At 46.0% G+C, this 218173-nt stretch overlaps 3 protein-coding genes across 5 annotated transcripts in view; all 3 read right to left on the bottom strand.

Annotated features, from left to right (window-relative positions):
• Positions 61292-177171, bottom strand: ADD2 (adducin 2). Of its 2 annotated transcripts, XM_021087396.1 has the most exons (17): positions 176771-177171; positions 116567-116684; positions 110581-110800; positions 108860-108998; positions 101269-101420; positions 100786-100866; positions 96766-96915; positions 94466-94609; positions 91775-91873; positions 86203-86379; positions 79938-80195; positions 78411-78530; positions 77110-77199; positions 75091-75238; positions 73547-73672; positions 67434-67742; positions 61292-66984 (listed from the first exon to the last, which is right to left on the bottom strand). In XM_021087396.1, exons 3-16 carry the CDS (start codon positions 110761-110763, stop codon positions 67435-67437), a joined length of 2175 nt encoding a protein of 724 aa, XP_020943055.1. In that variant the 5' UTR covers positions 110764-110800; positions 116567-116684; positions 176771-177171; the 3' UTR covers positions 61292-66984; position 67434. The 2 variants fall into 2 exon arrangements, with proteins under 2 accessions (XP_020943055.1, XP_020943056.1); XM_021087397.1 differs by lacking the exon at positions 176771-177171 and adding an exon at positions 120656-120928 and having other exon boundaries at positions 61292-67742.
• Positions 183293-197473, bottom strand: FIGLA (folliculogenesis specific bHLH transcription factor). 2 transcript variants are annotated; one of them, XM_021088420.1, is made up of 6 exons: positions 197151-197473; positions 193115-193267; positions 191154-191378; positions 190616-190733; positions 183849-183880; positions 183310-183369 (listed from the first exon to the last, which is right to left on the bottom strand). In XM_021088420.1, the coding sequence occupies exons 1-5, from the start codon at positions 197349-197351 to the stop codon at positions 183876-183878; spliced, it is 702 nt and encodes a 233-aa protein (XP_020944079.1). In that variant the 5' UTR covers positions 197352-197473; the 3' UTR covers positions 183310-183369; positions 183849-183875. The 2 variants fall into 2 exon arrangements, with proteins under 2 accessions (XP_005662543.3, XP_020944079.1); XM_005662486.3 differs by lacking the exon at positions 190616-190733 and having other exon boundaries at positions 183293-183369; positions 197151-197471.
• The window catches only part of CLEC4F (C-type lectin domain family 4 member F), a 12460-nt gene continuing 4982 nt past the window's right edge, over positions 210696-218173 (bottom strand). Inside the window, exons 3-6 of the mRNA XM_021087395.1 lie at positions 217372-218173; positions 213489-213640; positions 212016-212134; positions 210696-211107 (exon numbers count right to left, since the gene is read on the bottom strand). The exon at positions 217372-218173 is cut by the window's right edge and continues 314 nt beyond it. Of these exons, the coding sequence (XP_020943054.1) occupies positions 210963-211107; positions 212016-212134; positions 213489-213640; positions 217372-218173 (1218 nt within the window). The 3' untranslated portion in view covers positions 210696-210962. The remainder of the gene's footprint in view (positions 211108-212015; positions 212135-213488; positions 213641-217371) is intronic.

The raw sequence follows: 218173 nt of genomic DNA, 5'->3' as shown, positions 1-218173 counted from the left end.
GGACAACTGCTGATGGCCCAGCAGAACCCAGAGCCACATCAGAACATCTAGGGAAATTCCTTCTCTGAACAAGGCCAGTGCGTGGAAATTACAAAGAGGCAGATTCTGCCTTGATATCAAGAGTGGGCCTTCTGACGGTTACAAAGGCCCTCCCAAAGCAAAAAGAATGCTTTATACAAGGGCTCTCCTTGGCCTTGGGTCAAGCACAGGGCTCCACCAGGACTTGGCAGTGGCCTGGGTGACAGATGCCTCCTAAGATTATTTCCAGCTCAGAGGTTCAGGGACTCTGCTGTTGTGATGGGGAAGTCTCCGTTTGTCCGTCCAGAAGCTGGAGGGTCTTTGCCACATTTCTGATTCACCCGGAAGGAGGTGTTTGTGTGCAGCACCGAGATTTACTGATGAAAGAGGCCAGAGGAGCACAAAGATTCCCTGAAGACTTAGACTCAGGTAATAACAGGAACTTGGCAACCCACAGACTGCAATTGTGCCTCCATAATAATAGTAATTAATGCAAGAAAAATAATTCCATTTTTGATTTCCTATTGCCACTTTTGTCCTGGGCATCTCAGAAGCCCAACAGAAAGAACTTTAGCCACTTTGGGGGTGTGACCTTATAGCAGTGTTTTTATGTTTGTTTGTTTTAGCATTTATTGTGGGTTTTTTAAATTATAAAAGTTCTATGTTGCCTGTCAGAAATTTAGAAAAGGCAGAAAACAATAAAAAATAATATAAATTAAGTGGGAGAACCACTGACAAGCCAGGGAGAACCACTATTGACATATATCTTGTTAAATATTATTTTACAAAAATAAAAATGTGGCATGTGTTTAGTAAACTAATTTCTAATAGAACAGTGTATTTCAGTCTTTCCAAGGCGCTAAGGCTTCTAAAACATTATTTTTAATGGTTGCATAGAATTATACTATACAAAATATGTTAATACATTAATATATAATAATATGCTTAATCCATTCCCTATTTAGATTTAGATTGCTTCTAATTATTTTTACTATTGGCAAGGAATTTTTTTAGGTCGAAGCCCTTTTTTGAGGATTTTTTTTTTTTTTTTGGCCACTCCTGTGGCATGTGGAAGTTCCCGGAACAGGGATCCAACACATGTCACAGCAACAACGCAAGACACTGCGGTGACAGTGCCGAGTCTTTGACCCACTGCACCACGGGAGAACTCCAAGACTTATTTTTTGTTTTTGTTTTGTTTTGTTTTTATGGCCGAACCCACAGCGTAGAGAAGTTCCCAGACCAGGGATTGAATCCAAGTTGCAGCTTCAATTTACACCCCAGCTATGGCACTGCCAGATCCTTTTCCCACTGCACCAGGCCAGGGATTGAATCCACACCTCCGCAACAACTCGAGCTACTGCAGTCAGATACTTAACCCACTTTTCCAGAGCAGAAACTCCTCCAAGGTTTATTTTTAATAAATACTCTGGGCATGGACCCTACATGTAGAATTTCTGGCTCAAAAATATGTAAACATGATTCAGACTTTTTATATTTGTTTCCAAATTATCCTTCAAAGAATTTATGCCTGTTATACTCAAATCAGCAGGATATGAGTGAACTCATTTCCCCATATCTTCTTTAATTCTGGGTATTATTATCATTAGTAAATATTTGTCAAATGGGTAGGTATACAATCATATCTCATTTTTTTCAATTTGCATTTTCCTGGTCATTGTTGACCTTGACCATTTTTTCAGCACCAGCCTTTGCTTGTATTTCTTCTTTTGGGAATGGCCTGTTCATTTCCTTTGTTCGTTTTTCTGTTGCATCATTCATCTTTTTTCTATTGATCTATAACTGCTATAAATACCAAGTCTGCTTCCCTTACAAGTTGCAAATATTTTCCTCCCAAATTCTTATTTAGCTATTAATCTTATTTAAGATTTGTTTTAATATGCAGACTTTTAAATATTGTCAAAATGTAATAACCTAGTTCTTTAATGATTTTTGTCTTTGGTATAATTCTTAGAAAGGACTTCCCCATCAAAATATCATGTATGTATAAATATAATTATTTCTTTATTTTCCTTGAGAGCTTTTATAATTTTTCTTTTTACATTCATATCTCTTATTTATCTGGTGGTAATTTCGATTTCCTGTGTGATGTAGAAACTTCATTATTTCCCAAATTGTTAGCCATTTGACCAGTTATTGGAAATTTTATCCCTTATTTAACTGTTTTGAAGCGTCATTGATATCATGTATTAAAATTTTATGTGTATTTAGGAGTTCCAGTTGTGGCTCAGTGAAAATGAATCCAACTAGGAACCATGAGGTTGCAGGTTCCATCCCTGGCCTCACTCAGTGGGTTAAGGATCTGGCATTGCCGTGAGCTGTGGTGTAGGTCACAGATATGCGGCTCAGATATGGCATTGCTGTGGCTCTGGTGTAGGCCGGCAGCAACAGCCCCAATTAGACTCCTAGCCTGGGAACCTCCATATGCCTCGGGTGTGGCCCTAAGAAGACAAAAGACAATAAATAAATAAATAAATAAATAAATAATAAATTAATTAATTAATTAATAAAATTTTATGTGTATTAATATATGCTTCTGAATGTTCTAATTTTTTTCATCAGCCTATCAGGCTTAGCTTTTGTTGCTCCCAGACTATCTCAACTAATGCTATTTATTGTAATATATATTGCCTTTTTGTATATTATATTATGTAGTTGGGGAAATTGTGGCTTATTTCATGTGAAGTTTATGTTTGGATATTTTACAATTTATGTAACTATGGTCATTGGGAATCTTTCTCCATGAGATATTTTGAACCAGTTATTGCTGGTATGTGGTTAAACCTTTGACTTTTTAATGTACGTTTTAGAATATCACAACTAATTACTCTCTTATTAGTTTAAGTATTCTTTCATAGAAAGAAGCTAAGTAGGAGTTCCCATTGTGGCTCAGTGGGTTAAGAACCTGACATGGTGTCTATGAGGATGCAGGTTCAATCCCTGGCCTCGCTCAGTGGATTAAGGATCTGGCGTTGCTGCAAGCAGGTTGTAGGTTACAGATGCGGCTTAGATCTGGCGTTGCTGTGCCTTTGGCATAGGCTAGCACCTCCAGCTCCAATTCAACCCCTAGCCTGGGAAGTTCCATATGCTGCAGGTGTGCCTCTCCCCTAAAAAAAAAAAAAAAAAAAAAAAAAGCTGAAAAATAATTTATTCCAAAAGATCAATCCTGAAGACAGCGTTTGGTGTAATTCCATCACATTGAGACTGATTTTCCCTCCAGACATATTCTCTTTCTGGTTGTCCCACTAAAGCCTGGAATAAACTCTTCCCCTACCCTTTTTTGGCTGCGCCTGCAGTATATGAAAGTTCCTGGGCTAGAGATCAAATCTGAGCCATAGCCGTGACCTACACCACAGTGGAGGCAATGCCAGATCCTCAAACCACTGTGCTGGGGCAGGGATTGAACCAAGGCCACCACAGAGACAACTCTGGATCCTCAACTCGCTTTTCCAGAGGGAACTCCTGGAATAAATTCTTATCTGGACACTGTGTGGTATTTATTAAAATATATATATGGTTAAAAATTTGCCAATATTTTATTTAGAAAATTTCCCCTTGTGTTGATAAAATAAAGTCTAATTTTTTTGGTCATTTTTCCTAACAGGGCTATTTTAGCTTTATTTTATAAATTTAGTTTTATTTTTATAAATCAGAGCCTTTTATGGTTTTGTATTCTCTGGAGCATTTTTTTTTTTTGGTCTTTTTTTTTGCTATTTCTTGGGCCGCTCCCGCGGCACATGGAGGTTCCCAGGCTAGGGGTCGAATTGGAGCTGTAGACACCAGCCTATGCCAGAGCCACAGCAACATAGGATCCGAGCTGCATCTGCAACCTACACCACAGCTCATGGCAACGCCGGATCCTTAACCCACTGAGCAAGGGCAGGGATCGAACCCGCCACCTCATGGTTCCTAGTCGGATTCGTTAACCACTGGGCCACGACGGGAACTCCTCTCTGGAGCAATTTTTAAAAAATTAACAAAAATTCTTAAAGACTTGAAATAATGTTCTAGGAAATTGTTGGAATCTGTCCTTTCAGAATGTCACATCCCAAGCCACTTGTAACTGTCCCTCACCAATGTATTCTCTTTGCATCCTTATATGTTGCATCCTCAGATCTAGTATCTTCAGGGTCCAAGCCCAGAGGTGCTCTCTGGTGGCTGCCAGTACCTAGGAGTAAGGTCCCGCAATTCCTCCTGAGCAAGAAGAATATTGCTATTCTCGGGATGGTCTGACACAGTGATAAGGGCTGATTTTACGAGGTATCTACCTCAAATGGAGTCTTTGCAGGGTTTTTAGGCAAGAGAAGCCTGGTCTCCCTGATAAAGGGAAGATAACCCTTATCCTTATACAGACAATTCAGTGGAAACTAGAGGCTCAAGATTATTAGTTTCATGTATGCAAATGTTCTCATTCCAGGTCTCACAGATTCACTTTTTTTTTTTTTTTTTTTTTGTCTTTTTGCCTTTTCTAGGGCCTCTCCTGCAGCATATGGAGGTTCCCAGGCTAGGGGTCAAATTGGAGCTGTTGCAGCTGGCCTACATCAGAGCCGCAGCAACTCGGGATCCGAGTCGTGTCTGTGAGCTACACCACAGCTCACGGCAACGCCAGATCCTTAACCCACTGAGAAAGACCAGGGATCGAACCTACCACCTCATGGTTCCTAGTTGGATTTGTTAACCACCGTGCCACCATGGGAACTCCAATTCACTCTTGTATCAGGGCCTTGACTCTAAAACATGATATCTATTATTGTGGATACAAGTTGTCTCCTTTTTCTATTTTATTACCTTTACTTCTAGATGGTGGGCCTGATTTTTAACATGGTCTGCCCTATAGCTGCTGGAAATGAGGGGTCTCAATAACCACTTTTATGAAAGTGATCTGTCTTATACAGTATGCTTTGTGTGTTGAGAGTTGGTTCTTCTGATTCTATTGTTTTCTTTTTTTTTTAAACTTTCAATGTTATTAACAAAAGCTAGACGAAGAATTGAAGAAATAACAACAAACCTCTCGTGGACCTAATATGTGTTACAAGGTTGCTGAACACAAAGTTAATACACAAAAGTCAATCACTTTACTATAGAGCAGCAATAAATATGTGAAATTTGAACAAAGAGCACAATACCATTTGCATTAGCACCCCCTAAAATGAAATATTTGGGTATAAATCTATGAAAATATATACATGGTCTATATGAGGAAAACTATGAAACTCTGATGAATAACATCAAAGAATTTAATAAGTGGAGAGATATTCCATATTCATGGATAAGAATACTTGGTGTTATCAAGATGTCAGTTATTCCCAACTTCATCTGCAGATTCAATGCAATCCCAATCACAATTCCAGAAAATTATTTTACACAAACTGATTCTAAAGTTTACATGGAGAGACAAAAGACCCAGAATAGCCAGCACAATATTGAAGGAGAAGAATGAAGTTGGACAAATAATACCACCTGACATCAAGAGTTAATATAAGGGAGTTCCCGTCATGGCGCAGTGGTTAACAAATCCTACTAGGAACCATGAGGTTGCGGGTTCGGTCCCTGCCCTTGCTCAGTGGGTTAACGATCCGGCGTTGCCGTGAGCTGTGGTGTAGGTTGCAGACGTGGCTCGGATCCCGTGTTGCTGTGGCTCTGGTGTAGGCCAGTGGCTACAGCACCGATTCGACCCCTAATCTGGGAACCTCCCATATGCCGTGGGAGCGGCCCAAGAAATAGCAAAAAGACAAAAATTAAAAAAAAAAGGAAAAGAGTTAATATAAGGCTATAGTAATCTAGACAGGTGGTATTGGCAAAAGAAAAGGCAGACAGGTCAATAGAACAGAATAGAGACTCCAGAAGTAGGCCCATATAAATATAGTAAACTGATCTTTGACAAAGGAACAACAGAGCAAAGACAGTCTTTCAACAAATGGTGCTGGAACAGCACCCATATGTGAAAAAATAAATCTGGACATAGACCTTACACTTTTACAAATATGAACTCAAAATGGATCACAAATCTAAAATAAAATGTGAATCTGTGAAACTCCTAGAAGATAACATGGGAGAAAACCTGGATGCCCTTGGGAATAGTGATAACTTTTTAGATACAATGCCAAAGGTACAATCCATGAAATAAATTCTTGATAAACTGGATTTCATTAAAACGAAAAACTTCTGCTCTGCAAAAGACAATGTCAAGAGACTGAGAAGATGAGCCACAGACTGAGAGAAAATATTTGCAAGGACACATCTGATAAGGGACTGCTATCCAAAATATACAAAGAATTCAAACAACAATAAGAAAACAAACAACCCAATTGAAAAATGAGCCAAAGATCTTAACAGACACCTCACCAAAGAAAATATATAGATGGAAAATAAGCATATTAAAAGATGCCCCACATCATATTTCCTCATGGAAATACAAATTAAAACAACGTGATACCACTACACATCTTTAGAATGGTTAAAATATGGAACGCTGACACCACCGAATGCTTGTGGGCATGTGGAGCGATAGGAACTCGCATTCATTGCTGGTGGGAATGCAAAGATGTACAGCCCCTTAGGAGACAGTTTGGCAGTTTCTTACAAAATAAACATAGTCTTAACATATGATCCAGTAATTGTCCTCTTTGGTATGTACCCAAAGAAGTTGAAAACTTAGGTAGGTTCACATAATAACCTGCAGACAGATGTGTATGTCAGCCTCATTCATAATTGCCAGAACTTGGAAGCAAACAAGATGGCTTTCAGTAGGTGAATGGATAAACTGTGGTACATCTAGACAATGGAATTGTACAGCTCTAAAAAGAAATGAGCTATCAAGCCGTGAAACAACATGGAGGAAACTTAAATGCATATTACTAAGTGAAAGAAGCCAATTGGAAAAAGCTACATATTCTATGATTCCAACTATATGAAGTTCTGTAAAAGGCAAAATTAAAGGAGTTCCTATTGTGGCTCAGTGGGTTAAGGACCTGATATCATCTCTGTGAGAATGTGGGTCTGATCCCTGTAGCTTCGATACAAATTTTAGCCTGGGAACTTCCATGAAGTGTAAAAAACTAACCAACCAACCAAACAAACAAAAACCCCAAAACTATGGAGAGGCAAGAAGATCAGTGGCTGTTGGGGGTGGGGGTTGGGAGAAAGGAAGAATAAGCAGAGCACAGAAAATTTACAGGGTAGTGAAAATACTGTGATATACAATGATGAACCCATGTCATTATACATTTCTTCAAATTCATAAAATGTACGCTATCAAGAATGAACCCTAAGGTTCAAAGCCTAACCATGGGCTTTGGGTGATTATGATGTGTCAATATAGGTTAATCAATTGTCACAAATGTACCACTCTGGTGATTGATGCTGATAATAGGGGAGGCTATGCATGTATAGAGGAAGGGATATATGGGAAATACCTGTAACTTCCTTTCCATTTTGCTGTGAACCTAGAATGGTTCTATAAGAAAATAAAATCTTTAAGTAAATCCTCACAAAAACAGGTGGGACAAATATTAAGTTGATATAAACCCAAATATATTAGGAATTCCATTAAACATAAATGAATTAAATACTCCAAAGTTAAAACTGTGATTTTTCAGACTGAAAATAAAATTCAAAGCCAACATTGGTGAGGTGGTGGTGGAGCAGAGCTGAGACTAAGGTTTAGGTAGGATTGTTAGGGACTGAAGCTCTAGGGGTTGCCATAGGAATGAGGGAAGGAGAGGGAAAAGAAACAGGAAAGAGGAAGAGTCAAAACACGGATGTGTTATCAAGTAGACTAACTTCTACAGGGTGCTCCACCCCAGTGGGCCATCTAAGGAGCTTTAAGACATGCAGCTCAGGTCCTTGCTCCTGGGAAGAGAAACAGGAAAGCCTTTATCCATGGGCTCCCCCACCCTTGGTTGAGGGTTGCTCCAAATGACCTTGACTACGTCTTTATGCAGGTTGAGCAGGCCGAGGGTCACTGCGGGAAGAGCTGAGGCCCAGAATTTTCCAAGTAATGCCCAAGACATGTCCAATAGACCATTCAAACCCTGTGACTGAAAGTTTTCTTTACCACTTAAAAATTTTCTTTGTGGATTAATAATCAGATTTTTACCTCTCATTGAGTTCATTTGGATAATTTACAGTTTCTTGGAGAATCATCCCATTTCATCAGGATCCTCATCTAGACTAGCGTAGTTTTCTCTCTCTTATTTTTCTTTAACTATACTTTTAGGAGGGTGTCTAATTTGTTGTTTTTGTTTTTATTGAAGTGTTACAAGCTTGGATAGAATTATTAATGATACATTTCTGTTTTTCAATGAGTTAATTTCTGCTTTCATTATATTAATGCCTTTTAACAGTTTTACTTTACATTTATTTTACATTAAAGAAACTTTCCCAGGTATTCCTGTTGTGGCATAGCGGAAGCAAATCCGACTAGTATCCATGAGGATGCAAGCAGGTTTGATACCTGGCCTCACTCAGTGGGTCGGGCATTCGGCATTGCCATGAGCTGTGGTGTAGGTCGAAGATGCTGCTCGGATCCCACGTTGCTGTGGCTGTGGTGTAGGCCAGTGGCTATAGCCCTGATTAGACCCCTAGCCTGGGAACTTCCATACGCCACAGGTGTGGCCTTAAAAAGCAAAAAACAAAACAAAACAAAACTTTCCTTCTTGGTCTAAAATAATCCCACATACTGAATTCCTGTCATGGCCCAGCAGAAATGAATCCGATTAGGAACTGTGAGGTTTCAGATTAGATCCCTGGCCTCGCTCAGCGGGTTAAGGATCCAGCGTTGCTGTGAACTGTAGTGTAGGTCGCAGATGTGGCTCGGATCTGACGTGGCTGTGGCTGTGGTGTAGACCAGCAGCTGTGGCTCAGATTAGACCCCTAACCTGGGAACCTCCATATGCTGTGAATGCAGCCCTAAAAAAACAAAAGGACAAAAAAAAAAAAAATCCCGCATAGAAAGAGAATAGAACAGGGGCTGGAGGGAGAAGGAAAAGGGTACAAAATTTTAGTTATGCAAGATGCATAAGTTCTGGAGATCTAATGTGCAGCACAGTGACCATAGTTAATAATGCTGTATTGTATACTTGAAATTTGCTGAGATGGTAGATCTTAAGTGTTCTCACCACACACACAACCAAAAGGAAAAGAAAAAGAAAATGGGAACTATGTGAGGTGAGGGATATGTTAGCTAGCTTGATTGTGGCCATCATTTGAAAATGTATACATATATTAAACTATCAAGTTTACACCTTGTTTAAGGTGTACAATTCTTATTTGTTAATTATACTTCAGTGAAGCTTGAAAACAAGAATATAGACAGTGAAGGCTGTTGGATAGAGGAAGGTGAGTACAGAGATTAAATCCCCTACATACCCAGTAAACAAACAACAAGAAATTTCCCCTCCTTGGAATAAATGCTTAATTCATCTATTTTCATTATTCCTTTAAAATAGACTACTACAGTAATAGCATTTTGGAGGATGTTCTTCTTTTCTGAGTATAGTTCTGTCACATGCCAGATGTTTTGAAACATGGTATTATTATTATTACCGTTATTTTCAAAACACTATTTAATTACATGGTTTAGTTCCTTTGTTACCCAAGAGTTATTTACAAGAATATTGCTTAATTTCCTGGTATTAATATTTTTCTTACTAATTCTTTGTTTTGCTAGATTATGGTCAAAGAGAGCTGAAATCTAAGAAATTATTATAATTTCTTTTATGACCTAATATAGGACCTCACATCCTATGGCTATTTTAAGGGACTATGAACTAAGTGTTTGCAGACTATAAATGTTGAAAAGCTTATTGATTATATTATTTAATTCCTTTATTTGGGTGTCCACTTGATTCATCACAGTGTATAAAGAAATGATAAAGGTTACCATTAAGATTACAGTCCTAATGATTTCTTCTTGACTTTTTTATTTTTAATATTTTATATAGAATATAAACATTCATGACTCTTTTATCTTCTTTGTGATATATGTCTTGTATTGATGTACTATTCTACGTAATATTTTTTGAATTCTTCTTTGATATTAATATTGCCTCCCTATTTTGAGTTTTTGCTCTGTTTTCATTAATATACCTTACCTTTGTCAGCTTTTTATTATTATTTTTGTCTTCTTCAGGGCCGCACCCACGGCATATGGAGGTTCCCAACCTAGGGGTCAAATCGGAGCTACAGCTTTGGGCCTACGCCACAGCCGCAGCCACAGCCACACCAGATCCGAGCCACATCTGCGACCTACAGCACAGCTCACAGCAATGCTGGAACCTTAACCCACTGAGTGAGGCCAGGGATCGAATCCGCAACCTCATGGTTCCTAGTCGGATTCATTTCCCCTGCACCATGACGGGAACTCCTGAAAAAGGATTTAATACAGGGAATTCTATGTTTATTGAGACTTTAGGGGAGTCAGGAAGAGTGGAGGCTTGGGGTCTCTATTGTATTATTGATCCCAAGTTACTGCAGGAGGACCAGGAAGCCAGCACAGCCACCTCTCACCCCTCTAAGTTGGTGACCAGATGCTAGAACGCGGTTGGATTTAGCTGCTGCCAACACTCCCAACTCCTCGAACCTTGTTTCCTGTTAACTGGCACCAAGAAAAAGGCCTCCACCTCATCTCAACCTATCGAAATAGCACATCTCTGTTGAGGGCATCTTCTTGGCCCCCAAAGACTTTTACCTAGTGCCCTCATTTAAAAATTTTTTGTTGTTGTTGTTGGAGGGTAGTTGATTTCCAAAGTTGTGTTATTTCAGTTATGCAACAAAGTAAAGCCGATATACTTATACATACTCCCTTCCTTTTCAGATTATTTTCCCATATAGATTATTACACAGTATTGAATAGATTACCCTGTGCTATACAGTAAGTCTTTGTTGTTATCTCTCTATTTATAGTAGTGGTATATGTTTACTCCAACCCCCTAATTTATACCCTCCCCATGTTTCCCCCAGTAACCATAAATTTCGTTTCAAAATCTTTGAGTCTTTTTCGAAGTTCTTTTGTATAATTTTTAAATTACATTCCACATGTTAGTGATCTTCTTTGATGTTTATCTTTCTCTGACTTACCTCACTTAGTGTGATAATCTCTATGTATGATAACCATCCATGTTTCTGCAGATAACATTATTTCATTCTTTTTTATAGCAGAGTAATATTCCATTGTTTACATGTACCATATGTTCTTTATCAATTCCTCTGTTGATGGACATTTAGGTTGCTTACATGTCTTGGCTATTGTCAATAGTGCTGCAATGAACATTGTGGTGCCTGTATCTTTTTAAATTATGGTTTTCTCCAGATACATGCCCAGGAGTGGGATTGCTGGGTCATATGGTAGTTGTATACTTATTTTTTAAAGGAACGTCCATACTGTTCTCTATAATGATTGCACCAGCTTACATTCTCACCAGCAGTGTAGGAGGGTTCCTTTTTCTCCACACCCTCTACATTTGTTGTCTGTAGACTTTTAGGTGATGGCCATTCTGGCTGGTACAAGGTGATACCTCATTATAGTTTTTATTTGTATTTCTCTCATAATTTGTGATGCTGATCATCTTTTCATATGCTTTTTGGACATGTCTGTCTTTTTTTTTTTTTTTAAGGTCCCCATCTTTGGCATATGAAAGTTCCCAGGCTAGAGGTCGAATTGGAGCTGCAGTTTCCGGCCACAGGTACAGCCATAGCAATGCCAGAACCAAGCCGTGTCTGTGACCTATACCACAGCTCACAACAACTCCAGATTTTTAACCCACTGAGCAGAGCCAGGGATTGAACCCGAATCCTCATGGATCCTAGTAGGGTTCATTACTACTGAGCCACAATGGGAATTCCCATCTGTCTGTCTTCTTTGGAGAAGTGTCTTTTTAGAACTTCTGACTTTTTTTTTTTTTTTTTTTTTTTGCTTTTTTTAGGGCCACACCTGAGGCAGATGGAAGTTCCCAGGCTAGAGGTCAAATCCAAGCTACAGCTTCCAGCCTACACCACAGCCACAGCAACGCAGGGTCTGAGCCTCTTCTGCTACCTATACCACAGCTCACGGCAAAGCCAGATCCCCCAACCCACTGAGTGAGGCCAGGGATCGAACTTGCATCCTCATGGATACTAGTTGGATTCGTTTCTGCTGTGCCATGAAGGGAATGTCCATAGAACTTCTGACCATTTTTTAATTGGGTTGTTTGGTATAAAGCTATATGAGATGTTTGTATATTTTGGAGATTAACCCCTTGTCAGTCACTTTGTCGCAAACATTTTCTCCCATTCTGTGGGTTGTCTTTTTGTTTTGGTTAAGGTTTCCTTTGCTGTGCGAAAGCTTTTAAGCTTAATTGGGTCCCATTGGTTTATTTTTGTTTTTATTTTCATTATTCTAGCAGGTGGGTCAAAAAAGATATTGCTGTGATTTATATCAAAAAATGTTCTGCCCATGTTTTCCACTAAGAATTTTATAGTATCTGGCCTTATGTTTGGGTCTTTAATCCATTTTGAGTTTATTTTTGTGTATGGTTTTAAAGAATGTTCTGATTTCATTCTTTTGCCTGTAGTTGTCCAGTTTTCCTAGCACCACTTATTGAGGAGGTTGTCTTTCCTCCATTGTATATTCTTGCCTCCTTTGTCATAGATTAATTGACCATAGTTGTGTGGGTTTATTTCTGGGCTTTCTATCCTGTTCCATTGATTTATACTTCTGTTTTGTGTCAGTATCATACTGTTTTGATGAGCATAGCATGAAGTCAGGGATCCTGATTCCTCTAGCTCAGTTTTTCTTTCTCAAGATTGAAATAGTTTGGCTATTCAGAGTCTTTTATGTTTCCACACAAATTAAAAAAATTTTTTTTGTTTTAGTTCTGTGAAAAATGTTGATAGGGATTGTGCTGAATCTATACATTGGCTTGGGCAGTATAGTCATTTTGACAATGTTGGTTCTTCCAAGCCAAGAGCATGATATACCTTTCCATTTGTTTTTATCATCTTTGATTTCCTTCATCAGTTCCTCAACAGAATATTAGCAAGCTGAATCCAACAATACACTAAAAGGATCATACACCACGACCAAGTGGGATTTATCTCAGGGATACAAGGATTCTTCAACATATACAATCAATCAGTGTGATACCCACATACAAATTGAAGAATAAAAACCATATGAGCATCTCAATAGATGCAGAAAAATCTTCTGACAAATTCTACACACATTTATGATAAAAACTCTCCAGACTGGTAGGCATAGAGGGAACCTACCTCAACATAATAAAGACCATATATGACAAACCCACACAGCTAACATCACTCTCAAAGGTGAAAAGCCCAAAGCTTTCCCACTAAGATCAGGAACAAGACAAGGATATCTGCTCTTGCCACTTTTATTCTACATAGTTTTGGAAATTCTATCCACAGCAATCAGAGAAGAAAAAGAAATAAAAGGAATCAAAATTGGAAAAGAAGAAGTAAAATTGTCACTGTTTGAAGATAACATGATACTATACATAGAAAATCCTCAAGAAACTACCTGAAAATTGTTAGAGCTCATCAATGGATTTGGTAAATTTGCAGGATACAAAATTAACACACAGAAATCTCTTGCATTCCTATACACCAGCAATGCAAGATCTGAAAGAGAAATTAAGGAAAGAGTCCCATTTACCATCACATCAAAGAGAATAAAATACCTAAGAATAAACCTACCTAAAGACGCAACAAACCTGTATGCTAATGCCCTCATTTTGAAGGCCTTCAAACAAAGGTAATTTTTAGTTTTACAACCTCTCCAAATGGAAAGAGGTTAGAATGGCAATTAGGAGAGCCAATCCAAGAATCTGCCACACAAGAACAGTGCTGGATTTATCCTTTGGAATTATGAGAGCCCTTCTGTCTCAAATGAGTGTGTAGTAGCCCAGTCACATTGATTATAACTGATAACATAGATATAACTTCTTTATTCTTATGTTAAATTGCATTTCTACTCTTCTTCTTTTCCTACCTTTTGGTATCTGGAGCCACTTTTATTTACTTTTTTTTTTTTACTAAATAGTAAGTTTTATATCCTACTTTGTTCTACTACTGATTATCTTCAGACTAAATATACATAAAAGGTGGGAGTTCCCACTGTGGCTCAGTGGTAACAAATCCAGCTAGTATCCATGAGGACATGGGTTCAATCCCTGGCCTCGCTCAATGGGTTAAGGATCTGGCATTGCTGTGGCTGTGATGTCGGCCAGCAGCTGCAGCTCTGATTCAACTCCTAACCTGGGAACTTCTATATACTGTGGGTGTGGCCCTAAAAAGTCTCTCTTTCTGTGTGTATATATATATATATATATATATATATATATATATATATATAAACATACACATGCACATACATAAAGTAATATATATTTTTAGATTATATATATTAAGTTTAAATATATGTTTATATATTCATACATGTATATGCATATGTATCTTTTTCAAGATAAAGCATATATCCATTTTCTTGGAATAGAACATGATGGACGACAGTATGAGAAAAAGAGAGTGTGTGTGTGTGTATATGACTGGGTCACTATGCTGTACAGCAGAAATTGGCTCAACATTGTAAATCATCTGTGCTTTAATTTTAAAAAAAGGGAAAAAAGATCAAGCATAAATTAGTATCTGTTGACAAGTGTACTAGTCAGGGCCATTTGCTGGCAAATAAGAGAAACCCTCTGCTAATTTTTAGGATTTTAACGAAGGCGATTTGTAAGATTAGAGAATTGCTAGAAGGCCTGGAGAGCAATGCTGGGGAAGTGGGCAGGAGGAACTTAGAGCTGGGTCATACCCAGGACCAGTCTCTTTGCTGTCACCACAGCCCCAGGGCATGGGCTTCCTCCTGACTTCTCTTCTAGGTTAAATCCTGGGTGGGGCTTCCTGTTAGCTGAATTAAGTCCACCCATCTGGACTCTAGTCACCAGGGGTCTGGGAGGACAGTATTGGGCTTTTCAACTTCAATGGAGAAAGGCTGGCCTTTAGACCTAGGAAGTGTCAGATGCCAGCATCCCCCAAACTGAAGTGTTGACTGCACACCCCTCACTGTGAAAGTTGAGAGCTGTAGTCTATTTCCCTTCTTTCTTCTCTCTTATCTGATCAATAAGCACTTATTGAATGTCTTCTATGAAGCAGAACCTGTTGTAGTCACATCACATGGAAATTGAGAAGCCAGCTTCTGTCATCAAGAAATATATGGTCCAGCATGGGAGAGTTAAGTACTTAAGGATGTTGTTTTAATACCATGAGACACATGCTAGAAACAGGTATGTCCACAGGGTGGGAGTGGAGCCAAGGAAAGGGATGCTCAGTCCAGTCTGAGTGGGAGAGGACTAACTGATTTCAAAAGAGGAGCATTTCCAGAGTTCCCTGGTGGCCTAGTGGTTAAGGACTCAGTGTTGTCACAGCTGTGGCCCAGGTTTGTTCCTTGGTCTAGGAACTTCTGCATGCCATGAATACTGTCAAAACAAACAAACAAACAAACAAACAAACAAACAAATAAAATACTACTTAAGTTATCAAAGAAAAAAAGAGTTCCTGTTGTGGCTCAGTGGGTTAAGAACCTGATATACTGTCTGTGAGGATGCAGGTTTGAACCCGGCCTTGCTCAGTGGGTTATGGGTCCAACATTGCTGCAAGCTGAGGTGTAGTTCTCAGAGGCAGCTCAGATCTGGTGTTGCTGTGGCTGTGATGTAGGCAGGCAGCTGCAGCTCCAGTTCGAACCCTAGCCCGGGAACTTCCATATACTGCATGTGTAGCCATAAAAATAAAAAAAAATAATTAAGAATAAGTAATTTAAAAAGAGGAACATTTCCAGGTGCCCAGGGGGCAGAAAGATGGGATCTGGAAACATGGGACCCCATGGTGCACAGAAAACAGGACATGCTTTGCTGTGACCAGGCATGAACTGAAAGGTGGGGCTGGGCAACTGGGGCAGGAAAGGTTGGTGGAGCACCTCAGGCCAGAGTGGGGAGACCCCAGGGAGCCTGGATCCTCCCCACCTCTACCAAGTGGGGGCCTGGTGACTCTCTGTCTCCGAGATTTGCTGAATCTGGGTCCATGGAGCTTTTAACCCTGCTGGAGCCTGGAGAAAGTGTTGCCTAAGAGGTGGCAGAGCTGCTAGAAGAGCACCTGCAGGATGTTGCACCTCTGCCACCTGGGTCAGCAAAAATGGGAGGGTTTCTCACAGCTCAGCCGACCCCCAGAGGGTGGCTAGGCTTGAGTATCTTTCAGGTAAAGGGACTTCGGTGCCATTTGCTGAGGGGTGGGGAACCACCTGAGACTGGGAACTTGCATGGGCAAGGCTTTATTGGTCCAAGGCAGGACAGCATTGGGGGGTCTGCCCCACAGAGGTCACCAGGGACCCATAAGTGACACCTACTTTTCTAGTAGCAACACCTGCAAAGGGACCATAAGAGGGACATCTCCCCTCAGAGCTTGGGCTCAGAATGAGAGGGGGTGGGGGGTACTTATGGGCCTCATCCCTCACCCCAGGCTACCCTTGTCTCCAAGCTGCCAGGACCAAAACTTTAGCCTGCCCTGGAGTTTTCAGTACAGGAGTGAGATTCTTTTAATCATGAAAAGTAGTTAAAAAAAAAAAGAAAAGAAAAAGAAAAAGAGAGAGATCTGGAGTCTTGACAAACTGCCAATAGGAAAGCTGCTACACAGTGGGTAAAGGATGTATGAAAGGGTACACAGCTGGAGAGCTGTTATGGAGAAAAATAAAAATACTTCATGTCTTTACCCCAATGAGCTGAACTTTCTCAATAAATGGAGTGTTTGGTCGACATTTGCTGGTGGCTAATTGATGCTGATGAGAGAGATGGTTACACAGCACGGCCACTGCAGTACTTCTTAAAAGTCGTCTCCCCTCCCCGACAGCTGCTCAAACTCCCCATCTTCTTCCACCACCCCCTAAGCCTTTTTCCTCCCTGTGTTTTCTCCTGTAAAGCAATCTACCTCTCCCATCGGCTCATCCCCACCCACCAAACCTGTCTTGCGGAGACCTGACCTCAGCAGGCTGAGTCACGCCTGCATCATAGCTGGTGTCAAGGTCTGCATCCCACTTCCGGTCCCAACCCCATGGTTCCCTGAGGGGAGCTGCTTTCTCTTCCGCTTTCTGAATTGGATTCCCCAACAGCAAGAAATCAGGCTTCCTGGGCAAATCTTAAGTTTGCTCACGCCCTTGACCATTAATTGTTCCTGGGTTTTACCTGAGCCAGCTGTTCCTGCCTTTGCAAACAGCGCCCTGGTGTGCCCTGGCATGAACTGCTGCAGGAGCCCTGAGGTCCTGACCGCAGGCCCTGTCCCCATTCCCCTTCCCCTTGACACACAGTGGTGAGCTCTGAATTCCTGCACGTCTCGGCTTTGCTGTAGAGCCTTTCTAGGGTTGGCAGGCATCCTGCCAGAGCTGGCTCTGTGGCTTTGTGCCCACAGGTAATTATTAGGGGCGGGCTCTGTGCACCCTCTTAACCTCCTCTACTTCCAGCCCTGGGGGTCCGCCACCCCGGCAGCCTTTGGAGGAGTATCTGACCGCAGGATGGACGTGTGTGGTACAGCAGGGGGTCTGCTTGGTGGCTGGTCCCGCCATGACCTTCTGCTCTCCCGTGGCCAAACTGGGGTTCTGAATATGTCCAGTCATGTCAGCCACAGACCTCCTCATCCATGAAAGGATCCAATATCTGTGGGAACTGTGCTTTTATATACAATACTGAGCAAGTACTAATTCTCAGCCTGTACTTTCTGACAGACTTAAACTCAGCCTTGCGTATATAAAGCCACACAGGTGTGGTTCTCCATTTCACAGATCTGGACTCTTTGGACCCTAAAATTTCCTGTGGCACCCTCCCCCAATTCTAATTCGGAACCAGAATTTCAGGTTGCAGAATATCCCCTGAAACCAGGCAGGGCCGTGTGGGTTCCTGGGCACACAAGCCTTTCTGTGTCCCCCATTTCTTGTTTTTAGGGAATAAACCTGAGCCTCCATGACCCTCCCAGAGTTCCAACTCAGATCCTGAGTTGCTGTGGCTGTGGTGTAGGCCAGCAGCTACAGCTCTGATTTGACCCCTACCCTGGCAATTTCCATATGCCGTGGGTATGGCCCTAAAAAGCCAAAAAAAAAAAAAAAAAGGAATATGGATAACAATATCTTTGAGTTCTTCTGCTGAGCTAAACCCCTCAACAAATGGAAGATGTTAATAAAGTGGTCTTTATTCCAGGAAAGAAGACCACCAGACCACTGAACACTAGCTTGGAAAGCAAAGCAAGCTTGCCTCTACCCTGATCCTTATCTGTGGCCCTATTTTTTACTCCCCAAACTATAAACTATTTTTCTCCTTCACCCCAAATCTTGTGTCTGCATTTCTGTTTGGCACTGGGAGCAGAGGGCCTAGGTCCGGCAACACCCTGTTTCTTCTTTTTTTTTTTTTTTTTTTTTTTTTGTTTTTTTTTTTTTTCCTACGCATTGGTTCCAGCTGGGTGATCGAGCTGTAGCACCGCTCGCCAGGCCGCCCTCCGCCGCCCCCCCCACCCCCGCATCCCCGCGGCAGGACGCCCCCTCAGCCTAGCGGATCGTAACCACGCCACGACCCTGTTTCCTTCTTTTTGATGGAGAGTTTCCAAGGATGTCACAACTTCTCGTGGGCCAGCCTCTGATCCCTTGTGGTTGCAACTGGACTGCCATCATGAAAGTTCATTCTTGTCACAGTTCTAGGAGGTAATTTACCTAAAGATCCAAAACCCAGGTGTATGACCCAAATGTTCCAGGCTTCCTTGCAGACCATTGCCCTGATATCATGTCCATAATAATACACACAGATCTCACCTTAAAAAAAAAAAAAGATTGACAAGTAATGCAGGTCTTTACTGAAGTATTTTTCTAGACCCAGGGTTACCTAGCACAAAAACATCTCCTAAAATCCCTAACAATTCTTCTTATGCCCAAACTTTGATTTCTCATTTTTTCTTAGGACAAGTCTCTACATCTAAATGTCTCCAGCGTTTTCTCTTTTCTCTGCCTCTCCATTGCTTTCTCTCTCTTTCTCTGCATTTCTCTTTCTCTTCCTCTATTCTGTATGATTACATTTCCTTCGCATTTCATCACATCAGCTTGTCTGGTCAATGAAATCAAGCCTTCTTCCCCAAGGCTCCTTACAAGGAGCACAAGGGACAATTCTTTTTTTCTGCAGTTATTTTTTTAATTAAACTTTTTATTTCGAGAGAAATGAAGATGCCCCTGCCATTGTAAGATATAGAGCAGAATGATCCCCTGTTCCTTTATCCAGTTTCTTCAGTGGTATCTTCTTGCCAGATTCCATAGCACAGTTGCCCAACCATGACATTGCCATTGATAGAGTCAGGATTCATAACGTTGCCATCACCGCAAGGAGCTTCATGTGCCCCTTTCAGAACCACACCCATTTCCTCCCAGTCCTCTCATTAGATCCCAGCAGCCACTAATCTGTTCTCTATTTCTGCAGTGGTGTCATTTCAAGGCAGTTGTATAAATGGAATCCTATAGTTTGTAACTTCGAGGGATTGTTTTTTTCTCATCTAGTAAAATTCTCTGGGGCTTCATCCATATTGGTGTGTATCTGTATTAATAATTCCTTTTCATTGTCGAGTTTCATTGTCTTTGTGCATTTAGACTAGTGTAAGAAAATACCACAGACTGTAGCTTTTGGGGGGGGCATGTCGAGACTCATATCTTTTTAAAAATTTAATAATAATTGAAGTAGAGTTGATTTACAATGTTGTGTTAATTTCTGTTGTACAGCAAAGTGATTCAGTCACACACACACACACACACACACCACACACACACACACACCCACTCCCATATAGGTCATCACAGACCACTGAGTCGATTTCTCTGTGATATACAAAAAGTCCCCATTGATCATCCATTCCATAAGCAACAAAGTTTATTTCTCACAGCTCTGGAAGTCCAAGGTCAAGGTGCCAGTATGGTCATGGTCTCATGAGGGCCCACTTCCTGGTTACGTCAGTGCCTTCCCGCTGTGTCCTCACATGATGGAAGAGGCTAGGGGTTCCTCTGGAGCCTCTTTTATAAGGCATTAATCTCTACTCTCTTGATTTAAGCACCTCGCAAAGGCCCCACCTACAAATACCATCATTTTTAGGGGTTAAAATTTCAACATATCAAGAGGGGTGAGGGGCCACAAACATTTAGACATAGCCCTCGTGTTCAATGGAAAGTTTTTTCAACCACTCACCCTTTGAAAAACATCTGGATTATTTCTAGTTTTTGCTTATTAGAGTAAAACTGCTATAAATATTTGGGTACATGCTTTTGTGTGAACCCAAGTCATCATTTCTCTGAGATAAACACCCAGGAGTGCAATTCCCTGGAGCATATGGGATTTGAAGGTTTAATTTTTAAAGAAACAGCCCCACATTTTTTCCACAGCAGCTGTACCATTTTCCATTCCCATCAGCAGTGTGTCCAGTTTCTCAGCATCCTCACCGCATTTTACGGTGTCAGTACTTTCTGTTTTAGCCATTCCGATAGGCGTAGTGTGATATCTCATTGTGGTTTAACTGCGTTTTCCTGATGGCTAATGATGTTGAATGACTTTTCACAGGCTTATTTACCATCTGTACATCCCCTTGAATGAAATGCTTCTCCATCTTTGGTCCATTTCTAATTGGAGTATTAGCTTTTTTTTTTTTTTTTTGCCACGCCCAAGACACGCAGAAGTTCCTGGGCCAGGGATCGAACCCAAGCCACAGAACACAATGCTGATCCTTAACTGCTTGGCCACCAGGGAACTCTTGGATTGTTTTGCTTTTTTACTCTTGAGTTTTAAAAGTTCTTTATCTAGTCTAGATACTATTCCTATGTCATATGTATGGTTTGAAAATATTTTCTCCCACCCTGTAGTTTGTCTTTTCATCCATTTAACTTTGCTCTATGAAAATAAATTTGATGTTTCTCAATTATTCCTTTTCGGGATTGCACTTTTGGGGTCAAGTCTAAGCACTCTTTGCTCAGTCCAGATCTCAAATTTTTTCTCCCGTGCTTTTATTTCCTAAAAGTTTCATAGTTTTGCATTTTACATAGAAGTCCATAATCCAGTTTTGAGTTAATTTTTGTGTAAGATATGAGACTTAGGTGTAGGATCATTTTTTTTCTTTGATTTGTTTTCATGTCCACTTTCTCCAGCATTTATTTAAAGGGCTATCTTTCCTCTGTTAAATTGCTTTTGCATCTTTATCAAAAATGAGCTGGGCAAATTTGTAAGGGTCTATTTCCGTGCTTTCTGTTCCATTGATTTCTGCTTCTATCCCTTCATCAATCCCAGTGCTGTCTTGATTACTATAGCTATGGAAGTCTTGAAATTGGATAGACTGATTCTTCCTACTTTATTTTCTCTTTCAAAATTGAGCTTTTTTAGTTCCTTTGCCTGTTCGTATGCATTTTAGAATAATCTTGTGTATATCTTTAAAAATCCTGCTGAAATTTTAATAGAAATCATGTCAAACTTGCATATCAGTTTGGGGAGAATTGACATTTTTACTATGTTGAGTCTTCCAATCCATAAACACTAATATTATATCTCTCCTATTAATTGGGTGTTCTTTGATTTCTTTCATTAATGTTATATAGTATTCAGCATAGAGGTTCTGCACATGCTTTGTTCAGTTTATATCTAAGTAGTCTTTTATCTTTAGTTTGTAAATGGTATTGTGTTTTTTTCACTCCAATGTCCATGTGTTCATTGCTGATTTTTATGTTTATAGAGAGACCATGCTGAGTTCACTTACTAGTTCTAGGAGGGTTTTAAAATATATTCCTTAGGGTTTTCTATGTAGACATTCATGTCAACTGCAAACAGAGAGAGTTTTGTTTTCTTTCCAATTTGTATGATTATATTATGTTCTATTATTTTCAAATTTTTGTTTTTGACCAATTTTACCTGCTAGAACTTCGAGAACTTTTAAACAAGAGTGGAGTGGACATTCTTGCCCTGTTCCAATATTAGGGAGAAAGCATTTGGTCTTTCCCCATTAAGTATAATGTTAGCTTGGGTTTTCTGTAGATGCTCTTTGTCAAGTTGAGGATGCTCTCCTCTATTCCTATTTTTTTCTGAGAATTTTTTATCAAAAACGGGTATTGAATTTTGTCAAAAATGTCTCCTGCACCAATTGATATGATCATGTGATTTTTCCTCTTTAGGTTATTAATTTGATGGATTATATTTACTGATTTCAAATATTAAATCAGGCAGAGTTCCCTGGTGGCCTAGCAGTTAAGGACTCAGCAGCATCATTGCTTATGACCCAGGTAACTGTTGTGACTTGGGTTTGATCCCTGGCCTGAGAACTTCTGCATGCTATGGGCTTAGCCAAAAAAAGAAAAAAGAAAAGAACAAAAAAGAAAATTGAAACAGTCTTGCTTGCATCCCTGGAATAAATTCCACTTGGTCATGGTGTATAATTATTTTCATGAATTACTGAATTCTATTTGTTACTTTAATTTTGTTAAGAATTTTTGCATTAGGGAGTTCCCGTTGTGGCACAGCAGAAACGAATCCAACTAGTAACTGTGAGGATGTGGGTTCAGTCCCTGGCCTTGCTCAATGGGTTAAGGATCTAGTATTGCTATGAGCTGTGGTGTGGGTCACAGATGAGGCTCAGATCCCATGTTGCTTGGCTGTGGTGTAGGTTGGTAGCTGTAGCTCTAATTTAACCCTAGCCTGGGAACTTCCACATGCCTCGGATACAGCCCTAAAAAAAAAAAAAAAAAAAAAAGCAAAAAAATAAAACCCAGAATTTTTGCATCTATATTCACAAGAGATATTGGTCTGCAGTTTTTTTTTTTTTTTTTTTTTTTTTGGCTTTTTGTCTTTTCTAGGGCTGCGCCAGCGGCACACGGAGGTTCCCAGGCTAGGGGTCTAATCAGAGCCGTTGCCGCTGGCCTACACCAGAGCCACAGCAACATGGGATCCGAGCCCTGTCTGCAGCCTACACCACAGCTCATGGCAACGCGGATCCTTAACCACTGAGCAAGGCCAGGGATCGAACCTACAACCTCACGGTTCCCAGTCGGATTTGTTAACCACTGCGCCACGATGGGAACTGTGGTTTCTTTATGCTGTCTTTGGTTGCGGTGTCAGAGTAATACTAGCTTCATAAGATAAATTGGGAAATATTTCCTTTTCTTGTTTTTTGAAAGACATTGTGTAGAATGGTGTTAAATCTTAAATGTTTCATAGAATTCTCTAGAGAAATCATCTGTTCTGAAGATCTTTTTTGGGAGTTTAAAAATTACAGATTCAATTTCCTTAATAGCCAGACTAGTCACATCTATTTCTTTAACTGGTAAGTCGTGGTAGTTTGTGTTTTTCGAGGAATGTTCCATTTTATCTAACCTGTCTGATTTGTGTATGTAGAGTTATTTGAAGTATTTCCTTATTTTTTATGTCTGCAGAGTCCGTAGAGATATCTCTGTTTCACTCTTGGTATTGGTTATTTGTGTCTTTTTTAATAGTTCATCCGTCTTCTAAAAGTTTGTCAATATCACTGATCTTTCCAAAGATCTGTTTCATTAATTTCACCCATTGTTTTCCTATTTTAAATTTCTTTCCTTCTTTCCTCTTTCTTTCTTTTTGCTTTTGAGGGCCCCACCTGCAGCATATGAAGGTCCCCAGGCTAGGGGTTGAATCGGAGCTCCAGCTGCTGGCCTACACCACAGCCACAGCAATGAGGATCTGAGCCGCATCTGGGGCATACCCCACAGCTCATGGCAACACCAGATCCTTAACCCACTGAGTGAGGCCAGGGATCAAACGCACAACCTCATGGTTCCTAGTCAGATTTGTTTCCCCTGCACCACAACAGGAACTCCTTAAATTTCTTTCTTTCTTTCCCTTTGCTTGCCATGAGGGAAGGGTGGGCTCTGAGTCCAAGCCTGCACACCTGGTCCTCTGAGTCTAGAGAGATAGAGAGAGAAATGGGGTGGAAAGTGAAAAAGTTTTCAGATGGGGAACAGGAAAGGGAGTACATAGTTTATAGATGTCCACCCCGATTATCTTGATAAGGTGGGTGGTAGGCCCTCTGCTGGCATAGTAGCTGGGGAGTTGGTTAAGTAGGGAGCTCAGAGACAGTGCTGAGGACTTGGAAAGAGAGGAGATGCTTGACTACGAGGAAGTAAAGGGTGATCAGTTGGGTGTGAGGGCTCAGCTCAGGTTGGATACATGGGCCTGGCAATGGCAGCTCCACTGTTGAGAACCAAGGTCATTTTCCAGCTGAACTAACAGGTCTTAGCCTTCTCATAATTTGTGACCCGTAGGCCAGGGCAGATATAAGCTCTTAGCAAAAAGGAAGGAAGGAAGGAAGGAAGGAAGGAAGGAAGGAAGGAAATTTTAGGGATGATCTTTCATCACCAAAGAGAAAAAAATGTCCATGTGGAGTTTGGTCTGTAAGACATTCATTTGCAAATACCACTGGCAGCAGCCTTGCATAGCTTGTGTTGTGTAGTTCTTGTCAAAGAAAGAAAGGCATTCCATGAATTGCCTATATTTCACTGTTTGGGCACAAAATCAGCTGAGGTCAGGTAATAATAAGCAGTCCTGCTCCCAGCTTTACTCACTGAATCATCTCTTATGCTGCCAAGACAATGCTCCTCTTTATGCCACATGGAAGCCCGGACGCTGTGATTGTAGGAACTCCCGCCAACTCAGCACTTGGCTTGGTGACCCGAGGGTTCTCGGGCTACATCATCAGAGACAGCCAGGGCCAAGGACACATCCGCTGCCTTCCCTCCCCACGTGATGGCCATTGAAAACCCCAGGGTGGGGACTCACAGCAGAACCCCTCTTCAGTTCATGCATAGCCCCAAGGAGGGCAGGACTGACGTCAGCCTGGGAGGTGAAAGGCCCAGACCCGAGAAGGTGGGCTGTGTGCCAGGACGTGACGCTTTCTGTGGAGGGAAGGTGGACGGCCTCCTTCTGCTGCAGCGTGGGGAACTGGAGCAGCCGTGAAGACAAGCCTTCCAAGTTCATGCATTATTCAGGAGGGTGCCGAGAAAGGCCATGAGGGCAGAGGGAGGGGCGAACAAATGATATTATTTTCAAAGTGAAGGCTCTGTTGTGCAACTAAATTCTATTTAGATGGATTCCTGAGCCTGGGCACCCAAATACATCCAAGAGTAAGGGAAGTCCGGGGTAACCTGTCTGTTCCAAAGTAGTGCAGAGTGGAGTTCCCGTTGTGGCACAGGGGAAATGAATCCGACTAGGAACCATGAGGTTGTGCGTTTGATCCCTGGCCTCACTCAGTGGGTTAAGGACCCGGCGTTGCTGTGAGCTGTGGTGTAGTTTGCAGAGGCAGCTTGGATCTGGCGTTGCTGTGGCTGTGATGTAGGCTGGCAGCTACAGCTCTGATTAGACCCCTAGCCTGGGAACCTCCATATGCCATGGGTGCGGCCCTAAAAAAAAGGACAAAAGACAAAAACAACAACAATGACAACAACAACAAAAAAAAACAAAGTAGTGCAGAGTCCTCTGTTGATCCCAGAGTAGCTTGGATCTGCTCTTCCTTCCCTTGGAGGAAGGAATAAGAACAGGCATTTAAACTATATCTAGTCAGTTATGATGGAGCATGATAATGGGAGAAAAAGAATGTATTATGTATGTGTGAATGGGTCACCTTGCTGTGCAGCAGGAAATTGACAGAACACTGTAAACCAGCTATAACGGAAAAAAAAAAAAAAAACCATTAAAAAAAAAAAAGAACAGGCATTTATGTGACACCTGCTGTGGACACATTCTTGAATAGGTCTTCTGTCATCTTCACAACCACCTGGGAAGCAGATTGGAGCATCCCTTTCACAGAAGGGAAAGTGGGGGAGTCAAGCAGATTAAAGAGTTTACCTATGGCCACACCGATCTTGGTGGCAAGTGTCCGATTAGAACGTAGGCTTTGTGACATGGAAGCCTATTGATACTCTTCCCATTATATCCAAAAAAACCATAAAGTAATGTGCTTTGTGTTTCTTTCTTCTCAGAGTGCCCTGTATAGACATCAGAAAAACTTGAATGACATCAGAGGGCAAGTGGATATATGCCCAGTGCCCTAGTGGGAGGGAGGAATGTTTTCACTTTTTTTTTTTTTTCCTTTTTTTGGGCCACACCCATGGCACATGGAAGTTCCCAGGCTAGGGGTCAAATCGGAGCTGTAGCTGCCAGCCTACACATAGCCACAGCAATGCCAGATCCAAGCCGAGTCTGTGACCTACGCCACAGCTCATGGCAACGCCGGATCCTTAACCCACTGAGCGAGGCCAGGGATTAAACCTGCATCCTCATGGACACTGGTTGGATCCATTACCGCTGAGCCACAATGGGAACTCCCAAATATTTTCTCTTTTATAGGTTTTGGACCAGGCCCAGCTCATTGTCTTTGAACTTGTGGTGCTCACTGCCTGTAGACTCATTTTTACGCTTGTTCCCGCCCTGCCATAGTCATAGCACTTACATAGCAAGGAATTGAAGTATTGGTCTTTTCTGAGTGAAAAATCAGGGCTGGAGTTCCACTGTGACGCAGCAAGTTAAGGACAAGTGTTGTCTCTGCAGCAACTCAGGTTGCTGTAGAGGTGCGGGTTTGGTCCCAAGCCTGGGGCAGTGGGTTAAGGATCTGTTGTCACAGCTGCAGCTTGGATTTGATGCCTGGTCTAGGAACTTCCATATGCTGCAGGTGTGGTTGAAAAAGAAAAAAAAAAAAAATCAGGCACATACTCTGACCAAGGCCCTTTTCTGTTTTTAAAAATCCATGAACAAAAGGAGTAACGAGCTAACCCACTTATCTGCACTTTTAATCCATGGTTTTTATGGAAAGTTTCTCAATTATGAGAAATCCTGGCTGAAACTACAGTGATGGCTTTGTGCTGAGAATAAAAGGGCAGTCGAGACATCTGTGCCAAGTAGAAAGGACAGAAATTGAGCTGCACAGCTGCCCAGCCCATGGGAATGCCCTTGCCAGCTTTTCTGGTGGTCTTTCTGCTCCTGCGGCAGGTGACAGGTGGAGGTGTAAAACCAGTCTCTCTGAGTAACCATGAGTGAGTGACACGTTGGAAGTTTTTCTTCAGAAATGCCGCTCTTGCTCTCACAAGGTGAACATCTTTGAAGCCACTGAACCTCCTTCCCTGACCCCCAAGGCCTGGGGCTGATCCTGTTGGCACGGCCTCCTGGTATCCCTCTTTGGGCCCCAATCTGCCTGGACCCTGACCAGAGACCTGGTGTCACTGACCAGGCCCACGGCCCGCATGCCTCTTTGGGCCTCTGCTACTTGGGCACATCACGGCTAGGATGCTCTGAACCAGCCTCCTCCCTGCCATGGTCCAGTCCCCTCTGCCAGTGAAAACCTTCTCATCCATCCCTCCCACACCAAGCAGTGTTTTCTCCTCTGATTCTTTCCTCAAAGGGATGATGGCCTTCCCAAATTTCCTGATAATGGGAATTATCCCTTCGAATATTGATCCATTACAAATCAGGGTTCCACATCTCCATGTCTTCAGGCTCTTTGGATCCTGCTCAAATCACTTTCTTTCTTTGCAGGAAAGCTGGGGCCTAGCACCCCCAACGGGTAACCTAGGAGGTTAAAAGAGCAGCCTCCAACACAGCACCTGGGAAGTGCTGTAGTTGTGGCTGAGTGGGGCATCTTGGTGGATGGACCTGAGGACAGCTTCACTGAGACAGGTGCCCACCCCCCCACCCCCCACAGCTGCCAGTGTGATGCAAGCATGGGCAAGAGCATCAGCCCCCCCAAAGAGGACCTGTCCTCGGGACATAAAGGAGAAAGGTAGTGTGAACCTGTCAACAGGCAGCCTCATCTCAGCAGCAGATGCTGCCAGGGACCAAGAGGATGTCAAGACCTCACAGACCAGCATCTCCTATGCAGAAGCCAGTGAGGCTAGAAGACGACTAGGGACCATTCCAGCACCTGCCTTTCAAGGTCACGGTCATGTCACCTGCAAATAGAGAATGTTTCTGTTCCTCTTGTACTATATGAATGCCTTCTATTTATTTATTTTTTCTCATTGAATTGCTCTTGCTAGAGCCTCCAGGATGAGGCTGCATAGAAATGGCAAGAGCAGACATCCTTGTCTTGTTCCTGATCTTAGCAGGAAAGCATTCAGTCTTTCCCCAAGAAGTATGTTGTAAGCTGTGGAATTTTCACAGATGCCTTTTAACAGGTTGGGGAAGTTCCCTTCTCTTCCTAGATTACTGAATGTTTTTATCATGAAGAGTATTAGGCTTTTGTTAAATGCTTTGTCTGCATCTATTGAGATGCTCATATGGGTTTTTCCTCCTTTAGTCTGTTCATCTGGTGTATTACACGGATTCATTTCTCTACATTGAATCGAATTTTCATTCCTGGAATAAATCCTTTTTACATGCTGCTAGATTTGGTTGACTAGCATTTGCTTCTATATTTATAAGAGATATTGGTCAGTAGTTTTCTTGGGATATTTTATCTGATTTTGGTATCAGGGTAATACTGACCCTCTATGATGAGTCAGGAGGTATTCTTTCCTCCTGTATTTTTTGGGAAGAGATTGTGATAAATTGGTGTTAATTCATCTTTACAATTTTGAAAGAATTCACTAGTGAAGTCATCTAGTCCCAGGATTTCCTTTGCAGGAAGTTTTTTGATTTCTGGTTCGATCTTTTTCTTTTCTTTTTTCTTTTTTTTTTTTTTTTTTTTTTTTTTTTGTTTGTTTTTTTGTTATAGGTTTTCTATTTCATTTTGAGTCATTTTTGATAGTTTGTATCTTTGTAGGAATTTGTCCAGTTGGTCTAGGTTTTCTGTTTGTGGAAAGGTTAAAAAATTTTTTTAAATCAAGAGGACAAAATGCATCCCCAAGAAATGAAACAGAATAGTGGATTATCAGGTCCCATGACTCCACGGCAAATGTGCACTTACTGTGTTCACACATAAGGATGCTTTACAACATCCAATCTGGTTTGAAGACGCCAGCATTCCCAGGGATTTCTGTTGGGCTATTGTGGAAGGAGGGAAGGTCCTCCTGCCAGTGGGCGTGATGTGGTGCTTAGGAATGGAAACCAGGAAAGAGCAGAAGGCGCAGTCATTATTATTTTCAAGAACACAACACAGGATAATGGCACACAAATGGGGAAAGAGATATAACCTATCACAGAGAACAAAGGAATGCCAGTTATTTTCCGTTAGGAAACATGGACAGAAAAAGGGAGAAGGGAACCGACTTCTAGAATTCTAAAATTCTTCCTTCTAGACCTGCTAGGCAATTTTGGTTTGTTTTGGTTGCTGTGAGCAGTTAAAATAGATCTGTGCATTCTATGTCATAATCCGTCGAAAGGAACCACTTGTATTCCTTTTCATTTCCCTTCATGGTGAATTTCAATTAGTGACTTGTCTGTGCAATAATCTGCTAACTAGACAGCTTCCAGATATGAACAGCATTATCTGATTTTCCTAGGTAACAGAAATTAATACATTTAAAATGTACCTTTGTAAAATCAAGGCTAATTAAGATCTATATCTAAACCCCCTGCAAAAAAAGAATTGTTGTCTTTATTAGGATGTCCTGTCCCTGACAAATATACCAAAGACAACAGAAATAGAACTATTTTCTCTCCAATCATGTCATCTACATAGCAAGCAAGTGGCATGTGAATTACAAAATGCCTACTCTTGTCCTAAGACATTCCCCTGCAAAGCTCTGAGGGTAGAAGAAAAAAACCCCTAAGGTTACACTAGAGTAATTTCCTTTAATAGATTTGGAGAAATAAAACTTTAACTCGAAATACTGTTTAAAAATACTGACAAAAATGCTTTAAACTGTAGAAAGAATACTTTAATAGAGTAAAAATAATAGAAATATAAAACCAGCAGCCACTGTACTAATCAACAGAAAAACTGTTGAGCCATCGCCGCTAAATTCAGGGTAAAGCCAAAGTGTTTCTCCGTTAAGATTGTTAAGATTTTTAAAAGCTTTAGCTGCTTTCCAAAGCAGATCAAATTTACCAAAAATTAACTTACAGAGTGATCAATTACCTAATTTCTGGAAGTTTTAAGTATTGCCTTGGCTTCTTCCAAGTTGTTTGTTGTTGAGTGGGCGGGAGATGGACAGACCATGGTAAGGTGCTTCTCTGCACCCGCTAGGGCCATCACGATACCCCAACACCTTTTTCTAGGAAAGACAAATTTATAATGACTCATGCTTCATGACACCATCTAAATAGCCTGTGACGATTTCTCCGTAAATTTTATTTTTTCCTCTAGATTTGCAACCCCCGCATCTCCTTTCAGTGCGGGGGTGGTGGTGGTGGTGGTGGTGGTGGTGGTGTGCTGCAAAGCTAGAGCAGAATAAAGGCGGGGTTTCCGGTGGAAATTGATAGTATTTGGCCAGAAGATCCAAAGGAAGCCCGAATCCCATTTCACCAATGCCTTCTCCCGCTGTGAGACACCTGAGGGAGTGCATCTGAACCCAGAAGAACAGAAGGGCACTCAAGTGTCATTTGCAAGCTGGACTAGAGCCTAGTGACGTCCTGTGCAAACCTAATCAAAAGGCCCGATTGGAGCAGGCAGCTTAGATGCTGCCTCAGCCTGAGCCTCAGTCTTGGGGTCTTGTCCCATTCTGGTGAGTTCCTTGGTATAAGAAGCAATGAACAGCTTGCTCAGGCCAGTCCTCAGTGGGGCAGGGCAGAGTGCAGCCTAAGGTTCTGATGCATTCAGTGAAGGGGACAAGGCAGGCTGCCTGTACCTTTAATAGACAGTGACCCCACCCACTACCAGTTTCCTGGGTTTTGGCCAATCAAATTAGCACCTTCTCCTTTCTAGCGGAGTTGGGCAGAGGGTGGGTAGACAGGTGGGCAGAGAAGTGGGCGGGGTTGCAGGTAACAATCACTTAACCTGGAGCTGGTAGTTCTGAATGTTGTCAACTAAGCTAGACATGGTACATGGACATTTGAAAGGAGGAGAGACAACAATTCTTCCTCTTGGTGGCTAGAATATCCAAGAGAATGAACTGAAAAGCTATGTCCACATTTCTGTTGTTTTCTTAAGGTAAATTTCAGAGACCTTGGAATGTGTTTATCATGGAAACAATTGCTGACTCAAGGTGTGGGTGCCTTTCCAGAGGGTTTGGGCTCATGATTAGGTGTGGCTGCCCCTTTCACAGTCATTTTTTGTTTGTTTTAATTTGCTAAATATAGTAGGTAAAAAAATAATTGTTTTGCATTTATTTATTTATTTTTGAACAAATGAAGTGAACAGAACATGGATTAAGAGCACGGCCTTGTCAGATGATTAGATAAAGAAGATGTGGTAATATATACACAATGGAATATTACTTAGCCATAAAAAGGAATGAAATAATGCCATTTGCGGCAACATGGATGGACCTAGAGACTGTCATACTAAATGAAATAAGCTAGAGAAAGACAAGTATCATATGATTTCCCTTATATATGGAATCTAGAAAAAATTATACAAAGGAAATTATTTACAATAAAACAGAAATACAGGAATAGAAAAAAATGCGTGGTTACTAAAGGGGGCAGCAGCAGAGAGGGATAAATTAGGAGTTTGGGATTAACAGATAGACACTACTATGTGTAAAAAAAGATAAACAACAAGGACCTACTTCAGCACAGGGAACTATATTCAGTATGTTATAATAACCTATAATGGAAAAACATCTGAAAAAGAATACACACACATATGTATATATAACTGAATCACTTAGCTATATACTTGAAACATTTTAAATCAACTCTACCTCAATAAAAAATTAAAAAACCCAATAACTGCAAGAATAAGTAAGGGACAGATCTAAAATACACCTAAATAAATAAATAAGCAAATAAATAAATAAAGCAAGGGCATCTGAGCTATAGCTGGCCCAAGGCCTGGCTGCCACCCTTCTGCCCTAGTCACCTTTACCCTGGGAGTAGCCCAGTGACCTTCTTCCAGGGCTGTGCATAGTAAAGGGATGACACCTAGAAAGCACTGAGCAGGGCTCTGGAGCGATCAGCCACTGCTGGGCACTGGGACACTTGTGATGAACACTCCTTTCCCAGCCTCTGGAAAATGCAGCATCGCATGAGCTGTCCTAGGCTTTCAGCTGTGACATCACCTCTGAAATATGCCTTTGGGCGTCTTGTCCCTTTACTCTTGCCCCACCTGTGTAGGCACCTTGGCCATGGACAGTGCCCCCCTGACCAGAGGAGTTTGGATGCTCTCTCAGGGGACTGGTTCTCTGGTCTTTCACTTCCAGCCGTGGTTGAGTAGTGGCCGTGTGCTCTCTGGCTGCCAGAGCTGCAGTGAACACTGCTTTATGTCTGGTGAGATTAGTCCATCAGCCTTAACGCTCAGTGTCCTCTCCTCACAGACAGTCCAAGCACAGCTGACATAGCTACAGTTCTTGGCTCCTGGACTCCCTCCACTGGAACAAGCCTCCCCCTGGGGTCTTACTCTCTTTCTTTTTAGATGGACTTGTGCCCAGAGCTATTCCTCCTGGAGGCAAGACAAAGGAGGCTGCACAAACTGCCCAGGAATGGATTTGGGGTTGAGTCGGCTTTCAGTGTCTCCCACAATACCCATCCTATCCAAGCAGGATTATTTAAAACAAAATAACCTAGGAGTTCCCACTGTAGCTCAGCAGGTTAAGAACGTAACAAGAATTCATGAAGATTCCTGCCTTGCTCAGTGGGTTAAGGATCTGGTGTTGCTGTGGAGTAGGTTGCAAATGTGGCTTGGCTTGAATCTGGCGTTACTGTGGCTATGGCTATGGCTCCAATTAGGCTTCTTTTTTGTGGGGTCAGAATTTTCTCTGGTTCCTTCTGTCACTGGCAGTGTGGTGCTTGAGAGCTTTATTTGTGTCTCCTCCAGCCTGGGAGCCTTTGGTCCTTTGTGTGGACCCACAAATGAAGTTCCAGGTGGTGGGGGGTGGTCATAAGCCCCTAGGGTCACCGCTGACTATTTCACACCTCTCTGGATCCCTGCTCTGGTTTGCATTGGGTCTTAGAGATTTCCTGACTTTCTTGACAACAGGTATTTGAAAATACGGTTTAATACAGCATTTAGTGATGATTTATATTGTGCTGTTCAGGAGGTTTGACTGTGAACCAGTACACACTATGTGTATGTATAGCAGCGTGTACCCAAGGGATGCCCTAGATCTGTCATTGTCTCCTCTCTTCCCTGTGTGAGTCTGGCCACCTCGGGATCTCAGGATTCTTATTTGACCAAATTCCGGGAGCCTTTCTTCTTCTCTTTCTCTTCCCTCTCTCCTCCTTTGGGCCCAGTACATATGAGCAGAATGAATGGGCTCCATTCCAGCCCTCTGTATGACACTCACAGAACTCTTGGCTCTGGAAGTATTTATAGGGGCTGATTAAGAGGTGCAACGTCACCGCAACTTGCTCCTAATTTGTGCAGAAGAAAGGTGTCTGGCCACTGAGCTGGGGTCCCATGACTGCCAGAAATGCATCCACCTCAATCATTCATACTGTCACCTTCAGCCGCCGTCCATAGTGATGCTCGCAGTGGGCGCCAACTACCTCACGACGCTGGCAAGGTCCCGGGCACCCAGAGGCTGGAGCGACGTGCCCACTCCCTACCCAGGGATCTTTAACCTACCTCATGTCCTGCAAGTGATTCCAGAAATCCATAGGGAGTACTGCCAGAGGCGCCAGAAACCCATAATATATTTGCAGATGTTAAGCTGCTTCAGCCAAACGCTCTAATTCCGTATTAGCAGGAGTCCAATGACTCAGCTTGTGAAGGGTTAATTACTTATGGGGCTCTGCTCTGTCTTGGTAAAGTAAGGAAAGCAGCGAAACAGGTGACAGAAAGCAAACTGCACGCACAGGTGACAGCTCTTATCCCAGTCAAGCATCCCCGGCTGAGTGTCCGGCCAGAGGTCAGGGTTCCCCGGACTCCGTTCTTAGTTAACTAAGGCGGAGGGATCCTCCGGCCGCGCCTGCCTCAGGAAGGAGCCAGGTGCGAGCTTTGCGTTCCGAGTTCCTGCTACTCATCTCGTAGGAAACCCCTTTGAGACTATTTACTAACGCAGCAGAGTGGAGTCATTAGCTTGATCTCAGATGCCGGTCCCCGCTGGACTGATCAGCCCGACATCACGCCTGGAAGCAGGCAGTAAAGCGCAGCGTGTGTTACCGCCGCCAGTTTGCACGTATAGCACGTGTTGGGGTGGACAGAGCCGAAGTGCTGAGCCCAGCACTCTGCAGGGCTCACTCCCAGCAGCCAGGCTGGCCCCTGGGCCACCCCCTCCATTTGAAACTGGCCCAACCTGTCTGTGAACCACAGCCCCCGGTCGGACCGTCCGCCTTGCCTTGGGCACACAGTGGTGAAATGCCTGAGGCGCTTCCTTGCTACAGCTCCCTGTGCTGTTTGTTTCCTGAGAATAGGAGACTCGGGGAAAGAGCCCTTTCCTCCTCACAGAGCCTGAGCATTTCCCACGCTCGAACCCAGCAAGCCCTGTGGTCCACGACCTGGGTCCCACCAGGATAGAAACACGAAGCCTCCCTTTTCAGAGAGGACATTAAATGATGACCAGGAATGTGCTTACAGTGTGGCAGGTACTGCGACATGTCCAGGTGAAGTCTGTGCATCACTGACGATCTTGAAGATCCCATTTTTTTTTTCTGAAACAAAAGTTCGCAGACCGGAAGCTGACAGGTTAAAAGCTATCAACAGGGACAAACAGGCATGAGACAGCAGCACTATTCTGGAATGTTCTGATGCTGTAAATGCTGGTGAAGGAAGAGGTGTCCATGTCTGCCGAAAAGTGATGACGTGCTGGAGAGGTCTCGGGAAACAGGTACAGTCTTGGAACTGTTTGCAGAATTCTAAATCCAGCCCCAGCTTGGTGCTAACCTCAGCTAAGTCATAAACTGGCTTAGGGCATCTGTTTTCCACATCTTGGAGGAGGGCTTGATGATACCTACCACTTGGATGTGCATTGAAGTATTTAATTAATGTTTGCAAATCACTTTGAGATGCAGTTGTAGGGCCCACAGCCAAAAACAAAGCCAGTTTGTTTAGATTGGCAGTAAAAAAAGCTCAGTGCTCTTTACTAATTAACACCCATTAGTATAACAGCAAAACCCATGTAGAGTTTCTCAAGATCATGTTTATTTTCATCACTCTGCTTAAGTTGGTTTCCAAGCTAAGGAAATCTGAACTTACCTGATGGTATGAAGCAATGATTTACTGAAATCTCTCTTCAAGCCAAACTCAACCAACCAAGAAATATGCTCAGATGGGTATGTGCCAGGAAATGCCAGTCAAACAGGTGCCTGTTGAGGAAACATGATAATCAGAAACCCTGGGCACATATTTCCCACACCAAAAGCTCCTCCGGACTCCTGCACGCACTTGCTGAAAAGTGTGTGAACCATGAGGGTGCCCTCTGCTGGCAGCAAGGAGTATTTTTTCAGTGATTTGTATGTCAGCATGTAGGCATCTATAGGAATAGAATTTGAGAGAATTTTAAAAGTTTAAAGGAAGTTTATTAGGCCCACCTCCGGTTTTAAAAATGACAATAAAGTCCAACATAACTATTACAAGAAAGTTAAGACAGAGTTCCCATTGTGGCTCAGCAGGTTAAGAATCTGACATTGTGCCCATGAGGATGCAGGGTTTTTTTGGTTTTTTTTTGTTTTTGTCTTTTTTTGCTATTTCTTGGGCCACTCCCACGGCATATGGAGGGTCCAGGCTAGGGGTCGAGTCAGAGCTGTAGCCGCCGGTCTACACCAGAGCCACAGCAATGGGGGATCCGAACCGGGTCTGTGACCTACACCACAGCTCACGGCAACGCCGGATCCTTAACGCACTGAGCAAGGGCAGGGACCGAACCCACAACCTCATGGTTCCTAGTCGTATTCGTTAACCACTGTGCCACGACGGGAACTACGAGGATGCAGGTTTAATCCCTGGCCTCACTCAGTGGGTTAAGGATCTGGCATTGCCACAAGCTGTGGTGTAGGTTGTACAGGTGACTTGGATCTATTGGTTCTGTGGCTGTGGTATAGGCTTGCAGCTGCAGCTCCAATTGGACCCCTAGCCTGCAAACTTCCATATGCCACAAGTGTGGCTGTTACAAAAACAAAAACAAACAAACAAAAAACCCCCAACACCAACCAAACAAACCCAATGAAATACATCAAACCATAGATCCAAAAAATTCAGAGAACCAAGAAGGACAAACACCAAACAAATAAAATCGAAATCACCAGGACGCCTCATAGTCTAACTGCTGAAAACCAGTTTTAAAGTGAGAATCTTGAAGGCAACAGGTGGGGGGCAGGGGGGAAGGGAGAAGACTTATATTCACATTATGTTATATTGGCATTCTATTCAAAGAACAAAGGGAAAACTTAGAATCTCATCAGAAACTATGCTAGCAGAAGACAGTGGAGTTAAAAATACTGAAGAAAAAAAAAGCTGTTGATCCAGAATTCTACGCCTCATGAAATGTCTTTCAAAATTGAAGGCAAAATAAACACTTTCCCAGAGAAAACAATAGCCTAGATTGAGAGAAGTCAATGCCAGCAGACCTGCTGAAATGTTAGAGGAAGTTCTTCAGGCAGAAGGAGTATGTTACCACCCAGAAACTCAGATCCACAAAAAGAAATAAAGAGCTGCAGAGATGCTCCAAATGAAGCGTAAGTGAATTCTTTTTTTCTTTTCTTTCCTTCTTTTTTTTTTTTTTTTTTTTTTTTTTTGGCCATGGCCATGGTGTGTGAAAGTTCCCAGGCCAGTGCACCAAAGCAGCAACCCAAGCCACAGTGGTGACAACGCCAGATCCTTAACCTGTGGAGCCACCAGGGAACTCCTAAATTAATTCTTTTTCATTGTTCTAACAGATATTTTCCTTTTCTTTCTCCCTTTCTTTCTTTCCTTTTTTTTTTTTTTTTTTTTTTTCTTTTTAGGGCTACACCTGCAGCATATGGAAGTTCCTATGCTAGGGGTGGAATTGGAGCTAGAGCCACCAGCCCACATCACAGCCACAGCAATGCCAGATCCGAGACTTGTCTGTGACCTACACCACAGCTCATGGCAACGCTGGATCCTGTAACCCACTGAATGAGGCCAGGGATCGAATCTGCATCCTCATGGATACTCGTCAGTTTTGTTACCACTGAGCTACGATGGGAACTCCAAAACAGATAATTTTCTGAAGCAAGGGCCAGCTAATATTTTGTTAAAGGGCCAAATAGTAAATATTTTAGGCTCACAGACCATATATGATGTCTGTTGCAATTACTCAGCTCTGCAGCTGTAGCATGAAAATAGCCCTAGATAATATGTAATCTATGGGCATGACTATATTCCAATAAAACTTTATTTACAAAAATGTGTGGCTGACTTGAGAGTCGTAGTTTATCCTCTGGTCAAAAGCAAAAATGATTTAAAAAAATATACTGGAGTTCCCGTAGTGGCGCAGTGGTTAATGAATCCGACTAGGAACCGTAAGGTTGCGAGTTCGATCCCTGGCCTTGCTCAGTGGGTTAAGGATCCGGCGTTGCCGTGAGCTGTGGTGTAGGTCGCAGATGTGGCTCGGATCCCGAGTTGCTGTGGCTGTGGTGTAGGCTGGCGGCTACAGCTCCGATTAGACCCCTAGCCTGGGAACCTCCATATGCTGCAGGAAGTGGCCCTAGAAAAGGCAAAAAGACAAAAAAAAAAAAAAAAAAAAAATAAAAAAATGTATTGTGGGGTTTACAAAATATGTAAGAGCAAAATGTAAGACAAAATAGCACAAAGCATCAAAGGAAAGTATTGGAAGTATACTGTTTTAAGGTCATATACCATTCATGAAGTGCTATAATACTCCTTAGAGAATGACTGTAATTAATTAAAGACATACATTAGAAGCTCCAGGGCAACCATTAAATAATTTTTAAAGGGCCATAACTAATAAGCCAATAGTGGAGATGACATTGAATCATAGAAATACTCAAATCCCAAAGGAGATAGAAAAAGAGGGGGGAAAAAGCACAAAGAACAGAAAACAACTGTCAGGATAGCAGAATTAAGCCCAACCAGGAGTTCCTGTTGTGGCTCAGTGGCTAACGAATCTGACTAGGAACCATGAGGTTGCGGGTTCGGTCCCCGCCCTTGCTCAGTGGGTTAAGGATCTGGCATTGCCGTGAGCTGTGGTGTAGGTCGCAGATGTGGCTCGGATCCTGTGTTGCTGTGGCTGCGGTGTAGGCCAGTGTAGCTCCGATTAGACCCTTAGCCTGGGAACCTCCAAATGCCGCAGGTATGGCCCTAGAAAAGGCAAAAAGACAAAACAAAACAAAGCAAAAAAACCCAACCATTCCAATAATTAGCTTTGATGTAAAGAATCTAAACACCCCAATTAAAAGCAGACATTGTCAGGATGTGTAAAAAAAGACTCAACCATATGCTGTCTATGAGAAACCCATTTTTAATATAAACATATGGATGGGATAAAAGAAAAAGGATGAAAAAGACATACTACGCAAATACTAGTCAAAAGGAAGCTGAAATGGTTATATTAACATGAAAGACTTCAGAGCAAAGGCTATTACTAGGAATAATAAAGAGAGACACTGCATAATGATAAAGGGTCAATTCACCACGAAGACATAACAGCCCTCAATGCATATGCACCTAACAACAGAATTTCAAAGTAAATGACGAGACAAGTGAGAGAAGATTAAAGACTGATTAAAGGAGAAATGGACAAATCCACAATTATAGTTGAACGCTTCAACCCTCTGCTCTCAGTAATCAGTAGAAAAAGGACACAGACTATCAGGACCAGTCTAGAAACCTGACCGACACAATCAACTTGACCTAAGTGACCCTGATGGGACACTCCACCCACAACCACAGAATACACATTCTTTGTGAGGGGCAGGCGTCACTGAACAAGATACATCATGCTCTGGGCTAGAGAACAAACTCCAACAAAAGTATCAAAATTATAAAGTGCAACCCGTCAACATGGCTGTATGTTTACAAGCAGCCTAATCATCGCGTGGGTTTAGGTAAAGTAGGCAGAAAATAACTAGGTTTGGGATTTTTCCAGGTGAGTAGAGTAGCCCACCTTACCCATGGGAAATGTTTCGAGACCTCCAGTGGATGCTTCAAAACATGCATCGTACCCAACCCTGTTTGTGACTCTGTTATTTTCCCTACGTAAATACCCATGATAGCTGAATTTCGAAGTTAGCCACAGTAAGAGATTAACAATAACTAATCATAAAAATGAATAATTATAATAATATAAAAGTTAGGCAAATGTAGTCTCTCTCAAAAAAAACTTATTATACTCTACTCATGCTTCTTCTGTGATGAGGTGAGATGATGAAGTGCCTACTTGATGAGATGAAGCGAGGTGAGTGATGTGGGCATTGGGACATAGTGTTAGGCTGCTATTGCCCTTCTGACCATACATCAGAAGGAGGCTCATTGGCTTCAGGTGGTCCTTGGTCACTGAGACGTGAGGATGACGATGGGTAGATGTCAGGAGCAGACGATGTCAGTGGCTGGGGAGAGCGGGCAGGATAGAGAGGGGTCCAGGGCAAGGTTTCATCACGCTCCTCAGAAGAGCCCGCAGTTGAGAAATTATGAATTGTTTATTTCTGGGATTTTTCCATTTAACATCCTCAGATTGCAGTGGACTGTGATTGACTGAAACCATGGAAAGTGAGCCTGCAGGTAAGGGGATGCAGCGTGAAGAGAAGGGGGTAAGGGAGTTTATTAAGAGTGGGCTTCTAGGATTTATATTTACATTAGGTAAGATGCAAAATAAGAACATTGAGGCGTAGTGAAAAGATAATAGAATCAATGGGCTAAAAGGTCTGATAAGAATTGCTGGAGTTTGAGTGCTAGAAGAAGTAAACTGGTTATTTAGGTGATGGTCAAAGAGTGGATGCTTGAAACGGACATTGGTGATGATGAGGTCAAGGGAGTGACATCGGAGAACATGATTGCTGAAACAGACGAGGTCAAGGAACTGAGTTGCTGGATATTGGAAATCCCATCTATGTGGCTATCGCAACATCATGAATTTATGAAAGATGTAGTGTGATGGAGAGTGATGGTGAGTCAGTAGCTGGTGGTAGATGGGTGCCGCAGGAGGGTAGCGGGTCATGTTCTGATGACATGGTATTGGCAGGGAGGGAAAGTCAGTCTTGTACCAGCAATGAGTAGCAAGGAGGCCACCTATTGCCCTGCCAGGCTCAGTGGGGTAAGGAAGTGAGAGAAAACACACCTTCACTTAATAAAGTGGCAGAGGAAGCCCTGTGCTTTGGAGAGCGAGAGCATTCAAAAAGTGAATTAGAGTTCCTATCGTGGCTCAGAGGAAACAAATCTGACTAGCCTCCATGAAGATGCAGGTTTGATCCCTGGGCTCGCTCAGGGGGTTAAGGATCCAGTGTTATCATGAGCTGTGGTGTAGGATGCAGAGGGGACTAAGATCCAACACTGCTGTGGCTGTGGTGTAGGTCGACAGCTACAGCTCCGATTCAACCCCTAGCCTGGGACCTCCATGTGCTGTGGGTGTGGCCTTAAAAAAAGACAAAAAGACAGAAACAAAAACAAAAAACTGTCCCATTGGAGCTCCTGTCGTGGCACAGTGGAAACGAATCCGACTAGGACCATGAGATTGCAGGTTTGATCCCTGGCCTCACTTAGTGGGTTATGGATCCGGTGTTGCCATGAGCTGTGGTGTAGGTTGCAGACGCAGCTTGGATCTGGCATTACTGTGGCTGTGGTGTAGGCCAGCGGCTAGAGCTCTGATTAGACTCCTAGCCTGGGAACCTCCATATGCTGCGGGTGAGACCCTAAAAGGACAAAAAAAGACACACACACACAAAAAGTGACTTAGGAGGCATTGAAATTCTTTCCTTGCTGTGGGGCAGGTGAGGCGGCAGGGGATTTTAAGGTTCCAATTGGCAGGCTGCGCACACCCGCTGTTTCCTCTCTACCTGAGCCCTCAGTGAAGCGATAGTGAAGGAGGAAACTCATATTATTGAGGAAAGTGGGAAAGGGACCGTGGGTAGGTGAGAGGTTTAACACGTTCCTTGTAGATGAGAGCAGACAATCACATACTTTATGAATAAACAGGGTGAAACCAAGTATCCCAAAATATGCAGGAGGAAACCCCAGCAAAGGACAAAGCCAAAGGCCCTAAGACATGCCGGAGGGGTGGGGGCGCTTTTAGAAACAGGCTGCAGTTGGCAGGTGTGATAGAGGCCAGGGCAAGAAGAGGGTGCCAGAATGAAAGGGTTAATTCAAAGTGGCCCCTCCCACTTTCCCTTTTCAGCCTACCTGCTAAGGGAGTGATCATAGGAAGCTCAGCGTTTTCCTTCAGGCTCTTCTCTAAAGATATTAAACCTACTTCCAGGGGCCAAACAGGACTCCTGGGGTGTGGAGGTGGGGTGCCAGGACCAATTAGTACAGCCCTTCACGTGTGCATTTGGGAGCCGCAGCTTGGGTCTAGACATCTACAAGCGAATCCAAAAGAGTAGCATGCCTGCAGCTGAGCTCTAGCAATACTGCTGAGCTGCCACCAGCTGCCCATTCCTAGGAGACACCTGGGGGGCAAAGAGACCCACGTCTACGCCAGCAAGGAAACCCATAACAGCTCTGGAGAAAAATCAACACCATTCCCCATTAATATGTAGGGACTGACAATCATCTTATAGAAGGACCTGTGCATGAAATGACAAAGACATGCAAACAGAACAAATCACTCCAAAAGCAACAGGTAATTCAGTGAAGAGAAGAAAATATAAGTAATATTTTAGTAATAGCCCTTTAAGTAATAGCCCCAGAGTTTTTGAGATGTGGTATGGATATGGATAAAAACACGAGCAGGATGCTGTTAAAAAAGAACAATCAGGAGTTCCCTTGTGGCTCAGTGGTTAACAAACCCGACTAGGGTCCGTGAGGATGCGGGTTCTATCCCTGGCCTCACTCAGTAGGTTAAGGATCCAGCACGGTGGTGAGCTGTGGTGTAGGTCGCAGACATGGCTCTGATCCTGTGTTGCTGTGCCTCTGGCATAGACCGGTAGCTGTACCTCCGATTGGACTCCTAGCCTGGGAACCTCCATCTGTGGAGGGTGAGGCCCTAAAAGAAAAGAAAAGAACAATCATAGATTTTCTATTAATAAAAAAAATTAATAGACTAATTGGAAAATAAAGTCAAAGAGATTTCCCAGAAGATACCTCAAAGAACTGGAAACCTGAGAGAAAAAAGAAGTTAAAGTGGCTATCTGGAAAGTTAATTGTCTAACAGAAGTTCCAGAGAAAAAACAGAGGCAGTGTAGCAAATAAATAATATAAGAAACTTTCTCAGGGCTCCAAAGAAACATAGTTTTCATATTTTAAAACTGAACACTAACAGCCTGGCACATCTTTAACATTTCTGCATACTGAGAATAGGGTATATCTCAAAGCAGAGAGAGGGAGAGAAGAAACGAGGAAGGGAAGGGAGAGAGGGAGACAAGGAGACATTCTTTGAAAATCAGAAGTCAGGGAGTTCCCGTCTTGGCTGAGTGGTAACAAACCTGACCTGTATCCATGAGGACACGGTTCAATCCCTGGCCTTGCTCAGTGGGTTAAGGATCCGGTGTTGCCGTGAGCTGTGGTGTAGGTTGCAGATGTGGCTTGGATCCTGCATTGCTGTGGCTGTGGGTATAGGCCAGAAGCTATAGCTCCAATCTGACGCCTAGCCTGGGGACCTACATATACCATGGGTGTGGCCCTAAAAAGACACACAAAAATAACAACAAAAAAGAAAATCAGAAGTCAGATTGGCATCTGATTTCTCATCAACAAACGGATTCTAGGAGACAATGGATCTAATTCCTTCAAAGTTCTAAGGGAGGAGTTCCTGTTGTGGCGCAGTGGACTAGGAATCTGAGTATAGCAGCTTGCCGCTGGGGAGTGAGGTTCGATCCTGACTAGCCCAGGGTAAAGATTGGCATTGCTGCAGTTGCAGTGTAGGTTGTGGCTCAAATTCAATCCCTTGCCTGGGAATTTCCACATGCTGCATACAGCCATTAAAAAAAAAAGTTTTGGAGCTCCCATTGTGGCTCAGGGAAAACGAATCTGACTAGTATCCATTAGGACACAGGTTCGATCCCTGGCCTCACTCAGTGGGTTAAGGATCCAGTGTTGTCATGAGCTTTGGTGTAGGTCACAGACACAACTTGGATCTGGTGTTGCTGTGGCTCTGGCATAGGCCAGCAGCTACAGTTCTGATTCGACCCCTAGCCTGGGAACCTCCAGATGCTGAGGGAGTGGCCCTTAAAAAAAAAAAAAAAAGTTCTAAGGGAAAATTATTTCAATCTAGAATTCTGTGTACTGCTAAAATCTTCATTAAATGTCAGGAGAAAAAAAAAGTGGCAACCAATGATGTGTGGCTGCCACGAGCATGCAGCTTGTAGATCTCTGATTATGGGGAGGGGAGTACAGTTAACGCCGGCTCCACTTTGGTGCCTCAAATCCATTGACACATTTGTCAGTCAATGACTGAATGTAGCAGAGATAATGAGGCTGTTTCTGGGAGACAGGGGACCCTCCAGTGTCTCTATCAAACATTTCCTTGGACTAAACGCAGTCTAGAACACCCCTACCCTACCTCCTCCTCCTCCTCCCTCTCTCTCTTTCTCTCCATCACTCAGATCCAACCTGCATCATGGTCTCCAGAACTTACGCAACTCCTCTAATTTTTCTTGTAGGTTCATTTAACCCCATCTTGGACTCTACTTCTCAGCAGACCCAGAAAGTTGACCTCCTATGCACACTTCTTGAGGAAAAGCCAGCAACCACAAAGGTAGAAAGGAAGAGAGAAAAAATGAGAATGAGCAAGACATGAGATATAAATGGCAGTCCTAACCACAGCTCAGTCAATATGAAGTTGTGCAACAGGTCTGAGAAAGCAAGCAGAGGGAGTTTGGTTTGAAGATAGTTATTCAGTTACCTTTCCCCTCTCTCCCTGGAATGGATCCAAAAGCAACAAGGAGGATGAGAAACAAAAATGCAAATGCCATTTTGAGAGCAACTTAGAGGCAGCTAACACCCAGGTCCATACAATTGGGAAAAGGACTGTCATGAACAGAGTGTGATAGGGTCCTTGTACAGAGAAAGGATGCTTCAGGGAGAAAATGCCATGGCCACAGCTCTCAGGAAAGCAGCAAAAGCACCCTTCTTAAAGATGAGAGGCAACTTTGATGGGCAACCCCCCAAACTCTTGTGTCTAAACATGTTTTAGGAGTATTCCAGCTGTTAGAGAAGCTTCCCTAAATCTAGTTTTCTTCCCAAATGCAGAGAAGATGGAATAAGAAATCATTCTGGTGGAGTTCCCTGGTGTCTCAGGGAGTTAAAGATGCAGCATTGTCACTGCTGTGGTGTGGGTTTGATCCCTGGCCGGGGAACATCCACATGCCACAGGTGTGCCAAAAAAGAGAAGAAATCATATTGGTAAACCATAATTACAGAAAGTGGTCAATCACTCTGGGAAGAAATAAATCTAAACAAGTATACACACACAAATTCCAGTTAGCCTGGGACATGGCCCTGACCCCACTAACACATGAATTTCCTCCAATAGCTGGTCCAGGAAAAACTCACCTCCTCCACCGATGAGTAATTTACAACAAAGCAGCATAGACGCTACACAAAAATGCTAGAAGACAAGAGGAAGAAGGAAACACAGTTTGAAGAACACACACAGTTTGACAGTTGAAGAACCTGAAAATGTTGTTAGAGATCAGAACATTTTTTTTATAATTTTTTTTTTATTTTCCCACTGTATAGCAAGGGGGTCAGGTTATCCTTACATGTATACATTACAATTACATTTTTCCCCCACCCTTTCTTCTGTTGCAACATGAGTATCTAGACAAAGTTCTCAATGCTATTCAGCAGGATCTCCTTGTAAATCTATTCTAAGTTGTGTCTGATAAGCCCAAGCTCCCGATCCCTCCCACTCCCTCCCCCCCCATCAGGCAGCCACAAGTCTTTTCTCCAAGTCCATGATTTTCTTTTCTGAGGAGATGTTCATTTTGACATAAATATTTCACCATGAATTTCAAAAACATGCAGTAAGACAATAATCTCCAGAAAGTAAGAGGACAAAGAAGAGTTGCAAGATCTTGGGGAAAAGATGCCAAAACAATAGAAGGAGATGAAAAGTGAACTGTCAGAACTCAAGAAAGAAGTAAAGGAAATAGACGAACAATGACTGGAGTGAAAGAAAATAAACACAATGAAAAAAAAAAGAGAGAGATACAAAAGACTGAATTTGGAACAGCCAATAAACATTAAATAAAGTATTAAAAAGTTAAAAAGATTTAAAGAGAAGATTGGAGATAAGCGATGCAGACAACAGAGATCCAACAAGCACATAACTGGAGTCCCTGAAAATTTTGAGCCTACCCCAGCATCGTCCTTCATCTTGAAGCCATATGGACTTGAATTTGAATCTTGGCTCTTCCAGTTACTATGAGTAAGTCCAGCAAATGACTTTACATCTCTGTCCCAGTGTGAACGAGAATTATGAACAGTGCCTGATACATAACAGGCAGAGAGAACCAAGATGTCATTTAACCAGAAAAGAGCTGTTGAAAGGAATCCCAACCAGATCCCTGTTGCCCTCTTCGTCTTTGGGTAACTAAGTCTTAGAGTAAGAGAGAAAAGTAGTAATATTCCTTAGGCAAGACAGTCTTCAGATATTATAGCAGAAATTGACAGAACACTATAAATCCACTATAATAAAAATGTGTTTTAAAAAATTTTTTTTTAAATTAAAAGAAACAGGTTTCAAACATGGAGCCAAATTTCCGCACTTGAATTCCTGTTCTACCATTTACTGATTGGGAGGTTTTAATCACCTCTCTCTGCCTCAGTTTCCCTGTTTGATAATAATTGTACTTATCCCTTAGGGTTGGTATGAGGCTTAAATGAATTAATTTATGTTAAGTAATTAAATGACTGCTTGGATCACGATAGATAATAAATGTTTCTATCATTGGGTTTGGAAAATTAGCTTTAGGAGTTTCTAAATATGATTATAATTCAGTTGATATATAACATATGTCTAAGTTTCTTCCCCATTAAGGAAATTCAGAGATGAAACAGGGAGTTCCCTAGTGGCTCAGCATGTTAAGGATTCTGGCAATGTCACTGTGTGGTGTGGGTTCAATCTCTGGCCTGGGAACTTTTATATGTTTCAGGCACAGCCCCCCTAAAAACAAAAAATCAAAAACGAGAACAAAACATAAAATTACAAGGACAGGGAGAATAAGAGGAAACAACAGCTACAAAGCTTTTGAAGGTGGAAATCAGAAGGGTGAGTAGTACCTGAATTAGCAGAGCTCATAAAGCTGAATCTTAAGTCATCTGAGGAGCAAGAGAAAAACCAACTCAATTTATTCCACAAAATCCTCAAAGGTATCAGAAACCAGCACCACGGAAATCCCCTTCATGGCTCGGTGGTTAACAATCCTGACTAGGATCCATGAGGATGTGGGTTCGATCCCTGGCCTTGCTCAGTGGGTTAAGGATCTGGCATTGGTGTGAGCAGTGGTGTAGTTCCCATACGTGGCTTGTGTCCTGTGTTGCTGCGGCGTAAGCTGGCAGCTACACCTCCAATCAGACCCCTACTGACCCCTAGCATGGGAACCTCCACATGCTGTTGGTGAGGCCCTAAAATGCAAAAAAAAAAAAAAAAAAGAAAAAAAAAAAAAAGATGGCAGTGCAACAAAACCCTCAAATTATGAAAAAATTATTTTAAAAATGTTTCCAACTACAAAAAATGAGATTTATTTCTAACCTAGAATTCCATAGTCAGCCAACAGTCAAGGAAGTGTGAGGACAGACATAGTAAAAACATTTTTGGACAGGCAAAGTCTCACAAACTCTGCTTCCTTAGGAAGCTATTAGAAATAAAGTTAGTAAGAGAAGATCATGGGATTGAAAACATGAATTTCAACCTAGAAAAGACATGAAAGGAATCACCAGGAATACGATGGAGGGAGCTCCCAGAGTAAGGTCTTTAGAACAGAGGGATAGGGCAGCTGTCCAGACTGGAGAAGTGTTACTCCAGGGGAGACATATGAGGATGGCCATCCATGTACCTTCCACTGCTGGATGGACCATCTTTTTAACCTGAATAGACTGGGCATCTATTCCATTCAAACAAGATATTGAACTGGAAAGAGGAAGACATCAAAGAAACAGAGGATTCAACCCAGAAAGAGAGGAAAAATAACTCTAAGGATGACAGCAAAGAGGATTCAGTCCCAGGAGTTCCCGTCGTCACTCAGTGGTTAACGAATCCGACTAGGAACCATGAGGTTGCAGGTTCTATCCCTGGCCTCACTCAGTGGGTAAAAGATCCAGCATTGCCGTGAGCTGTGGTGTAGGTTGCAGATGTGGCTGGGATCCTGCATTGCTGTGGCTCTGGCGTAGGCTGGCGGCTACAGCTCTGATTCGACCCCTAGCCGGAAACCTCCATATGCCATGGGAGCAGCCCAAGAAATGGCAAAAAGACACACACACACACACACACACACACACACACACACACACACACACAGAGGATTCAGTCCCAGGAAGATGGCTATCAGGCCAAGGCCAGCCTGGAGAGCAAACAGCCCAGATAGGAGAAAGCAGGTCTTCACGAGGGATGATTTCAATAGATAAAAAGAAAAAAGGAACAATTATATTGCCTGATGTGGTTGGCCCTGTAGAAAAATGTTCTGAGACATTTGGAAGTAGTGGAGTGAATGAGCAATTAAGTACCCAAAAACCTAAGTAAATAAAAAACCAAGGTAATTATTAACTACAGATAAAACAAAAATCAAGAAAGGAACATAATCTAATCATAATGCACTGCAGTGCTCAGCTGTGAATAACATTTGTCTAGGCAATATTCATATGTAAACAGTGAATATTGATCAAAGAACTGTAATCTAACCTCATGGGAGGAGGGGGGCAGGAAACAGAGGGATGAGGATAGTGATGGCAGAGAACTAGAGCCTCATCTACCACAATAGGAAGTCGGTGGAAGCATCTAAAATTGAGGAAATAAAAGACAACAGCAGATACTTGCTTTTTAGAAACATGGAGATGAGCAAACCCAGGAAAAAAGCAAGTGACTGCAGTGGCCTCTGGGGAGGGATACATGGGAAAAGATGGAATAAGAAATCATATTTTGTTATGAATTGTTTAGTTCAAGTTGATGTTTGAAACTATGTGCACTGTTAAAACAAAAATTAATTTTAAACTGATCAATTTTTCCTAGTACCTTTGCTTGCAAGTCTTGTGGCTATCTCTGTATGCTGTAGCACTTTTTCCTTTTTTTTACTTCCTTGACCCAAGCCTAAAAAAACCCCAGCAATCCCAACTTCCCCCACACCCCCAAAACCACCTCTTATTTTTCTATAGGTGAGTTTCCTTTCTTTCTTTCCTTTTCTTTTTCTTTCTTTCTTTCTTTCTTTCTTTCTTTCTTTCTTTCTTTCTTTCTTTCTTTCTTTCTTTCTCTCTCTCTCTCTCTCTCTCTTTCTTTCTCTCTCTCTCTCTCTTTCTTTCTTTCTCTTTCTTTCTTTTTTTCCTTTCCTTTCCTTTCCTTTCCTTTTCTTTTTTGCTTTTTAGGGCCACAGGTATAGCATAAAGAAGTTCCCAAGCTAGGGGTGGAATCAGAGCTGTAGCTGCCAACCATAGCCGCAGCCACAGCAATGTGGGATCCGAGCCATGTCTGTGACCTACACCACAGCTCATGGCAATGCTGAATCCTTAACCCACTAAGCGAGGCCAGGAATTGAACCTGCATCCTCTTGGACACTGGTCTGGTTTGTTTCCCAACCAGACATATGATGGCCATCCTCATATGTCTCCCAACCACATTGGGAACTCCCTCTACAGGTGAATGTTTCTTAAAGTGAGGTGTTATTTCAAAGTACAAAATATCTTGGAGAATAAAGAAAGTGATCACAAGAAAGAAAAGCATACCTATAATTTTAAGTATTTGCAGACAACATGTAATGCAAGTTAACACCTTCCTAAACATCAACCATGTTAATTTATCATGTAGCTAATTTCCTTTTGACCCCTTGGGAAATCTTGAGTTTCCCTCCCTCTTTGCATTTCCTGTTCAGAAGTCCAGCTATGGCCTCCTAGCTCCTCAGGACCTGCTCTGGGGACTTCAAGGGACCCAGGCTCCTCCTGGCTTTAACCAATGTCCAATCCTTTCTAATAGTTTCATTGTCCCTTTGAGACACAAAGACCCTCTTCCCTGAGAGCAGAGTCCTGCTCACCACCCAAGCCTGGCACAGAATATACTCAAAGATAATTGGCCAAATGAATGACCGCCTTCCTAACCTCAGAACAACCCTTACCTGCTATTGAGCTGGGGGCTTCCTAGTTGATCTAGTCCAACCACCTCATTTTATAGAATCTCTGAGAGAAGCCAACTTGGTCACCTGTTGAGTTAGATACTAAGGTTAGGTGTGTGTATTCTTTTCTCTTGCAACAAAGTTCCACGAACCAGGTGGCATTAAACAGATGTTTATTCTCTAGGGGTTCTGGAAGCTAGAAGTACAAAAGTCAAGGTGTGGGCATGGCCACACTCCCTGCAAAGGCTCTAAAGGGGGAGCCTTCCTTCCTTCTTCCAGCTTCAGGAGCGCCAGGTGCTCCTTGGCTGTGACAGCTGGACTCCAATCTCTGCCTCCACCTTCACGTGGCCGACTTCTCCCCGTGTGGGTGTCTTCATGTCTTCACATGGCATGTGGCATCTCCCCTCTTATCATCACATCTTCTTTTAAGAGGACATTGATCCCACTGGGTTAAAAGCCCACCATACTCTAGTACGGAGTATAACTTCATCTGCAGCAACCCTATTTCCAAATAATGGGAGGTAATCAGAGTGAAGACTTGAACATACCTTTGCAGGGGGACACAGTTCAATAAATAACAGCATGAAAACAGATTTCCTTTTCTTTTTCTTTTTTCTTTTGGCCCTGCCCACAGTACGTAGAATTTCCTGGAGCCTGGGATCAAATCTGCACCACAGCAGTGACAATGTTGATCCTTAAATGCTAGGCCACCAGGGAACTCCTGAAAACATAGTTTCTATCCCTGGCCTAGTAGGTTTATCACTAGGTTGTAAGGTTGCCCCCCTGGATAGCCTGGCTCCACCCAGCCCCAGTCCATCAAGTCCACCCGTCCAGCTTGCTGCTAGGAATATTTTAATATCACTGCTTAAAGGTGAGTTTGTATTGCCAAAGTGGCCCATAGAAATCACAGAGTTGGAGTTCCTGATGTGGCTCAGTGGTTAATGAGCCTGACTAGCATCCATGAAGACGTGGGTTCTATCCCTGGCCTTGCTCAGTGGGTTCAGGATCTGGCATTGCCGTTACCTGTGGTGTAGGTTGCAGATGTGGCTCAGATCTGGTGTTGCTGTGGCTGTGTCATAGGCTGGTGGCTACAGCTCCGATTGGACCCCTAGCCTGGGAACCTCCTTATGCAGCGGGTGCAGCCCTAGAAAGACAAAAAAAAAAAAAAAAGAAAGAAAAGAAAAGAAAAAATCAAAACTCCTTTGACAGCTCAATAGATGTAATAAGAGAAAATCAAGATAAGTTCAAATCGAGTGACAGGCAGTGGAAGAGACAGTTGAGAACCCCTCCTCGAGCCCCCCACCTCACTTCTGAGTTTCCACCCCCTCCTCAAAGTGCAGACGTGAAGCTGGGCCTTCTGGAACAGAAACACTCGCCTGCCTCCATCTAAGAAAAAGGATCTTCCCTCTGCTCCCCATCCCTCAGCTCCCCCACACCTGGGGCTTCAGCTATGGACCAGGAAGTTAGAGAGAGCAGGTGTCCACAGAACGCTCGCCTTTGTCCTGTCCCATGGGGCTTGCCTGCATCCAAAGGCCTGGTCCTCTCCATTGCCACCATGACCCAACCAGGCCCACGGTGACAAAGAAACTGGGTCACAGGTTTCTCTCCTGCCATGGAAGAGCCAGAACGATGGGCTCAAGCTTTCAGGATGACACAAGCTTTGGGGCTGGGACGTGCTGTCTTTGCTTTTTTAAATTGAGACCACAGGCCTCTGCGGACAAGAACGGGCTGTTGGGTCATGCTGGCCCTGTGGTGTTTATTTTGAAAGCCACGAGAATAAATCTGATTCATGTCTCTTATGATTCAGCCTTCCCCGTAATTGTGAGGGAGGCGGAGGCTGGTCTTGAGGCCTCCGCTTCCCCCTCCTGGCTCCGCTTCTCCCCTCAGCTGTCCTGAGTGGTGCCGTCCTCCTGACAGCAGCAGCCCACGCCTTTGTGTGCAGTGACAGGAGTCTCCCCTCCCCCAGGAGGCTTTGTGTGATTAGAGAGGAGCCCAGGAGGACACAGCCTTTTGTATGAAGAAGGCAATTTGTCCTGCTGTACAGCACGGGGAACTATGTCTAGTCACTTGGGATGGAATACGATGGAGGCTAATCTGAGAAAAAGTGTGTGTGTGTGTATATATATATATATATATATATATATATATATGTATATATATATATATGTAGGACTGGGTCCCTTTGCTGTACAGCAGAAATTGGCAGAACACTGTAAATCAACTATAATAAAGAAAATTAGGAGTTCCCATCGTGGCACAGCAGAAATGAATCCGACTAGGAACCATGAGGTTGTGGGTTCAATCCCTGGCCTCGCTCAGTGAGTTAAGGATCTGGTGTTGCTGTGAGTTGTGGTGTAGGTCACAGATGCAGCTCAGATCTGGCGTGGCTGTGGCTGTGGCGTAGGCTGGTAGCTACAGCTCAGATGTGACCCCTAGCCTGGGAACCTCCATATGCCGTGGGTGTGGCTCTAAAAAGACAAAGAAAAAAAAAAAAATGAAGGCAATTTGGCAGTGGGGGTGGGAGGGCTTCCAGGCAGCCCACCATTAGTTCTGCTCAGAGCTGATCTGGACAGCGGGATCTCAGGTCAGGAGCCACATCTGTCAGCTGGAGGGGGATCTGGAGGGAGAGGCCCAGGGGCTGGTGAGCTTGATGATGGGCAAGCCCAGGGCCTGGGGCGTGGCCACGTGGACCAGACCCAGGGAACAGTCAGGTTCTTCCTCCAAAACAAACTTCAAAGAGTGATAAGACAAAATGCTAGGTAATGACATCCCTGTGTTCCTTTCATCTGGGCCTCGGGAATCTCTTGAAAGCATTAATTATGCCGCCTCCCTCTGGATGGAGGTGGTCACCATGGCAGGACCTCTCAGCTCAGCGGGAAAGAGCCCTGGATCGGAGCCAGGAGATGGGGTTCCAGCTTCAGCCCTGATGATGCAGCCGTTCATAGGCAAATGTTTTAACTGGAGTCTTGGTCGTCTTATGTTAAAAATGGGAGAGACAGGAATTCCCTAGCAGTTAAAGATTCACTGTTGTCACTGTTGTGGCTCAAATTTGATCCCTGGCCCAGGAAGTTCTGGATGCCATGAATGTGGCCAACCGCCCCCCCCCCCGAAAAAACAAAAAAGGGGAGGAGTTCCATTGTGGAGCAGTGGAAATGAATCGACTAGTATCTATGAAGACACGGGTTGCATCTCTGGCCTTACTCAGCGGGTTGGATCCCTGGCCTTGCTCAGTGGATTAAGGATCCAGTGTGGCTGTGAGCTGTGGTGTAGGCAGGCAGCTGTGGCTCCGAGTCAACCCCTAGCCTGGGAACTTCCATGTGCCAAGGTGTGGCGCTAAAAAGCAAAAAAAAAAAAAAAAAAAATGGGGGGAGATAATGACAAGCACAACAACAACAACAATAATAGTATCCTTTCGAAGTGCTTGCTGATGCCAGATATTGTGTGAGGACTGTGTCTACCTTATCCCAGGGAGCCCACACAGTACCTCAGGGGGCAGGTACTACTATGGAGCCCATTTTGCAGATGAGAAAACTAAGGCCTGGAGCATATAATTGACTGCTGGTAAGTAGAGATGCTGGCATGTGAACGTAAGCCTTCCGGCTGCAAAGCCAAGGTATATAGGCTGATAAGAAAATCTAGGGAGAAATTCCATCAGTATGCAGAAGAGTTTGGGGAAGTTCCAATAATACCCCAAAGGAAGAAAGAGTTTGGGGACCAGAGTTCCAGCCAAGCCACCATCCTGCCTTCCACCTCAGGCTGCAGGCTATTGCACCTCTGGTCCATCCCTGCTCCTGGGGCTTATGTAAGATTTAGTCAGCTTTCCAGTGGCTTGATGATGTGGGAGGAACAGCATAAAATGTCCTAGAATAAAATGTTATTCAGTTCTTTCCAAACCCCCACGGGCTTCTGAATCCTTCAAGTCCAGGAAAGTCAAACCACTCTAGCCTTAATCAGTTCTTAATCTTCAAAGTGGGAAGAAGATAAATCTGTGGGTTGCTTTTTACCCTTGCCCAGGGTGTGAGAAACATCTGAAGGTGGGAAAAAAAAATGGAGGGTCAGCTGTACAGTGTCTTTTCTGCTTTTGCTACGGAAAAGGTGATTGATTTTGTAATTAATGATGGTCCCCTTTTGATGAGTGACGTCGGGAGTTCACAGCTTCAGTGCCTGTGAATAGCCAGCCGCAAGAGAGCGCTCCAGGGCCGGCCGTGCCGCCCGCCGTGGGAAAGGCAGTCCCTCCAAATCCCCGGTGTTCTCAATTCTTCCTCCTCCCGGTGGGTACCCTGGGCACCATGCTGGATACTGCAGAGGATGGGGCCCCCTGCTGGGTGCCAGGCCATAGGAGCCCATACTTGAAGGACGAGGTGAAGAGTAGGAAGCGAGCATACAAACACAGGATGGTTGAGACCCAGGATAGTGTCCTGGAATCCCAGCACGGAAGGCTGGTGGCACACTCAGGGCAATGGGGCATGCCCAGTCATTGAAGGATCTGACAGCTCTGAAGCAGGGACTGGGATTCATGTGGCCGAGGGCGCCCCCTGGAGGCCACAGGGCAGTGCAAAGAGCCTGGAAAGGGCCCGAGCTTCTTGAAACTTGGTGACAGGTCACAACCAACTCAGTGGGCCAAAAGGCACACACATGTTATTTTTAACTTTTTGTCCATCTTCCTATAGAAAACAAACAAAAAACACAAAACCCTGCTGCCTATTGAATGTTCTATGTAGTTAGTGAGAATTGAAAACATGAAGCAAGTTTTCTTCAAAAGTTAATGTGTTGATTGTTATAAAGGTCAAAGGCAATTTGTTTGTTTGTTTTTTGGGGGCCGTACCCTGGACCATGGAGGTTCCCAGGCTAGGGATCTAATCAGAGCTGTAGCCGCCGGCCTACACCAGAGCCACAGCAACGCCGGACGGTCCCCTTTTGATGAGAGACGTCAGGATCATTAACTCACTGAGCAAGGCCAGGGTCGAACCCCCGTCCTCATGGATGCTAGTCGGGTTCGTTTACCACTGAGTCTGGGGGTCTTTGCCTGTTGGGGATCCGGCATTGCCGTGAACTGTGGTGTAGATCACAGATGCGGTTTAGATATGGCGTTGCTGTGGCTGTGGCATAGGCCAGTGGCTACAGCTCCCATTAGACCCCTAGCCTGGGACCCTTCTTATGCCGCGGGTGCAGCCCTAAAGGGACAAAAGACAAAAACAAAGACAAAAACAAAAAAAAACACCTTAGGGGGATTAAAGCGCTGGTGGCCTGGGTCTGTTGGCTGGAAAGGACAAGGCCCCTGAGCAGAGTGCAGCTGGTGCCCCCACAAGGGTCCTAGGACTGGCGAGGGCAGAGGCTGGATGCTCCACTGGACCCAGCTCCCCGGCCTGGGGTGGAGCCTTTGGGAACCAGTGGAAAGCCCTTGACCTCTGTGGGGACTGGGCCAGTGTGGGAGCCTCAAGGCAGCTGTAGTCAAGTGATGCCAGAGTGTGTGGGATCCATTTTCACAGCTGTGTTTGCAAAAATCCACAGCACAAGTGGATTCATGTCACTCCAGGTGTCTTCCTCATGTTTGTAGGCAAGGTGTCCCCCTGGGTGCTAGGACAATTCTAGATAGAGGCGGCTGAGGGAGGCCTCGAGAGGGCAAGGCTGGCCTTTCTTCCCACATGATTATATGTAGAACAATCGATGGCCAGAAAATCAGAGGCATGGTCACATCTGTACCCCAAGCTTAGTCATGGGGCCTGGGTGACATTAACAGTCCAGTGGGGTTACAGGCCCAGACCTAGAGGCCAGGGCAGCAAATGCCACTGTCAGTAGTGACTCCATGAGCATCACCACGTGGAGGCTGGGATTAGAGGACTTTAGTCTCCTCATGGAAGGAGCCCCGGAGTTTGGGAGATGGCTAAGGGATAAGAGGAAGGTGCCTCCCTACGAGTCACCAGGAAGTAGCCACCTCGAAATGCCACCTGCGGAAAGGAAGCTGTAATCCTGAGCCAGATCACCCCTGGGTGATCTGATAAAGGCAGTGTTCAGGCCCTACAAGGGTCCACCAGATGGGCAGTGAACCAGCTGCCAGGCCAGCGTGGTTTCCTGCCTGCATCTATTATGCTTCAGGAGCCAAGATTGAGAGGCAGAGAACTGAAATGCTCACCATTAAGATTTGAACACCAGGAGTTCCCTGGTGGCTCAGTGGGTTAAGGATCTGGTGTTTTCATGGCTGTGTTTCAGGTTGCTGACAGGGCACAGGTTCAGTTCCTGGCCCGGAAACCTCTGCATGCTGCCCGCTGCTAAAAATAGAAACTCAGGCGGTATTTAGATCCCCAGGAAAGCAAAGGGCCTCTTGGATCCTCATCAGACTTTGGTGAGTGTCTGTCTTCCCTGGTTGTAACAAAACACTTCCCACCCAAGCCTGTGAGGAGCTTTTGTTTTGTCAATTAATGGGAATGAGGATACAGGCTTCATGGGACTTTGCAGAGGGTAGGACTTCTTCCCTGCTCCTGCTTTAGGACTTCTATTTTTTAAAAATATATATGTGTTATAGTTGACTTGCAATGTTCTGTCAATTTCTGCTATACAGCAAAGTGAGCGAGTCATACACATTCTTTTTCTCACATTATCCTCCATCATCCCTTAGACTCCAACTAGAGGGCCACTGCCCTGGGTCCTGCGCAGACACTTCTCTCTGGCCACACCCCCACGGGGTGGAGTCCACAGGGCCAAGGGAACACGCCCATTGGTGCTACCTGATGCCCTGGAAGTCCAGGACCCTAGAACCCCCTGCTCCAGCAGCCCCTGACCTGCTTCTGGTGTCTGCACAGTTTCTTCCTAGAGTTCATATTCCCAAGGACTCGCAGGGTGGCCAAAGGCAGCTGTTTGCATGCAGGGTATGGACAGAGCCTGGTTGGGTTCTTGGGGTCCCCACGTGTGCACCCAAGGCCACCTGTGGCATGGGATGGACCCAGCATTGGGAAGTAAAGGAAGACAGGCTCAGGCAGGTGGTTAGAGAGTGGGGAATAGTTTTTCCCTACAGGACTCCAGTGAGCCTGGGAAGTCTAAATTTGAACCTGGCCTTCTGTCCTATTCACTAATGCGTATTTGTCAAGGCAGGAGTTTAGAAGTTTTGTTTTTGTTTTTTTTTTTTTTTTTTTTTTTTTTTGTCTTTTTGCAATTTCTTGGGCTACTCCCGCGGCATATGGAGGTTCCCAGGCTAGGGTCGAATCGGAGCTGTAGCCGCCAGCCTACACCACAGCCACAGCCACGCAGGATCTGAGCCAAGTCTGCAACCCTACACCACAGCTCATGGCAACGCTGGATCTTTAACCCACTGAGCAAGGCCAGGGATCGAACCCGCAACCTCATGCTTCCTAGTAGGATTTGTTAACCACTGTGCCACGACGGGAACTCCTAGAAGTTATTTAAAGTGTTTCGCTATATAGGATGTGGGCCCCCGGGTATACTCTGGCCCTGCACTCCCAAAGGTCCAGAGCAGTTGCATTGGTCAGGGTCCTTGTTGACCCTGCTTTGCCTTAGAGAAGGCGAAGACCACTTTAGGGAGGAGGGGGCTCCTGCAGCACTCTCTGGAATCAGGATCTTCCCGAACTGATGAAAAAATGGAGGCTGAGATCATCAATTTTAAGCTGATTTAGAATGATGCCAAAGATGTGTAAGTATGTATGTGCGTGTGTCTCTGGATGTAGGTGGTTGTGTGTATGTTTATATGTGTGTAGGGTGTATGGATGTAACTGCGTGTGTTTATAAATGTGTGTGGTTGTGTGTATGCTTATATGTATGGGGGGTATATGGGTGTGACTGTGTATACGTGTGTCTGTGGATGTGTGTGGTTGTGTGTGTTTGTGTGGGGGGGTATGTGTGGAGGGGGCGGGTGTCTGCCTGTGTGTTCATGTGTACATCCATGCATTAGTTTTAAGAAGAGTAGAAGCTGTCCTTTAGAAGTCCGAAGTAGTGAAAATTTTATGGTGTCCCTCACTGTATAATTCAAAATTAAAATAATCTTAAATCAACAAAAATTAGCTCCTCCCCAAATTCCACGTTTGTTTGTTTGTTTCCTTCTGTATTATTTCTTCATTTTACAGATGAGGAAACTGTAGCCTAGAGATGTTAAGTGACTCTCCCAAGGGCACAGAGGTCAGGAGCCTAGGGCCAGGATTCAGTCCGAGCAGTGTGGCTCCAGAGCTCTGGATCTCTGCTCACTATTGTGCGGGGCCTCTTGGGCAGGAGAACAGATTCAGATGAGCTGAGCCGGCGTGCCGGCTGCCCAAAAGTCAGGGACTCTGGAAGGCAGGCAGAGAGTACCGGATATTAGATAAGCATTAAGGATTTCTCAGCTATTACATAGGTTCTTAGGTCTTGGGTGAGTAAGGAGGCTCACTGATGATTCTTGATCCCCTTGCTAGTGACGAAAAGGGACTAAGGTCCATGACAGCACCGCTGGGGGCAGTCTGCCGAAAACATGGAACAGTATTGCTTGGGACTAGCTCGCATTGGAAGCAGAGAAGAAAATGCTTCCCCCTGGTGGACATCCTTGGCAGTGTCAGTAGGAGGCCTGCATCCTTGGGCAGGTGACAAGGCAAAGAAGATTTTTTGTGTTCTAATGGATGACGGTTTTCAAGTGTCTTAAAAATTATTGTTTCATATATTTAATCCACTTTTGGTCATTTTAAGCAGGATGGTCGATATAGTCTCTGTTACTCCATCTTAGCTGCCTTCTTAATATTTTTAGTTCTTTTTCTCTTCAAAGACTTGGAAACCATATTTCATTTTAATGAAGATTATCTCTAATTTTTTATAAATCATTTCAAGTTCATTACTTTATATTAAGTGAACCAGTATTCTAAAACAGTCTTAAAAATGAAATACTCTATTAGATCCCTCTCATCAATAATGATAAATTTAGCATATTTTACCTCTCTGTTGTGTGTGTGTTCCAATAACTACTTTTTAAACAATTGCTTTCAGTTTGCTAATTAACAGTGAAAATCTAGACTTGGGTATAAAGGTATTTGATTTAACTGCACATGGCCCTTTTTTAGTCCCATGTCTTTCCCATTCTTGAGTTATTCACTGGTACGGATTTCCCAACCAACTAAACATGATTGGCTAATCATTTCAAGTTGGTGGACTTGGGATCCTTACCTGTCTAAACCATATGTCTAAAGCATAAAGATATATGCTCTCCTCATTCATCAGCAATATTCAACCTGCTCTTGACTGCCTATGCCTCGTTTTAAAATGTACATTTGGAGTTCCCGTTGTGGCTCAGTGGTTAACGAATCCGACTAGGAACCATGAGGTGCGGGTTCGATCCCTGCCCTTGCTCAGTGGGTTAAGGATCCAGTGTTGCCGTGAGCTGTGGTGTAGGTCGCAGACGCGACTCGGATCCCACGTTGCTGTGGCTCTGGCGTAGGCCAGCGGCTACAGCTCTGATTAGACCCTTAGCCTGGGAACCTCCATATGCCTCGGGAGCGGCCCAAGAAATGGCAAAAGACAAAAATAAATAAAATGTAGCATTTTTTTTTTTTTTATGGCTGCACCCGTGGCATATGGAAGTTCCCGGGCCAGGGATTGAATCTGAGCCTCCACTGCAACATATCCTGGATCCTTTAACGCACTGTGCTAGGGCAGGGATGAACCCAAGCCTCCAGGAATCCCAGCCACTGCAGTCAGATTCTTAACCCACCATGCCACAGTGAGTTAAGAATTAGGAACTCCTAAAATATGGCATTGTTTTCATCATCAAATTTTTTTGTCTTGATTTAAAATGCTCCCTTTTCATGACTAGCTGGTCTTTTCTGATAAATGGATATTAAGAGAGTTTTCTTAACCTTCCTCCTGCTTTTTGCAGTAACTCAGTTTCTTGAGGAGCATGCCTCAGGTAGGCTCCAGCTTTTGAGTTACCAAAGCATTGTCACACTATTTTTCTCCATGCTTATTCCTGAAAGAGTAAGATCTCTATCAGATTAAAGATGGTTCTTGTCACAGATGTGTCCAAAGGAAGAGAAAAGGAAAGATTTCTGTTTCTAAGGGTTACGTTTTGTCAGATTTGAGATCTGGTTATCTGTGTGGCTGCAGTGCAATCCCCAATAACTTGGCTGAAAATTTCCTTTTTCCTGTGCATTAGGGTAGCCGGCACTAGTGGGGCTCAGGGCACATGGACACTTGTCAGGATTCTGTTGCTGAGGGATGCCCCGCCGCGCCCCGCCTTGCTACTTAGCTCTTGCAAAGAGGGGTCCAGCTGTGTGAACCCTGCACCTGGCAAAGCTTGCACCCCACCGCCCACATTTCCCCAGTGTCCTCACTGTCCCTCGCTGCTACCACCTAGCTGGCTCCACTGAGGGTCGCTTCCCCTTCCTCTTCAGGCCGGCTCTCCTTTCACGTGCGGATGGTTGGCCCTAAAGCCTCCTTTCTGCGAAGTAGAAGGTAGAGGGCGTTTCTGGCCGGTAGAGGGCGCTCTACTCCGTGTTTGGATCCCTCTCCTCCGCAATGGAAATTTAGGAGTTGTTCAACCTGTGGGTTTGCATCAGCACCTTCAGCTGCAACAAGCCTGATAAAGGGGTGTCCGCACACCGACCATGGACGGCAACCCCCGCCCCCTCCCCGCGCCGCCCCCGGCCTGATCAGTGCGCACAGCTGTGAGATGACAGAGCTGGGACATCGTGTTGCTTACAGGTGGTCTCCTTGGTGGCTTTGGGGCAGGGGAGAGCCTGGCTCCTGGGGGTAGCCTGTGGGGACCTCGGGGCACTTGAATGCAGGAAGAGGCTGCATTAGGGGAACAGGTCCCCAGGGGAGCAGTGGGCCTGGGAGAGAAGGAGGAGTCTGCTTTTGTGGAGCTTTCTCTGCTCAGGACACAGGGCAGTGGTAGGAGCAGGAAGGACTTGGTAACCTAGAAGACCTCGGTTTGAATTGGGCTTCATCACATATTAACCTGGGGCTCATGGCAATTTCCTTATTTTTTTTTTTCTTTTTTCTTTTTCTTTTTAGGGCCACAGGTGCGGCATGTGGAAGTTCCCAGGCTAGGGGTCAAATTGGAGCTGCAGCTGCCAGCCTACACCACGGCCACAGCAGTGCTGGATCCAAGCCACGTCTGTGACCTACACCACAGCTCACAGCAACGCTGGATCCTTAACCCACTGAGTGAGGCCAGGGATGGAACCCGCATCCTCATGGATACTAATCGGGCTCGTTACTGCAGAGGCACAATGAGAACTTCCCAATTTCCTTATTTCTGAGCCTATTTCCTCATCTGTAAAATTGGTCACAATAATAATAGGATCAGCCTCTTGGTTTTATGGGGATTAAATGAAGTGCTTTAAGGCTCTTAGTGCCTGACCGATGTGGATGGACCCCAACAAACACCAGGCTCCTTATTTGAGTAAAGAGGGGCTGGGAGGGGCCAAATGGCTCTTTCTGGTTTTTCTTCTTTCTTTCCCAGTATCTCTGCTTCCCTTTGGCCCTTGGGGGTGACATCCTAGCTCTCCCAGCCCTGTGCGTCTGACCTGTCACCTCTTTCCATCACAGCCTGTGAAGCTGCTCCCGCTGCTTCTCTGGGGGGAAGCCCCCACATATCTGTTTCTGCAGCCCCTCCCCAGCCCACCCCATCTGACCTGACCTTCCTCCAAGAGCTGTTTGCGAATCCATGCAGACTTTCCCTTCTCAGAGGATGGTGGCGTTTTATTACCTCCCGCCCCAGTCAGAACTCAAGCATTTCTACAGCTGGCTTGCCACACTCGAGGTTTCCAGAAGAAAACTTCCTTGTATGGTCAGGTGTTTCCACACCCAGAGCCCCTCTCTGGCTTCTGGTCCCCTGGGAGCCAACAGAGACGGGTCACACACCAGGAAGCCAAGCACGGTAGATTTACTGGGGTGATATCTGCCGGAGATAACAGCACATACAGACAGAGTCCACGGGCAGAGGCAGCACCCGGCACCACAGACACCAAAGCGGGGTTGGGGGGTGGGGTGTTACTCAGGAAGTGGCTTTGGAAAGTTCTCCTGAAAATCCAAGGGCAGCTTTGGTGCTCAGAGATTCAAACAGAAAACTGTACAAAACCAACCCATAAATATATATATATATATATTATATATATGTGCGTGTGTGTATATATATATATATAAAATTGCAAAATAAAAGCCCAAGAAACTAATCAATCTGCACATCAGTGGCTCCAAAAGTGTTAGCATAGAGAAAGGCAAAACCATTTGTGGGGCAAATGCATGATCCGGGGGCTGGCATTTCAGGAGCAGAAAGAGTATTTACATGGAACCCCTATGGGAAAGTTCACAGTACTAGGAAAAGCTAAACACAGACCATGTATGTACAAGGGAAGACGATTGTCAGACACGGACATTTCACCAAAACCATCCACAGCATCGGAGATCACTGCACCCTGCGTAGACCCCCACGCCCCCGGCCAGGTGAGCCAGCCTCCAGAGTATCCCTTCTCTCCACCCCGCCTCTTCCTGGGCAAGGAGGTGGGACTTGGGGGTGCAGAGCCCAGGAATATAAAGTAGGGCAGCCCGTGGAGCCCATCACGCACCCACAAAGCAGGACCGAGAGGCATGGGGCGGAGGTGAAATGTGGGCATGGGGTTCCCTCATGTATATTCCCATTTTATGAGGCTTTTGATGTCTTTAAATGTGGCCCCTCTGGCTTTGGTCCAACTGTCTTCCTTTTTCTGATTGACTTTAAAAGACAAGATCTGGTCTTAAAGCTTCTAAAAATGATACACAATGACTTGCTGGAGGGAAAAAGAGCTTAGGGTTTTTTTCTGGACTAGCCTACCACTCACTTAAGCCCTTGACATGTCTTCCACACACTACTTAGAGAGACGGGTTTGCCACATTATAGCTGGCCTCGTCCGGCTGCCTGGAAACAGTGGGTGAGGAAAGTCAGGGGCTGTCTACACTGGGAGAACTACTGGTACTTTGCCGCAGCCAGCCTCTGACTCCAGCGACACCCAAGCCTCTCCTCTTATCAGCAGTGGTGACTGCTCCATCTTCAGACCCCAATTTCTCAAAGCGATGACCCAATTTTGAGGGGCAATCTCAAAGGCAAAGGGCACCAAATATCCATTTAGCAAAACCTTGTACTTCCTAATTACAAACCAATGCAAACCATTACTTCTGCATTTTTAAGAAAACCCCCAACTGGAGAGTCTTCCGAATTGTTCCTAAAAAGAGAAGCTTGTCTTATATAACAATGACGAATGGTGCTTGCTCTCTCCACTCAAGAGGGGCATACTGCCAGATGTCCCCACAGGGTCTGGGGGAGGTGGCTTCCCACCGTAGGAGATCGAAGAGTGTGTGTGTCGGTGACAAGGCTCTACGGGTGCATCTTAGTTCTGGCAAAAAGTACTCCAACATCCAAGTGGGTAGGCTGCTCAGACAGGGCATTTAGAGACTATTGCTCTACTGTGATCTGTGTAAGCGTTTTCATCCTGTGGCACCAGCAGAATCAGGCACGGATCAATATCCATGAGCATATATCATCAGTTGAGGTCTCTGACTTTTTAAAGTATCCCTTTCAGAACAGATGTGGAGCAGTGACGATATGATGTGTCATTGGTTGTGAAGTGTGGGGAGCGGGGATGGAGAGCATGGTCTAGCCCCTCTGTCATTTCTTCTCAGGCTCTGAATGGGATTGTCTTGGAAAGCTGGCTTGGGCTCATGTGGGAGAGCAGGTGTACAAAGCCCTGTTTCCTGCACTCAGAGAGGCCACTGCAACGTGCCAGCCACCTGGAGGGCTGCTTCCAGGTCACAGTGGTGCCCTGGAGAAGGGCTGTGTGTTTTCTCATTTGTTCAGCAGTCAAAAAACAGAATGCTCCTGCCTGGAACTAGACCTCAAAGTCCACACTCGTGCAACAGATGGCACAGAATTCGAGGGTAGGCTTCCTCTTCATCCTTACGGCTTCTGGAAGTGAATTGCGCTGTTGGGCAAATGGTTCTGGCAAATCCACAGAAACCAGAGAAGTGGCCTCCTAGCACTTCTCCCCGCGCTGATGAGGGCAGTAGCGGAATGACATCTGCATGCCTGTCTTGCGACTTTCAGGAGTGGGTGACTGCTAGACAGGGAGCCAGATGCATGGCTCAGGGTACACGGTCAGTCGTATAAGGGTGATACTTTCCAGTGGGGCTCTTACTGGACCAAGCTTCTCATCCAAACCCCTCCTAGTCCTTTAAAAAGAATTACCTGTCTGCAGAGGAAACCCCATTTTCATTACAAGAGTGTTGAGGGAGGTTATTTTCAGCTATAACCTGGCCGAAGTGGGACAGTGACTTGAGTCACCTGCAGGCCAGGAGGCTCTTATGGAGCCCAGATCTGGGCTTGGGGTGAGGGGGTTGCCTCTTGGCAGCACTTTTAGCAAAGTCTGAGGACAGGTTGCATGGCTGGTCCTCACACGTTGCTGCTGGGTGCCGGTCACTGGTGCTCAGAGTCACTGGAGCCAAGCTTGTGTCTCTGTAACCATTTCTCCTGCCCATCTTCCCAGGGAAACAGGCTCAGAAATCTCTCCGCTCCGCAGTCCAGCATCCACAAAACAGCACATTTGTTCACAGTTTCTCATCCCTTTTCTGTGGCACATCCAAGCTTTACTAGAACCCATCTTACTCTCTAACAGTTCTGGGTGTTCCATGTATACATTTTTCTCCAGAAAGATACCGGCCAAAGTATCCAGCCAACTTTTATTTAGAGCCAAAGAAAAGTCCCTTCTTCTCACCTAAGGGCCTGTGGTCTTGTTTGGATAGCGCATCAGCTCCAACAGCCCTTAGCTTGCAGCTTCCTGCCTGGAGCCACGTGTGTCACCTCCTACACATATGAGGGGAGGACAGGGGCCAGAGGACTCAATCGTTCTCCCGGCAACTGTCCAGCAAGGCAAATAGAACCAGAAACTGCACTAAACGTTAGCTCTTTGACCAGTTCCCTGTCCCGGTTGCAGGGCTCTCGTGAGAGGCCTTATGCAAAGAAGTGTGTAGGAATGAATTCCATGCACTCTCCTTGCTGTAAAGGAAGATGCAGCGTTCAGCAGGCCCCCAGCCTGAGTCAATGCTGAGGTTTCCCAAAGGCTCCACGGAGACCCCGTGCCGCTGGCGCCGTCTTCTCCACTCCATTCTCTGCTCGACCACCGAAGGGGTTTCTTAAAAATGCAAGCTGATCATCTACGCTGATCACAAGCACCCAGCAGCTCCAAACCATGACAAAGTCCAGATCCTCCACACCTGCTGCACGTTTCTTTAGGCTCCACCCTGCCCACCCGGGAAAGGACGTCCAGCCTGCATCACACTGTCTGTCTGGACTGCACTGAATTACTCAGTGGGCGGGTCACAGCGTTTCCTGCTTCTTTCACGCTCCTGTGCCTTTGCACCTGCTCTTCCTTCATCACTGAGGTCCCTTTCAACCTCCTGTCCTCCTGGACAATTCCTCTTTGTTTTGAAAACCTAAATCAACCATCACTCCTTTCAGGAAGGTTTCCCTGGCCCAGAAGACAAGTGAATGGCAGCTTCTTCCTGCCACCTCTGTGCCCTGGACCTTTTTGTAACTAGTCTACATGCCTCCTAGACTTAGGAACTCCCTCCGGGAGGGGACGGTGTCCTGCCCTGGGGCCCGGCCCACGACCCAAGCTCCTGTGTGGCTTTGGAATGCCTGAGGGAAGAAGAGATGGATGGAGGCGGGGGTGGCACAAACTCCTGCCAGGCTCCGGCACACTCACCTAAATGAGACCTCCCTGTCACAAAGGGAATAAAGAGAACCTGCTGAAAGTGAAGGGTCAGTCGACGTCATCTCTGAGCTACAACCGCTCAAAGACACCAGAAGCTGCATCCTCTGCCCTCCTCTGAACATTGCCTGCTGTTGATCGTTCTGGTCTGATGACTGTTTTCTTTGAATGTCAGCATAATGCCTGATGCTTAGTGGGCGCTTGAGAACTCTTGGGATGAATGATTAATGTGCAATCTATTTTTTTAAAGGCATCAAAGGATTGGCTTTGAAAGGCATTTCCCATATCCAGACTTTTCTGAGGCATCGGTGCCCTGACCGTTGGGTGGGCCATCACAAGACTTGACTTGGTCAAAGTGGGACAGAGAGAGGGGCCTGGGGAGCAGAGAGGAATTTGTCTTAGGGACACTGACCACTTACTGGGTTTTCCTTAGTCATGTGTCAGTTTCCTTCCTTCTCCAGGAATAGCCCAACTGTGGATGTTGTTTCCTGCTCCAACCAGAAGGTTCTGGCCTCTCCTGTGTCAGAGGTCCACACTGCCCCTTCACCAATGACCCACATTCACCAGGACTAAATGCATTGATGAGGGGTTTCCTACCTTCACTTCAAGTGAAGTAGAGACCAGGCACAGACACAGGCTCTGGACTAAAACCACCACCATGGCGGTTAAAGTTTGCTGATCATCATAGCTGTTAAAAGCAAAGGCTCTGGACTCTGATGGGCTTGGGTTCAAATCCAGGCTCTGGATCTTTCTAGCCAAGTCATTGGAACAAGTCAATTATCCTTTTTGGGATGGGGCTCAGTTTCCTGACCCATAAAATGGGAATAATCTGACCCACATCACAGGATTATAGAGTGGGTTAAAGGATAAAATGGATGTGAAGCCTGCACAGTGCTGTGTGTGTGTGTGTGTGTGTGTGAAGTGCTCAAAAATGGAAAACTGTGATTAACAATTTTCAAAAATACATTTACAATAATCAGGACAGAAAGGGAAAATATTCTTTGAAGACACTGTGCTTTAAAGAGAGTGGATTGTCTATATTTTTGGAAGCCGACCACGAACCAGTGCCCCAGCGGAGAGGATGAAAAGGGAGTGCTGGCGTTTAAAACAGCAGCTGTGGCTCCTCCAGGCCCCAGGATGGCCAGATAGGGGCAGGGCTGGGGACATTCCTATGATGGCTGGTCCAAGAGGATTAATCCTGAAGGGCTCACCTCTTATTTCCCTGCTAGACCCAGAGGGACTGAGTCAAAACCCAGAGGAGCCAAGGTCAAGGGGCCTAGGGTACGAGGTCAGTTCTGGTCTGTGAGCCAGGGCTTCTAGGTTGGAGGGGAGGTCAGGGGACCCCTGACTCTGGACCGGAGGGCGACTGACAGGAGAGCACATTGCTCAGGTTACGCTAGAAAGGCAGAGCGTATCCCGCACGGCCCTGCTCCTTCTCATACAACCCAAAGCCAACAGAGAATGGGAATTTGCCCAAATTTCGGCCCCGAGCACGAGACCATGTTTTTCTAAGCTAAATTTGGTTTTAGTTTTGAAGTGCCTGAGATGCACTTCAAATGGGTCAAGTTCCTGGCTTCTTATACTGATGAAATCATCCCCCCTTCCTGCCCTCGGCGGCTGACCTGGTTCACCCTTACGCCTACCCACTCTTCAAAGGCTTCCAGCCGTCATTCCAGGGGTTCCATGAAGAAAGCTCGGGGTTAGTGGATGGGGAAGCACAAGCTAAGCCATCAGCCCTTGGGAACAAAGATTAACTTCTGGGGGAGGGACGGATCCATCTGTCTGGTCACTGTGAGCAGCAGGGCAGTTACCCTCTGGAAAGGAGAAGAGAGATTTCCAAATATAGCCATGGCTCCAGCGGCAGAAGATTGGGTTCCTGCAAGGAAAAGGCTCCGGGAAGCCTCGACCTGTCTGATTTTGGTCTGAACTTGTGAGAGCTCATGGCCGCCTTTGGCCCCTTGCTTTGGGCTCAGATCAGGGGCAGCCTTCTCGCAAAGGCGGCCCCAACTAGGCAGTGTTGTGTAGTGGAAAGAGCACTGGAGCACTGGGAGCCTGAAGACCCGGATTCTAGTGCAGGCTCTGCCACAAACTCGCTGGGTGACCTTGGGAAAGTCACCTGATTTCTGTGGGGCGATTGGAAAATGAAGTGGGGGGGTGGTCGTGCAATCTCTAAGCTTCCCCTCGGAGTGTGATCCTGGGCCCCGTGCTTCCGAGACAGAGGTGGGAGAAGGTGAGGGAGCAGGGGTGCAAATGGGAGCCCCACCTCAGGACTCCACCTTCTCCTTCTTTTTGCTCTTCTTCAGGAAGGATGGGGTTCGGAACTTCTTCTTCTTCTTGGATGGGGACTTGGAAGGAGAGCCCTCCGGGGACATGGGGCCACTGGTGACTGACTCGGTTTTGTCCTTCGAGGTGTCCACATCCGTGTCGGCGTGCGTGGTCATCTGGCTCAGGCCTTTGCTGAGGATTTCCTCTGCCGTCGGCTCGTCCTCCCTGCCGTTCACCACCACACCCTCTGGCTGGGTCGTCTCAGGCTCTGTGGTGGGTTTGCTTGGTTCCGTCTTCTGAGCCTCTTCTAGAAAAAGATCCAAAGACGTGACCCGTAAGATTTCCTTAGGGCAAGCGCTTCCACCCGGGGCTCACAGAACCCTTTCTAGGCAATTCTCTAAAGTAAGTCTAGAGGGATGGGAAGGGGTGGGCTGACCCTATCAGGGGAAGGGGGTGGGCAGGGGTCTCCCCCAATCAGGCCCGGGGCAGGCCAGGAACACCGGGCTCTTGTCTACAAATGAGATGATGTCCCAACATGGTGGCGACCCAGTGAGGGCCCTGGTTGAGCGCTGTCCTAGGGGATGGAAAGAGGGATGAGATGCAGGCTGCAGAGGGGCTGCGGGAAGGGAGGGCAGGGCCAAGTACAATTTGGGGGAGGTGACTGAGAACTGCAATTGGTTCAGTTTCACCAGTAACCACACGGCAATGACACGTGTGCATACCACTGCCTTTCCTATACCCGTGAGGAACTTTGGAAAGAATGGAAAGCATTTTCCCAGCAGGCAGTGAGGGGTGGGCAAAGGGAGGACGGCACGGACGCTGCATTTCCAAAGGGGAAGAGGCCCGGCTGGCCCATGCCGGCAGCAGGGGAGCTGTCAGATTGCCACCTTGTTCAGGGCTAGGACCGAATCCCCCCCAGCCGCCCCCTCTCGCTTCCCATCCTCACCCCCCTGCCCGCCCCAGCCGGCTTCCGCTCAAGACTGAAATGCCTGGTTGGAGGAAGGAGGGATCATAAAACTGTCAACTCTGAATCTCTTTTTAATTTTTTTGGCCATGCCCGTGGCATGCGGACATTCCCGGACCAGGGACTGAACCTGCATCACAGCAGGGAGCAGAGAAACAAGAGTGACAGTGCTGGATTCTTACCCTGCGGCACCACCAGGGAACCCCATAAAACCAGAGACGGTGGAAGGTAGAAAGGGATGTAATGGTCACGGAGCGCCTCCCGTTTTACAGGCAGGAAAACTGAGTAAAGGCATAGACGTGGGCAGACCTTGATCTCCCGATGTCCGAGCTTAGGGAGGGGTGCATGTGAGGGTGCTTGCGGGTGAGTGTGAGGGCGTCAGGTCCAGGAAGGAGGGGGCATGGGGACTGAGGAAGGTGCGACCACTGTCACTCCCAGGAGTGGGGCAGATGGACGTCTTGGGAAAAGGCCCGGTTCTAGACGGGGTGAAGATTAGAGAAATGTCTGGTTATGTGGAGGATGGGACAGAGGGGGGTCAATTTGGGGCCAGGTGTAATGGGCTAGTGTACCCATCTGACTGAGCCAAAGTCCTCTGCGCACGCTCCTGAGGGCTGTCTCTCTCTCAGTACCAAAGACCTTGGCCCTGGCTCCACTTCTTCCTACTGTCTGGCCCGCATCCTGTCATCACCCAGTTTCCACGTTCTCGAATGCCCTTGACTCCTCTGGCCCTTACTGCCCTCCCTCCCACCATGCGCTCCCATGGGCATCACTGGAAACACTCTTGAATGTGGTCCAGACACAACCTTCTCCCTGACCCCATCTCCTCTCCTCTCGTCACCTGCTATTTGGCCTCGTCAACCCCCTGGTCCCTGGACTCCGCCCAGCCTCTTTCCCTCTGTCTGGAAGGCCCTCCTATCTTTTCTCTGTGTCTCTTTCCTGATCCCATCCTTGCTTCTAGATTATCTGTCACTCCTTCCTTTCCATCCCCACTACAAAAATGTCCATCACAGCAACTGCAAAACAATCACACCTTTTTTATGCCCATCCCTCCCCTCAAAACGGCAATAAGTTGGTGAGACTGTGTCTAATTATCTATGTGACTAGCTCATAGGAGTTACTCAAAAAAAAAAAAAAAAAAAAAAGGAGTTCCTGTCATGGCTCAGGGGTTAACGAATCCAACCAGGAACCATGAGGTTGCAGGTTCGATCCCTGCCCTTGCTCAGTGGGTTAAGGATCCAGCATTGCCGTGAGCTGTGGTGTAGGTCGCAGATGCGGCTCAGATCTGGTGTTACTGTGGCAGTGGTGTAGGTCGGCAGCTACAGCTCCGATTCGACCCCTAGCCTGGGAACATCCACATGCCGTACTGCGGCCTAGAAAAGGCAAAAAAAAAAAAAAAAAAAAAAAAAAAAAAAAGTTGTGGAATCTGCAAATGGTTGAATGCATAAGCAAACTCATGAACGTGTGAATGGTTTTATTCTCACTGAGCCAACACCATACATCACCTTCTTTCTTGTCTGTCCCATCCTGAGCCTTCTAGGCTAACTGGACTCAGTCATGAAAACAAACAGCAGCCCTGGGAGCTGGCCTCTGTCTCCTGCACCTAGTCCCCTGTTCCCACACTCAGCCTCCTTCACTTGGATGACCCACACAGACATTTTTTTTGTTTCGTCTTCTTGTCTTTTTTAGGGCCGCACCTGTGGCATATGGAGGTTCCCAGGCTAGGGGTCTAGTCGGAGCTGTGGCTGCCGGGCTATACCACAGCCACAGCAACATGGGATCTGAACCACATCTACAACCTACACCACAGCTCACGGCAATGCTGGATCCTTGACCCACTGAGCAAGGCCAGGGATCGAACCCACGTCCTCATGGATGCTAGTCGGGTTCGTTAACCACTAAGCCACGACGGGAACTCCCATATGGACATGTTTTTCAAGTCTCACCCTCTCAGAAGTTTCGCTACCTGCCTTCTAGCTCCATGAACGCAATTGTGGATTGGAGGGCTCCCCCTTTCTATCCAGGTGCCATTACCTGCCCAGGCAGTGATATGTAGGTTTGCCCCAACAGCGCCCTTCATCCGTGCCCTTCACCCACACCCGCCCTGTCAGCCTCACCCCCCCACCTCAGCCCCTGCTGTGTCTTGGTTTAGGAGCTCCCACCCAGCGTTCTTCTCACCATCCAGAAAACAAGGTCACACCAAGGGCACCGCCAGCACCTCGGAGAGCTCCCACCCTGTGAATGGAAAGTAGGGCTGGGAGGCACCACGGATCTTAGAGGAGTCAGGTTCCAAACAGAGGTCACCATGTCCTTAGCTAGAGGGGCAGAGGCCCCTGGAGAGCGTGGTTGGCCAAGAGAAGGGGCAGCAGGACAGGGCTCTAGAAAGAAACACTCATCGGGCCCCTGGAAAGTATCAAGGCCAGCTCTGAAGGGCCAGATCCTTCCTCCAGTAACAGCCCAGGACAGCAAAGGTCAGGATCACACTGGTCTTCAGCTATTTGAAGACCAGGCTGGGCAGGGCCCCAGGAGCTGGGGCAGATGGGAACTCACCCTCTAGCATCCCCTAAGAAGAACCACTGGCTTTCTCTCCTGGATGGGGCACGTGGAGTAGGAGACAGGTGTGCAGGTGGGTGGAGTGGAGCAGAGGCTGGAAAATGGGGGGATTCATCCAAGGATGGTAGCCAGGAAACAGGGGGAAGGGGAGAGGGAATAGGGAGCATGGGTGATCTGGAGCAAGGCTGGACTCGGCAGCCAGGGTTGCAAAGAGCCGAAAGGCTTGCAGAGGCTGGAGGAGGAAGGCAGGTGCCTTGGTAGGGAGATGCTGAGCTTGTTTGCATACTTACCTCTCAGACTGGATTTCTCACTATCCCTCGGCCTCCAAACACTTGCCTCTCAATCCTCCAACATTCCTCCCTCTCCTCTTGTCTGCCAGTCCAAGCATGTCTTTCCCCAAGGTCTGGTTCAAGCCTCCCTTGACAACTGACAATGAGCCTGCCCTTCTCTACACCTACTACTAATATATGAACCTTATACTTGCATGTGTCTATTTTTTTTTAAGACCCCACCCTTGGGGTATGGTTCCCTCCCACCCTGGATCTGGGCTGGCTCTCTGACTCAGAGGAACCAATTCAATGCAGAAGAAGTGCCACTGAACCAGACTCAGGCTGGAGAATTAAGACAACCCTAGCAGGAGTTCCTGTGGTGGCTCAGCAGTAACAAACCCAACTAGTAGCCATGAAAATGTGGGTTCAATCCCTGGCCTTACTCAGTGGGTTAAGCATCCAGCATTGCCATGAGCTATGGTGTAGGTTACAAATGCAGCTCAGATCTGGTGTTGCTGTGGGGGCTTGTTGCTCTTGGGAGGCGAGTAGGAGAGTGTGTTTGAGCATAAGTGCTTCCTATGTGTGTCTCTGCTAGAGGGATGTCTAGTCCACATGTAGCACAAGTGGACTTGGTCATGACATTTATTTATTTGTTCCTTTTTATGGCTATACCCGCCGCATATGGAAGTTCCCAGGCTAGGGTTGCATCCAAACTGCAGCTGCCAGCCTATGCCACAGCTACAGCCATGCCAGATCCGAGCTGTGTCTGCGACCTACACTACAGCTCAGAGCAACACCGGATCCTTAACCCATTGAGTGAGGCCAGGGATGGAACCCGCATCCTCCTGGATACTATGCTGGGTTCTTAACCCACTGAGCCACAGCGGGAACTCCTGGTCATGATGTGTATAGTCAGGAAACCTCCTGAAGGCAGGGTTGTGGCTTGCAAGAAAACATTGGAGAGAAATGTATTTCCATGGAAACAGTCTTCCCTCACCGCTGCCATTGCCAGTGTCGGGGTGCTAGTAAACAGCCTCCCTGTACTGCATACAGAGACAAGTACTCAGAATCAGAGGGAACTCCTCTGATGAAGGCACAATGGGGAGAGAAAGGAAGACATTGTGGAGACAGGCTGACAAGACCACAGTGAGAACTGATGAACACAGTCATGGCACAGCCTCCTCTGGCCACGCTGGGCCTGGGCTCAAGGCAGCAATTCACTGACAGGGGCAGCTCAAGGGTTGGGGGATTCGAGCAGCATCCACATGTGGCCATTCTACCCAGGAAGGGGACGGTCCCACAGGCCACCCAGCTGGTACTCTCCAGCCCTCCCTGATGAGGGCCCAGGGACCTTGGGACGGGTGTTCATGCCCCAGAGTGATTCTAGGAGCTCAGTAAAAACACTGATTTCATGGTCTACGAGGTACGGACTATAATATCATTATCCCCCATGTATGTTATTAATCATAAGCATAATTAGATCTTATATTTAAATCACGCTTTTTACTCTTTCTGAGTATGTTCTCATCTACAATTCCCCTTAAATGTATAAGAACCTTGAAAAGGGGAAATATCAGTAGCCCCATTTGATAGATGAGGAAACTGAGGCATGGAGCTGATCTGATTTTCTAAAATCAGCAGCTGAGTTATTACTAGTCAGCAGTTGTGTTGGCCCTAGAACTCACGTCTCTAAACTAGGATCTAATGAAGTGGTTTTCAACCTGGGCTACGCATTGTTTTCACCCAGAGAGCTCTGACGACTCCGGGCTGCACTCCCCCACCCCCACTCCCGCCCGTGAACCCAGAACCACTGGGGTGGGACCCAGGCCAGTGTCAGGAACGGCAGAGCTGCCCAGTGACTTCCGTGTGCAGTCGAGGTTGAGAATGACATTACCAGTCTCAGCTGGGGGCTGGCTGGCAATGAAGCATCTCAGGTCCCACTCCCGACCTAGTGCATCTTCATTTTAACAGTTTTAACAAGATCCCTAGGTGATCCCGGTGCACCTTAAAGTCTGAGCACCGGGCTGGTGCATCTAGAAAGGCTTGTCAGCCCACCTGGTCTGACTTAGAGAAGAGGAGGCTATGGGGTCCATCATTAACTTATTCAGCATGGCTTAGAGCGGGCTTAAATCACCTTATCACAACTGTGATTGGAACAAGCTTAAAATTGGTCACCCCTACTTCAGGTTCCCTAGAAGTAGCAGAGGGGAGAGAGTTTCCGATAGGAGGGCAACACCTGTTGAAAGGCAGGGCCCTTTCCCGGCCTATGGATGTGTCTTGCCCCCACCCCAGCCGCCCCACTAGCTGCTCAGCTCGACTCAGACTCACCGTCCACAGACTTGGAGGGAGAGCCCACGGGGCTCTTCGTCTCTGACTTGGCTGGACTCTGAGCTGGGGAAGCAGGTGCGGACTTTCCAGGTGAGCCAGGCTCCTCCACGGCTGGTTCTTTCTCTCCTGGAAATACAGAAAACCGCCTCAGGACAGAGGTCAGGCGGAGGAGGATGGGCAGGGAGGGGGAGTGCTCACCAGGCTGGCGTTAGTTGCGTCCCCTAACTTGAAAAAACAAACAAACAAACAAAAAACAATTCTGCTATATCCTGGGGGAGGCAAATGGGAGGAGTCAGAGTCAAGTTCTTCTTCCATCAAAGTACATCCTTAGATGGACTCTTGTTAGCCCTGATGGGGGCAGCAAGATGGCAGGAGATCTGCTGCCCACAATTTGTTTGCATGGAGCTCCTTTATTCTTTAGTTTATTTGCATGTTCAGTCCAAACACTCCCTGGTGACAGAAAACACCAGATTTTCCTACCTACTTTTTCGATTGGCACCTGAGGACGCCAAGCAGACTGGCAGGGGTTCTTCTAGTGCCTGCTTGGTGCCTAGGAAGGTGGCTGAGTCCAAGTGGAGTGGAAAGGGTGAGTTCCTGAGGGAATTCCTAAGGGAATGGAAGCCTTGCCTGATGGGCAAAACCAAGAGCTGGATTCTGTGTCTCAGCCCCCCAGGGCACTTGAAGCAAGGAGAAGGGACAGCTCAAGGCGAGGGCCAGAAAGGGCTTCCGGGCTGGAGGAGGTAGGGGGTTGCCATGGAGCCCGAAGTGCAGGTAATATTGAATCAGGCTAGCCAAGAAAAGACACTCTGCCAGGCAGGGGCCAAGGCATAAACGAACAAGGGCATACAAGCTATGAGAAGCACCACTATTCAGAAGTCAGCAATGGAGAGATGGGCTTGACGGAGATTCCGAAATAAAGGACTCAGCTGGTGGAGAGTTCTGACTGCCAGGCTAAGAAGTTTATATGAAATCTGATAGATCATGAATGATAATGATTACTAGCGAGTTCCCTGGTGGCCGATCTGGTTAAGGATCTGGCCTTGGCAGGTTCAATCCCTGGCCCAGGAACGTCCAAGGGCAGCAAGTGCAGCCAAAATCATCATCATCATCATCATCACTAGTGTAGTGACCATATGATGATCGCTGACATCTGCCTGGTGTTTACCGCCTATGCCACATTTACAGACACTATTCTAAGCGCTCCACACGGATTAACTCCTTATTCCCAAGGGTCAGTGGGGTCATGGCAGCACTGTGTCAGCCACGAGGGGCATTATGGTGATTAATGGGATTATGATTATAAGAATATTATTTGGCGATGGGCAGGAAGGTCAAATTGAGGGCATGACAGAGAAGAGACAGAGAGAACGAAGCAAAGGAAGATTGGAAATGAAAGCAAGCCAAGGCTAGATTGAGCCCTGGGGGCCCTGGCAGGTGGGCAGGCAGGAATGGGGGCCGGGCTGCTGGTGGGGTGGTAAGGGCCCCCAGTTCTCCCCTCCGCCACCCAGAGGTCCTGAGCCCCAGGGCAACCTGGGGTTATGTACCATCGAGTTCTAGCTTCTTCCTCTCCACCTCTTTCTTGTACTCCTCCAGCTCCTGGTCCGTGAGTTGGCTGAAGGGGTTGGGCACTGTCTCCTCAGACTCGTCTTTGGTATCCGCCTGGCCCTGCGACATCAGCTGGCTCTCTGTAGACTGAAAATTAACCACAGAGTATGTCGCCCTCTGAACACTGCTGTTGGGGGCCCCGGCCCGAGCTTCCTTTCAGACTCATGCGGCTGCCAGCGGTCTTGCTAGGGACAGCGTGGCATGCAGCTCCTTGGAAATAGCTCAGGGCCTCAGGGTAGGGGTTGGTCACACCTTCCCAAGGCTACCTCACCCCCAGACTGAGATTCCTGGCAACTGCATCCCCCCTCTGCCCCGGAAATAAAATCAGAGGATGCTCCCAAGCAGAAGGCAGACACACCTTTATTGCAGTCTCTCCTGTGGATGCTTGCAAGCCGTTACTATGCAAATACAGCCAGGGGCGCACAGTCGGTCAGCCGCAACCCAGCAAGCAAAGCCTTGGCTCAGCCAGCTTCATGCTCCCCACCCGGTGCCCCCCGATCCCCCACCAGGAGCACAAGCCACAGCACACTGCAGTAAGTCATATGCAAAACACACAGAGGCTTTGGAGTTCTCAGTCCAAACGGTTAGCCCTGTTTTGCACACAGTCATAAAATACAAGGGGCCATGGTCCTAAATCTGGGATTTCACCAAGCCTGTTCTGCAAGTTCCTGTGGGAACACTGGCAAAACCACTGTGTTTTTCCACCTCTGGGGAGCCCCTGGCTCTGGGGAGCCCACGAGCTGGGCCTTGTGTCAGCTTTGGGAATTCTCTGACCCCTCTAGCTTAGGATAGGGACAAAAGTTCAGATGCCAGAATCCTTTCTCCTAACTCAGCATCCTCATCTTGGCCTTTGGGAATGCAGCACTCTGAAGCCGAGGAGGAGCCAAAGATAGAGAACCCTGGGGGAAGTGAGCCTGGGCAGCTGGCCCATGCCACGCACCCCAGGCCATCTGTCTCTGGCCCATGGGACCTTCTGAGCCTATGGGCTCCTTCCAGAAGAGGGGCAGCCCTGAGATAACTTCCAGGAATCATGGGGTTCAAAAGAGAGTCCAAGACCAGGAGCCCAAGGAGAGGGACTCCAAGGAGAGCGCTTGGTATAAACGGCAGTGTTTTGCCGTGTTGTATCCAACTCTCACCTCCTCCCACCATCACGGGGCATTTCTATCCTGGACCCTGGAGTACATGTGATATTCCTCCTCTTGGCTGAGGTGGGGTGGGGTGGGGTGGCCCTTTCCCCCCCCACCAGGGGATTCCCTCGTGGGCTGCCAACCTGACCTGAAATCCTGACATCACCTCACTTTGCTCTGCAGAGAGGAGGGGTTCCCAGACCCGCCATTGCTCCCTCGCAATGAGCAGCGGTGACTCCCAGCATGAGCCAGAATCCTAAAACAAGCCGGAATCCTGATCTTTACCCCTTTAGCTAAGCACCAGACAGACACCGTTCTATCTCAAGCATGAAAACAACTTTGTATTTCCTAACTCTATGTGCGTCCTTGCGGGCTGCTACCTGCCCCTTCCCATCCTGTAGGAGCATCAGTCCTAATATGCAAGCCTCCCCTCTGCGAGCACGTGGGCATCTTCCCAGAGCTGTGACCCAATGATGCCAGCTCCCGCAAAGAGGCCAGGCAGCCTGGAGCTGCAGCTGCACTCCTGTGGGCCCACTTGGTGGGACACTGATTGAGGGGAGTTCCAGGGGCAGGAGTCGGGGGCAGCGGGAAGCTTGGAAGTTGCATCACTCCTAGGTTGGGCTGCTCTTTCCTGACCGCTGCCCACAGGGGGCGATTCAACTCTGTCCCCACAGTCCTCACAGCATCCATTTTGCAGCAAAAGCACCAGCGCCCCAGATCCCAGAGGAAGGTGGGCAGGAGGGCTCAGGGGTCCTGCTGCCTAGCCCTGGGCACAGCAGACCCAGAAGGCGCACACGCTTCCCCTCCAGACGGGGGCGGCATCTGCTGTACCGGGCTTCGGCTCTTCTCAGCGATGACACTGGCCAGGAGCTGGGACTGAGGCCCTGCCGACTTCACATCCTGCCGGTTTTGTTCTCGAATCTGTGTGGAAAGGGGTGGCAAGGGTGAGTTGGCTGTCCAGGGGGTGGGGGTGGCGTTAGGGAGGGTCGCCCAGTGGTGGGGGAGCCTCTGATTCTAACACAGCACGTCAGTCTGAGACAGTCTCCACGGCTGATCCAGAGAGAATGAGTCGTTTCTGTAAAACACCAGAGCCTCATTAACTCTGAGGAAACTGTCAGAGGTGAAGAGTGAGACACGGCAGAGTGGAGTCTAGAGGGAGAAGCTCAATGTTTAATATCCCTGTGAAGCCCCCCTGAGGAATTTAAGCTACAGATTCCTGGGGCCACCCTACATGGATTGACTCTCAGTCGCATGGGGAGGAGGGATGGGGTGACCCACGAATCTGCATTTCAAAGGACGCCACATCAAAACACCATTCCGTGGGCATATCTGACCTATTGCAGGGGGTCTGTTACTTTAGGTTTTAAAGTAACAGAAATACAAATGAGTGAACTGTAAAGCAAAGGTGAAGAAATAAAGGATTTTGGAATCTTGAAAATGAGCCAAAAGGAAATAGCAGAAAATGTGTAAAAAATCAATTTGGGGGCAGGTCTCGGAGACACATCTAATGTCTAAAGCGAGCACCTCTCTAGTAAGAGGGTTATACAGATGCAACCAGAGATTCTCATACTAAGTGAAGTAAGTCAGAAAGAGAAAGACAAATATCGTAAGACATCACTTTATGTAGAATCTAAAATATGACACAAATGAACCTATCTACAAAACAGAAACAGACTCGCAGACACAGAGAACAGACGTGTGGTTGTCAAGAGGGAGGGACGGGGAGTTTGGGGTTAAGAGATGCAAACTCTTCCATCTAGAATGGATAAGCAATGAGGTCCTGCTGCATAGCCAGGGAACTATATCCAATCTCTTGGGATAGATGTGATGGAAGATAATAGAAGAAAAGGAATGTGTGTATATATACGGTTGGGTCACTTTGCTGTATAGCAGAAATTGGCACATGATAACTCAACCATACTTTAATAAAAAAAATAAATAAGTAAAAAAGAGGGTTATACAGGACTGTGTAAGCACAGCACTTAGCACCGTCCCTGGAACATGGCCAATAAATGGTAGTTTCTTTCCTGTGAGAGGCATCTGGGATGTTGGGAAGTCAGCAGCATCCTCTGGAATCCCCTCCCCAGAGGCCTGAGAGAAACGAGTTGGGAAACAATTAGCTCCTGTCTTACCTTGTTGCGCATGTCCAGCACTTCTTGGGGGTCGGTATAGAGAGGCACAAATTGGTTTGGGTTTTCGATCCGTATGGGCATGCCACTGCTGGATTTCTCCACCTCGTCAGCCTTCATCCACTGAACACACACAAGGCAGGGTGGGTAAGGCGAGGGCATAGAGCCCACCGTCCAACCCAGGGGTCCACCCCATGAGATCCGGGCTGACCAGCCTGCACAAAGGCCAGTAAGCCTGGACAGACACACTCCCTCCTCTTGGGCCTCTTCAATGTCTGTCTCCCAGAGCAGAGATGGGCAGCAAATGACCAGCAGACAAAGGCCCCAGAGCAATGGCCATAAAGTCCACTTAAGAGGAGGAACAGAGCTCTGGTGACCAGCTTTGACAGACAGGCAGCCACTGCCTTTGAGTATTAGATGATCTTGTGGAAGAGCTAATCTAGCTGGCTGCCAGCTACTTTGTTAGTGAAAATAAAATTAAGTGTCAGGGTGTATGTATGAGGGAGAGAGAGGAAAAGAGCATAAAATTCGTTAAAACTCAGTCTCTTGGCAAGTCTCTTAGACTAAGGTCTAAAGCAAGCTCCTCTCGGAGTTCCTGTGGTGGCGCAGCAGAAGTGAATCCGACTAGGAACCATGAGGTTGCTGGTTCGATCTCTGGCCTTGCTCAGTGGGTTAAAGATCCAGCATTGCTGTGAGCTATGGTGTAGGTCGCAGATGCGGCTCAGATCTGGCATTGTTGTGGCTGTGCAGAGGCCAGCGGCTACAGCTCTGATTAGACCCCTAGCCTGGGAACCTCCATATGCCATGGATGCGGCCCTAAAAAGACAAAAGACAAACAATAAAAATAAAAAAATAAAGCAAGCACCTCTCTAGGGAAGAGGGTTCCAAAGGGAAAGGACAGTGTCATAGAAACACATATTTCACCCACCTCCTGGGTCTGCATCAGCTGGACATGCTTTGAACTTCCCAGAAGCCCCTTCCCGAATGTGGGAGCAAAATGCTTTCGTGCTGCTAGGAGTGGCCCGGTCCAGCCTCCCTCTGCACCCGAAAACTCAGCATAGAGGGTGCAAGGAACAGGTGATCTGCTCTGTGGGCACAAGCAACTGCTCCCAGATGCCCAGCGGGAAGCCCAAAGGGGAAATCGTCCCAACGGGGGCCCAGGGGAGGTCTGTCCTGTTCCCCTTTTCTTTTTTTCTTTTTTCTTTTTAGGGCCGCACCCGAGGTACATAGAAGTTTGCACTCAGACTAGGGGGTCGAATGGAAGCTGCAGCTGCCAGCCTACACCACCAGCCACAGCAATGCAGGATCTAAGACACATTTGCAACCTACACCACAGCTCACAGCAATGCCGGATCCTTCGCCCACTAAGCAAGGCCAGGGACCAAACCTGCATCCTCACGGATACTAGTCGGGTTCGTTTGTGCTGCGCCACAACGGGAACTCCCTGTTCCCCTTTTAAAGCTGCTCATGCCTGGCTCCACTCTTCAGCCACCCTCATCTCCGCAGCGCTGCCCCCTCTGCCTTCCTCACCGTGGTCTTGGGCCGGGGGCTGCCCATGCTCCTCTGGACCTCGTCGGCCACGTTGACCCGCAGGTAGGTGTTGGGCGTGTTGAGCCAGCGGGTCTTCTCCTTCTGCTGCTTCTGTGCGTGTTGCCGCAGGGCGGGCACCGGGGCGCCGTCCTCCTCGAACACGAAGGCTGTGACTGTGGCTGGAATCTCCACCTCACTCTTGTGTTTGGTTTTCTCTTGCACTAAGGGGTAGCGGTAGGGGTAGCCTGTTCTGTAACCCTGAAAAGGACAGAAATAGAACCACTTAAGGTGGGGAGCATGGTCGGTCACGTGCCTGCTCACCCATCCACCCACTTTACCCCCTTCCAGCTTCGGGACTCAGTTTAACCCAAAGTCTCCAAAACACCATCCAGGCCCTGCAGCACCTCTGGGGTATTTCAGAATTGTTTCCTGTCTTGGTCCCCCTGCCCTGCCCCTCCCCAACCCCAACCAGCCCTCTGATCAGGGATGAGAAAGCCCCCAGAACCCCATGGACCAGGCAGAGCTCCAGCTTTTCCTCTGGTCCTGCAGTTCTCAGCCCTGGTCACACATCAGAATCACACCTTAAAAATGCAGCGGCCCGGGGCCCACCTCAGAGCTGCCCATTTCATTGGACAGTGGTACGATCTGGGCTACAGGATGGTAAAAAGCTGCCCAGCTGACTCCAACAGGCAGCCTCCCTTCTTTGGCTCTGAAGCTTCTTGACTATTTCACTGTTGGAACCCTGAATCTGACTCAAGGATGTCCCATCCCCAAGCAAGACCATGTCTCTCAAAGGTGGACTGTTATTCAGTGAGAATATACATTCAGGAATCTTGATTAGAGCTGCTAGAGCAATTCTCAGCGTGGTCTGTCATCTTATAAAAAATTAAAGTGGCATTTAAAAAGCAAGTGGATTATAAAGAAAGTACAGAGCCAGGTAGAAAAATTAAGCAAAATGAAAAAAACATAAGGAAAAAGTGGGCTTTATGCAAAACTGCATCCCCACAGACAACCACTAAAATCTTTACAGTGTACATATACATATGTATGTAAATATATAGACTATGTAATTAATGTGTAATATATATGTAGAATATATAAAACAGTTTATAAATACGACTGTATCACATAAGCAGCTTTTTAAAAAATTGGCTTATAGGGAATTCCCTTCATGGCTCAGCAGTTAATGAATCTGACTAGGATCCATGAGGATGTGGATTCAATTCCTGGTCTCAGTAGGTTAAGGATCTGGCGTTGCCATGAGCTGTGGTGTAGGTCGCAGACACGGGTTGGGATTCCGTGTGGCGGTAGCTGTGGCGTAGGCTGGCAGCTGTAGCTCTGATTAGACCCCTAGTCTGGGAACGTCCATATGCTGCGAGTGTGGCCCTAGAAAGCCAAAAAAAAAAAAAAAAAAAAAAAAGAAAGAGGTATAACTGACATGTAACATTACATTAGTTTCAGGTATACAACATAATGATTCAATATTTGTATGTATTGCAAAATGATCACCATGAGTGTAGTTAACATCCATCATCTTACATAGCTACAAATTTATTTTCAGTGATGAGAACTTTTAAGATCTACTCTCTGAGCGACTTTTAAATCTACAATATAGTGTTAATAACTATAGTTACCATGCTGTACATTACATCCCTAGGATTATTTATTTTATATCTGGAAGTGTGTTTTTGGCCCTTTTGGCCCTTTCACTCATTTCTCTCCCCTTCACCCCCACCTGACAGCCACCAATCTGTTTTTTGTATCTCTGAGTTTAGGTTTGTTGGGTCTTTTTGGTTTTTGATTTTTTTAGATTCCACATATCAGTGATATCATACATTGCCTTTCTTGTCTGACTTAATCTCACTTAGCATAATGCCCTCAAGTTGCATATCCAACTTGTTGCAAATGGTAAGACTTCCTTCTTTTTTATGGCTGAATAGTATTCTACCATATATAAATACCACATTTTCTTTTTCCATTCCTCCATTGATGGACACTTCGGTTGCTTCTGTACCTTGGCTGTTGTAAATAATGCTACATAATCAGCTTTATAAGCTGCTATTCTAGCTCATCCACGTGTCTTACAGATTTTTTTTTCACGTTACTGAACCTACAAATACACAGCAACCTTTAAACAACAGCATAAAGTGCCCATGAATGGACATGTCATAATTTGTCTGACAATTATCGGTGGCACTTTGTTATTTTCAAAATGTCATAAGCCACACTGAAATGAGTATCTTTAACATATTTTTCTTTAAGCAATTAAATGATTCCTTGACCTAAATGCAGAGTAATGGAAATTACTGGGTCAAAGGGTATACAGTATAAGTTTTCATGTATTTATCTTCCCCAAACACTGATTCAATTTACACTTTTGCCATTTTTGCTTGAGTTTCCAGTTCTGGTCTCCTTTTCCCACCCTGAATTTGTAGAGGTTTTAAAAAAAAATCCTTGGCAATCAGATGGGTTAAAAGCAAAATCCTCTAGTTTTGTTTTGTATTTTTTTAGATTAGCAGTAAGAATGGATATTTTTAATTACATTTAATGGCTACTTGAATTTCTAATTTTGTAAACTGGGTTTTCAGTTCATTTTTCTTTTCTTTTTATTTTTTTTTTGTCTTTTGTCTTTTTTGTTGTTGTTGTTATTTCTTGGGCCGTTCCCGCGGCACATGGAGGTTCCCAGGCTAGGGGTTGAATCGGAGCTGTAGCCACCGGCCTACGCCAGAGCCACAGCAACGCGGGATCTGAGCCGCATCTGCAACCTACACCACAGCTCACGGCAACGCCGGATCGTTAACCCACTGAGCAAGGGCAGGGACCGAACCCGCAACCTCATGGTTCCTAGTCGGATTCGCTAACCACTGCGCCACGACGGGAACTCCTCAGTTAATTTTTCTATTGTGATGTTTAGCTTTTCCATAATGATTTATAGCATCTCTTTTTACACTAAGGATATGACTCCTTTGACCATCAGAGATGCTGCAAATATTTTTGTCTTTTAGCTTTGTTTAGGCTGGGTGGAGTAGTTTATTTAAATGCCAATTATGAATTTTAATGTAATCATATCTGTCAACATTTGTCAGCATAATTTCAGACTTTCCTGCCATGCTTGAGAAGGTCTTTCCCAACACAAGGGCATCAAAAATATTAATGTATGTTTTTAAATATGCACTTAATTTTCATGTTTAAACTTTTGATAATTCAAGGTTTTATCTTGTTGAAAGGAATAAGGCAGCAATTCACTTTAGTTTTATTTCTCAAATGGCTTATAGTTTATCTTCTCCCCACAGATTTATAAGATGGCTGTTTATTCTGTGTTAACATCTCATGTATTTGGGAGCTATTTCTGGATCCCCTAAGCTGTAGCATCAATTTGCCCATGTGTTCTGGACTAGTGCTCTTTCATTTAGTTACTAAAGCCTTATCATGCTTTGCCATGTGGTGGTAATCACTCTCCTTTTTATAGGATTTCTGAGCCAGTCTGAGTTTCACTTGACAGAACATTCTGCTAAGCCTTATACCCTCCCTCCCCTTGGAGGAAATTACATTGAAGTTTATGGATTCATTTGGAAAAGTAACCTCTTTACCCTATTGAGGTTTTTAACCAAGAATAAATTATGACTTCAGGTTTTTTCTGATGTCTACTGGTAAAGTTTTACAGTTTTCTTTAACTGGTTTCTTCTTAAAGTTTTATGATATTGCTGCATTTTCAAAGAGGATTATTTTCTCTCATTATTATGTTTTCAAATACATTATTATACTATATGTTAAGATACCAAAAAGCTCCTAGTTTTTGTATGCACTTTCATAATTGCCCACCTTAAAATGCACTCATTATTTCTAATTTTTTTCAGTAGACTCTTTTGAACTTTAGAGTCATGTAACCATACTAACTATAAAGAAGAGTAATTTTGTTTCTTTTGCAGTATTCTTTAATGCCTCTTTATTAAATTAAAAAAAAATTTTTTTGAGGCCACACCTGCAGCATACAGAAGTTCCCAGGCTAGGGGTCGAATCAGAGCTATAGCTGCCAGCCTACACCACAGCCAGAGCAACGCTGGATCCTTAACCCGCTGAGCGAGGGCAGGGATTGAACCCACATCCTCATGGATACTAGTCGGATTTGTTTCCGCTGAGCCACAATGGGACCTCCCTCTGACTCTCATTTTTATGTCTCACTGCCTTGGATTGAGTGCCAATATTATTCTAGAATAATATTAAATAATAATGTTGAGAACAGGATTATTGTTTTGTTTCAAAATTTAATGGAAATTTTCCTAGTGTTTCACAAAGATACCAGTGCTTGTTTTGAGAAAAAAAAATTTTTCATCAAGTTAAATGTGTGGCCTCCTGTCCTGCTTAACACGTATTATGTTTATAAATAAATATTAAAATTTTACCAAATACCTTTTTTTTTTTTTTTTTTTTTTTTTTTTGTCTTTTGTCTTTCTTTTGTTGTTGTTGTTGTTGTTGCTATTTCTTGGGCCGCTCCCGCGGCATATGGAGGTTCCCAGGCTAGGGGTCTAATCGGAGCTGTAGCCACCGGCCTACGCCAGAGCCACAGCAACGCGGGATCCGAGCCGCGTCTGCAACCTACACCACAGCTCACGGCAACGCCGGATCGTTAACCCACTGAGCAAGGGCAGGGACCGAACCCGCAACCTCATGGATCCTAGTCGGATTCGTTAACCACTGCGCCACGACGGGAACTCCCCCAAATACCTTTTGATCTTAAGTGATCAGAAGGTTTTTATCCTTTGGCTCATGGATATCATGAAATACGTTTAAAAGGTTTATCATATTAAACCACCCTTGAATACTAGGAACGAGCCCTCACTTGGTTATTGTGTATTATTATCCTAATGTTCTGCTGGGTACTATTTGCTGGTTCTTATGCGGCATTTTTCATCAACTCAAAGTGAGATGAGTCTGAATGCGGTATAATGGTTATGGCCTGGTTTCCTTCTTGACTCTTCTCTGCAACAGTTTAAATAGCATAAAAATAGTCTTTCTTCAAGGTCTGAAAGACTTTCTGCACAAAACCATTTGGTACTGCTGCTTTCTTTAGGCACAGATTACTAAACCCACAAATGTTAACAGGAGTTTATTTTCCTTGTGAATTGTACCTTTCACCAGGATAAAGTGACCTTTGTGGTCAGCCTGGTAATAAAGTGGAGCTGATTTAGAGGAACTGGAGGCAAGAGAAAAAGGATTCATTATTGCAATGACCTGAACACAATAAAGAAAGGGGCCAAGGTAATAGCAGTGAGGGGGCAGGGAGAAATGATACAGAAATGTTACAAAGCTAGCTTTCGGCTTCCTTTTCTGCACAATCTAAGAGGTCATAGCCTCTTCCTGCATTAGCTCCTCATTGTATATGCTTTCCTCTTATTCTTGAATTGTCTCCCATTTATGTTGCATATCATCAACGAAAACAGTTAGCTCCAGAAGGAAGGCTATCTTATCATTCTTTTGTATTGTTCTCCCTGCCCCTGCTTTTTAGGACCACACTGGTAGCATATGGAGGTTCCCAGGCTAGGGATCAAATTGGAGCCGCAGCTGCTGGCCTACACCACAGCCACAGCAATGTGGGATCTGAGCTGTGTCTACGACCTACACCACAGCTCACGGGCGATGCCAGATCCTTAACCCACTGAGCAAGGCCAGGAATCGAATCTGAGTCTTCACGGATACTAGTCAGGTTTGTAACCCATTGAGCCACAATGAACACTCTCCTTTTGTATTCTTTAAAGCCCACTCTTAGACACATACCGGGTGACTCCTTACCTGATTGATTCATTTATTAGGATGAATAAGATATTGCTATAATGCTGCTCACCAGGAATAAGGAAATTAGTGGATTAGGTGTTTTCTGCATTAAAATCATGAGATTAGAAAGGCAGGACTAAAAACAAAGGAGGAGCAAACCAAGCCTCAATGTGAGAGGCTCTGTGGTCCTGATTTTTACTGGGTGACCACCTCTTATGCCAACCAATTCCTTTCTACCTATTCTCCAGAGAGCACCCTGCAGGTACAGTGACATCCACAGCCCTTAGAAAGGGGTGGTGAAGGCCATCGTTTGAGAAAACCCAACTATTATTATTCGACTGACCACAACTTCCAAGTCAAGTTGCCAATCGAGGGGCTTTAACAACTTATCTGTGATGCTGGCAGTTCTCATGCCCACCTAATGCCTCCTGCTGGTTTGGGGGAGGCTAAGCCACTAAGGACTGTCCTGAAAGGAGAGGGGCACGAGACTCACCAGGTTGTCCAGCATCCTCATGAGGGCCTCAAACTCGTGCTCACCCAGCCGGCTCTTCTGCATGGGCCCAAAGGTGCTCCCTGCCCACTGCACGGAGCCCACCTCATGCGGCCGGTGCTTCTCCTGCTCCAGAAGGATGAGGTTCTCCACGCCCCCCGCGCTGGACAGAGCAGACACCTGTGGCAAAGAACAGAGAGCCCTCAGCTCACACACACGTGTGCCAGTGTACACAGACACGCCTGTGCATGCACCTGCGCTCCTGGGTGTAACAGAGAGTGGGGGTCTGGGAAGATTGGAAACAGAAATGTCTGGAAAACAGAGCTGGATTTGGCTTCTTCCTTCCAGAGGAGAGCCACTCCAAACTTGTAGGGCACATGCCCACTTCCAGGGAAAGAGGTATTTGTGGTTTCTTTCCTAATGTTAGCTCTCAGGAGGACATAGCAGGTGTTAAACCTTAAAAATAAAACAATACGGAGGACTGAAAAGTCACCTGGAACACAGGCCAATCTCAGAACATGATTATTCTGGGAAAGGAGGGAAGACAAGAAAAGGGGACTTTAATTCTTGTCTGTGATATTTTACTTCTTCAAGAGAAAAAGGCCGTTGATCTCTGTTAAATCTGGTGGGTAGTGGAGGTGTATTATATTATTCTCTGCACTTTTCTATGTGATTGAAATATCTCTCCTTTAAAAAAAAGAAAGAAATTGAGAATTTTGTCTAGATACTCATGTTGCAACAGAACAAAGGGTGGGGAAAAAATGTAAATGTAATGTATACATGTAAGGATAACGTGATCCCCTTGCTGTACAGTGGGAAAATAAAATAAAAAAATAAATAAATAAATAAAAAGAAAGAAAGAAAGAAACTGGCTTGAAAGAAATAAACTGGCTTCTAGGGCAGTAAAACATGAGTGTTGCCCATTGGGCTGAATGAGTCAGTCTAAAGGAAGCCGATCCTCTGTGATGGGTTAGCCAGTCACGGAAGACCAGAAAAAAGAGACGGATTAAATGCTGACATCGTAGCCATGCACTACATAGGGTTAGGACGCTTTCAGAAACAGACTTGGAGCATCTGCCCCGCTGTCAAGGCTCCATGGGAAGGGGACAACACAGGTGGTTACAGGCAATGGACTTTGAGTTTTAGGGCAGGAGGTGTATGAATAAAGCAGACGATTTTAGAATGATCCTAAAAACTCTTCATCCAACTCATCTCATTTTTTAATTTACGCTCATCTGAAAGTATATTCAATTTACTCCCTGTGCCCACCACTCAGATATAAACTGGTTATGATTTGGCTTCTGGGTAGGCCCAGATATGGAGAGAGATGGTGATTTCCAAGTATTGTAGAGTCAGTGTTTTGTGCTTCACATCAAGACACCAGCATTCTCTCCACATCACTAATTATTAGAGAAATGCACATCATAATTACAGTGAGGCGCCACTTCACGCAGGTCAGAATGGCTACCATTAACATGTTTACAAATAACAAATGCTGGAGAGGGTGCGGGAACCCTCCTACACTGTTGGTGGGAATGTAAATTGGTACTACCACAGAGGTTCCTCAGAAAACTCAAAATAAAATTAGCATATGACCCAGCAATCCCACTTCTGGGATATATCTAGACAAAACTATAATTCAAAAAGGTACATGCACCCTTATGTTCATAGCAGCCCTACTCATATTAGCCAAGACATGGAAATAACTAAATGTCCATCAACAGATGAATGAATTAAGATGTGGTATATGTATAATGGAATACTACTTAGCCATAAAAAATAATGAAATAATGCCATTTACAGCAACACAGATGCAACTAGAGATTCTCATATTAAGTGAAGTAAGTCAGAAAAAGAAAGACAAATATCATATGATATCACTTACATGTGGAATCTAAAATATGGCACAAATGAACCTATCTGCAAAAGAGAAACAGACTCACAGACATGGAAAACAGACTTGTGGTTGCTAAGGGGGAGAGGGAAGAAATGGGATGGACTGAGTTTGGGGTTAGTAGGTGAAAACTATTCCATTTAAAATGGATAAACAACAAAGTCCTACTGTATAGCACAGGGAACTCAATCCAATCTCCTGGGGTAGACCTTGATAGAAAATATTTTTTTAAGAAATAAAAAAATTTTAAAATAATGTGTGTATATACACATATGTGTATATATATCTATGACTGAGTCACTTTGCTGTATAGCAGAAACTGGCACAGCATTATAAATCAACTACACTTTAATTTTTTAAGAAGGCACTAGCATTTTGATTTAATATTTGATATCCATGTAGCCCTGCGTATTACAGAGGAACTGCTCTGGTTATATAAACTTTCAGTGTTCCAGTTTTTGTGCCAGTTATTGTTTTACTGAAAACGAAAGAATCCAATTTAGCTTGCTGACAAACACAGGCCTATGAACCCACAAGGATCCTGAACACACTCCAGAGTGTGTTTAATTCACCAGTGTTAACACCTGGCCCCTATGAGACTTCCTGGAGGTCAGCCAGGCAGCCTTTCCAAGGTGACTCCCATCACTCTGTGAAAAGGGACAAACGAGGACAAACATTTTCCGTGCCCTCTTCATCCAAGACATGTGTCCAATGGAGGCCTCCATTTTTATCTGAAAAAGGTGATTCTACACTCTGCAAACATAGAGACCTTAGAGGCCATTTATTCCATCCTCCTACCAAAAGTAAAAGTCTGTGTCTAATATTCCTAGAAGGTGGTCGGCTCCAGGGGCGTGGGAAGGCAGCCTAGTGTACTGCTTCCTCCAAATGTAGAAGGGTTACAGTGAATTGATACAGACTACATTGAGTTGAAAGTTACTTTTTATTAGGCCCATTCAGCAGAGGGTCCCAGTTCTGCCCTCTTAGCCTTGAACTACTGAAAGTTCTTCCCCCCCAGCATTGAGGCTGAGAGTGTAGGAACATGCTCCCATCTGCCTATAACAGAGCTCTCATAAGTAGTGAATCCCAGCTGATTGATCATTTACCTAGTTCATCCCGGACTGACCAAGACACAGGGCTTCAGCCTAGGTCCCTGACACCCTGACTCGAGGTGCCAGCTCTCTGAGGGAGAGATTCCAGCCTCCCTTCTGACCTTTCCCACCAACCTTGCGGCTCTGAGAAGCAGTGCAATGTGGTGTTAAGAATATGGACTCGGGTATCAGACTGCCTGGGTTTGGATCCTGGCTCTGCCACTTACTAGCTGTGTGACTTTGAGCAGCTATTTACCCTCTCTGTGCCTCAGTTTTCTCAGCTGTAAAATGAACATAGTAGCATCTACCTCATGAGGATTATTTAAGGTAATACTTGTAAAGCACTTAGAATAGCACCTGGTGGGTACAAATCTTTATGATAAACAAATTCCAAGGTTTTTCCATGAAAGGCTGAGAAGCAATGGCTATTGCTGGGGCCTGGTCATTCATGGAGGAGGCGAGAACTGCCCATATCCTTGTAAGAGCTGTCTCCTTCCACCTCCCTCTTCCCCTGTCTGTTTCCATGGCGATGGGCAGCAGCTGGGAAATTGCCTGAGCTTCTTCCCATCTGCCTATAACAGAGCAGAGAGCTGCCTCTCTCGGCTGAGGATGACCCAGTTTCCTGGAACCCCAAACTGATGGGGAGCAAAGAGAATATGGTCCCCAGGAGAATGGAACAAGCTCTTAGCCTTGAACTACTGAAATGACCACAGACACATTTGCTCATTTGCCAAGGACACTGAGGCAGAAAACTAGTCCTACGATGGTTACAGAACTTCAGTGCTGGACATTCGACCAGAAACGACCCTTCCAGGAGCTGCAATCCCAACAGCATCTGCAGGCTGCTGGTACCTGGGCTTCTCCAGGGCTTAATCCACCCACATCCTCGATCGAATCGCTCCTGTTTTTCTTCCACACCTTTCAGCTCCTTTTCTCCCTCTGGAAGCCTTGCGGCTCCACCAAGTGAACAAAGCCACTGGAGCTTTTCTGGGGGTTACCTGCCCTCATCACCCGATGCACTTTTAAAAGGTCACATCAAACCAGTCCTGACTGAAAAGACAGTGACAGCAGGCAGGGCCAAGAGGAGCAGCTGGGCCTCTGGCTGGCAGCTCTGCCCTTTCATGTCCCCAGCTGCTAGATGCCCATCCTCCCTTTGGTTAAATTGCAGTGGCCATTTCTGGGGATCTGGAGCTGATGGGAGGTATATTTCACTGGGTGTGTTGGGAGAGACACTTGGGCACCTGTGTCCATTCATTTTTAGGGCTGGGCTATCTTTGCAAAGGGATAAGCCTTTTTCATGAGCTGTGTTCTCATGGAAGCCTCTTCTTCAGGATAACGATGGGGAGCTCCTCAGAGTTCAGATGTGGAGAAGGGAAAGCGGGCATATCAGAGGTTCTGCCAGGTTCTAACAGCAGTCAGGGGTCAGAGTTCAGGGCCAGGATCATCGGATGGGGGAGGAGGGGTAGGGGGAGTATCTCACATCACTCCCTCTAACACCTCTTCATCCCCGAACTCTCAACATATTCCTTATAAACCACTGAGAAAAGCACCGCGTGTATAGCCTCCACCAGTGATGCCGTGATCCCATTCTTCCCCCATAAGGCCCAAGAGGAGGGCAGACCGGCTTCCTTGGGGCGCTGCTCTGCCCAGACCAGCCAGGAGAGGGCAGGCGGGACACCAAGAGGGCCCTGCAGAGAGCTGACTCATCCGGCCTCCCCTTCTGTCAACTGAGTCCTAAAAATACCATCAGCAACACCTCTCTGAGTCTGAAAGGCCATCCTCACAAGGGCTCTATAAACCCGTGTCTGCAGTGGAGGATGTGGAGGCTTGTGGAGGACAAGGCCCCGACCCAAGGGCACACAGCCTGGGGCTGGGAAGGATGGCGCCCAGTCAGGCTGCAAGGCCCCCTCCTCCCCCCGACGGCTTGCCGCACTGAAAGGAGCATGTGCTTGGCTTATCCAACACCACCTTGTTATCTGATGAAAACACGGGATGTATATTTTCCCATTGCTTCTCCACCAACTTGTCTAGGGGTCCACGACCGCTGACACGCCCCACCCTCCCTCCATCTCATCCTTTACTGGTTAGGAGAATTCTAATGGGCTCCCTGGACATCACCTTGGGGCTTCCCTTGTATCAGTCCTGCCTCTCAATCCTCTACCTTGGCTTACTCTCCACATCTCTTTCTGGACTTGACCATGTTCATGATCTATGCAAACTACCCTCCTTCAAACAAAGAAAAGACCTATCTGTGGGGTGTCTATGGGGCACAGCTAGATGTAACGGAAACACCCAGTTAACACAGGAGCATGGTAAGTTCGGTTCCTCCCCCTTCCTGCTGATGAGCTCCCCATCCTGAGCACTGATCCCCAAACATTGGGTGTGCCCCATGAGACAACGGTGATACAAGTTTTTAAAGCTACAGAACTGATTCTAAGTATGAAACTTGAGAAGAATAAGCTGATGTCAAGGCAGAGAAAGAGCGTGAGGCTTTTAGAGGGCTAAGCTCAAAGTTCTCCCTGAACCCCGACCTTTGCCCACAAGCCCCCACTTGAGCCCCTCCTTGGCCCACACCCCAGAGGAACTTGCTCACCTGGATCTCACACGCAGCCTGCAGGTGGAAGACCTTATAAAACGCCTCCTCCACGGTGTCACCCAGAGCAACCACTCCATGGTTTCTTAGCACCAGGATCTGGAGAGGAGCAAACAGCCAATTAAAACTTTAATACGTCGGAAATCAAAGTGTTTGAATACATGTTAAAAACAACGACAAAACTTTTTTTTTTTTTTGGTCTTTTTGCCATTTCTTGGGCTGCTCCCGCGGCATATGGAGGTTCCCAGGCTAGGGGTCCAATCACAGCTGTAGCCACCGGCCTACGCCAGAGCCACAGCAACGCGGGATCCGAGCCGCGTCTGCAACCTACACCACAGCTCACGGCAACACCGGATCCTTAACCCACTGAGCAAGGCCAGGAATCGAAACCGCGACCTCATGGTTCCTAGTCGGATTCGTTAACCACTGCGCCAACGACGGGAACTCCAACAACGACAAAAGTTTAAGTCTTCTAAACCTTAGTGAAGAGGAAGAGAATGTTCATTTTATTCAGCTCAGTTTCCAAATCCTATCCTACGGGATGGGGAATCCTATGGGATCCCCACCTCATTCCGTACTCATTCTCCCTATCCAAACGCCCAATGCTCCCCACCCCATGAGTTTTAACATCTAAAGAATGTTTAAAGCATCCATCTTAAGAAATTGAAGATGCATTTTAAAACAGACTAAAGAGCTTGGTGGATTTCTTTGGGCAAGCCTGGGTTTTCCAATGCCCCAAAGAGCTTAGAAGTCAAAAAAACCTAATGTTTGTGTTAAAGTGAATGAAATTATTCGCTGTCTAACACGAGGGTGCAAGCTCAAAAGCTATCTCTTGCCTGCTGTGAGTTAGTGGACTTAGGAGTCAAAGCCATGGTGGGAGGGGCAGGAGGGGACGGGGGCTCTCGAGGTAGCCCTTCAGAAACCAGCGAGTCCGGTCACCTCTGTGATCCTCAAGTTTCCTCCCCACAATCTCAGGGAGGCGCCCTGGCAACTCTGAGATCCAACAGTTCCATGAAAGAGGTCAGAGTGACCTTTGAATCACTCCCTAGTTTTCCTAATAAGGAAATAGCTTAAAGAAACGGACAGTCTCCCAACTGACTAGGGGCAGAGTTGGAACCAGAACCCAGGCTCCCTGCTGGTGTGGTGGTTCTGACTCAGCAGGGGCAGGCAGATCGAAAAGGGGGGACAAACAGCAATGCGTTTATCCTGAGGTCCAGGGGCACCCTCCCTATCAGAACCTCTTCTTGGTTGGTTTTATCCTCAAGGACTCTGAACGACACACCTGGGTGATACCCACCTGGGAGCTGGGACACAGACCCACATATCATATCTGTCCTCATAGCGCCTGGGCTGAGGTCCGGTGGCCTAAGCATCGCATCCTCTCCTGCTGAAAACAGCTGGAGTTGTTTCCTCTCAGGATCCAGAGAAATGGAAAAAGACCATGACTCTGGCCCACAAAAGATGTTGCAGGTAACCAACACCCCATCTTGTAAATGTTTGTAGCATTTCACAGGTGTCCCCTCCCGGCACAGCTAAGGAGGCTTTAGAGAATGGCTGGAGGCGGTGGCAGGGATTTCTGCTCTGCCTCAGAGGTGAGAAGACAGGGCCTCTCAGATGGGAGGTGACTGAGGAGGGGTGCCTTTCAAGGAAGGGGGCAGATGTCCATCAACCCAGGCTTGGCTCTGAAACTTCCCACACTAAACTGACCGGCCCTAATTATGTGCTGTTACAAAATAGGTCTTCAGCTTAAATCAAACCGTAATAATGAGATTTCGTTTACCAAGTTAGCCAAAAAAAAAAAAAAAAAAGATTAACATTCAAGTTTGGAGAGACTGCATGGAAACAGCATTTTCATATACTGGTCATGGGGGGGTGGAATTTGATAACATGAATTAAAAGTTTTAAAATATGCATCCTGGAGTTCCTGTTGTGGCTCAGCGGAAACAACTCTGACTAGTATCCATGAGGATGCAGGTTCGATTCCTGGCCTCACTCAGTGGGTTAAGGATCCAGCATTGCCCTGAGCTGTGGTGTAGCTCACAGACATGGCTTGGATCCTGCGTTGCTGTGGCTGTGGTGTAGGCTGCAGACATGGCTTGGATCCTGCGTTGCTGTGGCTGTGGCGTAGGCCGCAGACATGGCTTGGATCCTGCGTTGCTGTGGCTGTGGCGTAGGCTGGCAGCTGTAGCTGGATTTGACCCCTAGCCTGGGAACTTCCATATGCTGTGGGCACGGCCCTAAAAAGACAAAAAATAAAAATAAAATGTGCATACTTAGGAATTTATCCTAAGGAAAACACAAAGACTCAGCTGAAGGAATTTTCATCACAGAGTTTTTTTTCTCAAGAGAAAATGTGTGGGTGGGAGCTTTTCAATGTCCAACTCTAGAGGACTGTCCAGGTAAATGGTGGCACAGCCACTCGTACAATGAGGTATAATTTAAAATAGTGCTGCAGAAAGTATTTTCTAACATACAAACATTGCTAAAGGGGAAGAGGAGAATGTATTTTATAATCCTAGTTTTGTAAATCTATGTGAACTGACATAGGGCATGCAACAGCATCTCAGGGTAGAATGAAAGATTTTTATTTCACTTTTTGGGGTTATTGTTGTTTGTTGCCAGTGAACATTTGTCCCTTTTGTGATGTCAGTTTTTGACAGGCCCACCCAGAGCATCTTCCCGGAACCAAACCTTGCAGGTGGGTCCAAGGCACTTCTGCAGGTTGATCCGATCGGCTTCCTGCTCCATCTCGCCATTGAAGTCGAAGTAGGCCATGTCCCCCACCAGCAGGGCGTTGTGGGACACAGGCAGGAGGCCCCACTTCATGGCTGACACCTTTAGTGAGGCGATGGAATAGTTAGCCCTGCAAATCTCTCCTGCCACCCCACCGACCGTCCCTCTGTCACATTTGCCCTTTCCTGGGAGGGCACAGTCCAGGTGCATCTGGGGATGGGCGGGGGGAGGGAGGGAGCAGAGGTGAAAGGCACACCCTTCCCCTGGCTCGGCTCTGGCTTTCTCCCTGCCTCCTCTAATGTCTTCGTGTCACAGTTTTCCCAGCAGCCCTATCAATGTATCACTTCTAAAACTGCTGCAAAGATGTTTGTCTTTCACTGTCTAACTTCACTTACTATGACAATCTCTAGGTCATATGATATCACTTATATGTGGAATCTAAAAAAAAAAAAGGATATGAATGAACTTATTTGCAGAACAGAAACAGACTCATAGACTTTGAAAAACTTCTGGTTATCAAAGGGGACAGGTGGGGGGTGGGGAGGGATGCACTGGGGGTTTGGGACTGGCACATGCACACTGAGCTATATGAAATGCCTGGCCAACAGGGACCTGCTATGTAACACAGGGAACTCTACCCCATCTTCTGTGATAAACTATATGGGAAAAGAATCTGAAAGAGAATGGATGGGCATATACATATAACTGAATCCCTCTGTTGTACAGCAGAAATTATCACAACCTTGTAAATCAATTATACTTCAATAAAACTTAAAAAAAGGAAAATAAATAAATAATAAAACTGCTACAAAGGATAACAAATGAACCTATCTACAGAAAAGAAACAAACTCATGAACATGGACGTGGACTTGTGGTTGCCAAGGGGGAAGGGGAGAGGATGGGACGGACTGGGAGTTTGGGGTTAGGAGATGTAAACCACTGAACTTGGAGTGGATAAGCAATGAGGTCCTGCTGTACAGCACAGCAAACTATATCCAGTCACTTGTGACGCGGCGTGATGGAGGATAAGGTGAGAGAAAGAATGTGTATATATGTGTGTATGACTGGGTCACTTTGCTGTACAACAGGCATTGGCAAAACATTGTAAATCAACTATCATAAAAACCATTTTTTTAAATTGCTGCAAAGAATAAACTCAAGGGATGGTGCACTGCTTCCCACTCCAGCTTGGCTCTTATCCTAGGACCTGGGAAGAGGCTGGGCTGGTGGACTTGGCACCAGGCGGGGGTGAAGCAGGGTCCCTGGGGTGACTTGATCAAGACCCTCCACCTGGGGGTCAGTGCAGAAGCAGCCACGACAACACCTCGCTGACAGGGAGGCCCATTGAGAAGCCCCATCTGACTCACAAAGGGGCCATGCAAGTGCCAGGGAACAGGGTTAAAACCTAGGCTGCAACCTCCATGCCGCAATCCCCGCCTTTTACTAAAAGCAAGGAGCGTGGAGACGTTAGGAGAGCCTCTTGCCCTCCTCCACTCATCTTGCCCCACATGTAAGCCCTGGCATGTACATCACCCAGGCTTAGTCCAAATTCTGGAAGGTCTGAGTGCTTGTAACTGGTGTTTTTTGTGGAGAAAGGCACAGGCCAGCGACAGGTCTGCTGTCCCCCGTGGTTGTGTGGCCCGGGGTGAGGGCTGAGGGAACCCCCAGAACTGCACATCTCTGTCTTTCCAAGTGCATTGCAGTGTCCTAGGTAGACATGGAGAAATGCCCGGGGACCCTGGGGACAGCCTGCTCCTTGAGGGCTTCATTCTGCTCTCTCCCAGTTCTCCTTGCTCCCATCCCAGCGCTCAGCCTGCCCTGTGAAAAGTGGGCACAGTGCCAGTTCCCACCATCTGATCTTCTATCAATACCTGCCCTCGCAGAGCCTGGGCCATGGGGGCAGGTGCTAGCCTGATCTAAGCAGGGACATGGGGATGCCAGCATGCGTAGAAGTGGTGCTGGTCTGCATATGAAGTATGTGGGGTCCGGGGGAGCAGACATCACCCATCTTCCCCTCTCTCCCCAGCCGAGACGTCCAAGGTTAGAACAATGGAGCGGAGGAAGTTGCCTCCATGGGTGTTCCCTTTCGTCGCCTTGGCCTGAGTTCCAGGGCATCTTTCCAGAACTGTTTTAAGTGGTGAGATGGCTCTTAGCTTGGGGGCTTATGTCATTCCTCCGGGAGACTCTCAGAGAGAGGGGCCACAGGTCTGCGGCCAGCCTTGGGGACTGAAATGCTGGCTGAGGAGCCCACACTCACCGCCGCGGTGGCTGGGGTGTGAAGGTGGATGATGCAGCGGACGTCGGGTCTGGCAGCGTAGATGGCAGAGTGCAGACAGAAGCCTGTGGTGTCCACCGGGAAGCAGCTGCTGCCCTTCTCCACCACCTCTCCCAGGATGTTCACCTTGATCTGGGCGGGAGGGGAAGAGAGACTTCCAGCCACTGCCACCGGCAGGCAGAGGCCCCTTGCTTCCCTCCCCACAGATGGGCCAGGCGCTTCCCGCCTGCATCCACTCTCCACCACACCATGGACAACGTTTGTGCTTGGCGTGGGGGCCAGGGATCCCGTTCCGCCCTCAGAGTGAGCACGTGGGCTAATGGGAAGTAAAAGTGATTATGATTCAGTGGGACAAATACCAGCACAGAGCTTCTCAAACTTGACTGAGCCTAAGAATCAGCTGGTGATCCTGTCAAAATGCAGATTCAGATTCAGTAAAAGGCCAAGAAAGCGGCCTGAGAGTCTGCATTTCTAATGCGTTCCCAGGGATACAACCCTTGGTGAGGCAGTGCAAAAAGGGTCATTCACAGAAATCTCTAGAAGCAGACAGGGGGAGTTTAATCCCTGGAGAACAGGAGGGACAGAAAAGCCATCCCAGAGTACACCTAAAATAAGCCTTTTTCTTTTCTTTTCTTTCCTTTTTTTTTTTTTTTTTTTTTTTTTTTGTCTTTTTGCCATTTCTTGGGCCACTCTCGTGGCATATGGAGGTTCCCAGGCTAGGGGTCTAATTGGAGCTGTAGCTGCTGGCCTGCACCAGAGCCACAGCAATGCTGGATCCGAGCCGCATCTGCGACCTACACCACAGCTCACGGCAACGCCGGATCGTTAACCCACTGAGCAAGGGCAGGGATCGAACCCGCAACCACATGGTTCTTAGTCGGATTCATTAACCACTGAGCCACGACGGGAACTCCAAATAAGCCTTTTTCTTTCTTCCCACTTTTTTTTTTTTTTTTTTTTTGGCTGCACCTGTGGCATGTGGAAGTTCCTGGGCCAGGGATTGAACCCCTGCCACAGCAGTGACCTGAGCCACTACAGTGACAACACCAGATCCTTAACCTGCTGTGCCACAAAAGAACTCTTTTCTCCACTTTTTACTTGGAAAAAATTTTAATCATACACAAAGGTAAAGACCACAATAAAATGAACACCTGTTTACCAGTCACCTTAAAGCTAGGTCTTAAAGGACAAATAGAAAGTAGTCAATAGTCTTACAATCGCGTTTGACTCCAAGTGGCTAGTGGGTGTCATGGCTAAAACTCACACACCTGTGTGTGCGGGTGTGCACGCGTGCTTGCATGTGTATGCACGTGTGCATGCGTGCTTGCATTTGTGTGTGTGTGTGTATGAGTGTAGGTGCACGTGTGCACACTGTAGCTGGCTTGGCCACAGCTAAGCCATGGTGCCCCCTGCTTAACCTCAGTGAACATCATCAGAAAAGGCCACTTTTGACTCTGGCACGGAAGACAAAAGCCACTCCTTAATCACGTCTACACACAGACACAAACAACCTTGTTCACATGCAAAAATGACCACCGCTACCTCCCAGCTAACAGGAGACACTCACTGCTATTGCACCATTGGTGGCTTGAGCCTTGCTCCGTGCCTCCCTCCTGCTCCAAGGACTGCCCAGTGTCTGACAGCTGACTGCGCACCCCCCAGTGCCTCCTTCCTAGGCTCTCCCCCACATCGCCAACACAACCCAAATCCTGAAACAGGCCACCCTGGGGCTCAACACACTGTTCCTGGACGCAGTCTCCTAAAATCTAGCCTGACATCCAGGAGTCAAATGCCTAGAGTCAGTAAGTTGGGCTAACTAATTAGAGTTTAGGTTCCCCAGATTGCACTAGCTTTGGCCCCTCAAAACTGCAGTGCTGGGACATCCCAAATGCAGCACACAGGGCAGTTCTGCACACGCCCAGCATGCCCAGCTGGAGCCCAGACATGATGGTACCAAAGGAAGGATGGTGCCGCTGACAGCACTGGCTTAAGCAGATGCCAAGATGTTCAACAAACTGTCTCTAACAAAAGTCTATTTTAAGTGACTTTTACAGGATGAACATGACTTCCAAGTGGCCTGACCCCCAGGGGTGGCAGCAACCCTCCCGTCTCACATACTTAAACCTGTGAGAGTCTGATGCAGACCCTGGGTTCCCTTCAGCCCAGCTCGCCCATCTCCTCGGCTGGGTGGCCCACTCTCACTTCCCTCTCTGGCATGGTCTTTCTCTGCTCTCATGTGTTCCTTTTCTCAGCCTTGGTTGTGTGATCTGTTGTCACTCAAGAATCTCTAGAGCCTAATAAGACAGCCACTATCCCATGCCTCCTCTTGAGAACTGCTCTGGGGCCGTGGGGTGTTCGGATGCTGCCATTGTGCAAATCTGACAAGCAGCCCAGTGCCAGGACACACTTCGAGAGGGAGCACAGGTTGGGATTTCGTCCTCCCCACTCCCATCTCCAGCCACGCTCCCTAGTGCAGTGCATGAGCTGTACAACCACACATGGCAGCCTCAAGTCTACTCACAACCTGAACATCTCAAGCCTATGACTCACAAAACCTGTACCTCTCAGCCAGATCGCTTCTGCACCTTAGGCTAACCAGATCCCAGATGACTTCTCTCCTGACCCTGCCACCAGCTCCTCACACTCCATGCCACACCCCCAACCCAATTGCTCACCCAGCCCGCTGAGACCACTGGCCCAGAATTTCCTTCCCAGCTCACTGTAACAGCCCCCACTGGTGGTCCTGAGGTGGGTTTGCCTCCACACAGCTATCAGGGTGCAGCTTCTACAACTGGAACCTGATCACATCACCCACCTGCCCCATGATGCTTCGGAGGTTTTGCGTGTCCAACAGAATCAAGCCAACGCTCCATTTGCTATCTAGTCCTGCTCTCCTTCCCAGCCTCACCTCTAGACGGAATATGTGAGCCAGACTCAGCCGCTCTCCCGTCCTCAGGTTCACCGAGACCAGACGTGCACCTGGGCTTGGTGGGCTCCTGCTGAGGACATGGTCACTTCTGCCCAGCCCCTTGCTGTCGCCTTGGTCTGTGCCTGCTTATCCCATGGGCTGCTGAGGACTCTGCTCCTTGACCACTGGTTCAACCTAGACGCTCCTCCCAGTCCCCTCCACCTCTTCAGGCACCCGTTGGGCTCAGCGCCCCTCTTCATGCTCCCAAGCTTCCTTTGTCTCGAGTGTCTATCAGAGGACCTGCACTCCACGTTTCATCTCTGATGGCCTCACTGTCTCCCCCTCCAAACTGTAAATGCCTGAAAGCAGAGCCTGGGCCATCCCTGTGTCCATGGTCCCAGGCTGACTTGGCCATAACTGCCTTGGGTGACCCTGTGCAAGTCACTGACCTCCCCTGGCCACCAGTGTCCTCTCCCACCTGTAAAAGTGGCCTAGCTGGTCCTCCAGGTCCCTCCCTGCGCACATATTTTGAGATTTTGCCAGGCCTCTCTTTTGACTGAGTACCTGGACTCAACATCTGAGCGTGTCTCATGCCTGGCAGAGACCCCAGGCAGCATCCTCCTTTCCCAGGCTCCTGGCACAGCAGCCACAGCCCTGCATCTAAGAAGCACTGGACCTCTGCTTCTATAGCAATCCCTTCTACTACTTTCCTCGCTCCAACCAGAAATCCTTTCTGATTGAAAGCAATTCTGGAAGTTTCCTCCTACCCCAAGGCAGAAGGAGCAGGATGACAGAAAGTCTCTCTCTCGTGGCACTAGCACTACAAGAGTCTTGCATTGCTTTGGGACAATGTGTCCCAACCCCCATCCCCTGCCAGCTAGGAGAGCGTTCCAACTCCGAACATTTGTGGTCCAATCCCAGGCTCAGAGGCCTCTGGGCCCATCTCTTCTCCTGCCTCCCTCCTACTGTGCTTGCTGCCTGCACCTCACATTTGGTCTCTTGGTCACAACATGCTCAGTTGCACTCAGCTTGTTTTGATGTCCATGTAACTTCTTTGTCAAGACTTGGGCAGTGAGATGCCAGACTGTACTTACCAGGCTGGATGCTGTGACTTCACTGCAAGAAACTCCCTTCGGGCTGATTAGGAAGTGGTCCTGCTCCTTGCTGACTCTCAGCTGGAGGAAAAAACACATATTCTCAGCAGCAAGGATGGAGAAGGGTCATTTCCAATGACTCGCTGCTTGAACTCCCTCTTCTTCTAAATCCACGTCACCTAAATCTCCCCCCCACCCAACCACCCCCAGAACCCTTACCTCCTTCTGACCCTTGAGAGCTGAAGAGGACTCAGCCCTTATCTGGAGCTGGGGGAACGGAGCTACCAGGGGAATCTCCCAATGGTCAAGAGTACCCCTAGAAATGGGACCCAGGAATTCCTGGGTCCTCATCCAGAGAAGTGCTCAGTGGACAGGTTATCTATTTCAAGTAACCACAGGGGTTCGAAACCTTGGAAGGGCTCACTGAATCTTGGCCAAAGGCCACCAGTAGTGCCCTGCCCCACCCCTGGATGGGCTCCTCACTGTGACGTAGGTGTCACTCAGCTGGGCCCAGCCATAGAGGTCCAGGAGGCGGTAGACACTGCTGATCTTGCACCGCATGAGCCGCTCGCCCTTGGCCAGGTTCAAGGAGTCAGCTGTGTGGAGGTCATTGATGGGCGTCATCATGGAGAAATCTGCAGGCAGACAGGGCAGCTTTCAGGTCAGGGGCTCCTGTCTGTCCTTCCCTTCCTGGTCCCAGTCCTCTCCACATTCTCCCTGGCACTAGAATTGCACAAGAGACTTCTGCCGGCAGGGAATTCCACATCCTCTGACCCTGACCCCAGAGAAGAAAATCCATGGAATGGATAGTTATGCCCAATAAAGTCCTCTGCTCATTTGGGTAAGAAGAGCATTGCTGGAGTTCCCTGGTGGCCTAGTGGTTAAGGACCTGGTGTTGCCACTGCTGTGGCTCGGGTTCCATCCCTAGCCTGGGAAGTTTTATATGCTACAGGCCCTGCCAAAAAAAAAAAAAAAAAAAAAAAAAGATTGGCATTGCTTTTGGTCAAAAGTCATGGTCAGAATCAAGGCCACAGAGTGAAAGGTCCTCAGAATGCCAAGCTTACCATAAATCCTAGAGATAGACATTGAATAAAAGCACAAATGAATTTCTGAGTGGATATAAGGGGACATTTTATCAGTTAGCTTTTAATGAAGTAACTAATCACTAGACCCACTATTATCATATTGTTTGAACTATACCATGTAATATAACTTTTTCTTGGATTTGTAAACAGGGCAGACAGAAAGCCAAGTCAGCCAGGAAGTAAATTCCTCAACTTTTTCTGACAAGTCATAAACTTCCAGAAGTCAGGGTGGCTGTGGTTGACTGAAGGGCTGGAGGCCTTGAGTGGGCCACATCTGTTCCCCTCTGGATATGCAGTCTTTTGGTCACCATGGGTCTTTCTGGGAATTTTGGGGGGATGTGAAAGTAATATGGTAATGCACCTAGAGAATTGATAGTCTTGTGCTCAGGGCACCCAAAGGCTCTAGATGTTGACACCCAGTCTGTCTCATTAACCACAATCACCACCGCCTGCATGCCTCAGGAAGGCAGAGAAGGGCATCTGTTAGTCAGTGTCTGGGAAATAATAAAAGAATCAATAGAAAAGGGTTCTGGCTTGAAATAATGTCTGGCCTCCTGAAGCTGCCCTCTCTCAGCATCCCACTAAAGCTTTAATGGATTAAAATGCTCTTCAGAAGCTTGCACCATCTCTAGAAACCTCACTGCCACACCATGTGGTGTGTGTCCTGTGTTAGGTTTGTCATTAGTCGAAATGACAAGATAGTCTGCAAATATGAGGGTGGACAGGGGCATTAAGCCAGCAGAGCAAGCCGCCAACACCCCATGTCAGGAAGATGGGCCCCAAGGACCTGTGCCCACCAATGGTGGTACACCTCCAGGGCATGTGTCCAGCACACAAAGTTGACAGGGACAGAAGTGGTCCAAAGGCCCACCTCAACTGTCAAGAAGAGCAACCACAAAATCCCAAAGTCAAGGGTTTCTAATTCAAATGGAACAGTCTGGGATCCCTGCCTCCTCTCCAGTTCCCCAGACAAGTATTTACCTCTTCCCTTCCCCCCTGGCAGTGAGAAGGGTGACATATGAATAAGTCCCCAAAGCAAAGGGGTGGAGTGGGGTGGGGTGGAGACTGTTGTGGGGAGGGTCTTCAGACCCAGAGTTCTTTGAATCCTTCTCTTAGCCATAACATTGACATCCCAGAGATGGGCAGGAGGCCAGGTGGGTCTAAAAACACTCACTCTGTTGTGTCCTCTGTGTCTTGTATCAAAGAGTCACCTCCCCAACCTTGTGGAGCTTCCCCTGAGGATGATCTCACCCACAGACCCAGAAGAGACTGGAGTTCAGGGTCTTCACAGAAAGAATGTTTATCCTGACCAATCTCACCAAAGTAAATATCTAACTGGGCCATTATTTCAAAGTACCTAAGGGAACAGGAAAAAAAAAAAAAGAAAAGAAAATCCACCAAACTCCCTGAAAGCTAAGACTGAAGGACATATATATAGAAGAAAGAAAAAAAAAAAAACCAAAACCAATCAAACAAAATTCCAAGGCAAATGGAACTAGGCAAAGAACAAGCTCTTTGGGCTTAAACTCATGACACTTGGCATTTTCCCTCTCCACATTTCCTGACTCAGATACCCTGGCGCACATCAATCATCACATTTTTGGGCGTCCAGCTGTCTTTCTGGCAGATGCTGATCAGTGAGGCCATAGGAATGCTGGTCAGCCCTATTTTTCTCTTAAAAGGAAGAGTATAAGGTCAGAGACATGAACATAATGAGAAAGAATATGATAGATAATGGGAGACAAAGACCAGCGAGCCTGGCATAGAAACTATCAGTATTGACATAACGGAAGGAAAACTTCCTGAACTGAAAGAAAAGAGCATGTGTATATACCATGTAAACTGAAAGGAACTGCTGCATTCCAGGAGAAAAGCCCATCAGAAGAAAAAAAAAAAATCTATCACTATATGCTTCCTGACACTTTTCTGATATATAAAGTTAAGGGGGAAAATGCATAAGCCGCTGGAAAAAAATTTGGTTATTTACATGGGAACCAATCACACATTGGTTCAGATTTCTCTGCTACAGCAGTAGATGCTGGACAATATTATAGGAGATTTACAAAGAGCAAACAAACACTAAAATAAGGTGACACAAAACAGGTAAAAGTAAAGGGACAATCAAGAGTATGTCAGGCAGAAGTTCCCGTGGTGACGCAGCGGAAACAAATCCGACTAGGAACCATGAGTTTGCGGATTCAGTCCCTGGCCTCACTCAGTGGGTTAAGGATCCGGCATTGCTGTGGCTGTGGTGTAGGCTGGTGGCTACAGCTCCAATTGAATGCCTAGCCTGGGAACCTCTATATGCCACGGATGCAGCCCTAAAAAGACAAAAAGACCAAAAAAAAAAAAAAATGTACGTCAGGCAAAAAAAAAAAAAAAAAAAAAAACAGAGGCCACGATTTATCTAAGTAGAAGTCAGGGAAAACAATATTCTTTCGGACAAAAAGGGCCATTTTGTAGGTCATTTTATATGGGTTAAAGGCATAATCCATAAGGAAGCTACAGCTATTAAAACCCTTATGCTGTGAAACGTATTTCCTCACAAAGCAGACATTATCAGAAATACAGAGAGAAATGAACAAAAATCAAATAGCTTGGGAGTTAAAAACACAATTTTCATTTTTTATAAAGTCAAAAACAGTAAATGAAGATAGAGATTAAATATTATTCCCTAGAGATAGAGTCTGCAACCACATATCATTTAAATAAGATATTAATGAAAAAGGAATGTACATGTGTATGTGTGACTGGGTCACTTTGCTGTACAGTAGAAAATTGACAGAACACTGTAAACCAGCTAAAATGGAAAAAAAAAAATCGTTTAAAAAAATGAAAAACATAGGAGTTCCCATTGTGGCGCAGCGGAAACAAATCTGACTAGCAACCATGACGTTGCAGGTTCAATCCCTGGCCTTACTTGGTGGGTTAAGGATCTGGTGTCGCTGTGAGTTGTGGTGTAGCTCACAGACATGGCTTGGATCTGCTGTTGCTTTGGCTGTAGTGTAGGCCAGTGACTGCAGCTCGGATTCGACCCCTAGTCTGGGAACCTCCATATGCTGCGGGTGTGGCCCTAGAAAAAATTTTATTCGATTATAGAAAAAATATAAAGAACAAAATAAACCAAAGAAAGGTATGGAAAAAAAATTAATAAATATAAAAACAAAATCAATAAATCAGGAAACAAGAAAATTAGTAGAACCTATATGTAAATCCAAGAATTGGCTTATGTGAGACGAAATATGAATAAACCAACATCTGGATTGGGCAATAAAGAGGAAACAGGAATGACACAGTGAACGGGGTGTCATCTTATCCACAGCAAAAAGTTAAATGATAAAAATAATATTGTAAATCATGCTAGTAATTCTTAAAGCCCATGAAATGGATTATCTTTATATAAAAGTATATGACCAAAATTTACTTAAGAAGCAGCAAAATAAAATTTTAAAGAGCTTTCAATGAAAATGAGGAAAAAAATGTTATCAAAAATATTCCAGGGAGGAGGTCCCAATGAGGCTCAGTGGGGTAAGGACTGGACGTTGTCTCTGTGAGGATGTGGGAATGAATAAAAGAGTTCAATATTCAGAAATCTATTAATATAATTCATCACATCAATAGTCCAAGGAAAGGAAAAATCAATACATGCCCAAAATGCATTTTATAAAATCCAATATCCATTTCTGAGAAAAACCTGTATTACACTAGAATAAAAAGGTATTTCCTCAACATGATAAAGAATAACTATCTCAAACTCTTGTGGTAAAAGAATTTTCATTAAAGTGAGAAACAGACAAGGATGATTACTCTCTAATCTGTTATTAAACATTGTTCTGAGAGTTCTAATGGATGGGATGAAAACGCTGGAAAAATAGAGGAAATGGGATGGACTGGGAGTCTGGGGTTAACAGATGCAAACTGTTGCATTTGGTGTGGATAAGCAACAAAGTCCTGCTGTACAGCGCATGGAACTATACCTAGTCACTAGAGATGGAACATGACGGAAAATAACATGAGAACAAGAATGTGTGTGTGTGTGTGTGTGTGTGTGACTGGGCCAATTTGCTGTACAGTAGAAAATTGACAGAACACTGTAAACCAACTATAATGGAAAAAATAAAAACCATTAAAATAAAACAACTGGAAAAATAAACCAAAGGGTAAATATTGAAATGAAAGATGAAAAATGACCACTATTTGCAGATTATTTTCTATATACAAAATCCAAAAGAATTAATTGAGAAGATATTAGAATTTATAAATTCAATAAGGGGTAAGTTTAAATATATATATGCATATTTATTAAATATATTTGTTCTATATATTTATAAATATATATTGGTATGTTAAATATATTATTAAATATGCATATATACAGCCAATGATTTCCCTAGATGACAGCAATAACCAGAAAAAAAAGTTGGAGAGTCACTTAAAATGACAAAGTAACATAAAATTTCTGAGATAAACTTAATAAGACATTCGTAGGGACTACATGAAAACAACCACTAACTTTCCTGATGGATATTAAAGAAGACAAATAAATAGAAGATACACATCACTTCTGAAAAGATTTAAAATTCATTCATGCAACTATTTTTTAAGCACCTGTTATGGGCCAGCTACTTTTCTAAGTCCAGGACACTTGAACAGTGAACAAAACATACAAAGGTCCTTTCCCCCATGGAGCTTATATTCTTTTTTTTTTTTTTTTTTTTTTTTTTTTTTGTCTTTTTGCCATTTCTTGGGCTGCTCCCGCGGCATATGGAGGTTCCCAGGCTAGGGGTCTAATGGGAGCTGCAGCCACCAGCCTATACCCAAGCCACAGCAATGCAGGATCAGAGCTGTGTCTGCAACCTACACCATAGCTCACGGCAACGCCAGATCCTTAACCCACTGAGCGAGGCTAGGGATCGAACCCGCAACCTCATGGTTCCTAGTCAGATTCGCTAACCACTGAGCCACGACAGGAACTCCGGGAGCTTATATTCTAATATAAAATTGTACATTTATAAATTCACCACCAAATTAATCTATTCATTTAATATAATCCCAATAAAAATGCCAAACTGAATTTTTTAAGGTAGATGGAGAGGCTTGACGAAATACTTCTAAAGTTATTTTAAAGAATCAGCTTGTACAATGGTTGAGAAAAACTGGAGAGTGAATAATTAAGGGTATTCTATTGGATGATAAAATATGGGAAAGGTGTTTCTAAACATGGAATTAAAAGCAGAAAGCACAAAGGAAAATAATAACGGATCTAACTACATGGAAATTAGAGAATTCTACCACACAAAAATATCATGGACAAAATTAAAAGGCAAGGAGACACTAGAAAAAATCTGCAATATATTTGACATGTAGTAGGGAAGCAGCCTTACTTTATAAAGATTTTTAACTCTGTAAGAAAAGGATATGCAAATAGGTAAATTGGCAAATTTGCAAAAGTAAATTGTGACAAACAATTTACTACAAAAAGAAAATCATGCCCAATATGTATATGAAAATATATTCAATCGCATCAGTGATCAAATGCATATTAAACTACAATGGACAACTTATCACCTACCAAATTATAAGGATGAAACAAATGGTAGCACATCAGGGTAGAGGAAATGGGCACTCTTGCATTTCTGGTAGGAATATAAATTTGCTCTGGCTTTCTCCAGGGTAATGTGGCATTATGCATTATAGCCTTTAAAACATGCATATAATTCAATCTAGCAATTCTACCTCTAGCAATTTATCTTAAAAAGTAGTCGTGGATATAATCACGGATTTATTGACAAGGATGTTTAGTGCATTGTCGTTCAAAATAGCAGAAAGCTGGAAACAACCTAAAAGTCCAAAAATGGGAAATTGATTAAATAAACCATGGTATATGGGTAGGACAGCGTAATCCACCAAAAATTATGTTACAGAACCATATTTTATTCCATGAAAAATCAGTCAAGACATGCTAAGGCTATTAAATTTGTGTGTATAATGTGATTCCAATTTTTTTGGCATAGTCTGCATGTATTAAAAGATGAAGGATGAAAAGGATATGCAAATAGGTAAATTGGCATATCCTTTAACAGTAATACTTGTAACAGTATTTCTTGATTCACAGTAGTGATTTTTATTTCCCTTTCTCAATTATTTTCCTTATTTTCAACTCTTGAAAAATACTTGTAACAGTAATTTCTTGATTCACAGTAGTGATTTTTATTTCCCTTTCTCAATTATTTTCCTTATTTTCAACTCTAATCATCTTGTTGATGTTTGTGTCTTAAAGGTTGTGGGCAGAGCTTTGGAGCCCAGGAAAATGGGTTCACGCCTAGCCCTGGCTGCTCTTGGCTCTTGTCTATGGAGTCAGGTTGGCCTGTCCAGAGGCGGGTGGAGACACCAGCTCCAATGGCCTCCTCCCATCCTCCTCACCCCATCTCCAAGGGATTGACTCCAGGGGATTGAGGAAAGAGCAGTCTGAGGGCTGGATGCTGTGAGGACACAGGATTTTTCTTAGGTTCTGTACTCATAGCTAGAGTAACAGGGAGCAGAATCCTCCGTCTCCACTGTCCACTCCTGGGCCTCGGGCAGAAGCCATGTAAGGGACCTTGAGTTGCAAAGCTCTTCCCTTCATGCTAATCCACTTATAAGGGGTGGGGCTGGTGGGATCATACATAGGCTGCCTTGCCCAGTGTCATCACAGCCACAGTATCATCCTCCCCCTCGCCCCAGCCGAGCCAGAGGCAGGTTCTCCCTTAAGTCTCCATCCCTGCCCTCCCCACCCCCCTTTCCTATGTCTGGGCATCAGGGATAATTCTCTTGAAATCACAGCAAAAGGAGCACCAGGTACCCTCTGGCTGCTGCTCAGCTCCCCCAGGTTTGCTAATGCAGCTGCACCGCTCACTGCGTAGCCTGGCAACCGAGCTGCTTCCTGCTGCACCTTCCCCACCCTGCTTCCTCCACCTCTGCTCCTGGCAGCTCCCCAGCTCCCCACGTACTCATGGAAGATGTTGGGAAGACTGCGTGGGAGGTGCTGGCCATGAAGTCCGCGATCTGCCGCAGGGCCCAGATGTTGGAGGAGTTGTTCCCCTTCTTCATCTGCTCCTGGATGAGGCCTTCCAGCTCCTCCCTGAAAGACTGAAGCAGGCCCCGAGGCGCTGGTCCTCCCAGGGCATCTCGTGTGCGAGACCAAGGGCCCCTCTTCCAAGTGCCCACCCCTAGTCCCTGGGTCAGCTAGGCCAGGGCCACAAGTGGGATATCTGGGCCCTAGAGGGCACTGGACAATCCTGTGCCCTTTGCCCTGTGGGCAATATTCCAGATTCCAGGTCCTTCCTTTGCCTTAGTGATAACCTAGACCCCCTCTCCCCATCAGACTTCGCTTTAGTGATGAAAAGACATTTTAAAAAGCAGAACTGAATGAAAAAGTGTGCCATCTTTCCTGTCCATCAGTCAGGCCTATGCTCTTCTGGGCCTCAGTTTCCTCATATACAGAAGGATTCGATGACTTCAGAGGTCACTTCCACTTCTGAAGTCCTGCTACTCTAAGCGTGGCTTTTCAGACCATTGAGACAAAAATAGGGCATGTCTGCCCACCAGGTGGCAGCGTGGAACCCTCAGGAGGAAACAGAGAACCACTTAGGGGTTGGGGAATCTACAAAAGGACAGAAGAAGCATGACCACCTCCTGTCCCCATTGCCTGCCTGAGAAGTCCCATCCTTCGGGCCCCAAAACTTGGGTTGGTGCTAACTCTGCCACTTCTCCTCCCACACCTGCCATCCCATATTCCTCCAGACTCCCCAGTGTCACCTGTCACCAAGACCTCCGGCCCATCCCCCTTACTGCTCCTCTATGTGCCCTTTCAACCAGGGTCACACACAGTGCCCTGCTCACCCTGGGTCTCCAAAAACCCGGGAGGGGCTGAGGCAGAGCCCATCCTGGCAGGTACCTGGATTTGCCAGCTCCATCCTTGAGCTTCTCAGCACTTAGGAGCAGGCCCTGTTTCCTGAGGAGCCCCCAGCTCTACCGGCGGGAGGCTCCCCGCTTGCCTCTTTCCACTGCTCTTCCTCCCCTCCAAGGACTGCATCACCCGCCTGCTTCACTGGTCCAGGAGGCTCACCCTCCCTCCTTCTCAGCCATCACCCGCCTCAAGGAAGAGCTCTGTGTCCACGCCAGGCAGGCACCAACTGACCTCAAGAGGGGCACCATGGCTCGGTGATCAGGACCTGTCCCCTGGGCCCTCCACTCCGCCACCTTCTGGAGCTCAGACCCACTTCACCCCTGCCCCGGTATCAAAGCCTTACTTGCCAGGACAGAGTTTCTGGTGTTCAGAAAAGGGAGCCCCAAATCTCCTACGTGACCCTCCCCCTACACCCCCACCCTTGGTTTACCTAAATCTGTTACGTCATTGTTACAGCTTGTAGTGAGGAGAGAAAAGAAGGTTGGAAACTGAGACTCAGAAGGGGCACAAGTAACCGAGGTGGGGCTCCTGTCCTTCAGACCCAGCTCCCCCAACCACCCAGCCAAACCCTAAATGAGGATGTGCCAGCTGCCCATGCCTGGAGAGAGACCCAAACACCCACGTTACCAGGGCGTCTTGCTCAGTGAGTTTAAAATTGCTCAGATCCTGAACGAGCGGAAGAGCAGTTATTTATCTTTCAAGTGCAGCGTCCCCCCACCCCCTCCCTCCTCCCCCTGCCCGCCTGGGGCAGACCCCACTCACCGGGCTCTGCAGGATCATGGTGACGCGCTTCTTCTGCTCCATCAGGTTGAAGTCCTGCCGCAGGTCCGCCGCACGGTTGCGAAGGCGCAGGTACTCAGGGTCTTCCTCAGAGAAGCGGTCGAAGTACTGCCGCCCCTGCGCGGGCGGCGGGGAGGCGGCCTCGGGGACCGTCTCTTCACTCATAGTCCTCCTGGTGAGTTTATGGTCCACTCCTGGAACCCTGCAGAGAAGGGAGGAGGCTGTTCCCAGTCGGGGTACACGACTCCTAAAGCAGAGGGCTTGGATTCCGCGGCATTCGCGGTGGGATGCGGCTATGCCCGGGAGGGTGTGAGTGGGACCGCGCGGGTTGGAGGACAGGGCTCCGCGGCTACCGGCCTATAGGGGGCGCTGATGCACCGTCCGACTAAGTGGAAATTTGTCACCAGCTCCAGGCCCCCGGCTTCAGCCCCCACTCTGGTTCAAGCGGTCTGGTCTCCCAGGGTGAGGGCGACGTGCAGACTTTGGCGGCAGTTCTGTAATGCTTATCTACACAGTGTAAACTTGTTCACTGGGAAATCGGACTTGATGTAAAATGTAAACCCTCTAAGACGCCTCCTAAAAACATTATGTGGGAAATTCATAAAAAGAGAACGGGGACCGTCTAAGAGGCGGTAAATGCTTCCCGCAGGGCTCTTCTTTACAACTTTGTCTTTGCCCTGGCCTCTGAATCATGAATCTTTATGTAAAGAGTGTCTCAATGCAGAATTAGTAAATGTCTTACTCCAAGTTTAAAAAAGGTGTACCATTTTTACGAATGGAAAATTAGTCTCTCTTAAGCCCTACTAAATAAATATTGAGAAACATTAACAGAATAAACGCTGTCCGAAGGGCACGAAGTTACCGGGCTGCCCAGAGGCCCATATATCTAGATCCTGGAGTGAGCCTTTGGAGAGCTGGGCTGGTCACAGCTACCTTTTCCTGCTGACCACGGGGAAAGCATATTCTTGCTGGCCGTGAGCCGTCTGTGACCTCTTCTTCCATTTTCTGTCAGCACTTTACCCTCCACCTTACAGCTGCTTGGAGTGGGTGGGCTGGGCTGATGCACTAGGCCAGGGAAGTGGAAGTCTGTCCCACTAGCCCGGAACACTTGGGTGATCCACTGATTGATATTATTGTTGTTGCTGTTATTATTATTATTTTGCATTCTTCTCCTTTGCAAAAGGCAAATTGCAAATTCAAAGGAAGACACATGGACAGGATCCCTCCAGGGACAGACCTGAACCCTTGGCCTAGAGCAGGGATCTCAGCCTTGAGTGCACATTGGAACCACATGGAGAACTTTGAAAAATTACTGATATCAGTGATTTTAATATTATTAGTCTGAGGCATGGCCTGGACATCAGGATTTTTAAAAGCTCTGAGTGATTCTAATGGGCAGTCAGGGTTAAAATACTACTGGCTAGATGTTAGGGGTTGTGTTGTGGAACGGAAGATATCCATTCCAGATGCCGACCATTTCTAGCTAGCCTGCCAAAGATGGCACAGCGCCTCTAACGCCAGTGTCAGGTGCCACTTCCCAAGGCCATCCAGGCCCTTCTTCCCACTCCAACCTGGGACGACAAGTGTCCTCCAAATGCCACCACAACCGGTTTTGTCAAGTTTATGAGACTATGACCTCTGATCTTAATTCTGTCACTAGTCAGTCGGCTCCTCATGAAAGCCCTCATCAGATCTCCACCAGCTGGCGCCACCCTCGACAGCCACACGGATGGGATGGAGGATGGAAGAGGGAGTCACCTGCACGTGGCAGCCCCAAACAAACAAACACAACAAACATTCTCGAAAGACATATTTTGAAACATATTTGGCAGGTTGTTAGAATGTTTGAGATTGTACTTAATGCCAATTAAAGCCAGATTTTTTTTGTTTGTTTGTTTGTTTTTTGCCTTTTCTAGGGCCGCTCCCGCGGCATATGGAGTTTCCCAGGCTAGGGGTCTAATCGGAGCTGTAGCCACTGGCCTACATCAGAGCCACAGCAACTCGGCATCCGAGCCACGTCTGTGACCTACACCACAGCTCACAGCAACGCCGGATCCTTAACCCACTGATCGAGGTCAGGGATCGAGCCCGCAACCTCATGGTTTCTAGTTGGATTCGTTAACCACTGAGCCATGACAGGAACTCCCAAAGCCAGATTCTTAATCTAAGTGGAGAGTGACTGAGTCCCTCGGGGATGTTTCTGGTCGAATTAGCTCTGGACTAGAAGTCACAGCCTGCAGTGTTGCCCCGCTTCTGACATTCTCTAGTTCATGGACTCGGACAAGTAATTTCCCTCTTTGAGTCTGACTGTGTCCATCCCTAGATGGAGGAGGGGACAGAATGGACCTCTGGGGCCCCTTCCAGCTCTGGTGCTGTATGGAGAAAGACAGATTCATGTAGAAAAGGCAGAAGGGTGGGAAATCCAGGTTTCCTGGAGCAAGAGACCCTCTTCCTGCCTCCCCCCAATGCCTCTTCCTCAAGCCAAATGCCAGAAGAGAAACATCTGCAAAGAACACACAGGAGCTGGTCACCTTGTGGTTTCAAGTCAATCCCACATGCATGGGCTTCATTAAGAATACTTCACCCGCATCATGCTCCCACCAGCCTCATCTCTGGAACTTAGGAAGCAAGCAAAGACTGCAAGGTCAAATGCAATGGGACTGCATCAAAGCCATGCAGACATGGGGTCACCACCTAGATTCTTCTGGGCAGACACTGCTGCAGACCAGAATTCTTCCAGAGGCACCGCCCCCATGCACTCATCCCTTCTAATTCTCTTTGGCACCTGCACAGCCCCAAATCTTTGATGTTATTTTTCAAACAGCAACAAGCAACCCCTACCAGGGGGCACACTGGATGTGAGCATGGAGATCCCTGTGTTCCTTACAAGATGCCAGGTCCTACCAGCTCCAGAACCACTGGAGCTGTCACCTTCTCTGGGACCAACAGCCTGATACTGAACCTTCCTGGCTTCAGTCCTTTTCATCTGGGCAGGAAAAGGCTGGTCCTCTCCCTTCCCTTTGGAGTGGCTGCATTTCCCAGGAATGGGCCTGTGAAGGCTGAGCAGCTCTCCCCCCACAAAGCTTGAGGAATGAAGAAGTGCTGGGCCCGATGCACAGAAGCCCCCAGGCCCACCTTCCCTCCTTAGAGCCCAGCCCCTGAGGGCTGCTCAAGATGGGCTCTGATGGGGGTGGGGTAGGAAATGGAAGCCCTGACTCCGTCACCATGACGGCAGGGGTCAGGATGCACTTTTTGGTCTTGCGCACCAGACGCATCTTCTTGTGCTCCCTCCTTCCCTTCCCCAAATGTTGGGAGGTGATCAAAGTCATACACAGGTTCGGGGTGAAAAAGCAGGGACTCTGGAACCAGACCACCAGTTCAAATCTCAGCTATGCCCCTTATCAGCTGTGTGATCTTGGGCAAATTACCTAACCTCTCTGTGCCTCAGCGTCCCCATTTATTAAATGGGGACTGCACCTCTTTAACGCCTCTTTAGGTTGTTGTGAGGATTAGGTGAGTTAGTGCATGTGAAGTACTTCAAACAGCGCCTGGTGCGGAGCAAATGCTTATTATGTGTCATTTTGGGGCTAGAATCATCGTAGCATGAGGAACTAAAGTAATGAGAGGCTTATGATTCAATTGTAAACAGGTGCATACTAAATAACTGTAATTATATGTTTTAGTCCCCAGACTAATTCAATCTTGAGTTATATTAACAAAAAGTAAATCCACGGGGGAAAAAAAGGCTGACGAGAATGCCTCATTCTCTGACCACATAGCTGGAACATGTTAACCTGGAGATCACAGAAAAGGGGGAAAGCAGGCATTGAAGATCACGGGAGTCCGGTGTTTGTGGGGCCAGATGTGAAGTCGTCAAGATATCTGGGGTCTCCGGCCTCAGTCCTGACACAGAGCTTCCAAAACCTATGGGATTTCTAAAATGTCCAGATCCATGTCTTTTGTTAGTCATAATGAGCCGTTTCACCAAGCTTGAGGGGGTTTTTTGTTTTTGTTTTTTGTTTTTTTGTCTGTTTAGGGCTGCGCCTACAGCATATGGAGGGTCCCAGTCTAGAGGCTGAATCGGAGCTGTAGCCACTGATCTACACGCCTCATCTGCAACCTACACCACAGCTCACGGCAACACCGGATCCTTAACCCGCTGAGCAAGGCCAGGGATCAAATCTGCATCCTCATGGATACTAGTCAAATGCCTTTCAGATGAGCCACCAAGGGAACTCCAAGCCTGAGTTTTTATGCAAATAAGGTGACTTTTGGTGAGCACTTAGATACTGCAAGGGAGGGACTGGCCACTGAAAAGGACCAAGCACAAGATCTGAGGTTGCAACTTCAGCGCCACCCCAACCATCGAGGGAGGGAGTGAGGGAGGGGCCGGACGTTGCATTCAATCAAGCGGCAATTGATTTAACCAACTGGGCCTAGTAATACCACATGCACTCCTATTAAAGAAACCTCGGAGTCCCCATTGTGGCTCAGTGGTTAACGAATCCGACTAGGAACCATGAGGTTTCTGGTTTGATCCCTGGCCTTGCTCAGTGGGCTGGGGATCTGGCGTGAGCTGTGGGGTAGGTCACAGATGTGGCTCGGATCCTGCGTTGCTGTGGCTGTGGCGTAGGCCAGTGGCTACAGCTCCGATTAGACCCCTAGCCTGGGAACCTCCATGTGCCTCGGGTGCAGCCCTAGAAAAGGCAAAAAGCCAAAAAAAAAAAAAAAAAAAAAAAAAAAAGAAATCTCAATGGTAACAAACCCTACTAGTATCCATGAAGACATGGGTTTGATCCCTGGCCTCACTCAGTGGGTTAATCGGCATTGCTGTGGCTGTTGTGTAGGTCAGCAGCTGCAGCTCCAATTCCCCTAGTCCAGGAACTTCCATAGGCTACAGGTGCGGCTCTAAAAAAAAAAAAGAACAAAAAGCACTGGACACCGAGGCCTGAAGGAACGTCCTGGTTGGTGAGTGAGCACATTGCTGGGCTGGTGAGGAATCCCACAAGGAGGGCGCAGGGCAGCTCTTCTTTCCTTTGGCTGTTCCTGAGTTGGATCTTTTATAATAAAACTGTAATCACAGTTTCAGCACTTCTAGTGAGTTTGGCGAGTTATTCTAGGGAATTAACAAAACTGAAAGCGAGGTTGTGGGAACCCCCACATTTACCGTCAAGTCAGTCAGAAGTGCAGGTGGCCTCTGAAGTGAGGGGAAGCTCATCCATGATCTTGCCTTTTAGCTTATGTGCCCTTTAACTCAAGGTAGTGTCAGACTTAAGTTGGATTGAAGCACATCCAGTTGGTGTCGGAGAATTGGGGACGGAATGGCACCCGGCAACGTCTATTTGTGATTGATGTTCATTCCCAGGACCACTGTGTGAGGCAGACATTACTGTCTCAGCTTCATGGATAACGAAACTGAATCAGAGAGGTTAACTGACTTGCCCAAGATCACACAGATAACAGTGCATTAGAATTTCAACCAGGCCTGTCTATGGTCCCAGATCCTGAACTCTTCCACTCCAGTTGTCCCCAAAGAGCTGTTGGACTGCCACGTGAAAGAAGGATTGGGCTGATTCCTTAGAACCTTAGCGGCCAGAACCAGGAGACCAAGTGGTTGTTGCAGCAGGCAGATTCTAGCCGAGAGCGGGAGGGTGAACTTTCCACCAGCAGGAGTTGCTCGGTGACGAGAAGATGGGACAGCCTGCCTTGTTAGGTGGTGAGCTCTCTCCCTGGAGTCAGAAGGACTACAGGATGCTGGAGAGAAGCTTCTTTCTTGCTGGGGGCTGGACGAAGGACCTCTAAGGTCTTTCAGATGCCATGATAGCTCTTGAGGCATCAGGATCAGGGGAGTTCATGGCGTAGGCCTGAGGGTTCAGAAGCTCATCCTGATAAGACGGAGCCAACCAAAAAGTGTCTTTCACCACCCCACCCCACCTCCCATCCCCACCAAAAACTACCCACTAGTTACCAGGAGGGTGGACCAGCCTTGCCCCAGGCTGCCTCTTCTCAGCACTCAGCCTCCACACTGCACTCCACTCTGGGGATTGCTGACCGCAGCTATAGGATTTCAGACATCTGGGTGGAAACTGGAAAACACAAGCACGACAGATATCAGGGTGTTGTCCACACCACCATGACTCTTGCCCTGTTTTTGCAGCAGCTTTGGGTGCAGGTTTATTTTAAGGACTGCTGGGAAATTCTTAAAAATGAACTTAAGATGCATTTTTATTTGAAAAGCAAATTACATCTACAAAAAGGTAAAGAAGGCTTTATTATCATTATAGTTGGGATCAAAATTCCTTTCAAAGAGAGGAATTGGAAAATGCCTTTGCCAAGTGTTGGCCAGGGAAGCCCAGAAGAGAGAGGCTGCCACACACGGTGTTAAGAGGAGGACGCAGAACTCTGCGCAAGCCCAGAAGGGCATGAGCAAAGGGGGGTGGGCTGGGGGGCGGATCCCTTCCCGACCCCCCACCCCCCATACTTCACTAACACCTCCTAAACTCACAGATCCTGGTGTGACTTATTTTTGGATGCAGCCCAAAGAGGCAGGAGAAGCCTGAAGAATATCACACCCCGGGGGAATGGGAGGATATTGGAGTTGCCCCAGCCATGAATTGGTGGATTCAAGACAATTTTACCAAGAGTTTAAGGAGAAGAAAGGTTCCCAGCTGATGACTGGGTAACAGGTCATAAAGGACTACTGAAGGACAAATGTAAAGTTGATCATGTCTTACAAACAAGGGAGAGTTAACTAATCCCCAAATCCTGGAGGTCAAGGTCATCAAAGGGTTAATCATCAACATGCTTTAAAAAAGGACGAGTGATATTTATCTTTTTTTGGTCCCTCTCACTTAGGTGCTTATTGTTCACACCCAAGGGATGCTTGTCTCCCTCAGAGCATCCTCACCCCCACGCCCACCCCCACCACAGCTCTCTGCTAAGGTTTGGATTTTCAGAGTCTGAGCTATTTCTTGTGTCCACTGAGAGAATTAATCTTCTGTCCCCAGAAAGGACCTGTGTCCTTCATGTAAGAAGACAGAACATTTGTCCTGTGGATAAGTATACACTTGAACCCTGAATAATCCCTCCCCCCATCTCCATCCATGTTGCAATTCCACTATTAGAACTTTACTCCTTGGCTTATACTGTTATCCTCTGATTACAATGAAAATAGCCCCGAGAGGTATTGTAGGCAAAGAATTATTTTAAACATTCTCTTGTGTCCTCAAGCCTGCCAAATCTCTGACTGCAGAGTCAGGCTGGGCAGAGCCAGCATGGGTACCAGATCAGCAACTCTTTTTTTTTTTTTTTTTCTTTTTAGGGCTGCACCCGCACATATGGAAGTTCCCAGGCTAGGAGTCAAATCAGAGCTGCACATGCCAGCCGATGCCACAGCCACAGCCACACCAGATCTGAGCCTCGTCTGTGACCTACACCACAGCTCATGGCAATGCCAGATCCCTAACCCACTGAGAAAGGCCAGGGATCAAACCTGCGTCCTCATGGATACTAGTTGGGTTCATAACTTGCTAAACCACAGTGAGAACTCCCAGATCAGCAAGTCTTGATCAACAACCAGATCAACAAGAAAGAGGTCTGATGAAGGGTCCAGCACCTGGGGCACAGAGGTAGTCCTGGGTGTGCCTCGGGGGACCCTGGCCCAACAGACTCCTCTGAATCGTGCCTGCTGTGCTTTCAAGGCCCGATCATGATCCATTCCGTCTTCGGCTTCCCCAGCATGTGCTTCACCAGCCTAGCTGACCCCAGCTTCCAGCCACCCAGGCCTCAAGGGTAGAACTGAGAAGCCAGGGGTACCACCATTTAGTGAGCATGTCTGAACTTCCTGGGAGCCTGACACCCCTGGGCCACCAGTCCCTGCTCTTGGTGTGCAGCCAAGCTGACTGGGAGGCAGGAGGAGTTAGGCCCTGGGATCCCTAAATATCTCCCTACCCAGAATACCACGCCCTGAATCAGGCCAATGTCACTCCCATTCCTTTCACGGTATCTGACTAGTCTTCCCTCTCTCATACCCCCCCCCTCCACCGGCATCCAATCAGTAGCCAGAGAGACTGTTCTAAAACGGCAATCTGGGAGTTCCCATGGTGACAAAGTGGAAACGAACCCCACTAGAATCCATTAGGATGCAGGTTCACTCCCTGGCCTTGCTCAGTGGTTAGGGATCTGCATTGCCAAGAGTTGTGGTGTAGGTTGCAGACTCAGCTAGGAATCCGCATGGCTGTGGTGGAGGCTGGCAGCTGTAGCTCCAATTTGACCCCTAGCCTGGGAACTTCCATATGCCATGGGTGCAGCCCTGAAAAGCAGAAAAATAAAATAAAAAATAAATAGATGAAAATGCAAATCTGGCCCATGTCTGTCACTATCCTGCCTCCTCCCATGGGGCAGTATCCCTCCCCCTCTTTTCCCTAGTATCTGCTCCTCTAGCCAAAATTTAGTCAAATTTAGATTGTACTACCAAAGGGACAGCTATCCTTTTCATTCTTATCAAATGTAAAACTTTAAATTTGCTCTTGCAAACCAAATGCATGCTCCATGGTGGAAATTCAAACCCACTCATCCCTGACCAGGGGCACGGGGGACCATGCCTTTCTCTCTCTGGACACTCCCTTCCTCTCAAGGATGCTCCCTGCCGAATGAGGCCCCTCATGGCTGCTCCCCAAAGCACCGTGGGCCTCCCAGTGCCCAGCCCTGCCCTCCCTGCCTATCATTGGTGCTCTGGGGCTACTCCCAGGACCCAGAAGGCCCCCCTGCTTTGTCCTTGCTGGCCTCTGCCTGGAGCACTCTTTCCTCTTTGCCATCTCCTTTCAGCACAGGTTGCCCTCTCCTCCTGGAAGCCCCCCGAACTCCGGATCCTCAGGCTCTCCCATCACGGTCACCCTCCTCTTTCATTCCACTTCCAACCCAACAGCAACAACCTATTATCATGAGCTCCTAGCAGGCAGGGCCTGTATCTTTGCCATTTCTCTACCCCTTGTATTGCTATAGGGCCTGGTGCCAGGTAGGTGCTGAAGAAATGTTAATTGCATTAAAACTCAACTAAAGGGGAACTGGGAGGAGTTAGGATGGTTCAGCAAAGCAGCACCGTCCAGGTCCTGAGTTCCCAAAGATAAAGCCCTAGGGAAGCTTCATTTCAGAGTAAGGGGCCAAGTGATAATGGGGGGGGGGGGTACATGGCAGGCACCGGCTCTAAAATAACCTGTTCTTTTGTTATATAACCCAATGGCCAGGCAGGCCTGCTCTGGCAGACACGCTTCTGGACTCTTTTGAGGCAGAATTCCAGCAATTGATTACAATTGATTGACTGCAGCTCTAACAAATCCAACTCCACAATGGAACACCGATGGTGTGAGACGGAGGAGAAGGTACCACCACACACCCCGCTCAGCTCCGCAAAGCTCAGCCCCACCCCCGTCTCCAACTCTCTCACCACTTTTCTCTGGCACCCCCTCCCCTGCCCTACCCCGATACCCTCTAGCTCCCTCTGGGCATCTCCAGTTTGCATCCTCACACTTCTGACCCGCCTCCGCAAAGACTCTGCCGGGATTCACCTCCTAGGAGGGCAGCCGGGGATCACAAATCGTGAAAGATGCTCCCTGTCACTGGCCATTTTCTTCCCCGTCTACTGAAGCCCAGGTAGATGGAACCATTGGAGTATGAAATCGCATTTCTGGGGGTCATTCCATGAAGCTATAAAAGAAATGGAAGGTCTAGGAGAGGAGTAACAGATGCTCAAGTGGTCTGACTTTTTGGCAAAATCCCATTTAAGCCCCACGAGTGCGCACAAGGGAGGCAGGTGCCTGTCTCCTGCCTCTTCAGTGGAAAGAGTCCAGACAGGAACAGACAGTCTGTGTTGCCCATACCTGGAGCCCAACATAGAAAGATGCAGGAAGGGGTCCTTTCCCAGCTGCCCCCATGGCTGACACGGCTTCGGCTGCCCCGTGGGTGGTACCAACCTCTAAAGCCCCAGGCCCTGGCCCCAGACAAGGACAGCATGGCATTTGCTCCAAGCCTTAGACTTGAAGCCAGAGCCCAAACTCACCGATCCCTGAATGAATCTTCCAAAAGTGAGGGGGAAGCTGCTTAAGGCCTTGCTGTGGTTACTTTGCAGAGTAAATGGAGACCGTTGAGTAAGGGCCCCAACCACACCCGGCCTGGTGTGTTCAGATAGGGCGAAAGCTCATGCCCCCACGTGATGGGATTATGGCTGACGCTTATCATCAGCTTCTTCATGTACTTCTGAATGTTCCAAGGTTCTACAATAGCTATCCACTGCTGTGACCACGTAGGACAAAAATAGTTATAAAGAAAAATGGGAAATGCTCACGACTGGAATCCAGGAGGATGCGGGTTCAATCCCTGGCCCTGCTCAGTGGGTTAAGGATCTGGTGTGGCCGTCAGCTGTGGTGCAGGTCACAGATGTGGCTTGGATCCCAAGTTGCTGTGTCTGTGGCTTAGGCCGGCAGCTGAAGCTGATTCAACCCCTAACCTGGGAACCTCCATATGTTGCTGGCGTGGCCCTAAAAAGCAAAAAGAAAAAAAGACAGAAAAATGGGAAAGCTTCTCCTTCTGTCCATGTCTGAAAGCTCCCTTGGCTGGAAGAACCCTTTAACCCCCTTGACTGCTACAGGTCTAAGAAGGATGACATGATTCAATAAAAAAAAAAAAAATTGGGGCTGTTAAACCCAAACAGGTGTCAGTGCTGTGCCGAGCCCTTCTCATTAGCACTGAGGTCAAGGACCCATCACCCAAGTTTTCAGGTAAGGAAACTGAGGCTCAGAAAATGGAGTGACTTGATCAGGGCCGTGGAACTATTGGGGATCATCGCCTTACTGGAGGTACATAGAGAGATCATTACAATGCTGGGGGTGGGGGGAAGTCTCTAGTCCAGGCTCATGAACCATGGGCTTCCAGGGAGGTCCTGACTTCGAGGCTCCCACATGAGCTTTAACCCACTGGGCAGATGCCTCTGCACCAGTTGCAAAACCATGCGGACTTCATGCCTACAGTGAAGGGAAGGAAAGGGGGATTCGGGAAACCCTGGTGATGCAGAGAGAGTGCGGAACTAGCAGGATGGCTGGGCTCAGGCTTCAAAGACTCAGTCCCTTTCATGAAGAGATCAGTCATACTTGCATAATCTGTGGCTAAAAGCTCATCCAAAAGGCTAATTGAACTGACACATCCCCTGATTCCACACCTCAAGCTGTCCTAGAATCCAGTCATAGATACTTTTTTTTTTTTTTGTCTTTTGTCTTTTGTTGTTGTTGTTGTTGTTGCTATTTCTTGGGCCGCTCCCGCGGCATATGGAGATTCCCAGGCTAGGGGTCCAATCCGAGCTGTAGCCACCGGCCTACGCCAGAGCCACAGCAACGCGGGATCCGAGCCGCGTCTGCAACCTACACCACAGCTCACGGCAACGCCGGATCGTTAACCCACTGAGCAAGGGCAGGGACCGAACCCGCAACCTCATGGTTCCTATCGGATTCGTTAACCACTGCGCCACGACGGGAACTCCGACACTTTTTTTTTTGTTTGTTTGTTTTCTAGGGCCACACCCGCAGCATATGGAGGTTCCCAGGCTAGGGGTCCAATTGGAGTTGTAGCTGCCAGCCTACACCACAGCTCACGGCAATGCCGGATTCTTAACCCACTAAGCAAAGCCAGGGATTGAACCTGTGTCCTCATGGATGCTAGTCAGATTCATTAACCACTAAGCCACAACGGGAACTCCAATCACAGATTTCAAGCAGTCATCTTCTCTACCTTTTGCCTTCAGGCAAGACTCTACCTAAAAACCAATGGACCTATATTTTGAAAAGTCTCACCTTGGTCAAGTTCAAACATAAAACAGTTGATTCTGCTTTGGGGCCTAATCTGAGAGCATTTAGCCTTCCATAGGAAAATCAAGTGCACCCCATCAAATCATACGACAAAACTACCCCTGCCTCTAACCCCATCTCCAACCAAGAAATCCAGGGAATTGTTGGATGCTGTGTCCTTTTTTTTTTTTTTTTTTTTTCATTTTTATTTTTTATGTTGTGCCCTTTTATGTCTAATAGAATAAACCCTATCCTAGGCCACAGAGGTAGAAATAAATGTATAAATAAATAATGTTCTTTTAGCACATTAAGGTCAAAATTACTATGTGGGTTTTTTTTAATTGGATCTGTTGGGGTTTTTTCCTTCACTAATTGGGTGCAGGAGAAAATGATAAGAACATCTTGCATCTAGGACCAGAGGGGGGACCTGACACCATCCCTCCCCTCTCCATACTGAGGAAGCTGTGAAAATACACACCTTCAATGGGACTTGGGGCTTGCTGATTTGGGGAGGGTGAGGAGAAGAGTCAACAGGCCCAGAAAGAGAGGGTGGTGAGACCTGCAGAGAATATGCTAAAAGGAAGGAGGGTCTAAAGGTTCATGTGGGGAACGTTCTGGTCTCTGGAAGTCTATGTAGAGACAGCCTGAATCCTGCCTGAGCAATCAGGCTCACCATGTCACCTTGCATCAGGAACAAGAAGGGAAAAATAGGAGGCATATTGTTTGGCTTTTCACTCCTCTCTATGATCCTGTGTGCTTTGGATTTTATCATGAAGATAGCAGGGAAAGAACAATTTCAGCTGCTTTTGTATATCTCTCTGTGTGTGTCTGCATATCTATGTGTCAGAGACAATGCCATGTGCTCACCAAACTCACTTCCTTTTCTTCCTGGGCACCCATATTTCCCAGCTCTCTTCCCTCGGGATAGGGCCAGATGAAATGTAAGCCAATGAGTGTAGGCAGAAGTGACGTGTGTCACCTGTAACCAGGCAATTAAGAGCAGAGCTGCCTTCTCCACGCTCTCCTTCCTTGCCTCCCTCCTGGATGCAGAGGATCCAGTGGAAACTCTGGGATCCCTGGGGAGGATATAGCCACCAGATGGAAGGAGCTGGGATGTCGGGGAAGGCAGCCCACTGAGCATCTGATCAGAGAGTCTGAGGTTGTTGTTACAGCAGGTAGCCTACCCTGAAAAATATATTCACACATTTTCTTTAGCACATGGTAGCCCATTAGCTCTATGGTTACTGCTTCCATTCCACTTATTCAAGCATCTCCTTCAGGATCACCAATTATCCATATGTTGAATCGCTACTCTCTAATTTTTTTTTCATTTTTCCTCTCATTAGTTTTATTATTGACATTCTCCTTGCATTCTGTTTAATAATGCTTATCATTATTTCCAACCTCATTAATTTTTTTTACCTTTTTTCCATTTTTAAAGACTTATTGAAACATAGTTGATTTATAAGGTGGTGATCATTTCTGCCAACCCACAAAAAGGTTCAGTTTATATACACATACATTCTCTTCCGGAGTCTTTTCCCACATAGATTATTACAGCACATTAGGTAGAGTTGTCTGTGTTATATAGCAGGTCCCCATTGGCCAACTTCAGTAATTTTAATTCAGCAAAATTAATGTGAATTGTAATTCCAGTATTGAACCTTTTCTCTTTTGCATACTTTCCTTCTTTATCTCCATTTTCGCCTCAGATGTTTTCATCGTAGTCTCTTCTCTCCTATGACTGCCTTCTCCTATTTCTTGGAAGCCATGTCTTTGAAAACTATTTAAAGGATGCTAAATAGTTTTCTGACGTTTTTCTTCTGGTTCCTATGGCAGGTTATTATAAGAGGTAAGTACTTTTGAGTCTTCCAAATGATTTATTTTCCTCTGCAGTGTCTTTTCTCAAGATGCTTTTTGTTTTGTTTTGTTTTGTTTTTTGGTCTTTTCCAGGGCTGCACCCGCGGCATATGGAGATTCCCAGGCTAGGGGTCCAATCCGAGCTGTAGCCACCGGCCTACGCCAGAGCCACAGCAACACCAGATCCAAGCCGCATCTGCGACCTACACCACAGCTCACGGCAACGCCAGATCCTTAACCCACGAGCAAGGCCAGGGATCAAACCTGCAACCTCATGGTTCCCAGTCGGATTCATTAACCACTGAGCCACGACGGGAACTCCTCAAGATGCTTTTAATTGTCTTTCTTTTCCTTTATTCTCAAATAAGATGAAACCAAGTCCCCTAAGATATGGAGTTCTCTGGTGGGTCAGCGGGTTAAGAATTTGGCATTGTCACTGCTGTGGCTTGGGTCACTGCTTTGATCCCTGGCCCGGGGGGTTCCACACGCTGCTGGCAAGACAAAAGGAAGGAAGAGAGAAAGAAAGAAAGAGAGAAAGGGGAGTTCCCGTCGTGGCGCAGTGGTTAACGAATCCGACTAGGAACCATGAGGTTGCGGGTTCGGTCCCTGCCCTTGCTCAGTGGGTTAACGATCCGGCGTTGCCGTGAGCTGTGGTGTAGGTTGCAGACGCGGCTCGGATCCCGCGTTGTTGTGGCTCTGGCGTAGGCCGGTGGCTACAGCTCGGATTGGACCCCTAGCCTGGGAATCTCCATATGCCGCGGGAGCGGCCCAAGAAATAGCAACAGCAACAACAACAACAAAAAGACAAAAAGACAGGGAAAAAAAAAAAAAAAAAAAAAGGAATAACCAAAGCTGCCCAGGAAAAAGGAAAAAAAAAAAGAAAGAGAGAAAGGGAAGGAAAGGAAAGGAAAGGAAATCCCCAAGAACATATCTTTTAGCAAAAGGTGATCAGGAAACAACATGATTTCTGAAAATTAAATACAGTACATAATTAATAGTGATTATCACCTCCAGGCAATTTCTACACTAAGTTGACCACAAAAACTACCTTAATGATCAGAGATATAAAATGACAACTGTCAAGGAAACCAGCCTGACCCCACATCCAGGTTATAAAACGTGTACATTTAGAAAACTGAATGAAATTCAATCAAACTCATTTCTAGGTGGGTGATTATTCTATTAACATTGAAGAAACAAATATGTGAATCCACAAATCTTAAAAGTATGACCCTCCACTTCATAACTTCCTGAGAGTCTGTAACACTCTTGATACGATTTAGGGGCCGAGGAAATGCAAGGTCAACATCATGGCAACGATTTAAGGGCTGATACCGGTGACTCAGTCAGCCTACTCCTAGGGTGTCTCCTGCTTAGAGAAATGACACAGAGGCTGGTCACACAGGTCAGTGCAAGGAAAATCTTTGATTCAGGCCTCAGAAGTGAAGGCAGAGATATAAGCCCAGGTATTGATTTTATACTGAGAAATAAAAAACAGTGGCATCACTGCATTTCTTCAAATATAAGATATCCTCAATTCATTGACACATCATTATTTTATTTTATTTTAGTCTTTTTAGGGCCACACCTGCAGCCTATGGGGGTTCCCAGGCTAGGAGTAGAACCAGAGATATAGCTGCCAGCCTACACCACAGCAACAGCCATGCCAGATCCCAGTTGTGTCTGTGAACTACACCACAGCTCACGGCAATGCCAGATCCTTAACCCACTGAGCAAGGCCAGGGATCGAACCTGCGTCCTCATGGGTATTAGTCAGATTTGTTTCCCCTGAGCCAGGATGAGAATTCCTGACACATCGTTATTTTTTTTTTTTTAATTTTCCCACTGTACAGCAAGGGGGTCAGGTTATCCTTAGATGTATACATTGCAGTTACAGTTTTTTCCCTCACCCTTTCTTCTGTTGTGACATGAGTATCTAGACATAGTTCTCAATGCTATTCAGCAACATCGTTATTTTAAATATTGCTAAGAAAGGAAAACCACTGCTAGTTATAAGTCATCATTAATTGTAGGACACATCCCAATTTCAGAGGCGTTGGAATATGGGGGAAATGTGTGCCTTAGAAGTGATGAAGCATAGGAACTCGCTTTAGAGGTTACTATCATCAACTCTGAGACTGCCCTTCACATGCTGGTGGCAGGTCATCCACCAAATCAGGAAGCAAAGGAGTGAGGAGAACTGGGCTTTAGGAGGGCCCCTTGACATCCTGACTCGGGATTTATCAGCAGGTGAGGTTTGTCAGCTACCGGTCCTGCATCTGCTAGGTATGGTGTCCTGAGATTTACAACAGCAAGGCAGGCCGAACAGTGTACACCCATGTTTGGCTGAGAAGGCATCTTCACCTTCTGTGAAACAGGAACATAATATTATAAGATAGGACCAGACTAGGATGAGAAGGCCAAACTTAAAAAGACATCAAGATGACCCAAAAATAGAATTTCCCGTCGTGGCTCAGCAGTTAATGAATCTGACTAGCATCCATGAGGACACAGGTTCGCAGTGGGTTAAGGATCCGGCATTGCCATGAGCTGTGGTGTAGGTCACAGACACAGCTTGGATCCTGCGTTGCTGTGGCTGTGGCGTAGGACGGCAGCTATAGCTCCGATTCAACCCCTAGCCTGGGAATCTCCATATGCCACCCTAAAATAAATAAATAAATAAATAAATAAGATGAGACCAAAATGAAAATAGATCTGCTACCTGTATTTCTGATTCGCAGAGTCAATGAAAACCACCGAGTCTGGAAGTGTTCTTTCTCCAGCACATAGTAAGTGCTCCACTGATGCCAGTTTCCATCCTCTACATCCTTTCCAAGACCTTCCCAGATCTGCCACTGGGATCTGCCCTACATATTCCCAGTGTTGGGTGTAGAGAGATTTCAGGTAAGCAGAGGGAAAATCAAGAACTATTGTGGGGGCAACTAGAGATTCTCATACTAAGTGAAGTAAGTCAGAAAGAGAAAGAAAAATACCATATATCACTTATATGTAGAATCTCAAATATGGCACAAATGAACATATCCACAAAACAGAAACAGACTCATAGACAGAGAACAGACTTGTGGTTACCAAAGGGGAGGGAGGAGGGAGTGGGATGGCCTGGGAGTTTGGGGTTAATAGGTGCAAACATACATTTAGAATGTATAAGCAATGAGATCCTACTGTATAGCACAGGGAACTATATTCAATCTTCTGGGATAGACCATGATGGAAAAATAATATAAAAAAGAATACACACACACACGTATATACATATATATATGTGACTGAGAATATATATATGATTAAGAATATATATATGACTAAGAATATATATATATATATATATGACTGAGTCATTTTGCTGTACAGCAGAAATTGGCACAACATTGTAAATCAACTATAATAAAAAAAATTTGTTAACACCTCACGCCAGTCAGAATGGCTATCATTAATAAGTCCACAAATAGCAAATGCTGGAGAGGGTGTGGAGAAGAGGGAACCCTCTTGCACTGTTGGTGGGAATGTAAATTGGTACCACCACTATGGAAAACAGTATGGAGGTACCTTAGAAAACTATACATAGAACTAACATATGACCCAGCAACCCCACTCTTGGCATATATCCAGATAAAACTTGCCTTGAAAAAGACACATGCACCTGCATGTTCATTGCAGCACTATTCACCATAACCAAGACATGGAAACAACCTTAATGTCCATTGACAGATGAATGGATTAAGAAGATGTGGCATATAGACACAATGGAATACTACTCAGCCATAAAAAGAACAAAATAATGCCATTTGCAGCAACATGGATGGAGCTAGAGTCTCTCATACTAAGTGAAGTAAGAAAGAGAAAGACAAATACCATATGATATCACTTATATCTGGAATCTAATATATGGCACAAATGAACCTTTCGACAGAAAAGAAAATCATGGACTTGGAGAACAGACTTGTGGTTGCCAAGGAGGAGGGGGAAGGAATGGGATGGACTCAAATCTGGGGTTAATAGATGCAAACTATCACCTTTAGAATGGATAAGCAATGAGATCCTGCTGTGTAGCATTGGGAACCATATCCAGTCACTTATGATGGAGCATGATGGAGGATAATGTGAGAAAAAGAATGTATACATGTATGTGTGACTGGGTCACTGCTGTACAGTAGAAATTGACAGAACACTGTAAACCAGCTATAATGGAAAAAATAAAAATCATTAAAAGAATTTTTAAAGAGCTATTGTGGGGAGTGGGGATGGGGTAGGGTGGTAAATCACTCAATAGGAGTCCACAGCGATCTCATCACATTAAGAGCCCAGGGAGTTGTCTTTGTTATGCAGCACCATGGCTGAGATCTAGGCTCTGGAGAGCATTATGGACCCAGGATCGAATCCCAGCTCTCCATCTTTTCAGCTGCTACTCAATTTCTCAAAAACTCACTTTCTTCACCTGTGCACTGGAGGGAGGAACAGAACCTCCTTGGGAGATTACATGAGACAATTAATGTAGGCACCAGCTTTGCCCAGAGCCTGGTAGATAGAATAGCACTACTATTCAATCAGTCCTCATGTGGTCTATTGACAGTGTAACAATTCAATCTTTTTTTTTTTTTTTTTTTGTCTTTTGTTGTTGTTGCTGCTATTTCTTGGGCCGCTCCCGCGACATATGGAGGTTCCCAGGCTAGGGGTTGAATCGGAACTGTAGCCACCGGCCTACGCCAGAGGCACAGCAACGCAGGATCCGAGCCGCGTCTGCAACCTACACCACAGCTCACGGCAACGCCGGATCGTTAACCCACTGAGCAAGGGCAGGGACCGAACCCGCAACCTCATGGTTCCTAGTCGGATTCGTTAACCACTGCGCCACGACGGGAACTCCCAATTAAATCTTTAAATCATAGTCTGGCTTCTGTCTTGCCAACAAGCGTACATCTGGGCTGACTGCCCTATCAAATGTTCTCAAGGGAATGTCAAACCGAGCTTAATAAAATTAGGCAGGTTATGTCTGCTGCTGAATTTCTGTACTAAAGACACAAGTATCTTTGTCAATGCGAGTTCCCATTGTAGCTCAGTGGTAACGAACCTGACTAGTATCCATGAGGATGCTGGTTTGATCCTTGGCCTCGCTTAGTGGGTTAAGGATCTGGAGTTGCTGTGGCTGTGGTATAGGCCAGCAGCTGCAGCTCCGACTTGACCCCTAGCCTGGGAACTTCCATATTCTCTAAGTGCGGCCCTAAAACAAGAAGGAAAGAACGAAAGAAAGAAAGAAAGAAAGAAAGAAAGAAAGAAAGAAAGAAAGGAAAAGACACAAGTAGATATGGGACTGATACCCATTTTTAAATGGTGGGCTCCACTTTTCCATCTGAGCAGGTCATCTAGAGCTTCCACTGCTGATTACAATGCTGCTTGCATCACCGGTGAGAATGCCCGGACTGGGTGTGGGTTTTTCCAGCTGATTCTCTGACCCTCTTGTTCCGGCCATTTATCGCAGGTATAAAAGGCTGTGTCCAGTCATTGCCATGCTTGTGCCTTCAAAAGGCCTTCTGGCAATTCTTGGCAATTAACCTTGGAACTCAGGACAAAGGGGTGAGTCTCTCAGTGTGGGTCAAAAAGAAGGTGGCAAAGGATTACTAACCAAGGCAGAAAATCCTGGGGGGAGATGAAGGAAGGGGAGGTCCTGCTCTCAGCACTCAAAGCAAGGGCAGCTAAAGCAAATTAAATGAGGAATCACATGCTGGAATCACAAATGGCATGTGTTAGCCAAGTGATGCAACCACACTAAATACTCTTCTAAAGACCTTCCTTAATAATAAACACCCACGGAGTTCCCGTCGTGGCACAGTGGGTAACGAATCCGACTAGGAAACGTGAGGTTGCAGGTTCGATCCCTGGCCTTGCTCAGTGGTTAAGGATCTGGTGTTGCTGTGAGCTGTGGTGTGGGTCGCAGACATGGCTTGGATCCTACGTTGCTGTGGCTGTGGTGTAGGCTGGTGGCTACAGCTCCGATTTGACTCCTAGCCTGGGAACCTCCATATGCCGCTGGAGCAGCCCTAGAAATGGCAAAAAGACAAAAAAAATAATAATAATAATAATAATAATAATAATAATAAACACCCACAAGGCATTTAGCCATGGCCGGAAATACAGTCTCATGAAAACACATACATATACAGTGTTAAATGAAAAAGGTTTGAGAGTAGAATCTTTTTTTTTTTTTCTTTTTTTTAGTGCCTGCTATGCCCAGGACTGTGCTCAGCACTACCCTGCCATGATCTGCCATTCTAGAGCCCACGCTGCACTGTGGGCCAAGGGCCAGGGCAGATGTGTGGCCTTGGGCAAAAGTTCCTCCAGCACTGTGTGCTTCATTTCTTTATTTCTTTTTTTCTTTAAAAATTTTGCTTTAATTATTTCTCTTTTTTATGTTTAAAAGTTTTATTGATGCATGCTTGATTTACAATGTTGGGATAAATTCTGCTGGGCAACAAAGTGATTCAGTTACCCGCATACACGTACTGTGTGTGTGCTTTATTTCTAAACGGTGGCCATGGCAGTGCCTCTCTCATGAGAAATGTCTCACCTGGATTTCGGGGTGGCTTCTTCATGAGGGATTCAGAGTGTGGCTCAGCTGCCAGCTTCCTAATGAAAGCAGGCCCCTCTGCAGGGCACATAGGCCTCTGTCTCATCCTGTCCCCCACAAACACGCGCCGTGCACGTGGGCCTTCCAGAATTCAAGTCAGTTGTGCACTCCCTGGGCTGCTCCCTCTAGTGCACTGGGAGGTGGTCTGATGACATCCCCCCCTAGGGTCCTGGCCCCTCCTGAACTATCAGAATTTGCTTCTGGGTCCCCTTGATTTGCACCCCCCCGCCCCATCTCAGGGATGCAGGGCTCAGCTCTGTGCCCTCTAGAGAGCTGAGCATCCATCCTGGGTGGGTCGGTGGAGGGAGTCCCCACCAATCCCTGCCCCAAGTAATGTCCCCCGCTGTGGCTACACCTCTGCTCCTTAGACACAGATGGGAGGCACTGTGTTAGCCACTCACTGGTATGTAATGGTTCTCCATCTTCCATGCACCAACAGTTGGGGGTGCTCCAGCCTCCGCATACTGTAGGGTGGGAGCAGGAGAGTCCACACTGTTTTTTTGGGCTTCTTTGTGCCCAGCCCCCCTGAGAAGCAAGACAGAGGGCCCTGGTACCCTCTATCTCCTCCACCTTTTGAACCCTCCATAATTTCAGACGCATTATTACCGACGGTAAAGGGTACAGATTCTGGGTCAGTCTGCCTGGCTGGTATCCCAGGCTTGATTCTACTAGCTGTGAGAGCTTAGGTGATTCCTGAACTCCTCCTCCCTGCCTCAGTTTCCTCATCTGTAGTGTGGGAGTGGTAAATTTTGGTAGCGGCCCTGAGGGGTTGCGCAATCAAATGGAGTCATCCATGCAAAACATAGAGGACAACATCTGTCATAGAAAAGGCATTAACATGGCTGGTACTATTTGGCGGCATTCAGTAGTACAGGTAAGTCAGAATACCAGGCTGGACTGGTAGCTGGAGGCATGTTGCCTGGAATATTCCAAGGGGGGATCTGTAGTGGCTGGAAGAGTGGCCCCCTTCCCTCAAAAAGTAAGTCCATGTTCCAACTCAAGAACCTGCATTAAAAATGACCTTATTTGGAAAATGGATCTTTACCAATGTAATTAAATTAAGAATCTCTAGATGAAATCATCGTACTTTATCCTGGTGGGTCCTAAGTCCCGTCACAGCTGACCTTACAAGCCACATGAAGATGGATACAGAGATGGGAGTGATGTAGCCACAAGTCAGGGAACACCACGAGCCACCAGAAGCTGGATGAGGAAAGAAAAGATTCTCTCCTGGAACTTTGGAGGGAGGGAGAGCAGCCACCTGACACTTTGATTTCACACTTCCGGTCTCCCCAGCTGCCTCCCGCTTCTCCAACCCTAAAGGGCATATTCATTGCCTGAGGATCCTGCTCACCTACAGGTTCCAATTCAGACAGCAGATCCAGAGGGAGGCCCGAGAGACTCTGCATTTCTCAAAAGCTGCCGGATGAGGCTGGCGCTGCTGGTCCAGAGACCATGCTTTGAGGAGTGAGGGTGTAAGAGAATATTGTCATCGGCAGCACATGATAGCAACAGGGACCCCTGGGACAAAAAAAAGTGTGGAATTTGCAGATGCCATCAGCCACTGTGTGGGGCCACTGTGACAGTGGAGGAGGCCGGCTTTCAGCCACAGGATGAAGTGTGGATGCAAGTCATCGACCTCTGATGGTGCATCTCCCTGGGCTCTGTCAATGCTTCTAAATTGAACAGCAGCTCACTGGGGCAATGCTAATAGCTTCTGACTGCTCCAGTTCATCAGTCTCTAACAGGGTCAACCAAGAAGTGGTCTCATCCTTTTGGATGGAAAAAGAAAAACAAAGAAAACAAAAAAACACACACACCAGATTTCCTCATCCCTGGCTTACAAAGGGCCCAGAACCATTCCTGGGAGCATGGAAACTTGGATGACAGAACCCCAGTTTTCTAATTTCAGTGAACTTGATGGAGACCTCTACATCAGTACTTTTGCCTTAATGTTTTTATAGAAAAGGGCTTGGTCCACAAAGAAGACAAGAATGTGCCTCTAATGAAACATGAGCTCTTACTTAGGTGACTGGGTCCTGAGAAGCTCAGTTTGATAGACAAGAGAGGCTACTGCATGCAGGCCCCAGGATGAGGGTGGGAGTTGAGGAGCTTTACCCAATAAAAGAGCCTACGTTTAAAAACAAAAATAAGGAGTCCCCACTGTGGCACAGTGGGTTAAGAATCCGACTGCAGCAGCTCTGATCTCTGTAGCGGAGAGGGTTCGATCCACTGCCCAGTGCAGTGGGTTAAAAGGACCCAGCGCTGCCCTGAGGCTCGGATTCAATGCCTGGCCTCAGAACTTCCACATCCTGTGGGTGCAGCTGTAATAGAAAGAATAAAAATTTAAAAAACACAAAAACAAAAACAAGAAAGGCTGCTCCCCCAAGTCCAAAGTAGAAATGGGAAGAAGAATATACGCATGTTCCTTGGCCTGAAATCTCACTCCTTTCATTTCCCCACTCACTCATCTCTTTCTCCAGCGCCAGCTCTTTCAATCCAATCCACACCCATGGTTAAAAGTCTAAAATGCTTCCCTGAGACTATCCATGACGTCCTGTCCACAGCCAGACAGTCACCAGGCTTTGTACCACGTACCAACCCCAGTGGATCAGGAGATTCCTCTTACGAGAGCGCGAGTCCTCTGCATTCAGCTGATTGGCTTCCAGCGTGTGCCCGTGGGCTGAGGGCAGGGGGAGTGGCACCATGCCACCTCTTTCTGGACAGCAGGATAAGGTCACCTTGGCTTTCAAGCCGCTCAGGCTCAAGCCCCCGGCGTCATCTCCCTCTACAGGAAAGGCTCCCTCTACATGAAAGATCCAGCCCCAACCAACAGCCAGCCGGCCTTCCCACCCCCATACTGCGCACGCCTTCCTGCCTCTGCCAGGCTCTGGCTGGACCGCTTGTCTTCCCCTGGCCAAGGTCTTTCTATTCTCTCTCGTCTCAGCTCCCGGACCTGTCATTTGGCACCAAACTGGCAGCTTTCCTCGCTATGGCTCATCTCCATATATGAGTCAGGACATAAGTGACGAAGGCATGCGTGGCCTCTGTTCTCCCCCTCCCCCCAGGCCTCCCCTCCCTGAAAGTCAAGAGCCAGCTTCACCTCCGTGGTTCTTTGTGCTTCGTGATGCAGAATGGCCCTTCAAGGAAGCTGGTGGGTTTGAAGGCCTCACGCAACAGAGAAGTGTGGATTTGTAGGAAACTGTGCTGGGCGCTACCCACTCCCCATTTCTCCGTCAGGAAGTGCAAGACCGCGAGTTATTACAAAGGGCTTCCAGTTACTTAGTCCATCCTTGAGCCACCTCCAGGGACATGGCTGTGTGGGTACCCTCTTCCCGGCCTGGTGGAAGGGCCATGTCCTGCCATCGTCTGCCAGGGGCTGGGGTGGGTCCCAGAGGGCAGAGTTGGGAGGACCTGAAAACACACTAACCTCTCACTTTCCTGGTAAAGCGTCTCAAGCCCATGAGATAGAGCCTGTTAGCACCTCAGACTCCACAGCAGCTGATGCCTGTGTAAGCAGCTCTTCCTGAGCTGAAGTCAGAGCTAACACCACTGCCCCTACTTTGGGAAGAGGACGCCTTTGATGAGGGGCTGTGCGGTCAATCCAGCCAGACAGGCACTGGTTAAAGACACTCCGTGGAGTTCCCGTCATGGCTCAGCGGTAACAAATGCAACTAGCATCCATGAGGATGAGGGTTCGTCCCTGGCCTTGCTCAGTGGGGTAAGGATCTGGCATTGCTGTGGCTGTGGTGTGGGCCAGTAGCTGCAGCTCCAATTCATACCCTAGCCTGGGAACTTCCACATGCTGCAGGTGCAGCTATAAAAAAGACCAAAAAATTTTTTTAATAAAAATTAAAAAAATAAAAGAGCAGTGTGGTCTTATGGGCCTGGCTGTCCCACCAGCACACTCTTGAGGATACACTGAATTTCTTGGTCTCATTGAATGTCAGAGTTAAGGGGCACTTCGACAGCAACTTGGCCTTGGCTGCTTCCAGCCTATTTCTCAGCCTTCCCTGCGCAACCCAGCTGGCTTCCTGTTGGGTTGGAGGCAATAGGGGGCCCTGACCCAAGATGGGGGGATGCCAGAGCATTTCCTCTCTTGTTTTTTGCCTCAAGTGGCAATCCCTCCATGGCCCGAGCTCTCATCCCAGAGGTCCCCATGTTCCAGCTTCCACAGAGTGACCCTGGCCCCTGGGCTGGGATGACACCATCTCCTCCCCTATTCCCTCCAACCTGGAGGGAGAAGAGACTTCCTGCCTGGGCTAATCGCAGGGTTTCCTCCCTAAGCTCTGTCTGTTTCAGCACCTCCATTTCTTGGGTAAATATCCTGCATTCAATTCCTTCTGTTGAGATACTTGAAGCTTCTATTTTCCTGGTTAGACCCTGACCTATCCACAGCCCAACCCTTGCCTTCCACTTCATTAAACCAATGAAAACACTGAGGCCAAGCAGTTGGGATGCATCCAAAGAAAGACACACCAGTACATAGTCATCAGTTGCTGGACTGCGTTTTCAGGCTCTGTCCTCCTCATCTCTGCCGAATATAGCAGGGGATGCTTGCTTTTCACTTTTAAGCCCAAAGAGTCATGAGTCATTGGGATCAAGTGTGAAATATGTGACTTCTAAGAAACAACCACAGCCATAATTCTTTCACATTCTAAACATGCCCTCTGGACATAAGGGGCAGTTTAAACCTTCACTCTGAGAGATGGCAGCACATCCATTAGAGTAGCCTAGGAAGTGACTATGGCTAAGTCATGGCATGCTTCTTGTGCCTCAGTTCCTATATCTGAGGAAACAAAAGTGACACAAAACGACTATTTCCTTAAGCATTTAAACATTTCTCTTAATATATGCAGACCCATTTCAACTCCTCAGCTTTTTGGACCAGATGGTTTCTCAACTCTGGAAAGTAGGCTTCATTTAATAGTTATTTCAATATGCCATATATTTTAAATACACAGAGCTTCTGCTAATTAACACTTCATAATTTCTCCAGAGTCCCACAGCCAATCATTACCATTTGTAACTGGTGAAAGACAGTGTCAAGAAAATGAACCCTATTTCCCAAATGCAGCGCTGGGATAGTCTATGTGCAGTATCTCACCTCTTCCACCCCATGCAAATGGAGTGGTGGGAGAAGAGGCGTGTGAGCCCCTGGCATGGGATGATGGGTACATGTGAGCAGAGCACCGCCTCGGGTGTTTTGAACACTGATGTTCTTTAAAAGGACCGATGGGCCAAGGTTAATTACACAGATGCACCTGGGTCATTAAACAGCCACCTAAGAAGAAGATGCACACACAGTGCTTGTCTGAACAAGTCAGGCACAGGGCAAAACGAGCCCAGTCTGTGTGGGCCTGAGAGGCAGGGCAAACCAAGTCACAGGTGCAGAGTTGGGGCCAGGGGCACTCTGCCCCCAGATCTCACCAGGCTGCCCGAACATCCTCGCCCCACTCCTCTGTGTTTGAAGTTCCATTCTTGGAGGTTTATTTCCTACTATATCTCCTCCTTTTAAAGGCCAGCCCTCCTGGGATAGCTAATCAGATATTTGTTAACCCTTTCTAGATCACCGTGACTGAACAAGATGGCCTGCCCCCCAGAGCTTGGCAGACATCGGGGGCTCAGAGGTCAGGGAGCCCAAGGAGGATCTGGTGCACTTAAGGGAAAAGCTCTAGGAGGATTCCTTGTAACAGGGACCCTGAACCCCTGGGAGTGGAGGAAAGGGGGTACGTAGAAGTTGCTGAGTGAGGCACCTAAGAGGGAGGAGAGAGAGAAGGCCTGCTTACCCAAGGCTCGATCTAGAATAGGTTCTCACCCCCACACCCACTAGAGCTTCAGGATGCTGCTTCTTTGAAGGGAAGGAAAAGAGGTGAACAAAAGGCTGACAATGAAGCAGGGCTAAAAATAAAACTGTGTGTGATGGGAGCAAAGCCCATTATGTGGAACCATCTCACTTGAAAATCTAAAGAACTAGATCAGGTTTCCACCTGCCAGGAGACTGGAAGTTCTCAGAGGGAAGGGCCCTGTCTGATTTTGCTCCTCACTGTATCCCTGGCACCTCAGGCAGTGCCTGAAAGATGGGAGGTGCCCTACGGAAGTCGGGAATCGGTCACGTGAACGAAGTGGAGCAGACCAACACGCCAAAAGAACTCCTCAAGGGCTCCCCATCCCATGTCTGAAGGCCCCATGACCATTTATTTGCAGCTGCATCGTCTCTTGCTGGAGTTGGGGATGGGCCTCTGAGAAGAGGAAGACCCCTTCGCAAACCCCAACAAGATATATGCTGAGCTCTGCTGGTTTCCTGATGTCCCCCTGGGTCACTGCCTTCATTAGGCGGCATCTGCTAAACGGCCCACCTACCTGTCACCTCCAGCCGCTCAGCCATCTTCCTGCTGCCGCCCATGACAGGAGGCAGATACAGCTCCTACCAAGCTTACGTTTTCCTCAGCCAAACCTGTGGTTCAGTAGGCGGCGGGCTCTGCCTCAGCAGACAAGGGAAATTCTTTGGGGGTAGTTTCCACCCTTCATTTTCTCAGGCATCACAAGCAAAATAAAACCGCTAATGTCTGTTGGACCCAGTGCCCCAAGGTGATGTTTATGGTGGTCTTTTCTTTCTTTTTTTCTTTCTTTCCTTCTTCGTTCCTTCCTTCCTTTGTTCCTTCTTTCTTAAATTCTATTAGAGTATAGCTGACTTATAATGTTGTATTAGTTTCAGATGTACAGCAAAGTGAATCAGTTATATATATAAACATATCCATTCTTTTTTCCCATACAATAGCTTCCCATAAGAAGCTATTGAGGGAGTTCCCATTGTGGCTCAGTGGTTAATGAATCTGACTAGGAACCATGAGGTTGTGGGTTCGATCCCTGGCCTTGCTCAGTGGGTTGGGGATCCAGCGTTGCCATGAGCTGTGGTGTAGGTCACCAGACGTGGCTCGGATCCCACTTTGCTGTGACTCTGGTGTAGGCTGGTGTCTAGAGCTCAGATTTGTCCCCTAGCCCGGGAACCTCCATATGCTGTGGGAGCGGCCCAAGAAATGGCACAAAAAAAAAAAAAAAAAAAAAAAGAAGAAGAAGAAGCTATTGAGTAGATTTTCCTGTGCCTACAGTAGGTTCTTGTTAATCATCTATCTCACACAATAGTGTGTATATCTTATTCCTGCCCTCCCAATTCTTCCCTCCTCTTAACACTCACCTAGGGTAACCATTAGATTTGTTTCTGAAATCTGCGAGTTTGTTTCTGTTTTATAAATAACTTCTTTTGTACCATGTTGTAGTAGATTCAGAAAAAGAAGATGTGGTGCCTATAAACAATGGAAATATTAGTCAGCTGCAGAAAAGAATGAAATAATTCATTTGCAGCAACATGGTGGACTAGAGATTATCATACTGAGTGAAGTAAGTCAGAGAAAGACAAATATGATATTGATTGTATATGGCTATATTTTCAATTTTCCCCTCCCTTCAACGGGTTCAGAGGATTAAGCGGTACCAGCAGTAGCTGAGAACATGACCATGATTCTATGGGAAGGTAGAACAAAGTTAATGTCTTTTAACCAAATCATGAGGTAGTAAAAAAATAAATAGGTTAGGAGTTCCTATTGTGGCACAGTGGAAATGAACCCGACTAGTATCCATGAGGACGTGGGTTCAATCCCCGGCCTTGCTCAGTGGGTCGAGGATCTGGCATTGCCGTGAGCTGTGGTGTAGGCTGAAGACACAGCTCGGATCCTGCGCTGCTGTGACTGTGGTATAGGCCAGCAGCTGTAGCTCCGATTCAACCCCTAGCCTGGGAACTTCCATACACCACAGATGCAGCCCTAAAAAAAAAGTAAAATATAAATAAATAGGGTAAAGCCCATAGATCTTTACAATTTGCAAAACTCTTCTGTCAATCAATCAAAAACAGCACCGGATTTAGCCAGTGATACTCCTGCCCAAGGCCCGTCTCCAAACATCCAGATCCACACAGAAGCACCTGGCTCAGTGCAGGGCTCACAGTCAGCTCTCAATCAATTTCTGTGCAATCGAGAAACATTTGAACGCCATGGCTATCTGGCCCAATCAAGATCTATGTGTACGAAACAGAAAGCTTTCCCGACCCCTGGGTACCCTTGATGTGTACACGTACTGAGAAGCCAGGGCACTAAGTGGGCAGGCCTGAAGCTGCATCATGGGGCAAGAGCACTGGACAGACTCAAGAGACCAGAGGTCTGGTCCTGGATCTCCAACTAACGCACTCTGTGATGGACAGCAAGCCGTGTAACCTCTCTGGGCTTCAGTGTCCCCCACTGTAAAGGTGAGAGCGGGACAAAGCAGCCTCTGAAGTCCCTGCCAGGTCAGAGGTGCTCTTTTGAGCCTGTGATTAGAACAGAAGCTTGTGATTTGCTTGGTCCATGTGGGGCAAGGGCTGGGGTGGGACACACAGCCCCCGGGCTCGGGCTCACCCCCTCCCCAGCCATCCTCAGATGGCCCTCAGGGATGAGGGAAAGGGGGCCAGAGAGGAGGATCTCGTGTTGTCCAGAGTCAAATCAACAAGGTCCCAGGGGCCAGGGAGGCTGCCTCCGAACAAAGAACTCAGCCTCGGCAGAGCCCACTGTTTGCATGGGGGCGTTAGTGACTTTCCTTTGGGGAAGATGAAGGAAACAAAGGAACTTGTGGAGGGCTTTAGAATGCCACAGCTCACTGCCTGGCTCCTGAGGTAGGGGGATGGGCAGGAGCTAAATTTGAGCAAGAGGAAACAGTCACTGAAATGTCTCAGGGAAAGGTACTGGGTTCTGGCCCCCATCTATCTGTTCCTACATCTGTCTGGATCCGCTTCCCCTGCTAATTAATTCCCATCTTGTCACCATCACTCTTGGCACATAAGTCCAGCTCACAGTTTCCTGTCTATATTGCCCACCATTCAGGAAGTCCATGCCCTGCCATAGACACACACAAAAATAAAACACATTTGAACAAATTAGCTGCTTATAGAAGCTCAGGGTTCAAGGACCATCTTTGTTAGATCTGCCATAGGCTATAATACTGCCGAATCTTTTCTCTGGGTTTTTTTGGCAGCAGATGTTGCTTCTTGCAAGAGATGTGAAATCACTGCTGGCACACGTCTCCCCTGCGATCCACAGACTGCTTTTTAAAGAGGCTTTAATAATGCATAGGAAGGGAGGAGCGGTGCATGAATTAAAGACCAGGCCTTCTCCAAGACAAGACGTGTTGCTTGAAATCAGGCCTGGTGGGCAAAGCGAATGGACCCGCTTTTCAGCCAGAGTCCTCTGATCTGCATCAAGAATGAGGGTTTGGCTCCCCAAGCCTTTTCTGTGGATGCCATCTGACAAGAGCAGGTTTGAGCCAACATCAGCTTGTCAGGAGCTGATTTTCATTTCCTCCCAGTGTCCCAGCCACACAAATCGTTGTTAGCTGGAGAAGCAAGAAATGCTTTTCAATGAGCCTTCAAGAGTGCTAAGGGAGAGTGCATATTTGACTGACACCTGAAAACACGGTATCAAAAAGGATTTGCCGGTAAAATACGTCCAGGATCAGAGGCAACACCGTGGAAAGGGAGGGAAGATTCTATATCTGGCTTCCCAATGTGCAGATTACATAGCTGATGTCTCCGTGCCACCTGGGAAGTTTTTAATGCGGTTGATAATACAGTAAGAGTTGGTGAGTTTTCAGAAATGGGCAGCTACACTGATTAAGAAAGGATCGCCTTTCTTGTCCCCAAGTCTCCATGCTTTCCACACACACACACACACACACACACACACACGCACACACACACACATACACACACAGCCCATCCCCAGGAGCGGATGAGCAGACTTCATCCCTGTTGTCAAGGAAACCAGTCTGTTCTGAGCTCTAGATTTAGAAAGCCTGGGCCTGGCCTCGGCAGTGCCTTCTGCTCGCTTCTCCTGATGGGCCTGCCATCTCTTCCCCACCGAGGACACTGAGGACCCGTTCACAGAATTGCTAGCTTTGGCTGGTGGAGCAGGGGCTCCACTGACAGTCCAAAGCAACCAGCAGGCGGGTGTGCAGGCCACAGGGACAGATCAATAGGAAAAAAGATGAGTTTATTCATGTGTAAAGGGAGAGGACAATTGGCGGGGGCCAGGGCCGAGCACCAAGGGACTGACCCGTGTTACCAGGAATGGCCTAAGGAAGCAGGATGGGCCACCCAAAGCCAGCCCAGCACTTCCCCTCCAAAACATCCACCCCATGTTTCTTCAAACAGGAGGGTCACCCCACTGGTGTCCACCTCACACTCCACCCGAGGCAGGGAGTGGGACTAAGGAAAGCTGTTTGGGGTAGGGGGACTGGGTAAATGCTCCTGGAGCAGTGGGGGCATTTGAGAGTCCTGGGTAGGATGAGGGTCTGGGAGGAGAACTTCAGTATTGCTGCCACCATGGGAGGGGGTGTCTGAGACACAGAGGAAACAGGAAAAGACAGGGGGAAACCGGCTGCTGGCAGAGGAGGGAAGAAGACCACTGGCATCTTCAGGGATGTGCTCTGTGAAAACCAAGCCTGGGGCCTTGAGGTGACATCTGTTAAGGGCAGTCTTGCCCAAAAGAAACCCATGTACTTGATCCTCTGAACTCTCTGAGCCAACACCATGTCACTACCCCTTTCAGAAATAGCAGCCTCAGAAGACCTGAATAGCCATTTCTCCAAAGAAGACATACAGGTGGCCTGCAGGCACATGAAAAGATGCTCAACATCGCTAATTATTAGAGATCAGCTCACACCAGTCAGAATGGCCATCATTAAAAAATCTATGAATAACAAGCGCTGGAGAGAATGTGGAGAAAAGGGAACCCTCCTACAACGTTGATGGGAAAGTAATTGATGCAGCCACTATGGATTATATGGAAATTCTTTAAAAAACTAAAAATAGAGTTGCTGGATGATCTGACAATTCCACTCCTAGGCATATATCTGGAGAAAATGCTAATTTACAAAGATACACACATAGCAGCATTATTTATAATAACCAAGACATGGAAACAACCTAAATGTCCATCAAAAGAAGAATAGGCAAAGAAAATGTGATATATAAAAATACATATTAATATAATATATATGTGATATTATAATATGTGATATTATATATTATAATATGTAATATTGTATAATATAATATACATTATGATATATATAAATGTGATACATATTAATATATATATATTACTCAGCCATAAAAAAGAATGAAATAATGCCATTTGCCCCTACATATACTAAGTGAAATAAGTCAGAAAGAGAAAGACAAATACCAAATGATATCATTTATATGTGGAAACTAAAATATGACACAAATGAACTTATCTATGAAACAAAAACAGATTCACTGACACATAGAATAGACTTGTGATTGGAAGCAGGGGCATGGGGTGGATGGACTGGGAGTTTGAGATTCACAAATGCAAACTATTTATATAGAATGGGTAAACAACAAGGTCCTACTGCATAGCTCAGGGAACTATATTCAATATCTTATAAGATACTCTAATGGAAAAGAATATGGAAAAAAAATGTAACTGAATTTGCTGTACACCAGAAACTAACACAATATTGTAAATCAACCATACTTCAGTCTTTAAAAAAGAAGTGAGCAGCCTATACCTTGAGTTATACCTTCTGGATACATAGTTCATCTGTCCTTTTAAACCAGGGTCCCTGAGGGACCCATTTTGACCCATCCCTCCATCCTCACGCCCTGGAAGGACAGCTTGCAAATACCAGGATGGCTGAGGATCTGTGGCGTTTTCATGAGTGAATGACTTCTTATTCTAGATCCTATGGCATCACCTACACAAAGTGTTGACAATGTTAAGCTTTCTGCCTCTGGAGTTCAGAGTCTTAGTTGGGTTTTCACTTCACAAGGTTGCTTCAGCCATCTGCCCCGGTGATAGCGATTGCCTTCTTGTTATTAATACTAACGATGAATGGTACTGATTCTTGTCAGCAGAGGAAGCTACAGTGAGACACCCACCTCCATTCCCCACTTTTCCTCACAGAAGCCAGAAGAACAGGCCTATGACAGATCCAATAAAGACAGCCCTTGGACTGTGGCTGCCAAACCCAGCAAATGTATTCAAGCATGGCACCTGGGCAGTCATGCCTTTACCGCACAAGAGGGTACAAGATGAGAGAAGCTGTGGACACAAAACCAGAGTCTTCTTCAGCTGCCAGGGTAAAGAAAGGCTGAGAACAATCAGATGGTGATGAATTTCGCCCCATCACCTGAAGAGAGATGATGTCAGGAAGAAGGAGCATTGAATAGGCACAAGGGCATCAAGGAAAGTGACACGGGGCAGTAGCTGGATTGGAGAGCTGGGCAGGTGCTTGGGGCTCTAGTCACCAAGAAACATTACAACATCACCACTCTAACATATATAGAAAAACATGCCAGTTTTCACCAGGTTTTCATAGAAACAGCACCAGTTAACTCAAGTGTCCGTACATGACTCTTCACATTATGAAATTTAAAGTGGTTCCACTCCCGTTGAACAGACAGAAGACTTATGACAGCTCCTTGACTGTGCTGACCTATAATTTTTAAGTATTTTTGTAAAATGCCCCTCCAGGTCTCATGGTAGAAGCATGACAGCCCCCTGAAGCCTGTCACCACCTTCAGCTGGAATTTCTAAATTAGACATGACAGAGTGCTATGTACTGAGATAAATTACTTAGCTTATGATATAACTTCTAGAAGTTTTCATATGCCTTTTGAGAAGCTGCCCAGTTCAGAAAAGCTTATTAATGTTTTCTTTATTTTGGACCTGAAGAGAATTTACTTCTTCCCATAGCTGCTTAAAAAAAAAAGTTAGTAGGAGTTCCTGTTGTGGCTCAGGGGAAATAAATCCGACTAGTAACCATGACGGTGCAGATTTGATCCCTGGCCTCTCTCAGTGGGTTAAGGATCTGGCGTTGCCGTGAGCTGTGGTGTAGGTCTCGGGTGCCGCTGGTATCCTGTGTTGCTGTGACTATGGTGTAGGCTGGCAGCTACAGCTCCAATTAGACCCCTAGCCTGGGAACCTCCATATGCCTCGGGTGCTGCCCTGAGAAGCAAAAAAAGTTAAATGAACACTTAAATAATGTCAGCTTGGAGGGAGGCAGAATTTTCCCAGGATGCTCATAAAGGCGCAATTGAGGAGAGAGAGAGAGAAAGAGAGAGAGAGGGAGAATCCTATTATAAAAAGAATACTTCAGGCTTGATACAATTTTAAACATTTAACTCATCCAAGTTCTCCTGCTCTGATTCCATTTACCCAAGAATTCTTCCAATTTTGATTCAGTTTCTCATGTCTATATGAGGCCCAAAGAGAGCAAGTTCTAGCAGACAGATTGCCTCTGATTTTCACTACCACTCTTTAGAGTGATAATTACTATGCCCATTTTACAGAAAAGGAAACAGAGGCCCAGAGAGTTTAAGTCACTTATCCAGAGATCCACAGCTAATAAGTGGCAGAACTGAACACTGGACCTACATGCATCTGATTCCAGAGCCCAGTGTACACTGACGCCTCCAGTTATTTCTATAGCTTGTTTACTTCTGCATTTTTTAAATTAACACTACTTGAGCAATAGAATGTGTGTGTGTGTGTGTGTGTGTGTGTGTGTGTATGACTGGGTCACTTGGCTGTATGGCAGAAATTGGACACAACATTGTAAGTCAACTCTATTTTAATTTAAAAAACTAATTAATTAATTAATTTTTAAAAATTAACACTATTTGTGAGACTTATTTGTAAATGAAAACAAAAATCCAGTGACAGAAGACCAGAATTTTTTAAACGATTACAAATATTTTAAGGAATTACTGTTTAGGGTGAAGTTGATGTCTGGCTGATGGCTAGTGATCCATCACTCACCCTCCCCAACTTTTCACTCTTTTTAATGTCAGCTCATCTACAAAATAAGATCTTAACTCATAAGAACTCCAAAAATGAAGACTGACAATTAGACTAGAGCCAGAACAATGGATGTGAATATTTACTTGGCACAGGACATGTGAGATTGAAAAGAAAGGCACAACTAGTGACTGATATGGGCACTTGTCTTTGTCACTTGGGGGACAGAGATCTCATTAGCTGGAAGATGAGGCCTTAGTCCTCCCCAACTGAATGCCTCCCCTCAGGGTCTCTACCCTCCAGAAAATTTAGCAAACTTCCCACTATGATGTGGCAGTTGTTCCTTAAGCGGCCAGAGCCATTTCACACACATATTATCCCTGTGAGCATCTCTAATGCTACATCTGTACCAGATTTGCAGAGTCGGTCATACAGCACTGGCCAGAGACAGGCGTGGATCCCAATGCTATCTTACATCCAGATATTTGAAGACAAATAAAAAGTGGCTGGGAGAGGATAAGTACGGGAGTCAAACAAAAGCCACCTCTGGGTGACTCATAAAAAGATATGTATATGATGAAGTCATGACTGAAAATAATTAGCTGGATAATACACACTAGGGAAAAATAAATGTAAATAATCTATGGGTTGCAATATTTATATCAAGGACAATGAAATTCATGGTAAAAAAAAAAACTCTAGATGATACAAAGATGATTTTTATATTTGAAAAGAGTAATTCCCACAACGAAACCATCATATTGAACTATTATACATCACATAATGTAGTGTTGGACTGTACATATAAAGCAAAAACTCTTGAGAATCGGTGAGAAAATAACAGGATCCCAATAACAGTAGATGGCATTAATACACTTCTCAGTCCACAACAAAGTAAAGAACCTAAAAAATGGGTGAGAAGGGGAGTTCCTTGGTGGCCTAGTGGTTAAGGATTTGGCATTGTCACTGCTGCGGCTCAGATTGGATCCCTGGACCAGGAACTGGCTGCATGCCGTAGGTGCAGCCAAAAAAAAAAAAAAAAAAGTGAGGAAATAATGAATCTGAATAGGTTGATTAACTAAACTTAAAAAAAAATCCCTCACTATCCACATTCTCACAGTACAAACTCAGGAACTCATTATATGTAAGTGGCAAGATGTATCCTGAGCATTAACGTTATAGAAAACAATTTGACTGCAAGCATCTAGAGCAGGATAAAATGCCAGTTAAACACTTTGGCAAAGCTCTTCTAGGAGAAGCGTCATTTATCCGCAGGGAGATAGTGGACAGGATAAATTGTTTTGTCCTTTTTTTTTTTCGGCCTGGACTTGCACTTGGTATCTGAAGGCGGGGCAACTCTGTGGGACTGAGCCCTTAACTTGTAGGATCTGATGCTTATTCCAGGGAAATAGTGTCAGAACTGAATGGAATTACGTGACACCCAGCTGGGGTTGAAGAACTGGCCAGTGGGAGGGCGGGGGGCGGAGTCAGACATTTGGTGCCAGAAGTGGAGTTAGCAGCATAAAAGAAGCCAGTGTTTTCCTTTCACTTGCCAGCCCTCACCAGCCTTGATGTGGAAAAAGATGGTGAAACAAAGGGATAAAGTGCCCTGCAGAGGAAGTAAGTAGAGCGCCAACCGCAAATGTGGAAAAACGGGAGATGCAAGGACAGGCAAGGGCCCTGGGATAGAACACAGCAAAGAACAGAGGCCTACACAAAGAAACAGTGAAATGTCCCTGTGTTGGGGAATGGCTAAGAAATTTCAAGAATCATTGATGCCTGACATTAAATTTAAAAAGTTGTTTCCAGGAGTTCCCGTCATGGCTGAGCGGAAACGAATCCACCTAGTACCCATAAGGATGCGGGCTCAATCCATGGCCTCGCTCAGTGGGTTAAGGATCCGGCGTGGCCATGAGCTGTGGTGTAGGTTGCAGACACGGCTCAGATCCCGCATTGCTGTGGCTGTGGTGTAGGCCGGCAGCTGCAGCTCCGATTAGACTCCTAGCCTGGGAAACCTCCATATGCTGCTGGTGTGGCCCTAAAAAGACAAAAGACAAAACAAAAACAAAAAAGCAGTTGTTTCCAGCCCTATACTATAAATGGCTTCCGGATGCCTAATCCTTTGATTAAAAGTCTGACTTGCAGGAGAGCTTTGTGTTAGTGCTGCTTGGGGAGAATAAAGGGGGAAGGACAGTGTTTAATGAGGGCGAATGTCTTAACCAAGAGGGCAGCTCCTCTGGGAGGTGAGCTCTCAAGTGGGCTGGACGCTGTTGTTCACCAGCATCCATTTGCTCTCTGCTTGCAGATATTGGAGAGGACGATAATTTCCACTCTCTTCCAGTCTGGCATGGCCAAGTGTCTTTTCGTGATCGATGAAATATGGACAAGGGTATATCTAGAAAGAGGCATTTTAGAACCCTGCCTCTCCTGCTGCAGCCTCTAGCGATTTCCAGACAGTGACTTCATTAACTTAAGTCTCTGAGTGTGGAAGACCTGGGGCAGGTTTCCCACCAAAACTCAGTGAACACACGGCAGGAGCAGGAGAGAAATCTGTCATGTTCAGCCACTGAGATCACAGAGTAGCTTGACATCGCAGTGTGCGGGCCTGTTGTGAGTAATAGTAATAATAAGGTCATGGTCAAAAGCACATGGAGTAAGAAGTGGACCGAGAAGTGGTCGCCCCTCCACCCAAAAAGTCTTGGGGAATCTGGGAAAGGCATGGACCTCCCCATAATTTGTAGAATAGGGGCTTGAGCCATTTTGATTGCCTGTTAAAAAGAAAAGGTAAATTGCCTATTTCAAACAGGTTGGAGATCTTAGAGATATTTCTATTATGCCTTAAACATTTATAAAAAATTATTACAAATTAGGATACAAAGGAACTTCCAATAAATCTCATAAATTGAGAAAGATATAATCTCTGACCACAAAACAGTAAAACTAGGTAATAGCAAGTTAGCAATTTGTTAATGAACAAAAAACTGCCCCCTAGAGATGTTAAAACTCTTCCCAAAATAACATCTGTACAGAGAGGAAAGGGCACTAGCAGTTCAGCTATACCTGCTTGGAGCCAGCTCTTGACCGGAAAAAAACTAAGTTTGGGGTGTTCTTCTCTAGCTTTTCACATTCATGTATATTGTTTCTTTTAGATGACGTGAAATCATGGCCCTGAAAGAGAGAGGATTTCGAAAGAAAACATGATGATGCTTGTGACCAAAGTGATCAAGGTCAAGGTGAAACATCAAGTCAGACTCAGCTCATATCTACTGATGCTTCAACTCTTTGTGGCTACAGAACAACAGTGAGGGAAATATGAGAAAGGCCACAGAAACTCAAAGACAAAAAAATACAGTAGCTGTTATCTGTTTTTGGGGCTCACTCACCTTTTAGGGCAACAAAATCCAACTGAATTCCTTGATGTACTTTGTATAAAGAAATCTGGCAAAATAGCTCTAGGATCCCTGTCATTGAATATGTATCTGGTGAGCTTAAAAATGAGGTTCTTACCTATCTATAATCAGTATAAAACAAATGTCTTATAATTTTTTTTTTACGTTATATAATATTTGACAGTGTGGGTTTAACCTCGCCCTGAAGGAAAAACACATGCTCCCTGGGAAAAGCTTATTAAATCCCATGCTATGGACTTTATTATACATGTGTTAAATGAGAAGCCGGCTACAAAAATACTATAACTGGAGTTCCCTGAGTGGCTCAGCAGTTAACAAACCTGACTAGGATCCATGAAGATGCAGGTTCAATCCTTGGCCTCGCTCAGTGGGTTAAGGATCCGGTGTTGCCATAAGCCATGGTGTAGGTCGCAGACACAGCTCTGCTTCCACGTTGCTGTGGCTGTGGTATAGGCCAGCAGCTATAGCTCTGACTGGATGTCTAGTCTGGGAACCTCCATATGCTGTGGGTGCAGCCCTAAAAAGCAAAACAAAACAAAACAAAACAAAAACAAAACTAATACTGCTGTCAGATAACACTTCTGACACTGACAGTAGGGTCCAGTTGCTCACCACTCTAAAGCCAATAAAAAGACAAGGTCGGTGGGAAGGAAAGCTTGCTTTGTTTTGGAGGCCCACAACTGGCGGAAGGGCAGGCTGGTGTCCAAAGGCAGACCCCTCCACCAACAGTCAGTTGGAAAGAGCTTTTAAAGGGGAATTTCAGGGATGCATAGGTGGAGGGAGAGAGCTACATGCAGAAATGGCACAGGGAGCTCTGATGGTCATCTTGAAATTGGTCGTGCCGTGGTCTGTCTCATCAGTGTCGCTGTGATTGTTTTAAATACAGATAATCTTGAATTTCAGGGTCAGTTTGTTCCCATCTCTTTGAGGTCAGTTCTGGGAATTGTGACGGCTTAATGTCATGGCTACAGTTTGGTCATCATGTGGTTAATATCTTCCACCTGGAAGATGTTTCAGCCTCTACAAAACAGCTCAGAAGATAGGGCTCAGAATAATATCTCTAGCTCTTGAGGAGGAAGTAAAGGCCTGTGACTTTATTTAACAATTAACCTATTATTATTGGGTCTTATTTGACCATTTTCCTTTGTTTCTGCATTCTCTCACTTCTCTGATTACATTTATTCTTTTTTTTTTTTTTTTTTCGTCTTTTTGCCTTTTCTTGGGCCGCTCCTGCGGCATATGGAGGTTCCCAGGTTAGGGGTCGAATCGCAGCTATAGCCGCTGGCCTACACCAGAGCCACAGCAGCGCAGGATCCGAGCGGCGTCTGCGACCTACACCACAGCTCACGGCAATGCTGGATCGTTAACCCACTGAGCAAGGGCAGGGATCGAACCTGCAACCTCATGATTCCCAGTCAGTTTCGTTAACCACTGCGCCACTACGGGAACTCCTACATTTATTCTTTGACTAAAGTTTTTCTACAAATAAAAGGCAAGCGGAGGACATGGAGGGGAAGGACCATAGGGTCCTGGTCCATTTCAACAGCACAGCCTACCTGAGAATCCAAGCCTCTGTACGGAGGGGATTAGATAGGTCAAAATTATCACCTCAAAGTCATATCTTAGGTTCCAGAGGCCATAAGTAAGGCCAAAATTGGTTACAGTCAAAATCATCCTTAAATATCTTGATGGTTGTGAAGCATAGAGAGTGGTTTTGAATGTACAGTAATGTGTAATTATATACTATGTACATTGTGTGTACAACTCATGAAAGGATATGAGCAAAGTATAATACATTTTCACTCTGTTTCTCTGAGAGTTGGATTACTGTGAGATACGTGTGAGTATAAGGAAACTGCTCTATGGAAAATATTCCCAGTTTCATGGATGGTGGTACCTCGTGGTTCTCTTTATGTTGCTTCCTTGTACATTACGATCACCTCGGTAATTTATTTTATTTTTATTTTTATTTTTTTGCTTTTCAGGTCTGCACCTGCGATATATGGAGGTTCCCAGGCTAGGGGTCCTATTGGAGCTACAGCTGCCAGCCTACACCACAGGCACAGGAACAGCAACATTAGATCCAAGCCGAGTCTGTGACCTACACCACAGCTCTTGGCAGCTAACGCCGGATCCTTAACCCATTGAGCAAGGCCAGGGATCGAACCCACAACTTCACGGTTCCTAGTCAGATTCATTTCTACTGTGCCATGACGGGAACGCCACTCCGGTAATTTATAAGAGAGGATGCCTGCTTCAAAACTTAACATTGATACAAGAAGAGGAGGAAATGTTTTTTTCTTCTCAATAAGTGTGTAAAATTGCAAATAAGTTCGTCAAATTCAGAAAGATTTGTCAGGCTTATTTTAAAAAAACAAACAAACCTGAATTAAAAAACCCAATGAATATGTGTATATGTATGACTGGGTCACTCTGTTGTACAGCAGAAATTATCACAACCTTGTAAACTAACTATATTTCAATAAAACTTTTTTAAAAGGCCACCAATAATTACATATATAGATTTATAGATAATCCAAGTCCACTTTCAAATAACACTGTACTGCTTCACAGGCAGTACAAGTTCCTTATGAGAACAAAATATTCCTAATTCCTTCTTCCCGTCCTTTGCTTATACCTTATATCATTGCTGTCACTTATCTCACTTATACAGAAGCATATAGAAGTATATATACATCTCTCTACATATACAATTGCATGTGCTTCTATTGTATATGTAATAAATATATATAATAGAATTAAAACAAAACAAAATAAAACAAAACAGAAGTAAGGCCTCCAGGAAGCTGTGGCTGTAGCTTATTTAAAGTCATCTCTGTGCACTGCAAAGACAAGCACAAGCTATTTTGGCAATGCCTTTCAAATCAAGGTTTTAATTTGCCAAGAAAATTAAGACATTGTCTTTAAATACTCCCATCTCAGAATTACTCATAGTACCTTGGGGAGTGAATTCTGATTAGTTTTTCATAACAAAGTTTGTTGGCTGTTCTAAGGCAATGTGCTGGTTTAAATATGAATACAAAATATGGTTCAAATGAAGCAAGAAATTATTCTGAGTTTATTTTTCTGATAAGAAACTTAGCTAGATTCCCCTGAAACATAAGACTACATATCTGAAACTTAACAAGACTTAACATATCTTGTTGGTATTTGTAATAAATCAAATGAACCTACTCTGACAATTTAAGATCACAATGTTACATGCTTACAAAGCATCCAGCATTGAAAATGAAAGCATTTGGACTTAACATTCCAAACAAAATGCATTTGCCTATTAAAAACTCTGAGTAAGTATCTGCCAGAGGTAAATGGGGCCATGGCAGTGACAATGCCTGATCCTGAATCAACTGTGCCACAAGGGAACTCCTATCTGTATTTTACCACAATAAAAAAAAATCTGAAGGAAACAAAAAAAGAAAATGGGTTAAACAAACAAAAAAGAGGTTGGTCGGAGTTCCCGTCATGGCGCAGTGGTTAACGAATCCGACTAGGAACCATGAGGTTGCGGGTTCGGTCCCTGCCCTTGCTCAGTGGGTTAAGGATCCGGCGTTGCCGTGAGCTGTGGTGTAGGTTGCAGACACGGCTCGGATCCTGCGTTGCTGTGCCTCCGGCGTAGGCTGGTGGCTACAGCTGTGATTAGACCCCTAGCCTGGGAACCTCCATATGCCACGGGAGCGGCCCAAGAAATAGCAACAACAACAACAACAACAACAAAAGACAAAAAGACAAAAGACAAAAAAAAAAAAAAGAAAAAAAAAAAAGAGGTTGGTGTATTCACTGATTGGAAACCAACATGGTAATAACCGTTTCATGCAAGAAACATCCCTGGCTGCTCAATCAATTGGGCAAAACAATGATGACAAACAGGGTGTTTACACCGTCTGAGGGTACATCCCCACAAGATACTGCATCATTACAGGAGATCAACAGGAACATGAAGGTAGAGAAGGCTAGCAGATGGATCTGGCCAGCATGACTGAGTCAAGCCAGTGTGTATCACTTGGGAGGATGGTGGATGACACAGCACCACCCCTAGTCCTGCCCAGAGTGCACAGTCTGAACATAATCATGAGAACACATCTGGCAGATCCAAACTGAAGCACATGCAGCAAAAGAACTGGCCTGGAGTCTTAAACGACAGAGGAAGACTGTGGTCCTATTCCAGGCTCAAGGATCTCAAAGAGACATTATCCTGAACAAAATACTGGCCCAGAACAAAACTTGTTTTATTTTGCTCCTGAGAACATTAGCAGAACAAGTGGCAAAATGTTAATAAAGTTTGTGGATTCGGTAGCAGGATTGTGCCAAGGTTTATTTTCTGGTTGTAATAATTGCATCTGGTTATATAAGAGAATGTCTTTGTTTTTAGGAAACACACACTGAAGTATTTAGGGGTAGATGGGAAGTATTATGTTTACACTTTATTCGCAAATAGTTTTGAAAACTGTACGTGGGAGTTCCCATTGTGGCTCAATGGGTTAAGAATCTGACATAGTCTCCGTGAGGATTTGGGTTCAATCTGTGGCCTCACTCTGTGGGTTAAGAATCTGTCATTGCCTCCAGCTCCAGCATAGGTCAAGGTTGCAGCTTGCTGTGGCTGTGGTGTAAGCCTCAGCTGCAGCTCCAATTCAACCCCTAGCCCAAGAACTTCCATGTGCCAAGGGTGTGGCCGTAAAAAATAAAAATTATATGTGTATAGATGTAAATATCAGCATGTGTAGTATGTAGTGAATGCACATATGGATTGAGAGAGAATATCCTCTGAAGAGGTAATACTTAGGTTGAGTTATAAATGACAAGAAGGAACCAGCCAAGGAAGACCATGTGAGAAGGCAGTTCAGGCGCAGGGAACAGCTAATGCAAAGGCTGCGGCTGGAATGCCCTTGGTGGGTATAAGGAGCAGAAAGAAGTTCAGTGTGGCTGAAGCTGCGTGGGCAAGGGAGCAAGCACTTTGAGATAGGAGCTGAGAGAGAGGAGGTTTGCCTTGTTTCGAAGAATAACAGGAAGTGCGCTTGCGTTTTAAACAGGACAGCAAGGTCAGATTTGCACGCGGAAATCTCACACTGGCTGTGGTGTAAAATACATCAGGGGCTGGGGCACAAGTGGGTAAGGAGACACTGGTTAGAAACTGCTGCAGATGGAGTTCCTATCGTGACGCAGAGGTTAACGAATCCGACTAGGAACCATGAGGTTGCTGGTTCGATCCCTGGCCTTGCTCAGTGGGTTAAGGATCCGGCATTGCCATGAGCTGTGGTGTAAGTCACAGACGCGGCTCGGATCCTGCGTTGCTCTGGCTCTGGCGTAGGACAGCGGCTACAGCTCCGATTAGACCTCTAGCCTGGGAACCTCCATATACTGCGGGACTGGCCCTAGAAAAGGCAAAAAGACAAAAAAAAGAAAGAAAGAAAGAAAGAAAAGAAACTGCTGCAGAGGTCCAGATGGGGGAGATGGCGATGGGATTTAGAGCATGGAATACATGGAGAAAAGTGTGCACATTCAAGATTGTTTAGGACCAACATCAAATGCTTTCACTGACATGTGGAATCTGAAAAGAGGACAGAATGAACTTTGCAGAACAGATACTGAATCACAGTCTTTGAAAAACTTATGGTTTCCAAAGGAGACAGTTTGGGGGGTGGGGGGATGCGCTGAGGTTGTGAGATGGAAATCCTATAAAATTGGATTGTAATGATCATTGTACAGCTATAAATGTAATAAATTCATTGGGAAAAAAAGATAGTTTAGGAGATTCAAAAAGTCAAACAGGATGTAGTGGTAACCTGGATACGTCCCCTGGTTCACGTCTTTCAAGCTTTGGATTTGAATGGAACTGAACCGAAGATGTCAAGGGAACTATGAAACGCCCTTACCCCATCCTTGTTATAGGTTTTGTTGTGTTCTGTGTATTATTCCCGCTGCTCTTCTCTAGACAGTGCCACAAAGTACAGACCAGAGACAGAGCAGATTGCCACTGCGGGAAGAACGCTGGGGAGAAGGGAAATTATACTTGGGGGGACTGGTCTCCTCCAGAGGAACAGGCTCCATCTTTGAGTTAGCAAGGCATTTCCTTCTTTCTTTCCTTCACGCCCAGAGCATGAGTGAGGAAATTCCCCGGGGCCAGAGGTAGAACCTGAGCCACAGCAATGACAATTCGGGATGCTTAGCCTCTAGGCCATCATCAGGGAATGCCCTTGGCACAACATTTCTAAAAACCCAGCACAAAGCAGGAAAGTGCCAGGTGCTGGGGACCAGATTCCCTTCCAAGCCCAGACCCCTGCCTCCGAACACCAACCCCCACCTCACCCCACCCAGGGAAAGCAGCTGTCTGCGCAGACTCAGAGACTGTCTGCCCCTCCCGCTTGAGAAAGACAGCAGCTGCTTTTCTATAATGTCCAATTACTCCAAGGAATATCATCATTTTTATGATTGGTTAGTGGCATACACTCAGGGACACATGTCAGGTGGATGTCCAAAGACAACAAAAGACCCTGCGGAGAGGAGGAGAAAATGAGTCCAGCCCCCGTAGCTGATAGACAGATTAACTGAGTATATTACACAAATCTCTCTCCTTGGAGACTATGGCCAGAACAAGGACCATTTTAACGTAAATTCACCGCAAAACAAATCTATTTTTTTAAACCTACAGGTTTTGTAAAATGGTGGGGAAAGTTGTAAATAATAAATATCCCCTTGACAGAATTCAAATAATAACAAGCTGGGGAGCCTGCAACTGTGATTGTCACTTAGAAAATAGCACTGCATAAATAAAAAATAGCTTTTGTGCTTAAAAAGATTCTACCAAGAAGGAATCAAATTAAGCAGGTGTTTTCATCTTGTGTTGTGAAGCCCAACTCAGACATCAACCCCTTGTGAAGTTTTCTCTGATCTCTGAGCAGAATGAACAGGCCTCTCCTCCAAGCCCTTCCAGCATCATCAGTAGGGAGTGGAATTACTTATCACGGTAAGTCTCTCTGACAATTCTCTTCCAGTGCCTAGCATACTACTCAGCTTCCTTTCCATTCTTGAACCTTAAAGACATGCACATGTGGAGTTCCCACTGTGGCCTGGTGAGTTAAGAATCTGACTGCAGCAGCTCAGGTCTCTGCAGAGATGCAGGTTTGATCCTCAGCCCAGATCAGTGGATTGAAAGGATCTGGCATTGTTGCAGCTTTGGCTCAGATTCAGTCCCTGGCCCAGGAATTTACATATGCTATGAAAGCAGCCATAAAATAAAAATTGAAGTTAAATTTTTTTTTTTTACAAAGTAGATGTAAATATGAAAAATATTAGTAGTAATAGAGCTGGGAGCTGCTAACACTTATGAAACAGTTCATGGGGCCAGGCACTAACTGCATGCAATCATTCCTTTAATTCTAACAATAGGTGCACTAAGAGGAGGAAAATTGAGCAAGAGAAGTGAAGAGGTGTGTCCAAGGTCATACTGCTAGTAAGCGCGGACAATCGGGATTCTAATTCACTCTTATTCTGCCGTGCCCCAGACTGGGGTGAGATGGGAAATCACTGGCCTAGGAGTCAAAATACCTGGGGTCAAGTCTTTATTTGGTAGTTTACTAGCTGGGGAGTCCTAGAGTAACCACTGGGCCCCCTTGGCCTCTGGGATTTCCCTGCAATTCCAGAGTTCCCGGTCTCATCCATACCTTACTGCAAGGCAGCAAGGCTGGGCTTCCCACCACTGAGCACAGCCTGGGGCTGCCAGATTAGCATCTGAGCCAAATGTTTTTGATGAGACAAACATTTTTGGATGGATTTACCCTGGCATCAGTGCTTTCCTGATGACTTTACTCAACTCATAGCTCTTAGAGACCAAATGAGGCTCTGGGCTAAGTGCTAGGAGGAAGCAAACATGTAGTAAATGGTCTCTGCACTCCAGGAATGAAGAGTTCAGCAGGCAATTCAAACAAGGAAGCCCAGCCTCAAGATTACAATCCAGAGCTCTATGGCATGTGCTTTCCCATCATGCCACATGCTCTCCCAGCATGCCACATGTTCTCCCATCATGCCACGTGTTCTCCCATCATGCCACGTGTTCTCCCAGCATGCCACGTGTTCTCCCAGCATGCCATGTGTGCTCTCATCATACCACAGCACCTGGAGCTCCATCACTCAAGCAAGAGAAACTCATTCTCTTTTGTTTCATTCCCCTTTTCTTTATACCTTCTACACACATATTAAATTCCAAGGACAGTGTCTCTTTAGGGGTCAGTGGCTTGGAACCACTTAAAATTTAGACTGACCTTTCTTAAATATTACTCAATGATAAACAAATTGTTTCCTTTGGGAGATTGCAATTTGAAATTCTTTTTTGTACAGTAGGTCAACTATCAAAATGGTGCAAGGACATTTGCTCCTTTCAGTCTCTGCCTTCATATCACACTGGATATGAGGCCACTGTGACCTGTGCTGTCTTAGAAATTCATAATGGTATAAAATTATAATAGGTTTTTTTTTAAAAAATCATGATATGTTTTTGCTGATAGGGAAAAAAAACAAAACAAAACAAAAAAAAACAACCAGGTCAGGTGTTTTGACATCCCAGCATCCCAGATTGGTTATCTCCACCCACAGCGAAGGAAAGAGCTTGTATTGATAGAAGAAAATGAAAAATGGCATAATCTCTATGATTGTTTTCCTTCCCAGGCCACTGAGCCTTCACTTGTGAAGAACATTCCCCTTCTCAGGTTTGATGACCTGATTGCCTTATAATGTGGGTCCTTTCCTCCTCACTAGTCTGCAGAGGAAGATTAGAAATGTCACAAATCCAAGCAGAGATCAAAATTCCTCTATTGAAGTCTATTGTTTGTCCCTGTATCTTCGACATCACTGTTTACTGTCTTCGCCAGGCTAAGCTAGGTTATGCTGCAATAACTCACCTCCTTCCCCCTGCCGGCGTGTTCTCCCTGACCACACCCAGGAAAGGCAGAGGCACCTTCTCCTCCAGGAGGCTCTTCCCTGCAGATCCTCCCTGGAAGTGGAGGTATGTGCTTTGGCTCCCCCGGTGATAAGAATGAGGGGCCACAGTGGCTGTCATTGAAGACCCCTGCCACTGATGAGGTTTCCTGAGCCACAGGCAGCACCTGCTGTCTCTGAGAAGGTAGATGTCTCTGTTGAAATGTTGGCCCGAAGAACCTGTGGTGCTTCTACCAGGCATTCTGAGTATATTCCTTTAAATATGGCAGCTGTATATTTAAGGGATTTGGGGTTGTAGAGAGGGAAGTTCCAAAATCCATTAGAGCACATTAAAGAAAATGAAATTAGTTTAGGAGTGCAAATACACATCAAGTCATTAAATAATTTAAAAGGTACTTAGTGTAGCATGGAGCCATACGAGTGCAGGCACTCTTAAACTGCTTGTGTTATACTAAGTGAAAATATTTGGCAGGATTAAACTTGGGGGCTGCTGCTAAAAACCTTCTGTAGGAAGCACTCTCTCATGAAGGGTAGTGGGGACAAATTTTTAACAAGGGTGATCTCCTGGTCACCTCCCCACCACATTCACCCCTTCTTCTTCCTAACAGAACCCCAATTTTGTGCAACATGCCCAACAAATAAAACTGCATTTCTCAGCCTTCCCAGAAGCTAGAAGCAACCATTTGATACAGTCCTAGTCAATAATGTGTAAGCAGCAATCTGCTGGGAATTTCTGGGCAAGTGTGATTTCCTGATAGAAATACTATCCCTTCTCCCTCACCACTTCCTCCTCTTTCTCTCTGTCTGAAAGGGAGTTGGGAGACTGAAAATGGAGTAATGGCTTGCAAACTTCCAAGAGAAAGAACCCTACCTGATAAGCATGGCAGAGCAGCGACAGAAGGAGATTGGCATGTTGATGCCATCACAAGCCACTGCGCCAACCCTGGGCACCCGAGCTCTGAACTTTCAAAGTGAAGGAAATGAACCCTATTGGACAAAGCTGCTATGGCTGGGTTTCTGTTTCATGAAGATGGAGGCAACTCTTAGTCAATATTATGTGTTAACACAGGCAAAGAATTCCATGTCCCATAAACTGGAGTCGGTAGGGTGAACCCAGGTCCCCAGTCTTTGTTATAGGACTTTCCCCAACATTTTATATCCGATGCCTGATGATGCTTCAAGAGGAGACTAAAACACAGGGTCCTCCAAATTCTCTTGACCATGGAAAAAAAAATTTTTTTTTTTTTTTTTGGCTGTGCCAATGTCATGGAGAAATTCCCCAGCCGGGGATTTGGCCCAAACCACAGTAGCAGCAACTCTAGATCCTTAACTCACTGAGCCACCAGGGAACTCAACCTTGGAAATTTTCATGTTACATTCCTTGAGAATAGTGCTCCCCCGGATATACTTTGGGAAGCAGTGCTCCAGGATCCTCATCCCCTGTCTTTCTCTCTCTTTCCTTTCCCTCCCTTCTGGACTAAGTAAACAAGCTGCTTTTGTAGGGCACAAGTAAATTCTTAGCAAATGTTAACAAAACCATTTTAACTTTTGCTATGTTGAATAGTGAGTGGCTCCCCAAAATTCATTCCCAACTGAACCCTGTGACTATGACCTTATTTAGAAATAGGGGCTTTGCAAAAAGTCAAGATAAAGTCATAATAGATTGGGATGGACCCCAAATCTAGTGGTAGGAGTTGTCATGGGAAAAGGAGATTTGGACATATAGAGGCCCAGAGGACACACAAACACGGAGGAGAGGCTAGGTGGTGATGCAGAAAGAGATGGGAGTGATGCAGCTGCAAGGAACACCAAGAATTTCGGGCCACCAGCAGGAGGCAGGAAGAGGCAAGGAACGATTCTTCCCTTAGAGCCCGCTGGCACCCAGATTCCAGACATCACCCTCCAGAACTACGAAAGAATAAATTTCTGTTGTTTTAAGCCATCCAGTTTGTAGTACTTTTGTTAAGATGGCCCCAGGAGAAGTTCCTGTCATGGCTCAGTGGTTAATGAACCCGACTAGCATCCATGAGGACTAGGGTTCGATCCCTGGCCTCGCTCAGTGGGTTAAGGATCCAGCATTGCCATGAGCTATGGTGTAAGTTGTAGATGTGGCTCAGATCCTGTGGCTGTGGCATAGGCTGGCAACGGTAGCTCCACTTCAACCCCTAGCCTGGGAACTTCCATATGCCGTGGGTGCGGCCATAAAAAGACAAAAAATAAAATAAATAAAAATTTTAAAAGATGACCCTAAGAAGCTAATATTCTTTGCAACATTGTAACAAAGTTTAAATTGTTGCAATTTTCCCCTGTATCCAGAGATGAGAATCAAGATGGAGGCCTGGCTGCCGAGAGAGCCAGCCTCAGCCCCACCCATCTCCTCCACCATATGATAGATTCTTGACAAGAATTTATAGCCTTCTTACCTCTTTTCCTTCTTACCTCTTGAAAACTCTGCCACTAAAAAAGGGAGATGTAGAAAGAAACGCCCCAAAGAGCAGCTTGTTGGGAACCAGATCTGCTGTAATGACCATCTCCCCTCCAGGGTTCCCCAGCTACACTTGCCTGAACATATGACTCAGGGAGGTTGGAGGGGGGAGCTGGGGGCAGGGGAGGGGGCACAGACTAAAAGATCAGACAGGCTGGAACTCCAGCAGCAATGTGGTACGTTCCACATATGTGACATCTGACGCATGTTAGACACAAAAAGACAGATAGGCAGGTCCTTGCTCCTGGCTGGGATTCCTTTTAGCTTTCCTGAGTTCATTGATAAATAGGAATCTTACTTCCTAGGATGTTTCTTTGAACCAAACCAGAAAAAGGAATGAAATGTTATGTTTAGGATAATGTTTGCCTTGGCATATTGATTCTTTAGAGAAAGGTGTCATAGAAATGACTAGCTAATGAAGGTTTGGCTCCCTTTCCTAAAAGAAACTCACACTTATAAAACGAAGAAAATTATTCGCATTACAAAAGGTGTCTTTATTTTAAGATCAAATTTACTAAAGACTTCCTTAAAAATGCACAATATAGCAAAGTAGTGGCATAACCCGCCCTCCTCCAATTTAAACAACCCAAGATCCTTCAGACCTTCTCCACCTGAACCACTTGCCATCTACTTGACCATGTAGGTTGCTTTTTCCTGAACTCCAGCCATGTTTCGTATAGTTTGTAAGCGTGAGAACCAACAGAGTACAGTACTCTCAAAACTGATCAATGCACAGAAACCATGGGAAAGGAATGCATCTTGGAGCTGGAAGGTTATTTTCTCAATGGAGCCCACTGGTTACAGAAAATGCAGTGATGTCATGAGAAATGAAAGAATCCCTGCTTTTCACAAGGACATGAAAGACACAATGTCTTCAAAAGGTGCAGCATGATATTGTAATTATCAGACAGAAATATTTTTAAGTGCAAACAGCCCTTGTCAAAAAGGGCTTGAGGAAGCCAAAGAGACTTTAAATTCTGAACACACACCTGCCATTTGGACATTTGCCTGTGGACATTTGTAATGTGATTTGTGCTTACCAAGGACACTGAAACCTTAAAATAAGACACTGCCTCCTTAATTCTCTATTTATATCAATAGCACTATATTTACAACAAAGGAGGAAAATAGTTAAATGAACTGGTTTTTTAAAGTCATAAACCATAGGCATATAACCATAGGTTACCTGGTTATAAGTTTTTCTCACCTAAAAAAAAAATGAATTTAACAATCCCATCTCCTTATAGGGGTGTCATGATAACAAGACTTTAAGTACATATAAATAAAATCATATAGTATTGCCTTAGTCCACTCAGGCTGCTATAACAAAACACCCTCAACTGGGTGGCTTACAAACAACAGAAATTTGTTCCTTACAGTTCTGGGGGCTGGAAAGGCCAAGGTCATAGGCACCAGCAGATTGGGTGTTTGGTGAAGGCCTGCTTCCTGGTTCCTAGAGAGCTGTCTTCTCACTGCGTCCTCACACGGAAGAAGAGCGAGGGAGCTTTCTGGAGGCTCTCTGAGACCTCTTTATAAGAGCACTATTCTTCAGAGTTCCTGCTGTGGCTCATCAGGTTAAGAACCCAACTAGTATCCATGGGGATGCAGGTTCAATCCCTGGCCTTGCTCAGTGGGTTAAGGATCCAGCGTTGCCTCAAGCTGTGGTGTAAGTCACAGATCTGGCGTTGCTGTGGCTGTGGCATGGGTTGGCAGCTGTAGCTCTGATTCAGCCTCTAGCCTGAGAACTTCCATATGCCATGGGTGCAGCCCTAAAAATAAAGAAATAAATATGTAAGGACATACATAGCACTATTTTGCATTATGAGAGCTCTGCCCAAGTGACCTACTCACCTCCAAATACCAAGACATTAGTTTTCAGCAAATGCGTTTTGGAGGGACATAAGCATTTTAGTCTATAGCAATCACTAACATAGCCTGACATGTAGAAAGTACTCAATAAATGCCAGCTACTACCCTTATTATGGAGTCAAGTGGACAGATTTGGGATACCTTTTGGAGGATTGAACCAATGGAATTTGCTAATGGATTGGATAGGAAAATAAGGAAAAGAGAGACACTAAGGACAACTCCAAGAGTTTTGGCATGAGCATCTAGGACGATGATGGATGCAAAGCGGGTGTGAGGAGAGAACTCCAGCACTCTAGCAGGGTCATATGAGGCTTGGTCTGAGATGCCTGTAAGACATCCGAGTGGAAATGCCAAGGAAGCAGTTGGGATTACAAGTCTGTAGACACACCACTTAACACCACTCAAAGATCCCAAGACCACCAGTGCCAGCATCACCTGGGAGCTTGTTAGACATGCAGAACCATAGGGCCACCCAGACCAATGCAATTAGAATCTGCATTTTGGAGTTCCCTTTGTGGCTCAGTGGGTTAAGAACCTGACATAGTGTCTATGAGGAAGCAGGTTCAATCCCTGGCCTTGCTCAGCATTGCCTCAAGCTGTGGCATAGGTTATAGATCAGCTTGGCTCAGATCCAGTGTAGCTGTGGCGGTGGTGTAGACCTGCAGCATGTTTTTTTGAGGTGCAGCTCCAATATGACTCCTAGCCTGGGAACTTCAAGAACCTGCATTTGAACGAGATCCCCAGGTGATCAGCATGCATGTTAAAGTTTGAGAAGCCCTAAACTTGAGTTCTGGGGAAAAGAGAGATTTTGGAGTCATTAGCATTTAAATGGAGTCTAAAGCTAAGGCCTGGCAGAGCTCTCCTAGGTGGAGTCTGTAGGGAAAATAAGTGACCCAGGGTAGAGCCCTGGGGCTCTCCCCCATTTAGAGGTCTGGTTGAGCTGAAGGGAACCACACAGAAGAAGAGGAGGGACAGCCTGTGAGGCTAAGGGAAAACCAGGAGAGTGAGGGGCTCCACAAGGCCAGACAATAGACTGCTTCAGAAAGTGGTCAACTACAGAGTGGGATGCTGCTGACAGGGCAGGTAAGATGAGAACAGAGCAGAGGCCATTATATTCTGCCATGGGAAGGTCACCAATGACCTTGACAAGAGTAATCTCAGTGGTATAGAGAGGACAGAAGCCTGAGGGGAGAAGGTGGGGAAGAGGAAGGAAGACAGGGAGGAAAGGCAACTTTTTAGAGTTTTGCTGACAACAGAGAGAGGTGGGGCAGTAGCTGAGATGATTCAGGAGGAGATACTAGGGCAGGCCTGAATGCCAGAGGGGATGTGGTCATTGAGAGACAGAGCGAGAAGGTGATGAGTCAGAAAAACGGAGACTGGAGCCATGTTTTTTTGAGGTGACAGGGAAGGGGCCAGAACCCAGAGGGAAGGATGGCCTCTGATGGAAGCAGGGCCACTTGGCTTGTTGCTTTGGCTTCTCAATGAAGTCAGAGGCAGCCCGCAAGGTGGGTGCGGTGGGAGGGAAGGAGCTGTAAAGAGAGGAGGAGTGCGTTAGTCATTTCGGAGAGTGGGAAAGTAAGGGCCTCAGGGCTGCCAGGTCATTGGTGTGCTTTTTGAGATTTTCGGCTCTGTGTTTAAGAACCGCCACCCTCACCCACACCCCTGCTTTCCCTTAGCATACCTCATTCCTCCAAAAACGTCCTGCCCTAATGCACAAGCCATTAATTATGAGAAAGTGCATCTTCTCCATCCATTCATTCTCATTATTCCCGTAAGCATTTTATTATGTTAAAGGTCACCATCAGCAAAGCAAGGCCAGACAAGGAGTCTCTGTGGAGCCAGAGAAGGTGATATGAAAGGACAGATGCCTTCTGTCCCCTCCCTGAGATTTATGGCTGGGTGTGACACAGGAATTACCGAAGTGAAAACACAAGATGCCTCAAGGGAGGACATTTTTCCTCATCTCACAGTTCAGGAGAACAGCTAGGAGATCCCTCACGAGACTGGTACTTTGGTAAACAACACCGGCTACTGTGAATTGCCTTTAATTGAGTTTTGATCCAGCCCAAAGTCAATAATGCCTCCCTGTTACCATCCTTCCTGCTTGGAAACCAGTCTCACTGACCAATCACATGATTCCTCGCAGCATCCCCTCATCCAGCTACATAAACCCCATTTCTGTGATCCCCAGAATCAAAAATCTAGAGTCGGATTCTCTCCTGGACACATCACTCTCTCATAGCACACATCCCACATACTCAGCGCTGGGGTGCAGTATAGACAGCCTCCTTGTACCCTATGGCCACCTCCATCTATTTCCACTGCTTCAAAAACCCCATGGACTTGGGAGGACACACCCACCCTCCTTTCAACTGTCCCCTACCTCTCCCAGGTCACTCCCCTCATCCACTGATGACTTGGGCTCCTGGCTGAGCATCTTCCCCTCCATCAATATCCTTACCATTGCTGACGAGTTCCCCTTCAACCTCCCACCCATGCAGCAATCCACCCAACCTCACATTTTCTTGGCCTCTAGAAATTCTCTCTCCTTCCACCCCAGCCTCAGCCACCCACCCCCACAGGCACACACCCTAGATTTTGCTGTCACCAACCAGATCACCACCCCCAACATCTGGAGTTCACATCCTGCTCCTCGACCATCCCCTTCCAGCCCGCTGACTCCAACATCCTTCCTCTAGCAACTCAGTGTCTTCCAGGACCTCAACTCAGCTTTTCACTACCTACCCCAAACCCCTACTCTTCACATCCCTCCTGTTCTAGCTTAAATTAACCACTTTGCAAAACCCCTCTAACTCCTCTGTCCCTCTGTCCTCCACTGTTCTCACCTTGCAGGGCCCCTCCTTTGGTTAACCCCAACATGACTGCTCCGGGCGTGCTTCTTAGCCCTTGCCCCTTGTATATAACCAGATGGACTGGACTCATTTCAACAATTCCCTCCTTGCCTTTCAAACAATTTCTCAACACTGCCAGGCAACCCACCCTTTGCCCGTGTAGGCTCTTCAAGAGGATCATTTCCCACCTTCTTATTTCTCCTCAAGCCTCCTAAATCTCCCCCACACCCTCCTCATTCCCCATTCTCAGCCAATGGTGTCGTCTCAAATAGCAGAACAAAATGCTTGCAGTCATGCAGCTCACTCTCCAATCCAATCCCACTAACCCATGTGAGTCAACTCAATTTCACCCAGAAAGGCCTTCCCGGGCTACTCTGGCTAAAGCAGCCTCCTCTGGTCACTCTCCGCTGGTTACCAGAATTTATCTTCTGCATAACAGGTATCAGTGTCCAGCACCATTCATTTATTTGCATGTTTACTGTCTTTCTCTCCTTCCTAGAGTGTGGCCTCCTAGTTTGCCCCAGCATTCCCAGCACCCGGAAGGGTAGCTGCACACAGATGGGGTTCAGTAAACCCTTGTGGACCGACTGACTGATATTCGTAGTTAAACCACAGAAACCTACCTACCACTGTGATAAATTACTCATTGCTGCTAGTATACCTCAATCACAGTGAAAAAAAAAAATTTACTGCTGTAAAATATACATAAAATTTTCCATGTTAACTTTCTTTTTTTTTTCCTTTCATTTTTAGGGCCACACCCAAGGCATATGGAAGTTCCCAAGCTAGGGGTCAAATCAGAGCTACAGCCACCAGTCTATGCCGCAGCCACAGGAATGACAGAGCGGAGCCGTGTCTGTGACCTACACCACAGCTCACAGCAACGCCAGATGCTTAACCCACTGAGCAAGGCCAGGGATGGAACTCGCATCCTCATGGATCCTAGTCAGGTTCATTACTGCTGAGCCACATGACAGGAACACACAATCCTAACCATTTTTAAGATACAGTTCAGTGGTATTAAACACATTCATAATGTTAGGCAGCCATCACCACCACACACTCCATAACTCTATAATCATTATAAAACTCTATAACCACTAATGACCATCCATTACCCCCACCCCTGGCCACCAGCATTCTACTTTCTGACTCTATGATTTTTGACTACTTTATGTACCTCAGGTAAATGGAGTCATATAGCATTTGCCTTTCTGTGACTGGCTTGTTTCACTTAGTATACATCCTCAAGGTTCATCCGTGTCGTAGCATATGTCAGAATTTCCTTCCTTTTAAGGCTGAATAGTATTCCACCGTGTGTATAAAACACATTTTTCTTCCTCCGTAGGTGGACATTTGGATTTTCTCCATGTTTCAGCTAATGTGAATAATGCTGCTATGAACATGGGTGTACAAACATCTCAAGTCCCAATATAGATCAAATTTAAATATTCATTTTCTTGAACCTCTTTTATTTAACCTTCCTTTCCCCTCCCCCCAAAATGAACAGTAAGGCTGCTCTGTGGCCCTAACGTATCTATCTTATAGAGGTACTGACTGACTAAAAGTGTAAAGATCAAAACTTGGAGTAAGCACATTTTAAAAATGGAATCAACGCTATAGCCATCTTCCCTCCTCTCTCCCTCCCTAAGAGAGTAGCCCCTCATAATACAAACCACAGCATCCTCTAGAGAAGAGCTCCAGAAGCAGCCTGCGCAGCAGAGAAGATCAGGTACCCCAGCTCTTGACATCACCTTCCTCTTAGCAACTCCCCCACATTTCCCCCACTCCTCCCCCTGTTATGCTTTTGCTCTCCCTTTGAGGCTAAGGAAACATCCTTTCCAGTTTACCTTAGAATGGCAGAGCCTTGCTCACATTTAAAAGACAAGTAACAACAAAAAAGAGATACCGTGGCATTTAAGCAAAAGAAAACATGTTGAGTGGATCAATGGCTCATTAGGGAAATGCAAATTTAAAAAGCGAATGGATATATGTATATGTATAACTGACTCACTTTGCTGTACACCGGAAACTAATACCACATTGTAAGTTAACTATACTCCAATCATTTAAAAAAAGGAACACACAATGAGATACTACCCCACCCCTATCATGATGGATAAAATAAAAACAACAAAAACAACACGTGCAGAGACACTAGAACTCTCACACTTTGCTGGTGGGAATGCCAAATGGTACTGTCATTTTGGAAACCATTTGGCAGTTTCTTATAAAGTTTAGCATACCCTTACCACACTGCAAATCCCATGCCAAAGTATTTACCCAGGAAAACCGAAATCTTATGTTTACATAAAAACCTGTAAGCCAATACATGCAGTGGCTTTATTCACAACCATCCAAAACTGGAAAGAACCCAAATGTCATTTAATGGGTGAATGCCTAAACAAAATGTGGTATACCCATCCAAAGGACTATTACTCAGCAATCAAAAGAATGGACTATTAATATTTGTAACAGCATGGATGAATCTCAAAAATGCCAAGTGAAGGAGGTCAGACACAAAAGTCTACACTGTAAGATCCCATTTACATGACATTCTGGAAAAGGCAAACCCCAAAACAGATGGGTGCTTGTCGTAGGCTGTGGGTAGAGGGAGAAGATTCACTACAAAGGAGCATGTGGGAAGTTTTTTCTATTTTGATTTTGGTGGTATTTACATGACTGTATATATTTGTCAAAATCCATAGAACTATACATCTAAGGAAGGTGAATTTTACAGTACATGCATATACATAGCATATAGTATCATATATAACATACATAATATATCTTTTTCTCTTTTTAGGGCCACATCTGAGGCATATGGAAGTTCTGGGCTTGGAGTTAAATTGGAGCTACAGCTGCCAGCCTACACCACAGCCACAGCTACGCCAGATCCCAGCCACATCTGCGACCTATACTGAAGCTTGCAGCAATGCCGGATCCTTAGCCCACTGAGCGAGGCCAGGGATCTAACCTGCATCCTCCCTGATACTAGTTGCTCTTAACCTACTGAGCCACAGTGGGAACTCACATACATAATATCTTAATAAGCTTGACTTTTTTAAAAAGCACAATAAGTTAAATGTGACCTTCTATATAATAGTGGGGGACACAGTAGTAAATAATACCAGAAACCCAAACAGCAGCAGAACAAACCATTTTTAAAGAACTAGTTTCTGATCTTTCAAGGCTGACCCTCTAGCCTTGAAAAACCCTCCTATGATGCAGTACTTTGCCTGGTACTGGTAGCCTCATTTCAAGGTGCCATCTGGGTGCTGGGAAGGCATCCCTTTCAGCCCTTTCTTGAATAGGCCGCAAAGGACCTCCACATCCACAGCCACCTGGCCCACTGATTGGCTGAATCAAAATGACTGACATCCTGAAAGGCAGAGCCCACCCTTGCTGCCTCATCCAAAGGCCCCACCCACACCACCTTACAAGTGTGGCAATAAACACACATTGAACTGTGCGATGGTGTACCAGGAGGATTCCAAAGCAGGAATGGAGACCTCTTTTCAAAATCTAAATAACTTTGAAAAGACTATTCTAGTGGGTAAAATGGAATGGAGAACCTCCAATAGGAGAGCCACCAAGATAGTTACAGATTAGCTCAAAGGCTCACTCTGCAAATCAGAGCCCCACCTTCTTTGCCCTCCTTCTCATTTCCCAGTGTAACTGACCTTTCTGGGGCTGCACCACCCATCTGTAAAATCCTGATGAACCCAATCCACAACAATAAAAACGAGGCTCCTTGCATAACTAAAGCTATAGATCTGCTTTATAACATTGTCAGCTTAATTAAGTATTGCTTCTTGGGTGTCCCAGTTGCAGAATTTATGGATTTGCATCCCATTATTATAAGTCACCCTAATAGATTTGTCACTTAGTATCCTCTAGCTATTTTCATTTTGTGTTTGAAGTTGACTAATGTTTAACATCATGGTTAAGATGAAAGGCTCCGATCGAATGAAAGAGCAAACAGTATGAAACAGAACAGCAGACATTCTTTAATTGTGGAAAAATTGGAAAATATACAAAATTAGAGAACACACCATAAGGAATCCCAAGTACTACTCATCACCTAGCCTCAGAGTAGACTGCAGTTTTCCCAGGTGAGTATAGGTTATGCCTTTTGTGCCAAAGTAATTTTTTCTTTTTTACAGTTGCACCTACAGTATACAGAAGTTCCAGGACTAGGGGTTGAATTAGATCTGCAGCTGCAGGCCTACACCACAGCCACAGCAACACCGGATCAAAGCCACATCTGTGACCTATGCCGTGGCAACACAGGATCCTTAACCCACTGAGCAAGGCCAGGGATTGAACCCACATCCTCATGGACACTATGTCAGGTTCTTAACCTACTGAGCCACAGTGGGAACTCCTCAATGTAATTATTAAAAACACTTTCTGAATTTATCAACTTCACCTCTGGGTGAGTCTTCTTAGAGAATCTGCACACACTGCAGGGGGCACACTAGAGCTGATGTCCTCAGGGTAACACAGTCTATTTGAACATCACCCTGGAAGCTTTTTCCAGGTAGTGATTCAAGGATTGAGATATTGAAGCCCCTGCGAAAGATATGAAATCCTAGATCTAGTCACCAGATGATGATCGCAGTTGATAAATTCAGAAATAGTAACATATGCATATTATTTAGAGATACGGAAGTAGCTATAGAGCATGGAAAGCACAGCTAAAATTGGTTTGCCTGTGGATAAAGGATGTGGAGCAAGGCAAGGATTGTTGCTTTCCATTGGAAGCCCTTCGGTCCCATTAGAGTTACTAACTATACACGTGCCTTGCCTTAAAAACAGTAAAAATGGGGGACAGGTGATGAAGAAAGGAAAATAATGGTATGTTTCATGAAATCCAAGACAGAAAGTCTTGTACCGTATACAGAGGGAACAAGCATGGAATGGGTTAAGCTGGATGCTGCATAACTATGGTAACAGATGTAGCTAATTTAGGATACAAATGAGGGTGTTGGAAAGATCTAAGAGAAACAGAGGGAAAGAGAATAAATTCTAAATAAAGGAAGGCTGAGATGATCAGTAAAGATGCTCCACCGCCTGACACAAGTGAAGAGGGAAAGAACTGAACCTGCCCTCACTTTTCTGGTGTCTTCTCACCATGGATTTTTAGACATGAAAGCCAAGAAATCCTTATATGAGCTCCATGCAAAGTAAAGAGAGCAAATGTGATGACATTTACATTCATTAAAGTAATATGCATGGAAAAGCATGTCCGTTAAATGAAACTCTGTCTTCATGTATTTCAGAGTTTAATAACTTCATTTTTCTTTGAGAAAAACAATTTATAAATGACATTTAAATGCACATGTATTGGTTTTCCCTTTAATAGAATGATTCATGATTGAGCATATGCAGTTAACCACCCCTTTCAAAATTCCACCGAAAATTATTGCAGGAATATAAAAATAGGAACAAAGTCTGCATCACTTCTCGTTACCGGGAAGACTGTCATCCATATGGCAGAGTCTGTGAGGAATCAGTGTCTTTGTAACATCGATTCTTCCCATCCAGCAACATGACATGCAATTTCTAGAGTAAATGCTGGCACTACCTACTTTCTGTGAAAATTGACCATTTTATCAAGAGGTTCACATATGTTAGGATACAATAATGCATAGTGTTCTTATGATTTCAAATCTCTTCTTCTCTCCTTTCAGTCCATATTTCAATTCTAGTATCATTCTTTTTTTCTTTTAATTAGGTTTGCTGGAAGTCTGTCTATTTGGTTGGCATGGCAGGTGGAGGAAAGGGCCTGTAAGAGGTGGGGAGGTGAGGAGCAAGGGCGTGTGCAGAAAGATGGCCCAGCCTACCAGGGCTCAGGTGTGAAGGAAAGAGACGGAAAGCAATAGAGGGAGGCAGGGAATTTGGGCTTTATCCTGAGGGCAGAGAGGTGACAAGATTTGATTTTGGAAAGCTCACTGCGGATGGATGGAGGGAGGTCGGGCTCGATACAGGGAAGACACGTGGGAGGTTCTGGAGTAAGCCAGAGCTCTAGCAGATGGTATGGCTGTGTGAAACGGACCCCCGGGCACCCTAGACCCTCAGGGGGCAGGACAGCCGCCTCAACAGAGAGACCAAAGTCTAGCTGGGCTTTCATGGAAGCTACTAGAACTGCAATCTCTGTGGCCACCTCACGGGAGTCAAGCAGCTTCCTCTCCAAATTGACAAGGGGAGTAGGGGGCTGACCTATGATCTCTCTCCTGTCTGTTTGAGGGAGTTTTTGCTGTCTCCTCGCCTTGCCCCTCCCCTATTGGGCCTAATATGGCTATCAGCCCCGAGGTTCCAAGTCCATGCCTGGTCAAATCAGCCGGAGGGGGGCAAGAGGGTATCAAACAGGCCTTCGAGCTGCCACTCACAGAAGCCAGAGGGATTTGCTACTTGGCATAATTCGTCTTTTCCAGCTACCTCAAGGCTGGGCCCAGGGAAAAGCATTCCAGATATTGTACAGAGCCCCAAAATCTGTTTTCTGGCAACCACATCCTAAATTCCCTGGCCTCCAGGTCCTGCCTGGGTTGCCTGTGGGGTGAGGGACTGAGTCAGATCAAATGTTAGGGATATTTACTGCTGGGCCAAGTGGCATTTATTTATGTACTTCTGTACCTTTATTTTTATTTTTATTTTGGCCATGCCCATGGCATGTGGAAATTCCCGGGCCAGGGATAGGACCCACACCACAGCATCAATCTGAGCCACTTCAGCAACAACACCAGATCCTTAATCCATTGAGCCACAAGAGAACGCCTATATCTTTTAGCTGCAACTGTTGGGTTAATGCAAACCCGCCTGGTTTGAAGCTTTACTGGGAGCTCCCTCAGCACATCTCAAGACTGAGGGTTCAGCCACTCAAGTTGGATGATGATGATAGTGTCTCTAGAGCCTTTTAGGGTTTTTTTGGTTTTTTTTTTTTTTTTTTTTTTTTTTTTTTTTGGTTTTTTGTTTGCTTGTTTGGCCATGCCCACAGCATGTGGAAGTTCCCAGGCCAGGGTTGGAACCTGCACCACAGCAGTGACCAGACTGCTTCAGTGACAATGCCAGATCCTTAACCCACTGCACCACAAGGGAACTCCCCTAGAGACTTTTGATTTATACCCTCCCCTACCCGCCAGCCACACCACAGCCCATCCAGGCCTAGTGCATTGAGCTTGAGGATTATTCCAGGACACAACTGGAGAACAGGCCTGCCTCTTCCCAGGAGGGTTCCTTATTGAATCAGGGGCTGGCTGATGATGGTTGGCACCATCTGCACCATTTCTCGTGGAGAGTCCTTAAGACTCTGGGCCCATTGTTTGCTCTCTCCCTGTTCTCTAAAACTAGCATAGAGTTCCCTGCCTTCCTTTGCCTGGCACTGTCCTGGTTTTTGCACAAAAAGTCCCCTCTCCCAGGAAACCCATCGCTCCTGGGCAACCAGGGTCTTAAGTAACATACCATCAAATAGAACTCTGGGTGTGTGTCCCTGAATTAAACGCATATGTCTATGATATGTGCATATCAAAGGAGAGCCATCAAAAGCACGATTATAGTGGGAGGCTAACATAGTTCTTGTAATCTCTGACAGGTCACCTAGGTACCAAGAGAATTTTAAAATAGATTTGAACAATATACTCGGTAAATTTGTTTTAATCCTTACAATCATACATCGTACTCCACAGAGAAGAGACTTTCTTTTCACTTCATTCAATAACGTTGGCAAATCTTTCATTGGTAGTTTATTCTGGAAGATTGGCCAGGATGAATTTTTATGGAAAGCTTGCCATTCCATAAGGTGCTCTTCAAGTCCAAGGGATTTTGCTATTGTTGTTGAAGACAGAGGCAATTGTTGGTATTACTGCTTTAACATTCTTTCAGCTAAAACAGTGGCAGTCAAGATAGATGGAGTCGGAGTTCCTGTCGTGGCTCAGTAGTTAACAAATCCGACTAGGAACCCTGAGGTTGCAGGTTCGATCCCTGGCCTCGCTCAGTGGGTTAAGGATCCAGCATTGCCGTGAGCTGTGGTGTAGGTCACAGACATGGCTCAGATCCCGCGTTGCTGTGGTTCTGGTGTAGGCTGGTGGCTACAGCTCCGATTAGACCCCTAGCCTGGGAACCTCCATATGCCACGGGACCGGCCCCAGAAAAGGCAAAAAGACAAAAAAAAAAAAGATAAATGGAGTCAAATTTGGGGCTGTGGTCTCCCTTTGAGAGATTCAAAATTCTATTTCAAGAATCTTGAGTCTGTCCTTGCCCACAACTCAAAATGCCCAAACTATACAGAAATCACTTTTGAAGGAAAAAAATATCTTGCAGACCAAGGGTTGACCTAAGTCACTTTCATGAGAATATAACTTAAATATGTACCCTCATAAAGACCAGTCTTCAATACTTACACTTTATAGCTTTTACATAACTAGAATGCCAAAATGAATGTGCAAATAAATACATCTAACTTTAAAATATCAAGGTAATAAAATCAATTTACTGCAACAGAGAATATTGTTTTTTGCTAAAAGTAAAATACCATTTGGGTTTAAAAACAGAAAGATGGATCCTCAGGTCTAGTTACTACATGTTCTCATAATCTGGATTTTTACTTCAACATACTAACGCAGACATACATAAACAATGCAAATCAGTATTAATAACTTCAAAAATGTGCTTGCTACTTGAAGATAATCCATGTATCACAGTTTAAAATTCTGGTAGCAAACCATCCTGAAATACATAAATGAAGTGCCATTTCACACTAACAAAAATAGTATTAACTGCTAACATTTATTCAACACATGTATGCTCCAAGTTTTTCACATGTAATACTTCTAATCCTCACAATCTTACTAGGAAATCAATACTGCATATTTATCCACATATTATGGTAGGAACAGAGAGCTTGAGTAACTTGCCCAAAGCCTCACGGCTAGTAAGCAGAAAAATGGATTTGAAGTCAGGCAGTCTGGCTCCACTTAACCCTTCCACCAAATTGCCCGTTTCATTGCTTTGGACATAAGGTACTTATTGGGAGGTTGCTAAAGCTGCATTAAATGGAGATCTAATCCAATTATTTTAAGACCAGTAATAACAACTTTTTCATTGCATTTTTACTACAACACCTGCAGCTAATAAATTGCTGCAGCTTGGTCCATGGGAAGGTAGAATTGGCCTGAGAGCTCCATTCCTTGCCAGTATAGCCGTGGTCGCCAGGAACTGTGCTTTTGAGTTTGGTGAGCCTGTGACCTGTTTGGACTCACCTCTCTCTCCATGTGTCTCTGTTTAAACTCCCCTCCCCCTCATCTGTGCTGTGGCTCCAGCCACCAGGCCTGCCCCTGGCCCACGTGGGAAGATGCAGAGGCAAAAAGAGGTGTCAGCACTGGTTTGTGGGTTGCCATCGAGATGATCCCGAACATGTTTTCAATATACATATGTAAGATTATCATGGAAACAAAACCACAGGTCTAAGGGACCTGTGCTATGACCATCAGGATCCCTCACACCAAGGGACACTCTAAATAAAAACAGCGGAATGAAATCTACTCTTGTGTCTGACAAGGACACGACTGAAGATGTCTTCCCAAACACTACATCATATCTGAAAAAAGTTCCTCTCTGCTCTCAGAATCAAGAATTGTTCAGGATTCCTGTTGTGGCGCAGCGGAAATGAATCAGACTAGTAACCATGAGGTGGCGGGTTCGATCCCTGACCTTGCTCAGTGGGTTGGGGATCCAGCATTGCTGTGAACTGTGGTGTAGGTTACAGATGTGGTTTGGATCCTGTGTTGCCATGGCTGTGGCTACGGTGTAGGCCGGCGGTTACAGTTCTGATTGGACCCCTAGGCTGGGAACCTCCATATGCCATGGGTGCAGCCCTAAAAAGCCAAAAAAAAAAAAAAATAGAATTGTTGTGCTTCTCTGAAGAAGTTTTTATGTTGTGCTTTTATGTCTGGACATGTGATATTTTGTGTTCCGTGCTCTTCCTGCACAGCTCATCACAACTTGTAATCAGATATTCATTTGAGGGAGAGATTCCTTCCTGAACGTCCCTTTCTTGCATTAGGCAATAAGTTTCCTCAGAGCAGAGACCACATCTGTCTGCCTCACCCCTTTGTTCCTGGCACTTCTCACAGAACATGTGTGGAGCAGGTCCTCACTGAATGTTTGTTGAGTGAAAAAGAGAGTGAACAAGTGGGTGAATAAATAAAGCTATGACTGATGGGCTGGTCAAGTTCCCTTTTCGTATGAGCTGCTAGAAAGCTCAGAGCTAGATCTGTTTGCCCCTCATATGTTTGTATTTTTGTATTAGCCTCCTCCTTAATACACCTTTATGTCTCTGCCTTTAACTTCCTTTTTCTTTCCCATCTACTTCTATGTTAGTCCGCCTTGCTCTATTTTATGAATCCTTGTAAACCATCTTAAATCCCTTGTAGAACAAGGGGTGATAAATACATTTATAAGTCTTTTCATGTGTATTTAAAATCTTAACCCTAAACCCTCTGCCAACAAACATATTCAATCATCTGTAAACTTAAGAATAGCTGAGATTTGCTCATTCCAGCACCATATTGATATTTGAAGTAGATCCAACTCAAGCCTAGAAGCACATGCAGTGTGTCGTTTCAGGCAGTGTTATGTATTTTGTGACAAGCACATTTCTAATCGGGTGAGACAACTGGGTGGACAAGAAAGAACATAGGGCTTGCTACAAAAATGGTATGGATTTCAGATCAAAGAGTGATTTACCTTTAGTGGTTCTCTGAAGGGTATTGACAGTATACTAATAATGGGGGTTTGCTTTCACTGTGCCCTATTTTTTTGGGGGGGGGCAGGGAGTGAGGGTAAGCCAGAGAGGCCTAGGCAAGATTTTGGTCCACAGGCATTGGGAAAATCTGATCACTTTACGGAATGAAAGTAGAACATTACAAAGTAGAAATATTAAATAGCCTAAACAGATTTTAAACATCTCTAACACAGACTCTTCCTATGTCAGTGGGAGGAGTGACTTGCAAGTCTGAAACTTCACAGCTATCTCCCCTCATCTGAACTCATTTAAAACACTCTCACTTCAAAGGTTACCAACTATTTTTCCCTTAAAATGAAACCTCATTTTCAAACCCCATTAATCCCTCATCACACAAGTTCAATATCTCATGGATCTCTACTAGCTCCACACCCTAGAAGTGGAAGAAGGGCGTCTACTTCCCCCATCATTTGCTCCTGCTGCAATTTGGGGTTAGAAAGCACAAAATGTCCATTTAGGAAACAGATTTGATTTCTAGTATTTATAAGGTTCGTTTGAGTCAGTTGAATCTTAGCCGACAAACTGCAAGAGGAGGGAAGAGTGGGTGTAGAGAAACAGATGGGTAATAATCAAGTGTCAAAGATAAATGACAATTTTCAAAAGAATTTGATAGGGTGTGGGCTGGGGCTTTTCTCCCCTCCTCCTTCTTTTCTCTCTCTCCCTCCCCCCCCCTTTTCTTCTTCTTCTTTTCTTTCTTTCTTTTTTTTTTTTTTTTTTTTTTTTTTTTGGCAGGGGGTGGGGATTAGAGAAGAGAAAGGGGGAGAAAAGGCAAGACAATAGGCTAGACCCGAGCGCCTGATCAGCATCCTAAAGCAGTTTGCCCCTCCCTTCCCCCCCAACACCAGGTAGACTGACTACGGTCGCGATTTCAAAACAAGCAGACGCTGTCCTCCGCCTCCCTGGTGGAGGGCGGCCTCCTCCCGGGTGCTGGAGGGCCGGGGAGGCAGGGGAAAAGAGCCGAGGGACGATGAAATCTAAGAGATGAACAGATTGGCCGGACCTCCTCGGGGACAGTGGCCTTTTTTTCCCTCCAAACTGGTGCGGTCGCATAAAAATTCAACCCACTCGGGTCCGCTCACGTGCCCGCGCCCCTGCTCCCAGTGCAGGCGGCTGCCGACGCCGCACCTGCTCGCCCGCAGCTGCGGCGGAGCGCGGCGCCTCAGCGATGGCGAGGCCGGGGGAGCGCGCCCAGCCCTGCCATGCGCGCCTCGCCGCTTCCCCGGAGGGCGGCGGCCGAGCGCGAAGGGGCGGGAGGGGCGGCCCCGCCCGGCGGAGCTCGCCGCCCGCTGGCCCGCCTGCCCGCCTGGACCGAGAAGAAAGCCCCACCTGTCAGACGCTGCGCTCCGGGCGAGTGGGTCCGGCTGTCCCCAGGCAGAGGCCAGAGCTTGGAAGCCCGGCTTTCCAAAGAACCTCCAATGTTACATCAGCAACAAAAACCTTTAGGCATAAAGCACAGCCGCGGGTAAGGGCTGCATCGCACTCATTAAGACAAGCTCACCGTTCTGGACCAACCAGCTCCCGCTCGGTGGAAGGATGCTGTAGGGGTCTCAAATTCGATTAAAATAAACAAAACCAAGGCCAGCCCACGGCGCCCACTCCCAAGATGGGCTTACCTCCTGCACGGCATCTTATCCATCTCTGGTCTTCCACTGCGGGTTGTGGGGTTTGGTTTGTTGGCTGTTGTTTTTCTTTTTTGGATCTGCTCGATAAATGAGCCCAGCTAATCGTCAGGGCAATGTTTTCTACTCATCCTGCAGCCCCGCACTCGCCAGAGCTGCCTGGAATTCCACCAGCAATGCAGCTTCTCCGCGTCAGCGGTAATTACAGACAACAGAGGCTGCTACTCCTTGACAAAAGGCTTTCGTTGCCGTTCGTCCCTTACAGCCGTGCTGTCAGAATTAAATCCATTTCCCGCACCAGGCGGGGAGGAAATGAGAGCTCTCTTGGCCGTGTGCGCTGACAAAAGAATGCTTGGCGGTGCCCACAGCGCCCCCTCTAGCGGGCCGCTGCCCGGCCACCCGAGCGAGGGCCGCCGTGCTGCAGTGCCCCCGCCCGCAGCCTGCCGCCCGCGCTGCCGCAGTCCCGCCGCCCAGGCCCTCTGCCCACGGCCACTCCCGCACCGCGAGCTGCTCGGAACAGCCAAGAGCCAACGTGAGCATGTTGTTGCTCGGAAGAAAATCTGAAACGTGAGCTCTGTTAGAGGATGTATCCTCCTGGGATTAAATAGGAAAAAGTCTTGTTCCTGTCTGGAAAGGACACTTTGCCTTGAGAAGACCAATTCAATTAGTGATTTTAATAGCAATTGTTCAACCGTTTGAATTCCAAGGCTTTTTAATCCCTATTCTAATGCTGATTCCGTTTTCCACGTGGGCAAAATATTTGCTATTGCCCTACCCTCTTAGGCTATGTATGGGCCCAGGTCCCTCCAATTCTCACTATTTCCTCCTCTCACTCCCTCCTCTCCCCAGTCTCCCACCCCAGAAGGAACAGGTGTTTCGTGAATGGGCAGCTGGATGGAGCACCAGAATACGTGGTTACAGTCTCAGACCTCCCATTAAGTAATTAGCTGTGTGACCCTGATGAAGTCACTTAACCTCTCTGGGCCTTATTGTCTTAACTCTGTAAAATGGTAGTATACCTAAGGCAACTCTCACTTCTACTTTCTGACGGTGTTTCTCAATGTGTGGCCCTCAGAGAAGAGGGATGTCGGGTGGCAGCTTGGGACTTTAGACGCTCATATTCTCCATCAACCCCAAAGCTCCCCTAAATCAACATTCATGCCAGATGTTTTTAAAAATGTGATGGCAGGGCAAGTACAGCTTCTAGAAAAGCCTCTGGTCACTGCCCCCATCCAGATCATGGCCCCTCTGCTCCCTCAAGGTTCTGGGGCAACACAGCCGCATAAAAATCACCAGACCCCACTACAGCACTGCTGCAGAATCAGAATTTCTGGAGCTGGGGCCAGAAACCCATGTTTTTAACAAGCATTCCTAACGATTCCTTTGAAAACTAACGTATGAGAAATGCGACTGTACTTGAGCTACTACCAGTGTAGGAAAGAAGAAAGTGCCCACTACAAAAGCCCTAGGACACCTGGCAAGCACTGCATTTCAGGGGCCAGAGTGAATTTTGCCTTTCTTCTCTAGCTCCCCCAGCCCCTCCAACCCCTGGTCTCTAGCCTTACTTCCCCACTCAGTGCTTCTCATCCGTTCCCACTTCATCCTCAGAATCACTCAGCAGAAGCCCTCTCCCCATTCTCTCATCAAAATCTGCTAGAATTACAAGCAGCTCAGCCACCAGGACCTGAAGTCTGTCTGGCCAGAACCAGGAAATGACATGTTTATTGAGACACTCAGGTGGCCTGAGCACTATTGGTGCTGAGCAATAATATCTGAGAAGTTGGAACTGCCTTCTCCAGAGCCCCAAAATCACAGGTATGGTAAGCCCTTTTCTAAAACAGAACCCAAAAAGGGAAGAGAATTTTTGTTTAGTCTAGAAATAGCAGGTTTCATAAATCCCCTTGGTCATGTTCATCACTCAACATTTTCTCTTCCTGGTGTGTCCTTAAGCTTTCTCAAACTAATAATAGCAAACTCTTGTTTGGTCCTGCCATTGCATTTTGATCATTATCCTACAAGAACGCTATGAGGATGGAAATATTATTATCCTATTTAATAGATGAAGAGACAGAGGCGCAGAGAGGTTAGGTTACTTCCCAAGGTTCCACAGCTAGTAGGTGGCCAAGCCAGGATGCAAACTCAAGCACCATGGCTCCATAGCTGAGCCCTAACCTTACACATGGCCTCTCAGAGGAGACAAAAAAATTTACTTTACAAGCAGAATTAATCCTCCTACATGGTTGGTGGAAGGAAAATTGCCACACCACTGTGGAAAACCATATGGGGAATTCTCAAAAAACTACAAATAAAACTACCGTGTAACCCAGCAATTCCACTCCAGGGTATATATCAAAACAAACAAACAAACAAAAAAAACAGAAAAAGCTAATTTGAAAAGACACAAGCACTGCAATATTCATAGCAGCATTATTTACAGTTGCGAAGGCAGGAAAGCAAACTAAACGTCCATCCATAGATGAATGGATGAAAAAGATGAGGTATATATATATATATATATTGGACTGCTACTCAGCCATAAAAGAAGAATGAAATTTTGCCATTTGCAGCAACATGGATCGACTTGGAGGGCATTATACTGAATGAAACAAGTCAGACAGAGAAAGATAAATACCGTATGATATTTATATGTGGAATCTAAAAAAAATACAAGAAATTAGTGAATCAAACAAAAAAAAATAAAGCAGACTAACAGAATAAACTAGTGGAGAGAGGGAAGCTGGGAGAGGCGATATAGAAGTAGGGGATAAAAAGGGAGTTATGACAGGAATATACAAAATCTTGTGTGTGAAACTTTTGAAAATTATAAAGTGCTGTAGAATTTAAAGAATAGTTCATTCAACTTTTTAGAAGTTTTTCCAAAGACTAAAAAAAAGCAGACTAAGACACTAATAAAGTCGATAAAACTGATACACTCTCCTCTTCCCCAAAAAACTGATTCTGCTTTGATTATGCTCTTCTAGCCATCACAGAATCTTAAAAAATATATATATCCCTTCATCTTCTTCCAGATGCCGTCTAAATATGATATCTGAATATGGTGAGTGCTTGGAAGATTAGCACCATTCTGTGGTTTTACAAATTGTTCAAATATCAGATAGGAAACCAAACTTCATTGTATTAATTTCCATAGTAATAGTCCATATGGTTCTCAAAGTTCTCACTCAATTCCAAATTAACTTTGAAATCGAACTAGTTGACTCCACACAATATCACTAGAATTCAAATTTCTTGATGCAGAAAGCTCAAGATGCCCGGCCCTTAAACGGGGACAGGAGAGCATAGCCAACTCCACGTCAGACCCAGAAAATCACATTTGCCTGGCCTCTAATGGCCAGATAGTTTAAAATTAGACTTTCTAACTGATCTGTGATAAAATTATTTCTAATCTCCAAGTCTCTTGACAAAAATGTTTCTAACCAGCAACAACTTGTTAAGAGAGCAGATGGCAGTGTAACAGACACCTGCAGTGTCTAACAGACTTATGTGGCAAGGAATTGAGGGTGATATCTGGCCAAAAACCAGCTAAAAACTGAGGCCACCAGCCCAAAAGTCCTAGAGAAAATAAATTCTGCTGATACCCACTTAAGCTTGGAAGCAGATCCTTCCCCAGCCAAGCCTTCAGCTGAGACCCCAGCCCAGATCAACACCTGCCTTGAGAGAAGCAGAGGACCTAGTTAAGCCAGGCCGAAGAAGGACTTCTAACCTGTAGAAACTGTGACATAATAAATGTGTTGTTTTAAGTTTGTGGCCATTTTTTGCACACCAATAGATAACTGAAACAGGGCCTTAGCACTCTCCAGGATCAGGCATTCTTATGAACAGCTTTCCCCAGGGCATGCTGGAGGTGCTGAAGGAACTGACACCCCAGGGAGTCAGCTCTCAACCAATGGCCATCAGGAGTTAGCAGGTAAAAAGCCCGGCTACCTCCTCTCTCAGTGTTCTGAGGAGGACACCTCGGAGGCATTGTGCGTAGGCCCCCAGCATGGCTGAGCCTCAGTTGGCCACAGCAGTCACCCGTTCAGCACACATATTTATAGTCTGGCTTCTCTTCCTTGTATCATTTCCCACTCTCCTGTTGGTGCTTCCTAGGCTTGCCCCCAAATAAAATACCAATCATGGCCTACTTTTAGAGAAATCAAATTTAAGACAGAAGAGAAGGGGGAAAGACAGTGCTTTCAAAGCAAGACCAATGATAAATTCTAAGTCTAGATCTCCTGAAGACACCGCTCTTCCAACAAACGAAAATTCAGCCAACCCTGTGGCTGTGGAAAGAGAATGAATCTGGGTCCAGGGCCTGGGACTCCAGTCTTAGTCCTACAGACAGTGTGGCAACTCTGACCTCGAGGCCCAGCTATGAAGAGGGTAACATGCTAGCCCTCTGTTATGGGCTGACTTGTGCCCCCCTGCCACCCCCACATTCCCATGTTGAAGTCCTAGCCCCTAGTACCTCAGAATGTGACTGTATTTGGAGTTAGGGTCATCAAAGAGATAAGGTGGTAAATCAACGGAATAATTAAGAGATTAAAAAATAGCTAGTGTGAGTGGGCCCTAATCCAAGAGGATGCTGCCTTTTTTTCCCCCTCTATAGCCTCGCTGTGGCATATGGAAGTTCCCAGGCCAGGGGTTGAATCAGAGCTGCAGCTGTGACCTACGCCACAACTTATGGGCAACATCTGGTCCTTAACCCACTGAGTGCGGCCAGGGATCAAACCTGCATCCTCAAGGAGACAGGGTCAGATCCTTAACCCACTGAGCCACAGTGGGAACTCTGGATGCTGCCTTTTAAGAAGAGATGTGGACACAGAGTGATGCAGAGAGAAGACAGCCATCTACAGCCAAGGAAAGAGGTGTCAGATGAACCCAGCTCTGCTGACACCTCAATCTCTTGATCTCAGATAAATTTCTGGAATTCAACCCCCCACATTTCATCTATGGTACTTGGTTATGGCAGCCCTAGAAAATGAATAGCCTCCTCCCACCCAGGGTTATCGTGCAAACAAATGGGATGCCAAATGAAGGTACTTCCAGTCTTATTAGTGATTAAAACGAGACCACTGGCAACTGGCCCCCCATCCACATGAGGGAAGAGCCATGCAGGGACGCACCACCTGCGATTGGTGTGGAGAGGCCCTGGACTCCATTGGAAAGGCAATCCTTGATAAAAAGTGGAGAACTTGGCTAATGGTGATATAGGGCTTTGTCAAAGGTAGAACTTGCAAGTGACGATGCTGGATATGTAGCAGAGATTTTTAGGCTAAATATTGAAGGTACAACCTGGGTCCTCCTCACTGCTCATAGTAAAATACAGAGAAAAGAGATGAGCTAAAGGAAGAATTGTTAGACAAAAAGGCACCAGAACTTGGAGAGTTAGAAAATTCTCAGCCTATCTATATTGCAAAAAGGGAGAAAGCTTGCTCTGAAGAGAGTACTACGAGTATAGCCAAACAACCTTTTGATCAAGAGATCATGGGTACAGCTCGTGGACTTCATCAAACATCTCAGCAGAATCCAGGAAGACAGGTGGGGATCACACCAGCAAAAACAACGCCAGTTTGAACTAAAGGGGACAGAGAAAGCGGAACAGAATGAAGGCGGTCAGGACAAGACCACAGAGCTAAGTCAGCTGCAAATATGCACTATTATTTCCAGGAAAGGGAGTGACCCACAGGCCATCATTTGGGCGGCCACTTCGACTGCAGACCTAGAGGGTAAGTCTATTTCCTTATAAGAAAGAAAGAAAGAAAGAAAGAGGAAAAAAGACAGGAAAAAAAAGTCTTTGGGGGCTGTTTGAATGGGGAGTTAGGGGTGGAATGCTATGAACTGTATTGGGTTCCTTAAATATTCATACATTAAAGCCTCAATGCGACTGTACTTGGAGATAGAGCTTTTAGGAGGTCATTAAGGTTAAATGAGGTCATAAGGGTGGGGCCTTCATCTGATAGAATTGATATTCTTCTAAGAAGAGGAAGAGAGAGACCAGAGTTTGCTCTGTTTCCACCATATGAGGACATAGAGAAGGCAGCTGCCTGCAAGCCAGGAAAAGCAACCTCACCAGAGACAAAACGCTTCAGGCCTTGATCTTGGACTTCCCAGCCTCCAGAACCATGAGAAGTAAATTTCTGTTAAGCTACCCAGTCTGTGGTCTATGGTGTGGCAGCCTAAGGGGACTGTGCACTTTCTGTTCCTCCATCGGTAAAGCAAGGATCATTGTGCCTATCTTGCAAGAGTGTCGGGAGAATAAGTTAATGTGTGTAAGGTATGAAGAAGACACCCCTTATTAAGAGCTGTATCTTTGGGAGCAATCATTGTAAAGATAAAGACTGCCTCTGGGCTCAAGGTGCTCATGCATCTCACTTGCACAGAGGCGCCATATGGCCTTACCTGGATGCATGAAATAGAGAAAATAAAGTCAGGTAACCTTGTGACAGGCAAGGCCAGGTAAAGGGTAACCATTAAACTCCGAATTCTCACAATTTTTTTAAAAAGAGACTATAAGACTTTCAAGACTGCATTTATTTGTCTGTACAAGGTAGCCCTGGGCCAGCCTTTTCACTTTTCATACTTGAGGGAACCTGAAACAGAAGAGAGTCCATTACAAATGGCTAAAAGATAGGAACAAACAAAAGCAAACAAAAAGTTAAAAATTAGTAATTCAGAGCTCTCGTTGTGGCTCGGCAGTAAGGAACCTGATTAGTATGCCAGTTAGATCCCTGGCCTCTCTCAGTGGGTTAAGGATCTGGCATTGCCCTGAGCTGCGGTGTAGGTTTCAGACACAGCTCTGATCCTGTGTTGCTGTGGCTGTGGTGTAGGCTGGCAGCTATAGCTCCAATTCGACCCCTAGCCTGGGAACTTACGCATGCCTTGGGTGGGGCCCTAAAAAGAAAAAAAATAATCATTAGTAATCAAAGATGTTTAAATTTAAAGATAACATTTTTTTTTACCCAATTTTAATAGATCTTATTGTTGGCAAGGATATGATAGGCTTGGCACTCTCACATAGCTGGTGGTATTATAAATTGGCACCATGCATCAACCCATAAATTGTACCTACCTGTGATGCAGTTTCACTTCTGGGAATTTATCCTAAAAATAAAACAGAATACAAAAACAGCTAAACACATCAAGTTGTTTCCCATGTTTATGAGAACAAAAAACTGAAAAAAAGTGTCCAACAATTAGGAAGCTGTCCCATTTAACATACCATTAAACCTTGTTAAAGGGATTTCCCATTGTGGCTCAGTGGTAAAATGAACCCAACCAGTATCCATGAGGATGCAGGTTTGATCCCTGGCCTCACTCAGTGGGTTAAGGATCCAGCATTGCTGTGAGCTGTGATGTAGGTCACAGATACGGCTTGGATTTTGCCTTGCCATGGCTGTGGCGTAGGCGGACAGCTATAGCTACGATTCGACCCCTAGCCTGGGAACTTCCATATGCCGCGAGTGCGGCCCTAAAAAAAACCAAAAAACAAACAAACAAACAAACAAACAAAAAACCTTGTTATAAAAACTATATAGTAACCTTGAAATGTGCCAATGGTAGAATTAAAAAAAAAAAAAAACCACAACATTTATCCTGCAATAATTTCTTAATTCAGTTGCATATGAAAAAAATTTGCAGGCATATTAGTAGATTTCCGTATGCTGCTTTTTTAAGATAGTAAGATCACCCTGGTCTTCGCAATTCTCAACTTAAATCCATGACTAAAAAAATAAAGTCACTCAAGTCATGGTCAGGCAGTTCAAAAATTAAAACCAAGATGAATATTAATATGATAATGACATACTGCAAGCAAATGCTTTCATTTAGCTTTAAAAATACATATATCTGCTTCCTAGTCCACACATTTACATTTCAAGGGTAAGCTTTGTTAGAATGAAAGGGCATTAAAGGGTTGGACACTGTTACCCACATCCCTCAACCCCAACCCTTCATCCACTCACTGGATATTGGCAACTTACTTCATTCCTTAGTTTCCTGACATATAAAATGGACATAATTGTTTGTGCTTCAGAGTGGTTATGAAAACTAAATAGGTGAATATGTATAAACTTCCAGGAACAGTGCCCAGTGCAAAAAGTATCAACAACTACTTTTTCTGATCTTGAGCAAATCTTTTCCAGTGTTCATGTCATCAAGCTTTCCTTCTTTTTTTTTTTTAGGCTGCACCTGCAGCATATGGAGGTTTCCAGTCTAGGGGTCACATCGGAGCTACAGCTGCTGGCCTATGCCATAGCCGCAGTCACAGCCATGCAGGATCCAAGCTGCATCTATGACCTACACTATAGCTCACAGCAACGCCAGATCCTTAACCCACTGACCAAGGCCAGGGATCAAATCCGAAACCTCATAGTTCCCAGTCGGATTCGTCTCCACAGCACCACAATGGGAACTCCAAGCTTTCATTCTTTTGAGTTTATATTTAGCTTTAGAAGTTTTACTTAAAATGTTTAAAAACTTTTTACGTAACCAGACTGTTCTAAACCTGGAAGACAAATTCGGATATTCCTGTGTTTTCCTAGCGGGTTAAAGGATAATTTAATCTTAGCCTACAGTCTAGGGTATTATAGATCATTATCTTAATTTCCTTTTAAGAATTAGCTGGAAGATTCCAGGGGTGCAATATTTAAGTATCAGAATACAAAAACTGGAAGTTTATTGATGTTGTCTTATTCTCACAGTTCGTTTTTAAAAGTTGGCCTCATCTAAGTCAAGAAGTTAAATGTCTAAGAAGAGAATGATCTGAGGAACGGAACCTCAGCTTGCTGTCCAGCTACTTTAATAAGGTGGGGATACTCCTGCTATTAGTTGTGTAGCTGGATAGTGTGGCATATTAGCCACAGAGTCAAGGCTGGAGGGATGGGGGGTGGGGAGGGAAAGAACAGATACCAACTGGAAGTCCTTACTCACTCAGCTTTAGGGTTCAGTTCCAAGCTTAACAGCAGTCTGAGAAACAAGGGTCTTGTTCAAAAGAGGCCAACTTTGTTGAAAGGGTGAATAATGAACACGTGGTTCTGGTGGGCCAGAGCTCAGATGGCTGCTCATCAGGTAATGACAAAGCAGGGAGGAGGAAGACAGGATGTGGGAGGACTTCCTACAACCCCAAACAAGGGTGAGATGGAAACAGCAGGAGGTAGTTATTCCAGGGGGATGGACCTGTGTGTAGAATCTGCCTGGTCCCTGGGAATGGCCCTCGACTCAGGGATGGGGAAGAGTTCCAAAGGTGAGAGGAGCCAAGAAAGGCAAAGTAGGATCGGAGCAAGGCAAGGATCTATACCCACTTCTGAGGATATAGCCTCTCAGAGGGCTTTATCAAGCACTGGCTGAGGGACAGCCTCAGGAATATGGGCCTGAGGGCAGGCGTACAGCCACATGGGGGTGGGAAGGCCAGGGAGACCAGAAGAGGCCTGGGTTCTGAATGGTGTAGCTTCAGGAAGAAACACCACCGTGGGGCCACGTGGATGTCAGCCCAACAACGCCTAAGACAGGGGGCGGAGGACTAGCTGGGTCAGAGGTGGGGACACAGACGCAAGTGCTCCCACTGCAGCCTCCACAGTGTGCACGCTCCTCATGGCACCAGAGGAGGAGGGGAGCGGGGAGGGAGATGGCTTAAGTGGTGAGGGAGCCCCCCCAGGGGACATTCCGAACATTGAACCAACTCTGTGTTTACTCAAAGACAGACCTTAATGGGGCAAGATGATAAAGACTTTCCCATCATCTGAGTCATGAGGGTCTTAAAGAGTTCTCAAGAACAAGTGCAGTACAGTGTGGAAAGTAAAGTGGCATTTTTCCCATCTAAATTGTGCTCTAATTGACAGCACGGCTTCAGCATATGAAAATCCAGCCAGCACACAGACATCAGAGCCCAGCCTTGTGGCCACAGCCTTGCTGTCTCCTGTCTGGAGGGAGAGCCATACAGATGATCTTCCAGCTAATAAATGAGCAGGGCTTTGGCTGCCAAACCCCATGTGGTCTGTTTCTTCCCTTAGGGACATGGGCGAAATAGCAGGATGCAGGGGGACTCTACCCCTCAGCTCCTCTCACCTCAGAGCACCCAAAGGAGGGGTGGCCCACCTTCCACACCAGAGTTGCTGGAAGGACAATTCCTGGAGGGAAAAATCTTCCAAAAAGGAAGAGCGTGATCCAAAGAGGACCAGAAGAAGAGTTTCTACAAAGAACTGGGTGCTATTTCTAATCCCTGTACCCTCCCACTAGAAGGTCTGCTTTTAAAACTTGTCTTTGGAGTTAGCCCTGCCCTGCTCTGGATAAGCCAGGAATTAGAATGAGGGGAGAAGGTGGAGGTGGGAGAACACGAGCTTCCCTCAGCACTGGCTTACGTGGTCCAGGCACTCAGTGTTTTCTGCTGCCCCAGAAGCTGTCTGCCTCCAGAGAGGTCCCAGGACACATCCAAGACCTCCTGCCTCCAAGGACCTTCTCAGAGAAAGGTCTTCCAGAGACCCTTCCATCCAATTCTGGCCCTTCTCCCCCGTGTTCATGTGGGACCAGGGAGATGGACCTCTCATAAAGCTCATGTGAATAATCCCTCCAAAAGTCCATTCGGATAGATGAGAACTTACCTCAATTAATTTAGCCACCAGACTCATTCATTACATGTCAGAGAAACAAAAATTACTGGCCTTCTGAGATGAGGCTGAGTTCACTGCCAGATTCAGGCACATGCTGGCGAGAGATCTCATCAGACAGGCCAGCTTTCATGTCCACACACACTCACTCACACACACACACAAATACGCACGCAGCCTGCTTCTGTGATTGAGTCAATCCTTTGCCTCCACAGAAAAAGCTGAGTTCCAACAAAAGACATCTCCCTCTTTTATTTTCGCCAAGAAATAAGAACTTGCCTTCCCTTTAACCTTGTCTTCTTAATTGATCAGACTGGGCCTTAAGAGTCTTCCCTGGATGCTGGGTGCACCTCCTCCTGAGTAGCTGTAGCCTGGGGGACATTCCACCAGTGATGGCATTACTCTCAAGTTAGAGGGGCCCTGTCCTGCATGCCCCAGCTCTAGGCTTACCAAAGATCCAGAGAGAGCGGCCAGCATCCATATCATCAGAGCACCAAGCCCTAAACTCCCAAAGTTGAAAAAACATTCACAACCCAGAGCCAATTGCATCCCCTCATGCAGCCTTCCCTCTGCACCCAGGGCCCTTGGTCCAGGCTGCAAAGTGAACTGCCTGCACTGGTGATGCAGTAAGAGGGGGTGGGGAGTGACACACTGAAGAGCACCCACCCCACCAAAAAGGTAGTTCAATTTTTAAAAAATACTCTTCTGGCTCATCAGAATATGCCCACTAGGCCACCCGTGAACACTGGGGTGGATAAACGTGCTTCCCAAGGAAAAGCCCGGCCCCTCTCCACACCACTGCAGTGGGATTTTTGCTCTCACACACACATAGCCACTACCTGGGGGAAACGTGACATGGAAGATAGAACACAGAGGTTTCAGGGCTTCCCCAGGATACTAATAAATTCATCCCATCTAACCAGGCCATCTCATTTCAGAGCGTAAACTGCTATTAGCAGAAATGTCCCCAGTGGTTAATTTCACACACAGACTCCTACAACCTGTGGAGGGGGGTCAAGGAAATCCACCACACAAGCTTCCATCTTGCAGAAGCCCTTTCCAAGGAGCATTCCTATGCTGGGCCAAGATTTGGAAGTGTATGACGGCGGCAGACCCAAAGTAACGGGACAAATCAAAATCTGCCCTCTTTGCGAGGATGCAGCGGTTAGAAAACCACACCACTTCTATGATACTGCTGCCAAAGATGCATATCTGAGTCTAATCAGAAGGAAACGAACATGAATCAAGAAACAGTCTACCAAGCAACGGGTCTGTAATATTCAGACGTGTCCAGGTCAGACAAATTACAGGGAGGCCAAGGACTTGCTCCAGGTGAAAGGAGGCAAAAGGACAGGACGACTAAATGCAATGCCTGATTCTTAGCTGGGTTCTTTTGCTAGAAAGGAGATTTTGAGAGTGCTGGCGAGACTTGAATGGGGCCTGAGGATTACATGGCAGTAATACCACATAATCTCCTGATTTGGCAGCTGCCCTGTGGTCATACAGGGCAGTGTCCCCATTTCCCATTTGTTATAAACGCACACTGAAGTCACTAGCAGTGACTAGACATCAGGTGGCAACTTGCTCTCATATGGGTCAGGAAATAAGTTCTTTGTACTATACTCACGACCTTTGTATAAGTTGATTGTTTTCAGAATAAATGTTGTGGTTTTTACAATGAATGATCTGAACATCAAAAAACGAGAAACTGGAGTTTCCGTCATGGCACAGCAGAAATGAATCCGACTAGGAACCATGAGGTTGCAGGTTCAATCCCTGGCCTCGATCAGTGGGTTTAGGATCCAGCATTGCTGTGAGCTGTGGTGTAGATCGCAGACTTGGCTCAGATCTGGCATGGCTATGGCTGTGGTACAGGCTGGCAGATACAGCTCTGATTAGACCCCTAGCCTGGGAACTTCCATATGCCACAGGTGCGGCCCTCAAAAGACAAAACAAACAAAATGAGAAATCTTTAACAAAATTAATGAAATCCTTGAATGCTTCTGCAAAAAAAAAAAAAAAAAAAGGCACTCTTTACATTCAGGCCTTGGAAGTCACACCTGACAGAAGTTACGTGCATATGTAAAAATTTCAAATACATAATTAATTCTTTCTTCATTCTAAGAATTAGCACTCTTCCAATTAACAGCTGAAGACGTGGTTAGGTAAAAGACTAAAAATTTAGTATCTTGTTCCCTTTTCCAAACATTTCCAGCCAGGACTTACCATTTCTTACCAGAAAATGACTGTCCCCACTTCAAATCAATTTACCATAAGTTGGTAAATTCCAAGATCAATTATCCTTGGAAAAGCAGGGCCTCCTGTACATCTTTGATGCTGGCAAAGGTCTGCTCTGTACCAGGCCCAAGGGAACTGGCAGGAAGGACTAGCCAGGTAGCTTACCATGAGAATGACATGGTAATGTCTGCCTGATAAGGACCAGCGAGGATTAAATATGAGCAAGATTCTTGCCTTAATATCTAACACATCAAAACCACATTTGTGGAAGCATTACGATAAATAAGTTAATCAGGTTCAAGGCTCAGTGCACTCTCTCCCTTGTTCTCAGTCACTCTCTGACAGCTCATGTAGGGGCAATGGGAATTCTGTCTCCTAAGAGTTTACAGGAAAGGGAAGGTTATATCTCAAGTGGCCAGAATTAGAAAGTCTAGACCAAGCAGGTGCACAAGTAGAATCCCTAGAAAACAGTAATCAAATCAGAAAGAGGAGCGAAGGCAAGCCTGTCAGAGCTCAAACCAGAGCGGAGTGTTGGTGAGAGCTGAGTGAGAAAACCCAGACCACCTGTTATAAACAGCAGCAATGTCTGCGGCACACTGCAGCGTGCTCACCATCAACACTGACTGCCCAGGGGAGGCAAGCCGTCTTAGTAATGCCAAGTGAGTACTGACAACCAGGTACTGTGCAGGATTCTTCATTGACAGGATGTCACGTGACCTTCAGTTACCTTATGTAGGTGCAATCATCATTCCCATTCTACAAATGGGGAAACTGAGGGTTGGAGAACTTTAGCAGCTTACTCAAGGTCACAGAGCCAATGAGTGCTAAGACCAGGGTTTGAACCTCAGCATTCTGTCTCCAGAGCCTGCACTCATCTACTACTGGAAACCACCCCCCATCACCAATCATCATGTGTGACACCACGGTTCCCACTGTTCTTATACCACACTAAGCAACTTGCTTGTCGTAGCATGCTCAGTTCCAGATTTCTACAAACCTTTCTTGTTTTGGTAGCAATCATGTTGCAGGATGGAATGAAGAGTCTTGTTTGTGTAACACTGAGACACAAGAACAAAAGATCCACGTGGAGAAGCAGGGTGCTTCTTCCAATGGCTCTGGCAGTTTGGCAAAGGAAAAAGAGCTATTACAATAAACCCTCGTGTTACTACTTAGAAAATGCTCCCTTCCAATGAAGCCAATTCAAAAACAAATGTGCATGTGAATGAGTGTGTGTGTGTGTATGATCGCCATGCAGCTTTTTGGAGGGCATCTACTTATATCTACTTGATGTACTAACTAGGGTCATTAAAAATTAAGCTGTACTGGGTGGTTCTGAAGGAGTTGCCTTCCCCTTGAGCTGCTTTCCAATTTACTTGGAAACACAATAGATCTTTCAAACTTGTGACCTTCTCCCCATCTAGGTGCTCTCACAAAATGATCTTGTTTCAATCATGTCTGGAAAATGCCATATGCTTCAAGGGATGCGGTCTGAGGTCTTGGACATCTACATGGCTATTTAAGAAGAAACACTTTACCAGACTTCTGGTTGGGGAGATAACTCCCTTCGTAGACTTCGCCCTCTGGTGACAAGTGTGTGCCGACTCACCACTGCCACCATCTGCCCAGGACCCTTCCTCCTCATTCTTCAAGCTCATAGGACAGCCAGCGTGTTGGATGATGTTTCTGGATAGCTCTCTAGCCAAGGGTATATGCGGTTCAAAAGTATTGTTGCCATAGCTCTGACGACCTGGGTCTTGTTTCTAGAAACCATATTTAGTTGTCAAACAGTATACTATGACACAGTATAAGTGCTGTGTGATTGGCAATTGCTTTAAAAGGTTATAGCATGGAACAGAGTCTACATTTTATAATGAAGGCAGCACAAAACAAAGCACTTTTATGTGCTTTGTTTCACAAGACACAATTCACATGCAAGGCAAAACTAAGGCAGCCAACTGCATGTGACCAGATGTGACCACACCACACCCCAGCCATCCAGTGTGGCCAATAGGACAGTCCATTCCCACCACAGCAGAACGTATCCTCCCAGTAGTCACCTAGGCAGGACTAGCAGACAAGGAAGAAAAAAATAAAAGTAGCATTACACACCCAGGTATTTCTGCCCTAAGTTTCTAGGATGAGTATGTTTTTCTTCTCTTTACTATCTATCCTCTTTTGTCCCTAAACAGGATATACCGCTACTTAGAAAAGACATTCATTGCTCTAGCAATTGTTCTTCTTCCATCCTTTTGATCCTTCTTTCCAGTCTCAAACTTCTAGGTTGAATGGACTTTTTAAGTTTGCCACTTTCCTCTACTTGGACAGATAGTTGCCAATAACCCACCCTCAACCCACCGCGAGTTGACTTCCAGCCACTCCTATCCCACAGCCCACATGCTGGACCAGGGTGTCTTCCCGGCCTCTATGGAGCTTCTCACACTACTTCCCATCCTTGAGGTCCCAAGGTTTCCACCCCCTCCCCTGACTGTAGGACCCCATCTTGCTTCTCACCACTCTGATGGCTCCTCCTTCTCCAGTCAATGGTGTTGCTTAGGGCACATTTCATTTCTAAGGTCTCATCTCTCACCTTCTACTGCTTAGTGGACACCACTGAGCTATGTGCCCGATAATGGTGGTAGCACTACGGTGCCTGGTAGTTTACAAAGCAGGTTCCCTTATGTCATCCCACTGAATTGTCACGCGACCCCGTGAGACTGGCCTCACCAGGTGATCACTGGGCTAGCCAGCAGGGTGTCCCAGGGAGGGGAGATCTACTAAGGGACATGCCTCTTCCTCTCTGTGACCTGTCTGATGCATGTCCTACTTCAGGGAGATTACCAGCACAGAGTGGGTTTATGGAGCCTTCTCTCCTGCCCCCACTTTCAAAGACTATTAAAGGCTAAGCAGTTAGGAGCTAGATGCCCTAGACAGTGAGAGGAGGTAAGGATACAGATGGTCAGGAACTTGGCTCCAAAGCTTGCCCAGACCTGGATTCAAACTCCAGTCCTGACGTTTCTTAACTGTATTTTTTTCTTAACTGTATTTTCTACCTGTATTTTGGTTTCTTCCTCTGTAAAACCAGGATCAAAAATATCTCTGGGGAGTTCCCGTCGTGGCGCAGTGGTTAACGAATCCGACTAGGAACCATGAGGTTGCGGGTTCGGTCCCTGCCCTTGCTCAGTGGGTTAATGATCCGGCGTTGCCGTGAGCTGTGGTGTAGGTTGCAGATGCGGCTCGGATCCCACGTTGCTGTGGCTCTGGCGTAGGCCAGTGGCTACAGCTCCGATTCGACCCCTAGCCTGGGAACCTCCATATGCCGCGGGAGCGGCCCAAGAAATAGCAACAACAACAACAACAAAGGACAAAAAGACAAAAAAAAAAAATATCTCTGGGAGTGTTACATACTAACTACAACAGGTACATAAATTGCCTGGCACATGTGAAGGGCTCAATAAGCATCGGTAGGTATTGCTGCTCTAACTCCTTAAACTGTTACCTCAGAGTCTTGGGCTGCTTCCAAAACATCACTGAGAATTTGTATATATTCAGCTGCACCTTTAAGGATATCAACTTTGCTAGGCTTCCTGCTTTGGGGAAGAAATGGCACCAGTGCCTTCAGTTTGGCAAAACCGCGGTTGAGATTTTTTATCTGGAAGGCAAAAAGGCACAGTGACACAGAGAAGATAACTTGTAAGGCATCTCCCCAAACCACAGAAGAGGTTGTGAGCACTTATTTCTATAGCTCCCATGTCTGGGCGGCGACTCTAAAGCAGGCACGGGCCAAAGAGCTGCCTTGGAGTTCCTATCGTGGCTCTGTGGTTAACGAATCCGACTAGTATCCATGAGGACGAGGGTTCAATCCCTGGCCTTGCTCAGCGGGTTAAGGATCCAGCGTTGCCATGAGCTGTTTATAGGTCTCAAATGCGGCTCGGATCCCAAGTGGCTGTGTCTATGGTGTAGGCTGCCAGCTGTAGCTCCAATTAGACCCCTGGCCTGGGAACCTCCATATGCTGCGAGTGCAGCCCCAAAAGACAAAAAAAAAAAAAAAAAAAAAAAAAGCTGCTACTCCCCAAGCCAGGGGAGAGGGAGCAGCATGAACCCTGCACCAGGGATCCAGGGGGTGGATAGACTGGAAGGGGTGTCTGCATCCATAGTGGCCTCTGCCTCTCTCCCTAAGACAGACCCACTGCAACATGGAGGTGATTCTGGTAGCAGCTAAAAGCTCGCAGTCAGTACATCAGAACTTAAAACTCAGCTCTACAGGTTTGTTCTCTTTTTTTTAATTGAATAAAAAAAGGTATTTAAGGTATTGGAACACATTCTTATACAAGTGTCAGATCACTTTAACCAGCTCTAAATACCCTTTAGCTTTACAAAGTGTATAGGTACTTCATGTCTCCAAGCCTTGGTTTCTCCGCAAAATGAATAATACTCACCTTGCAGTGGTGTAGCTTTTTTTTGTGGTGATTAGGTGACATAATTACACATTGAACACTTCTTCCTGGCACATGCAAAGTCCTCAATAAGTTGTACTGATGACAATTAACAAAATGTACAAACACTTGTCTATTCAAGTACAGGGCCACCAACTCTTCAACCTCGTTCCCAGCTAAGTTGATGATATAAAGTGTTAAGAGTCCAGAGAGTGTGCATGTTGGTGAGACTTGAAAGGTAGATAAGTACCCCCCTTTTTTTTCTTTTTAATCTCCAGGGTCTAACTCCTTGGCTCTGAAGGCCTGGCACTCAGATGATCACCCCCCTGAGGGGACACAGGCCCTCAAAGAACTGGCTCCCACTACACCACAAAGCCAACATACTAACATTAAGAGCCCCTCCCACCCCACATCAAAGTAGACAGTGGGCACAACATCATGACCAATAAACTTATGAAAACACTGAAATGCAATAATCAAAGAACTACATATTAAAACAGAAATTAGATCCAGTTTTTCATAAACCAAGGTGGTAATATTTTTGTATTATTATTCCCAGCATGAGGATGGAAAAAGGGAGCAGTCCTAGATCTGTAAAAGAGGGTAAGAATTAATAAACTTTTCTAGAGAGGAACTGGGCAACTTGTATCAAAAGTTGTGAGATTGTTTATATCCCAATAATTCTACTTCTAGCACTTTCTTCTAAAGCAATTATCAGTTATGCACATCGATCTATGTTCCAGTAAAAAAAGCTGCAAAAAAAGCATACATGCCCAACACAAGGAGACTGGATGAGTTATGGTTCATGTATATTTTGGACTATGCAGTCAAAAGCTGTTCTTAGGAACTACCTCATATTCTTCAAATGCTTAAGAATATGAGGAACTGCCTTTGATAATGTGAAGTGAAAAAAATAAGAAGATATATACTAGACAGTAACAATTCTGTAAGATTACATATACACAGAAACATAACTAGAAAAAAGACTAGGAAGGGACTGAGAATTTGGGGTTAATAGATGCAAAGTATAGCCTTTGGAATGGATAAGCAACAGGATCCTGCTGTATAGCACTGGGAACTATGTCTGGTCCCTTGTGATGGAACATAATAATGTGAGAAAAAAGAATGTATACATGTATGTGTGACTGGATCACCTTGCTGTGCAGCAGAAAATTGACAGAACAATGTAAATCAGCTATAATGGAAAAAATAAAAATCAATATTAAAAAAAATTTTTAAAGAAAAAAGACTAGGAGGATACATGCAAGAATTCAAGAGTCTTCCCCCCCACCCCCCCCACCCTGGCACAGTGTGTTAAGAATCCGACTTCAGCAGCAAGTGTAGCAGGGGAGGTACAGGGATTGATCCCCATCTCCGCACAGTGGATTAGAGGATCAAACGTTACTGCTGCTGCGGAGAACTTCCATATGCCACGGGTCTGGCCATTAAAACAAAAAAGAGGAGTTCCCGTCATGGCGCAGTGGTTAACGAATCCGACTAGGAACCATGAGGTTGAGGGTTCGGTCCCTGCCCTTGCTCAGTGGGTTAACGATCCGGCGTTGCTGTGAGCTGTGGTGTAGGTTGCAGACGAGGCTCGGATCCTGCGTTGCTGTGGCTCTGGCGTAGGCTGGCAGCCACAGCTCCAATTAGACCCCTAGCCTGGGAACCTCCATATGCCACAGGAGCGGCCCAAAGAAATAGCAAAAAGACAAAAAAAAAAAATGAAAAGCATGATAGTTCATGAAAAGAATGATAATTTGTGGCAGTTATGTTTGCAATATAGGTGTTTCCCTTTTTAACCCTTTCTCAATTTCCCAGGTATGTTAATTTCATTATTATAAAGAAGAATAGGTCATTAGTTTTTAAATAGTAGATAACACCAGGACAAGTTTTCTGCAAAAAGCAATTCCTTCCTGGTGGGACAGCCCAACTTAAAATGCAAAATATTGGGTCAGAATCCTGGTTAAGGACCCATCACATCAGATCACAGTGTTTATCATAAAGTGCTCCCAGCAGGAGTTCCCATCGTGACTCAGAGGAAATGCATCTAACTAGTATCTATGAGGATGCGGTTTCAAGCCCCAGCCTCACTCAGTGGGTTGGGGAGCTGTGGTGTAGGTCACAGACCCGGCTTGGATCTGGAGCTCTGGTTAGACCCCTAGCCCGGGAACTTCCACATGCCTCGTGGGGTGGCCCTAAAAAGCAAAAAAAAAAAAAAAAAAAAAAAATTGCTCCCAGCTTCACCTTAGGTCTACTATTCTTGCTTGTTCCTTTTTCCTCACACCTGTTCCCAAGCAAAGCTCTGAGTTAAGCGACCGGGGCTACTTTTCTAAGGGACCCAAGAATGTGCAGGAACAGCCCCCAGCAGAAATTCCTCCTCAAGTCCCAGGCCAGAATGTGCGCCCTCCCTCTTGACCAGGACTCACCCTTCGTCTCTAGGATCGCCCAGGGCAGCAGCCCTACCCCCAAACTGCAAAGGGCGGAGAGGTTTGGGGTCTTAGTTAGCAATACTAAACGCTACCAGTAGATGGCGCTCCGACTCCGCCCACGGAGCATCCCTGTTGGTGATTTACCGTGTACCCGCCAGACTGGAAAGCAGTCACTTTCTACCTCCTGCCAAGGGGTTGAGTGGGAGTCTGAGTGCGCCCCGAGGAGTTGTAATTCTTTCCTTAAAGTTAAGGAAAAGAGTAACTTCCATTAGGTCCTCTCTCCCTCGTCCCAGTGGTGCTTCCCAGGGAGAGGGCAAGGCCCCAAGCACCCGTGCAACGCAGGAGGCGGTGAGGTGTCAGCCACTGCCAGGCTCTGAGGTTTAAAGCACCTGCCAAGGGGAGACGTTTCTGAAGTTGTCAGGGGCCCCCTCGGTCCTCACGAAACCCGCTTCCTGCACCCGTGCAAGGGGGTCACAGGTGAGGCGACGTCCCAGCGCGGGGGCAGGGGAACACGAGCGGCCCTGGAGAGGTTGAGGTCGCCCCAGGCCCTGAGAGCGGGGAGTGGGCGCCCGGAATCCCAAAGGTGTCAGGAAGGGGTGGTGAGCCTGGGGGGACCCAGGAAGAAGGCAGCCGAGTCCCGGGGCGGGGACCCCACAGGGCCGGCGCTCACCCGTTCGCGCTCCTTAGCGTTGGCCACGCGCCGTCGCTCCAGCACCAGCTGCAGGTCCTCAATGGACGAGTAGCCGCCCGACGGCAGCCGCTTGAGGCGGCAGATGGCGGCCAAGTGGGGCAGCGGCCCGAACTGCTCCCGGAGCGCTTCCTCCAGCACCTCAGCCGGCGGGGTGCCCAGGAGCGCGGGCGAGGCGTCCATGGCGGCGCTCCGGGGGGCGGCGAGCTGCCGGGCCTGACCTCCCGGGCACCTGGGGCTACACGCGGCCGGGGGCGGGGGCCCGGGCCACCTGCCCCCAACCCCCTGCGCGCCTGCGCACCTGCCCGGCCCGAGCTCGGGAAGCCGCTCTGCGACCCTCTGTTTAACAAGCTCCCCAGGTGATTTCCGTGAAGCCTGGATTACACCGATGGCTCGCAAATCGGGCAGCACACTGGGGTCACCTGGGGAGTTTTTAAAAATCCACATGCCCGGGTACCGGATCCCCAAATTCTGATTCAACCAATCTGAGTCCAGGCCTGAGGTTCTGCAGAAGGTATGCAATTCACGTATAAACATATGAAGCCTACTAGAAAAAAAATTGATGGATACACACAAAATTTGGGGGCGGGGGTTAGGGCCGCACCCTCGGGGCATGTGGAGGTTCCCAGGCTAGGGGCCCGAGTGGAGCTGTAATTGCCGGCCTACGCCACAGCCACAGCCACAGCCACAGCCACGCCAGATCCTTAACCCACTGAGCGAGGCCAGGGATGGAACCCGCATCCTTACGGATACTCGCTGGATTCATTTCCGCTGGGCCACAACGGGAACTCCCAAAACGTTTTAAAAATTCATCTTGAAGTAAATGAGTTGTAAGAGCAGTAGCAAAGAGGTCCTGTATTCTCTTCACCTAGATTCTCGACTAGTTAACTTTTCTCACATGTGCTTCATCACTCCATTTCTCTCTATAGAATAGTCCCATTTTCCATATTCCTTTTCTAAAGCATTTCCTTGGTCTTGCCCTGTCTTCATGACATTTGACAGTTTCAGAGAGTAGAAGCTTTGCAGGCTATAGGATGTCCTTCCACCTGGGTCTGTCCAGAGTTTCCTCATGTCCAGACCCAGGTCCTGCCCTCTTAGCAGGGACACCAGAGAAGAGATGATGGGGTTTTCTCAGGGCCTCACATCACCTGTCCCACTAATGGTGAGGTTAACCTTGATCAAGATGGTGTCTGCCAGTTTCCCTCACCATAAATTGACCTTTTTTCCCTTTTAGTTGATAGATATTTTGTCAGTGTCCTTAGCATCCATGACTGACTCCTGCCTGAATTAACCACCACTCTGATATTGACCAAATGGTTGGCATCCTCCTTTAGGGAAGAGCTCTCCCTTCTGTCAGTTATTGATTCAATTTGTGTTTATGTGTGAGCTCATGCATTTCTATTTTTTATTCAAAAAGATGTAATTCATTCATATTATTATTTATTTTAATGCTCAAGTTGTCCCAGATTTTGCCTGCAGGTGCCCCTTCAGGCTGATTCCTCTGTCCTTTTGACATGACCCCATCATGCTTGGAGTACTTTCTGGCTTGTGTGAAAAAGATACAGCATATGCCAGGATCATCTCGAATTTTCCTAGCCCCTGCCCTGGCATCAGTCAATTCTCCTTTTAGTGGAAGATGGGATTTAGAAACCAAATTTGGATGCTTGAGCGTTCACTCCTTTAGGGGATGTCATTGCTTCTAGGCTTTTTTTTTTTTCTTTTATGTTCCCAGGCTAGGTGTCCAATCAGAGCTGCAGCTGAGGCCTTCGCCACAGCAACACCAAATGGAGCCACATCTTCAACCTACACCACAGCTTGCAGCAATGCCAGATCCTTAATCCACTGAGCAAGGCTAAGGATCAAACCTGTATCCTCACAGAGACAGCATTGGGTCCTTAGCCTGATGAGCACAATGGGAACTCCACTTCTAGACTCTTTTGCAGACAAGAAATACTCATACACAAGCATACAGCATATACAGACATACAGCTAAATCTATCTGTCTATCTATATAGATGGATGGACATATTTTAAAAGCATGAGTTCACACTAATACCTCTAATTCCAAACCCAAAACTTATATTTCTCTCTAGTTTCTCCCTCTCCTTATTTGTAATTCCCTTCCCCAATAGCGAGAAACTTGATTCCAGTTACCCTCAGTATATTTACCTATTTTCTCAGTTCCCACATATAACTCAATTCTTAGCCCCATCAGACATCTACTCAGCCCCATCTCCTCCTCAGCTCCCGCCATGGCCACTGCCTTCAAGGGAAGGGCCAGGGGAAGAGAACCGATCACACCAAATGCTTAATGGAGGTTCCCTTGAGCAGGCCTGGGAAGGGGGAGATTTGATCTGTGCCTCCCATCTTCTGTATTTCTGGAATTGTCATAATAAGAATGTCACTTGTAATTTTTAAAATATATTTTTAGGAGTCCCCACTGTGGCTCAGCGATAAGGAATGCCACCAGTATCCATAAGGGTGCAGGTTTGATCCCCGGCCTCACTCTGTGGGTTAAAGATCTGGTGTTGCTGTGAGCTGTGGTGTAGGTGGCAGACTCAGCTCAGATGGTGCATTGCTGTGGCTGTGGCATAGGCCTGTAGCTGCAGCTCAATTAGACCCCTAGCCTGGGAACTTCCATATGCCATAGGTGCGGCCCTAAAAAGCTAAATGAATAAATAAATAAATATATTTTTAAGAAGGAAAACAATTTTGTTTGCTCTAAACTCACATGGTGGGTCTGCTGGGAGGCAGAGAGAAGGCAGCAAGAGCCAAATATCTGGGGATGAAGCTTAAAATGGAGATGGCTTCCCCGTTTACTTAACTTAAGCATCAACAAGGATGTGACTGGCATTATTCTACTTTATTGCTCAACCCTGGGACAGGCAAGCTAGTGGGCTTCAGGAACCCAGTGTGAGAACCCCAGACTTTATTCTTTCAGACCTGCTCACCTCCATCAGCTCCAACTATAATGTTCTGGCTTCTTGGCTCTTTGATTCCTCAACTGAGCCCTCTGTTCTGAGGGAGAGCAATCACATAAACCAGTTGGAGCTAAGGTGTGGACCCCTTGCCATCACCCAATAATGCAAGGACCCAATGAACAAAAAGTTTCATTCTCTGGCCTCTAACAGTGTCAAAAGGGTAGGTCAACGGGGCACCTCTGCTCCTCGTGAGCACTCAAGGACTTAGATTCCTCCCAAATCATCGCTCCTCCATCATTGCTGCTGGGTATCATTTCCCAAAACGATGCTGTCCTGTTAGAAGTGTCTGCCATCCTGGTGCCTGGCAGGGGTCAACTTGGCTGCAGCAAAGTCCTCAGGCCATTTGCCCCAGCCAGGGTTCAGAGCAGGGTCAGAAAATCTTCTGGGTATTCCAGGCAGATGCCAATGGGGGCGGTTTAGGGATTTAGGGGCTTATACAATCATGAGGAAGGCTGGAGGAACAGGAGAAGCTCTGAGTTCAAAGATGCACCAGCTGAGTGGCAGCCAGACAGCAGGTCGCCCCTGATCCTGCAGCTGCGACTCAACCCCCCAAAGCTGGGAGAGAGGCCCAGGAACAGGTGGCAGAGAAACCCCACGTCCCCATGCCCTGGCTCGTCCACAGGAAACAAGACAGAAGGACAGGGAGGAGCGCTCTGCCTCGTTTCCCCGCTGGCAGTATCACACACCTGACTCTAATTAAATCATCTTCATTGGCATCTAGAACCCTGGGTACAAGGGGTTCTGGGAAATGGAGCTTCAGCAAGGACTGGGGAGTCTCTTCATGTTATCTCACATCCCGAGACCCAGAGTAATTGCCCCAGCAGGTTCCCCTCATTAATCTTTGCCTGTTCATTGCTCTGGGACCCACCTGAGAGGAACACCCTGATGGGAACACCCATCCTGGGTGCTCAGAAACCCCACCACACCAACCAGATCGTGGCTCAAACACAGGTCCCTTAATCTCCTTAGCTCAGCCTAGACATGAGAGAGGGGCGAAAAACAGCTTTAGTATGGGGAGGCAAAGAATGACATTTCAAAAGGGATCAAAAACTGTAAAAAGGGAGTTCCCATTGTGGCTCAGGAGGTTAAGAACCCGACCAGTATCCATGAGGATGCGGGTTCGATCCCTGACCTCCCACAGTGGGTTAAGGATCCCACATTGCCAGAAGCTGCATCGAGGTCACAGATGTGGCTTGGATATGGTGTTACAGTGGCTGTGGTTTAGGCCAGCAGCTGTAGCTCCGATTCAACCCCCTAGCCCAGGAACTTCCATATGCTGTCAGGGTGGCCCTAAAAAGGAAAAACAAAGACCAAAAACTGTAAAGAGACTTGTTGGAGCTCCCATCGTGACGCAGCAGAAACGAATCCGACTAGGAACCATGAGGTTGCGGGTTCGATGCCTGGCCTCACTCAGTGGGTTAAGGATCCGGCGTTGCTGTGAGCTGTGGTGTAGGTTGCAGATGCGGCTCAGATCCCTTGTTGCTGTGGCTCTGGCGTAGGCCGGTGGCTGTAGCTCCGATTCAACCCCTAGCCTAGGAACCTCCAAAAGCGACAGGTGAGGCCCTAAAAAAAAGACAAAAGGCAAAAAATAAATAAATAAATAAATAAATAAAGAGACTTGTTTGCATTGCCCAGAGTTCCCATCCCAATCAATTTGGCAATTTTGTATTATTCATATTCACACAAACGTTTTTATTATTATTATTATTATTACATATTATTTATTACATAGTCTGTATTCTTTTACCTCCCCATATTCCTGGAATTAGACTTTACACCACATATGAATGGGAAAACTGATGCCAGAGAAGCTGAGCGACTAGCCAAGGTCACACTATTGGTCAGCGGCAGAGCTGAGCCTAGAACTCAGGTTTGCGGTCTCCACAGCAGTCCTTTGTCTTTGAAGTCTGAGCGGCCTCCATCCAGAGGTCTCTGGGCCCAGCCCTGTGCTTCCAGTTGACCTGGTCCTCCAGCACCAGGCTCTGCTCCCAGTGCCCACCTCACCTCCCTTGAGCTCCTCCTCCACCTCTTGAGCATGAGCTGGGGTTAACCTCTAGGCCACATGCCCAGCAGGGGTAACAGTGAGTCAGAAGTGCTTCTCCACCAACAGCAGAGAAGAGGAACAGACCCACAGCCTTTGTCCCCAGGAAGCTGCTTTGAAAGATCATTTCCTCATAGGGACCCGCAACTCAAGCCCTTCTCGTCTGTGACGCTGCGCTTCAGCCACATTCAATAGCCCGGAGCTCTGACCAGATGCAGAAAGATGCCTTAGCAGCCTCGCAAAGGGCTAGATGGAAGCTCAGGACTAAGACTTTAACTCAGGTGCAAGGGTTCATCGTGGGTCGGAGAGGAAGAGCTTCTGCAGCACAGGGGTTCATAGGATCTTTCAGCAAGTCATTCAGACTCCAGCCTCACCTAGCCATCTATAAAGCAGGGATTGTAATAAACCTTTCTCAGCATTGCAGTGAGGAGTCCATCAGGACACTGGTACAACAATAGCAGCTCATGTTAGCATTAGCTGCTGGGATCCTGGTGCTACGCATTAGTCTAAGCATCCCTTGCATTACCTTTCTCAATCTACACCACAGCTTCAAGAGGGAGGGACTAATTGCATCACAGAAGAGGAAACTGAAGTACAAAAGTCAGGTAACCAGCTTTCCCAGACAGAAAGGGGCAATGGAACCCACAAAGCCTGAGTCTCTAACCATGAACCTCTCCTGCCTCGTGTGGCTCCCACTACCTTGGAAGTGATGGCTAGGATAACAATGATGATTTATGAACCAGATAGAACATCCAGAAACTTGGTTATTGTACAGACAAATCCTAAGTGACCCAGGCAGATGGGTGTTCTAAGCAACAGTGCAGAAGCTGCTGTCAGAGCTGGCTGAGGGGCTCTGAGGTACAAGGCTCCATCTCAGGGACCTTGCATCAGAGATGTCATGAGAGGCTCGTTGGGCCCACCTTGAAGATTCTTGCCTAGAATCCCAGTCCTGGGCTCTACACAGCTGGCACTGGAGAATTCTTGTCAGGTCTAAGAAGGGTAAGATTGCAACAAGAGCAGGGCTCTTGGTGGTTCAAGAGGAAGTGGGGTGCAGGCTACTTTGGGGGAGGGCAGGGGGACCTGAGAGACACAGTGGAGCCTTGTCCTGCCTTTTTTTTTTTTTCTTTTTAAGGCTTCACTTTGGCATATGGAAGTTCCTAGCCTAGAGGTCAAATCAGAGCTGCAGCTGCTGGCCTACGCTATAGCCAGAGCAACGCCAGATCTGAGCCACATCTGCCACCTACACCACAGCTCATGGCAACACTGGATCCTTAACCCACTGAGTGAGGCCAGGAATCGAAACCACATCCTCATGGACACTATATTGGGTTCTTAACCCGCTTAGCAACAATAGGAACTCCCTTGCCTTGCCTTCTTGAGGCCCAGCTGGCAATCCTTTTGTCTATCCTAAATCACCCTTCCAAAAAGCAGGCCAGGCTCCTCACCCTTCTGTGATGCTCACTGGGGCCTGGGGCTTTCGCTGGCAGTGGGGGTCCCTGAGGTTGTTTGGCGTTGAGCTGCAGGAATTGCTAGTAGCAGATGGAGGCAGAGCCATTTAAAACTGACCCTTATAAGTGAGAGCAACACAAAGGGAGGGGGTCTTTCTAGTAGGCGTGGTGTAGGCCACGACCCAGGCCCAAATCTGGGCATGTGTGATCCAATGTGATAAGAATTCTGGTACAAGGAGAGCTGAGACATTTGTTGGTAGAGGACATTTGGAGTTTCCAACTATAGTAAGCAGAGGTACATTTTCCTCTAAACTAGTGACCCCCATCTTCCTCAAGATGCTGTGACATCTTCCTCCAAAATGCGTTCTCTCTCCTGATGAGAAATGGAGAAAACCAGGCCTGAGAGGTCATTTCATGACAACCGAAAAGTCTGTGGCTTCTCCCTATGCCAGAGTCAGGATGTGTAGACCCCAGCCTCATCAGGTCTATAAGAAAGACTAGAAACCATGGCTCTGGGAGACACGGCTGTGGGCACCAGGGTGGGCACACCCCGTAGGCAGGCAGTTGTCTGTCACAGCCTACTACTGCCACCAAAACAATCCATGTCACTGAGAATGGCAGCTGCACAGGATTTCCATAGTGGAAGCAGGATGGGACAAGCACCTCAGGGTGACAGGCTGACTACTTCCCCCAGGACAACTGCAGATTCAGTCTGCCTCCCCAGATGGCTCCGCTCAGTCTGCAGAGAACTTGATTCCTCTGCCTTTCTCTTTCTTGGGGAAATTGCAGCTTTCAGAACCTCCTCAAGAGGGGAGAAAAGGCCAGCCCAGGCTTGAGAATTGACCCTGGAGTGTGACCAGGAGAGAGTTCTTCATGTTTACCTGTTTCTGTTCCGGTAGCTCCAGGCCACAGACCATGGGTGCCCCGATTGCTGATGAAGAGCTGCTTGCTCCTCCAGAAGGTCCCCAGCCCCAGGTTTGAAGCACCACAGGACTCCTTCCTGTGGCTCTGAGAAGGGGGCGGGTGCCCTAACTACCTCTCCTCCCTACTAAAACGCCAGCTTCATGAGGGCTGGGGTTTTTCTCTGTTTGGTTCACTGTTGAATCCCTCAAACCTAGAAGAGTGCTTGGTTCATAGTAGAAGCACAATAAATCATCCTAGATTGAGTGAATATGGATAAAAACTGAGCTTCTTCAAGTAGAGTTAATGGTTACAAATCTTTAGACATTAAACAGGTAAATCTGATATACCTAAATCAAAAGCTGTTATAAATGTGAGAATGTGGTGAAATAAGCAGAGGTAAATGTTAAATATGGGAGAATTAAAATCCTCTTAAAGAAATTGATAGGTTGAGTAGACAAAACATAAATGAGGATGTAGGTCATCTGAATACTGAAAATTACAAGCCTAATCTAATAAATATGCCTATGGAACATTTATAAAAAGGGAGCATACACTAGGCCACAAAGAAAATCTCAGTAAATTCCAAGAAATTAGGACATATTATTTGATACCGGTTTCTACTTTTCTTTGTGTAAGCTAGGAAAACCCTTAAACAAAGAATACAAATACATACAAAAAACCCCCAATAATACACATACACACATATGTATATATACACACATACATATATATACATATATGTACATGTATGTGTACATAAATATATACACACCTATATATGTCAACTGTCTGTGTGTGTGTGTATATATATATAGCTATAGATGCAAAATATCAAGAAATAAACTGCCAGGAAATCAAATCCAGGAAAATATTAAAAGAATACCATAGTCAAATAGGTTTCTATTCAAAATGCAAAGATAATTGATTGTAAGGAAATTGTTAACATAATTTATGATGCTGACAGATAAAAGGATAAGATTTTTTTTTTTTTTGTCTTTTTGCCTTTCCTAGTGCCACTCCCACGGCATGTGGAGGCTCCCAGGCTAGGGGTCTAATCAGAGCTGTAGCTGCCGGCCTACTCCAGAGCCACAGCAACACGGGATCCAAGCCGCATCTGCGACCTACACCACAGCTCACGGCAACGTTGGATCCTTAACCCACCGAGCAAGACCAAGGATCGAACCTGCAACCTCATGGTTCGTAGCCGGATTCGTTAACCACTGAGCCACGATGAGAACTCCAAAAGGATAAGATTTTTATTAACATTTTGGTAGATGCTGAAAACCCATTTGACAAGATTCACTATCCACCCCTAATTTAGAAAATAACCCCTGATGATTTGGAATTAAGGGAAATTTCTTTCACTTTATAAAAGGTAATTATCAGAAATCAACAACAAGAAACTTAAAGCAAAACTGGAAATAATTATACATTAATGCCAGGAACAAGACAAGCTTGACAGATCTCATTAATACTAGTTAACATTGTTCTGGAGATCTACCAATACAATAATAAAAGAAAAAGAAAGAAGGTACATATTCCAGAAAAGAACATTGTAGTTATCATTACTTGCAAATTTTGTTTATCCAGAAAACCCAATGCAATTAACTAGGAAAAAAATAAGAACTCGAGTCTTATGTATGTATTCAATAAAGACTCAATATCATGTATTAAATACATGATACATGATAAATATGCAAAATTCATAGCTATCTATAATGTCATAGTATCTTATTAAAGAATATACTATTTCCAGAGTTTCCGCCATGGCTCAGCGGAAACAAATCTGACTAGTATCCGTGAGGACACATTTTCAATCCCTGGCCTCGTTCAGTGGGTTAAAGATCCAGCATTGCCGTGAGCTGTGGTGTGGGTCATACACGAGGCTCCGATCTGGCATTTCTGTGGCTGTGGTGTAGGCCAGAGGCTACAGATCCTCTTCAACCTCTAGCCTGGGAACCTCCATATGCCAAGGGTGCGGCCCTAAAAAAGCAAACAAAAAAAGAATATAATGTTTCCATTTAAAAGAGGCACATTCAATGCACACATTCGTGTCTGTTTTCTCTGAAAATCTGCTATAATGATAGTAAAGGAATAAAAATAAGAAAAACCTGTAACGACAAAGAGGATGGAAGAAGAATCAAGAGTAGACAAGAAATTGCAACAAAAATTGGAAGGTGGTAGTGGGTGGATGAATGGTAACTGACTCAACAAAACTGAGAAAATGGAAATATAATTGGAAGCAGTGGGATGGGGGGGAATAAGCATCAGTTCAACCTTGGTAAATTCACAACCGGGATCACAAGTACCTCTAAAGGCAAGGGTGCAGGGTAGACTAAAAATGGGGGGACCAGTTGAAAGTTCTGTGAAGACATTTAGAACGTACCCATCCTCTCCTCACCTCCTGTAACTAGGCAACCCGACAACTGCCTGCACTGCAGAAGGGCAGTCTATATCCAGCGAGGTCTGCACAGCCAGACTGAATGCTGGGGGATTCGGGGACAATTTCTGTAACAGACAGTGAGATGACCAGGCCCCTTTCCCCTCTGGGGCCTGTAAAATACTGGCTGCTGAGCTTCTATTTCCCAAATATTTGGAGAATGCCTTTCTCAGGAGCCCTCCATGGCCACTGGATTAACTGAAACCGAAAATGCAGAGATGCTCCAGTGAGAACTCCAGCTAACCGCCTTATGCCCTTCAGCAAAATCCACCAATCACCAAGCCCCGCTCAGCAACATATATGTAAAAATTTTTGAAAAAGTTAAAAGGGAACTTTCCCTACTGGATAACAAAATATATTATAAAACTACAATAATTAGAGTTTCTATTGTAGCTCAGTGGTAACGAACCTGACTAGTACCATGAGGATGCTGGTTTGATCCCTGGCCTCGCTCAGCAGGTTAAGGATCCAGCGTTGCCGTGAGCTGTGATGTAGGTTGCAGATTCGCCTTGGATCTGGCATTGCTGTGGCTGTGGCATAGGCTGGCAGCTATAGCTCTGATTCGACCCCTAGCCTGGTAACTTCCATATGCCATGGGTACAGCCCTAAAAAGACAAAAAAAAAAAAAAAAAAACCTACAATAATTAAAGCAGTGTGGCTCCAATAAAGGAAAAAGAGAGTTCATGGGAATGCAATCAAGAAATTCCTAAGTACTCATCAACAGATGATGAACTTAAGAAAACGTGGTATATATATAATGGACTATTACTCAGCCATGAAAAAGAATGAAACATGGCCATTTACAGCAACATAGATAAACATAGAAAATATTATAATTAGCGAAATAAATCAAACAGAAAGGCAGATCTTATATGATGTCATTTATAGGTGGAATATAACAAAAGACTACAGGAGTTTCTGTCATTGCTCAGTGGTTAACAAACCCAACTAGTATCCATGAGGATGAGATTTTGATCCCTGGCCTCACTCTGTGGGTTAAGGGTCCGGCATTGCCATGAGCTGTGGTGTAGGTTGCAGATGCTGCTTGGATCCCATATTGCTGTGGCTATGACATAGGCAAGCAATTACAGCTCCAATTCTATCCCTAGCCTGGGAACCTCCATATGCAGCAGATACAGCCCTAAAAAGGCAAAAGACAAAAATAATAAAATAACAGTATAAACATATCTATATACAAAACAGAAACAGACTCACAGACATAGAAAACAAACTCATGGTTACCACAGGGGAAAGGGAGGCAGAGAAGGAGTATGGGATTAACTGATACAAACTACTACACATAAACTAGATAAGAAGCACAGATTTACTATATAGCACAGGGAACTATAGTCAATATCTTATAATAACCCATAATATAAAATAATCTGAAAAATGCATGTATATAACTGAATAACTTTGTAGTGTACTTGCAAATAACACAATGTTGTAAATTACACTTCAATTTTTTTTTAAAAAAAGGATGCTGGTGAATTTAGTATTTGACGAAGTTGGCTTTTCAAATGAGTGAAAAAGAGTGGGTTAGGATTTAGTGATATTTGAGGGAAAAGTAGATGCCTAACTCATGATATACTAAAAAGTAAATTCCAGATGGCTTAGTGATATAGACGTAAAAATAAAGTTATCAAATTATTAGAAGAAATGTAACAGGATATTATTCAATCCTGGGATAGCAGAGTTTCTAAGATTGATTTTTAAGGAGCTAAGAAGCCATAAAAGAAATGGCCAAAGGAAAAACCAAAAGGACAAAATGAACAGAAATGGGTTAAAGTCCAGTTCAGGCAAAATATCATAAAAGATAGAACAGATGTCCAATTCTGGTTGTGATGAAGTAACTGGACCAGCCCTTTTGCTGCAAGCAACCAAAAACTGGACAAAATACATGCAATGATTGTTTTCAGACATTGGACAATATGCAGAGCTAAACTGGGATCTGACTGAATAAGCCCCCAACACCCCTGGGTTTCTTCCTGGGGGATCTGCCAGAGGAGTCCCACTAAGCTGAGGACAGAAAGATGGGAGTCTGGGGAGACTGAGTGTTCTAGAATTTGGGGGCAGAGTGCGGAGGGTAGAGTAACGCAGAGAAAGATTTCCAGAAATCTGCAGAGGGTTCTCAGGCATGCCCAGGATGGGATTCCAGTAGGCAGGGCAAAAAACTATCTAAACATTCCCATTCTAAGTTGAGTTGGCAGAAAGCTGAGTCCCTAGAAGGATGAATGGGAACCAGAAGAGTCAGAGACATGGCTTGGGAGATTTCACGGTCTGAGGACGAGATGAGGCTAGACTCTGGAGAGAAATGAGTCTTCGGAGTGGTTTAAAGGCTGGAAAATAATTAAAGATGTTGAGCATCTTTTCACGAGGTATTACCTCACACCAGTCAGAATGGCCTTCATCAAGAAGTCTACAACCAATAAACGCTGGAGGGGGTGTGAAGAAATAGGAACACAGTTCTTGGGAATATAAAGTGGTACAACTGCTATGGAAAACAGTATGGAGGTTTCTCAAAAAACTAAAAATAGTAACTACCATATAATCCAGCAATCCCACTCCTGGGCATATATCTGAAGAAAACCATAATACGAAAAGATGCATGCACCCCTATGTCCATTGCAGCACTGTTTCCAACAGCCAAGACATGGAAACAACCTAAATGTCCATCGACAGATGAATGGATTAAGAAGGTGTGATAGATTTCCCATCGTGGCGCAGCAGAAACAAATCCAACTAGGAACCATGAGGTTGCAGGTTCAATCTCTAGCCTCGCTCAGCTGGTTTAAGGATCCGGCATTGCCATGAGCTGTGGTGTGGGTCACAGACGCGACTTGGATCTGGTGTTGCTGCATCTGTGGTGTAGGCTGGCAGCTATAACTCCGATTAGACCTCAAGCCTGAGAACCTCCATATGCCATAAGCGCAGCCCTAAAAAGAAAAAAAAGAAAAAAAGGAAAAAAAAAGTTGTGGTACACATATGCAATGGAAGGCTACTCAGCCATAAAAAAGAATGAAATAATGCCATTTGCAGCGACATGGATGGACCTAGAGATTATCGTGCTAAGTGAAGTAAGTCAGAGGAGAAAGACAAATACCATATGATATCACTTATATGTGGAATCTAAAAAAAATTATACAAATGAATTTCTTTACAAAACAGAAACAGACTCAGACTTCAAAAACAAGCTTATGGTTACTGAAAGGTGGAGGGGAGAGATGGATTGGGGGTTTGGGAATAATAAATGCACACAATTTTATATGGAATGGATGGTCAAAGAGATATGACTGAATAAGCCAGTATAGCACTGGGAACTCTATTCAGTGTGCTGTGACAACCTGTATGAAAATGGGTATGTGTACAACTGAATCACTTTGCTGTGCAGCAGAAAATAACACAGCATTGTAAAGCAACTACAATTAAAAAAAAAAAAAAAAAAGGCTGGGAAAATCCAGCTCCGGCCTCATCTGCAGCAAAGGAAGGGCAGGGAACACCTGAGGTGGCTGTGACTTCCCGGAAATTTGCACCCCTACCAAGTCCCTGCAGTTTGTTTGCAACCTCAGCTGTTTTTCAGCAAACCAACTAAAAGTTTCTAGCCTAAAGCCCTTAAACAAAGCTATGCTTGTTTCATGGAAGGGCCCCTGAGGGAAAGAAAAATCAATCCAGGGAGAAGCAGGTGTGATGGCTGTCGCAGAGACAAGTCCAAACTTTCGTTCGTCCGAGCATTTATTAAGGACCTGCTGTCTGACAGGCCTGTGCTGGTTGCCCAGGAGATACAGAGCACAACAAGGCCCTTGCCTTGAGGAGCTGTTGATTATGCCGGGTCATATGATGTAAACACATTGGAAAGTTTTTTTTTTTTTAAAGGACAGGGCAGGAAAAACAAAGACCGAATGGAAGACCCCAGAGAACAAGTTGAGTTCACGAGCTCCCGCGTGTCTTGGAGAAGGGTCTCAGCTCCCTGCTGCCCTCAGGCTACATTCGGTCCAGGGGCTTCTTGCAGACCCACTGGAAGAGGGCTGTGCAGTACATGTCATTCCACTTCTGCTGGATCTGGACACAGTCTTCCCTCTGCCCGTTCTGGTGTTTCCAGTTGTCTGGCTGATTCTCGCTCCAAAACCTGGAAACAAGAGGGCTTCATTCTGCTGGATGAAGGAAGTGTCCCTTCCCCCGGCTGTGGCATAAGGAGCTGGAGTGACACGGATCCCTCATCCCCTGATAGCCCAGGACAGGTCCGAGGGGCCCTGAGGGTGGCCATGCTGAGGTTGTCCCTAGTTACTGAGAATAGAGGCATTGGAGGGGTGTCTACATCTGCAAGTCCCCACCCCAGAATTCATATTCAGATACCTTTGGACAGGGGCAGGGCTCCTTGGGACCAGCCCTAGGGAGGAGGGGATAGGATAGGCAAAAACAAACAAAAACAGAACAGCAAGACCCACCGACAGGCTGCCTGCCAGCCCCACACCTGTCCTGTTCTTTTTTTTTTTTTTTTTTTTTTTGTCTTTTTGGGGCTGCACCCACAGCCTATGGAGGTTCCCAGGCTAGGGGTCCAACTGGAGCTGCAGCCACAGGCCTACGCTAGAGCCACAGCAACATGGGATCCGAGCCATGTCTGCGACCTACACCACAGCTCACGGCAATGCCGGATCCTTAACCCACTGAGCGAGGCCAGGGATCGAACCCGCAACCCCATGGTTCCTAGTCAGATTCGCCTCCACTGCTCCACGACAGAAACGCCACCTGTCCTGTTCTGACACCCCTGTAGAGCGGTCCAGGTTTGGATCACAACTATGCTAGTGTACCCACATATCAAACACATACCACACACACACATACATCATGCACACAGTCATGTATACACACACCTCATACTCACATCACACATGCACACATCATACACGTGTATCGCAAAGAACACTAACACTTACTGGGCAGGCATACACACCCAGGACAGAGACACACAGGAGTCCCTAGCCAGACCTGTCCAAGACAGTGCCTGGGAAGGCACCAGACAGTGGCTGAACTCACCGTCTGCTCTGTGCATTATTGAATGGTGTCCCATCGGTCCATCGCCAGATGCCCTCAGAACCGCTGTCAGTGAGGCCAATCCAGTAGTAAGAGGAACTCGTGAACTGTTTCACAAAGCCCTGTGGAGCAAAGGCAGTGTTGTGTGTTCTCACCCGAGTTCACCAGGCTCTGTGGAAGAGGACTCCAGGCCACAACCTTCCTCATCCTGGGGGCATAAAGCCCCCTCTTCCGTAGGAGCTGGAACCCCTCCCTATGCCTCTTACGGTTTTCCAGATCTAGGCAACAGCCAGGTCCCCTCAGGGGAACTCCAGCTTCTCCCACGTTGACCTGATGAGGAGGGTGGCTTTACTGGGACAAAAGACAGACCTGGCCAATTTTTTAAGACGATGTGTTTTATGGAGTTCCTGTTGCGGTTCAGTGGGTTAAGAACCCAACTAGTATCCATGAGGATGTAGGTTTGAACCCCGGCCTTGCTCAGTGGGTTAAGGATCCGGCATCGCCACAAGCTGCAGCGTAGGTCACAGATACAGCTCTGATCCCATGTTGCTGTGGTTGTGGTGTAGGCCAGCAACTGTAGCTCCAATTAGACCCCTAGCCTGGGAAACTCCATATGCTGCAGGTGCGACCCTAAAAATAAAAAATTTAAAAAAAAAAAGTTGACATGTTTTACAAAATAGCATGTCCTTTGCCAGACATTCAAGAACAGTCTCAGGAGAACCACAAGGAATGGGCAGGTCTGTCAGTTAACTTTGACCAAACTTCAGTGGTCAATAGTCTAGTCAATTCTGATAGCTTTTGGCATATGGACCCCTCTGGGACTATATTGCCTTTGTTTGTCCTCAAGCCTTCTGCAGCCATTAGATGAACTGACATTAAAATCAAGATTGAGGAGTTCCTGTCGTGGCTCAGTGGTTAACAAATCCGACTAGGAACCATGGGGTTGAGGGTTTGATCCCTGACCTCACTCAGTGGGTTAAGGATCCGGCGTTGCCGTGAGCTGTGGTGTAGGTCGCAGATGCAGCTCAGATCCCGAATTGCTGTGGCTGTGGCATAGGCTGGCGGCCACAACTCTGATTCAACGCCTAGCCTGGGAACCTCCATGTGCCGCAGGTGCAGCCCTGGAAAAAACAAGACAAAAAAACCAATCAATATTGACATTAGAGAGGACGCCTGAGAGGGAAACGAGGGACCAGGTAGGGACGTATGCACCCAGCATGTGAGGAGCAGTCCCCTGGTGCCCCCTCCCTTTGCCTCCCTCCTTGCTGACTCCCTGGGTGTCTCCCTCAGTCACTGGGGACCTTGGGGTTTTTTGTCTGTGCTTGTAACTCCAGTGCAGAATGCTCACCAGAACTCAGTAAATATTTGCTCCTCGGCTGACAGAGGAGACACAAAAGTCTCTGCCATGCCCACTCCAGGAGGGGAAGGCCGAACCACCCAAGTCTCTGATCCCTCCCCCAAGCCCACAGCGCTGACCTGCTCCTCCTCGGAGGTCACCGAGGCCAGGTGGGCTCCCTGAGACACGCAGAACTGCTCAGCCTCCTGCCAAGACTTCTTGACTTGAGAAAAGTAGTATAAGTTCCCATTGTAGGGCTTCCAGCCTTGCAGGATCAGCTGGAGAAGTTGATCTGGAGCAAAGGTGGGGAGGAGAGAGAACCAGGGGCTGGCTATGGATCCTGAGCTCTCCAGGGACTGACCACTGAGGGTCACAAGCGAATGCCTGATGCCCAAAACTACAGGGGCAAAGTCTCCAGGGGATTCTGATACGCTCCAAAGTCTGAGAAATAGTGGTCTAAACCAAGGATCTGCAAGCTGTAGCTGGACAGCAGCTTTTTTTTTTATAAATAAAGTTTTATTGGAATGCAACCACACCCTTTAATTTACAGATTGTCTTTGGCTGATTTATCACTGCAACAGCAGAGATGTTGCAACAGAGACTGTTCAGTCAAAAGCCAAATATAGGGAGTTCCTGTCATGGCTCAGAAGAAATGAATCTGACTAGGAACCATGAGGTTGCAAGTTCGATCCCTGGCCTTGCTCAGTGGGTTAAGGATCTGGCGTTGCCACGAGATGTGGTGTAGGTTGCAGATGCCTCTCAGATCCTACATTGGAACCTCCATATGCCACGGGTGCGGGCCTCAAAAGACAAAAAAAAAAAAAAAAAAAAAGCCCAAAATACCCACTATTTGGCCCATTCAGAAAAAAGTTAAACTAATGGTTCTCAGCCCTGACTACCCATGGGAGCCACCTAGGGAATTTTCTTCTTTTTTTTTTTTTTTTTATCTTTTCACCCAAGGCTTGTGGAAGTTCCCAGGCCAGGGATCAAACCCAAGCCACAGCAGTGACAATGCCAGATCCTTAACTGTTAGGCCACCAGGGAACTTCTAAGGAGCTTTCAAAAAAAAAAAAAAAACTCTGCTGCCCAGGCTGCATTCCAGACCCCTTCAAAGAAAAGTCAGCGTTCTGGAGGGAGGTTCCAGGCATCATTTTTAAAAGCTCACTGGATTATTCCATTGTGTACCCAAGGTAGAGAAACACTCGTCAACACCAAAGCAGTAGCAAGACATAGGAGGGAGTTAGGAGGACAGCAGGAGGACATAGGAGAGGCATTAGGAAAGGAAGTCTTCCAGAGTTCCCGTCATGGCACAGTGGAAACAAATCCGACTAGGAACCATGAAGTTGCGGGTTCAATCCCTGGCCTCTGCTCAGCGAATTAAGGATCCTGCATTGCTGTGGCTGTGGTGTAGGCCAGCAGCTGTAGCTCCAACTGCACCCCTAGTCTGGAAACCTCCATATGCCTTGGGTTCGGCCCTAAAAAGCAAAAACGAAGGAAGACTTACCGTACCAAAAAAAAAAAAAAAAGGAAGTTCCCATCTTGGCTCAGTGGTTTAGGAACCCAACTAGTATCCATGAGGATGAGGGATCCATCCCTGGCCTCCATCAATGGGTTAAGTATCTGGCGTTGCTGTGAGCTGTGGTGTAGGTCAGAGAAGCGGCTTGGATCCCACCTTGCTGTGGATTTGGCATAGGCCGGATGCGGCCCAAACAAGACAAAGAAAAGACTTCTAGGCTTCTGCCAGACAGGGGACAGGGCAGCATGGGTCCTCAGTGCTGTCTGCCAAGCCCCTCATTTGTCAGCCCCACCTCTTCAGCAGCTGCTCCAAATCACCCTCTCTCCCAGCTCCCTCCTTCCTCTCTCACCTCCTGCTCTACCTGCAGAGACACCACTAAATATCATCTCCCTCAGTTTCCTGGGCCCACATCTGCAAACCTGGGTGAACATCTGCTTCCACACCTCCTCCTTCCAGCCTCAGAGGTTCAAGTACTGTCCCAACCCTTCAAGGCCAGTCACTTGTCCGTGTGTTTCATTCTCTCCTCTCCCTCTCTCCCCCATCCAACACCATCTCCCCAACTCTTTCTCTCTCTCCTTTAACCTCCTCCCTCTTTGCTGGTGCCTTTTACTCACATCTTCAGATCAAGCCTATCCTAATCTAGAAAAAAACCTCTTAAGGAAGTTCACTAAAATGTTAGCAGTGGGTTCATATAAAAAACACTTTTTTACAGAAATACAAAGTGGTCATGCATCCCCGGCCTTGCTCAGTGGGTTAAGGATCTGGCGTTGCCATGAGCTGTGGTATAGGTTGCAGACACATCTTGGATTTGGCGTTACTGTGGCTGTGGCATAGGCCAGCAGCTGCAGCTCTGATTCGAACCCCTAGCCTGGGAAGTTAACGTCCATATGCTGCAGGTAAGGCCCTAAAAAGACACACACGCGTGCACACACACACACACACACACAAGACAGAAAAAAAGAATAGATTATAAAATATCAGATCACAGTCATGTGGTAAATGTTTTACTCTTTGGAATGTGTGTGTGTGTGTGTGTGAGAGAGAGAGACACACCATTATACTGGGTCACAATGTAAAATGAATTTCATGCTGAGTTTTCATTCAAAGTCATTTGAAAGCCACCACTCTGGCCCCCGTCTACTGTGCTTTCAGCCTGAGCTTCATCAGCTGCCCTCTTGGCCACAATCCAGTCAACAGGACAGCCTGAAGTTTCCTGAACCTCATGGTTTATATTTTTTTAACTTTTTTTTTTTGGGGGGGGGCACCTGTGGCATATGGAGGTTCCAAGGCTAGGGGTCTAATCAGAGCTGCAGCTGCCACCCTATGCCACAGCCACAGCAGTGGGGGATCCAGGCCACGTCTTCGACCTATACCACAGCTCACAGCAATGCCAGATCCTTATCCCACTGAGCAAGGCCAGGGATCGAAACTTTGTCCTCACACATGTAACCACAGAGCCACGACAGGAACTCCAATTTTTTTTTAACTTTTTTTAGGGCCACACCCTCAGCATATGGAAGTTCCCAGGATAGGGATCAAATCAGAGCTGCAGCTGCCGGCCTCTGCCACAGCCATAGCAATGCCACTGGATCCTTAACCCACTGTGTGAGGCCAGGGATAGATCCCGCATTCTCATGGATCTTAGTTGGGTTTGTTATCACTGAGCCACAATGGGAACTCCAGTTCACATCTTCATGCCTGTGACCTGCTGCTCCCTTATCTTATCTGCTTGGCCACCACCTACTGGTCCTGTGGGACTCAGTTCAAGGGCCATCTTCCCATCAGAACATCTTTTGATCCTTTCTTCCCCAAAAGATTTCTTCCCCCCTTTGGAAGATCCTTTTCCACACCAGAGGACATCGGCCCCCAGAAGATCCCTTCTCTCGCCTCTTTTTGCTCCTCCTGTTTCCAGTTTTGAGACCTGCTCCCATCACAGCTCCTCTCCACATGTCTTTCACGCAGGGCTGCTCCACTGTTGGTGAGTTTCAAGGGTAGGCGTCGCATCTTGTTCATCTTTATGGCCCTGACACATACCAGGGCCTCAAAAATGTTTTTGTCAGATGGACACATGAATGCTGGGGACTTTGTTCAGTGCTTTATCTGGGTTAATTAATTTGAACCTCACTGTGAAGCAAATGTTTTTCTCCCTGCTCTGCAGATGAAGAAAGTGGAACTCAGAGGTGAACCCCTTGAGCAAAGGCACAGCATCGGGGCTAGTGGGGAGTAGAAATAAAGCTGTCTGGTCCCACTGGCACACTCTGTCCCCAATATACACCTCCACCAGACATCGCTTGTCTCCTAAATGTTTGTTTTGTCACTCTAGCCAAATGATAAGCAGTTAGAGAGCAGGGATCATGCGGCCTTTGGTGGGATCTGGCCCCTCTCCAGCACCCACACGCCTTCCCATGCATCCCACGAGGGGGTCCATGTTGAAGTAAGCAAAAAGCCCAAAGGCCAGGAGACTTTACCCTCCCCCGCACGCCTCCCTCCCGCCCCCTGCCACTTACTTTGGGTCCTCTGGAGCTGCTCCTGTGAAGCAGAGGGCACATGGAGGGCCTCCAGTCGCCTCTGCTCCTCCTGGATTCTCGTAGCCAGGGTTTTGGTGTTCTCTAAATCCCCTTTTAACTTCTGGATCTCGGCCCTGGCCTCCTGCAGATTTCTCTCCAACACTCTGGCCTTGGAATTTAAGGCCGTGGCATCCTTCAGTCCTCGTTTTAGGGTCTGTATCTCTTGGCTGGCATTTCTCAAAAGATCATTTAACATCTGAATCTTGGCTTTTAAGGCAGTGGTGCTTTCCAGGTCTGTTTTGAACACATGCATCTGAGCATCTGTCTGCTCCAGGTGACTGTTGGCTATTTGGGTCTGGGCCGTGACAGTTTCCAAATCTCTTTTTAACAAGTGAATCTCACTGCTTGCCTTTTCCAGATGACCTCTTAATACCTGGATCTCAGCACTGGTGTTGTCTAAACTGCCTTTTAGGAAGGTCTGGGTCTGGGCGCTGAGAGCGTTTGCATTTTGCAGACTTCCCTTTAGCCTCTGCATCTCAGCAGTGGCGCCTTCCAAGCTGCTTCTCAAAACCTGATACTGGGTCCTTAAATCATTGATCCCATCCAGACTGCCTCTCAACACATGGATCTGGGCATCAACATTTTTTAAACTACTGTTTGCCATCTTGGCCTGAGCATTTGCCATTTCCAGCCCAGCCTTCAACACCTGGATCTCCATGTGGGCATTTTCTAAGCCTCCGCTTACCACGTGGAGCTCAGTGCTAGTGTTTTCTAAGCTGCTTTTTAAGAAACTCTGGGCCTG

The sequence above is a fragment of the Sus scrofa genome, chromosome 3 (genome assembly GCF_000003025.6).
Source record: "Sus scrofa isolate TJ Tabasco breed Duroc chromosome 3, Sscrofa11.1, whole genome shotgun sequence".
Lineage (NCBI taxonomy): Eukaryota > Metazoa > Chordata > Mammalia > Artiodactyla > Suidae > Sus > Sus scrofa.
The sequence above is the reverse complement of the archived record's forward strand: the minus strand, read 5'-3'. Positions and strand labels throughout refer to the sequence as shown.

Coding starts and splice junctions, on each gene's coding strand:
- ADD2 (XM_021087396.1), bottom strand. CDS start 110,763: ATGAGTGAAGAGACGGTCCCCGAGGCCGCCTCCCCGCCGCCCGCGCAG. Junction 108,999..110,580: donor CCATGATCCTGCAGAGCCCG/GTGAGTGGGGTC, acceptor GGCCTGCTTCAG/TCTTTCAGGGAGGAGCTGGA. Junction 67,743..73,546: donor TCCCTCCAAGTCTGTGGACG/GTGAGTCTGAGT, acceptor ATCTTTTTCTAG/AAGAGGCTCAGAAGACGGAA.
- FIGLA (XM_021088420.1), bottom strand. CDS start 197,351: ATGGACGCCTCGCCCGCGCTCCTGGGCACCCCGCCGGCTGAGGTGCTG. Junction 193,268..197,150: donor ACGCTAAGGAGCGCGAACGG/GTGAGCGCCGGC, acceptor TTTGCCTTCCAG/ATAAAAAATCTCAACCGCGG. Junction 190,734..191,153: donor TCTCCCCAACCAGAAGTCTG/GTAAAGTGTTTC, acceptor CCAAACTGCCAG/AGCCATTGGAAGAAGCACCC.